Genomic DNA, 263,910 nt, shown 5'->3' on the forward strand with positions numbered 1-263,910 from the left:
GCCTGCGACTCCCTGTTCACTGATTAAATAACATAAATCCATCAATGAAGTGGACCAGTGTGATGTTCTGTAGAAAATCAGACGATCAAGGTCCCTCTGCAACAAGAGGGCAGGAGAGTTGACCAAGACATGAGGCCAGAAAGTGAAGGTGTCCTCTTGTCCCTGAAATATAAATGCTTCTGATTATCTCTGCCAACGAATACAGAACAACGAATTGCTAGATCTGTAAGAAACCACAACCAGAACCGTAGCTGCAATTATCGTTGCCACTTCCATTTGCCAGAAACTGTCGTCATGCTCTAGACCGAGATGCGATAGCCACCTAGGTCCCTGTGTCTCTCATGCTGTGGTGTTGGCATGAATCTCAGAAATTCCCCCACGGGTGCATTATAGCTTCTGATTTACCATCTTGGTGGGCGTGGTAATAGTTTCAGAAGCACCATGCGGTCTTTCTTACCATAACAGCCCTCACTCCATGGGTCAGGGAACCTACGTGAGGGCTTTTCCAGTTACCTGCTCCTATTATACATTCTAGGATGACATAAATAACAGGATGAGTCTGTGGTCTGTGGAGCCCACTGGGAAAGGGACTGGAGCCGGAAGTCTGTCTACACCCTCACCTGGCTCACGGTGGCGATAGGCATCCCTCCAGAGCTATCATCCAAGTAATCCTCTCAAGGTCTGAGCATTTATTTCCCTTTGACCAGCGCCCAAGTCCTCCAGATACATGCACGCCCCCCCCACCCCCCGCAACCAGTCTTTCTGGTGTTGGGGGAAGATTCACCGCCTACACCCATGGTTGCACTGCAGGGTCCTCAAACGGGCCCGGCCTCCTTGCTCATTCAGGGGGTTCCAGGTCTATGAACTGGCTTAGTCTGGGAATTGGATAAGAAGTCCCTGTCATGGTGACCTAAGATCTCTTCCCGTCAGAGCTAGAAAATTCCCTGCACCTTTAGGGACCCCCGGTCATTTAGCTTTGCCATGGATCCGCACCTGTCAAAACACTCTGATGACATTTTTGCTCTGTGGCTTGTCCCAGTGATTGGGGCCACGTTGTCCTGCACACCCAGTGACGCCACCTGGCGGCTCCCAAATCCTCTTTTTCCAGCATTCCCATAAGCATCTTCTGCCTCAGAGGTTCTTCTGCCACCACAGCGCTCTCGATGTCCCCTCGTCCGATGCCTTCCCACGGGAGAGGATAAGGAGGTGACTGAGGAGGCTGCACAAGATGGACTGTTTCCAGCTTCCCCTGGTCCCCAAACTTGGGACTCTGTTTCTCTCCAGTATGCTGGAGAAGTTCTAGCATTGAGTCCAGATAGGAACTCACTAACCTAGCAGGCTCATAATGATATTCCCAGATGCTTGAACCCACACCTGCAATCCTATAGCCCATGTGAAAGAATTTGGCCCCATGAAGCCTTTCTCCTGGTCCTATCTGGTCTCACATCCTTAGAATCTGTATCAGCCAGGGTCCAGGCAGCCATCAGGAACCACGCACCAATTTTAAACAGGAAAGTTGGTTTTTTTTTTTTTTTTTGCGGTACGCGGGCCTCTCACTGTTGTGGCCTCTCCCGTTATGGAGCACAGGCTCCGGACGCACAGGCTCAGCGGCCATGGCTCACGGGCCCAGTCCCTCCGCGGCATGTGGGATCTTCCCGGACCGGGGCACGAACCCGTGTCCCCTGCATCAGCAGGCGGACTCTCAACCACTGTGCCACCAGGGAACACGCACCAATTTTAAAGGGGAAAGTATTTTTTTTCTTTTTGCGGTACGTGGGCCTCTCACTGCTGTGGCCTCTCCCGTTGCGGAGCACAGGCTCCGGACGCGCAGGCTCAGCGGCCATGGCTCACGGGCCAAGCCGCTCCGCGGCATGTGGGATCTTTCCGGACCGGGGCGCGAACCCGTGTCCCCTGCATCGGCAGGAGGACTCTCAACCACTGCGCCACCAGGGAAGCCCAGGGGAAAGTATTTTGGTTTTGGTTTTTGGGTGTTTTGGCCACGTGGCATGCGGGATCTTAGTTCCCCGACCAGGGATCGAACCCAGTTAATATAAAGGATCATTAATGAATCCCTGGCGGCCCAGTGGTCAGGGGGTCAGGACTCCGTGCTTCCACTGCAGGGGGCACTGGGTTCAGTCCTCAGTCAGGGAAGTAAGATCCCTCGGCGTGACAAAAAAAAAAAAAAAAAGAAAGAGAATCATGAACTAGTAACAGGGGATGAGGATTAAGAGGGGATGGGTTACTAACGGGTAAAGAAGGGTAAAGAGAACTTTAAAAGATAAGAGAATAGCAAGCAGATCTAGGGAGCAACCTCTATACCTGGGGCTGGAAGACAAGCTCTCCCTCCTGCAGTGTCCGTTTAGCACCCTCTACTGGCAAAGCCTAACATTGTACCAGGGAGACGATGAAAAATGCTTGCAAGATCCAGCAGGGCAACGAAGAGTGGATCTGGAGCTGAGAGGTAATAAATGGATAACCGGCACAGAGTCTGTTCACACACATGCTCCAGGACTCCTGCCAGTACAGACTGGTGAGGTCCTGTAACGCTCTCAGTGTGTGGCATGCCCATGCCGAACCAAGCCCCGAGCTTCTCTGGACGACGTTGGAAATTCACTCTTGTGGGTCTGGAGGAGAAGCAGTCCCCTATAAGGGGACTCTGTCCCATGTATGAGGGTCACACTGTCTTCTCCCCCAGCGCCTTTTCCTTAGCACAAAGTGGCAGGGTTGAACATTTACCTGGCAGTGCAACTCTGTAACACTTTCACTCGGACTTTGGGCTTCGTCCTCAGCCGTATGTGCCCTGTGACTACAGGAAACAAGGGACGCTCTGCTAAGGGAGCTCTCTGAGTGTCCATCACATTTCCATTTGGACAGTCTCATCTTCCTTTTCCCCACGTCTGCTCTCTAGGGTCATCCGTAGCAACCAGCTGACTCCACAATCAACCTCAGCACCACTGCTGCCATAGTAACAAAGTACCACACCCACATCGACTCCCAATACCTTGCTCTCCACCTGCACTTCTTTCACCGTCACCACCAGTGATAATCTTGTAACAAGGAAGAGCCAATTTTGGCTCCAAGTTAGATCTGTTTCTTTGACTTTAGGCTTTGCTTTTCCTTGCTTTTGTTATTATAATCATACATAATGGCCTGCCTTGGGGAACCCTACCCGCCTGTAAATGGCTGCAAGAAAGACGAAATTAACACGTCCCCTCCCCAAGGATGGCCATTCCAGGAGATGTTTTGCAAGACTGATGGCCCTTTTTACTTTACTTCCTCCCCGCCTCTCCCTCTCTATTCTGCCTTTTTACTTTACTTTCCTCTCTGATTCTATAAAAGAAACTGGCATCCATGATCTCGGAGAGGCAGCAGTGAGTGGTGGTGTGAAGCGAGATCTTAATTCCCTGCCCAGGAATTGAACCTGGGTTGCCTGGATGAAACCAGGAATCCTAGCCACCACACCCCCTGGCTCTTGCCCTCAGTGAAAAATGCATATCTCACCGAGGCAAAAACTGTAAAAACAGGTACAAAGTTTATTATTAGAGACATAGCACAACAACAGGTGGGAGAGCACACAGAGAAACTGTTTAGTTAAGACAGAAGCAAGGCAGAGATGCACACCCAGAGAGAAAGGGTGTGGGCATCCCCCCAATGAGGAGGAGCGCAGTAGAGACGCGGTTAAGTCACTTACAGAGGGCAGTTCTTCCGGGTCTCTGTTTACCTCTGGCCAATTATCTGGTTTCTTTTTCCACACCTGACCTGCCCTAGGACCCTCCCCAACACGTGTGCACAACTTTTTTCCCAGATGGATTACAGCCCAGAGGCCGGTGGACAGCCTTAGCATCACATATTATGGGGTGGTGCCCCCTCCTTTTTGACCCCCAAGGAGCCTTTCTGCGAATGTGCAATATTTCCCTTGCCCCAAGGATGGGAAATGTATGACCTCTTGATTTTTTTTTTAATAAGTCAAATTAGTTTGTTTTTTTAAATTTATTTATTATTTATTTATTTTGGGCTGTGTTGGGTCTTCGTTTCTGTGCGAGGGCTTTCTCTAGTTGCGGCGAGCGGGGGCCACTCCTCATCGCGGTGCGCGGGCCTCTCACTGTCGCGGCCTCTCTTGCTGCAGAGCACAGACTCCAGACGTGCAGGCTCAGTAGTTGTGGCTCACGGGCCTAGTTGCTCCGCGGCACGTGGGATCTTCCCAGACCAGGGCTCGAACCCGTGTCCCCTGCAATGGCAGGCAGATTCTCAACCACTGCGCCACCAGGGAAGCCCCTCTGGATCTTTTAACAGGGTTTAGTCCCACTCTGTCCCTGCCATAAAAATGTCCAATGTCTAGTTATTTACCCTATTTCTGTTGCTGGTTTTTATATTGAGGTGCAGATCTCGAAATATAGACAGGGGTCCCATCATAAATATGTAGTCCTGGAGTCCCTTTGTCTCTTGCTTCAGGAAATGTAAACAGGGGGCTGGGAATGAATGTCCGGCCTGGAGCCCATCTTCTCACCCCAGGAAGTGTGAACAAGAGGCCAGTTGTAAATGTCTCTCCTGGAGCCCATCTATCTCTTGCCTCATCCAGATCCTGATAAGTTGGGTTTTGGGGGGGGTCCTAGTCCACCATCTTCTCAGTCTCCTGGCTTTCCAAATAAAGTTGTATTCCTTGCCTCAATATCTCGTCTCTGACGTATTGGCCTGTTGTGTGGCAAGCAGAGCGAGCTTGGACTAGGTAACAATTTGAGCAACTGTGAAATTTCCATAGGCCTCGTCTCACCTGTGCCCCATCAAGGTGGTTCTCTCTGTGTGGGTTTCCCTGTGGTGGAAACCTATTCCCAGAATACAGTTTTGTTTGTCTCTTTCTGGGTGACACTGCTCATTCTAATTATTGAATTGGTCAGGGTCCCAGCAGGAAATGAAGAGTATACCCAAAATGGGTAACTTGAGTAGAATTTATTACAGGGAGTACTGCTTACAACTGTTAAGGTTGGATCCAGGGAAACCACAAAGGATTGTGCAGGAGTCGGGAGTAATCATGTATTTCATTTTATTTTTTTTAACCTTTTTTGGGGGGGCTGCGCTGCATGGCTTGCAGGATCTCAGTTCCCTGACCAGCTATTGAATCTGGGTCCAGCAGTGAAAGCCCAGAATCCTAACCACTAGGCCGCCACGGAACTCCCTCATATACTTTAAACATATTACTGTGACAACATATAACAAAGAGTCAGGACCACCATGACCATTGCACAGGTCATGCTGTGCACTGCACAAATGCTCTACATCTAGGGGGTGCCACGCACTTCATAGATGTATAACTGGTATGAAAAGGCTCAACACCGAAACAGGGCGAGAGAGCTCCCTTCTACATAAACCTGCACTTGAACACAAGGCCATGCACACTCGTGGTGTGCTGGTAAATGTTGAACAACTGCTTCCCTGAAGGAAGAAATAAAAGCTCTGATCTGTAGCATTTGCCGATGCCCATAATATAAATACTCCCACTGTGGCTGATTTCAAGCTACCACGATGTCCCTGCCCATGGAGTTGGGAAGAAATGCCCATGAACAACCATTATTTCTACTATACAAATACAATATCTATAAATAGCCTCCAGAACACAGATAATAGTGAAATGTAGAAAGATAATTTAGGAAGTGACGATTTTTGAGTATTTGTTACCTTTGTTTTAATATAATTTAGTTGTAAGTTGACATAATTTAATGTTTAATAGTGGCTATGTTTAGCAAATGGCTTGCAAAATTCCTGAAAATGTCAACATTGGCTCTCATGAACCGGGTGGAGTTAGTCCCAGCACAGCACTGCGCACACCCCAGAGAGAGCCGGGGAGTATGCACACATGGGCTTGGCCATACCCCGCCCTGAGAGCCCTCAAGGATCCCCTGAGCTCTCGATTCTTAAAGAATAGATTCTTATCCTCCCTTCCAGCACTGAACCTGTCAGGGTGCCCTCACCTCTGGGTGTGTGAGTAGGGGACCAACTTTGGTCACTGCCAAGAGCATGTGCACCTCAGTATCCAAGGTGTGTGGTGTGTGAGCATTGACGCCATGGGCACTGTGGGTCTCCCTATTATGGCTTGAGAAGTCACCCAAGATGACCAACACTTACAACTCCCAAGATACAAGAAGGCTGGATTCTCCTGGTGGAAGAACAGTGGTAAAAGAAAAAGCAATGGGTGCAGGCCACTGAAAGCTAATACAAAATAAGAAACTGGAGCCAGGTATACAAAAGACAAAATTTTCCTATGATGTGCACCAGCTGGTGACCAATCAGATGAGACAACTGTAAAACTCAGGTGACCAGAGGCATATATTTGGTCTGACTTTTTGTACCTTTTTTTTTTTTGGCCAAACGGGCGAGGCTTGCGGGATCTTAGTTCCCCCTCCAGGGATCAAACCCAGGTCCTCGGCAGTGAAAGCACTTAGTCCTAACCACTGGACCACCAGGGAATCCCCTGTACCTCTTAAAAACTTTCCAATGAGAAAGATTAATTAGGAAACTCAAATTTACGTTATGACCCCGGCCAAGAACCAATTGCTAATTTTTAATGCCAAATTTAGGCTTAAATTGAATAGAAGCTCCTATTTGTACTTCCTTTTAAACCATTCTATTTGACTTCTACCCAATCTGTCCAACAGCTCGGCCTCGCTAGCAAGAATAACATTCAGTGGTCACATCTCACGCCTGAGATGTTTCTTTAACGCTGTTTTCCGCAGGTCTAGCCACAAATGGATACTTGGGTTTGCGACAACATATTATGTTAGTTATCTACTGATACCTTCCGAACCATCACAAATGGTCACTTAAAACAACAGCCATTTGATCTGTTCACAAGTCTATGGGTCATCAACTAGAACTGGGCTCAGCTTGTGGTTCTTCTGCTGCTCTCACTTGGAAATGCTCATGTGTCTGCTTGTCTGACAATTTGATTGAGGCTGGTGGGTCTAAGATGGCATCACTCACACGTCTGACAGTTGGTGCTGGTTGTGAGCTAGGCCTCTCTATGTGGTTTCTCATGCTCAGTGTTAATCCATGTTTCTTTAAGTGATGGTCTCCAGGCAGCAAAACAGGGGAAACCCCAATGTGCAAGTGCTTCGTGTTTGCTAATGTCCCATTGGCCAAAACAAGTCACACGGCCCCACCTAGCTTTAAGGGATGGAGAAACAAGACTCTGCCTTTAGATGGGGAGAGCAGCAAAGACACATTACAAAGGGATGTGAGGAATTTGTAGCCATTAAACAACCTACCCCATACACCACCTATAACAGATTTTCAGATGAAGAGGTGGTTCTGTTTTCTGTAGCTGTCTCTTGACACTGAGGCCTGGCATTTTGTAGAATTCTCTTCGGCTCCCTGAGTTTCAGGGACCTGAGAGCACTTCATTCAGTCAAAGAACCTCTGACCACTTTGGGATCTTAATTACTTGAGGGCAAAGGTGAATGAATTCATTGACTCCCCTTTCATCTCTTTGTCACTGTCACTATTAAGAATCTTTACTGAGTTACTGATGGCTTTAAAAACTGAACCCAAAGGAAGATTTACTTTATTTACATCAATGATTAACATTTTAAACCCACACTAACTCTCGTTAAAATGCCTGCTTAGGGTTACTTTATTTAGAGGTGGGTTAGGGCCATCTTCACAATGCCAAAAATTAATTTAAAACACACAAATAAAAATGCCATGTCTCCCTGACCAGGGTTAAGTGAGCAGATACAGGCAATTTAGAATAGAGATAAAACCCCTTATTTAAGCTTGTGAGTTTGCGTGTAAACAAACTTAAAATAACCTTCCAGGGGGCTATATATGGAACAATGTCCAAAGCTCACACAGAAAGAGAAAACATTCCAATTTCAATAAACCAGGCAGGGAGACCTTGTTGAACACATAGGACATTCAGTGGAGACCCCAGAAAAGTTATAATTTATGAGTAGAGCTAAACCAGCCCTAGAGTAAAGTCTATCCTATACCCATGTTAACAGAGCTTAGCTATTCTATATTATTCTCTATTCTATACTCTTAAATATTCCTATATATTAGCAATGAACAACTGGAAAGTGAAGTATTTAAAAATACCACTTGCAAAGGCATCTACACACATAAAATATCAAATAATAAATTTAACAAAATATGTGGAAGACTTGTACACTAAAATCTAGTGAGTATAGCTAAACAGAAGTGAAAGAAGTCTTAGATAAGTGAAGAGAGATCTCATGTTCATGGATTGGAGGACTCAATATTGTGAAGATATCAATTCTGCCACATTGACGTACATATTCAATGCAATTCAAATCAATTAAAATAAAATTCTAATTCCAATCAAAAGTTTAGCAAGCCTTTTGTAGTGGCTGACAAGCTGATTCTAAAATTTATGATGAAGTGGAAAGGCCCTATAATAGCTAAGACAGTTTTACAAAAGTAGAAGAAAGTTGGAGGATTTACACTATCTGATTTTAAGGCTACTACAAAAACACAGTGATCTGGGACTTCCCTGGTGGCACAGTGGTTAAGAATCTGCCTGCCAGTACAGGGGACACAGGTTCGAGCCCTGGTCCGGGAAGATCCCACATACTGTGGAGCAACTAAACCCATGCACCACAACTACTGAGCCCACGTGCCACAACTACTGAAGCCCGTGCACTTAGAGCCCACGCTCCGCAACAAGAGAAGCCACCACAATGAGAAGCATGCGCACCGCAACAAAGCGTAGCCCCTGCTCACTGCAACTAGAGAAAGCCCGGGCGCAGCAACGAAGACCGAACACAGCCAAAAATAAATTAATTAATTAATTTAAAAAAATACAGTGATCAACAGAGTGTGGTATCATCTAGATGTATATGTTAAATAGAACAGAGTAGAGTCCAGAAATGTACATGCATATGATCAATTGATTTTCAACTAAGGGTATGAAAGTAATTTAATGACAAAGGACAATCTTTTCTACAAAGGATTCTAGAACTGGTGGATTTAGGGAGAAAATGGACCTCAATCCTTACCTCACACCATTCACAAAAATGAACTCAAAATGGATCATAAACCTAAATTCAAAAGCAAAATGATAAATCTTCTAGAAAAAAACATAGCAAAAAAATTTTTAGTGACCTTAGGGTAAATGACATTTTTATACTGAACACCAAAAAACAAGAATCATGAAAAAAACTGATAAATTGGGCTTTCTCAAAATGAAAAACTTCTTCTCTTCAAAAGATACCATTTTCTCAACAGTAAAAAGACAAGTCCCAGACTGAAAGAAAATACTTGCAACACGTATACTGAAAACATGAAGCACTCTTATAATGCAATAATAAGATGGCAAATAACTCCGTTTTCTTTTTAACACCTTTATTGGAGTATAATTGCTTTACAGTGTTGTGTTAGTTTCTGCTGTAAACAAAATGAATCAGCTATATGTATACATATATCCCCCTATCCCCTCCTTCGTGCGTCTCCCTCCCACCCTCCCTATCTCACCCTTCTAGGTGGTCACAAAGCACCGAGCTGATCTCCCTGTGAGATGCAGTTGCTTCCCACTAGCTATCTATTTTATATTTGGTAGTGTATATATGTCAATGCTACTCTCTCACTTCGTCCCAGCTTACCCTTCCCCCTCCCCCTGTCCTCAAGTCCATTCTTTATGTCTGTACCTTTATTCCTGTCCTGCCCCTAGGTTCATCAGAACCTTTTTTTTTTTTTTTAGATTCCATATATATGTGTTAGCATACGGTATTTGTTTTTCTCTTTCTGACTTACTTCACTCTGTATGACAGATTCTAGGTCCATCCACGTCACTACAAATAACTCAATTTCATTTCTTTTTATGGCTGAGTAATATTGCATTGTATATATGTGCCACATCTTCTTTATCCATTCATCTGTCGATGGACACTTAGGTTGCTTCCGTGTCCTGGCTATTGTAAATAGTGCTGCGATGAACATTGTGGTACATGACTCTTTTCGAATTATGGTTTTCTCAGGGTATATGCCAGTAGTGGGACTGCTGGGTCATATGGTAGTTCTATTTTTAGTTTTTTAAGGAACCTCCATACTGTTCTCCATAGTGGCTGTATCAATTTACATTCCCACCAACAGTGCAAGAGGGTTCCCTTTTCTCCACACCCCCTCCAGCATTTATTATTTGTAGACTTTTTTTTTTTTTTTTTTGGTAGACTTTTTGATGATGGCCATTCTGACCGGTGTGAGGTGATACCTCATTGTAGTTTTGATTTGCATTTCTCTAATGATTAGTGATGTTGAGCATCCTTTCATGTCAAATAACCCAGTTTTAAATGGGCCAGTGATTGGAACTGACACTTTGCTAATAAAGGTATACAAATAGTTAATTAGCACATGAAAAGTTACTCAACATTTTTCATTATCAGAGAAATGCCAAGATACTACTACACACCCTCTAGAATGGTTAAATTTAAAAGTCTGACAAAACCATGGGTTAGCAAGAATGTGGAGCAACTGGAATTCTCCTACATTGTTGGTGAGAATGTAAAAGTGTGGGACCACTTTGGAAGAAGGTCTGGGAATTCCTTATAAAACCTACTATGCACCTACCCTATGCCCCAGCAGTTCTACACTTACCCTAGAAAATGAGAATATATGTCTAAACAAGGTCTTTTTATATGAATGTTTATAGGAGCTTTATATAGTAGCAAGCATTTACTGGATGCCTACACTGTAATCCTGTGCTGGGTACACAGGGATGGATCAGACACAGTTGGAAGGAACCAGACACACATACAAATACACCCAGACATGGTCTACACATACAGCCATACATGTACACATAACATACACATAGACACAGGCATGTACACACAGAGAAACATGCACAGACACACACACACATGCACACAGAGACACGGACATGTACATGTACAGAAGCGTATGCACAAACTCACATGGACACACAGACACACACGCACACACACAGCCATTGTACCATAAAGCAAAAATTCCTAATACAAAGGCATAGACAAAACACTTTGGACATCAACAGTTTAGCAAATATTTACTGAGCATCAGGAAGACCAGGAAACAGAGGGGGAGGTGCGCACGATGTCAGGGAATAAGTAGAGGACAGAAGGGCATCCCAGGGTGATAGAACAGCTCCTGTGAAGGCCTGGGGGTCAGAGAGGGCTGGGTACAAGCACATATAGATTGCTCAAAATAGGCCACAGCAAGAGCCCACATTGAAGTAGAACGGAAGGGCTGAAACATGAGTGGCCTTGACTGTCCCCATAAGGGGTGGGGGTCCCAGTGAGAACGGTGGGTCGGCACAGTCAGGAAGAGCCCAGCAGTTAAAAGCCTAGTGTCTGAATCGGAGACATGGGTGCTAGTCCCAGCTTTTGAGCGTCACCATCTCCTTGAGCCTCATTCCCCAATGTGATGTGTATTTATTTAACAAGCCCCTTCTATTACCAGCCTCTGTCGTAGATGCCGGGGATACACCAGGGAATAAACAAATCAAAACCAAACCCCCTGCCTTTGTGGAGCTTACCTTCTTGTTGGGGAAAGTAGTCAATGAACATAGAAATAAATATAGACAAATAATATGTCAGGCAATAAGTGCTCAGAAGAAACTCAGGCAGAGCAAGGGGTCAGAGACTGACATGGCTGCTGTTCTTCTAAACAAGAGTCAGCAAAGAGTGCTGTTATAACAGAGACATGAATGAAGGGAGGAAGTGGGCGTAAGGTGGATGGTTTCAGAGAGCTGGAGGAGCATATGCAAAGGGCCTGAGGTCAGCGTGTTCCCGCCATGCGTTCCTGGAACAGCCTGGAGGCCAGTGTGGGTGAAGCAGAATGAGCGAGGGAGGGCAGAACAGGACGTGGGGACAGAGTAGGGCATTAGAGACCATCGTAAGGACTTAGACTCTCTCTTGGGGTAAAATGGGAATCCACTGGAAGGCTTTACACAGATGTGACACAATCTGACTTATATTTACCAGATCACTCTGCTGCCAAGAGGGGAATAGACTGAAGTGGGGCAAGGGCAGCACTTATTGCAATAATCCAGGTGAACAATGATGGTCCCGTTGGTGTTTAAAAAAGATGTCCTCACTATAGGTGAGCCATTCGATTCATTCTGTTTTCATTTTATTTTCCATATAATGTCACAAATAACTTGCCAACCATTGCTCTAGACTAACCTTCTCATTTTCCAGATGAGGAAACTGAGGCTCAGAAAGGAAAAGAGATCAGCTCAGGCTAAGAAAGATCTAGGGATTTCTCTCACACCAAAACGGCAGAGCCACTTCTCCCACAGGGGTGGTGGTGAAAGGTCCCTACAGGTATATAAACAGAAATGGGGTGAAGAATAGAGGAAGGGGTCTTACACTTCCAAGGTTCCTTCTAAACCTGAGATGGAGGGACTCTATGGCCAGGTCACCTGGAGTGTGACTTAAGAATCATCTTCCCAAGCCTGTGACCTGGAAGGACAGACACAGGCTGAAAAAGGGGGTACTTTCTTCCCAGATCCTTTGATGTGGAATCACTCAAAGATGTCAAAGACAGGGCAAGCCTGAAGGCAGGAGAAATCCTACAGCCCCCCAAGAACTGAACCTATATCTGATCCTTACTCTTCTCATAATAGAATCAGATGGGCAGGCTTGGGTAGAAAGGGGCGTTTCCCCTACAAACTCACCCACTGGGATGCACTATATATACCTTGTGCTAACAGGGACACTGTTCTGGCCTATTTGGAATCCCTGAGTGAGCCTCTGAGCCCCTGACTCGCTCCGGGGATACCCCTCAGTCTTGCATCTTCACACCCTCCCTCACCAGCCATCAAGGTAGCCTCTGTGGGAAGCAAAGGCTGCATCAGGAATGACGTTAACACAGAAGAAATTACAAAATGGTAGCACGATGCCCCTGGAGCGCTATTCCGCACTCACTGCTTCATCTGTAACACAAGTCTCTCTAACAGGCTGTTATGGGTGGTATTGCCCCCAGATTCACATGTTGAAGTCCTAACTTCCATGACCTCAGAAAGTGACCTTATTTAGAAATAGGATCCTCACAGGCGTAATGAAGTTAAAACAAGGACATTAGGGTGGGACCTAATCCAACTGGTATCCTCATACTAAGGGAAAATCTGGACACAGACACGCATAGAAGGGGACTTCCCCGGGGGTCCAGTGGTTAAGAATCCACCTTCCAATGCAGGGGACGTGGGTTCGATCTCTGGTAGGGGAACTAAGATTCCACGTGCCGCGGGGCAACGAAGCCCATGCGCCGCAACTACTGAGCATGTGAGCCACAACTAGAGGGCCTGTGTGCCGCAACTACAGAGCCCACGTGCTCTGGAGCCCACATGCCACAACTAGAGAGCTGCAACTACTAAGCCCGCACACCACAACTAGAAGAGAAGCCCACAGGCTGCAACGAAGAGCCCGGCGCCACAACTAAGACCTGACGCAGCCAAAAATAAAATAAATAACTAAATATTTTTTTAAAAGATATGCATAGAGGGAAGGTGATGTGAACACACAAGAGGAAGACAGCCATCTACAAGCCAAGGAGAAAGGTCTGGAAGAGATCTTTCCCTCACAGCCCTCAGGAGGAACCAACCCTGCTGATACCTTTATTTTGGACTTTCAGCCTCTCAATCTGTGGTACTTAGTTACGGCAGCCTCAGCAAACTAATTAACAGGCCAAGAGATTATTTAAGATGACCTTCACTACAGGTGCTAGAAGCCAGCTTTGGGGCTAGGACAGAAGAGGAAGGGTGAGTGCCAGTCAGAGGCATGGGAAGGGATGAGGGCCCTGAGACAACATTCTGGAGCTTGAAGCAGGTGTCTGTGAAGCTCCCAACCACCCTCTCTGCCCTCCAGTTTCCCCTAACCCATTGGTCCTGCATTGGCAATTGTGGCCAAGACCTGAGACCTTGCACCACACCTATAGGTACACAATGACCCGGGAAAACCACATACTGTTACAGCTCAGAGGAGGTGAGTGCTGGAGGCCTGAGTCCCAAGAAGAAGGGAGGGTGGCTCAGAGTCCTGGGTCCTGAGAGACAGGGTCTTTGGGACCAGAACTCTCTCTTACTGTATATATGAACTGTTCCTAATATTTATGTTAATAACCATATTAATAATAATATTCTTAATATTAACAGTCCCCAACTGAAAACTCTTAATATATTTTTACATAAAATTTCGACTTTTACCAACACCATTCTTATTGGGGCATTTTTCTCTATTAAAAATAAATATTCATTTATACCATAGAACTCACAGAAACAGTACCAAGTCTGAAAGAACACAAAAGACATCTCTACTTCATGTTACATCAGAAAGCTTATATATATATACACATATATATACACATATATATGTGTATATATATATATGTGTGTGTGTGTGTGTGTGTGTATATATATATGAAATAGGATTTTCCAGCCATGAACAAGAAATCTGAATGACACAACGTGTTCATGGTACTGACACTGACACGTGGGTTAGATACGATGGCAATCGGTCATTCAGGGGTGCCGGAAGTAACACTGAAGCCCGCATTACCCTATTCAGCCTTCCAGAAGGTCACGGAAGAGGCTGGTGCCATGACGTGTTCAGAGGATGAGGCCTGGGCTGAGCAGGAACCACTGCAAGTGACGGGTGAGGAGACCAAGTCGACTTCCAGTGGCTACGGCCACTGGATGGGTGCTGGGGCAGGGGCCAGGCTGGAAACATGCTGGACAGGGAGAAAAGTTCAGTGGGTGAAAGCCAAGGGTTTGACTTCCTAGTGTGGCTGGAGAAGTAGGGATTCTATAACCCAAAGAGATAAAAGTGTAAGCAAGGCCATTTGGGGAGGCACCGCTCGCCCCGCCCCGCCCCGCCCTGCAGGCCTAGCGCGGCAAAGACCAGCGAGTTCTGGGTCCCCCGGCTTGCCAGCCACTCGGCGTCCTGCGCATGCGTACTAGCAAGACAGCCTGGGATAGGCCAATGGGGTGTGGCGTTCCTCCAGGCTCATCCAATGAGCTCATCAGATGCTTTCGTATCGACCAATGGGGCTTCGAGTTGATCTGTCCGGTGAAGCAGGCCCCGCCTTCCGTGCCTCGGAGACACTAGAAGGAGAAGGACCGGCTGGGTGGGTGGAGCGTTCCAGGGCGTTCCTTCAGCACAAGGAGATTCTTGTGAGATCATATAGAGGCCAGGAGGAATTCTGGTCCCTTAAAGAGTAAAAGGGTGTCTGGGGGCCCAGATTCCTGGGTCCTGAGGAAACAGAGGTGGGGGACGGGGGGGGCGGGGCGTGCGGGACTCCTGGAGCAGAGGGGGGTGAGGGCCGGGGCCCTGCGCTCTTGGGTCGGAGAGGGGGAGAAGCTGGGTGCCCAGAATCATGTGTCCTGACAGAAAAGGTGACTGAACCCAAACTCCTGGATCCCTAGGTAGGACAGGGCTTAGATCTCAGAATCCTGGGTTCTGATGAAGCTGGGAGCTGGGGACTGAGGTTCTTGGGCCGCGAAAGAGCGTAGGTTTGAAGCTGGACTCCGGAGTCTGAGGGAGAAGGGCCTTTGGGCCAGATTACGGATCCAGAGGTTGGAGGGTATGAGGCTGTTGAGCTCCTCGGTCTAGGCGGCTGAGTCTGAGAAGTACAGCTACGGAAACTGGGGCTTGTTAACTAGTTAACTTGCCCAAACTCACAAGCGAGATCGGGACTGACTTTAGAGATCATCGTTTTATTTTTTTTGCGGTACGCGGGCCACTCACTGCCGTGGCCTCTCCCGTTGCGGAGCACAGGCTCCAGACGCGCAGGCTCAGCGGCCATGGCTCACGGGCCCAGCCGCTCCGCAGCATGTGGGATCTTCCCAGACCGGGGCACGAACCCGTGTCCCCTGCATCGGCAGGCGGACTCTCAACCACTGCGCCACCAGGGAAGCCCGAGATCATCGTTTTATATACCCGTAAACTCTGCCCTGAAGTCAGTACTTGTTGCCAGAACTTAGATTTAATCTCGTTCCATGTGGTTGAAAAGCTGCTTCTCCATCAAATCACAGATCCTGATCGGTTCTTCCAAACGTCTCTAAGAGAAGCCATGGGAGCCTGTCATTTCCAGGTTTTACTGTTCCTGTTTCTCCTAGGAGCCCCGACCTTGATCTGTATGTATTGGGGATGTGGGGGGAGAGCGGCTGGGTCACGGAGGATGGATTTCTGGTGAAAAAGGAGTGGTTTGGGGCCCCACAGAGAAGGGCAAGTGCTTATCTTTATCTCATTTTCTCCCCAGTGGCACAAAACTTGCGTTGTCAAAAGAGTGCATTCGTGGGCATAGAAGCGGATCCAGTAGAGACATTTAACTGGACCACAGACAAAGCTGAGACTTGTGACAATGGGGCATTGTGCCAGGAAACCGTGCTGATGATTAAGGCTGGTAAAATGAGAAAGAGGCCGTTGGGCTGGTGGGGCAGGGGCAGGGGGGAAGGTGATTATGGCCATGTTAACGCGGTTCCGCCTTCCCCAGGCCAAACATCAGGCGCTGCCCCCCATCCACTTTCCTTCCCTCTTGTCTCACAGCAGGAACCAAGACAGCAATTTTGGCCACTAAGGGCTGCAGCTCAGACGGGGCACCGGCAATAACGTTTATCCAGCACACGCCAGCCCCTGGCCTAGTCGCCATCTCCTACAGTAACTACTGTGAGGACTCCTTTTGCAACAACAAAGAGGACTTACATGAGTTATGGAGGACAGAAGAGATTGACGGTACCCTGGGAGGGGAGAGACGGGTGCTGAGAGAAACTCCATGCAGCCCTGAAAAAACGGGGCTTACTCTGCTTAGGTCCAAGTGCGTCATACACAAAAGGACCTCAGACCTTTGGCTTGTCTTTCTTTTTCTAAATTGTTACCTTGAGGTCTGGAAACGCTGCTCCGAGCAGAGGGACATCGGTGAAGGCTGGAGTGTAAATGGGGTTTGGGGTTTATTAAGCAATACAATGTCAGTGGAGGTTTCTGAGCAGGGTGGTGACATCGTCCATCTAGCAAGCACTGCTTCCCCCTTTGCCGCATGGCCACAGCCCAGTTCCCCCGTTGGTCCTCAAGGCCTATAGAAATCTGGCCCCGCCTATCTTTTCAGCTCATTTCCTTCTCTTCCTTCTCTCATTTATTGTATTCTACTTGGGGCTAGGATTCAAAATATTTAACAGTGGAGATGGTACTAACCAATCAGAATGGATGCTGGCTATAAAAATACAGTCCAGTCCCACCTGTGCCTACCAGCTGAGTATCAACACCACAACTTCTCACAATTCTCCAATCCACCAAGCCGGCTCACACCTCCAGCCCTTGGTCCTCGCTGTTTCCCTTGCTCCTCTCCCTCCTCCCCCTCCCCCATTTTCACATAGCTAACCTCTGTTCTTCCTCCATCTCCACTCAGGCGTCGGCTCTGGGAAAATACCTAACCAAATTATTTTAGGTACTTAGGTGGTCCTCCATTTCTTTGCCACTAGACCTTGGACACAATGCCTACTGAATTGTATGGTAGTTAATTACTTACATGTCTGTTTCCTTCAAGGCAGTGATCCTAGCTGGCAGGAACTGTGTCCTTTTCGTATCTGTATCTCCACACCTAAGCACAGAGTTCGGAAGTCATGTTGGATGGGGTTCTGACAGCATAGAAATCAGTTGGAGAGGGGTGGGGAGGTGGTAGTAACAGTCCTTGAGTAGAGAGGCATCAGCAGGAAAGACTGGAGGAAGAGAAGCCAGCAAGGGGAGGCAACTCAGAGGCGGGACTCGCCCTTAATTGTCCCTCTCTCTCCCCCTTCAGCTCCCAGAGGGTCAACAGACCTCCGCTGCCCAACCTGTCTGGCTTTGGGGTCCTGTTTGAATGCTCCTTCTCTTTCCTGCCCCAACGATACAAATCAATGCTATCAAGGAAAACTTCAGGTCACTGGAGGTAAACTGAACATCTGATGGTTTCAGAGGCTGGAAAACCAGACATCTGAGTGTAGCCCAAGAGGTTCTGACACTCAGGGTTCCAGGAATGAGGGAGGCGTGGACTCCTCTCTGATTTCCTAAAACATCTATGTGTCTCCCCATCCCTCCTTGTTCCACAGGAGACCTCAGCGCACCTTTGGAGATCAAAGGCTGTACATCCGCAGATGGCTGCAGGCTGATGTCTGGGATCTTTACAATAGGGCCCCTGCGGGTGAAGGAAACGTGTCCACTCAGGTCTATCTCTCCCCGAAAGGTTGAAAGTGGGGCCACATGGCTTCACACTTCAGTCTGGAGGTTAGAGCTACTGCTGCCGCTGTCGCTGCAAGCGCTTGTCCATTGAGTAGGTGCTTCGGGTCCCGGGTCACGGGACATCTCTTCTGAGTGGTCATCAGCAAGCTGAGGGGCAGGTGGAAGCCTGAAGAACAGTCCCAGTGGATGCATCTGACATTTCTAATAAAGTTTCTGCCACGATGTGTGTATGCCTCAAAACTAGAAGTGGCATTATTGAGCTAAAAGGGCCCTTAAAATTCATCTCCTCCAACCTACACATTTTGCAGAAAGGGAATCAAAGATCTCGAAAACTTTAATGAATTTCTCACACTTACATAGCTATGGGCAGAGCCAGGACCAGAACTCTGATGTTTTGACCTGAAGTCTGGTTTTCCTTTCACTCTAATAGGTTTCCTTGTCTTGCTAGCTGGACAAGAGGCTAATGTTGTCCTCCTCCAGAACGCTCCCAACCCAATTGTAAGGCCAACGTCACCTGCCTTGGGGTTCTAATATTTCCCTGGGAGGTGTGGCAGAATGAGAAAAATCAGACTCTAAATTCTTCAGTTATAGTGGCCCCATCTCCCTCTATCCTGTTTGTCCCTTGCCCACTTTACATCATTCCTTCCCATCTCTGCTGACTACTTAATGCCTCCTCAGTGGACAGAAGGAACTTAGGAGGGACCTGGGGTTCAGTAGGGTCTGATGAATGTTGGTGAAAAACTATTGGGTGGGGAGATTCTTTTTTCACATTCTTATGCTTATTTATTTAACTTATTACTCAAGAATACGTAAAGTCTATGTTATTGTAAAATACTCCAGTGATACAGGAGCTGTATAGAGCAAAGGTAGAGTAAAGGGGAACAGACTTTTCTTCATTTTTTTAAAAAACAGCCTTATTGAGGCTTAATTGACATACAATAAACTGCACTGGGAGTGGGAGGAGAGACTTTTAATACAAACTGTTGACCCCTCCCACAAAGGACAGGGGAGTCTGATCATAGTATAGTCCAGCCAAGTTCTTTCTAGAAAGTTCTCTAGTTCTTACTAACTCTTTGAGTTAAAGGCCCACTCCAGCTACTACGTTATCTTTGTTCCCAGGCATCCAGTTCTCCATTGTGTCAGTTTGGTGAATCTCTCTAAAGAAGGAGCGGAAACACCAACAAATAAAACTTTAACTTAATGAGGGGACATATAAATTTGGGAAATTACAAGCATTCAGAGCCTTGACTGGTAAATACTATTTGGGGTAAAACACAAAATCAAAAACAAAAAACGAACCGAAAAAGCCAAGTAGCTGTTTCCCATAGGACACTGGCTTCTTAATGGCACCGATGACAGTTGCAGAAGACACTCCTGAGTAAATGGAGGAGAGCCATAATTTTTAAAAATTTGGCCTGTGAATTGTTTTGGTATTTTTAAAATTATATCTGTCATCTGCCAAAGAGCTTTACGCAGCATGTACAAATTTCTCAGTCCACAAACTCAAGTGTGCCGACTTTCTTAATTTTTAAATATATAATATAAACTATTTAAATATATTATTTCTTTTTATGATAATTTTGTTTTGAAATATATTATTTTTTTATGATAATTTTGTTTATAACAATCCCCCATTCTACCTAGTGGAGTAACCAGTCTGAGTAAACTCGGTCGTGTCAGGGTTTTCTCAGTCATTTCAGATCTAAGTTCAGTCACTTCAGGGCTTGTTTTCCTTTCCACTCTCCTCACCCAGGGCTTTGCTATAGTGCTGGTGGGCAAGAGGTGACTGTCTAGTTTTCACCTGTCATGCTGCTCATGTCCAGGTTCTCACTGATGCCTGGGTTCTCAGCTTCCATTCCTGCTGGCTTCCACTGGGAAATCTTCAACCCTGTCTGGGGATTCATGGGCTCCACGCAGGCCCTGTAAGCTCTGCCATCCCTCTTAGCGACTTCGGGGCCTCTTCCAACTGCTCTCAAATCCCACCGAGGTCCTTCAGGAATCTAAAGCAGCCTAGGAATCCCATATAGGTGATGAAATTCCTGAAGATCTGGAGAAAAGATAATTTCGTAGAGACTTGCTTTCTCCCAAGGTACTTGAGAACGAGATGCGGCCTAGACCCTACAATTTATCACCCACCATACACAGACCACTATCACACATTCTTCTCAAACCTACTTTTTCTTTTTCCAACAATCATGCCATAGGAATTCCCTGGCGGTCCAGTGATTGGGACTCTGCGCTCTCAATGCCGAGGGCCCAGGGCTGGGGTTCAATCCCTGGTCGGGGAACTGAGATCCCACAACAAACAAAACAACCATGCCATAAAGCCTTCATTCTTAGACTGAAACTTAAAAATTCCAAGTCTAACAAGTCAAAAGTTGGGCCTTTGGAATTACATCAACTTCAATTTACATAGCCTACTCTGAAATTTCAGGGCTGAACATGAAGGTATTTCTGGCTCTTTGCATTTCTAGGGTAATAGGCCTACTGACTGACTGGAGGAGAAGGGACAAGAGAATTAGTACAAAGAATGGAGGCGTGGGGAGGTAACAGTAATAGCATCATATCACCCTGCCGTACGTGTGCTTCACCCACCCGGATTTAGACTCCATCATCACACGTGATATTCATTGCTCCCTCCAGGGCTGTGTTCACGTCCCTTCCTCCCTGAAATTCCATTTCCTCTTCCCACCTACCCACCCCAGAGGGCCCCACTAGACATCTCACTGCCAACTCCAGCAGACCTTTTCTGACTTCTCTGGCACCCACTGATCTCCCTCAGCATAGCCCCAGCACATCTGCCAGCCTTCCTTCAATATCTTACAGTTTCCCACACAACGTATAATCTCCCCTGTCAAGGCAGCAGCACTTCAGGGACAGGCATTATTTCCAACAGCTTTACAACTTAACAGCACCCATAAGATGTGACTGGCAACTTGAGGTTATGGGTCTTCTGCTTATTGAAGTGAACCAAAGTCCATTACACGTGCACACACACCCCTCTCCAACAACAAAACTAACCACCATCAACTGCAGCCAATTACCTGAAACTAGATGCTGATGTGAAAAAAAAAAAGTAAGTTCTAGAGAGTAGACAAGAAAAGAGGTAGAAGTCTAAGAAGGATGGGCACTGCAGAAAGTAAGAATTTGAAAATTCCTCTCTTTTGTCAATAATGTTATAGTGGCCAGGTGGGCACATCCTCGTTTGGGGCAGCGATGTCAGAGTGGGAGATGAGTTTTTTTTGGTTTTTTGTTTATTTATTTATTTTGGCTGCGTTGGGTCTTCATTGCTGCACGCGGGCTTTCTCTAGTTGCGGCAAGCAGGGGCTATTCTTCATTGCGGTACGTGGGCTTCTCATTGCAGTGGCTTCTCTTGTTGTGAAGCACGGGCTCTAGGCACGTGGGCTTCAGTAGTTGTGGCACGTGGGCTCAGTAGCTGTGGCACACGGGCTTAGCTGCTCCGCGGCTTATGGGATCTTCCCAGACCAGGGCTTGAACCCGCGTCCCCTGCATTGGCAGGCAGATTCTTAACCACTGCGCCATCAGGGAAGCCCTGCATTATGTTTTTTTAAAAAGTAAGAAATTTCCTTTGCAGCAAAATATCACTTGTATAAATTAAACAAGGCACGGAGTTCCCTGGTGGCCTAGTGGTTAGGATTCAGGGCCTTCACTGCCGTGGCCCGGGTTCAATCCCTGGTCGAGGAACTGAGATCCTGCAAGCCACGTGTGGCCAAAAACAATTTTGGCATGGCCAAAATAATTAATTAATTAATTAACTGAACAACGCTACAGTCAGAATACAGAACAGTTTCTTCATCTCAAAAACTCTATTGTTCTACTCCTTTGTAATCACATCCCCCTCATCCAAGTCCTTGACAACCACTGATCTGTTCTCTGATCACTATAGATTTGTTTTTTCAAAAAAGTCATAGAAATGGAATCATACAGAATGGAACATTTTGAAACCAACTACTTTCACTCAGCATGATGGCTCTGAGATTCATCCGTGTTGTGTATATCAACAGCGTGTTCCTTTTAATTGAGAAATATTATTACATTATATGGACATACCACTGTTTGTTTATCCATTAACTCATTGAAGACATCTGGGTTGTGTCTAGTTTGGGGCAGTTATAAAGTAAACATTTGTGTCCAAGTGTTTGCTGTAAACATTTGGGTACGAGTTTTTATGTAGACATAAAATTGTATTTCTCTAGGGTAAATACTTAGGAGTAGGATTGCTGGGTCATATGGCGAGAGTGTGTTTAACTTTACGAGAAACTGAGAAACTGTTTTCCAGAGCGCTTGTATCATTTTTTTATTCCCACTAGCAATGGATGAGAATTGTAGTTTTGCAGTTTTCAGGATACAGGATACAGGTCCTGAACATATGTTGTTAGAGTCATACTTATTTCACCTTTACGGGGCTACTGTAAATGGTACTTTTAAATTTCAGTTTTTCATTGCTGGTATAGAAAATAAGTGCAATTGATTTTTGTGTGTTGAATCTGGCTAAACTCATTTATTAGTTCTAGGAGCTTTTTTGTGGGCTCCATGAGATTTTCTAAGTAGACAATCATGTCATGTGCAAATAGGGACAGTTTTTTTTTTTTCTTTCCAGCATGTCGACCTTTTCTTTCTTTTTTTTTCTTATTGTAGTGGTTAGGACTTCTAGTACAATGAATAAAAGTAGTGAGAGTGGACACTTTGCTTTGTTCCCAGTCTTAGGAAATTTCTTAAAAAATTAAACATACACTTGCCATAAGATTCTGCCATTCCTTTCCCAGGTACTACCCAAAAGAAACAGAAGCATATGTCCATACAAAGATTTTTACACAAATGTTCATAACAGCTTTATTTATAATAGCCAAAAACTGGAAACAACTCAAATGCCCATCAACAGTGTAAAAATAAATAAATTATGACATGTCTTTATGATGGAAAACTACTCAGTAAAAAGAGGAATGGGGCTTCCCTGGTGGCGCAGTGGTTGACAGTCCGCCTGACAATGCAGGAGACACGGGTTCGTGCCCCGGTCCGGGAAGATCCCACATGCCGCGGAATGGCTGGGCCTGTGAGCCATGGCCGCTAAGCCTGCGCGTCCGGAGCCTGTGCTCCGCAATGGGAGAGGCCACAACGGTGAGAGGCCCGCGTACCGCAAAAAAAAAAAAAAAAAAAATGCAGTGTACTATATGTCAATTATACCTCAATGAAGCTGTAAAAAAAAGCACAAACTGATAACACTTTTTCTGTTTTTCAGTATTACCTAAAATTACCTTTTCTTGATAAAATTGGAGTAGAGATGGAGGAGAGAATTATTATATTGAGAAAACTAATTTTGTGTTTGGTGGTCTGCCAGACTCCAATCCATCCCATCTGTTCCTGCTGTCACCAATGAATCAACTGGCTTCCTGTGGACACAGTAAAATCTCTCTGTCTTTGACAGATATTCTCCTCCGCCTCCCAACTCCCTGACCCAGGATTTGCCTCAGGAAGCTGCCATGGCTTGCCAGTCACCTATGAAGGGCTCCCTTCTATGGTAACCAGAGGGGCTTTCTTGTATCCATTTCCATTTCTCTGTTTTGGGGGGGGGGTTGTCTGTTCATTTGTTTGTTCGTTTGTTTTTTGAGGTACGCGGGCCTCTCACTGTTGTGGCCTCTCCCACTGCGCAGCACAGGCTCTGGACGCGCAGGCCCAGCGGCCATGGCTCACGGGCCCAGCCGCTCCGCGGCATGTGGGATCTTCCCGGACTGGGGCACGAACCCGTGTCCCCTGCATCGGCAGGTGGACTCTCAACCACTGCGCCACCAGGGAAGCCCCATTTGTTTGTTTTGCCACACCCTGAGGCTTGTAGGATCTTAGTTGCCTGACCAGGGACTGAACTTGTGCCCCCTGCAGTGGAAGTGCAGAGTCCTAACCACTGGACTGCCAGGGAATTCCCTTTCCATTTCTCTTTAATTTTCCAATGTGTGACATTTTATAATGTCCAGATATTTCTTGGTGTTATTGCAGAAGTTAAGGTCTTCCATGTTCTCCCACATCCTAAGCCAAAATCAAAATCTCAATATGTGTGGTTTTTTAAACTAAATTTTTTTATTTTTATTTATTTTTGGCAGCATTGGGTCTTCATTGTGTGCAGGCTTTCTCTAGTTGCGGCGAGCGGGGGCTACTCTTCGTTGCAGCACGAGGGCTTCTCACTGCGGTGGCTTCTCTTGTTGCGGAGCACGGGCTCTAGGCACGTAGGCTTCAGTAGTTGTGGCTCACAGGCTCAGTAGTTGTGGCTCGCGGGCTCTAGAGCGCAGGCTCAGTAGTTGTGGCGCACGGGCTTAGTTGATCCGCGGCATGTAGGATCTTCCTGGACCAGGGTTCGAACCTGTGTTCCCTGCATTGGCAGGAGTATTCTTAACCACTGCGTCACCGGTGAAGCCTTCAATATGTTTTTAGCACGAGGAAGCTGAGTCTCTGGTCCTAGTCCAATATTACTCCCAACTGCTTTGATTTTATGCCTTCAGAATCAGACTCTATCACATGGTACCCTTCCTTGTTGTCAGCATCAACCAGTCCCTGTAAAAAGTCCCGTCCTGAGTTGATAACTTCACCCTTGTCACTGCCTCCTCTCCATCCTTTCTCTTATTACTCAGTAACTGGGTCTCCACCCTTAACCATCTCACCTCTAATGACTTTTTCTTTCTGTCTCCCTCTTTGTTGTCACAATGCCATTGAAATACTGTACCAACCGTGAAATCTCAATTAAATGCCTCTCCCATTAACAACTGTAACATAAAGAAAGAGGGTAAAGGAATCTATACGATCATAAAGTTTCTACATTTCACTTGAAGTGGCAAAATACTGATTATAAGTAGATAGTGAAGAGTTAAGTATAAGTATTACAGTCCCTAGAACAATGCTAAAAACACCATGGAAGACCAGTTATTAAATTGTTAAAGACTAATCATCAGAAGAGATTAAAAATAGGGACTTCCCTGGTGGTCCTGTGGGTAAGACTCCACGTTCCCAGTGCAGGGGGCCCGGGGTCAATCCCTGGTCGGGCAACTGAGGAGGCCGCATGCCACAACTGAGAAATTTGTATGCCATAACTAAAGATCCTGAGTGCCACAACTAAGACCTGGAGCAGCCAAAATACATAAATAAATATTTTTAAAAAATAAAAATAAAAAAATTAAAACATGAACCAACTATATGGTGTCTACAAGATAATCATTGCAAATACAACGATACAGGTAGGTTAAAAATAAAATGATACACTTCCACTTCTGCTCCAAATGGAGTAACAGGGACTAAATTTATCCACCTACATGAAACAAACAAAAACTAGACAAAATACATTGTTTTCAAGACACCTGACATCAAGCAACAAAGGGCAGTAATTCCTGAGCAAGACCGAAAGGATCCAACTGTTTCCAAATAGCTAAACTGAATTTGATAACAAAACTCAATAATATGTATAGGCAGACAAAAAAGATCCAGCACCCAACAAGGTAGAACTCACCATGTCCATGCTAGTAGTTCAAAGAAAGTTAGAAAGGCTATTTTAATATAAGACAAAGTGTAATTCACATCAAAGAACACTATCAAGGGCTTCCCTGGTGGCGCAGTGGTTGAGAGTCCGCCTGCCGATGCAGGGGACACGGGTTCGTGCCCCGGTCTGGGAAGATCCCACATGCCGCGGAGCTGCTGGGCCCGTGAGCCATGGCCGCTGAGCCTGCGCATCCGGAGCCTGTGCTCCGCAACGGGAGAGGCCACAGCAGTGAGAGGCCCGCGTACCGCAAAAAAAAAAAAAAAAAGAACACTATCAAGAATAAAGATCGTCTCACATGAAAAACAAGTCAGTTCATTAAGTGGATACAACTATTAAACATGGATGCCCTCAATAATAGAATTTCAGATCTACGAAACAAAAACGGAAGGAATTGCAGAGTGAAACATAAATCCTCAATTACAGTTCAGGATTTCAATTCCCTTCTCTCAGTAACTGATAGAACAAGCAGAGAGAAGATCAGCAAGTATATAATAGAACTGGATAACACTATCAACCAATCTGACATAACTGACATGTATAGAACATTGCACTCTACAAGAGCAGAATACAAATTCTTGTCAAGTATACATGGAACATTTATCAAGATGGGCCATATTCTGGACCAAAACTTTAGTCACAGTAAATGTGGCAGGATTCAGGTCATAGAAGTTATGTTCTCATACCACCATGGAATTTCATTAAAAATCAATAACAGGGACTTCCCTGGCAGTTAGTGGTTAGGACTCTGCTCTTCTGCTGCAGGGGGCATGAGTTCGATCCCTGGTCAGGGAACTAAGAACCCACAAGCTGCTCAGCAAAGCAAAAAAATAAAATAAAATAAAAAAGAAGAAAAACTCAATAACAAGTCCAATGCAGCTCCATCTGGTTCTCCCACCACCCTACTTGGCCAAGGGTCCCAGCAGCTTGGGTGGTGGGAGAAGCACAGTGGCCAGGCAGCCCATCTTGGGAAGGACCTCAGCGTGCCCTTCAGGTAGGCACAGGGCACACACCCTCCCCACAGCCATGATGCCCAAGACTATGAAGGAGAAGCCCAGGAGGAGATGAGAGGGGTGGTCTGCTAAACCTGGTGCTGCAAAAGTGGAAAGGAAATCAAAAAGGTGGCAGGAAAAAAAAAAAGTGCAAACAAAAGGGAAAAGGGCAACAGCGAGAAAACAGGCTGAAGTACCTAACCAAGAAACTAAAGAGTTACCTGCAGAAAGTGGAGAAACTAAAACCAAGGAGAATCCAGGCTCTGATGAAGAAGGAGAAAAAGAAGTCTGATTAATATCATATACCATGCCTTATCAGTGGTCCCTGTTTCCCTTCTTGTACAGTCCAGAGGAATACTTTTTTCAACTCCTTTGTAAATGCAAGTTGTTAGTAGCTCTAGAAACATTTTTAAGAAAGAGGAATTCCGGGCTTCCCTGGTGGCGCAGGGGGTTAAGAATCCGCCTGCCAATGCGGGGAACACGGGTTCGAGCCCTGGTCCTTCTTGCAGAGCAACTAAACCTGTGCGCCACAACTACTGAAGCCCGTGTGCCTAGAGCCCGAGCTCTGCAACAAGAGAAACCACGGCAATGAGAAGCCTGCGCACCGGTAGCTCCCGCCCGCCGCAACCAGAGAAAAGCCCGCACGCAGCAACAAAGACCCAACGCAGCCAAAAAAAGAAAGAGGAATCCTACCTCATCCCATTTGTTAAGTGTAATTTTTTAAAAGCATACAATCATTTGCTAGTTGTTTTTTGTTTGCTTGTTTGTTTGGTTTTGGTACAACCAGAAAATAGTGGGATATGGAATACAGGAGATTAAACTGTCTTGGGTGTAGTTTTTTTTCTTTTTTTCGGTACGCGGGCCTCTCACTGTTGTGGCCTCTCCCGCTGCGGAGCACAGGCTCCGGACGCGCAGGCTCAGCGGCCATGGCTCACGGGCCCAGCCGCTCCGCAGCATGTGGGATCTTCCCGGACCGGGGCACGAACCCGTGTCCTCTGCATCGGCAGGTGGACTCTCGACCACTGCGCCACCAGGGAAGCCCCTGGGAGTATTTTTTGGAGGCGTTGGTGCTCACTCTCTCCAAACTTTGACCAGGATAGAGCTTGGAGGTATTGCTAGCAATAAAAAAGGTAAGAGCGTCCGGGGAGGATGGGAAGAGACAGAGCTGGATAAAGAGGTGGGGTCAGGTGCCACAGTGAGAAGGAAGGATGAGGCAGGTGGAGAGATACGATGAGGTAAGTATGTACAGGAGGAAGAGTGAGGCACAGAGGAAGAAGAGGAGAGAGGGGAGAAAAGATGTAAATAGAAGCGACAAGGGCAAAAGGCAAAAGATGGAGAGAGGAGAGTCTGAGAGGGAAGAAGCCAGAGAGTTTGCAGGACGAGAAATGGAAGGAAGAGGATCTGGGAAGGATTAGTGGCAAGAGAAGGTGAGAGAGGGGCAGAGAGAGGACAGCACAGTCTTTGGAGCAGGCATGAGACAGCAGGAGTCGACATGGGAAGAGCAGAGAGCAAAGGAGAAACAGACCTTTGCCCTCCATGGGACTGACTGGAAAAACAAAGACTCATTAACACTGACCCCAAGACTGTGTCCAATTACTGTCCAGTGCATCCGCCCGTGGCCATGGAGGCAATCAAGCCTCTGAAACCTCAGTGAAGAAAATCAAGAAATCTCAAGCGTGAAGGTGATGCTCTGAGTGACAGGTGAAATCCTTTCCCTGCATCTCCACCATGTTCCCGCTGTGTGGGGATCCAATCGATAAACCACTTTCTCTGCAGGTGTGGTCTTTTTTTTTTTCCCCCTACAAAGAAACCTATGTAGCAAATGGGAGGGTCTCAGCGTGCCCAGGTTCATCAGTCAGGATGTTCTTTCTTCCCTTCCCTTCCTCGGGGTCCTGATGGAACATCAATACACATCACACTAATAAAGATGTTAAAAAATTTTTTTAAAAAAGTACACATCACAATTGTCCTTCCTGGGGGCTTGACTGACAGCTGAAGCCTCAGTGGTGGGACTTGAGGTGAGGGTGGGAGGAGGGTCCCAGAGGGTACAGAGGGCTGGTCCTTGTCACAAAAGATTTGTCTTGTCCCGACTTAGCTGAGATTTTATTTCTTCCTGGAGCTATTCTCTGACTCCCCAGTATAAGGAGTCCCGATCGTGTCTTTCCAGTTCATCCTTTCTTTACTTACAATTAAACTGTCCATTTTCCCTGGGTGACTGTAATTTGGGGAGGACAGGATGGACTGCGTTTGCCCTGGCCTCAGTCCTAAGTATGGAATCCAACACATCCTTGGCATTTTTCTAAAGGACTACTCTCCTTTTTAAAACAAACAGGAATTTTAGACGAATGTCATTTCCCTCACTAACTGGGCCTGATTCAAAGAAGGTTAAATTCACAGGTGTCAGAAATAATGACGTGCCTCAAAGACTGATCACTAAATGTTATCCTGGTCAGAAACACCCAGTGCCCATCTAATAAATCCACGGGACCTGGCGATGGACGTTCAGTCACCATCTGGGGAAGAGATACACACACTTTTCATCACCGTGCAGGGAGGAGGTACAATATTTGTCCCCTGTGAATTAAAGCCAGTAACACAGAGCCCCACTTGAAACCAGGACATAAAAATAAATATTTAAATTAAATTTTTTTAATTAAAAAAATTTAATAAAGATAAATAAATAAAAGGAAACCAGGACACGGTAAGGGCTATGCAGTTAATGGGGACCAGAAAATCGTCTCTCGTGGTTCCAAAGAAGTTTTCATTTTTGACTCTCTGAACAGATTATAAGGAAATATTACCCTGGGGGAAAATGTAATCCCAAAGCCTTCACATACTTGGTTTTTTTTTAAATTAATTAATTAATTTGTTTATTTTTGCCTGTGTTGGCTTTTCGTTGCGGTGCGCGGGTTTCTCATTGCGGTGGCTTCTCCTGTTGCCGAGCACGGGCTCTAGGCACGTGGGCTCAGTAGTTGTGGCTCACGGGCTCTAGAGCGCAGGCTCAGTAGCTGTGGCTCGCCGGCTTTAGAGAGCAGGCTCAGTAGTTGTGGCACACGGGCTTAGTTGCTCCGCAGCATGTGGGATCTTCCCGGACCAGGGCTCGAACCCGTGTCCCCTGTGTTGGCAGGCAGATTCTTAACCACTGAGCCACCAGGGAAGTCCCCACATACTTGTTCATGGCACTGAATTTACACAACTGAAAAAGGGCAAGATTACACACACACACACACGCCTGCACAATGCACGCACACGTGCATTCCTAGTTGAAGAATGCTGAAAGGTCTAAAGCATTGGCAGAGAAATGGAGGAGGAAGTGGGAGAAATGGCAGGTTCTCAGACTGTATAAATCTTTAGCCTGTTACTAAAGCATCGGCAGAAAAAGATTTAAAACCAATCTGTAGAGATGCTTCTACCAAAAACAAACAAAAAAGCACATTTCAGACAATACATGCTAAATAACTGACATATTCGATATCACCTGCTATGACAAAGAAAAAATGGAAAATAATTTATAGAAAAAAAATGAAACTTAGATGAACCGGGAGATTGGGATTGACATATATACACTACTATGTATAAAATAAATAACTAATGAGAACCTACTGTATAGCACAGGGAACTCTACTCAATGATCCGTGGTGACCTAAATGGGAAGGAAATCTAAAAAAGAGGGGATATATGTATACATATGGCTGACTCAACTTTGCTGTACAGCAGAAACTAATACAACATTGTAAAGCAACAATACTCCAATTTAAAAAAAGAAAAAAATGAACCTTATAATTATTTTTTAGGTCACTGGACTCTAATTGAAAGTCCAGAACTAATCCTTCACATTTGCAGTTGATCTTCAACAACATGTCAAGATAGTTCAATGGGGCAAGAATAATCTTTGCAACAAATGGTGCTGAAACAAGCATATCTGCATGCAAAATAAAGAAGTTGGATGCCTCATTTCACACCATATGCAAAAGTTAAGTCAAAGTGGGTCACAGACTTAATTTTAAGAGCTGATATTATAAAATTCTTAGAAGAAAATATGAGTAAATCTTTAAGACCTTGGGTTAAGAAATTAGTTCTTATTTATAACACTAAAAGGACAAATGACAAAAGAAGTTTACAGATTGGACCTTATCAAAATTTATGCTTTAATTTTCAGAAAATGAAAACTGCCAGAATGGGAGAAAAGTATTTGCAGGTCAGGTGTCAGATAAGGAACTTGTATCTAGAACATATAAAGAACTTTTACACTTCAATAATAAAATGACAAATAACCCAATTTAAAAGTGAGCTAAGGGACTTCCCTGGTGGCACAGTGGTTAAGATTCCACGCTACCAATGCAGGAGGCCCCGGTTTGATCCCTGCTCAGGTAACTAGATCGCACATGCATGCCGCAACTGAGGAGCCTGCCTGCCGCAACTAAGAGCCGGCGCAACCAAATAAATAAATAAACAAAACATATTAAAATATATTAACAACTCCACCATCCCAAGAGTCCCCATTACCTTTAAAAAAAAAAGTGAGCTAAGAGGGAATTCCCTGGCGGTCCAGTGGTTGGGACTTGGCACTTCCACTGCAGGGGGCAGGGGTTCGATCCCTGGTCAGGGAACTAAGATCCCACATGATGCCAAAATAAATAAATAAATTTATTTATTTACCACAGCCAAAATAAATAAATAAATAAATAATTTTAAAAATAAAAAATAAAGCACACTACTGAATATCACAAAGAAGAAGCAGATTCACAGATACAGAGAACAAATTAGTGTTACCAGTGGGGAGAGGGAAGGACAAAACAGGGTCAGAGGATTAAGAGGCACGAACTACTATGTATACACGGGGAATATAGCCACTAGTTTATAATAACTATGAATGAAGTATAACTTTTAAAAATTGTAAATCACTTTGTTGTATACATGAAACTCATATAATATTGTACATCAACTATACCTCAATATTTTTAAAAGTTAAAAATAAAATGTCCAATTTCAACAAAAAGTTACGAGATATGCCAAGAAACAGAAAAGGGTACTTTACACAGGAAAAAAAGCAATCAGTAGAAACTGTCTTTCAGAGGTTTAGATGGTAGACTTATCAGACAAAGACTCCAAAGAGTATATTACGAATATGTTCAAAGAACGAAAAACAAGCCATGCCACAGATTTAAAAGGAAGTTTGATGATATTGATCCATCAAATAGAGAATACCAAGAGAGAGTTAGAAATTGTTTTTTTTCACAAGGACCAAATGGAAATTCTGGAGTTTGAAAGTATAATAACAAAATTTTTAAAAAACTCACTAGAGGGGCCCAACAGCAGATTTGAGCTAGCAAAAGAATCAATGAACTCGGTGCTAGATCAATAGAGTTTAACCAATCTGAAGAAAAGAAAGAAAAAGAATGAAGAAAATTCAACAGGGCATCAGGGACCTGTGGGACGCTATCAGGTTTAGCAACGTACAAACGTGGGACTACCAGAAGGAGAAGAAAGAAAGCAGCAGAAATAATAACAAGATCAACGTGGGGAGTATTGTCATCTTAACAACGTTAAGACTCCTCATCCATGAACATGGAATGCCCTTCCATTGATTTAGGTCTTAATTTCTTTCTGCAATGCTCTGTATACACCAAACAGGTGGATTTTTGAGCAGTGCGCAAATGATACTTCAGTAAAGCTCTTTTAAAAAACAAGAATAGAAGGAAGTTTCTTGGGCGCTTACACTGTGTCCCATGGCCTGGACTATCATTCAGTCGGCAGGACAATGAGTTCTTCTCTTCTAGAGACTGAATGTTCTTGATACTAATCAGAAAGTCCTAGACATCTCCCAGGGATTAATCGATATGCATATTACCCCCCCTGCATCAACCTCATGAATTTTCATGAGTGGATTTTTCCATCAAACTAAGAGAACCAGGTCACGCCTCCTCCTCATTACTACAAAGCCTGCTTCCTACAGCCCCTGCTTATTCACTCTGCACCTAAGTGCAACCCCTGGGTGGCCCTGTGCGGTGTGCGATGTCCTCCTCCCCCAGGCTGTGAATATATGTGGCTTATATACTGCTATCATTCTCAATTGTGCAGTGTTGGGTGTTGTTTATTTGGTCCTCTCATACCGTTTAAGGTGGGCTGACTAGAAGATGATCAGAACAGTATGGCTATTTCCCTGATGATCCTACGGGTACTACTGAACTGTAAGGGATAGAATCAATGGTCCACTTCTCTGGCAACCTGCAGACCTCCATCCTCCTCCTAACATTGGGAATCTGCTATGACTCTCACTGTTTCTGTTCCCACACCCCGCACTAAAAAAAGAAAGAAAAAAACCACCTTATCTCTCCTTTTTCTTTCCTTTTTCTTCTTTCCTTTCTTTCCTTCCTTTTCCTTTTCCTTTTCCTTTTTCTTTCTCCCCCCACCACCACCTTCATCTCTATCTCTCTCTACATCTATTTCTATCTCTCAGGCCTGGCATAAATTTCTCAGTGAGTCCAGGCTTTCACAGAAAGCAAGAGGTGGTGTTTCTTTGTTTTGTTTTTGTTTTCATTTTTTTAGGCCACAGAACACACCTTCTGGGATCTTAGTTCCCTGACCAGGAATTGAACCTGGGCCTCCACAGTGAAAGCACGGTGTCTTAACTACTGGACCACACCAGGGAATTCCACAAGAGGCTATTTTTAACACTCAAAGATTCTAGGAAAAGAATCATTGGGGATCTCAGGTTAATGGAATTTCAGTGTTTGATTTTTTTTTAGGAGGGGAATACAGTAGAAATGTTTTAGTGTGACAACGCAAATATTATGGGTTGTATGTGAGTTTCAAAACTGAATGATCGGGACTTCCCTGGTGGTGCAGAGGTGAAGAATCCGCCTGCCAATGCAGGGTACACGGGCTCCATCCCTGGTCCGGGAAGATCCCACGTGCCGCAGAGCAACTAAGCCCGTGCGCCACAACTACTGAAGCCCAGGTGCTTAGAGCCCATGCCCCGCAACAAGAGAAGCCAAGCAATGAGAAGCCAGCGCACCGCAACGAAGACCAACGCAGCCAAAAAATTTTTAATTAATTAGTTTAAAAAAACCTGAATGATCCAAGTTCACTGTGTGTACTGTGGGATTTCCACATTAGTCCTCTCATTATAGGAGTAAAAAGTTACTCCTATAAAAGAGTTATAAACATAAAATATGCAAAACTGGGAAGCTAATTCTATAGCGTTATCCCTGTTTCCTTCTTGCCATTTTCCCTTGGCAAATGCATGGGACCCTGACACATTCCTATCTTCAAGGAAAAGCCATGTTTGTTCGTTAATTATTACCCCTATCCTAACACAAGAAATAGATATCCTTGCTGCTTGCCTTAACTTGAGTCAATTCTGTCACTGATACTTTCATTGGACATAGGATCTGTTTCAGCTGATCATGTTCTCTCCCTTGCACCACCGTTACTCCTTTCTACTCAACACCAACCACACCTAATCCTTCCAGGAATGCATCTATTAACTATTTCTCCTATTCAAGGAAACTAGCAGCCTCACAAAATAAAAGAAGTGAAAAGGGGCTTCCCTGGTGGCACAGCGGTTAAGAATCTGCCTGCCCATGCAGCGGACACGGGTTCGAGCCCTGGTCCGGGAAGATGCCACATGCGCGGAGCCACTAAGCCCGTGCGCCACAACTACTGAGTCTGCACTCTAGAGCTCGTGAGCCTCAATTACTGAAGCCCGCGTGCCTAGAGCCTGTGCTCTGCAGCAAGAGAAGCCACCGCAGTGAGAAGCCCGCGCACCACAACTAGAGAAAGCCCGCACGCAGCAACAAAAGACTCAACTCAGCCAAAAATAAATAAATTAATTTTAAAAAAAGTGAAAAGGGGGTTAGTGATGAGGAATAAAAGGAGAAGAGGAGGTGATGGGTGATGGAAGGAGAGAAGGGAGAGGAGATGGAAAGGAAAGAGGGTGAGAGCAAGGAAAGTGCGGAGATGGAGAAAAGGGGAAAGAGGAAGGGGAGAGGGAGGGGGAAGAGGAAGGAAACGGGAGAGAGAGAAGAGCTGTAATATTAACTATGTACCCAACACTGTGGTGAGAACTTTACACTGAATCACCTAATGGAGTCTCACCAAGTTTTAGTGGAGGGACTAAAAATAGCACCGTTTTACATATAAGAGAGCAAAAGTTCAGAAAAAGTTAAATAAATTTCCCAGGATGTAACAGCTACTGAGATCAGACTCCAAATCCTAAATCTATACTATGCTACCCTTCAGGATGGATTCAAGCCATGTAGATGCCAATCACTAAAGAGATAATGTGATGTAATCGTAAGAATATCTGTTCCAAACTCAATCCTGCCCCCCCCAAATTATCCTTAATGAGCCTCAGTTTTCCCTTCTGTAAACGGGAGCAACCAACTCCCCTTGCAAGATATTGGTGGGGATTCTACATGCTCATAAGGTGCTCAATAAATAAATCCTTTCTTCTCCAGTGGTATTTACTTGACCTGTGGTCAGACAGGCTTGGGATGCGTGGGGGAGAGCGAATTTGGACCTTCAAGTCACAGGACAGCGACCCTAAGCGAGGGAAAGAAGAGACACTTCAAAGATGATTTCTTCTGGCGCAGAGAATTCTAACCAGATTAAAGGTAAAAACTCGAAATCAAGAAATATCAGCTAATAAAAGAATGAAACAAAGCGACACAAAAGAGAATGTGCAGAGAAGGAAGCAATAGGCATTCGGGATATCTAACTCTGTTAAATTAGTGAGAAGCCTTTGATGTAGAGAAAGACATTAAACCAAGAAACAAAATGCAGAGAAATACCCAGATTCAGACAAAAGAGCTGGAGGAAGTTCACTTTCTTTTGTTTCCAAAAGGGAGAAAAGCCACCTTCACAAATTCTCTCATTCCACCTCCCTTTAAAAACAAAAAGTCTATTGGATTTTCTGCATAACTAATTACATCATCAGGAAAAGGAGAATGCCACAGTATATTAAAAGATGACTATACCATATCCAAGTTGAATTTTTCTAGGGAAAGAAATGTGGGCTCAGAATTAGAAAATCTAGCAATTACATCAACAGATTAAACACAAACATCACACAAAATGAGGAGCGCGAGAGAACATGATTCAGTTTTTCCTCCATCAGCTGAGGGGAAGTTTTAATTTGGTGTCACTGACTCACAGAACTAAAAGTGACAGCGATAACAGCTAACATTTACAGAACACTTACAATGAGCCAGGAATATGCCAAGAGCTTTATAGGCATTATCCATTCAATACTCAACCTTTCATTCCCACTGCAATCCTCTGAGCAAGATATTATTTATTAACTTTTTTATACAAAAGGAAATGAAGCCTCAGAGAGTTGACATAACTTGCCCAAGGTCACACAGTAAAGTAGCTGAGCTAGTTTTTGTTGTTGTTGTTGTTCTTGCTTTTTAGCAGTAGAATTGTTTTTTAAAAAATAGCATCTTGGGGCTTCCCCGGTGGCGCAGTGGTTGAGAGTCTGCGTGCCGATGCAGGGGACATGGGTTTGTGCCAAGGTCTGGGAAGATCCCACATGCCACGGGGCGGCTGGGCCCGTGAGCCGTGGCCGTTGAGCCTGCGCGTCCGGAGCCTGTGCTCCACAACAGGAGAGGCCACAACAGTGAGAGGTCCACGTAAATAGAATCTTATGTCAAAACCCTCTGTATAAAACAAAGCAGAACTGTGGGTGAACGCCCTTAAGGCAGTGCAAAAACACTGATAGTTATCATTAAGAAACATACCTTGAATTCTTCTGCTAAAAGTACCTCTACCAGTTAGGCTGCTTTGATTACTCGTGTGCCCCCGTGCTCAGAACAGCACCTGGCACATAGGAGGCATTCAATAAGTATTCCTGAATGGGGGGAAAAAATATATATATATATGTATACATACACACAATCTCAATAGTTATTTAAATATATTTGATAAGCTTTAAATAACTCCCCATTATTAAATAAAGCATCTTAAAATAGAAACAAAATATTCCTTTAACTTGCTAAGAAATATCTTTTCCAAATCCACATCCAACATCGTAAGTCATGGTGAAACACAAGAGAAACACAAGTAAAGCAAAAAGCAACAAAACATAACGCTCCTAACACAAGGGCACCACCTTTAGGGAATTTGACATAATTCACTAGGACAGAATGAAGAAGCATAATACATAAACATTCAAAAAGAAGATAAAATATTAATACTACTTTTTGTTGGAGTTTTTAGCTTTTAACATTATGTTCAGAGGGGTGTGATTTCATCATCACTATATTTCTTTTTTCTTGTAACTTCTATCTTCAATCTATCCTAAGTATACCTTTAATATACTCACCTGCCTTGTTTTTTTTTTTTTTTTTTGCCGTACGCGGGCCTCTCACTGTTGTGGCCTTTCGCGTTGCGGAGCACAGGCTCCGGACGCGCAGGCTCAGCGGCCATGGCTCACGGGCCCAGCCGCTCCGCGGCATGTGGGATCTTCCCGGACCGTGGCACGAACCCGTGTCTCCTGCATCGGCAGGCAGACTCTCAACCACTTCGCCACCCCGGAAGCCCAACCTGCCTTGTTTTTGTTAGCTGGCTATAAGCTCCTGGAGAGGAAAGACTGCTGGATTGGTACCTGGGTATTCAGGGTGTATAGCAGGGAAATTTACACCTAATAAACAAATGAATGAGTGCTGCATTTGGGGGTGCTGTGGAGGCAATAAACACCATTTTCATAGGGACTGAAACCAAGCGCAACCCTTTGGGACTCTCCCCATGTCCCCTGTCTCTTGAAGTAAAAGACTTTGCTTCAGGCCGCCCGAGTCTCAAAAGGCTGGCTCAAGGGTTAATGATTAGGAAAATGTGAACATGTAGTAACAAAGAAAAACTGTTGGGCCAGGAACCTGGTAACAATTTAAACAGTAGGTCAGCCATATAGCTGAGTCACAGGAGTTTTAGTTCCCCCCTAAAGGACACAGATAACAATGTCTGATGCATATTACTGGTTTTTTACAGAAACCAGACTTTCACCAGATGGAAACTGCTAACTACAAGCACATGGACCCCAGACTAATTGAGACCAGAAGGTTGATGATGTTGATGCCCCAAATATCCTGTTACCTCACTACCAACCAATCAGAAGAATGTCCACCAGCTGTTCAGGCACCCTGCAACCCACAACCCTAAAGTTGCCTTTAAAAACCCTTGCCTAATCAAAACTACAATGAGGTACCATCTCACGCCAGTCAGAATGGCCATCATTAGAAAGTCTACGAATAACAAATGCTGGAGAGGGCGTGGAGAGAAGGGAACCCTTTTACACTGTTGGTGGGAACATAAATTGTTGCAGCCACTATGGAAAACAGTATGGAGGTTCCTTAAAAAACTAAAAATAGAGTTGCCATATGATCCAGCAATCCCACTCCTGGGCATATATCCAGACAAAACTATAATTTGAAAAGATACATGCACCCGTTTGTTTATAGCAGCACTATTTACAATAGCCAAGACATGGAAACAACCTAAATGTCCATCAAAGTTGAACAGATAAAGAAAATGTGGTATATATATATATATATATATATATATATATACACACACACACAATGGAATACTACTCAGCCATTAAAAAGAATGAAATAATGCCATTTGCAGCAACGTGGATGGACCTAGAGATTATCGTACTAAGTGAAGTCAGAAAGAGAAAGACAAATACCATATGATATCACTTATATGTGGAATCTAAAATAAGATACAAATCAACATATCTAGGAAACAGGAACAGACTCACAGATATAAAGAACAGACTTCTGGTTGCTAAGGGGGAGGGGGTTTGGGAAGGGATGGATTAGGAGTTGGGATTAGCAGATGCAAACTATTATATATAGGATGGATAAACAACAGGGTCCTACTGTATAGCACAGGGAACTATATTCAGTATTCTGTGACAAACCATAATGGAAATGAATATATAATATTATATGTATGTATAACTGAGTCACTTTGCTGTACAGAAGAAATTAACATAACATTGTAAATCAACTATACTTCAATAAAATAAAAAATTTAAAAATTAAAAAAAAAAAACAAATCAAACCTTGCCTGAAAGTCATCAGGGAGTTCGGGTCTTTTGAGCACTAGCTGCCCATTCTCCTTGCTTGGTGCCCTGCAAATAAACACTGTACTTTCCTTCACCACAACCTGGTGTCAGTACATTGGCTTTGCTGTGCATCGGGTGAGCAGACCCAAATCCAAGTTCAGTAACAATGTACAACACATTTTAACAAATTCTAAAAGCACAAACCTTTACATTCTCAAGGTGTTTCTTCTCTATTATTAATGTGTGAGGGATGTTTCCCGCCTCAACCCCCATCCTCAGGCCTGGGAGGGCAGGCATCAGTGCCCACTACATAAAATCAGGAGGTGTATGGTGCCCACCTGTGCTCATCTCATAAACGGTAATTGGTCATTCCAATCAAAACTCGATTCACTCTCTGAGAACTCATCAAGTCCTCAAAAATTCTAAATCTTTTGCTACTTTTCCCCTTAAAATTTTTAATAGACTTTATTTTTTTCAGAGCAGTTTTAGGTTCACAGCCCGAGTTCAATCCCTGATTGGGGAACTAAGATCCCACAAGCTGCGTGCCAAAAAAAAATTCCATACACATAGAAAAGTTTAATGAATAGAACACATACCCATATACTCTCCACCCAGGTCAAACAATTATTAACTTTTTGCCATATTCGCTTGCTCTCTCTTCCTCCCCACCCTGCCACTTGTACTGTTGTTGAATCCTTGAAAGTAAATTTAGACATCATGACTTTTCACCCCTACACATTTCAACATGCATCTTCCAAGAATAAGGACAATCTTCTATAGAGACACAATACCATTATCATATATAAGAAAATTAAGTCTCTGGAAACCCAAATCTCTACACATGTTTCGTTAAAAATGTACATCTCACTTTCATTACTTTAAAAACAATACGGCTGTTACTTGCAATAAGTTTTCCATCCCTGGTAGCAGAAACTCCTTTCAATAAGCATTATAAAAATAAAATGGCAAGAGAGGACAAAATTATCATAATCATCAAATTAAAAAATAACAAAAAGTTAACAATAGTTTCATAATATCATTGAATATATATCTTTGTTTGAATATTCCCAAATGTTCCAAGAATGTCTTCTGAAGCTTAGTTGTGTTTTAACTAAAAGGCAATCTAGGTCCATGCACTGCATTTGGTTGTTATGCCTCTTTAGCTTTTTTTTTTGCAGTACGCGGGCCTCTCACTGCTGTGGCCTCTCCCGTTGCGGAGCACAGGCTCCGGACGCGCAGGCTCAGCGGCCTTGGCTCACGGGCCCAGCCGCTCCGCGGCATGTGGGATCTTCCCGGACCGGGGCACGAACCCGTGTCCCCTGCATCGGCAGGCGGAATCTCAACGACTGCGCCACCAGGGAAGCCCCGCCTCTTTAGCTTTTTAAATTTAGAATAGCATTCACAATTTTCTGGGGCAAGACTTAGGCAAGAGGGCACATTTTAGAGTGTCACACACACACACACACACACACACACACACACACACACACACACACAGATCTGGCACTCGGCAATGGTTCAGGACAATCCAAAACCCTAAGCATCAGCTCTTGTGTCTAACACCAGTCAGGCCTCAGAGAAATACTTCTCCACAGCCCTTGCCCTATGTTCTTGAAACAAATATAAAGTCCTGTGAGTTGCACCATTATCAAAGCCAGAGATAAACACTCTGTCAAGCTTTGGAGGATGGGAAAGAGTTGAGTGACAGAAGCACTTAGGTAAGAGAAGAGAGGAATTTTCCTCTCAGATGAAAGAACACCGAAAGTTATTGCATAATGAAATATTTCCCATCAGTGAAAAGCATTCTCTCTCTCTCTCTTTCAAATAGTCCAAGTTGTGATTCTGGAGGGATTCATAAATGAGTTTGATATTAGTAGTTGCTCAAGGTAGCTGTGTGGGGTTGAATAGTGTCCCCCTCAAATTCTTGTCTACTCAGAACCTCAAAATGTGACCTTATTTGGAAATAAGTTCTTTGCAGACATAATCGGTTAAGATAAGGTCATACTGAATATTACAGTGGGCCCTAAATCCAATGACTGGTATCTTTATAAGGGGAGGAGAGGACACACACGCGCACACACACACACACACACACACACACACACAGAAGAAAGCCATGTGAAGATAGAGGCAGAGATTGGAGTCGTGCAGCTATAAGCCAAGGAATGCCAAGAGCATTCTTTCATTTCTTTCAGCGATGTTCTGTTATTTTCATTGTACAAATCCTTCACTTTCTTGGTTAATTCCTAAGTATTTTATTCTTTTTGATGCTATTATAAATAGAATTGTTTTTGTAATTTCCTTTTCAGATTGTTCACTGTTCATGTCTAGAAATGAAACTGGTTTTTGTGTGTTGAATTTGTATCCTGCTACTTTGCTGAATTCATTTGTTAGCTCTGAAAGTTTTTTTTTTTTTTTTTTGAAAGGTTTTTTGTGTGTGTAATCTTTAGGGTGTTCTACATACAAGATCATATATGCAAATAGAGATAATTTTACTTCTTCCTTTCCAATTTGGATGTCTTTCATTTCTTTTTCTTGCCTAACTGGTCTGCTAGAACTTCCCTAGTACCATATTGAATAGAAGCAGTGAAAACAGACATTCTTGCCTTGTTCCTGATCTTACAGGAAATGCTTTCAGTCTTTCACCATTGACTATGGCACTGTGGATTTTTCATATATGACTTTAATTATGTTGAGGTAGTTTCCTTCTATTCCTAGTTTGTTGAGTGTTTTGTTGAATTTTGTCAAATGCTTTTCCTGCATTAATTAAGATGATCATGTGTGTGGTTTTTTTCTTTCATTCTGTTGATGTGGTATATTACATTGATCGACTTTCATCTGGTGAACCATCCTTACATTCTAGGAATAAATCTCGTACTTGGCCTTGGTTTATAGTCCTTTTAACATGCTGATAAATTATGTTGCTAGCATTTTCTTGAGGATTTTTGAATCAATGTTCATAAGGATATTGGCCCGTAGTCTTCTTTTCTTATAGTATCTTTGTCTGGCTTTGGTATCTGATTAACGCTGGTCTCACAGAATGTGTTAGAAAGTGTTCCCTCCTCTTCAATTTTTTGGGAAAAGTTTGAGAAGAATTGGTATCAGTTCTTTTTTAAATGTTTGGTAGAATTGACCAGTGAAGCCATCAGGTCAAGGGTTTTCTTTGTTGAGAGATTTTTCTTATTGCTGATTCAATCTCTTTACTAGTTACAGGTCTTTTCAAATTTTCTATTTATGATTTAGCCTTGGTAGGTTTTGTGTTTATAGGAATTTGTGCATTTCATCTAGGTTACCCAATTTGTTAGAGTACAGTTGTTCACAATCCTCTCTTATAATCCTTTCTGTAGAATCGGTAGTAATATCCCCAGTTTCATTTCTGATTTTAATAAATTAAGTCTCTTTTTTCTTAGTCCATCTAGGTAAAGGTTTGTTAATTTTGTTGACCTTTTAGAAGAACCAACTTTTGGTTTCATTGGTCTTCACTATTGTTTTCTATTCTCTATTTTGTTTATCTCTGCTCTAATATTTATTATTTCTTTCCTTCTGTTAGCTTTGGGCTTGTCTGCTCTTCTTTTTCTAGTTCCTTAAGTTGTAAAGTTCGATTGTTGATTTAGTATCTTTCTTATTTTTTAATGTAAGCATTTATAGCTATAAATTTCCCCCTTAGCATTGCTTCCACTACTTCTAATTTTCCCCATGATTTCTTCTTTGATTTATTGCTTGTTTAAAAGTGTTGTTTAATTTCCACAACTTGGTGAATTTTCCAGTTTTCCTTTTGTGATTAATTTCTAACTTCACCCCATTATGGTCAGATAAGATAAATACTTTGTACGTATCTTTCTTTTAAATCTGTTGAGACTTCATTTGCCACCTAACTTATGGTCTATCCTGGAAAATGTCCCATGTACACTTGAGAATAATGTGTATTCTATTGTTGTTGGGTAGAGCGTTCTGTATACGTCTGTTAGAGTTAGTTGTTTTTGTGTGTTAAGTCCTCTATTTCCTTACTTATCCACTGTCTAGTTGTTCTATCCATTAGCATGAATGGAGTATTGAAATCTCCAACTATTACTATTTCTCCTTTCAATTTCAGTTTTTGCTTTATATATTTTGATAGTTGGTCATTAGATGTGCATATGTTATAATTTTATATCTTCTTGCTGTAGTAAACCGTTTATTAATATATAATGTCCTTCTTTGTTGCTTATAAACTTTTGATTTAAAGTCTATTTTGTCTGATACCATATAGCCACCCCCACTCCCTTTTGTTTACTGTTTGCATGAAATATCTTTTTCCATCCTTTCACTGTCAACCTGTTTGTGTCTTTGGATCTCAAGTGAGTGTCTTGTAGACAGCGTACAGTTGGATCATATATTTTTACCCATTCTACCAATCTCTATCTTTTGATTGGAGAGTTTAATCATTTACAATTAAAGTAATTACTGATAAAGAGGGACATGCTTCCATCATTGTGTTATTTGTTTTCTGTGTGCTCTTTAGCTTTTTTGTCCCTCATTTCCTGCATTACTGTCCTCTTTTGTGTTTAGTTGATTTTTTGTAGTAAAATGTTTAAATTCCTTTCACATTTCCTTTTGTGTATATTCCATAGCTGTTTTCTTTGTGGTTACCATGGGATTACATTTAACTCCCTAAAGTTATAACACTCTAATTTGCAATTATACCACCTTATCTTCAATAACACACAAAACTCTGTTCATTTACAGCTCCATCCCCACCCCCTTTAGGTTATTAATGTCACAATATTACATCTTTAAATATTGTGTGCCCCCTAAATAAACGAATAATTATTTGTAATGCATTAGTCTCTTCAATAAGGTAGAAAACAAGACTTAGAGTTACAAACCAAAGTTACAGTTATACTAGCTTTTACTAATAATTGGGGGTTTTCTCTTTAAATGTATTAGTTCCTTAAATCATGTAGAAAACGAAAAGCACAGTTACAAACCATTGTTACAATACTAGCTTTTATAATTGCCCATGTATTTACCTTTATTGCAATCTTTATTTCTCCATACAGCTTCAAGTTACTATCTAGTGTCTTAATTCTACTCTGCAGGACTCACTTGAGCATTTCTTGCAAGGCAGGTCTAGTGGTCAGGAACTCCCTCAGCTTTCATTTATGTGGGAATGTCTTAACTTCTCCCTCACTTTTGAAGGACAATTTTGCTGGGTATAGAATTCTTAGTTGACAGGTTTTTTTCCTTTCAGCCCTTTGACCCTCTGTCTTCTGGCCTCCAAAGTTTCTGATGAGTAATTTTCTGGATATCTTATTGAGCATCCTTTGTATGTGATGATTTGCTTCTCTCTTGCTGCTTTCAAGATTCTCTCTTTGTCTTTTGAAAGTCTGATTATAATGTGTCTCAGGGCAGCTCTTTCTGAGTTCATGTTACCTGGAGTTTGTTGAACTTTCTGGATATTTATATTCATGTCTTTCATGAAATTTGGGGATTTTTCAACCATTATTTCTTCAAATATTCTCTCACTGTGCTCTCTCTCTCTCTCCGTTTTCTAGGACACCCATGATTCGTGTGTTGGTTTCCTTGATGGTATCCCACAGGACCCTTAGGTTGTGCTCACTTTTCTTCAATCTTTTTTTCTGTATCTCATACTTGATAATTTCCATTATTTATATTCAAGCCCACTAATTCTTTCTTTTGCCTGATCAAGTCTGCCTCTGAATCCCTCAACTGAATTTTTCACTTCAGTTATTGTACCTTTCAGCTCCAGAATTTCTTTTTGGTTTCTTTTTAGGTTTTCTATCCCTTTATTGATATTTTCATTTTGTTCACACATTGTCTTCTTGACTTTCTCCATATCTTCCTTTAGTTCTTTGAGAATTTTAAGACAGTTGTTCTAAAGTCTTTGTCTAATATATCTGCCATTAGGTCTTTTTCAAGGACAGTTTCTGTTAATTTTTTTTTCCTTTGAATGGCCATACTTTCCTGTTTCTTTGTATGCCTTGTGATTTTTTTTTGGTTGAACACTGGACATTTGAATCTAAGGAAGTGGTAATTCTGCACATCAGATTCTTCCCCTCCCCCAGGGTTTGTTGTTTTTATTGTTTTCATGGAAGTTTCAGGTTGTTGTTTTTTTTTTTGATTGTTGTAGGCTGTCTCTGTGCAGAGGATTAGCCTGAGGTGTAAACTTAAGTTCTTCTCAGGTCTTTTCTGAGCCTCTTCTTGGATATGCACTGTCGCTTCCTAATTTTCCCCATATGTGTAGTTGTTTTTCAATGTCCTTGTTTTTAATGTCTGGCTCTCAAAAGAGGAAAAAGTAAAAATGAACAGGGGAGAAAAGGTACCAGCCAGGTAAGTCGCCTGGAAGTCAGTTTAGCTGGAGAGAGAGGGGCTCACAACAATGGGGGAAGGTGCAACAACCTCAGCTGCCCACCTCTTTGTCTGTGATCAAAGGCGGCAATCAGGGCTTCCCTGGTGGCGCAGTGGTTGAGAGTCCGGCAGGGGACACGGGTTCGTGCTCCGGTCCAGGAAGATCCCACATGCCGCGGAGCTGCTGGGCCCGTGAGCCTGCGCGTCCGGAGCCTGTGCTCCGCAACGGGAGAGGCCATAACAGTGAGAGGCCCGCGTACCGGGAAAAAAAAAAAAAAAAAAAAAGCGGCAATCAGTGATCAGAGCACAGATCCCCGACATTTGGAGGACAGGGTCCTTGCTGCCCTCTAGCTCCCACAAGCTGCATGCAAATTGCTCCTGGAACACAACATAGCAGCCTGTCACACGGCTGGGGGTGTTGGATGGGTAGCTGCTACTGTGCTGAGAGATGAGATTGACTGAAATGAACCGCAATTTACCATCAAGCTTTCCTCTGGAAGTTGTTAAGCCTTCAACAGACTCCAGAGTTCCAAAACAGTTATATCAGACAGACACTGCCAGTGCAACTGTTGTCCAGGTGGGGAGACAGATTCCTAGTGCTTCTTACTCTGCCAGCTTCCCACTGTTTGCCATAGTTATTTAGGCTGAACAGCTTAGATCAGTAGTTCTAACTACAAAGTAAAAGGGAATTTGTGGGGCAAAGGAGCACATTAAATGACACCACAGGGATACGATCAGTGAAATCCAGACTGCAGGAACTCTGAAAGACAGTGACCTAGCTTTGTCAAAAGTTCATTTTAGTGGAATAAAAAGAGACAGGAAGGAAGCTACAGCTTAAAAGAGACTTAAACACACAAAATCAAGTGCAATGTGTAAACCTCACTTGGATCCTGACTTGAAAAAACAAGAAAAGATATTTTTATGAGACAGGTAAGGAAATCTATTCATGGATTGGCTATTTAACCATATGAGGTATTTTAAATTCTATTAGACATGAGCTGAAACCATGCATTTCAACATGACTTAATGGTTTGTTCCAAGAAAGTCTTGCCTAGAAGGATAAGTCTGAAAAAAAATAAATAATTCATTAGTTACCCCCGGAAATGCATGCGAACCAATTTATCTAAGCAAACAGTTTATTCACCTGGGCAAACAGCTCCCCTTTCAGGATTACAGATTGCTCACGTAGGCAAAGAACTCACTTATTACACTACAGTTTGCTTATGAAGGCTTGTTTGAAGACTATCGTTTCGTTGTGTTCACCAACCCTACATTATTGCGCCATAATCGTTGCTTAATCTTATCCAGTTCCTTGCTTTGAAAAATCCATCTCAAGTAGCCTTACTTAATTTTCCCCTTTGTGGTACTACTGACATTCTGTGGTCTTTGTGCGAGCCAACTGTTAACAGGTATAATAATATTTTTCTGGCATGTTTATTTAAAAGGGGGGGAAAAAAAAGGGGGGGGCTTAACATATCTGGACAAAACTGTAATTCAAAAAGATACATGCACCCCAAAATTCATAGCAGCACTATTTACAATAGCCAAGACATGGAAGAAACCTAACTGTCCATTGACAGATGAATGGATAAAGAAGATGTGGTGTATATATACACAATGGAATATTAGCCATAAAAAAGAATGAAATAATGTCATTTACAGCAACATAGATGGACCTAGAGATCATCATACTAAGTGAAGTAAGTCAGAAAGAGAAATACAAATATCATGTGATGTCACTTACATGTGGAATCTAAAATATGACACAAATGAACCTATCTATGAAACAGAAACAGACTCACAGACACAGAGAACAGACGTGTAGCTGCTAAGGGGGAGGGGGTTTGGGAAGGGATGGATTAGGAGTTTGGGATTAGCAGATGCAAACTATTATATACAGGATGGATAAACAACAAGGTCCTACTGTATAGCACAGGGAACTAGATTCAATATCCTGTGATAAACCACAATGTAAAAGAATATAAAAAATAACATGCATATATATATATACATATATATATATAACTGAATCACTTTGCTGTACAGCAGAAATTAACACATTGTAAATCAACTATACTTCATTTTAAAAAAACAAAAAAAGGGGGGGACATATTTTTGAAGAAATATACTGAAGGACTTACAAATTTCATGAAACAAAGTCTGAGATTTGCTTCAATGTAATATGGGATGGAGAGAGGTGGGGGCATAGAAGAAATAACATCGACCATAAGTTGAAAATCGTTGAAGCTCATTGGTAGCTACATAGGGTTTCCTATACTATTTTTGTCTACTTATGTATATGTTTGAAATCGTCCAAAATAAAAGTTTCTTTTTTAAGTTGAGAATTACTTTTTTTTTTAAATAAATTTATTTATTTTATTTATTTATTTTTGGCTGCGTTGGGTCTTTGTTGCTGCGCACAGGCTTTCTCTAGTTGCGGTGAGCGGGGGCTGCTCTTCGTCGTGGTGCACGAGTTTCTCATGGCAGTGGCTTCTCTTGCTGCGGAGCACGGGCTCTAGGTGCGCGGGCTCAGTAGTTGTGGCGCACGGGCTTAGTTGCTCCGCGGCATGTGGGATCTTCTTGGGCCAGGGCTTGAACACATGTCCCCCGCATTGGCTAGTGGATTCTCAACGAGGTGGATTGTTCCCTGTGCCACCAGGTAAGTCCCCAAGAGTTTTTTTGTTTTTTGGGGGGTTTCTGCGGTACGCGGGCCTCTCACTGTCGTGGCCCCTCCCGTTGTGGAGCATAGGCTCCGGACGCGCAGGCTCAGCGGCCATGGCTCACGGGCCCAGCCGCTCCACGGCACGTGGGATCCTACCGGACCGGGGCACGAACCCGCGTCCCCTGCATCGGCAGGCGGACTCCCAACCACTGTGCCACCAGGGAAGCCCCGCAAGAGTTTTTTTAAGTGTGCTACTCAAACCACGTCATTGGAGCTATTCTTGATCTTCCTCTCCTACCCTATTAGCATATCGAACCTTCATTTCCTCTAGAATCTGACCATTTCTCATGACCTCCACTGCTACTTCCCTGGTCCAAACCACCACATTTTCCCGCCTTGGTTATTGCAATGGTCTCTATGTTTCAACCTTTGATCTTCCTCAATCCCCTTCTATTCTCAACACAGCAGCCAGAGAGATCCTTTTTAAAAATAAGTCTAGGGAATTCCCTGGTGGTCCAGGGGTGAGGACTTGGCACATTCACTGCTGGAGCCCAGGTTCTATCCCTGGTCGGGGAACTAAGATCCCCCAAGCTGCGCAGCGAGGCCAAAAAAAAAAAAAAAGGCTAAGAGTCAAGGTCAAAGTCCTTACAACGGTCTACAAGGTCCTACACTCTCTATACCAACACCTTTCTCTCTGACCCCTTCCCCTAAGACACATGCCTTGGGCCCCTCTACCCCGTCTACTCCAGCCACATTGACCTTCCTGTTCTGCTAAGGCACCAGGCACACTCCTACCTCAGGACCTTTGCACTTGCTGTTCCTTCTGGTGCCTCCTTCAGGTCTTCACACAAATGTCCCCTTCTCAAGGAGACCTTCGCTGACCACCCTATATAAAACTGCAACCATCTTCCCCAACCCAGGCACTCCCTCTTCCCCACCTGTTTTCTCTCCTTTGCACTCATCACCATCATATGTCAAACTTTACAGTATTTAGTGTCTCCCTCCTTAGAAAACAAGTCCCATATGAGCAGGGATTTCTGTCTATTCTGTCCCTGCAGTAGCCCGAGTGACTGGAACAGTGCCTGGAACAGAATAGGTGCTCAGTAAATATTTATCCAATGACTTTGGTCACTATTGTCTTCCCTACGGTGTCCTCGGCCACTTCACGATTCCTCCAGTGTTCAAATTTAGGTGCTAAATCCAGATGGGATACTTGGGAAAGCAAGTGTGAATTTTTAAAAAATTATCCTAGCGGAAGAGAGGCAGGGCCTTAGCACTGCAGTCTACAGCGGTGCATGGAAATGACGCACCGTGGAGCAGAACACTGTGAAGGGTGCCTCTGGGGTGGTGCCCCCAGTGGTGGACCCAGGTCTTCAGACAATGGCATTCCCCATAAATGATCTAGTGTGCTAGCAGATTGGAAAAGATGCTCAATTTCCCTCCCTGGGAACCCAGGAAATGCAAACGAAAACAACAATAAATTACCTTGGCAGCTTTCCAAACAAGGGAAGGAACTAGTCAGAAATGAGCAAACTTTGTTCAAGACAAACTTTGAATGCAGTGTTCTGATTTTCTCAGCATGTCTCAAGACAAACGACTCAGATTCCTGACTCATTTTAAAAGACAGAAATAATAGGAGACTTCCCTGGCGGTCCAGGGGTTAAGACTCAGCACTTCCACTGCAGGGGGCACTGGTTCTACCCCTGGTCCAAGAAACTAAGATCCTGCATGCCGCACGGCTCAGCAAAAAAAATAAATAAATAAAAAATAATTATATGGTAGAGTTGAAAAATACCAGTACCCCCTTTGAAAAAAAATGTTTGGCCGTACCTACTGAGACTAACATACGTTTGCCCTATGACCTCGTTAATTCCACATCTGGGTATATACCCCAGAAAAATGAGTGCATATCTCCATAGACAAGGATGCTCTATTCATAATAGCTAAAAACTGGAAAAAACCCACATGTCCATCAACAATAGACTTGGGTAAATAAGTGTGGTACGTTCATAAGATGAAATGCTTCACAGCAATATTTTTTTTTTTGGCTGTACCGTGCCGCTCACGGGATATTAGTTCCCCCGACCAGGGATCGAACCCGGGCCACAGCACTGAAAGCGCCGAGTCCTAACCACCACCAGGGAATTCCCTTCACAGCAATTAAAAAAAATAACAATACTGCTACGTGCAACAACATGACTGAATCTCACAACACAATGTTGAGTGAAAGAAGACACAAGAGTACATAATTGAATGATTCCTTTTATGTAAGTATCAACTCATGCTGAGAGAAATCAGAAAGTGGTCACCCCTGGGTGGTACTGACTGGAAGAGGACACAAGGAAACCTTCTGGAATGATTAGAATGTTCTATATCTGGACCTAGGTGGCAGTGACATAAATGAACACATATGTATACAAATATAAATGCATCGAGCTGAACACTTTGTACTCTAAGTTATACTGCAATAAAAAGTTTAAATTTTTTCAATTTTAAATAAATAGAATAGAATAAATGACTAGTATGCTGGTACTTTCAAGACACGAAATGCCAGAATGCAGGACTGGTCAGGTGGAGTACACACATGGAGAACTGGGCCCAGGTCCTTAGATTCCCACTCTCACCACTAGGTGGCTCTCTCTCCTCCCTCAAGCCTCTCTGACCAAGTCTCTGGGAGGGAAAACCAGCTGAAGATGACATTGCCCACTTAGAAATATCACTGGTGGTGGAGGGTTGTGTGCTCCAGGAAAGGAGAGCATGGGCCTAGGGTGGGAATGCTGTATAATGATGCCGGCCTCACTACAGAGGACTGTAGCCCTTTCAAAGCTAGGTTTTGAATCCCAGCTCTTTCATTTCCTAGCTGTGTGACCTTGGGAATGTTTCTTAACTTCTCTGTGCCCCAGTATCCCCATTTATACAGTGGAAATAATAGTACTACATACCTTGTGGTGTGGTTGTTTCTGTTCGTGTGAAATGAGTTAGTCTTCATGAAGCTCTTAGAACATTACCTGGCAAAAAAGAAGAGCTCAAAGTCATTAATTGAATAATATTAAGAGATGAAATCTCAGTAACCAATAAGGGAAGACCTGGCATGCCACTTCTTCAGAGACCAACTGGGTATGGGGAGCTTGGCTAAACTGGAGATGCCATGCTGGTTTCTATGTTCTCTTCCAGAACCTGATGGCCCACTCATAGCCACCACAGCCAGTGCTCGTCCAAATCTGTGGCCCAGAGTGTTTCACGAATCTTTCTGTAGGTACCCAACTTGTGTGCCTCTGTGTGGGAGACAGAATAATGCCCTCCCTAAAATGTCATGTCCTAATCCCTGGGACCTGTGACTATGTGACCTTACACATCAAAAGGGATTTTGCAGGTGTGATTAAATTAAGGATCTTGAGATGGAAAGATTATCCTGGATTATCAGGAAAGGTCCAGTGTGACTACCTAGGTCCTTATAAGAGGGAGGCAGGAGGATCAGAGTCAGAGAAGGAGATGTGACAACGGAAGCACAAATGAGAGTGACGGGGCCAGGAGCCAAGGAATACAGGCAGCCTCTGGAAACTGGAAAAGGCAAGGAGTGGATTCTCTTCTAGAACCTCTTTAAGGAAGACGGCCTTTGATTTTAGCCCAGTAAGACCTATTTAAGATTTCTGACCTCCAGAACTGTAAGTAAGCCTGTGTTATTTCATGCCACTAAGTTTGCGGTCATTTGTTACAAGCAGCAATTGGAAACTGATACACTCAATTCAAGCAATGTCCGGGCAACTTGGTGGTGTTTGCAGTTGTACGTCTGAATTTTCGTTATTCAAACAGGAAATACAACCTCATGGTTCAAATACTGAATTCTCAAAATTCAGTAAGTATATCCAAGTACCGTGGAAAATTGTTTCTCAGTATTTAGCTAAACATATGCATACCCTTTAACCCTGCACTTCCAGCCCAGCCTAGGTACTCAACAGGAGTGCACAGGTATGTCCACCAAAGGACCTCTACAAGAATGTTCCTAGCAGCAATATTTGTAGTTGCCAAAACTTGGAAGCAATCCAAATGCCTGTAAACAGTAGAATGGATAAATAAAGACTCAGCATTTCACACCCAGCCACCTTGGGCCCTGAATCTTTCCCCTTCACAGTGTGAAGGAGTATCAATGTGCCTGGCAGAGTATGATGCATTATGAATAGTTAAAATATCAACAGTCAGTATTTATGGAGGGCTTCCGACCACAGCAGGGTTTGAAGCACTTTACATGGGTCCACTCACCTCTTCCTCACAACAACGCTGTGAAGGCAGTGCTTTTACTAGCCCCATTTTACAGATGAGGAAACTGAGGCACAGAAAAGTCTAAGTAAGATGCTAAAGCATGCTTACTAGTGCAGAGCGAGAATTTGAACCCCAGCAGTCTGGCTCCACTGTGAGAGACACAGAAAGCCAGGAGTAGGGTATAGCCTGGGGATGCCAAGCTTGCCCCTAGGCAGCTGGGAAATGTGGGACCCTCAGGACTCAAGCTGCAAGAGGCCAGCTGCCTCAAGGCCCTGTCTGGAAGCACCTTCTAATCATTGGGCTGTCCCAACAAATGGGCAGCCTTCCCAGGAGGCTGATGGGCACAGGCTGAGGGTGACAGAGTGTGGGGCTGATAAAGTCCTTCCAGCTCCACGCTGGGTGATAGGACATTTGTTCCTGGTGCGATGGTCAGTGCTGAAGAAGCCCTTAGGGATGCAGTGATAAGAGTGGGGAGAGCTGGGAGCATCTTCAGTGTTGCAAAAGCCCAACACTTAGACCAGGTTCTTTGCTCTGGGCCAGAATAGTATCTCTGAGTGGCTGGGACATACCTGTGTCTCTCAGTGCTCTGAGATCAAGAACCAAAAAATCTGAGTTCTGGGCTTCCCTGGTGGCACAGTGGTTAAGAATCCGCCTGCCAATGCAGGAGACACAGGTTCGAGCCCTGGTCCAGGAAGATCCCACATGCCGCAGAGCAACTAAGCTCATGCGCCACAACTACTGAGCCTGTGCTCTAGAGCCCGTGCACCACAACTACTGAGCCCATGTGCCACAACTACTGAAGCCCGCAGCCTAGAGCCTGTGCTCCACAACAAGAGAAGCCACCGCAATGAGAAGCCCGCGCACCGCAACAAAGAGTAGACCCCACTTGCCACAACTAGGGAAAGCCTGAGGGCAGCAACATAGACCCATCGCAGCCAAAAATAAATACATTTTAAAAAAGAAAAAAAAATTGAGTTCTGATTGGTAAAACACGGGGAAATTAATTAACACTCCAAATGCACCATGAGGGACCAAATGTGGAAGACTGAGCTTGGGTTTGCCAGGTGAGCTGTAAAAGGATCACTGTTCTTACGGACTTGAGCTTCTCAAAGCCTATGAGCCCTGAGGATATGAAGGTTACTCCAGACCAGGAACCAGGAAAAACACACACCCGCAGTTACTGTAAGAATGACAGCTGCAGAGAGACCAGTCCTGCCATTCTACATCCTGTGGTGCTGGAGAGATGGGAGTGTTACGGGAACCACTGACTGAAACTGCTCACCCTGGCCAGGCACCACAGTAACCATTTGCATGAGTTTCTTAAACAGGAGGTCCTGGTAAGGAATGCGGAACTCACTCGCTACCACCAACCGGAAGAATTCAGGAAAGGTCAAAAGGAGAGAGGAGACTCCAGTCCATATGTCCTACCAGCCTCCCAGAGTCCTCGCTTGAATCCATCTTGGTTGAGTGATGCGAGCTCCACCAGGAAGGACTTATAGTCAGAGTGATTGGCCAGAGAGAACCCGGAAACTAATCCCATTACCATCAAACCCGAAACTGCAAGCCACGTGGCAGAGCAGTCCTCCTGGATTCCCTTACCCTGCTGCTCTCCGCCCAGGTGCCCCTTCCCAGTAAAGTCTCGTGCTTCGTCAGCAAATGTGTCTCCTTGGACAGTTCATTTCCGAGTGTTAGACAAGAGCCCTGGAAGGGGTCCCCCCTCCTGTAACAGGAGTGTGTCTGAATCCCTGCCTCATGCCCCTGTGCCAGGACAGCTGTCTCTATTCTGCTGGTGACAGCGTAGCCAGCCTCGCTTTTTGTATCCAGGGAAGTTCTAGAATCATCTGGGTCCAATCATTTTTACAAGCAGCAAAAGTTCTGGGAAACTGGCTTGTGGAAACCACTAAATCTTCCTGGCTTGTCAAATGGAAATAATCGTAGTCTGGCTATATAGAGCTGTTGTGATGATTAAGTGGCTTCTGCAGGGCATGCAGCATGGAAGGCGGGTTTGCAAAGCCCAAAGCTTACACAAGAACTAGGAGGAAAGGTTTTGAAATGACTCAAAAGATCTTAGGATGCATGAAACCCCCATCTGCACCATTATTTACAAACCAAGGCTTCACTGAGCCAAAGACAAAAATTCAGAAAAACATAGCCAATGTATAATCGATTGATAGATAGATCTAAATTAATCCATTTAGGTGAAAAACCTCAAATCAGATAATGCCATGACTATGATCAACTAAAGCACTCACTCCTCAACCAGATAACGTGGACGGCTTCCAAGCTTCCAGCCAGCTTCCTCTAGATGGCCACACCCAAACGAGAAATGCAGACACAATAGCTTCTTCCCCCATCCACTCTCTACTACGTTGTTCCCTTCCCCCCACACAAACCCTGTCCACCCTGATCCTGAGTGTTTCCTTCAAAGAAGCATGAAACGGGAGCTCCCTCGGACCCTCTGTCAAATGGCCTCTGACCTCTCCTGCTGGGGAGCAGAGCCCAAGATCTTTCAGCTGATGGGAACTATGGCAGATTGTACTTTTGGCCCCAGTTCCTCACCCCTTCCTGTGTCCATGCTCTTGACCATGTAACTTTGTAGTTATATGACTCTGGGTTGGCTGTGTGACTTGCTTTCACCAGCAGAATGAGTTGGAAATGACAGAGTGCCAATCTCCAGCCTACGTCTTAATGGAGGGGCCTGGTACGTTTTTACCTGTACTTTTGCTTCCATGAGAACAAGCCTGGGCTAGCCTCTTGGAAAGGACAGACATGTGGAGCAAAACCAAGTCTCCCAGCCACCCCAGCCAAGACCAGGCTAGATCAGCCAACACCAGATCCCCGGACATGTGGGTAAGCACAGCTGAGCCCAGGAAAACCATCCAGCCAAGCCCGGCCTAAAACTGCCCACCACAAACTTCGTGAGCTAAATAAATGCTACTGAGAGTCGGGGTGGTTTGTTACACAGCATTATTATAGCAAAAGCTAAATGATATGGGAAACCTGCAGGCCCCTGGTCCGATCTTTAAGCTGGGCTGCTTGGATCTGAATCCCATCTCTGCCGTTTGTCAACTGAGTGACTTAACCTCCCTGTGCCTTAGATTCCTCATCTGTAAAATGGGATGATAGCAGTTTTACCTCGACAGATTGTTTCCATCACTCAGGGTCCTGATGTTTATTGAGCTCCTACTGCTCTGGGTGAGGAGGAAAGGATGGTGAGACAAAGTTCCCGCCCTCATGGAGCTGACATTCATGTGGGGCAGTTGCATAAAAAACAGATACATGTACAATAGGATGTCAGAAGAGAGAACTGCTACGAAGAGGGGTAAAGCAGAGTAGAGGGCTGGAGGGCTGGGGGTGTGGAAGAAGAGATGCTGTTTCTCATAAGGTGGTCACGCTCCAGCCGACATGAGAATGAAGGAGAGGAAGCCGTCCAAAGATGGAGAGAGAGCTTTCCCAGCAGAGGGGATGGCCGGTGCAAAGGGCTGGGGGTGGACATGAGCTTGGTGTGTAGGAAGAATGGGAAGCAGGCTGGAGTGAAAAAGGCAGGAAGCAGGAGGCAGGAGGCAGGAGGTTATATGAGTGGCAGGAGGTAATGTGTGAGAGCGGGGCAGGGACGGGATCATGAGAGTAAGGACTTTGCATTTTACTGTCATGACAATTAAATGAGTTAATATGTGGACAGAGCTCTGGACAGCGCCTGGGTCATGATGAGTGTTCAGCAAGTGACAGCTTTCACTCTACCGCTGGCGTTTTCACCCACAAAATGCAGTGTCTCCCGGTTCCGGAGTCCCTAAGAGGAAAATCCCCATGGCATGGTTGCCCCTGCTGCAACTAAGAAAGAGACTCACCAGGGAAATCTTTTTCATCTTTATTTATGAAATCCCCAGAATACAGGAAATAACCATAAAAATAAAATGAATTAGTTTTAAAACTGATAATAACCTAAACACCGAAGACTTCCAAATTTATTCCCTTCTATCTCCAACCTCATCTACAGCCTCGCACGCCTTGACCTCATTCCCAGCAGCTTATTCCCACACTGACCTTACCCTAGCAAATGCCTTTAATTTTACTCATTCCTTCTATTAGGGGCTTTCCGTGACTCTCGACTCTGAGGGTACAAGAGTGGGAAAAACAAACTCAGACCCTGCCCCAGAACATTCCTTAATACACAGTAGGTACTCAATAAATGCTTTTAGAATTAACAAAATGGTATCTCTCTCTCTCCCTCTCTTTTTTCTTTAAGTCCAAACTGGCAGAATAAAAAGTTGACCACCCTATGTCTGACCTCTAACTTTGTCTTTGAAATTTGCTGGTTCGCAAGCTCCAAAGTGAGTTATAGGACAAAGTCCCAAAGCCAAGGTACTTTCCCAAATGAGTCCTGACCTATTTCCCCAGCCTCATCGCTGGGCTTTCCCGGACACAATGCTGCACCCTCTTCCCAGAACAAGGCGGATTCTCTCAGGCCTTTGCTACTTGTCCTTTAAAGCCCTGCTCCAACGTCACCTCCTCCAAGAAGACATCCTGGAACCCAGGCAGAGTCCATTTGTCTGGGTCTCCGGTGCAGGATTTAGTTGAATGTTGTCGACGCATTAGCCAAATAGAAGTTCACTGCAGAGACAGGGTAGATGCTAACTCAGCTGACAGTGCTCCTCCCGGCCACCAGAGGGCGCTTTCGAAACACCAACCTGACTTCTTGGCTTAAAACTCCCACAGCGGCTCCCGGTTACTAAGTTACTCTTAGCAGTTCAGATTCCTGATGGTTCAAATCCTGGGTCAGCCACTTCCTCGTTCTGAAATGCTGAGCTAGAGACCACCTCTCCAGACCTCTGTTTCTCCATAGGGTCATCAGGTGGATTAAATACATTGTTTCCCGTAAGGTAGAGAGCTAGTGGGAAGTAGCCGCATAGCACAGGGATATCAGCTCAGTGCTTTGTGATCGCCTGGAGGGGTGGGATAGGGAGGGTGGGAGGGAGGGAGACGCAAGAGGGAAGAGATATGGGAACATATGTATATGTATAACTGATTCACTTTGTTATAAAGCAGAAACTAACACACCATTGTAAAGCAATTATACCCCAATAAAGATGTTAAAAAAAATACATTGTTTCCTATAAAGCTCTTGGAAGAATGTCTCTTAGGATATTCTCAGTACAGTTAGCTGCTGCCTCACTCAGAGTCTAAGCAGGAAACAGCAAATCCAAACTGATCGACTGGGGAGAGTTTAATAAAATGATTATTTACTATTAGCCACAAAAAAATGAAATATTGCCGTTTGCAGCAAAATGAATGGGCCTAGAGAATATCATACTAAGTGAAGACAGAGAAAGAAAATATTACATGATATCACTTATATGTGGAATCTAAAAAAATAATACAAATGAATCTATCTACAAAACAGAAACACAATCACAGACATAGAAAACAAACTTATGGTTACCAAAGGGGAAAGGGAGGGGGAAGAGGGATAAATTAGGAATATGGGATTAACAGATACACACTACTATGTATAAAGCAGATAAGCAATAGGGATTTAGGGTATAGCACAGGGAACTATATTCAATATACTGTAATAACCTATAATGGAAAAGAATCTAAAATACACATACACACACAAACACACACACACACAAAACTGAATCACTTTGCTGTATACCTGAAACTACACAATATTCTGAATCAACTATACTTCAATTAAAAAAATAAAAGACTATTTCCAAAGATGGTGCGGTGCAGGGAAACCACAAGGGTGATGCAGCACTTCAGGTCTAGAAAGATGGGAGCTTTGATTACCCCCAGGCCTGAAAGAACCCAGATGTGTGTGGAGTGGACCTCCAGACAGGAGCTGTGGCCTTGGGTGGAAAGACACAGTCAGCTGGAGGCAACCGCCGTATCAGGGAGGGAGTTGGGGAAATAAACACCCCTCCTTCCAATCTCTTGTCAGTGTCCCCACTGGCCAACCCACAGGAAACTAGAGGTCAAGAAAGCCCATGGTAGTCCACACTGATCAGCCTCCCAAGGTTGGATCCTATTCCCAAGAGTATGACAGGGAAAGGTGGAGAGCGGACCTGAAAGAGCAAACAAAAAAATATCCAGTATATCATCATCATCATCATCATCAATAGTAGTGATCTTACTATTAAACTCATCATGGTCTACGAGGGCCTTCAAGGTCTAGCCCCCATCTTTCCACTGCATTACTCCTATCTCCCCTACTCCTTTCTGAAACCCAGAAACGGACCCAGAAGGGGTGCAAGGAAACCCTCTAAATGATGGTAAGTTTCTGATTCACGATAGGAATCTGGCTGGCACAGAGCTACACCTGCGATAGCGTAGAGAGGGAAGTGGTGACATCGACTTTGAAATGCATCAGAAAAATCAGAGGGAGTGATGGATAGACAGAGAGATGGAAAGACGGGTGGACGTGTGATAAAGCAAACAGCAGAGTAAAATGGGAATGGTCAAATCTAGGTGATGGGTACACAAGTGTTCACTGTGAAATTAGTTTAGCTTTTCTCTATGTTTGAAAATTTTCATTAAAAAGGTTTGGGAAAGTGTAAAAATAAAAGTTGATGACGGTGGCCTCAGCAAAGAAATCTGGGTTGAATTGGTTACAGGAGACAAGAAAATAAGAATTTTCCTGGGACTTTCCACAGAAACCACAGCCACTTCCCTGCAGCATTCAGGAACGAATTATTATGACAACTGTCAAGTCTTGGATCAGAAGGAAGTTCCCCCCCTCCCCCATAGAAAAATGAAGGGAAGAGAGTGGAAGAGACAGCTTCCCACTTCTCAGAAGTCCTCTGATGGGGACTTCCCTGGTGGCGCAGCGTTAAGGATCCGCCTGCCAATGTAGGGGACACGGGTTCGAACCCTGGTCCGGGAAGATCCCACATGCCGCAGAGCAACTAAGCCCATGCGCCACAACTACTGAGCCTGCGCTCTAGAGCCCGCGACCCACAACTACTGAAGCCTGTGCACCCAGAGCCCGTGCTCCGCAACAAGAGAAGCCACTGCAATGAGAAGCCCATGTACCACAATGAAGAGTAGCCCCGATCGCCGCAACTAGAGAAAGCCCGCGTGATGCAACAAAGACCCAACGCAGCCAAAAATAAAATAAATAAATTAAATTAAAAAAAAAAAAGAACAGCAGGGAGCAGGCAAGAGAAGAGGAAGCCTGGACTCAAGCAGTAGAAACAGAAGACATGAACAGATTTGAGAGATATTCAAGAGTCACACAGAATTCTGTACCTGCTGGCGATCTCTCCAAATTTCTTATTCTAAAAAACCAATCAACCTAGCACAGGGAACTCTGCTCAGTGTTCTGTAATAATCTAATTGGGAATAGACTTTGAAAAAGAATAGATGGGGCTTCCCTGGTGGCGCAGTGGTTAAGAACCCGCCTGCCAATGCAGAGGACACGGGTTTGAGCCCTGGTCCGGGAAGATCCCACATGCCGTGGAGCAACTAAGCCTGTGCGCCACAACTACTGAGCCTGCGCTCTAGAGCCTGCGAGCCACAACTACTGAAGCCTGCGTGCCTAGAGCCCGTGCTCCGCAACAAAGGAAGCCACTGCAAAGAGAAGCCTGCGCACCCCCCCCGCTCACTGCCACTAGAGAAAGCCCGCACGCAGCAATGAAGACTCAATGCAGCCATAAATAAATTAATTAATTAAAAAAATAGATGTATGTATAAATGAATCACTTTGTTGTACTCCTGAAAGTAACACAACACTGTTAATCAACTGTACTCCAATATAAACTAAAAAGTTTAAAGAAACATAAAAGTAAAAAATAAGAAAAACCAACCAACCAGGACTTCCCCGGCGGTCCAGTGGTTAAGAGGCCATGCTTCCAATGCAGGGGTTGCGGGTTCAATCCCTGGTCAGGGAACTAGGATCCCACATGCTGTGCGGCCGAAACAAACAAACAAACACAAAACGAAACAAAAACAACAACCAACCAACAAAACACAATCAAAATAACAATCAAGCAAAATGAGGAGATGTTGGTGAAAGGGGACAAACTTCTAGTTATAAGATGAACAAGTTGTGGGGATTTAACAACATATGGTATGGGGACTATAGTTAATATTGTTTACTTGAAAATCGCTAAGAGAGTAGATCTTAAATGTTCTCACCACCCACACACCCACACGGTAACTACAGGAGGTGACGGATGTGTTAATTAGCTTGATCGTGGCAATCATTTCACAATGTATATGTATGTCAAATCATCATTTTGTGCACCTTAAATGTATACAACTTTATTTGTCAATTATACCTCGATAAAGCTGTGGAGAAAAGCAATCAGTAGCTGTGGGAACGAAATATGAGCTCTGAGGGCTGCTTGGAGTAGCAGCTAATGTGAGGCTGCCCGAAGTTTTTCTAAACCAGTGCCATCCAACAGAAATATAATGCGAGCCTCACGTGTAATTCTACATTTTCTAGTAACCACATTAAAAAAAGGCAAAAGAAACGGGGGAGATTAATCATGCTTTAATCCAACACATCCAAAATATTATCATTTTAGAATGTGATCAACATAAAAATCAGGAATGATTTAGTTTACATTCTTTTATTTTTCATACTAAGTCTTCAAAATGCAGTGTGTAGTTTACATTGCTAGCACACTTCTGTTGAGACCAGCCACATTTCAAGGGCTCAGTTGCCACGTGGGGGGCCAGTGGCTACCCTAGTGGACAGAGCAGATCTAGTCACATTAGCTAATTAGGATGTCTTCACAACAGCCCTATGAAGTAGGAACTGTTTCCATTTTATGGATGAGGAAACTGAGGCACAAAGAGATGAAGGGACTTGCCCAAAGTCACAGACTGGCAGAGGAGCAGGATTTTGGACCAGGCGATGGAGCTCCTGCCATGTAGAACCAAGATGGGCTCCTACACAGGTCACTTATTAGGCTGGGTGAGTGCCAGCCCACAGGAACCCACTCCCCACTCACCAGAGGTCTCCGTAGAGAGAGAACGATCATGGTTCTTGAGACTCCTTAAGGGGAGACCCACAGGGGGACCCAAGCACGGGGGTGTGGTTGGGAATGCAGAGGCCTGGGAAAGGACTGGGTTATCTTGCCTCTTACCCGCCAGAGATTGCCAAGGAGTTAGGAAAATCCCCTTGTGCATCTCACTGCAGACTGGTGGCTGCAAATGCTACTGACTCTTTTTTTTTCTTTAAGTGTAATTGATTTACAATATTGCGTTAGTTTCAGGTGTACAGCAAAGTGATTCAGTTATACATATATATGTATATATCTATATTTTTTCAATTCTTTTCCATTATGGTTTATTACAAGATATTGAATATAGTTCCCTGTGCTATACAGTAAATCCTTGTTGTTTATCTATTTTATGTACAGTAGTGTGCATCTGTTAATCCCATACTCCCAATTTATCCCTTCCCCCCCGCTTCCCCTTTGGTAACCATAAGTTTGTTTTCCATGTCTGTGAGTCTGTTTCTGTCTCATAAATCAGTTCATTTGTGTCATAGTTTAGATTCCACATATAAGTGAAATCATATAATATTTGTCTCTCTCTGTCTGACTTACTTCACTTCGTATAATAACTTCTAGGTCCATCCATGTTCCTGAAAATGGCATATTTCAGTCCTTTTTATGGCTGAGTAATAGTTCACTGTATATTTTTACCACATCTTCTTTATCCATTCATCTGTTAATGGGTACTTAAGTTGCTTCCATGTCTTGGCATTACTGGAAATAATGATGCTGTGAACACTGGGGTGCATGTGTCTCTATATCGTCAGATAAAGCAGAAAGTTGGAGTGAGTTCTCTGTGAAGACCCAGACTGGGGGGAGGTAGGGCCTCTCATTAACGGCCCATCTGCTGTGCCAGCTCCAGAATAAGAACTCCAGTCTCCCTTGTCATGACCCTCCCTTTACAAACGGGGAAACTGAGGCTCAGAGAAGACACATGGCTTGTCCAAGATCACACAGGAAGGATATAGAGGATGCATCAGGAGGGATGGGAAAATCTCCTCCCACCCCCATCCCATGGCTACCCGATTCCCTTTCCAGAAGCAAGAATGTAGTGATTTCCTGAGATGTTTTAGGCATATGCAAGCATTCACACACGGGTCATGTTTTTTACACCATGGTAGCACACAATTCTGCATCTTACTTTAATTTTTCACTTAAGATTCTCTTCAGGCTCTCTCCAGATGAATACATAGAGCTGTACCTCGTTTTTTTTTAATGCCCTTAGAGCATCACACTGTCTCAATGTACTATCATTAACTTAACCAGACCCCTTTTAATAAACACTTAGGTGATTCCTAGTTTTATTGCCATTACAAACACTACTGTAATTAATATCACTTGGGCACACCTCATGCTGGCCATATGATCCATGCCTGTGAGATAAATTCCGAAGAGGAAAACTGCCAAGTCAAAAGTGATGTGCATTTGTCATTTTGAAAAATATTTCCACACTGCCCTCCAAACTCCTCCCTTTGTCACTGGTTGACTTGCTGTTTCTCAAAAGGGCTTTTTGCTCTCTCTCTATATTGTTCGAATGTTTTACAGTGGGGAGGTATTCGTGTATTACTTATGTAATTAAAATTAAATAAGCCCTTCATTTAAAACACAAACCTGGGAAGAAGAGAAACCAGCAAGGCCAGTTCGGGCAGAGCCTCCCCTGTGACAGGTCCCCTGTCACACCTTCCTTGTCCCCAACGAGCCCTGCCTCATGTTGAAATCCATTTCTCAAGCACAAACCAGGGACCTCAAAGATCAAACCTTGGAAAAAATACAGGAATGCGATTACGTCATTTCCCTCTCTGTTGCTTTTTATGCAACTATATTCTCCTGCTCTTCATCATTTTTCTCCTCCTTTTCCTTCATTGTGACCTCTGTTATGGTGAGCATTACACTTAAAACATTTTTAAGCTATGTCCAGTTCAATAAAAGAACACTTAACTTATGCAGAATCTGGCATTTCTAACAAGGAACAGAAAAGAAAAGGAAAGAATAGCTAGGAGCTTCAAAGTAGAAATTGGAAGAGCAAAACAGTAATCTATTCTATTTTAAACACATCAATCTCTTCCTCTCCTTTCCCTTCCTGAGCACAAGCAAGTAGGTGTCTGGAAGAGGGGTTGGAGCAGGGGCCACACAGGACCCAGAATAGGGTGTCAGGACCCAAATGTGGTGAGCAGGGCCTCCACCTCAGGGGCCAGGGGTGCAGGCAGTGGCAGCCATAAGAGATTGGTTACTTTCAGGGGGATCGAATAAATAAGTAAATATATTAAGGGCACTGGGAGCCAGATTTCTCACTGCTGGAGAAATGAGCTACAATTATGTAAAGGGAGAAAACAAGAATAAGCCCTGTAGTGCTGGGTTGGAACTGGAGTTATCAGTGTAAACTCATGACTTTCACTATAGAGAGACAGAGGTAGAAAAAAACACAGATGGAATATTACTCAGCCGTAAAAAAGAATGAAATAATGCCATTGGCAGCAACATGGATGGACCTAGAGATTATCATACCGAGTGAAGCAAGTCAGACAGAGAAAAACAAATATCATATGCTATCACTTACATGTGGAATGTAAAAAAATGATACAAATGAAGTTATTTACCAAACAGAGATAGACTCACAGAGACAACACACCTGTGGTTACCAAAGGGGAAGTGGTGGGGGGGAAGAGGGATAAATTAGAAGTTTGGGATTAAAATATACACGCTACTATATATGGAGTAGATAACCAATAAGGACCTACTGTATAGCACAGGGAACTATAGTCAATATCTTGTAATAACCTATAATGGAAAAGAATTTATAAAAGAATGTATATATATGTACATGAATCACTTTGCTGTACACATTAAACTAATACAACATTGTATCAACTGTGTTTCAATAAAAATTAAAAAAAAAAAAAGAGAGCCTAGGGGACTTCCCTGGTGGTCCAGTGGTTAAGACTCTGCGCTTCCAATGCAGGGGCCACAGGTTCAATCCCTGGTGGGGGAACTAAGATCCCACATGCCGCACAGCATGGCCGAAAGATTTTTTCAAAAAAGAAAAGAAAAGAAAAGCCTAGGCTTCTCATCAAAAGACTGGCAAATAAACCCATATCTGTATGTTTTAAGTTAAAATTTTTAAAAAAGGAATATAGATGTAAATCTATATCTACACATATACACACATACATACAGAGGTAGGGAATACACACATACATTCCCTACCTCTGCCCACTCTGAGAGAGCCTGGGTACAGTAAGAGCCAATAGCAGTGGCCACATGTAACTCCCAACTCTTGGTTTCTAAACGTCATTCTCCAGCAAAATAGCCGAGGGCTTCCCAGAGTAAAGACTAATTCCAGGACTGGGACAGGGAAAGTACTAGGCGAGCCTGGCACATCTTATTGTGCCAGGAAGCAGAAAAAAAGTTGAAAGAATGATGGGATATATAAAAAAACATAACTAATAAGGACCTACTGTACAGCACAGGGAACTCTACACAATACTCTATAATTGCCTATATGGGAAAAGAATCTAAAAAAGAGTGGATATATGTATAGGTATAACTGATTCACTTTGCTGCACACCTGACACTAACACAACGTTGTAAATCAACTATACTCCAATAAAATTTTTTTTTAAAACATCAGTTAACTTCTCCTAAAACAAACAAACAAAAAAAGAATGATGGGGACAGGCGAAAATGACACAGGAGCCAGCTGGAAAGAGCTCCCACAGGTCAAACTGGAAACAACTGGAACATCAAAATTAACAATGACTGTAATAGATTACAATCCCTTGACGCTATGAGTCTATCCTGACATGACTAAATAAATGAATAAATCAAAAAGTCTGACAAGGAACAGGGTATTTACATGACCCCAAAAGACCTCCCCAGAAAACACATTAATCACAAAGGGGAAAAGGGGAACTTTACAGCGGAGGAGCCTGAAAGACACCACCGTTAATGAGAATATCCTGATGGGATGTAAGATGCTAACACCACTTTTGTGACGCTCCTGCCGAAGATGCACGACCAGAATCTGCTCATGAGAAGATATCAGATCCATGGCCATCCTACCCCAGGACTGGGCTGTAATGTTCACAAGAGTCACGAAGGTCAAGGAAAGAATGAAGAATTTTTCCAGACTAAAGGAAGCAAAAGAGACATGACAACAAAATGGAATGCGAGAGTCTAGATTGGAACCTTTGTTGTGAAAGCCGTTATTGGAACAACTGGTGACACTTGAATGGAGCGTGAGGATTAGATGGTAGTAATTTTTTAATGCTAATACTTTTTATTTTTGAGGTTGTACTTTGGTTATGTAGGAGACAGTCCTGTTTGTAGGAAACACACTGAACACCCATAGGTGACGGGGCATAATATTGGCAACTCATTACATGGCTTAGGAAAAATAATTTCTTTGTACAGTACTTGCAACTTTTCTGTAACTCTGAGATCTTTCCAGAGAAAGAAGTATCATGAAACAAAACATATCCTTGCTTAAAAAGATAATAGCAGGTAAATCTACTATACTTCAATAAAATAAATTTTTTTAAAAGATAATAGCGGATGGACCTAGAGATTATCATACTAAGTAAGTCAGACAGAGAAAGACAAATATATGATATCACTTATATGTGTTACCTAAGAAGTAATACAAATGAACTTCTTTACAAAACAGAAATAGACTCACATGGACTTCCCTGGTGGCGCAGTGGTTAAGAATCTGCCTGCCAATGCAGGGGACACGGGTTCAAGTCCTGGTCCGGGAAGATCCTACATGCCGTGGAGTAACTAAGCGTGTCCGCCACAACTACTGAGCCTGCGCTCTAGAGCCCGTGAGCCACAACCACTGAACCCGCGTGCCACAACTACTGAAGCCCGCGCACCTAGAGCCCGTGTTCTGCAACAGGAGAGGCCACGACAATGAGAAGTCCGCTCACTGCAACGAAGAGTAGCCCCCGCTCGCCGCAACTAGAGAAAGGCTGCACGCAACAACGAAGACCCAACGCAGCCAAAAATAAATAAAATAAACAAATTTTTTAAAAAAAGAATGTATGCATGTGTATAATTGAGTCACTTTGCTGTACAGTAGAGACTGGCACAACATTGTAAATCAAGTATACTTCAATAAAAAGTTTTTTTAAAAAAAATGTATACCTGAAACGTTTTGTAAATCAACTTCAATTTTTTAAAAAGGTAATATCAAATATGGTTTTATAAATGGTTAACATAACACAGGAAAATATATTCCAAGAGACACAGTAAAGAAACAGACCTCAAAAGCACTGGTGGAGACTTACTAAATTGATTTCCTGACCTACGATTTTTGTCCAGTCTTTTCACAAGCATAGTACAAGAGCAAACACATATATAGGTTGTATCATGCCCCAGGCACCGTTCTAAGTACTTTATAGATACTGCTTAATCCTCACAACTATCTTAGGAGGAAGGTAACTTTCATTCCCATCTTAAAGTTAATGAAACTGAAGCCGAGAAACGTTAAGTAATTTGCCCAAGGTCACATAGCCAGGAAAAGGTGGAGCTGGTTTAGAATTGCAGCCTGACTTCACAACACCTTGCAAAAGGAATATGATTATCCCTCATATGACACATTGGATAACCAAGGCTCAGAGAAACTAAATGGCCAGTCCATGGCCGGGCTGATTCTGAAAAGCAGAGACTAGTCCCCAAGAACAGACTTGGAGAAATGATGTCAATGCTTAGATCCCAAACCAGGAACCACTGTTTGTTCATCAAACTCAATTATAAGAAGCAGCATTCCACTTGCACCAACAACATGGATGCCACAAGCCACACATGGCTGGTTAAATTTGATTCAAATTAAACAAAATTGAAACTTCAGTTTCTCACAACCAACCACCTTTAAACATGCACTCATGAGCTCGGTGACCACACTGCACAGCATAGACTACAGGCCATTTCCATGGTCACAGGAGGTTCTATTGGACAGGGCGGAATCTTGAGATTGCTTTGCAAGGGCTCAACAATTATTGTTTCAAAAGGGGGGACTGCGATATTCTAGGTATTCTTTAATTATCTGCAAGAGCACATTCTATCAGATTTTTTCTTAAACACATTTAACTGTGTTTTCATTGAAGTGGCATTGTCAGATTTTTCAAATAAACAAGGCAGAAAAGAAAGCCCACAAGTCCCAATTTGTGTTTCAATCCACGGCCGTGATACCTGACAGTGCTTGTGAACTCCTACCTTGTAGATTTCTAATCCATCGGCTTGAAACCCCAGATACTGCTTCTGTATGGGGCATTCCGTGCCACACAAGGTATGCATTTCCCTGAAGAATTACGGGTGGAGAAAGCAGAAAACAAAGTGTCTGCAAATAACAGCAGCTACCAATTACTAAACGCTCTACCTGGCTATAGGGCTCTTACAGACCTAATCGTCAACATTCTCACGCTACCGCTAGGAAGCACATGCGATGATGCTCATTTTACAAATGAGACATGGTGGCTCAAGGAGGTGAACTCACCTGCCCAAATCCACACAGGTAATAAACATAGACTATGAACTTAGATCTTTCCACCCCGAACTCCACATTCAGCTTTTTCCTGTGAGTGGATTTACCTAATCTAAAGCAATACAAGGAGAGACACTGATTCCAGCATAAAAAGAATTCTGGGGCTTCCCTGGTGGCGCAGTGGTTGAGACTCCTCCTGCCGATGCAGGGGACGCGGGTTCGTGCCCCGTTCTGGGAAGATCCCACATGCCGCAGAGCGGCTGGGCCCATGAGCCATAGCCGCTGAGCCTGCGCGTCCCGAGCCTGCGCTCCGCAACGGGAGAGGCCACAACAGTGAGAGGCCCGTGAACCGCAAAAAAAAAAAAAAAAAGAATTCTGACTCAGCCCACTGGAAAGTTCATCATGATATGGATCAAAGCAATTAGGGTTACAGTAGACTAACAATTGAATTTATGCTGATGGTAGGTCAGAGGGAGGGTGGAGAGTAGGAAAGAATAACAGGCATATGGGGGCAGATGAAACGCCTTTAAAAAAAGATTAAAGATAAAAGTGAGGGGAGGAAACACCCAGCTGGTTATATTTTTTCCCAATCTGTTGCTGACACACCCTCTAACCTGACCCCAATGCTCACCAACATCACCACCACCATGTGGATTGAAATTATAGGTCTTTTCCATATTACCCACTAGAGTCCAGCGCTGTGATGGGAGAAATTTTCACATATTGAAGTATGGGGAAGTCATTCTGGCTTATACATGACCTAACTTAAACTTTTTTTTTTTTTTTTTTTTGGCCACACTGTGTGGCTTGTGGGATCTTAGTCCCCCTACCAGGGATCAAACCTGGGACCTCGAGACTGAAAGCACAGAGTCCTAACCATTGGACCACCAAGGAATTTCTAACCTAACTTAAATTATGCTAATTAGAACAGCCTGTTTTGTGGCCTATCAAAGATCCATTGTACATCTGCTTTGACCATGAAAGAAAAGAATGCATTTAAAAATCAAAATGGAGTAACTGTGGTTCAGGCATTCAAAATGGCGCCAGTTGGCCATCGTGGATGTGATTTCAGACATGTTCCTGCATCACAGAACTTGAATTTTCTGAACTGTATCAGACCCAAGGACACCACCAGCCGTTCTCAAAACAGTGTCTGCTAGCTGCCAGCTGTACCTTTATGGTCTCAAGATGTCCCCTTGTAACTAAGCAACCATTTTTGACCCCAACCAATCCTTGCTTAACAAGCACCGTTACTTCCTGCCAGCTCCAGTCTTGACTCTTGACAAACAATTTACGTAATTCTGTGGTTTTTGCTTTTATGAGCCTCCTGCATTTTGCAGTCCAGCGAAACAGAATTCAAGTGCTTCTTTTTTTTTCAAGTGCTTCTTGAATCTTTGTCTCCTGGGCTATAGTCCTCAGTTTGGCTGAAATAAAAACTATTTTCTATTCCTATTATAGATTGTTTATTGATTATTTCCATGGACAGCTGTAATAGTGGAAAACTTTATGTCTGAAACTGTACAATGGCCACATGTGGTTATTTGAGCACTTGAGGAGCACTGAGGAATTGAATTTTAAATTTTACTTAATTTTAATGATTTAAATTTAAATGTATGCAGCCACATGTGGCTGGCGGCCACCTACTGAACAGCACAGCACTAAATGGTGAAATGTAGACGTTAGGGCATGGCTTTCCCATCTGTGTTCCCCAAAACCTAACATGAGAACTAGTTGTTTTGGAGGGCACCCTCTAGGGTCAGACTCCCTGGGTCCAAATCCTAATTCTGGGAAACCCTGAGGAAGCAACTTAATCTTGTTTGTGCCTCAGTGTTTGCATCTGTTAAATGGAGTACCATAAGTGGGCCTCACAAAAAGTTAAAACTAATATGTATATGTATAAGCGATTCACTTTGTTATAAAGCAGAAACTGACACACCATTGTAAAGCAATTATACTCTAATAAAGATGTTAAAAATAAATAAATAAATAAAAGTTAAAACATTTTGAATCTAAGTGGAGGGAAGAATGTCCATTGACAGACAAATTCTCCAGCAAAATAGCCCACGGCTTATAAAGAAGCCCTGGGATAAAGAAGATATGATAGGGACTTCCCTGGTGGCGCAGTGGTTAAGAATCCGCCTGCCAATGCAGGGGACATGGGTTTGAGCCCTGGTCCAGGAAGATCCCACATGCCGCGGAGGAACTAAGCCCATGCGCCACAACTACTGAGCCTGCCCTCTAGAGCCCGTGAGCCACAACTACTGAGCCCACGTGCCACAACTACTGAAGCCCACACGCCTTGAGCCTGTGCTCCGCAACAAGAGAAGCCACTGCAGTGAGAAGTCCACGCACTGCAACGAAGAGTAGCCCCCGCTCACCGCAACTAGAGAAAGCCTGCGTGCAGCAACAAAGACCCAACATAGCCAAAAATAAATACTTAAATTTAAAAAATAAATAGGGCTTCCCTGGTGGCGCAGTGGTTGAGAGTCCGCCTGCCGATGCAGGGGACACGGGTTCGTGCCCCGGTCCGGGAAGACCCCACATGCCGTGGAGCGGCTGGGCCCGTGAGCCATGGCCACCGAGCCTGTGCGTCCGGAGTCTGCGCTCTGCAACGGGAGAGGCCACAACAGTGCGAGGCCCGCGTACCACAAAATAAATAAATAAATAAAGTGAACAAGTTAAAAAAAAGATGTGATACACACACACACACACACACACACACACACACAGGAATATTACTCAGTCATAAAAAAGAATGAAATAATGCCATTTGCAGCAACATGGATGGACCTAGAGATTATCGTACCGAGTGAAGCAAGTCAGACAGAGAAAAACAAATATCATATGATATGGCTTATATGTGGAATCTGAAAAAATGATACAAATGAACTTATTTACTAAACAGAAGTAGACTCAGACATAGACAACAAACTTATGGTTACCAAAGGCGGGAAAGTGGGGGGAAAGAGGGATAACTTAGGAGTTTGGGATTAACATATACATATACACACTACTATATATAAAACAGATAACCAACAAGGACCCTGTGTATAGCACAGGGAACTATACTCAATATTTGGTAATAATCTATAAGGTAAGAGGATCTGAAAATATATATATATATATATATATTTTTAAAAAACTGACATCACTCTGCTGTATACCTGAAACTAACACGACATTGTAAATCAACTATTCGTCAATAAAAATATAAAATAAAATAAAAAATAAGTGGTGGGCAAATGGATGTGCTTTGCATGATCTTTCCAACCTGTTTGTAGGTGTGAAATTTTTCATAATAAATGTTGGAAAGCAAAATGCTAATACTATTTTACAAGAAAAAGTGCTCTGAATACTCAGCTGTGCCTGGAAAGTGCTTCCCATGGTGCTTGGCACATAGAAACAACGGTTGCTTTTAAAAACTGAGCAAGCATTTATCTGGCAAATATCTACTCTTTGTAAGGTATCAGAGACATAATCATACAAGAAATAATAACGTTCAGTGAGTACTTCCTAGATGCCAGGTACTGTCTTACCTGTTTTATAGATATTAGCTCTTTTTTTTTTTTTTTTCTTTTGCGGTACGCGGGCCTCTCACTGTTGTGGCCTCTCCCGTTGCGGAGCACAGGCTCCGGACACGCAGGCTCAGCGGCCATGGCTCACGGGCCCAGCTGCTCCGCGGCACGTGGGATCTTCCTGGACCGGGGCACGAATCCGTGTCCCCTGCATCGGTAGGCGGACTCTCAACCACTGCGCCACCAGGGAAGCCCTAGCTCATTTTTTTTATTTAAAAAAATGTTTACTGAAGAGCAACAGACATACAACAAAGTACATGAATCAAGTGTAAAGTTATATAAATTTCCTACACATTATTTATATTTCTATTCACCTGAGTAATGACTTCATGAATCAAGATATAAAGTATTTATTACACCCCAGACGACTCCCTCATATCTTTTCACGGTCAAGACTGTGCACCACCCACACCCATGCCACAGATATAAGCACTACTTTGAGGCTAGTTTTGCTTCTTCCTGAAATTCATATAAATGGAATCATACAGAGTGCACGCTTTTGTCGTCTTTCCCTTAGTATATCATCTTTGAGACTCTCCAAAGTGGCATTATCTTACTATAATAAAGAATGTTTTTGGCTAGGATGCAATAGTTACTGGAAAGATGAGCACAAGACCAATGGCCAAGGTCAGTGCTCTGTTGCACTTGACATTCAGACCGACATGTGTTGTCTGATGGTGCAATTCTCCCCCCATTCTTGTCTAGTTTTGTTTTGAGATTATAAACACCGCAAAAGCACGAAATTAAAAATAAAAAATTAGGTACTATCCTGAGAGAGATATAGATATAGATATATATGCTCCTTTTAATCCTCAGAACTACTCTGAGGCAGGTATGTTATTATTCATTTACTTTTAGCCTAGTATAATATTACTAGTTTCTGTTATTTTTCTTTTTGAAGTGTTTGACATAATTTCAGGCTTATCGAGAAGCTGCAGAAATGACACAAAGAATTCCTATATACCCTTCAACCAGGTTCCCCAAAGTTAACATTTTACCACATTTCTTTCTATCTCTATAGAAATATTTTTTCTCTGCTGAACAGTTTGAGAGTAAGAGGCTGGCAGGTGACCACTCTCCCTCTAAATTATACATCAGTGTGTATTTCCTAAAAACAAAGACATTCTCTTCCATAATCACTGTACATTTATGCAAATCAGGAAATTAACATCAAACATAAAGTGTCTAGTTTCTGGACCTTCTTGAGATTTTTGTCAACTGCTTAAGTAATGTCTCTTGTAGAAAAAGAAACTCCTTGTTCATGCAGTGCATTCGGTTTCCAAGTCTCTTTAAATCTTTCTTCTGTAACAGAGCCTCCATCATTCTTTGTGTCCCATGACAGCTATATTTCTGCAGAGCAGAGGCCGGTTACTTTGTAGAATGTCCCTCCGTTTGGGCTTAGCTGATGTTTCCACGTGATTAGATTCAGATAGTGCACATTTTGCCCAAGACCACGGAAGCGATGCTGTGTCCTCTCTCAGTGCATCATATCAAGAGGCCCGTGATGTCTGTTTGCTCCCTTACTACTGATGTTAATTTTGATCACTTAGTGAAAGTGGTGGCTGCCAGGTTTTTCCTATTTTTGTCACTATTTCCCCCTGTGTAATTAATAAGTATCTTGTGGAGAGACAATTTGTGACCAGGGAAATATCCTGTTACTCCTCAAACTTGAACCCACTAGTTTTAACGTGTATGGATGTATGTTCCCTCCAACACCACCAAGCAATTAACTTAATTCTGACACTATCTACTGGGAGATAGCATCAGATTCCACAGGTTATAGACTCAGTCCTACCCCTGCCCCCCACCTGCAGATGCCAATCACAAGTCCAGTTTGTCACCTGTGCTTCTGACTGACCGGCTATAGCTCAGAGGTTCCCACAACCCGCTCTGTTGATTAATTTGCTTGAGCAATTCAAAGAACTCAGAGAGACATTTTACTTAATGGATTACTGGTTTATTACAAAAAGATGTAACTCAGAAACAGCTAGATGGAGGAGATGCACAGGGCAAGGTACCGGGAGGGGGTGGGGAGCTTCCAGATGTGCCACCCTCCCAATACCTCCATGTGTTCACCAACCCGGAAGCTCTCTGAACCCCATCTTTTTGGGGATTTTGGTGGAGGCTTCATTACATGGACACCATTGATTAAATCACTGGCCGCTGGTGATTGATTTCAACCTCCAGCCCCTCTCCCCTCCCGGGAGGTGGGGCTCGGGGAGTGGCTGAAAATTCCAACCCTCTAATTACATGGTTGATCCCCCAGGCAACCATCCCCCATCCTTAGGTGTTTTCCGAAAGTCACCTCCTAAGCATAACCTCAGGTGTGGTTGAGAGGGGTTTGTTATGAGTATCAAGACACCTTTATCACTCTCATCACTTAGGAAATTTCCAAGGGCTTTAGGAGCTCTGTGCCAGAAACCAGGATGAAGACCAAATATGTTTCTTATTATAAATCACAATATCACAGCATCTATGACTGAATCTTGCCTGAATTAATTACCATTATAAAGGTTGCCAAATGGTGATGTTTTGATTCCATCATTCCTTCCACATCATTCATTAAGTTTTTACTCTAAGAATGCGCTCTCTTTTTATTTATTTTCATTGATTTTCTATCAGTATGTAGTCACGGATTCTTGTTTTATTCAATGGGTTATAATCCTTTACTATTATTATTTAATCTGAGCTTCAACTTGTTCCAGATTTGGTCATAGGAAGCCTCTTTAAGATGTCTTCCTGTGTCTCTCTGACACACCCGCATCATTCTTTGAGTATGTCCTTATTTCTAACTCACTTCTGTTTTAAAGATGGGGAAACTGAGGCACAGAGAAGTTGAATAACTTGCCCAAGTTATCCTGATGATAGCTGGCAGGACCAAGATTTGAATGCAAGCAGTGTGTTCCAGAATCCAAGCTCTTAACCACTCAACCATGTTGCCTCCATGACTTTTTTTTTTTTTTGGCTGTGCCGTGTGGCTTGTGAGATCCTAGTTCCCCGATCAGTAATCGAACCTGGGCACTCGGCAGTGAGAGCACAGAGCCCTAACCACTGGACCACCAGGGAATACCCTTATATATATATATTTTTTATGTATAATATATTTTTTATTTATTTATATATATAATATATATACACACACACGTTTGGATTTATTCTGGCATTCTTTTTCTTAAATTGAAGCATAGTTGATTTACAGTGTTGTGATGGCTTCAGGTGTGCAGCAAAGTGATTCAGATACACACGTATATATATTCTTTTTCAGATAAACCATGACTTCTTGTTCAAAGCCATCTCCCCATCACTCAGCATGATGCCTGACCCATAGTTAAGTATTAAATGAAAATGTGTTGAACAAATGAATAAATGAATGAATTTTCTGTCATATCACTCAGCTCCTTCCAACTTCCGACCTTAAATTCCACTCTTCATCATTGTAATCACACCTTTTGCCATATACTCTCAAGTCCCTGGCTTTGTCCTATTAGAAAGGCAATCTGCCAGTGTCCAACTTTCTACCCACTCAATGCTTGTACCAGAGTGATGTAAGTGACCAGAGCTGGTGTCAACCAAAAAAAAAAGAATGCAGGAGGCTGCAAATAAGAAAAGAGTTTATTGGGGGTCTTAAGAATGGCAATTTGGGAGACACAGGTTCAGGTAACCCCAAAAGAGTGTTCCAAGGAAGAGAAAAAGTCAGGGGCTCATAAAGATAAAAAGCCACGAGGCTGTTGAAAGTTGCCTGGTGAGGGACTTCCCTGGTGGCGCAGTGGTTAAGAACCCACCTGCCAATGCAAGGGACACGGGTTCGAGCCCTGGTCCGGGAAGATCCCACATGCTGCGGAGCAACTAAGCCCCTGCGCCACTACTGAGACTGAGCTCTGGAGCCCGTTAGCCACAACTACTGAGCCCGCACACCTAGAGCCCCTGTTCCGCAACAAGAGAAGCCACCACAAGTAGAAGCCCACGCACCGCAAGAAGAGCAGCCCCCGCTTGCCACAACTAGAGAAAGCCCGTGCGCAGCCAAAAGGAAATAAATTAATTAATTAATTTAAAAAAAAAGTTGCCTGGTGAGAATTGTGATGGACTCTAATGAGAGTCAGAAAATATTTGTCCTTAAGGAATCACAAGGTGTTTTAGGGCAGGAGTCCAATAAGTAGATAGACTGCCACGAGTCATTTTAGGGTAGGGTCTGATAAGTATCTTGAGTTTCTGGCAGGTGATCTGATCAAAAGATCAGATTTCACCCAGGCTGAGATGTGCACAAGTCACACTTCCTTAACGTCCTCCTGGCTCCAGAGAGCTCTCTTAGCAATACCAACTCCATTTTGATTTCCCTCTGACACTGGAGGAAAATCACACAACCCTGATGAAAAGTCTGACTTTAAATTTGTGGTATATAACCTCCAGTGAGCCCTTAATTCTGCCTAGAAACCAGCCTAGACTTTTTGGGTCCATATACTTGCCTGCTTTCCTATTTCATCCCTTCTCAATGCTCCACAAAGCTCCTCCCATTATCCCACTGGATACCACACTAGTGAAAAATTACTCTGAATGATTAGGGACTTCCCTGGTGGTCCAGTGGTTAAGACTCCGTGCTTCCACTGCAGGGGGCGTGAGTTCCATCCCTGGTCAGGGAACTAAGTTCCCGCAGGCCATGGAGCACGGCCAAAATAAAAAAAAGACAAAACAAAAAAGATTAGACTTCAGGGAAATGCATATTAAAACCACAATTAGGTACCACAACACACCTACCAGAATGGATAAAATTTAAAAGACCTATTGGGACTTCCCTGCTGGCACAGTGGTTAAGAATTTGCCTGCCAATGCAGGGGACACGGGTTTGAGCCCTGGTCCGGGAAGATCCCACATGCCGAGGAGCAACTAAGCCCGTGCGCCACAACTGCTGAGCCTGCGCTCTAGAGCCCGTGAGCCACAACTACTGAGACCACGTGCCACAACTACTGAAGCCCACATGCCTAGAGCCCGTGCTCCACAACAAGAGAAGCCACTGCAATGTGAAGCCCGTGCATCACAAGGAAGAGTAGCCCCCACTCGCCACAACTAGAGAAAGCCCGCGCGCAGCAACGAAGACCCAATGCAGCCAAAAATAAATAAATTAATTTTTAAAATTCTAATAAATAAGTACAACTTTAAAAAAAAAAGACCTACTGACAACACAATATGTTGATGACAACACAGAGTAACAGGAATTCTAATTTTAGTAAAATAGTGTAGGACAGTGAAATAGGATAACCAATTTTGAAAAGGGTCTGCTAGTTTCTTATTAAACTAAATATTCCCCCATTCTTTGACACAGTAATTCCACTCCTAGTGTTTATGCAATGAAAGCCTATGTTCATAAAAACAAGTATACAAGAATAGTCATACCAGCTTTATTCATGATAGCCCCAAACTGGAAACAGGTGTCCATCAATAGAGGAATGAATGAACAAACTGGGATAATACCACATTCCAGGACTTCCCTGGTGGTGCAGTGGTAAAGAACCCACCTGCCAATGCAGGGGACACGGGTTTGAGCCCTGGTCCAGGAAGATCCCACATGCCACGGAGCAACTAAGCTTGTGCGCCACAGCTACTGAGCCTGCGCTCTAGAGCCCGCGAGCCACAACTACTGAAGCCCACGAGCCACAACTACTGAAGCCCGCGCCTAGAGTCCGTGCTCCACAACAAGAGAAGCCACCGCAATGAGAACCCCGTGCACCGCAACAAAGAGTAGCCCCTGCACACAACAACCAGAGAAGGCCCGCACGCACCAACAAAGACCCAACGCAGCCAAAATTAATTAATAAATACATAAATAAGTTTATCAAAAAAACCCACCGCATTCTGTTGAGTGAAAGAAGCCTTACACAAAAGAGTACAGTATACAGTATATTTCCATTTATACAAAGTTCTAAAGCTTTAGATATTGAGCACTTGAGACGTGACTAGTGTGAATTGAAATGTAATATAAGCATAAAATACACATGGGACTCCAAAGACTTAGTACAACTCCCCCCAAAATATCTCACGAATAACGCTTTCATACTGACTATAAATTTAAATAATACTTGCATTAAAATATATTATTAAAATTCATTGCTTCTTCTCTTTTTACCTGTTTGATGTGAACACTAAAAAATTTTTAATTACATATGTAATTTAAATGTTTTGCAATATACTTCTGTTAGGCCATGATGATCTAAAACTTAGAAATAAAATAAAAGGGGAACCACATATAACAGACCCACTCAGGGATTATCTGATTCTCTGGGGGTAACAGGAATATGTCTTACTATTTATTATTGATTAGGGCCCAAACTCTATAAAGTTTAGATATTAACTTCGCAAATGATAAGAAGATTGGTAAGTTGCAAATGGTTTTTGTCTGGTAAAGAGGCAAATGCTTTCTGATGGAATGATTTCTGCCCAGTAAACAGTGAAGCCCCAGAAATTAAGGTTTTATCACCCTGTAAGACCAGAATTCATTTTGAATCTCAGTTTTCAATCTTATTTCAGCATTCTTGCTTTCGATGACTAAATATACTTCATCTCATCTACAAGCTTTTGAATTAACTGTACTATCTTGCTGGTTCCCTATATTCTGAGCACTTACTATATGCCAGGCACTGTACTTGACTTACATGAACAAGTTCAAGTCTCAGAAGAGTCCTAAAGGCAGGAACTATTATCCCCATTTAAGAGATAAGGAAACTGGGACTTCGAGAGAATTTCCCAGCTCAGTTTCACTCAGAATAAAACAAGGTATAGAGTAGTTACACAGCTGAGATTTAAACATGTCTGACACAAGTCTGGCCTCTCAGTCTCTATTCTACACTGTGTCTTTGTTATGAGGGAAACTGTGCCCCCCTCAAAAGAGGTATGTTAAAGTCCCAACCCCCCAGGACCTATGAATGTGACCTTATTTGGCAATAAGGTCTTTGCATATTTTATCAAGTTAAGATGACTAATATCTAATATGACCTCAGAAAAAGAGGGAAATTTGGACACAGACAGGGAGAGCTCCCATGTGGAGAAGAAGGCAGAGACTGGAGATTGAAGAAGCAGCCAAGGAACGCCCGGGGCTACCAGAAGCTGGAAGCGGCAAGACAGGGTTCTCCCCTAGAGGCTTTGAAGGGAGTATGGCCCTACCAACACCTTGATTTCGGACTTCCGGCCTCCCAAACGATGAGTCAATAAATTTCTGACGTCTTAAGCCACCCAGTTTGTGATACTTTGCTACCGCAGCCCGAGGAAACTAACCTAGTCTCTGAAATGGACAACATTAGGCGGCTACATGGATGTGGAGGTGAGAGGGGTACCACCAGCAATATGGGACCCACACCTGGAAGGCATCTTTCCTCCGTCCCTCATCTGTGCTCGCAAAATGCCCTACCCCAACTCACAGGGCGCCGTGTCAGGACAGACTGTGTCGGGGCCTTCACAACACACCGGGGGCTTTCAGAGGTAAAAGCCTTTGTAATGGGCAGAAGGGATTACTGGGTGTCCTGTCTCGCACACCCTTCTGGGTTAGCTCCACCTTTCACTGTCTTAAACTATGATAGTAATACTAAACCGATGGTAAACTGAGAGCAATGCAAAAGATTCCTGCCTGGCGGAATACAGTTGATTATTTTCCTGTGGTTATTGACCAGTTCAACAGCCACTCATAAATTTATTTCAGCATTCCCGAGCTCCTACCTGTGTGTGTTCTTGGAATTCTCCTTTGAACTGGCTGTAACATTGTATGGGTCCCCTCATTCATAAATGAGTGAAATGAAATCTTTGACACGTGTTCATCTTGTATCTGTATAAGAGCTGATTTTCCTTTCCAAAAAAATATCATCCTTCCTCACCTGCTTCCCCACTTTGGCACCTCCTCCAAAGATGAGAAAACACCCGCACGGAGTGACAGGTGATAAAAGGAGGATTTCCAGCCTCAACACCCTCAGAAACCCCGGAGTCCTCTGACCTACGCCACCAAGATGGCAAAAAACAGACTCGGAGTTACCTCTGAAGAGTGTTAACACGCTGGTTAGCAGGTCCTGCTTGTCAAAGCAAAAACTGCACGGGACAAGTTGGACAGGCAAGAAGTCTTCATTCAAAGTGTTCCAAAAAGAGACAGAGGCCAGAACTCAGTCTGAACTCAATGCAGCTGAAACACAAGGCAGTTGGGTTTTTAAGAACTGGGGTGGGGGGCTTCCCTGGTGGCGCAATGGTTAAGAGTTCGCCTGCCAATACAGGGGACACGGGTTTGAGCCCTGGTCTGGGAGGATCCCATATAACGCAGAGCAGCTAAGCCCATGCGCCACGGCTGCTGAGCCTGCGCTCTGGAGCCTGTGAGCCACAGCTGCTGAGCCTGCGTGCCACAGCTACTGACACCCGTGCACCTAGAGCCCGTGCTCCGCAGCAAGAGAAGCCACCATAATGAGAAGCCCGCACACCGCAATGAAGAGTAGCCCCCGCTCACAACAACGAGAAAGCCCATGCACAGCAACGAAGACCCAACGCAGCCAAAAATAAATAAATAAAATAAATAAATTTTTTTAAAAAAAGAACTGGGGTGGGGGTTGAGGGGGTAGTAGGTCATGTTTGCGAATTGGCTTCACCTGAAGGAAAAGGAAACTTTCCTGCATCTTCCGGACAAGGGGTAGTTTCACAACTTGGAGAAAGGTCCCCATTGAAGTCAGGCTTCTAGGGAAACCGGGAGATAGAGGTGCTATCTCCTTTGATGTTTATATTTCAAAGAGATAGCTCCCAGGTCCTTGTGAAACACATTTCCTGGCTTGTAAAACTGGCAAGAGGCTTTTAAACAGATTTATATACATCTCAAAAGAGCAGAGAAAGAATTTACAATGACAAGTTTTCTAAAGTAAATGCTCTAAGAAACAGGAGGTCCGGGGCATCTGTGGTTAGGTCATCTGGATTCTGTCAGGGACCAGGGTGAGAGGGAGGACAGTACTTTAGAGGCAGGAACAAGTCTATCTAAAGTTTAGTTAAGCTGAGGGGAAAGTTACAGCCCTCTTGTTCATGCTCTATAAGGCCGGTCTGCCTGGGTTCCAATTTGGACTCGTTGCTTATTAGCTGGGTGACCCGAGGCAAGTTACTCAACCTCTCTGGGCCTGCTTTTGTCATCTTTATAAAAAGCGGATGATTAATACTTAACTCATAGGATGGTTGTGTAGATTAAATATGTTAATCCAAGTACAGCATTTAAACCAGTATCTGGCACATAATAAATTTATACTTGCTGTGGGTTAAATTACTTTACCATTCTGAGCCTGCGTTTTCCCAATCATCCCATCTGAGAATTTAAATGGAAAATTAAGTGAAATGATGGGTGCAAACAACCTTAGCCCAAGCCGGTCATCTGGTAAGACTCTTTTAAATGATTAACATTCCCATAACTATAGTTACTATTACTGATACTGATATTGTTTGTTGCTCAGGCTCTTATTCCCTATTTTGTTACTATAATCACTATTTACTGTTATTTTATTATTAACTCACACTACTCCCTACTATGAATGGTAATATCAGCAGTATTACTTTTTTTTTTTTTTTTTTGGCCGTGCCACGTGGCTTCCAGGATTGTATTTTCTGGACCAGGGATTGAACCCAGGCCACAGCAGTGAAAGCAGGGAGTCCTAACCACTGGACCACCAGCGAATTCCCAGTATTACTATTATCTCACCATTCTGCACACCTGGTTCCCCTCCATCAAGCAGTCCCGAAGCCTGCCAGGGTCTTCCTAAGCCAGGCTTTTCCTCCCTGGGCGCCCAAGCTTTCATCTGATTGGAGGAGATGGTGGTGGGACTCAGGCCCGAAGTCCCCAAGAGGAAGCAAAAGTGGACAGCGGCACCCACAAGCCCTCTGGACAGGTGGGATGCCGGGGCCAGGCCACTGAATGATTCTTTTTTTTTTTTTTTAATCATTAAGCTAGGCTATTTTTTTATATACAATTTTTAAAGGTTACTTTCCATTTACAGTTACTAAAAAAATATTGGCTATATTCCCCGTGTTGTACAATGATTCTTAAGAAACCAGATTGATGAGGGGCTTCCCTTGTGGCTCAGTGGTTAAGAATCCGCCTGCCAATGCAGGGGACATGGGTTCCAGCCCTGGTCTGGGAAGATGCCACATGCCACAGAGCAACTAAGCCCGTGTGCCACAACGACTGAGCCTGCGCTCTAGAGCCTGTGAGCCACAACTACTGAGCCCACGTGCCACAACTACTCAAGCCCGCGCACCTAGAGCCCGTGCTCCGCAACAAGAGAAGCCACCGCAGTAAGAAGCCCGTGCACCGCAGCGAAGAGTAGCCTCCGTTCGCCACAAGAGAAAGCCCACGCGCAGCAACGAAGACCCAACACAGCCAAAAATAAATAAAAATAAATAAACACATTTATTTAAAAGAAAAAAAAACCGACGGCAAAGTTGGTGGGGCCTGAGGACCGTGTACAAACCTGTGAAACAAAGCTCCCCTCTGCTCCCAAACATTGCTAAGAGTACCATTCACCCCTTCATACTTCTCAATGGTCTCACCTGGTCTCCCCCTCACCAGTGGGATCACCCATAAGCGCGGCTAAACCTCAGGAGGTGAAAAGTGTTCAAAACCAACGTCCCCCGGGGCTGCGACTCCGGATCTCAGTTTTTCCATTTCAGTCTTGGCATTCCCACCCTAGCTCAGCTTCAGGAGGTAGAAATATCTCAGGTAGGTTATACTGAGGTAGGTCAGCAATGAGGTAGAAATAACTCCTTTAAAACACTATACAAAGTAATTAAACTTTTATTGAAGCCTTATGTGCCAGACATTGACCACACTGAGGCGTAAGGCACGGTCCCTGCCCTTGAGGAGCTCACAGTCTATAAAAGAAGACAAAGAAGATGCCAAAAAATGATTCCCACAAAGATTCAGGGGCAGGAGGCAGAGCCCTCAGACCCCATCTCTCCTATTCCAGGTTGACTGTGAGAAAGCGAATACGAAGCTTATCACTGTCTCTCCCACCTTCCCTGGGACAGCTCTGACTTCCCTCTGACCTAGGCACCAGGAGAAGACCAGGGAGAGACAAAGATGAGGGGGATACAGTTGCTGCCCTCAAAAAGCTGGAACACCCTGGCAGGATATATACAATGGTAACTTTCTGTCCCAAAGCCGCAAACCAGTGCAGCAAAAGCTAGGGAGAACAGGGGCTGGGCCAGCCCAGTCCAGTTGTGGAAGAGGGAGTAATGGGAAGGGAGGGTACCCATGGCCAAGGAAGTAGGGCAAGAGGTAGAGAAGTTCATAGTAAGGTGACAGTAGCCACAGCCAACAGAAGAGCCACCCACCCCACTGAAGGAGCTGCAGAGCCTTTATTAGGGGGCCCATCTTTTATGGGGTACTGCCCAATATTTCTACGGTCTTGGTGGCCACTAGTACCTCCAGCCGAGGTAGATTCCTCCACCTGGGAGGTCTCAGGTTCGACCTCTTTTGGAGAAGTCTGGCTGGCTGGGGCTGGGGTGGGTTTGGTGGTGGAAGTGGAGGACGGGGCTGGGGTGGGTTTGGTGGTGGAAGTGGAGGCCAGGGTTGGGGCAGAAGTACTGACAGAGTTGTTTGCAGCCAGAGTGGTGGACGGAGGACGGGGCAGCAGGACAAGGGGCGGGAATTGAGAGGAGAAATAGGTCTTGTTGCGGAGGTCCGAGTTACAGCGGGACCCCTGGCAGCAGGAGCCGCTGAGCGTGAACCCTGGGCCTGTCGCTGAATCCCGGGTGCAGGACTCATCCTGGACGCAGCCCCGGACAGGCAAGGATACAGTCACATTAGCTGCAGGAGGGAGACACAGGTAGGTCCGTGGTTGGAGGGAGGGGTTAGGCACAGCCAGAATGAAACTTAGGGGCAAGACAAGAGCAAGAAGACCCAAAACAGGGGACAGAAGAACTCTGCATCCATTAAACCCAAAGTCTCAATTAGGGCCCCACTTTGAGAAACACTGTCCCACTGTCTTTGGCACACGGTGGACCACATTTCCCATAGTACTTTGAGAGGAAAAATGTGTAGAATGAACTACAAGTCCCACAATGCCTTGGAAGAAAGGTTTGAACTGGGATACAACACCTCTCACACGAGGAAAGAGCAGAAGACCATTGCCTCCCTCTCTCTCCCCCCACCCCTCACACCACCCCCACCAAAATTCAGTCTTAGAGTCAGAATTACATTTGCCATAATACACCTGGCAGAGGATGGAATTTGAAGAACATCTCCCATGGTTCCCTGAAGCAGAGGCCAGGAGGCTGAACTACATCTCTCCTAATACTTTGGGACAAGTGGGGACACTAACCCTTCAGTTTTAAGGAGTCAGAACTACACTACCCACGATGCCTGGGCAGAAGCTTGGAGGCTTAAATACATTTCCCATTGTACATCCTCCCATTCTGCACCTGGCAGGCCTCTATGAAAATTGTATTTCCCCAAAAACTCTAGGACAAAAGCATTCCTATTCCCGTGCTATACTGGGAATAGGACTGCATTTCTCAAGATGCTCTAGGACAAGCCACGAACTTAGGCCTTCAGTTCCCAGAATGCGCTGAGGTGGGGGAACCCTTTGGGTAAAGGTCTACCTACCACCCATGAGGCCTCAGAAAGGCTACCACAACCTGTGAAGGCCCGGTGCTTCGAGCTCACCCACCTGCCGTCAAGGTGACGTTGCCGTCGAAACAGCCCTTGTACAAGTGGTCGCTGGCGTTGTAGCACCTCACGACGGGCGGCGCCGTACCCTGGCACTCCTTGCGGCTCAGCCCCACGCAGCTGTAGCACTCGACCCCATTAGGCTCGTAGTCACTCTCATTGCCTGCGAGAGGGGCGGGGAGGAAGGAAGGGGTCGAGAGGGTTCAGGAAGCACAGCCCTGCTCCGCGTCCCTCCAGACCACGTCTCCGCCCCTCGACGGACACTCAGCTCAGCCTATAATCCCGCCCCAGGGTGTGGCCCCGCCCCCAGCCCCTACGGAGTTCTCCCGCCTTCCCCTTGCGACCGCCCCTAGCCGCTCAGCCCAGACATGGCTCCGTCCCTGAGCTTACGGCCCTGCCCCCACCGACCTGCGGGGATGAGTGCTCGCGAGGTGAGGTTGAGCTTCGCGTTGCAGCGGTCCTGGGAGCACTGATGCAGCTGGACGAAAGCCAGAATCCCGTAAAGGTCCAGTCCGCGATCATTCTTGCCCGGGAGTCCCGAACCGCAGCCCCGCACTGCCACCGAGAATTGCCCGTGGACTGCGGAGAGGGGAGGGGGCGGGGTCAGAGGGGCGGGGCCTGGAATAGACCGGCACCAGAGAATAGGCCAGGGTGGGAGGGCGAGGGCCTCAGAAAGAGCCGATCCGAGGGGAAAGAACAACAGACCGAGGGGCGGAACCTGAAAGAGAGGAGTCTGAGGGGACAGACAGGCTGATAGACACTGGACACAATCGACGCGGGAGGGCCAAGAGTGGAGCTAAGACGGAGCACGACCATAGGGAGTCGGAACCGCAGGAAGCAGCATCAGAAGGAGCTGAGACCGACAAAAAAGTCACAGGATCAGAGACGGATGGGGCCTCCTAGGAGCCGTGGCCGCAGACAGGGGCGGGTCAGAGGGGCGGAGCCTCAGCCTAGGGATTTTAGGAGAAGACCTCTAGAGGGATCTCCAAGGGCCCCATTGGATGGGGGAGGCTGGGGTGGAGAGGATTCTGGCAGGGACAGAAGTGGGTAGGGAGATCTCAGTGGTCCAGGGCAAATGGATAGGGTGTGCCCTTGAAGGAGACGAGGTCCCAGATCAGGGTTCTCCCAGTTCACGCCACCCATGCGCAACTCTCCGTCCTCATCCCTCTAAGCCCTAATGGCGTGGTTGTGTTGAAGGGCCCACGCCAGGCTGAAAGGGAAGGATGGGGCTGCGTTCAAAGGGGTGTGGCCAAATTCAGAGGGAGAGGCGGGACCATAAGGAGGAGGGGCCCAGATGGAGGAGCGTAAAGGAGTACGCAAGGACCCGGAGGCCCCACTCACTAGACTCCACCGCCCCTACGGCCTCTGTGCAGACGTCCATGCCTGGCGCGCACTTCACCGTCTTAGTCTTCTGCGGAGAGCATCCGTCATCGGCTTTCTGCACGCAGCTGTAACACTCCAGGGCCTGCGCTCCTGGGGGTACAGAGGCAGGTAGAACTGAGCTATCCCTACTGAAGCCTCCTCCCCCAAAGGACAAATAGTCGTTCCCACTCCCTCTGTCCCTGTGCAATCCTATTGCACACCCTTTTCCAGGGCGGGATAAGGAAAACCTAGCCGCAAGTCTGAGGCCAGGAGATACACTGTGACCCTTTACGTCAAACGTCCTATGCCTGCAGTGGGAGCATCTTTCCCACAGCCCTTTATGCCCAAGGTGGGGGATCCCTGCCATAGACGGGGGTGAGGGGACTTCTTCCTACAGTTCTCCACTCAGGATGGGAGAATTTTACCCACAGTCAAGTCAGCTCGGTGAGGGATCCCTTCCCACAGCCCCCGTCTGCTTAGGATGGAAGAAATTTTCCCACAGCCCCCTCTGCCCAGGGTAGGGAACCTTCCCGCAGCCCACCCCCTCCCCCGACCCCTCTGCCCAGGATGGGAGATCCTTCCCACAAGCCCGCTCTGTATGGGGTGGGGGAACCCTCCCTAGAGCTCCCACTCTATCCCCTCCGCCCCCTTCCGGCAGCAGACTCACCTTCTAGAAGCAGCAGCGGAGGCAGCAGCAGCAGCCAGCCCGTTGTCCAGATCGCTACCCGGGAGCCTGCTTTCCTGGCGGGGTCCATGGTTCCGTCCTGCTCTCTCGGCTTCCACTCTAGCTGTGCCGCCTCCCAACCCGGGTCCTCTTACGTGAGCCCAGGATGAGTAACCTCGCCCCAGGCAACCCTGGCCTTGCCCAACCAGGCCAAATCAGCCTCAGCTGTGGGGCGCGACACCCGCCCCTGGATGCGTCACCCACCACTGCCAAGGAGTGAAAGGGCGGGAGTCAAGGTTCCCTGGCAGTTCCCAGGAGAAAGTATGTGTGTTTGTGGCGGTGGGGAGAGGATATAAGGCTCACACAGAGGGTCTACTCAACATTCAACACTCAGTAAATGCTGAATGAGTTCAGGCTTTGGGCCGGGTGATGCTGGAGACTAAACAGAACCAGTGCTGGTCTTCACAGAGCTCACAGTCTGATGGGGGAGACACATATTAATCCAATAATCATACAAATTGTTATTTACAGCGAGGACAATGAAGGAAGAAGTGTAGGGAGCTACAAGGAGGTGTGGCGTCTAAAAGTGGGGGCTGGTCAATGAAGCGTCCCTGAGGATGTAAATCATCCAGGTGCCTTACGATCTTAAAGACTTGGAGGTTTAGCCAGTGAAGCAGGTCGGGATGGGGGCAGAGCACATTGCAAAGCAGAGGGGTCAGCATGTGCAAAGACCTCGGCTGGAAGCAGCATGGACCCTTCGAACACAGAGACGAGAGCAGTGTACCTGGAGCTCCTGTACCTGGAGCTCAGGAGTGAGGGGGAAACTGAGGCAAAAGAGGCCATTCCAGGCCCTGAGGAGAGGTTTGAATTAATTCTGAGAAAGATGGAGAATGTTTCACGGGGTCTAAATCAGCTCCGAGACACAATCAGATTTGCTTTTTAAACTATCAATCTGGCAAACGATGCAAAAACTTATGAAGAAATGAATTCACTAATCCCAGGGAATTATGCAGCAATGAAAACGGGCCAACTACTGGCCTGGGTGCCAACGTGAGTCTCAAAAACTTTATGTTGGGAGTTCCCTGACAGTCCAGTGGTTAGGACTTTGCCTTCCAATGCAGGGGGTTCAGGTTCAATCCCTGGTTGGGGAGCTAAGATCCCACATGCCTCGCGGCTAAAAAACAAACAAACAAACAAACAAAAAACAGAAGCAATACTGTAACAAATTCAATAAAGACTTTAAAAATGATCCACATCAAAAAAAAATCTTAAAAAAACCCCCAACTTTATGTTGAGCTCAAAAAGCCTTAAACAAGTAGAAGATACCATGTGATTCCATTTCTATGAAGTTCTAGAACAGGCAAAGCTAATCAGTGGTGATAGAAATCAAAATAGGGGTTACTTTGGGGAGGGCATTGCCCCAAAGGAGTAATAGTAAGGAACCCCTACTATCTTCATCTGGGTGGTAGTTACACATGTAACTGCAAACATGTTAAGAATCGACGAGCTGTACGCTGTACATTTTACATTTATGCACTTCACTGAAGGTACACTATTCTTACCAAAAGAAAAGGGTGGGGGAGGAGTGCCATTGTGGCCTCAGTAAAAAAGGAAAAGAGTAGAAGGGGCAAGAGAAGGCCAGGAGACCGGGGAGGGAGCAGGGCAGTCTCCCAGGAAAGGGAACAAGAGCCTCTGATGGCTGGGAGTTGGCTGGCGGCTCACAGCGATGTCTGGGTGCTCTGTTACACCCCTGCACCAACACATATGCGGCCACAGTGACCACGATGGAGTGAGACACAATCAGGACCACTGCCTTCTGTGTCTGAACACAGGAAAAAACAAGAACACTGTGCAAACCACAGAATGACTAAGCAACCACATATATAAGCTAATAGAAGTGATTGCTTGTATTGGGTTGGCCGAAAAGTTCGTCTGGGTTCTCTGTAAGAGGTTACAAAAATCCGAATGAACTTTTTGGCCAACCCAATGTTATGTATTATTTATATTATATTATTATTTAAACTACAGCTTTAGCCTTGCTTTGTTTCTCCTGACTCACAGATAAGATTTACCTATGGCAGGAAAAATAGCAGCTGTGTTCATAAAGGTTTTATCTGTTCTCCGGACCCCATGGGGCACCCCCATCGCCAATAATGACTAGCACCTCAGTCACCTAGGTTGGGTTGCTTGTCATCATGCTGAAGCTCAGAGAGAGAAAGTGAGTGGCTGTGAAGTCATTCAACACTTCCCCCTACCTCCCTGCCTCCCAGCCTTGGAATCCCAGCCTCACTTATGGTTTGCTGTGTGACCCACTAAGTGTCTTCACCTCTCTGAGCCTCTGAGGTGTCTGTTTTATAATAAAGGGAGGAGAGTCTTTCATGGTGGAGTGAGGCAGTGGACAAAGTATTAAGTCTGGAGTCAGACAGACTGAAATTTTACTCCTGCCTCTGCCATCCTCTTGCTGTGTGACCTCAAGCAACTCCATCTCCCTCTCTGAACTTCAGCTGCCTCCTTTGCCAAACAGGTCTGAAACCCCCTGTCTCCAGAGGGATGGAGTGAGGCAGGGCTACAATTCTATTATTATTGTGCACTCAGGAGGCCCTTCAGGTCCCAGCCGTGTGGGAGAGTTTCAGGGAGGAACCCCAACTGGCCAGACCAGAAGATCTGGTGTCTTGGGAGGGAGTGGGACCCAGGGTGGAGAGTCTCCTCTTGCTCAGGCCTGCCGAATCCCGGGTGCTGACACCAACCGCCGCCCCCCCACCCCAAACCTGGCCCAGGACCAAAGAGCAGAGGGAGGTTTAAATACCGGACCTCTACTTAAACCTACTCTGTGACTCTCCCCAGCTCCCCTCCACAGGGGTCACTGCAAAGAGGTTTAGAATTGGTTCCCCAGAGAGATGAACAGAGGAGTCAGTGTGGAGGCACCTGGTTCCCAGCCCTGGAGTTCATGCCAGGGCCTCAGACAAGCCTGGGGCCATTTCCACTATGGGTTTCGTGTCCCCTGGGGAAGGGCAGGCTCTGAGCCCAGTGATGTTCCCAGCCTGCCTCAGACCCACTCCTTCTGGGATGTGATGTCTGGGATGCGTCAGAGAAGGGATGGGGTCAGGGCCCGGGCTGGCTACATAATTTGCGGGGCTCAGTGCAAAATGAAAATATGGAGACCTGGTTCAAAAGGCAGGAAGGAGTGTCATGAAATGTACTAAAGGAGAAATGCTCTTTTCCTTTCTTCCTGCATCTCTCTTGACCCCATACGGTGTCTAATGTCATGTTCCCCCAGGCACAGGGATACTGGTGGGGCGAGCACAGACTCTTACAGGTGTCTAGAGACCCTGCCCCACAACTAAAGCAAACTGGTTGCTGGGTTCCCCTTCCAGCAGCCGCCCGCCACCGTGCCCCACCTGAGATGCCAAGAGGCACAAGTGCCTGGATTTCCCGTGAGCACTCAGGCCCTTGTCGGGGCTGGAGGATGGCGGAAGTCACAGGGCAGAGGCAGGGAGGGGAAGGCAGACAGAACCTATTCCGGGGAGGTGGGAGATGGCAGGTGTGGGACCTCATTTGAGCTGAGGCTCCAGTCCCCCCAGCTCAAGCTCCACACCCTTCAGACTTCACTTACAAAACACAAATTCAAATACAAAATTAAGAATTTCCGGATGGCAATCACAGATGATTAAAGCCGAGAGGGCTCTTCTGAACATGGGACCTGTCAACTGCACTAGTCACATGCCCGTGAAGCTGGCCCCAGTAAGGGGACAGTTTGCAGAGGGGCTAAGGGATGAAATGATCCAAGAATCTAGATGCCTCACACCTGGAGGTAGAGGCCAAGGAACACCTCGGGTCCCCAAGGGCCTGGGGGTTGGAGTGTTTGCATTCCGGGGTTTCAGGAGCACATCTGGATCCTTAAGGAATCCTGGGATGGGACACCCAGGTCCTGAAGAGATGGGAACCAGAGGGACTGGATGCCTAGTTCCAGAGAGGTTTAAGGGAGGAAATGACCTGTACCACACAGTGACAGCCTAGAGTGGTCAGGGAGTGGTCCTGTAGTCGGGGAGCTCAGGGGACTGCGGAAGCCCACCAGGGATCAGGGAGAGCTTCCTGAAGGAGGAGACACCTTAGGTGAGATGTAAATGATGAAAAGTTCTATGCCTGTCGTTCACCATCGCCCCATCCTCAGCGTCTTTCTTATCAATTTATTCCCTCAACACCTAGTTTGCCTACAGGCCATTTGCTGTGTGCCAAGCACTCAGTAGTGATGGAAATAGCCCAACCCCTGCCTCCTGGGGCTCCCGCCCAGCACGGGAAACACACCCATCAAACACACGGATGACCTAGAGTAGTCAAAGCCGTGATGGGGAAGGAGCAGGCAGAGTGATCAAGGCTGGGATGGGAAGCCCAGAGGGAGCATCTGACTCAGCCAGGAGAATCAGGGAAGGCTTCCTGGAGAAGGAAACATCTGAGCTATGACCTAAATGATGAGTAGGGTGGAGTGGGGAAAGGTGACTTAGCAAAGGGAACATTACATAAAGACCCACAGGTGAAAGGATAGCTTTTTTTTTTTTTTTCCACTTTCATGGGATGAAATGTGCCCTCTGGTGCTGGGGACACAGCCATGACCAGGACAGCCCTGGCTCTGCCCTCAGGGAGCTCCCAGTCCGTCAGGACATAGATCCATCACCAGTGATGACCCACAATGTTCAGGAATGGGACAGGAGGGCTCAAAGGGGGGTACCTGATCCAGCTGAGGGAGTCAGGAAGGGCTTCCTGAAGGAGGGGACATCCCAATTAAGACGCGAAGAATAAGGAGCTAGGTGGTTAAGGGAAGGGCAGAGGGAATAACATATGTCACGGCCTGGAGGGCAGGAGCCTAGGAGTTCCTAGAAATTGCCAATAGCCCAGTCACGTCCAAAAGGGTGGAAGCAGGCGGGCCCACAAACTGAAAAAACAAAATTGCCACAAGACTAAGGACGCATGCCTCCCCACACCCCCGCCCCTCCCAGCCATGACCTTGGGGTTGAAGGTCTCCATTCCTAAAGGGTAGAACAGCTAAAGGATGCATGGTCTCCGAGGTACCCGTAATTCAGATGTCCTGCCTAGGGGTCGAGGGGCCCCGTACGCCTGTGCTGGGAACCTCAGCAGTAACCACTGTTTTTCCTCCAAGTTTAATTCAGTATCACAGGAGCACCAATAAATAGTTCCTTCCCGCCCCCGCAATCTTCCTCCCACCCAAGGCAGAGCCTCAGCGGCTGGCTTCCGGTCCGGGAAGACACCTGCAGCCCAGAACTGCGCAGCTCAGACCTGCCGAACCGCCGAGCCCACAAAATTCCCGGGAGAGTTCCAAAGGGGCTGGCCCAGGATTTCCAGCAGTGGGCGTGGCTTCGAGGCAGCGCGTGCGGGGCAGAGCCTCGCTGGGATGTCCCCCTGAGAGGATATGTTCACTCAGGGGTCGTGGTTCTCGTCAGCCGCTGTCACGATGACGTCCATCCAGATGCGCATGGCTTCTGGGCTTGGCGCCGCCATGTAGAAAAGGCGTTCGTAGGTTTTGACACAGAACGTTAGGCGAGGGTTCGGGCTCTGGAATAAGAAGCGGAGTGGAGATGGTTATGAGTCCACCCTAGTTGGAATCCCAGCCTTGCTATTTATAGGCTTTGTGGGGTTGGGCACGTTATTTACACTCCCTGAACGTTTCCCCATCTGTCTTCCTAAATGATGCTACCTACTTCGTTGGGTTATGAGGATTAAATGAATTAACACAGGAAGGCGCTTAGAATTATGGGAGCAAGAGGAATTCAAAAAGAGGATGGGGGCTTCCCTGGTGGCGCAGTGGTTGAGAGTCCGCCTGCCGATGCAGGGCACACGAGTTCGTGCCCCGGTCCGGGAAGATCCCACATGCCGCGGAGCGGCTGCGCCCATGAGCCATGGCCGCTGAGCCTGCGCGTCCGGAGCCTGTGCTCCGCAATGGGAGAGGCCACAACAGTGAGAGGCCCGCGTACCGAAAAAAGAAAAGAAAAGAAAAAAAAAAAGAGTACGGACCCATGTCCCAATCCCCCAGCCTACCTTCTCCTATATTAGAAATAAATACAGACATTCAAATTTCCCCTCCCCCCAAAATCTAGGTCCCCCTGGTTTGTAACTGGGAAACACCTAGTGTCTACAACCTATTTATTGAGTACCTAGTTGCCAACCCTGAATTAGGTAAATCCTTTATGTCCATTATCTGTTTCTAACCTTCTCAACTCTGAAGAAATGGGCTGAAGAGTGCCGATTCTGCAGGTGAGAAAACTAAGGCTGGAGAATGGAAGTCACTTTCCTGATGTCCCACAGCTCGGATTCCAGACTAAGCTCTAAAAAGCCACAGTTGCTCTCCAGAGCTTTCTAAACATTGTATGTTTCTGGCACTGCACTTTTATTTTTTACTTATTTTTATTTTTTTGCACTTTTATTTTTATAAAAGTTCCAATTCCTGCGTCCTCTGGGGAAAAATAAATATGATATGACACCATGGGGCCCATCACCATTTGGCAATGATGGGCAGATGCCAACGAATGATTGTCTCCTTTAGATGCTCCCAGGCTGCCTCAGTCCTCACCCTGCCCAATTCAGACATTTATTCTCAACTTGGCATCTGCGTTTGCCAAATTTCTGCTCTAAAACTTTTGTTCCAAGAAAAATATCAGTGGGCTGAGAGCCAAAGACTAAGCTCTTGATTTTTGGTCCCTGCAGTGAAATGATCTGTTGGTTTCCTGTGCTGGATGGAGTACCACTGGATGGAGTAGGGGCTGTGGGTGGCCTTTCCCAGGGATAAGATCAGGCTTGACAGCCGGGGCTCCAACCAGGAGGGCAGAGCAGCACCAAGCAGGGGCTTCACCTTGAAGGCGCAGCGTAAGTGGTCGTAGTAGACTTCCTCAATGGCCTGGAAGTAGATGACGCCTTTGAGCTTGGTCTGTTCTTTGTCTGATGGAGGGAGGTGAGGGAGAAACAGAGCCAGTGATAGGTGTGTATGGTGGGGGGAGCAGGGGAGTCACTGGGCCCAAGTCCCGAGACTGGGGTGGGGGTGAGGAACATGGTGGCAGAGTCTGTAGGTCCCTAAAGTACTGTGGTTGGGAGGTGAGTGCATGTTGACGGGAGACTAGGAGGGAGACTGGTGTGGTGACTTGACAAGACCAGAGAATGAGGTCTGGGGAGTTGGAATCCTAGGTCCCCTAGTGCCTTGGCCCCTGAGAAGGGCAGGGACTCAAGGAGGGATTCAGCGTCATTGATTCTCCTAGAGAGGAAGGAGGAGGGGCCTGGAACCCCAGATTTGTGGGCTGGGCACTGGCAATGCTCCTCTAGGGCACCTTAGGAAAATGGGGTCTGGGGAACCAGAGTGGTACAAAACTGTTACCCATGTTACTGAGGAGGGCTGGCTCACTAAAGGGGAAAGGGGCTGGGGATCCAGACTCGTGGGCCTGAGAGAGAAGGGGGCTGAGGGTGGGACGCCTAGGTTTCTGGGGTGAAAGTCTGTTGTGGTTTCTTCCAGGGTCCTGGGGGCCCGGGTCCCAAGGCAGCCAGGGTGGGCTTACCCGTGTAGTAGGCCAGGCGGCGGGCCTGGCGGTCAAAGCAGAACCACCGCTTCCTCCAGGTCTTGATACGGCCTCCCATCTTCACCAGGGGTCCGCGGCAGTAGCCCCCAGACACCCGTATGTGCGGGCAGCTTTCCGGGTTGTGGCCCCAGCGTTCCAGGTGTTGCCGGAGATCCAAGACCCGAGGGCCAGGAGGGCGGGATGGGGCTGTGGGCGGGGCCTGGGAAAGCAAGAGAAGGGGGCAGTGACTTCATGGGGTGGGGGGGCAGGTCCTGCAGCCTGGACGCCCCCGAGGGGTGCTGGTCAGAGTAGCTCGAGTATAAGGCCCGGCACAGCCTTTCATTAACAATGACGATCAAGATGATATTTCCAACAGCTAAAGCGATGAACTGACACTCTGCCCAGGGCTTTACCAGCGTCCGTTCCTTGACTCCCCACGGCCACCCTCGGGTCAGGGCTACTATGAGCCCCATTTTTCAGATGAGCACACTGAAGTACAGAGAGAAAATAATCCACCCGAGGTCACACAGAGCTTCTAAGTGGCAGAGCTGGGTGGCAAACTCAGGTCTTCCTGACCCTAGCGCTTACCCTGAAACACCGGAGATGTGTTAGAGAAGTGATGGACCCTGGTGGGACCCTCATCTACTGTCTCTGTAAAACAGGGACCAGATAGTGAGTGATCAATAAATGAGAGCACTGTTTCCATCATTATTATTCTTGTTGTGATGAAATTACTGATTATTACCTGTGCTAACAAAACACTTTATAGGTATAATCTGTGTCCCCTCAAACTCTCTTCAAGGGGTAAGTACATCATTGTCCCCATTTTACAGATGTGGAAACCAAGACTCCGAGAGGTTAAGTCACTAGGCCCAAGTCACACAGCCAGAGCTGACGAGCCAGGACTCCCCAGGCAGAGTGTCATCTCAGGAGGCCATAAAGGGGAGAAGAATGAAGGTGATCAAAGTGTCTACTGTTACAAGGCCCAGCCTGATCATACCTATTCTTCCCAAATGATCCCTGCAAAGAATGGTATGATCTCCGTGGTCAAACTGAGGCCTCAGACTTCAGCATGCAAGGGGACCCCCTAGGGATTTTGTTAAAATGCAGCCTGGGATTCAGTCATTCCAGGGTGGGGGTCTGGGGTGAGGGTGAGGTTCTGCACGTCTAACAAGCTCCCAGGGAACAGGGACGCCGATGCTGCTGGTCCGTGGACCACATTCTGAGTATCAAGGGCTGAAAACACTGAAGCAAGGCCAAAGCAAGAATGGATGAGAAACAGAGGTGAGACTCATTGGATGGAGACAGGGGAGAATGAGGAGGAGGGGAAATGGGGAGGAGCCGGGGAATGCACAGGAGGGGAAGGGGTGGTTAAAAGGGAACCCACCAGGGCTACCCTGGTGGCGCAGTGGTTGAGAGTCCGCCTGCCGATGCGGAGGACGCGGGTTCGTGCCCCGGTCCGGGAGGATCCCACGTGCCGCGGAGCGGCTGGGCCCGTGAGCCGTGGCCGCTGAGCCTGCGCGTCCGGAGCCTGTGCTCCGCAACGGGAGAGGCCACAGCAGTGAGGCACCCACTGGGTCATCTCACCAAATCCACACGGTAACACTCCTGATCACCACGTATGGAAGGTTCCACGCTGTGGCTGGCACTGTGCCAAGTGATCACCTTGTTGCCTCTCCAAAACAACCCATTATTGCCCCCATTTGACAGACGAGGAAACTGAGGCTTCTAGAGAGGAACTGACTCATCAAGGTCACCCAGGTAGGATGTGGCAGAGCCGGGCCCCAATCCAGGACAGCAGGGATGGGCTTGGGACTGTCAGCTCCCCCACTGCCCACCCGTGTCACCTCCCTGGAACGCCTGCCCCTCTCGGAGCCTCAGTTTCCCTACACTGAAACTACACTGAAACTCGGCGGTGATCACAGCACCCTCCACATGGGGCTGTTTCACGGATGAGCTCGCTGCTGTCAGGCTTCCTGACCTGGTGATTCCACTTCCAGGTGCGAATCCCGGAGACACACTTGCTCACGGGCACAAGAAGGCAGCTTGAGCCGTAAGGGGGTGGGGTGGGGGGACAGTGCAGTCAACAAGGAACCGTTTAATAAATGATGATGCTACACAGCAGGAGTGCTTCATTTTTAATGAGGTAGAGTTTATGCCTGAAACCAGAAGGCCCCACTGCCCTTCCCAATTTATTTTATTCCTGAACTCTTATCAGCACCTGACGTGCTACTTATTTTACTTACTGACGCTGCTTTTTGTCTCTCTCCCCTGCTAAACGCCAGCTTCTCCAAGGGCAGGGATTGCCACTTTGGTCACTGCTATATAACCCAGGGCCTACCACGCAGTAGGCCCTCTGTAAATACTGGGTTGAAATGAATAAGAATACGCCAAATGGTTGAGAGAACCAAAAGCAGGTTGGGAATGATGTGCTCGGTTACAAGGAGAATAAATTCACCAAATATGGTTTGATCGGTGTGTGTAGGAAAGTATTAAAAAAAAAAGATTTGAACGCTTCTCCGCGATAGAAAACACCTGCACTTCCGGAGGTAAGATGAGGGGAACTTCACTTTCCCCAATTCTGAAGTGTCTGTTATAACAAAAAGTATTCATGTTCTTAGTGTAGGTAGAAATACAATTTTAATAAGGAGCTGTCAGCTAAATCCAGAGTGTGAGAAATTCTACAGGATAAGTGACTTTTCCCACAAATTAATGGCATTTTTTACAGCAGGGAGGGAGGACTCTATCTCAGGGTTTTAAAAGACATTTTAACTAAATGCAGCGTGCATACTTTGTTTGGGTCCAGATTCAAATAACCAACTATAAAAAGACATTTTGGAGACAATTAGGGAAATGTGAATACGGATCATGTATCAGAAAGTTGCAGAATAAATCTCATAAACTATGACAGTGGAATTTTTGTTATGTTAAAAGAAAACCTTATCTATTGGAGATACATAGTGAGATATGAATGAAATGTCTGGAATTTGCTTTAAAATATTCCACTGCAGAGTGGGAATTAGGTGAGGATTCAGTACAACAAAGTTGGTAAGTAAAACAAGATTCAACACTGATGATCACTAGAGCTGCATGGTGGGGGGGTACATGGAGGTTTATTACCTTTGAATATGCTTGAATATTTCTATAATCAGAAGTCTTTTAAAAGAATCAAATAAAAAAAACAAAAATTCAAATAATATTTGAAAGCCCCAGCACGTGGTTACCCTCATTCTGCAGCAACTGCTGACTCTCTGACACCGGCACCCACTTACAGAAGAGGGAACCCAGGCACAGAGAATGGAGCATGTCACCCGAGGACACGCCACGAATACAGACGACCCTGATGGGAACAGGAACTAGGCCTTTCGAGTTCCCCTTCCACGTGCCAAGCCCAGGATACTTTCCTGTGCCGTTGGAGGAGACTGACAGGGTGAGATAAGACAGGGCAGAGGCCAGGGTGGCAAGACAGACCAGGGGAGTAGTGGTTGGGGAGGGTTAGGGGCGGGACTGACCATGATAGCAGGTACAGGGGGGTCTGAGGCACCTTCCGTGCTCCTTCTTGTCCCTTCCTGTGAGTGCAGAAAGAAAACATCAACGAGAATGCTAACCAATAATAAGTGGGAAAAACGTACTGGGTTCCTGGGTCCTGAGGGAGGAGGGGTCAGGGGCCTGGACTCCTGGGTCTGAGGGAGGAGGGGACAGGGGTCTGGATCCTGGGTCTGAGGGAGGAGGGCTCAGGGGCCTGGACTCCTGGGTCTGAGAGGGGAGGGGTCGGGGGTCTGGATCCTGGGGCTGAGGGAGGAGGGAGGGGCTGCCGTCTCACCCTGGCCTGGAGCAGCCGCTCCCTCTCTGCCACAGCCTGCTGCAGGAGGTGTTCCATACGGGCAATGTCCGGGTGGAGGGCCCCACAACTGGGAGCAGAGAACAGAGACACGCAGGTTACAGCAGCCCGACTTCTTCCCCCCATCTCCCCACCTTCTCCCTGATGTCTCACCTATTTCTGGGGCCACAGTTCAGCAGCTGATAGAGGGGGTGTCTCCCGGAGTCTCTGGCTGAGGACAGGAGGGCCGAGGCCTCCAGGGCTCCTGCGGGGAGAAGGGCTGGGGGGCTGGGATGCTCCCGTGTCTAAGCCCCCCCACCTCTACCCCAACAGAGGCAACCAGGTTCCTCCATCCTGTGCTGCAGGAGGGTGGTTAACGGGGGAAGAGCCTACGCAGGGGAGGGGTACGTACTCACCAGTACAATAGAAGGACAGAGGCCGGGGGGATCCCCTCTGGCTCACTCTCTCTCCCCTCTTCCGGGGCAGGCTTCCAGTCCCCTGGAGGCCAATGGAGCCCTGAAAACACACAACGCCCACGCACACAAGAAAAGATGCTGAGGCTCCACCATGAAGCTGGAGAACTGCCAAGTAAAACCACCGTCTCACTGGCACAGATCAAAACGCCACTGCAAACGTGATGCTGAGTGAAAGCAGCCAGTTACAAAGGACCACACGGTGTAACGTCCAGAACGGGCAGATCCAGGGAGACAGGAAGCGGGTTAGCGGTTTCCAGGGCCTGGGAGGACAGGGGAACTGAGGGGTGATGGCTAAAGGGTATGAGGTTTCTTTAGGGATAACGACTATGTTCTCAAATTGATTGTGGCTGCACAACTCGGTGACTAAAAACCCCTGAATTGTACGCTCTAAACGGGTGAATTGTAGCATAGGTGAACTATATACCTTGATAAAACTGTTAAAGAAAACCCCAAAAGCCCGCGGTGTTGATGGGAGTGTGCGAAACCCAGGTGTGCTCCCACAATGCTGGGGGCCGTTTTATTGCAACAACCGTTATGGAGGCCAGTTTGGCTCCTTTTTTAAAGTCAATGAAAAAAAAAAAGAAAAGGAAAAGAAAAACAAACAAAAACAGAAAAGAAAATCAAAATGACAAATGCATAGGTAACTTTGAGCCCCAATTCCACTTCTAGGACTATATCTGTGGAGACACTCAGACATGTGCAAAATGACCTGATTTCAAGGTTAATCCCCAAAGATGCCCGGAGACCACCTAAGTGCCCGTCAAAAGGAGGCAGGGATAAACTAGGGATCATCTGCATGGAAGAAAACTCCAAAGCATATATAAAAAGGAGGAGGATGCTGTTTATATCAGACAGAATAACAGGGCTTCCCTGGTGGCACAGTGGTTGAGAGTCCGCCTGCTGATGCAGGGGACACGAGTTCGTGCCCCGGTCCGGGAAGATCCCACAAGCCGCGGAGCGGCTGCGCCCGTGAGCCATGGCTGCTGAGCCTGCGCGTCCGGAGCCTGTGCTCCGCAACGGGAGAGGCCACAACAGTGAGAGGCCCGCGTACCGCAAAAACAAAAACAAAAAGAGGGGGAAAATATATACATGACTGTTTAAATACAGAGGATCTCTGGGAAGACGGGAGACACTAGTAACCCTGGCCACCCCTGAGAGGTGAACTGTGTGGATGAAAACAATGGTGGGAAAGGTCTTTTCTCTGACTATCCTCCCATGACCTTTGAACTTGGAACAAAAGGAATATTAGTTCAAAAAATAATAACAAACATGATAACCAAATGCAACCTGTGTTCCTAGATCAGAAAAAAATTTTTCTTTTTTTGTTTTTTGCTTAAAAAAAATTTGTGGGACAATTGGCAAAAATATGAATCACATCTGTGGACTTGAATAATATTGTCTCAATGGTAGCTTCTGAATGTGATCGCTGTACTGTTGTTATGTACGAGAATGGCCTTGACCTTAGGTAATAAAAGTAGAAGTATTTAGGGGTAAAGAGGAATCATGCTTCAGAAAAGAAAAATAAACTGTGTGTGTGTATGTGGGTGGGTGTGTACAGAGAGAGAATAAGAAAGCAAATGTCAAATGTGGTAAAATGTTAATCACAGAATCTGGGTGACAGGTATGCAGGAATTCTTTCTACTATTCCTGCAATTTCTGTAAGTCTTAAATCATTTCAAAATTAAAAAAACTACCAAAAAATGAAAACAAAATTATTTGAGAGTAATAAAGACAGAAAACTGAAATAATTTCTTAAAGAAAAAAAGAGCAAAAACTCTGTGTGGATAATAAAAATAAATAAGTGGCATAATTTGAAGACCAGTAGGGATACTCACTGCTCAAATATATGTAATCCACAGGTTAATAATAATACTAAAATAAAAATTGCATTGGTCACCTTGGAGGATGCAGGAGAACCAACTCTATTCTGAAGACAGGAGAATGAAGTGAAACCATTAAGCATTTTCCCTGCATGTCTTACAAAAACCATATCCCTGGGTAACCAAATAATTAATGAAGGCAAGTCCCTCTTTTTTTTTTTCTTTTTTTTTTTTGGGCCGCACCACCCGGCATGTGGGATCTCAGTTCCCCTCCAGTAGAAGCTCAGAGTCCTAACCACTGGACCGCCAGGGACCCCCTGGATGTGATTTTCTAGATTCGTATTATTTTAAAACGTTTTTTAGAATAGTGACTAACATTTATCAAGTGCCTAACAGTGTACTTGGCCCTCGGAAGACCATTTAAGCTTATAAAAGCCCTGGGAGTCGGGAAAGTTTCGCTCTGCTTCACAAAGAGGAAACCGAGTCCCAAGTTCCTGTGGTTCTTCACTCTTTCCTGCCTTCAACTGATATTCCCAGCACTCCCCAGCTGAGAGACCTTAGATTGTTGGCACTGAGGGAAAAGGTGGGTAAGAGAGACCTAAGCCTTGTCTCCATGGCGCTGACATTGTAGGAACTGAATGAGGCATCGTATAAATAAGTGTATCATCAGAAATTGCTGTGAGTGAAGAGTGTGTTATAAAACGGTGATATAAAAAAGGATCACCTTCCAACTGGAAGACCAGGAACAGCCTTCTGAACACTGGACCTAAGGCCCAAAAGATAAGAGCTGGCCAGGGGAAACTCCCTGAGAGTCCAGCAGTTAGGACTCCGGGCTTTCATTGCCAAGGGCCTGGGTTTGATCCCTAGTCAGGGAACTAAGATCTCACAAGCCCTGTGGTGGGGCCAAAAAAAAAAAAGTTGGCCAGGGGAGACTGAGGGGAAGGGTGTTCCAGGTGGCAGGATCAGCAAGTGCAAAGGCCCTGAGGCAGGAACAAGTATGGAGTGCTGGTGGGTCAGTGCTCCTACAGCTGAGCAGTCAGTACAGGGAGGGGAATGGTGAGAGGTGGGCAGGGGTCAGACCACACAGGGACTTGTGGGCCATGGTGAGGAGACTGGGGGAATCATGGAAGGCTTTTGGTGGGAAAAGCTGAAGTAGGAGGGATGAAGATCACTCTGGCTGTTGTTTGGGTAATAAATTATTGGGAGACAAAAACTAAAATAGAGAAGACCGGTGAGGAGGCTGGTATAGGGTCACTAAAACCAGAGATGAGGGTGGGAGTGGGTGGAATAAGAATGATAAAATTACAATAATACCAATCAATATAACTCTAATCACAGTAACAGGTGCCCACATTACTGAGCACCTGTTATGTGCCAGGCATCAATCACACTAAGAGTTTTAATGCATTAACCAATGAATGCTGTTATTATTCCCATTTTGCAGCTAAGTAAATTGAGGCACAGAGCTGTCTCTAAGGTCAGCCAGCTAGGAAGTGGCAGAACAGGTACTGGAACCCAAGGTACTCTTAGTCATCACATGATCCTGGCAAGAAGGTATAGAATTTGAGAAGGATTTAATAGGACTTGGAGGGAGAGAGAGGAAGGCGCAAGGAGGAGTCATTTGTTAATCCCTGCATTCATTTATCCACTTGTATATGGTTTATCTGGCTGAGTAAATAAACACTCCCTGGGCTCCCCGTGTATCCCGAGGTCCCCGGTCACTCCCTCTGAGCTGGTGCTAACCAGTTACCCACTTAGGTTCTGAAGGATCCCTGAGAAATCCTCATCTCCTGAAAGGCACAGGCTGTGGAAACAGGCAGCCTGGCTTCAAACCTAAGCTCTGCTGCTTAGCTGGGTGTGTGACTTTGGTAAGTCACGGCTCTTCTCGGGGAGATTCCCCCTCTGTAAAGTGAGCAACGTCCCGCTGCCCTGCCATGGCTGATGCAAGGATTCAACGGGTGACCTCATGCAAAACACACAAAAGAGTGCCCAGCACGGCCGCCAGCGTCCAGGGGTCAGTGTCTGGCCCCCAGGTGACACCCAGGTGCAAGGTGGGTAGGGGATCCACCTGGCCTTATAAGTTCCATGTACACAGGAGCCAATGACTCAGGTAACACCTCTATAGGAATGGACCCAGCTTCCCACCAAGTATTTATAGATATGCAATTTACTTATAAGGGTCATATTTACCCTAAGTCACGTTGCCTGGCAACACAGCTGACCGTCCACCTTTATCAAGCTTCCAGCTAGAAAGTTACAAAAGCTCTGCTAACCCTTTACCCAGATAATAACAAGACCTTCTTCTGAGCAAAAAAGAAAATTATATATACATAAAATTTCATGAATATGTAACGTATATTATTGCATTGTATATCCATGAAACAATAATTATACAATATTAGTATATAATAATATAATATATATTAGGTTGAAGCACTTCAAACGGTCAGTATTTGATGTTTCTCACCTCCAAATAATAGCAACTTCATGCGGCTCGAAGGCATAAGATGGCTTTGAGCAGATCCTGGCCTACGTTAAGCTCTTAAAATTAATATTAATATGAATATTGTTAATATTAATTAATAAGATAATGTTGCATATTATATTAGACAATAGAAACAATTAAATATTATAACAGACAACATTAATTAGATAATAATTGATATTAATTTGTTATTATTATTGTGGGTACAAAGACACACATACATGGATCTTCCTAACAGCATTGCTTAAACTGCAAAAAAACTCCAATCACTGTCCTCAGAGGGAGGGCTGGCTCAGTGCCTCCACGTAGAAGTGTGTGCCACACAGAAGCTCAGAGTGGTTCAGAGCACAGGCTCTGAAAACAGAGTGCCTGGGTTCAAATCCCAGCTCTGCCGCATACTAGCTGGTTAAGAAACTTCCCCTTTCTGCCTCAGTTTCTTCATCTATAAAATGGAAAGAAGAACCCAACTTGTAGGGTTGTTGCAAAGACTCAATGAGTGAATCCACGTGAGGCATTTAAAACAGTGCCTGGCATGCTATGAAGACTCCACAAATGTTAACTGTCATTATGGTTGTTATTGTTTATATCATTATTACAGAGCCATTGAAAAGGAAGCGGCAGCTCTAAATGTCTCAGTGGAAAACAATCTCCACGACAGAGTCTTAAGCTAGAAAATAAAAGCCAACTAGTAGCTAACAGACATGTTTCTGAAAAAAACATTTACATGATAGAAAAAGAGCTCCCAATTTCTAAGCGCTGGCCCCCTATCCACATGACTGAAACAAAACTCTCTTCATTGACTATTCACCCCTACCTCACACATAGCACTCTGCCACTGTCTACTCTATTTCATTTTAAAAGTTGGTAGCCGGACTTCCTTGGTGGTCCAGTGGGTGACACTCCACACTCCCAATGCTGGGGGCCCAGGTTCCATCCCTGGGTTTCATCCCTGGTCGGGGAACTAGATCCCGCATGCCGCAACTAACAGTCCTCATGCCACAACTAAAAAAGATCCCACATTCTGCAACAAAGATCCCGCGGGCCACAATTAAGACCCGGCGCAGCCAAAATAAATAAATAGATAGATAGATAGATAGATAGATAGATAAATAAATATTAAGAAAACAAGTTGGTAGCAACATACTCAATAAATGTTTTAACCCATTAATAAGCTGGGATCCCCGGCTTTAAGAAGATCTGGAAGAAAGGATATTCAAGAAACAAGTAGCTGCCCTGCTTTTGGGGAGGGAGCCAGGGGCCAGTGGGATGGGGGGAGGAGGTCTTCTTATCAATATGCCCTGTTGGGTGGCTTTTAAAATTTACACCTGGGTAGGCACAGTCACATTTCTCCGGGGGAGGGGTGGGGTGTGAGGCAGAAGAAAGAAAATGAATAATAAAGCTGGAGGCTGATAAACATTAATACCACTTGATCGGCCTTCCCTCTCCCCCAGGCCCACCGCAGAGAAAGCCACAGTTACCAGTGAGACCCGGGGTGACGAGGCATTGGGGGGGCACCTGGAGGGAGCTGTGAATGGAGAAGAGGCAGGAAGAGGTGGCGGCGGCAGCGTGAGCAGTGGGGTCCTGGAGAACCAGCAACTGGCGATCTGTCTTCTGGGTGAACAGGAGCTGCAGGAGAACAGGTGGGGTGGCTGGCCACTGGAAGGATGCTCTGGCCCAAGCCTCCAGAGCCAGCCCACTTCTTGGATGGAAAAACAAAGGCTCAAGGTCCCAAGAGAGCTGAAATGTGGTCTCGGTGAGGGAGGACTATGGGCAGAGATGTCTGGTTCCCTGAGGAACCTGGAGGCTGGACCTCCTGCGTCCCAGGGGGAAAAGGGATTAGGGGTTGAGAATTGTGGATCCCAAGGGAGAAGGGGGCAGGGGGCCTGGACTCCTGGGTCTGAGGGAGGAAGGGGCTGACAGGCGCATGAAACCCCCATACCTTGGTGAGGGCCTGGCTGGGCTCAGAGAAGTCCTCGCCAGCGGTTCCCTGAAGGCAATTAAGCTTGAGAAGTCTGCTCCGTTCCTAGGGGACAGCAAGACATCAAGGGCTACCACGCCTCAGGGTCGGAAAGGGCCATCCCAGCAGCTCTCCCTGATGCCAGGAGACACCTGGGGTGCAGGGAGGCAATGGGATGCCCTAGGGGGAAGTGAGGCAAGTGGGACAGGTGCCTGGGGTGAACTTACCTGGGTCAGGGCCTGAAGGGCCTCCTCCTTCTTCTGGCTCAGCCCCCGGCTCTCAGCTGCCATCTGCTCCCCCAGTGACTTGAGCTGCTCCTCCAAGACCTGGATCCGGCGCTGCAGGGCACCCCCAGAGCCTGGTTACTCAGCTGCCCCAGGGTCCCCAGGCTGGTTCCCCCAGAATCAGGTCCTCCTTGAGAGCTTGGGGCTTGTTCCACCCCATAACAGAGACCCTGGCATTTGGGTGCCTGGGAGGGGGTGGGGGACTTAGACTTAACCTCCGTGGTGTCCTCCTCCCCTTTGGGGGGGGTCCAGAGAGACTTGAAGTTGAGTTGGAGGGATGGAGGATCCAAAATCCAGAGACCGAGGGAGACGGAGACACAGAGAAAGTCACCGTTGCCAAGAACAGAGAGAGAAAGAAAGGGAAAGACAGAGACAAACCAGAAGAGATACAGAAAAGAACCAAGACAGACCCCAAAAGACAGAGATGCAGAGACAAGACAGAAACAGCACAGAAACAGACAGAAGCCGTGAGACAGAAATGGGAAAAGAGACAGTGACAGGAAAAAGGTCCAGAAATAGAGGTGGGGAAAGGAGACCCACATTAGAACTTTCTAAGCCAAAACCCTGGGAACCTTTGTATTTTTTTTTTTTTTAACCTTTGTATTAAATACAGTCAAAATGTTGCTTTTTCCATTGGGACTTGTCAGTCCCTTGAATGTGAAGCCCCTAGAAAGGACTAGTGAGAGCATCATTTGGGATGAGGGCTTGAGAGGCAGGGAGCCTAGTGGCGAAGATCTAGTGGGTTCAGATCCCAGCTCTGTCCTTTATGAACTAAGTGACCTTGGAAAAGATTACTTGAGCACCTTGACCTTGAGTTTCTTCACTTATAAAATGGGAAAAAATATTAAGACGTGTCTCCCAGGATTGTTGTAAGGATTCAATGACTCAATATTCGTGAAACATTTAGGACCAGCACATGGTAGATGCTCAATAAATGTCAGCAACTGTCATTACTATTTTGAAGTACGTGACACAGGGAAGACACGAGGACAAAGAAGGGAGCAGAGGAGACAGAGGGCAACGGCGAGGGAGGCAGGGCTAGCCCAGCCCGACTCACCCTGTGCTGCACCACGCTGGCCTGGAGTTCCTGGACCTTGGGGTCTAGTGCCCGGGCCCTGGGACTGTCCCAATCCTCCTCCCACTGGCTCTCCCGCTCCAGCTGCTGGAATTCCAGGTCCTCATAGGCACGCTGGGCCACATCCAGCTGTTCCTTCATCTGTGGGGGAAACACAAAAAGGCTGGAGGCCTGGACCCCTAGGAACCAGGAGGGTAGTGGGCTGGGGCCAGGAATCCTGGGCAATGAGGGAGGATGGGGCTGAGGATCAAGATTCCAGAGTCCTGGGGGTTAGGGAGCTGGAGCCCGAGCTACTAGGTGGGTGGGAAGCAGAGGACTGAGGGCCTGGATGTTTGGGTCCTGAGTGGCCTGGACACCAGGTCCCTGAGTGGGTCCAGTGGACCCTCACCTCCTGCACTCCCTGCAGAAGCCGCTCACGCTGGTCTTCCGGCTGCAAGTCGAGCTGCCCCTGGGCCTCCCGGAGTCTCTGGCGAAGACCCTCCACACGATCCCGCTCCTGGCTCAGGTGCCTCTGTTCCTGAATGAACAACCAGGCTCTTAGCCTCCGCCTGAGCACAGGGAGGGAAACAGAGGCCAGCGGGGGCCAGGCCAGCCAGATCTCAAATCCCTCCCTGTCTGGGGTGTTGGCTCTATGAGGGCAGGGACCCTGTCTGACTGGTTCACACTTACACAGGCCCACCCAGGGCAGGTGTCAAGTAAACAGCTGTTTAAGAAATGAATGAGGGGACAGATGAATGGATAAAGAAGATGTGGTGTGTATATACACAATGGAATATTACTCAGCCGTTAAAAAAATGAAATAACACCATTGCAGCAACACGAATGGAACTAGAGATTATCATACTAAGTGAAGTAAGTCAGAAAGAGAAAGACAAATACCATATGATATCACTTATATGTGGAATCTAAAATATGACACAAATGAACTAATCTACGAAACAGAAACAGACTCACAGACATAGAGAACAGACTTGTGGTTGCCAGGGCTGGAGATGGGGGAGGGATAGATTGGGAGTTGGAGTTAGCAGATGCAAACTATTATATACAGAATCGATAAACAACAAGGTCCTACTATATAGCACAAAGAACTATATTCAATATACTGTGATAAACCATAATGGAAAAGAATATGATGAAGAATGTATATATATATACATATAACTGAATCACTTTGCTGTACAGCAGAAATTAACACAACATTGTAAATCAACTATATTTCAATTAAATAAGTTAAAAAAAATGAATGAGGGAATGAGTGCAAAATGTATCCAGGCTGGGTGATTGATACTGGGGACCCAGAAGGGGGTCTGACCTGGACCCTGTGCTCCAGCAGGGGACACAGCCAGTTACAGTCTGGGACAATCAGGGCAGTGAAACACAGAGACTGTGGGAACCCAGAACATGGGGAGCAATTTCTACTGGGGTAATCCTAGGCTTCCTGGATGTGAGGATTTTAAGGTGAATCTCAAAAAAACAGGGAGTATTTGGGAATTCCCTGGTGGTTCAGTGGTTAGGGCCCCATGCTTCATTGCAGGGGGCATGGGTTCGACCCCCGGTCAGGGAACTAAAATCCCACATGCTGTGTGGCGTGGCTAGAAAAAAAAACACAAAAAAACAGGGAGTATTTAGACTGGTGGAGACAGAGGGGGCTGGAAGGGCATTTTGGATAGAGGGGAACAGCATGGAGCAAATGAATGGAAGTTGAAAAGTACAGGAAGTGTAGGGACAAACTCTGGTCAAGAAGGGAGAAGGTGGGGTAGAGGGAAGAGATGGGGAGCACAGGTGGGACATGACAGTGGAAAGGCAGGCAAGGTGCAGCTCACATTCGGTTTGGCCCACCAGGCTGAGGAGCCCTTATCCTGGGGCAATGGGGAGTCATAGAAGGACTGAAAGGATCTAGGTGTGGAATCATCCCTCTGGGAGATAGGCTTAAGGGGTTGAGACCAGCTCCTTCATGAGTCCTCCAAGCAATGAGTGAGGTGAGGTCTAAGCAGTGCAGATGTAAAGGAGACAGATTAGAAAGAGAGGTTCAGGGAGCACAAAGAACAGGACATGGTGACTGACAGGCTTGGGGTGAGAGATAAGGAGGCACGCAGAGCGAGGCTCAGGACTCTGACCTGGTGGCCAAAGGGACAGTGAGACAGGGACAGTGTGGAAAAGGGAGTTGCTGAGGTCAGCTTTGGATAAGGTGAATGAGAAGGGGCCAGACTCCTGAGTCTGAGGGAGGAGGGGCTGGGGGCCTGGACTCCTGGGTTAGAGGGAGGAGGGGCTGGGGTCTGGAATCCCAGGTCCTGGGGGAGGAAGGAGCTTCTAGGAACCAGTATCCTAGGAAGTGGGACACGTAGGTCTACATTTTGAGAGAGAAATCAGGGCTGGGAGAAATATAGGCTCTTTGAAGTAAACGAAGACTCAGGACCCAGCCCCAGGAAATTCCAATATATAAGGGCAAAGAGAGAGTTTGATAGAATTACAAAGTTACCATTTTCCAACCTATAGTGCCAGCTGGTCCAAGCAATGACCACCAATGGATGTTAAAGCCTTTAGGTAAATAACTATTATGAAGGGGTAAGACTGACCTCACTGAGGTCTGGAGGACCAGAGACAATGTCCCCCTGACCCAGCACACAGGAAGCACTACAGCACATCTGAATTTGACCCAGCCTCTACATCTAACCAACCACCCGCTTCCAGGAAGAGAAATGAGATAAAGGACACCCCAGGCATGCAACTGGTCACACACTGACCATGGAACAGAAGACTTGGTTTCTCCAACAAATAGTACAGTAAGCAGGGACCATTAGACGTGAAACAATATACACAAGGCATTTCACCAACTACAATATACTGGCCTTTGGGGGACCAGATTCAAACAGCCAACTGTTAGCTGTTTTTGAGACAACCTCAGACCCATGAAAACTGACTGGAAATGAGATGGTATTAAGAACTTATTAATTCTTCAGGTGTGACAATGATATGGGGATAATGTTTTTTAAAAGGAGTTCTTATCTATAAGATAAGAACTAAAGCATTTACAGGCAATATGATGTCTGGGATTGGCTTTCAAAACTAGGGACAGGGAAGCCAATTGGGGGATAGGAAACAGGAATGGAGGATTAATCCCTGCTGAAGCTGGGGAGCACGCCACCTGGCAGCCCGTCGGACTCCTCTATCTTTGTTGGTTTGATGTTTTTCACAATATGACATTTAAAGAGCAGAGAGAGATGGGGCAAAGGAAGATGAACCAGTGAGTCAGGCCCTAAAGTCATGGACAAGGAGGGAGGAGGGAAACAGGAAGAGGCATAGGCCCACTCCCTGCACCCTGCCCCCAGCCCAAGGATCCCCATTTGGGGAATGGGGATAACCTCAGGGCCCAGGGCCCAGAAGCACCACAAGGAATGTCTATCCAACAAGGAAGAAAACTGAGGAGGAAGACCCAGCAGGGCAAACAGACCTGTTCCCGCTGCTCTTGGACGCCCTTTTCTGAGTCCACCTGCTGCCCCAGCAGTTCCCAGAGCTGCTCCTCCTTGCGCCAGACGGCCACTCGCTCCCCAGCCAGTTCACCCCGAAGCAGGGTCACCACCACCTCCATCTGCGGAGAGAACATAAGGCCTGGGACCCAGAGGCCTGGGTCTGAGTAGGAGGGGGCGGGGGGCTCGGACGCCTGGGTCTGAACGAAGGACCTGTGAATCTGAACTCCTGGATTCGGAGAGAGGATGGAGCTGGGCTCCCGCAGTTGGAAAGGACCGGGAGTCTGGCCCTGCGGGGTTCCCCAATAGTTGGGGGCAGAATTCCCAAGAGGTCTGCAGCCTCACCTGGATCCTCAGTTCCTTCCTCTGACGCTGTAGCTCCCTCACTCGCTGCTCCAACAAAGCCACGCGAGTCAGTGCCTCCAACTGCTGGGCTCTAAGCCGCCGCGCCGCCCCTCGCACCCCTTCCCCAGCCTGAGAGGCTGCAGGTGGCGTGGCCGGGATCTGAACGGAAGGCGAAGCCTCCACCTGCGGTAGAAGAGGGCGTGGTCAATTGGGGAGGACTCGCCCCCTGCAGTCACTAAATAGGTCTGTTCTCCATCCCAAACATCCCCTCAGGCGGTCTGAGTCGGCGTTTAACTCTACCACCAAGTTCTTTTAATTCAAGGAGGGGAAGGTGCAGGTCCAGGGATCGCTCGGCCCCGGGAGGTGGCCCAGGGGCTCGCAGTGCCCAGGGGCACAGAGCCGACACAAGGATGGTGTTTCTTTTCCTTTATCCAGTTCCCATACTCTTGGCGTCACGTCTTCGAAGGTCCTGCATCTCTTTCTCTCCCCCCGGGTCTCCTTGAGTCTTTCCCCCTTTTATCTGGGCTTCATCTTCCTGACCCAGTATCTGTCTTCCGTCTCTGAATCGCTATTTCTCTTTCTCCCTTGGAGTATCTCCGTCTCTCAAGGTTTCTCTGTCTCTCTTTCTGTTTCTCTGAGCATCTTTGTTTCTGAGTCTGTGTCTCTATCCCCATCTCTCTGAGTCTCTGTCTCTGGTCTTTCAGTGTCTCTAACTCTTTTGGGTCTGTCTCTCAGTCTCCCTGTCTCTGTCTATCTGGTCTTTCTATACCTGTCTCTCTGTGTCTCTGTCACCCGTTTGGGTCTGTCTCTCTGGGTCCCCCCGTGGCTCTCGCCCTCCGGGTCCCTCACCGCATCGCGGCTGCTCTCCGTGCTGCTGCCTTCTCCCGCTTCTTCCTCTTCCTCCGTCTGCTGCTCAGCCCCTTGGCCGCTCGGAAGCTCTGCTGGGGCCTCGGGCACCTCCTGCTCGCGGGAGTCCTCGGGGAGCTCCCGGGGCTGGGCGGCCCCTTGAGATCGGACCTCCGCGTCGCACTCGGGGACCGCGGGCGGCGGGGTCCCCTCGTCCGGGCTGCTCCGTGTCTCCATGGCCTCTGCGGACTCCTGTCGGGTGGGCGGAGCCTGGAGTTCGGGAGGCGTGGCCCGGTAGCGTGGGGGCGGGGCCCAGGAGGGCTCAAGGCCCCGCCCGAAAGCTCTGGAGAGCGCTCCAGAGGCGGGGCCTAAGAGTTCAAAGGAGGCGACTGAGCATTCCTGAGGCTCGGCCTGGAGTTTCTAGGGGCGGAGTTCGATGGCTCGTGGGGCGTCACTCCCTCGGAGGCTTGACCAGAATTTGAGTCCGGGGTCCTAGTCCGCCCCCTACCGGCCTCTCCCTGCTATCCAGGTGTCGAGCCTTGTACTCTCACAGCAGCCCCGCACAATCCCTTGGACCACTTTAGAGGGACCCTAACACCTTCTCCTTCGCGGACTCAGGAGTCGGGTTCCGCCGCGTCCTCTCTGGAGCCCAGTAATCTCAGCTCCGACCCCACTGTGCAAGGGAGCGGGCCCCCTGCCGCCTCACCGAGGGATCCAGGAGTCGGGGCTCCTGGTCTCCCTCTGGACGAACCAGGGGCCTTGAATCCTCGGCTCCTCCTGGAGCTAGATTCCAGAACTCCAGCCCCCTCCACCACCCAAGCCCTGGCCCCCTCACCGGCTCAGGCTTCGGCGCGCTCCCTTCTGCGCTCCGGCGCTGCAGTTTCTGCCCACTAGACAGGTGGCTGGAGAAGAGGGAGGAGAGAGAGGCTGCTCTGTCCCCCTTCCCAGCAGCCCGGAAGTGGATGGGGACAACAGGTCCAACAGCTCTCGAGGGAGGAGGGAGCGACCAGCTTGCCCCGCCCGCAGCCGCGGCATCCGGCCATCCCGGCCCCACCCTCGGAAAGCCCAGCATGACGACCCCCCAACTCTGCCTCCAGCACCCCCATTCCTCCCCCCTGGAGGGCCAGGCGCCTTGGTCACCTATGTATAATGTCCAGACCCTGGGAATCCTGAAAGGAAGAGAGGAATGGAGATAGGGGCCTCTCCCCTCTAACGAGCCCTTTAGAAGGGCCCCGACCGGTTTGGGGAGCTGGGCAAGGGGAGGGGGGTGCCCTGAGCTGAGTCAGAGACCCGCCCAGAGACAGGGGGAAGTATGTTCCCCCCACCACCACTTTGCTATGGGTGGAGGGCAGAGGTTAAAGGTCTCAGCCAGACCCTTTCCTCTCTGGGCAAAAACAGGAAAATAACTGGTATGTGAGAAAGGATCACTGGATATCAGGAGCTATGTGTATAAAGTATAAACATTTTACACGCATTAATTTATTTCATCCTTACAGCGGCCTACAGTAGAGAAAGGGATTACTATCTCCATTTTATAGTTAGGAAACTGAGGCTGAGGGGGACAAGTGTCCGCAAAGTCTACACATGTTAATGTTAACACCATATTTGTTCTCTCGAAAGTCCATGGTCTTTACCATTAGGCATCCTGTCACTCAAGCCAGGAGGTGCCTCAGAGCTCATTTCAAATGATAGTAACAGTAATAGTGAACACTGATAGGAAGTCTGCTGTGCAGGCAGTGTACCAAGCACTTCATACATATGGACTCATTGGATCATCACAACACCCTATTATTATTACTATTATTCCCATTTTACAAATGAGGAAACTGAGGCTTGGAGCAGTGAAGTACCTTATTCTGGGTCTCATGGGGCAAGTAGTTTAACTTAAGACTGTTCTAATCCAAGGAGCTGAGGAACCCTGCCCCAGATATCTGTTTGCTTCTATCTTATGAGTTAGAAAATCTCCTTCCAGGCTCCCAGGACCTTTACGCGGCCTTGCTCCCTGGCCTATCCAGGGACCACAACTAACCACAGGCCTCTCAGCCCAGAAACCCATTGGGTCCCCCAGAAAACAGAAGTCAGATTCAGAGGGAAAAAAATATATATTTTTTTTATTTAAGAAGCTTGAGAGTCTGGTAAGGGAGGGGAAGATAAGAGAGGCTCTGGTGATGGCACTGTGCCCCTCACCCCACCTAGTGCATTATTAACTGGATATGAGCACCTGAGAGTCAGGAAGCGGGTGTCTGGATCCCACAGCGCATGTTAGCTGGAACCGCAAAGTCTGAAAGGAAGAAGCTAAGGGTGAAACCAAGGGGCCCAGGCAGACCCTCCCGCTCTCTCTATGCCCCCACTGGGGACCCAGAAATCCTAATAGTCCTTCTTTGGGAAACTAGAGTTCTGGCCCTGAGGCCCCTCCATCCCTCATACCCAGGAGTCCAGATCCCCAGCACCTTCTCCCTCAGACCCAGGAATCCAGACCTCAGCACCCTCCTCCCCCTCAACTGCTCACCTATCTGCTGAGGTTTGGGCAAGTTCAGTTTGCTCATGACCTTGACAAACTCCTCACAGCTGAGGGTGAGCCGAGGGTTTAGAGTCCGCTCCTCCTCCACAGTGGATACTGTGAGTCCTAGTGGCCAAGAGAGGGGGAGGAAGGTTGAGCCGTCCAGTGCCTTGGGCCTCCCAGAACTACATTTCCCAGGAGGCCTCAGGGTGCCTTTCTGGCTCAGGACTAACAGATTGCTTTCCCTCCTCAACGGGCACTATGGGAAATGTAGTTTCCCACAGTTCCCTAAGTTCTATAAGGAAGTCCCAGGAAAGCCTATGCCTTCTAGATTCTAGGCATCGTAGTTTCTACATCCACACTCAGTACACCTAAGCACTTGATCTTTTTGGCCAGAGGAGTTCCTGGGAATTGTAGTCTGCAAGCCACAGCAGTTTGGTGCTCCCTCTCAAATAGTAAGTTATGTAAATCCCACACCTCCTCCAAGAAGCCCTCACCATGGTAATCATGAGCAGGGTAGATCAGACAGTCTCCTGGAAGTGTGAAGATCTTTTCATGAACTGAGTGGTACAAGGTCTTAGCACATCCTGGGGAGGGAAAACTCAGAGGTCAGTGGAGCAACAGGATGAGAGGAACTCCCAAATCCCTTCCCTTCGGGAAAAGGAGAGGATAAAAATCACTGTAGCTAAACCGTCTCCCTCATTTTCTGCCAGTAGTCCTTTGACTGGGTAGAGGAGAGGGAAGGGCATTCTAGGCAGGTGGAACAGCATATGCAAAGAATTGGGAAATGGTGAGAATCCAGCATGACTGTAAACAAGGTTAGGATATGACCCTGAAGCACCGAATTCCCTCACTCTGGGGATGCCAAGAAAGGATTCTGGGCAGGGAAAGTGGATGGGAAGCTAAGAAACTGAAGACATTAGGCCAAAGAGGAGGACAGAGCCATGGTTCTGACAAGAAGCTCTGAGTCCTAAGTTGGGACAGGGACAAACCTCTCTGGAACGTTCTGCCACCTTTCCTTTCAGCCTAAATCTTTCGATCTCATGACTGTGTTGGGGATGGATAAATGGAAGATTAGGAGCCTCAGAGAGAAAAAGATAGAGACCAAGATGGAGAGATGAGGAAAGAGGAAGAAAGAGGCAGCCTGGGGATCTGGTTACCCACGGCCAGCTCAGCTCGCTGTGGCTCTGTCTCTTCTCTCTCGTCCAGCCTTGCTGGCCTCCTGCAAGGCAGCTAAATCCTCCCAATCTAGTGTCCACCTCACATTCACACACATACTCAAATCTCATACCCTGATATTGTGAAAGTAAACACCCTTCCCGCAGCGAAACCCCTTAATCTAATTGCCCCCAGCAGCTAAACCCCAAATGTAACACCACCTCCTAGCAATTAAACCACTGAATCTAGCAACCTTCTAGCAGCTAAATTGCCAAATCTAACTTCCCCCAGCAGCTAAACCCCTGAATCAAACTCCACACCCCTCCCTGCACCAGCTAAACCCCTTATGGGGGGTTAAAAATATGCCCACGAACACTTTGAAACTCTTCTCTTGAAAATGTGACACATAATTCCCCTTGCCTTGCCTTAGTGGTCTGGACTAAGTGACTTGCATCTAATAAATAGGATATGGCAGAACTAACAGAGCTTAACTTCTGAGATAAGCTCATTAAAAAAAAAAAAAAAATTAGGTCTTCTGTCTGCCTGTCTCTCTGATTGTTCCCTCTGGGACAATCCAGCTGCCATGTCATGAAGACACTCAAGCAGCCCTACGGAGAAGTCTGCATTGTGAGGAACTGAGGCCTCCTGCCAACAACCAGCGTCAGTGAGCCACCTTGGAAGTGGATCCTCCAGCCCCAGTCGAGCCTTCAGTCAGCCCTGGCCAGCAGCTTGGTTGCAACCTCAGACAAGACCCTGAGCAAGAACCATCCAGTTAAGCTTCTCCCAGAGTCCTAACTCTCAAAACCTGTGTGAGATGATGTTAATCATTGTTTTAAGCCACTAAGTTCTGGGGTGATTTGCTTTACAGCAATAGATAACTAACACATACTCTTGACTCTAACTGTCCCCCAACCACTAACCTCTGAACCCAACTCTCCTCCACTCCAGCACTAAACTCCTTGAATCTAATCCTGACCCCCCTAAAAGTCTAACATTCATCCATTCATTCTTGCAACTGACACTTAAAACCCTGGCACCCACATAACCATACTAAGACCTCGGGCTGGGGAAAGGGGCCTGTGACCTTGCTGGAAGTCTGTCCGCCCACACCCTCGGATAAGCAGGGTATCTCCAGTGAAGGCCATGCTGTGGTCATCCAAGACGAAGGTGACACAGCCTGGGGTGTGGCCCGGGCTGGCCCGGGTCTCCAAGGCCTGGAAGAGAAGGAGAATACAAAGAGTCACCAATAAGGCTGTGGCTTTACTCTCATGGTGAAACTGGCCTCAGAAGCCCCCCACCCCATCCCATCCCAGGGTCACATCTAGATAACCTCTTTTTGATAAAAAAAATACTGAAGTTAGATCCCGGACTTAAACCTCACTCCAGAGTAAACTCCCCAAAAATTAAAAACTTAAAGCAAGAAAATAAAATCATAAAACAGTGACAACAACAAAAATACAAATAAATATATGATCTCTGGTTAGAGAAGAACATCCATCCCCAAAGTCATAAATCATTAAGGGAAAGATGAATGGTTTGAATTTAAATACATTTGATGTTTCTGAATGGCAACAACATTATAAACAAAATTTAAAGGGAATCAACATGGTGGCAAAATATATTTGTAACACACCACATAGTAGTCAGTGCACTTTATGTACAAACAGATCTTATAAATCAGTAAGAAAAAGATTAGCACACGAATATAAATATGGAATACTAAACAGTCATTTCAAATTGTCAATGAAATAAAATTCGATGATGCTATACACAAACACTTAATGGCAGGAAAAGATATTTACTATCCCGTAAGTTCAAAAAACAGGTTACAAAGCAACTTATACAATGTCATCTCTTAAAAAAAATTTTACTCATTAACTCAAAATATTTTTTTCTTTAGGCTTTTCCTGTATCATCTTTTTTTTTACAGTAAACATGTCATTTTATTTATTTATGTATTTTTAAAACACGTCATTTTATAATAAAAAATAAAACACAAAATTCACAATAAACGAAAGATCTAAACATAGAAAACCCAAAAAATTCTAGAAGGAAATACAGAAGAATATATATATTTATAAATACATATATATTTATATATATAAAATCTTGAGGTAGAAATAGTTTTTCTAAGCATGATAGGAAATTCAGAGGCCACAAGGAAAAACAGGAACAGATGTGACCACATAGTTTAACTTCATTACAGAAAAAGGCAAAAATCAGAGTGACAAGACGAAAAAACTCAGAGACAACATTAGCACATGTTTAAGAGAGTATTAAAAAGTGTGAATAGTCATAATATATAAACAGTCCCTAAGTACCAATAAGAACCCCCAAAGAAAAATGGGCAAAAGAAAAAACCAGGTAATTCATGGTAGAGGGAACAAATAGTCAAAAAACATCTGATAAGATGTTTGATCTTCCATAAAAGAAAGGAAGGGAAGGAGATATCTAAAAGCCCTATTTTTCACCTAACAGATTGGCAGTTGTCAGAGTTGCTTAGGGTGCTTGAGGCAAAACCTTTCATCCCCTGGGATGTGAGTACAACTCAGTATAGCCATTTTAGAGGACAGCTTAGCAGCGTCTAGCAACATCGTAAATGCACATACTTCCTGACCCCTCAAAGTCACTTCTAAGACTCTGGGGGACACAGGTTCGAGCCCTGGTCTGGAAAAATTCCCACATGCCATGGAGCAACTCAGCCTGTGTGCCATAACTACTGAGCCTGTGCTCTGGAGGCCGCGAGCCACAACTACTGAGCCCGCGTGCCACAACTACTGAAGCCCACGTCTAGAGCCTGTGCTCCACAATAAGAGAAGCCACCGCAGTGAGAAGCCCGTGCTGCACAACGAAGAGCAGCCCCCGCTGGCCGCAACTAGAGAAAGCCCCGTGCAGCAGCAACAAAGACCCAATGCAGCCATAAATAAATAAATAATAAATAAATTTATATATATATAAAAAAAGACTGCGGTTAAGAACCCCTGACACATGAACACAAAAACACCATCCAGGGAATCCCGATTATCTAAATTCCCATGCTCAGTTCAGGGAAGCAACTGTCAGAAAAATCTAACAATCACTTAAAAGATTAGTTCCCACTCACATATCACTCCACCTCTCTTAATAGAGGCCCCTCCCACCAATTAGCATCCTCATCCAGGTCAGTCATCTGCTAATTGTTGAAGGACACCATGTGCAGACTCTGTTTCGACACCCAGTATCCATTCTAACCTTCCCCACTCACAGATCTCCAATTTGGTCTGGGGCATCAGTGTGCCCCGCCGAGCACTTTCCCAGCCTCCCTGACAGCTTGGGTGGCCTCTGGCACAGTCCTCTGGCCAATGAGATCTCGATAAGTCTCCTGAGGATTTCTGGGAAAGCTTTTCCCTTCCTGATAAAAGGGACTGGCACTTGCCCTTTCCACTTCATCTGGCTCTGAACACAAGGTGTGATGGCTGGAGCTGCAGCAGCCATCTTGCAACCATGAAGAAAAAAAAGCCAAGAGAATCCCACAAATGATGGTGCTGCCAAATCGAAGAGAATAGCTACATTCTTCCAAATTTCCTGTTATAGGAGAAAAATAAACTATTTATTTAAGCCACTGTATGGGTTTTTCCGTTACTTTCTGCCAAACACCTTCCTAGCTCATCTACAATAGAAATATATGGGCAATGCAAAACAAGTGCAAAGCAAAATCAAAAATCTTGCAAAATCTTGTGGGAAAAATCACATCCCCTGGCCCCCAAAATTAACATTACCTTTTTGTAGTAGAGGGATGATCTTTCACTTTTTATTTTGTATGTTTCCATACTCTCTGAATTTTTTTTTTTTTTAAACAAAAAGCATGGGAGTCTTTTGAACTAAAAAGGGGGATGGATATTCAGGAGTAATGTTCAAACTATTTAACCATAGTTATGGCATGGGTATTGGCCAATCAGAAGGACGTCAGTTGTAAACAACCAGTAGTTAGAGTATATACAGTTGACCTTTGAGTAACACAGGTTTGAACTGTGCAAGTCGACATATAGACAGATTTTTTTCAGGAGTAAATACTACTGTACTACACGATCTGGTTTGGTGAATCTGTGGATGCAGAGGAACCGCAGATAGAAGGACCAACTGGAAGATATACCGCAATTTTTTTTTTTTTTTTTTTGTGGTATGCGGGCCTCTCACTGTTGTGGCCTCTCCCATTGCGGAGCACAGGCTCCAGACGCGCAGGCTCAGCGCCATGGCTCACAGGCCCAGCCGCTCTGCGGCATATGGGATCTTCCCGGACTGGGGCACGAACCCCCGTCCCCTGCAGCGGCAGGCGGACTCTCAACCACTACGCCACCAGGGAAGCCCAATATACCCCAATTTTTGAATGTGGGGAGGCTCAGTGCCCCTAACTTCCTAGGTTGTTCAAGGGTCAATGGTATATGGTATATATAATTGTCTTATGTGTATAAATTGAACAAAATTTTAATATCAATTGAACACAATCCAGCTTGCCACATAGATCAAGATCCCCTAGGCCCTTAGTGACCGAGTCTGTGTCTCAAGTGGCTTTGCTGATTATCAGCCTCCCTGTTTATCTTTCCCTTCTCTAGAATATCTAGAATTTACCCTCTATCAACCCCCATAATCCTGCCCATCTCAGGCCTCTCCTGCTTGGGCCAACTGACAGCCTCCTCCCTGGCCTACCAGCCTCTAATCCACCTCCTACATGACCCTGAGGGGGGTTTTCTATCACCCAGATCCAATTTTGTCCCTCTCTGCTCAAAACCCTTCCCCAGCTTCCACCACCCCCAGGGCAGAGTTCCAGCTCCTCAGCCCCTGCTCTGGTGCCTGCTCACTTTTCTAGCCCCATGTCCTATAACATCCTCCCTTCCCCAGCTACTCTGAGCCCCAGAGTCATTTCCAGAAAATAGTGCACTTCTCCACACCTCTTTGCCCCTGCAATTTCCTCTTCTCCCATCAGTCCGATCTACCTACTCTTTAGAAGCCTGGCATTGATTACCCTTTTTCCTGTACCAGGCTCTCTTCTAAGCACTTTACATGACTGAACTCATTCAGGCCACACACATCCGTATGAGGTAAGTACCACTCCTGTCCCCATTCTACAGATGAGGAAACTGAGGCACAGGATGAGAATGAACAAACTATAACTATATGCGACAATATGGATGACTCTCACAGACGTAACCATGAGCAAAAAAAAAAGTGGGCTAGACATAAAGAGTGGAGTGGGGAGGAGTGAGATAAAGTGGGAAATCTCAGTGTGCCTGGTACACAGGAAGGGTGAGTGGTATTTCATGCAGCTGAGGTTTCAGTGCTGAATCCAGATGTAAAATATTTCTCTCTTGGTGAGGGCATATGGATTAGTGGTTAGGAGCGGTCTCTGGAGCCGGGTGACATGGGTTCGAATTTTGCCTCTGCTATTGCTAGCTGTGTGACCTTGGGCAAGTTACTTCACCTCTCTGGGCTTCTCTGCTCATTTGTAAAATGGGCATAATAATTGTCCCCACTTCATAGGGCTATTATAAAGATTAAATTATTTCATGTATGTAAAGCATTTTAAAAATGCCCAGGGAATTCCCTGGAGGTCCAGTGGTTAGGACTCCAAGCTCTCACTGCCGTAGGCCCAGGTTCGATCCGCGGTCAAGGAACTAAGATCCCATGAGCTGCGTGATGCGGCCAGAAAAAAAAAAAAAAAAAAGCCCAACACAATAATTCCTATATTATAAAAATAATAATATTTTAAAATTCTAAAAACAGTGATCTACTGGAACCACCAGGTCTCCTGGGTTCAATTCCTCGCTCAGCCACTTTCTCAGTATAACTTTTGGGCAAGTCACTTTCCCTCTCTGCACCCCCTTCTCTGTAAAATGGGGAAAATGTTTCTGATCTCACTACGTGGTTAGGAAGGTTTAATGAGATCTATCTGTCAGAAAAGACACAGTGGAGGCTCAAGAACCAGGTTCAGCCATAGCAATGTTTTGTCTGGACTGCTCGGTAGTTATTAAAAGTCTGAATCTGTTGTTTACCCTTAACATTTGGAAGATTTTTTAAAAATGTATATTTGCAGCTTCTAATTAAAAAAAAAAAAAAGGCTTTAAAGTAGACAGACTACATTCCCAAGCATGAATAATCAACTTGAATTATGTAGTGGGTGTCCTCCATAAATGGGGCACACACCCCAACACTAGCCACGGGTCCCACCTCTCCCTGCTCCCAGGAAGTGATATTTGATTCTGAAAATTGTGTGAGATACATGCTGAGAAAATGCACTTTCTCACAATGCTAAGTGAGAAACAAAACACTCAGTATTTCTTAACTATTATTAAGTTATTTATTATTATTATCATCCAATACAGAAATATCTGCAATCTACTTCAGTTAACAGCAAAGAGAAGTTTTCAAAGACCAAGTTAAGTAACACCAGGAGGAAACAACCAGACACATCCAGAAAGTGGGATATTCTGCAAGACAACAGGCTGGGAGCTTCAAAAGTCAATGTCATGGGGCAGAAAGGGTCTGAAACTGTTCTAGATTAAAAGAGACTAAATAGACCTAACAGCCAAATGCCATGTGTGAACCTCCATCGGGTCCTGGTTCATATAAGCAGCTGTAAAAATGATTCCTAAGCACTTGGAGAAATTTGAACATGGGCTGGATTTCAGAACAATTTAAGAATTATTGTCTATGTCGTTAGATGTGACAAAGATTTTGTAAAAAGAATGGTTCTCCAAGTGGTGTAGTCGAGGGAACCCTGAGGGTCTGCAAGATCAAAACTATTTTCATAATAGTGTGAAGAGGTCTTTTGCCCTTTCTCACTCTCATTCTCCCCTGAGAGTTCAGTGCAGTTTTCCCAGAAGCTCCATGACTTGTGATGATGTCATCACTCTGACAGCTGATGGAATGTGTGCTTGTGTATTCTTGTGTTTTAAAACAAGTCTCACAGGAATAAAGACACAGACCTACTAGAGAATGGACTTGGGGATATGGGGAGGGGGAAGGGTAAGCTGTGACAAAGCTAGAGAGAGGCATGGATATATACACTACCAAACGTAAGGTAGATAGCTAGTGGGAAGCAGTCGCATAGCACAGGGAGATCAGCTCAGTGCTTTGTGACTGCCTGGAGGGGTGGGATAGGGAGGGGGGAGGGAGGGAGACGCAAGAGGGAAGAGATATGGGAACATATGTGTATGTATAACTGATTCACTTTGTTATAAAGCAGAAACTAACACACCATTGTAAAGCAATTATACTGCAATAAAGATGTAAAAAAATAAATTAATAAAAAATAAAAAAGTCTCAGTTTCAACTTCTGATACAGTAAATATGTTTTGCATATCTAAATACTTATTTTTTATTTCTTTTTTTTTTAGCCTCACCGCACAGCTTGTGGGATCTCAGTTCCCTGACCAGGGATTGAACCCAGGCCCTCCACAGTGAAAGCACAGAGTCCTAACCACTGGATCACCAGGGAATTTCCCATTTCTTTTTAAAATTGAGATATAATTGACATGTAACTAACACAGTAAATATTCCTTGATAGAACCCAGGTAAACAAAAGCTTTTTAGGGCCCTCCATAATGTTTAAGAGGGTTAAGGAATCCTGGGGACCTGGGATTAGTATCTTGAGCAGCACCCCCTCTATATCGCTGTATTTAACAGGCAACACTAACTTTCGGAATCCACCAACCCTCTTGGGAGTTAGAATGTTCGAATCTCAATCATTGCTTATTAAAACAGTAAATCCATTCTACAGTGAAACCGTACAAATTTGGCTCACTGTGAATATAAAATGTAAAACCAGTTCAAAAAGGTGTTTGGGGCTTCCTTGGTGGTACAGTGGTTAAGAATCCGCCTGCCAATGCAGGGGACACGGGTTTGAGCCCTGGTCCGGGAAGATCCACATGCCGTGGAGCAACTAAGCCCATGCGCCACAACTACTGAGCCTGTGCTCTAGAGCCCGCGAGCCACAACTACTGAGCCCACATGCCACAACTACTGAAGCCCGCGTGCCTAGAACCTGTGCTCCGCAACAAGAGAAGTCACTGCAATGAGAAGCCTGTGCACCGCAATGCAGAGTAGCCCCCGCTCACCGCAACTAGAGAAAGCCCGCACCCAGCAACGAAGACCCAACACAGCCAAAAATAAATAAATTTGTATATTAAAAAAAAAAAAAAAAAAAGCTGTGTGGCAGTTTCTGCTAAAGTTAAATATGTGTCAGTTCTAAGACTCAGCAAGCCCACTCCCTGGAATTGAGGGTAATGTCCACCAAGAGATTTGTACAAGAATCTTCAGAGTAGCATTATTCATAATAGCCCCAAACTAGAATCAACCATCAAAAGGAGAATGGATATAAATTGTCATCAATTCACACAGTGAAATGCTCTACGTCAGGGGTTGGCAAACTGTGGTCGGTGCACCAAATTTGGCCTGCCATCTGCTTTTATAAGGATGACATTTCATGCCACATGAAAATTATTAAAATTCAATTTTCAGTGGCCATAAATAAAGTTTTACTGGAGCCCAGCCATGCTTATTCATGCATTCATTGTCTGTAGATGATTTCACACCAATAGGAAAATTAAGTAGTTACAACAGGGACCATATGGCCTGCGAAACTGAAAATAGTTACCATCTGGTCCTTTACAGAAAAAGGTGGCCAACCACTGCTATACAGCAAAAAAGGAAAGAACTACAATTATATACAATAGTAGGTAGAGTGAAAGAAGCGCACATAAGAGTACACACTGGTTTCTGTTTATAAGGTCCAGAACAGGCAGAACTAATCTATGATTAAGTCAGTCAGAAGAATGGTCCCTTGGTGGGGCTGTCAATGGCCAGGAAGAGGGACAAGGAAGACTTCTGGGGCGATGGGCATGTTCTGGATCTCGATCTGGGCAGTGGATACTCAAGTATAGACATATGTTAAAATTTACAAAGCTGTACATGTGTAATATGTGCCCCTTTTACTGTATAATATGCATGTTACAATTCAAATTTTTTAAGTGGGAGGAGGAAAATGAGAGGGAAAAAAAGCGCCCATCTCCAAAGGTTTATAAAGAACTCGGATGAAAACCAAACAAAATGCTGAACAATCATAAAGACAGATAATACAAGTGGTAACAAGGATGTAGAGGGACTGGAACCCTCACACAACTGGTTATGGGAACATAAAATGGTATAGCCACTTTGGCTAACAGGTTTTTTTTGCTTTTGTTTTTGTGGTACGTGGGCCTCTCACTGTTGTGGCTTCTCCCGTTGCGGAGCACAGGCTCCGGACGCGCACGCTCAGCGGCCATGGCTCACGGGCCCGGCTGCTCCGCGGCATGTGGGATCTTCCCGGACCGGGGCACGAACCCGCGTCCCCTGCATCGGCAGGCGGACTCTCAACCACTGCGCCACCAGGGAAGCCTCCGGATAACAGTTTTTGATAGCAGTTTGGCAGTTCCTCAAATTGTTAAACAGAGTTCATATGATCCAGTAATTCCATCCTAAGTATATACCCAAGAGAGATGAAAACATACATCCACACAAAAACTTGCACATGAATATTCATAGTGGCATAATTCATAAGAGCCAAAAGTGGAAGCAATTCAAATGTCCATCCACCGATGAATGAATAAATAAAATGTGATATATCCATACAACGGAATATTATTCATTAATAAAAAGAAATGAAACACTGATACATGTTACAACATGGATGAACTTTGAAAACATTATGGTCAGTGGCAAAAGGCAGTCACAAAGGGCTTCCCTGGTGGCGCAGCGGTTGAGAGTCCGCCTACCGATGCCGGGGACATGTGTTCGTGCCCCGATCCGGGAGGATCCCACGTGCTGCGGAGCGGCTGGGCCCGTGAGCCACGGCCGCTGAGCCTGCGCATCTGGAGCCTGTGCTGCGCAACGGGAGAGGCCACAACAGTGAGAGGCCCGCGTACCGAAAAAAAAAAAAAAAAAAAAAGGCCAGTCACAAAGACCACATATGATACCATATTTCTATGCAATGTACAGAATAGACAAATCTATAGAGACAGAAAGTAGTTTAGTGGTTAGTAGCCCACGTGCCCACGTGCTGCAACTACTGAAGCGCACGCACCTAGAGCCTGTGCTCCGCGACAAGAGAAGCCCCCGCTCGACGCCACAAGAGAAAGCCCACGCGCAGCAACGAAGACCCAACGACGCAATGCAGCCAAAAATAAATAAATTTTAAAATAAATAAATAACCCAAGCACTAAAGCTAAATCTTCCACAGCTAAGCCCTTCCATGCTGATTCATTGAAAACATCACTCATCCAGTTTAACAAAGGGCTCTTCTTGACACAAAACTCCAACCATTTCTAACACCTCTAAGGCTTCTCAACCCAAGAAATGCTTGTTAGCACCTGCTTATTATGTACAGTGTACCTAAATGTACAATGCATTTTCTTTTTTACCTGCTTCCAGAAAAAGGCTTGAAATAAAGAGGCTGTAACCAGTGGAGCTAAACCCTCTGATCCCACCCACAGCCTTTATTTCCCCAAACCATCTGACTCAGTTTAACTGGCCTCGTTTAGTAAAACCCTCTAACTTGGAGGTCAAGTCCAAGTGACATTCTGTCCCCAAAGCCAGCCAAACTCTCTAAGTCTTTAGCAACTTTGATCAGGAAAAACTCCTGCCAGCTGTTTCCCCTCCCTCTGAGGGCAACCCTAGCACCTCCTCACCCATCGTATTTCCCTGGGTTGAACTTCTGGCCAGAAACCTGCTGATTCTGCTTGGGGCAAAGAAAGGAGAGGAGGTAGGAACCTTCAGACCATTCCTGTGTGAGGCAATAGCAGGGCTGGGGTTAGGGTGAGGCAAGCAGGCTCCTATAGGGAGCAACATTTAAGGAGGCGCCCACTAGAAGGTGCCAGCCCTGCCTTTGCACCACCCTGAGAATGAGCGCCCCCTTAAATGTTGCACCCTGGATTCCTCTCTTGCCTCACCCTAGTCCCGGCTCTGGGCTCTGGGCAACTGCATGTGCCTTCCTCCAACAGTGGCTCTGGGAAGATAGGGCTGGGTCTCTCCCTCAGCCATGACCTTGTAATTCCAGCTCCCAGTCAAATTTTATGAGACTCCAGGCCAAAGGAGTTGCCCCAAGGTTATAGGAAACGCCATAGATGTTGTTGACTTAAGGGGATGGGCCAGAGACACACCTGCCCAGAGCCTCTTGGCTCAGTTTTTCACCTGGGTTTATGGCGCCCTTCTCCCTGAGACAGAAACTCAGGAATCAGGAGTCCAGGCCCCCAAGCCCCTCCTCCCTTTAGTCCAAAAACTCCAGGCCACCACCCTCTCGGGGACCCAGCATCCAACTCACGAAGCGCCCAAAGCGGATGGGGTCTCCATCTTCAATGTGCATGTCAGCCTGGGCCCCACTAAGGCGGGAGATGACAGACTGGCAGCCGGGGAGTAGGGACCGGAGCAGCCCGGAGCCGGTAATGTGGTCCGCATGGCAGTGGGTATTCACTGGGAGAGAGAGGAGAGCCAGGTCCAAGAGGGCACAGAGAGGACGCAGGATTCCCAGCCCCCAGCCCCCTCCTCCCTCAGACCCAGGAGTCCCGGTCCTAGCTTCCCACTCCACGCTACAGTCCCACGCCCTCAGGCCCAGGAGCCCGGCCCCCAAACGGACCAGCATACAGCAGCTGTAGCCCCAGTTCCTTGACCAACTGGGCATCCCGATGCGCTGTCTCCAGAACCGGGTCGATCAGAATGGCCTCTCTGGACTCTCTGTCACCCAGGAGGTAAGTGTAGGTGCAGCTCTTGGGCTCAAACATCTGGAAAGGGGGTGGGGACAAGTGAGAGCACAGATTCAGACCCCCCCTTACTGTGGACCCAGGAGTCCAGGCCTCAACTCCATTCTCTTCCTAAGATCCAGAAGCAGAAGCCCCTGTCCCCCCCCCTTTTTTGTTTTTTACTTAATGGGTTTATATTTAATATAGTACTTCTCACCATGGAGATGTTACCCGTTAATATAAAAATTTTTTTGTTTTTGTTAAACATTAAATCTCTTCTCCATTTCAATGTCAATATAAAGTATTTTTTTACATTAAATCTTTTCTCCATTTCAACGTTAGGTACAACGAATACATTTTCTAAACTTTTTCCCCCACCAAGAGATAAGTTTTAATTTTTGACCAACTGTATTTAATATCTACGTACAATATTAACTTGGGAGATAACGAAACAAAAATCCATTAAAAATATGGAGAGTTAAAATAAATAAATAAATAAAATAATAATAATAAACTGTCGTGAAAATCAAATGGAAAAAAAAAATATATGGAGAAAAGACTCCTCAGTGTTGCAGAAGGCAGTGATTATAACTAAACAGTGGCAGTTTCCTAGGATTCTGGGCAAGAGTTTTCTTCTTCCTATTGAGAATTCTTAAACTATGAAATATTACTTTTGCAAAGTTCAGCCTTCTCACTTCTTTGACCTTCTTTCTAACTAGCAAATGCAAATTGCAGATGGCATTTTTCAGTGCATTATTTGTTGTGAAGAAAACGTTTTGTTTTCCATTTAATATAGTATACCAATTTGTTCCTATTTATAGGGAAACCAAGACTATGAAACTACCCTATTTACTGTTTCTTGGGAACTTTCAGACACCAAAACTCAGTTCTGAACCTCAACAGCACAAAGGTTTTCAGGACAAGGTTTGATTCAGGAGGTCCTTCAAAGTCACATCTGTCCATTTCTCCTTCGTGCATATACCCCCAAACAAGCATAAATGCCTGTAATACTGAGAACGAGAGCGATTGCAACTCTGGCTTCTACTGCTTCAACAACAGGCAGCACCAAAAGCAATGAAAAGAGGACTGGGAACAATTGTGTTGAAACTAAGATCATGATGTTGAGATCTTGAGGTGACTGGTTCTTAAAGGCTGAAGGTTTCAAAGAAAGCGGTATTTGTTTAATTCTATCAGTTCAGGATGCTGAGGCTTAAGAGGTTCCACGTGACAGCGCCTTCAAGTTAGCAGCCATTACAGGAATCCCCCTGCCCGGAGTCAGGAGTCTGGGACCCCAGCACCTTACTCCGTCGGAACCAATGAGTCCCAACTTTCATCCATCCCCAAACCTGGGTCCCCGTCATCCTCTTCTGTAATGGAAGCAAGAGTTCAGACCGAAGCCCAGATCGGGGTCCCAGATCTGGGACCCAGATCACTCCCCTTTAAAGGACGCAAGAGTCTAGCCCTACACCCCTTTCCGCAAAGATCCAGGCGTCAGGGCCCGGGTATCTCTCCGGATTTAAAGGACCCAGGAGTTCCACCCCTACCGCCACCCAGGATCCAGTAATCTCGCTCCCCGGTCCAGCCACTGCGAACCTGACGTAGGAGGATGGGGGCTCCAGACTCGCTGTATTGACTGAGCTGCCGCCCAGCGACCCTCAGTGCAGACCCCGCCATAGCGCCCGAGGCTGGAGACGGAGCGGTGCCAGCGGAAACCGAGCGCACCCAAAGCTGAACCCCGGAGGGGCGGGGCGGGGGCATGGGCGGGGCCCGCCTTAAAGGGGCCACAAGTGCCTGGGGCCGAGGGAGGGGCGGAGCGGAGCGGAACCAGGCTGAGGACCCATGGGGAGACTTTAGAGACGGAGAAGACAGGAAGACCCAGAGGAACAAAGAACAATCACCTCACACCAGTCAGAATGGTCATCATCCAGAGGTCTACAAACAATGCTGGAGAGAGTGTGGAGAAAAGGGAACCCTCCTAAAGGCTGGTGGGAATGTAAACTGGTACAGTCACTATGGAGAACAGCATGGAGGTTCCTTTAAAAACTAAAAGTAGGGCTTCCCTGGTGGCGCAGTGGTTGAGAGTCCGCCTGCCGATGCAGGGGACACGGGTTCGTGCCCTGGTCTGGGAGGATCCCACATGCCGCGGAGCGGCTGGGCCCGTGGGCCATGGCCGCAGAGCCTGCGCGTCCGGAGCCTGTGCTCCGCAACGGGAGAGGCCACAACAGTGAGAGGCCCGCGTACCGAGAAAAAAAAAAAAAAAAAAAAAAAACTAAAAGTAGAGCTACCATATGATCCAGCAATCCCACTCCTGGGCATATATCTGGACAAAACTATAATTTGAAAAGATACATGCACCCCAATGTTCATAGCAGCACTATTTACAGTAGACAGGACATGGAAGCAACCTAAATGTTCATCGATGGAGGAACGGATAAATAAGATGTGATATATATACACAATGGAATATTACTCAGCCATAAAAAAGAATGAAATAATGCCATTTGCAGCAACATGGATGGACCTAGAGATTATCATACTAAGCGAAGGAAGTCAGACAGAGAAAGACAAATATCATATGACATCACTTATATGTGGACTCTTAAAAAATGATACAGATGAACTTATTTACAAAACAGAAGCAGACTTCAAAAACAAATTCATGGTTACCAAAGGGGAAAGGTGGGGGTGGGGTGGGATAAATTAGGAGTTTGGGATTAACATACGCACACTACTATATATCAAATAGATAAACAACAAGGTCCTACTACATAGCACAGGGAACTCTACTCAATATTTTGTAAAAACCTATATGGGAGAAGAATCTGAAAAAGAATGGATGTGTGCATATGTATAACTGAATCCCTTTGCTGTGCACCTGAAACTAATACCACATTGTAAATCAACTATACTCCAATATAAAATAAAAATTATTTTTTTAAAAAACCAGAGAAACAAAGAACAGGGAGACATTCAAAGGGCGAGGGAGACACACTGGGAGTAGCACAGAATTCTCTCCCTGGAGAAGGAGAAACCCAACAAGAGACCCCAATACACTCATAGCCCCAGGGCCATTTTATAGGAAAAGCAGGTGGTTGGACCTTCATTGTTACAAAGAAAAAAACGTTTGGTTCAATGTCATTAGTGTCTTGAGGGGCTGTTGGTTGAGTGCCTGGTCCCAGAACAAGAGATTATCCCATTAAACTTTATTTAAAAATCACTTAAGTATTTTACCAGGAATGTTTATGTCTTCCCAGGAAGAAATCATTAAAAAAAAAAAATTTTCCACGATGTCTTGTAAAATCAGGTTGGGGATCATTTGGCTTCTCTTGGAATGTGAACCTCTAAAAATGGCTTTTGTTCATTTACACCAAGGACCTAGAGTTGAGACAATGTCTAGTCATGGGCTGTCTGAAAGCTTGCTCTTTGGAATCACATCAGTAGTGAGAATAGGGCATCCCACTCTTGTCTGGAGGATCTAAGTCACTTTGTCACAGATACAGAAGGCCAACTGTACCACACCATTCGATATAAGGGACTTGCACATTTGCCAATTTTGGTATCCATGGGGGTCCCGGAACTAACCCCCTGTGGATACCAAGGGAAGACTGTGACTCTCCCTGTGTTTGGGGAGACAGCCTGTACTCCCTCTGCAGTCCTCTACCCTTAGCTACAGCAAATCAATAAAACCCAACTTTGCCAGACTTCTAGTATATTCCTGGTGGGCTTTATCAGGGGAGAGACTCAGGGAGCCACTCAGAGACAAGGAAGATGCTGAGACTCAGTGATAACAAAGAGAGAGAGAGAGAGATCTGGAGAGACTTTCAGAGATACATTGGGAGATACAGAATTGAAATGGGGTGTCTGTCAAAGAAATATCGTCACTTAGATACACTCAAAGATTCTAGGAGATCGTGGAGGTGGGAAGAGATGTGGGGAGCAGGGAGCATTAGAGAGGGGAGAAATGTACAGGGAGAAGGACAGAATCTCTCAGAACAGGGAAACACCAAGAGAGGGGAGAAACAGGCAGAAAGAAAAGCTCAGACTCAAGGAGAGAACTTGGTTCAGTTATTCCTCTCATTGAGGTCTCCTGAACGTCTGGCTCAAGCTGAGCGAAACTGGAGACTCAGAGGTGAGTCCTCGGTCTGGTTGGTCTGGTTGGTGGGGGAAAGAGGTGCAGCCATCAGGGCTAAAACAAGGAGAGGTACAGGGATTGCCTGGAGCTCAGGGGAGAGAGAAGCCAGGAAAACAGGGACTCTGAGGCACACTTTACTCTGAGGGTCCCCCAGATAAGACCTCTCCACCCTGGGGCCCATTCCTAATTGTTTCTGCAGGATTGGTAGACGCTTACTTGTCCCTTGAAGGCGTGCACACTCTCTGGGGATTTTGTAGAGTCAGCTGCGAGTTATCCTAAGAGTTAGAAACTGGTATCACCCTTCCCAAATGTGTGACCTCAGGCTCAAAACTAAACTCTTCTGGGCTTCTCTTTTTTCATCTGTAGATTGTGGTTGAAAATAGTTCCTCCCTCACTGTGAAGATCTAAGAAAAGATACATGTGGGGACTTCCCTGGCGGTCCAGTGGTTAAGACTCTGAGCTTCCACTGAAGGGGACACGGGTTCAATCCCTGGTCGGGGAATTAAGATCCCACATGCTGCACAGCCAAAAAAGAAAAAAAAAAAAAAAAAAGATACACACACCCCAATGTTCATAGCAGCATTATTTACAATTGCCAAAATACGGAAGCAACCTAAGTGTCCATCACATGAGTGGGTAAAGAAGAGGTGGTATATATATACAATGGAATACTACTCAGCCATAAAAAAAGAATGAAATTTTTCCATTTGCAGCAACATGGATGGACTTGGAGGGCCTTATGCTAAATGAAATAAGTCAGACAGAGAAAGACAAATACTGTGTGACATCACTTATACATAGAATCTGAAAAATACAACAAACGAGTGAATATAACAAAAAAAGAAGCAGACTCACAGATACAGAGAACAAGCTAGTGGGTCCAGTGCGGGGAGGGAGGGCAAGATAGGGGTAAGAGGTTAAGAGGTACAAACTACTAGGTATAAAATAAGCTACAAGGATATATCTTACAACAGGGGAACATAGCCAACATTTTATAATAACTATAAAGGAGTATAACCTCTATAAATTCTGAGTCACTAGATTTTACACGTGTGATTTATATAGTATTGTCAGCAACTATACTTCAATTTAAAAAAGAAAAGATCCAATGAGTTCACACATACAAAGAGTTTGGGAGAGGACCTGGCACAGAACAATTGCTCAGGTGTTGTGCTCTCAGGGAGGTGGCTATCACTATTTCATCGTCATCCGTGACTCCTTCCTCCTCTTGCTACTTCCTCCCAATTCATTACTAAGCCCTGATGAATTAACCTCTCCAACCAGACCACTTTTCCCTCATCACGCCCTCTGCCCCAGTCAAAGAGGCAGCAAAGCATAGATGCAAATTACATGGATTCCAGGGTCAGGCTGCAAGTGTTCAAATCCTGGCCCTGCTATTTCCTGGCTGAGTGACCTTGGATAAGTTTTAGTGCCTCATTTTTATCTCTGTACAATGGAGATGATAGTAGCGCCTCCTCTTGAAAAACTGCTGTCAGCATTAAATGAATGAACATATATAAAACACTCAAGACAGCTTCTGACATATATCAGATGCTGTAAATAATAACATAATTATCATATAATTATCGATATCATATAATAATATAATTATCATATAATTATAATAGTACTTTTTAATAATCACTAATATAATTAATATATAACAGCCGCCTCACTGGCTTCTGTCTTCCACTCTACCTCCCTGTAATCCATTTTCCACGCAGCAACCAGTGAACCTTTTAAAATGTCAATGAAGACACTGAAAAGTCAAAGCAAACAAATTCAACTTGTGGGTCTTGTTTAAGTACTGACTGAAACAAACCAAGTGTAATAAAAAGATTTTTATGGGATATGAGGTCTGGTATATAGCTTCAAAATCATCTGGGAGGAGTGAGTGGGGAAATGAGCCCAAATAATCCTTCCGTATAACTCCCACGGCTCCCAGGGTTCGCCAGACCTTGTGGATTATCAGACTGAAGACCCACCCATGCGGGGGTGGTTTATGGGCACTTCACGGTCATTCCTGTACGGGGCGGGAAGGTGCACCATCACTTCCCGGGGGAAGGGTGTCAAGCAAGCCACCCCGGGCCTGGCACCAGGAGCTCCAGCGGGGAACAAGGGGGCCCGGGCACCTGGAGACCGCCGCCCTCCCGGCCCCAGGGTCGTAGTATTAGGGTGGGAGGGGCGGAGAATCCAGAATCACCCAGCAGCGGAGAGTGCCGGGCGCTGTGCAAATAACGTGACTTTTACTGAGCATCAGCTCGCTCTGAACCCGTCCCGCTCCCTCCCTCTCTCGAGGAAATAGCTAGCCTTTACTTGCCAGTGCCTTGAGGGGTAGAATAGGCAGCGAGCTCTTGAAACTGATTCGGGAGACGGAACTCAAGCTCCGAGCGGAATTCTCGAAAAGAACGGGGACATACAAAAGGGAAGTTGTCTCAAGAAATCTCTTGAGTTAGGTTTCCCCGTGTTAACTCCTGCACGTGCTTGACTCCAGTCAGCCACCGTAGGCCCTGCAAGCCTCGGCACACTTTCCTCCGGTCCCTCAGCCGGTATTGCTCAGCAATTGGCTTGCCTTGCGCACCCACCCCCTCCTTCCATCCCGTCTCCCCCGCCGCAGCCTCCGCGGGCCGGACCGCGCATGCGAACTAACGCCCCCACCGGCCCGGCGGAGGAGGAGGGAATGGAAATGAGGCTGGGCCCAGCAGCTAGCGCGCGCTCCCTCCCCTGCCCTCCCATCTCAGGGCGCGCGCCGGGCGGTGCAGAGTCCGAAGGCAGCGCCGCAGTGGCCGCGGCCCCCGAGGGAGGGGCCCGGAGCCCCGCCCCCAGGGAGGAGCCGCCCGCAGGTGAGGGGGCAGCGGTCCGGGCACAGACGCCAGGGTCTTCGGGAAGTAGACTGGGGGTGCTGATCGCCAGAACTCCCGGAACGGGGGAGGGTCCTGATGCATAGGTTCTGGAGGGGCTGCATGGGCGCCTGAGCCTTGGGAGGGTGCATTGGTGCCCGAATGCCATGATCCCAAGGGGTGCCTGGAGGCTCGGACGCTTGGGACCTCGAGGGAGAAGTCCATGAGGGGGTCTCAGAATCGCAACACACGAGCCACGCTCTTTCTGTGTCTTCCTCCAGGTCTCCCCTCTACCCTCCACGGTTCCAACTCCACGCAGGGGTTTAAATTTAGTGACAAGAAGAAGGCAGTTCACGCGGCGTCAATGGACTGAGACTAAGCCAAGAGCCGGGTAAAGCTACCTCTTCGATGTGAATCCCGCCCACTGAGCTCGTAGGCCCCTCCCCTGGGACAGAGTTGCTGAGCAACCGACTTTGGGTCTTATTAGTATAGCTCCACCCATCCCCGTCTTAGGTTCCTCGGCCGGTTCCGCCCACTCTGGACATAGGCCCCGCCTGCTCCGCGCTCTGGGGCGGCTGGGAGTTAGTTATAGAGGCCCCGCCCACTCCGCTCGAAGGCTCAAACGCTGAGGCTAAGTTCCAAATAGACTGCTTCTGGGTCGGGTTTGCATAACCCCGCCCATTGTGCCCTTAGGCTCCGCCCACCCTCGCCTTATAGGACCCCAGACCTAAATAGACCCTGCTCCTAAACATACTGACCCTTGATTGTTAGGCTCTCAGCCCTTCCCCCAACAGCCTGATAAACACCGGCGTCGCCCCCTCTCCCACCCTAGGCCCTCCCTCTAGGTTTCTGGGCCAGCAAGATGCTGGAGCGGGACGCTGAGTCTGTGGCCCGGGGCACCGATCCTAGTCCCACTGGCAAGGAGCCTGTGACCAAAGGAGAAGGTGAGGGCGGCTCCACCTGTGAGTAGGGGGCATTCTCCAGGAACTGGGGCCAAGAGAATCGTATGTTGAGGGAATCTCAGGGTGAAGTTTTGAAAGTCCAGGGTGATAACCATTTCGGATCCCCAAGAACGCCAAGTTCTGGGGACTCCTCCAGGTTGTCTTGGAGGGACCCCTCATTTCTAGGGGAGATGACATGCGGGATTTCAGGGTGATCACTTGGGAAGATACTAGAAACAGACACTTTAGTAGCTTTGGGGAAGCCTTAGCTCTGGGGTTCCAGCGAGGTAACCCTTTGGAGCCCCTTAGGATGATGCATGGCAGGGGGTGAGAAGCAGGAACACGCCATTTGGGGAATCTCAGTATGACCCTTCAGGTGTCCAGACACACTAGAATGTCAAGGTCGAGGGGGAGCCTGGTGTAGACTCAGGGCGTTGGCTGCTTCCTGGAGCCCACCAACCCTCCTGTCCCCTAGCTCCCTACCAGGGCTCGCCGCAGAAGCCCAGCCAGTTGGTTCCAGGGCCCGCCACGTCTGCGGGGGCGCCTTCCCAACCCCGCCGGCGGCCCCCGCCCCAGCGCCCGCACCGCTGCCCCGACTGTGACAAGGCCTTCTCGTACCCTTCCAAGCTGGCCACGCACCGGTTGGCACACGGCGGCGCCCGCCCCCACCCATGCCCCGACTGCCCCAAGGCCTTCTCCTACCCCTCCAAGCTGGCAGCCCACCGCCTCACGCACAGCGGCGCCCGTCCGCACCCGTGCCCGCACTGCCCAAAGGCCTTCGGCCACCGCTCCAAGCTGGCAGCCCACCTCTGGACCCACGCGCCCACCCGCCCCTACCCGTGCCCCGACTGCCCCAAGTCCTTCTGCTACCCCTCCAAGCTCGCGGCCCACCGCCATACGCACCATGCCACCGACGCCCGTCCCTATCCTTGCCCGCACTGCCCCAAGGCTTTTTCATTCCCCTCCAAACTGGCCGCCCATCGCCTATGTCACGACCCCCCGACGGCGCCGGGTAGCCAGGTCACCGCCCGGCATCGCTGCTCCAGCTGCGGCCAGGCGTTTGGTCAGAGACGCCTCCTACTCCTTCACCAACGCAGCCACCACCAGGCCGAGAGCCCAGGGGAGCGGGAGTGAACCCTCCCTTTGGCTCACAGGCTCCCTGTGCTGCCAGCCCCAGTCAATAAAGAGGTGGCATCTCTGAGCCAGGCTGTATGGACTTGCCTCTTCCAGGTAGCCAGAAGGGAGGTTGGCCCCCGCGCTGGACTCAGACTTAGCAGGAGGAACTCGTTTCTGGGAGGGGAAAACATCACCCACAGAGTTAGCACGGGGCCCCAAACCATGGACCTGGAGGTGTGGTTTGAAAGCCCTGGCTCTGGTTTTTCACACCTCTTCATATGGCAAAGGTTAAACATCTGCTAGCATCCTGTGCTGCTGAGGAGTGTGGCGAGACAGGCTCTCCTCAATGTTGTGAGTTTAAACTAGTGCCTCCACTTTGGCCATTGAGTGTATGTATAAAAAATTTTAAATGCACGCATCCTCTGTCAACGATTCCACTTCTAGGAATTTATCCTAGAGATAAGCACGTGAAGAAAGGTATAAGATTAAGGATGTTCACTGCAGTGCGATGGCAGTGGCCAAAGATGGGAAACAACCCGAGTGCCCATCAATAGGGGACCAGCTAACGAATTTACAGTACAGCCAGAGAATGGAAGATGTAGCTGTAGGGGAAAAAAGTCAGCTCTACATGCACTGACATGGAAGTATTCCCAAGATAAGCCAAATCATAAAGGCAAGAACAAGGGGTGTATACCAGTAGAGTAAAAACAATTTGAAGGCCAAGCTTTGGAGCCAGCCCTGACCCACTGAAGAGCTGCAGGGCCTTGGACGAGCTTGTCACTTCTCTGAACTCAGATGCCTTATCTATAAAATGGGAGGGTTTTTTGTTTGATGCTGCGGGTTTTTAAATTTGGCTGTGGCTTGCTGCATCTTAGTTCCCTGACCAGGGATCGAACCAGGGCCTCGGAAGTGAAAGCACCAAGTCCTAACCACTGGATCGCCAGGGAATTCCCAAATGGGAGTATTATAAGGCCTTTACAAGCAACTTCTCAGGCAAAGATGGTTCCCCTCTTGGAGCCTGTTTCTCCAGCTATAAAACAAGGATGACTGAGCGAACATGGGACTGCTCTTCGTTCTACAGATATGAATTAAGCAGGTACCGTGTGCCGGGCCCTGCACAGGGTGTTAGGAACACAGCAGTGAACAAGACAGACCTGGTCTAGTGAGGGAGGTGGACACCAACCAAGTAGTGGCAAACACAAAGTAAAGAAGCCAAGTCCACTTTGAACAACAAGTAGGGGAGCCTTGCCTCCCTTCAAACCAAGAATTATTACAAAGATGTAGTAATAGGACGGTGGTGCTGGCTTGGGAATAGGCTAGTGGGAGGGCACTGAGAGCTCAGGAACAGACCTACGCTTACGAGCTGCTAATAGGAGGTGGTCCCCACCTGTAGATCAGAGGTTGGCAAGCTTTTCCTATAAAGGGCCAGACAGTAGATCTGTTTAGATTTTGCAGGCCATACTGCGTCTGCCACAACTACCTGGCGCTGCTGTTGTAGCGCAAAGGCAGACACATGCATTGTGATATGTGGACGAGCGTGGCCGTGTTCCGATAAAACTTTATTTACAAAAACAGTAGGTGAGGGCTTCCCTGGTGGGCGCAGTGGCTGAGAGTCCGCCTGCTGATGCAGGGGGCACGGGTTCGTGCCCCTGTCCGGGAAGATACCACATGCTGCAGAGTGGCTAGGCCCGTGAGCCATGGCCGCTGAGCCTGCGTGTCCGGAGCCTGTGCTCCGCAACGGGAGAGGCCACAACAGTGAGAGGCCCTCGTAATGCAAAAACAAACAAACAAACAGTAGGTGGGCTGGATTCTGCCTATGCAGTGTAGTTCGCCGGCCCCAGCTATAGGTAAGTGGGGAAAGGATAGCTAATCTGTGAATGAGCTGAGAGATAGGGAAGAAAATTAAATGAGACCCTGTGGTAGGCAGAATAATGGTCCCCCAAAGATGTCCACATCCTAATCCCCAGAACCTATGAGTGTGTTGGCTTCCACACAGCAGAAGGGACTTTGCTTATGTGATGAAGGATCAGCTCTTAAGATGGGAGATTATCCTGATTATTCCAGTGGGCCCAGTGTAATCACAAGGGTCCTTACATGGGAAAGAGGGAAGCAGAGGAGTCAGAGGAGGTGTGCCAACGGAAGCAGAGACTGGAGTGATGTGGGACCACGGGTCAAGGAATGCAGTCAGCTTCTAGAGGCTAAAAAAGGCAAGGAAATGGGTTCTCCCCTAGAGCTTCCAGAAGGAACACAGCAAAATAAAAATTTAAATAAGTAGATAAATAAAATAAAAAATAACATTGAAATAATTTTAAAAGACAGAAGGAACACAGCCTGGCCAGCACCATGATTTTAGCCCACTCAAACTGATTTTGGACTACCGACCTCCAGGACTATAAAATAAATTTGTGTTGTTTAAAGCCTATGATTTTGGTAATGTGTTACAGCAACATAGAAACTAGTGAGGCTCTCTACCTCACAGCATACACGGAAGTTTCTAGTGATTTAAGATCTAAGTCTGAAACACAAAACTCTAGAGCATTTAGATGGAAATAAAGGAGAATCCCTTAGTAACCTCAGAGGCAGAGAAAGTATCTTTAAGACACAAAAAGTACAGATCGTAGAGGAAAAGACTGGTAAATTTGATCATAAGCAAACCAAGATACAACGATGATAGAGAGACAGTATTATGAGGGTAGACCTGGCAAATACGGTTATAGAGGGTGAGGAAAGGCCTTCTTGAGGAGCTATTGTTCAGAGCTCAGATCTGAAAGCTGTGGAGGATGGAATGAGAGATGGTTTGTGGAATCTCCAGCATGAGGCTGGAACCAAGCAGACAAATGGAAATCAGGGGGCCTCGGGACTGCAGGCTGCTCAGCAAGGCCCTCGGGGGAGGGGGAGAGGTAGCGGAGGGGCAAGCTCCCTCCCCCAAAGCCAGCAGTATGGCTTGTGTCCATATTTACCGTGGAGCTGCCCCGGAAGATTTCCTCCAAAGCGACCCCACCACCATCAACGTTTCAAGGACACAAACTCATCTTGGGGGTGTCCATCCGGCCCAACCTTACCTTGTCCAGATGGGAAAGCTGGGTGCAGGAGGGATGGGATTTGCCCGCAACCAAGCAAGGGACAGTGCTGAGTCAGGGTGGATCCTGGGTTTTCCTGGTACCCCGCCCAACACCCTGCTACTCCTTGCACTTGTCCTGCCTGAAGACCTCTGCACTTGCTTTTCCTCTGCCTGGAATGGTTCCCCCAGAACCTCCCTTACTTCTCCCAAGTCCCTGCAGACAGGTGAGTCCTCTGAGACACCTTCCCTGATGACCCGATCACTCTCATCACTGTATAACACTGCCTGGCTTTATCTGCTCACACAGCATTTATCGCCACCCCACACTGCGGGACACTTGCCGTCTCTCTCCCCCAGCAGAATGTCAGCCCCGTAAGAGCAGGGGACTCGTGTCTGTTTTTTCACTCTGCAGCCCCACTGTCTCACACATGGTGGGTGTGGTTGGCAGAAAAATGGCCTCCCAAAGATGCCCACATCTTAATCCCTGGAACCTACAGATATGTTATGTGGCAAAGGTTGAATTAAGGCAGCATAAGGAATGAAGGTTGCTAAGTGGCTGGCTTTAAAACAGGAAGATTATCCCAGGTTATCCGGCTGGGCTCAGTGTAATCACAGGAAGAGTCAGTGTCGGAGTGACACAGCGTGAGAAAGACTCGACTGGCCGTTTCTGGCTTTGAAGATGGAATGGGCGTGGGTCGTGGGCAGCTGCTAGAAGCTGGAAAAGACAAGAACGCGGATTCTCTCCCGGAGCCTCCAAAAGGAGCGCATCCCTGCCTACACCTTTTTTTTTTTTAATTTATTTATTTAATTTATTTGTTTTTAGCTGCGTTGGGTCTTCGTTGCTGCGTGCGGGCTTTCTCTAGTTGTGGAGAGTGGAGGCTACTCTTTGTCGTGGTGTGCGGGCTTCTCACTGCAGTGGCTTCTCTTGTTGCGGAGCACGGGCTCTAGGCACATGGGCTTCAGCAGTTGTGACTCGCAGGCTCAGTAGTTGTGGCTCGCGGGCTCTAGAGCGCAGGTTCAGTAGTTGTGGCGCACAGGCTTAGTTGCTCTGCGGCATGTGGGATCTTCCTGGACCAGGGATTGAACCCGTGTCCCCTGCACTGGCAGGCAGATTCTTAACCACTGTGCCACCAGGGAAGTCCCCCTGCCTACACCTTTATGTTTAGCCCAGTGGGACCCATTTTGGACTTCAGACCTCCAGACCTAGAAGGTTACACCTTTCTTTTGTTTTAAGACACTAAGTTTGTGGTCATTTGCTACCCAGCTCTGACCCTGCCCTTTGCCCTTCGACCCCTTCCTGACCTCCCCAGGATGAAGTCCAAGCTTCTCAGCCTGCCGTTCACAGTGCTTCTGGACCGCCCTGTCCTGCTTTCTACAGCGAGGGAAAGGCTCTCCATCGGTGCTGTCCAGCCCAGGAGCCAGTGAGCACTTGAACTGTGGCCAGTGTAACTGAGGAAGTGAATTTTTCCTTTTGTTTCACTGTCCTTAAGTTTATTTTATTCATTCATTCATTCATTCATTCATTCATTCATTTATTTATTTATGGCCGCACCGCGAGGCATGTGGGATCTTAGTTCCACAACCAGGGATCAAACCCGGGCCCCCTGCAGTGGAAACACAGAGTCCTGACCACTGGACCGCCACGGAAGTCCCTGTCGTTAAGGTTAAATAGCCACCTGTGTCCAGTGGCTACTGCACTGGACGGCACAGCCGCCAGGACTGTGCCCACCTTTCCAGCTAGGTCTGCCCCTAAAGCCTCGTCACCAGAGGGGCCGTGCTCCTTCAACTGCCCCCTGGGCACCAGGCTGGCTCCCACTTCCCGGCCTTCGCCCACACCATGGCCCCATCCCACCTTCTACCCTGATTCTCTAATGCCCAGTTCAGTTCCCACCTTAAATGTGGTGGATCCTTGAAGGGGGTTCAGGATTTGGGGGGGGTGATTAAAATGCCCCTTTTCCCAATTCTACCTCCCAAATGAGGTGATATCAAACCAGGCTGGTGACAGTTTCACAGCTACTTCTGAGAGCCCTGGAGAAAGGGAGATGTCCCTGGCCCAGAGAGCTGAGACTTAGAGAGAGAGAGAGGCCTATCCCATGAATATGCCAGCCCCCAGTCCAGGACCCCCAGAGGGGGGTCAGAACCAGCTGAGGGTGGTGCTATCAGATTCCTAATTCCCTGCCACCTGCCACCAAAGGGGGGAGGGGCCCCGAAGAAGTGACAAAGAGCTCCTTCCCTACCAGACCCCAGATAGAGAGCCCTTCGTTCTTTCCGGGACCCCAGCACAGGAGTCATTAGGCAGCCCAAAGACCCGGCCTTCAGAGGGGAAGCAAAACCAAACGTAAGACAGAAAGCTGGGAACCTGCTGTGGGTTCTGGGAGACACGGGTGAGAGGGGCAGCTGCTCCAGACCACGTCGCCTTTATTAATAACCTCATGTGTGTGAGAGCACGTACTTCATGCCTGGGGCACCACCCCGTAGAGCTGGTGGGGAAGCAACTTCTGCTTCTCGTTGCAACTGTAGATCCACCGGGGCCGGACGAACACCAGGGAGGGGTTGTCCATCAGGGCCTGCGGGGGGGGGTGGGGTGCGTGCAGGAGCATGTGAGCCAGGAGGGGGTCGGGGGGATGCGAGGGCAGGTTGGTCTCCCTCTCCCTGCCCCTTCAGGACTCACCTCCTCAAAGCTGGGGTCCCACTCCTGTGCCGTGATCACAAACTGGACCCGGTCGCTCATATAGTCCTCAAGCTCCCTGGCAGGAGAAGAAAAGGGGCAGAGAACTGGTGTCCCCTCTCTTGACACCCTACTCCCCAGCCATCCTCAGAGGCCATTCTCCATCCCCACCTGTGTCCCCTATAGGCCGCCTTTGTGTCCCCCACTCTCCCACGTGCCAGGCTCGCCACAGCCCCGAAGCCAACAGCTCCCGCAGGCGCCAATCCTTTCAGAAGGGCACTGTGCGGCCTCGCTTTAGAGAAGAGGAACCCGAGGGGAAGCTATGCATCCGGGGCTGCCCAGCAGTGTGAGCAGGTCTGGCACGGAACTCCACAGCCTGTGCCCAGCCTGGGGGCACGACCTTCTCCATCCTCCCGAAGGCCTCTCTCCCCACGACCTACCACACCTCCTCCCCTACCTCCCCTGTCCCCGGAGACTGACCCGTTGAAGGCTGTGACGTAACGGCTGAGCGTCCGCCGCTCATCCCCCGGGAACTCCCCGTACAGGAAGAAGTGTTTGCCCTGGAAAAAGTCTGCAGGGGAGATGGCGGGAGAGCCGAGCGTGAGGCCCCTGGAGTCCCAGGGCACCAGCCAGGAGCCACAGAACACGCAGAGGCAGGACAGCAAGGCCGGCGCAGCCACCGGAGGGGGAAAGGGGTGTCCGTGTACAGCCTGGCACGGGAATAATCCATGACAAGCAGTGGTTCCCGGCCAGGCCCATCTGAGCCTCTGGGGAGTTTTGCTTTGTTTTGTTGCAAGAATGATAAAAGACGCAATTATTATTATTGCGACATGTTTCTTACACCAGGTCAATCACTTCATTAGCTTGGCCTGGCTTGGAAATTTCACATCCTGCCACTTCCTCGCCATGGCTGTCCCACTCCTTTTTAATCAGCGCCTTCTCTGGCTCTGACCTTCAGGGTGGTTCTTCGTTCCAGTTTGACATGATTTGCCATCAAGTTGCCAATGCCGTGTTTGGGGCTTTGGAGGATCAAAGTACTTTCCTGCCCATCACCCATGAGGAACCGAGCAGAAGCGGCTTCTTCCAGTGGCCACTGACCCTCACCTCTGCTCAGACCCTCTGACTGCCTGGCTCTCCCTTCATTCTCTCTTTGTTTTTTGGCCTCACCGCGCAGTATGTGGGATCTTAGTTCCCTAACCAGGGATCGAACCTGCGCCCCCTGCAATGGAAGCACAGACTCCAGAGTCTTAACCACTGGGCCGCCAGGGCAGTTCCCCTCTCCTTTCATTCTTGACCTGGCCCTGACCCACGCCCCCCGCAATCATGTCTGGGGTGACGAATAACAATGCTGGCATCATGTAGGTCCCAAGAGAGATCAGCGCCCACGCCCACAGCACCTGTGTTCCCCAGGCCCCACCACACAGTGACAAAGCTGAACCTGGGGGGTGGAGCCTGGGCACCTGCAGATTTTAAAAGCCCCTGGGTGATCCTGAAGCCTAGGGAGTGGGAGGCCCCCGGCGTGAGGGAGCGGAAAGCCAAAGGGGGTCTCGCCTGGGGCTGGGCTGTGATGGAAGCGGTCACAGCAGAAGTCAGGACAGGGACAGAGACGGAAGTCAGGAGAGGATGCTGAAAGGAAGGGAACAGGCCTAAGAGGACAAGGAGGTGGCAAAGGCCAGGGACTGGGGGTGAGGAGCCTGAAAGACAAGTCACAGGGGGCAGCAGCCAGCCCAGGACCGGCTGGGGCAAGTCACGGCAGAGAAGTAACAGGGCCAAATCCCACATCAGGAGGGAGGATTTCCCACCTGGGAGCTCGGGAATCGGCAGACTGGGAGACTCCGGGGGACCTTCGTTGTCCGTGTTCTCATCCGTGGATCCTGCGTACGGGTCCTTGCCATTCTCCTCGCCAGAGGGCGGCCTTTGTTCCTTCTGCTCAGCCACCCTGGAGAGGCCAAGAGGGGTGGGGTAGGAGCATGCAGACCAGATGCCCCTCCCCACAAGGCCAGGGCCACCCTGACCCCCAGCCCAAACCCTACCTTCTCAGCTCATCCTCGGTGTCCCCAGAATCTTCTGCCCCATTGTCCTGTCCTTCTGCGAATGGAAGCTTAGTCAATGCAAGGCCCACGCCTTCTCATCTGGGAAGACCGGTAACCTTCCCTCCCAGTCTCATGCCTGAGCACAGATGCAGGCATTCCAACCCGCAGGCTCAGTGGCCCTCCAAATCCAGTTAGGGGTTGTGAGGGGTGGGACAGCCACCCTCTACCCCAGATCCATTGCCTGGAATCCAGCCCCTCCTCCCTCAGACCCAGAGTCCAGGCCCCCAGCCCCTCCCCCCTCAGACCCAGGATCCAGATCCCCGGCCCCTCCCCCCTCAGACCCAGGATCCAGGCCCCCGGCCCCTCCCCGCTCAGACCCAGGATCCAGACCCCCGGCCCCTCCTCCCTCAGACCCAGGATCCAGGCCCCCGGCCCCTCCCCCCTCAGACCTAGGATCCAGGCCCCCGGCCCCTCCTCCCTCAGGCTCTGACCTGACTGCTCCCCCTTGGTGTCAGTATCTTCCTGGGGCCCTGGTGAGGGTGGTTTGGTCTCTTCTGGGGTTGGGGGTCTCTGCGGTGAGCTAGGTCCTGCTGCCTGAGAGGGCTTGGCTTTGGTCTGGAGGCGCTGAGGAGGGAGGGTGGGTCAGCAAGGACGGAAGGGGCCGCGCGGGTGTGAGCGTGGGGGGCGCCTGCAGGAGGCAGGAGTGGAGAGTTTGGGTACCATGACACACCCATGTCCCCCCCCCACTCCACCCTCCCCCGCCCGGGCCGGGGGCATCAGACCTTTCGGGGAGGCTTGGGGGCTTCATCCCCACTGCTGCCGCCATGAGAGCCCCCCTCGTCTTCGCTGCTCGAGTCTGGCCCAGCCATGAGGTACCTGGGGGAGGAATCAGGCCTCAGACAAACAGCAGACGTGTCCTCCGGGGGAGGTGGGGAGGGGGCTTAGGAAGCAACAGGCACTGGCTGTTTATTCAGTATTTACTAAATACTCAGGGTGGCAATCATGGCTCCTCTCCTAGCCCACCCTCCTCCCAGCTCCGGAAGGGCCCCAGAGACCCCCAGCCACCCACACCAGAGACCACAGCACTTCCTGGCTTCCCTTCCCTCTTTGGGAAGAAATGACTCATTTCAGAAAAGGAACAACAAAAAAAATCAGAAATAATTCTCGCCTTTGAGAATCAAAGTCAGTTTCTCATTAGGCGCTGAGTGGCCCTGCAGCTCTTCTGGGCAGACACCAGGCTGACTCCAACCCCGGCTCCTCCGCCCAGGCATGCTCTCCGCCTCTGTTCAGCCTGGCAAACCTGTTCTCTTCCTTGAAGACCCCTAGCTCACTGCGGTCCTCCCCTTGGGCCTGCCTCCAAACTGTTTTAGAGCTAAGTCCGGCCCCTCATCAAAGTCAGAGGCCTTCGAGGGCAGGACCCGACGTCGGGGGCCAGCATTGCACAGCCCAGCCTGGCGCCAAGCAGGGGCTTCGGGTGAAGGAATGTGAACGGGGCGGGCGCTCTCTGCCCTGAGGCTTTGGGAATGCTGTGTCTCTAGCCTGCAGTGTCCTTTTCCTTTGCTAAGCAGACTTCCCAGAGCCCTGCACGGACCGCCCCCCCTGCCCCCCACTGTGTCTCCCCGCCCTGCCCCTCCTCCTCTGGGAAGTCTGCTGACTCTGGGCCAGAAGGGCCTGGCCTGATTTCTCTCCAGATCCCTGACACTGCCCAGCATGGGGACAAGGGGCAGGGTCGGGGTGTGCGTGTGTAAACCACATGCGCGCAGTGAGGCCTCACCTCCGAGAGGGCAGCCGCCGCCGCATGCGGTGACAGTCCAGCACCCACTCTTTCTGCACGATTCGGCCTCCGAGGCCTAGGACCTGGCTGTACTTGGGGGTGTTGGCAAAGGCGCAGCTGGCAGAGAGCGGAATGGAGGGTGTCAGCCCGGTGTGATCTGAGAGGTGAAGGGCAAAGAGGGACAAGGGGCACAGAAAGAGAGAGACAGGGAGAGACACGGGGCAGATGTGGGAGAAGCAGAAAAGACACAGGGAGGCCGAGGGGAAGACTTTAAGAATCAGAGGGAAGAAGAGAAAGAGAACAAGAGGCAGAGGATACAGAGAGGCGAAGTAACAGAGAGAAGGCAACACAGAGGAGACGAAGGGAGGCAGAGGAGAGGCAGCGGGGAGCGTGGGGAGGGGTCGCAGGCCTACATGAGGTGGGTGCTGTCTGGAGTCCAGTCTGGCCGATACTTGGCCCCCAGCTCCAGGGCCTTGTCCCGGAGCTCCGAGCGGAAGGGGTTCTGGAAGCCGCTCAGCACCACCACCACACCCTGGAGGATCTTCCCCAGCTCTTGCGGGCCGGCGCGGGGGGCCTTGGGCTCAGCACCTTCTCCTCGGGGTTTCCCTGGCGCCGCCCCCCGTGCTGCGGCAGGGACAGGGGCAGTGGCTGGGGTAGGGGTGGGAGCTGACACTGGGGAGGCCAAGGAGTGGATTCAGTCAGTAGCTGTAGGGCTACACCCCCAGCCCTTCCCTACCCAGACCCAGGATCCAGGCCCCAGCCCCTCCTCCCCCAGAAAGAGGATCCAGGCCTCCGGCCCCTCCCCCCTCAGACCCAGGATCCAGACCCCTGGCCCCTCCCCCCTCAGACCCAGGATCCAGGCCCCAGGCCCCTGCCTACTCAGACCCAGGATCCAGGCCCCCGGCCCCTCCTCCCTCAGACCCAGGATCCAGACCCCTGGCCCCTCCCCCCTCAGACCCAGGATCCAGCCCCCCCCCCCACCTCAGACCCAGGATCCAGGCCCCCGGCCCCTCCTCCCTCAGACCCAGGATCCAGACACCCCGCCCCTCCTCCCTCAGACCCAGGATCCAGACACCCCCCCCCCACCTCAGACCCAGGATCCAGGCCCCCGGCCCCTCCTCCCTCAGACCCAAGATCCAGACCCCCGGCCCCTCCCCCCTCCGACCCAGGATCCAGACCCCAGGCCCCTCCCCCCTCAGACCCAGGATCCAGACCCCCGGCCCCTCCCCCCTCAGACCCAGTATCCAGGCCCCTGTGGGAACAAGGAATCCAGTTTGCTCACATTTGGTTCTCTTGAGGACGGGTGGTGAGGGCTGGGCAGACGGTTTGCTGGGGGTTTTCTTTTCTTCGTGGCTCAAATCCAGCTTCCTCTTGCCTCTGGGGGACTCCTGAGGATGAGGGGGTAGGATGGGCCGAGGCCTCCAGCTCACCTCCTCCCTTTCCATCCCACCAGGTCCGATGATCTCACCTTGGAGGTGCTGCCTACTGTCTTGGAGGCCGGAGAGGCAGAGGAGGCGGCACTGGAGGCCTGCAGCGTAGCAGCTGCATAGCTGGGTCCTGCTGGGTCACTGGCTGCGACTGCAGAGGGAGAAAGTGGAGCCAGGTCGAGAGGGCTAGACCCTCAGAGCCTTTGGCTCCTATCCATGGGACACAGAGTGTTGTTCCCAAGACCTGAGAGTGACCCAGGAGTCCAGGCCCCCGGCCTTTACTCATTCAGGACCCAGGTCTCCCGCACTCACCTGGCGGGGTCTTGTTGATCCGGCTGAAGAAGAGAGCCCCGGGTCTCAGGGAGCTGGCGCTCTCATCCTCCTCTTTCACGCGGAACTGGCCGAGCTTGGTCACTTTCTAAGGTCCCACAAGGTCAGCGCAGTGGGAGGGCTGTCAGCAGGGTGGGGTGAAGAGGTGGGGAGAAGGCTCTGGGCGGTGGCAGGTAGAGCTTACCTGGGATGAGGCCTCGGCCTCCTCTTTGTCTGGGGGGCTGTGAAACCTTACAAAACTCAGGCCATAGGGGGCATCCTGGGAGAGGAGGGGTGGGAATCAGGGAGTGTGGCCAAGGACTAAGGCTTGGCCCCAATCCCTTTTATTTACAGAAACCCCTTTCTGGCTCTTTCCCTCCTATGGACACACACATGCCGGGAAGTGACCGCATGATAATGACAAGGATGATAACAGCAAGCTGTCATTGAACCCTAACTTGGGGTCAGGCTCGGTGCAAAGCCCTTTACATGCACCAGCTCCTTAAGCCTCAGACCAATTGGCAAAGGCTGCTGTGTGTCTAAGCAAATCCACTCTGCGTACCAAACTCCTGCCTGTGGAATGGGAGGGAGGGCTGGGTATCACTTCTGGAACTCAGAAATGCTCCAGACTCTTTCCCCTTCTGCTGGGTGGATGCAGAGCCATGAGATGGAAGGAGACTGGGTCTGGGATGACTGGCCAAACACCTCCCGGGACAGATCCAGAGGTATAAGAAATATACCTTTACTGTGTGCTGTCATTACATACTCGGGTCTCGTCACCACAGCTTAGCATCCCTAACTTACAGCAACCCCATAAGGATCAGCAAACTGAAGCCAGAGGTCACACAGCTAAGGAGTGGAGAAGCCAGGTTTTAAACCAGCGTTCTGGCTCCAGATCTCGTGATATTAACTCTGAGGCCCAATTCTACGAGGCCCCATCTCCAACAAGTCAGCAGCTCCCCCTCCCAATTCCCCTGAGGTCTTGCAGGTCATCCTTCCTCATCTCCCTCCAGGAAGCGAAGATTCCTATATGGGGAGGACCTCAAACCAATTTCAGAGAACGCAGGGACCCAGCCTCCTTGTAATCCCACGGGGAGACCAACTGTCCGGTCCTCCCAGCCCTCTGGGACTCAACATCGGCCTCTCGTCTCTCTCGTGGCTCGGGACCAAGGACCCCACTCCCACCCTGGGTACCTTGCTGTAGGGCTGGCTGCAGACAATTTTGACGCGGTCCCAGCGCTTCTCTGCTGCTGCCCGGACCAACTTGTCGGGCCCAAAGATGCGAACGCGGTTGGAATTTGAGCCACTGCGACTCTCGGAAGGGGACATGAAAGACGAAGTGACCAGAAGGACCTGGGGAAAGGCACAGAGGATGAGAACCAGGCCTGGCTGGTTTCAGTGACACCTCCTGGGGGCTGGAAGAGGGCAGGGGCCTGAGCAGGGACCAGGGAGTCGCCAGGGGCCTCAGGGCCTCTAGACCCTTCTCATTTCTGGGCCTCCAGTCAGTCCTTCCTTGACACAGGCCCCAGAGGGGTCCTTCTAGTGCCAGATCTGAACCAACCACCCTTCTCTAAATTCTTCCAGAGTCTTCCATATCTGGCCACATGGCGGGAACCCTCAGGACAGGGAGCTTCAGGAACCCTCACCAGCAGAGGATATTCACAATGACTGGCACAATATTCATACACCTTATTGTATTTTTTTTTTTTTTTGGCCGTACCACACAGCTTGTGGGATCTTAGTTTCTTGACCGGGGACTGAACCTGTGCCCTTGGCAGTGAAAGCGTGGAGTCCTAACCACTGGACCTCCAGGGAATTCCCTCAAACACCTTTTTGAAATGCACAGCTGAGTCAGCAGAAGGGAATTTTTCGAGGCCAGAAATTACAGTGCAGAATCCAAAGAGGTAGGGGAGCTGCACCCATTACTAAGTGACTGTCTCTCAGTTCAAACCCGCCCTCAAAAAACAAACTAACTAAATAAATAAATAATAAAATAAAATAGAAAAAATACAAAAGAAGAAAAAACAAAAAATATTTTAAAAAGAAAAGAAAAGAAAACACCCCACCCTTGGTAGCTCAGCTCTGGGATGCTGGGGACGTTTCTAATCTCCAGCTGCTCCTTGTCAGGCTCTGCCAGCAGGGGGAGCTAGAGAGACAGGCTGGAGGAGGGAGGCGGGACCTGAGCCTTCTTGCAGATCCCCCGAGCAGCACCCAGGTGTGCTTCGCTCCTACATCTGCAGCTGTTGTTCTTCCCCCGGGGCGGCAGATGAATCCAGTTTGCAGCTTCCCAACACCTGCAGAACTGGCCTCACTGCACCCTCTCAGGGACATACCAGAACCAGCCAGGGAGCTCCCCTTCCTCAGGGTCTGAGTTTCAGCTCCAAGGGCCCCACCTCCAAGCTTGGAAACATCTACCCTTCTGTCATGCCAACCTCTTCCTTCTGTTCCTCCAACCCTAAGGGCGGTGACTGCCCCCTGCAGTTGCTTCCGCGTCCTGCCTTAGTCTTCTGGCCTCTTCAATTCAATACCTTGTTACTAATTCTTTACGTTAATTCTCTCTGTTAAACTAACTGGTGTGGTTTCAGTCTCCTGGTGGGACCCTGACTGATACAGTGGGTGGCACTGATGTTGGTGATTCCCGGTGGCACAGAGCTTGATTTTAAAGGGCTCTAGGTGGTGGTAGCAGGAGAGACCAAGAAAGAAAGCCTGTGCTCCAAGTCAGGGAGAAAGGCATCTTGGGGACCGTGCCACAGAGCAGAGAGCTGGGCCTCTCCAAAGGGCAACACCCTCCGTGGGTAAATTAGGGAGGAATGTGCCTTGTGGGAAGAGTCAGTGGGAGGCTTTAGCTCTGGGGGGACAGCAGAGAAAAGCTGAAAAATTCTCTCTGGAGACTCCTAACCGCAGGTCTGTACTCTCAAGGATTTGCAGTAAAAATCCACACTAGTTATCTGCGTGGAAAAACCCAAGGTGAAAATTTTAAGTGGTCCCATGTATGTAGTATCACCTGGTGCCGGGGCAAATCCTCTTTGAAGGAACGTACTTCAAACCAGGCCCTCAAAGAATTCCCACAGATACATTCCCCAAAAGCAGAATCAACAATCACTCACACACACACACACACACACACACACACACACACACCCCATGAGGCATAAGGAAGCAGGCTGCCATGATTCAGGGTCAGCAGAAACTATAAACTGCAGACTCAGACCCACAAAGACTGCACATATTGACATTATCAAACACACAATATAAAAGTAATTGTGTTTAACAGTCTAAAGAAATAAATGGAGCTATTAACAGTGTGACGAAGGAACAAAAACTGACCAGGCAGTTTTGAAAAGCAGTGGAAGAGCTGCGTGCCCAACACTAAGGGATGAACCATGATTGGTCCAAGTGGTCCGATTTCCTCTGCCAGTGGCTGGTCCAAGGATGGGCAATTCGATGTTAAGAGGAAGGCTGCTGGAAGCTTTTGGGAAAGATTTTCCTTCTTCATTAAAGAGAAACAGAGGATGGAAGAAAACCCCTGCTTTTCTGCCATTCCACTCCTCCACTTACTGCTCTGGATGCTACTAGGTGATGGATGGAGCCACAGCAACCACCTTGTAACCATGTGGGCAAAGTCCAAAAGAATCAAGAGGTGCCCAGCCAAGCACCCTGACTTTGTTCAGTTGCCCAATCAACTCTGGGTCTGCCTAATGCTGGACTTCCCTCCTAAAGAAACAATATATATTCTTAGGCAGTAAGCCACCTTTAGTTGGGTGTAATCTGTTACTCAGTCTCTTTTCTAACTGACATGCTGTGAAATTAGAAAACGAAAGCTTTTTGCTGAGAAAAACAGAGACTGTAACTAGATAGCTCTTTGTGCTCAGCTCTTGATTATGAAAAGGAAACAGCAAAGATGACAAAAATTATACAGAAGGGAAGCCAGCTCCCTGGCCTTGACTACACTTGTTTATAAAAGGGCTGATTCTGAGCCGATGGGAGAGCTGAATTACCATCTAGTGACTAAATGAAGGGGCAACACAAGCTGTGGTTGGCAGCTGCCACCCACACTAAGGGGGAGCCTCCCTCTGAATATACTCTCCTCCCACTCATTGTGAAGAGAAAACAACTCCAGTTGTTTTATTATCCAATAGTGTCTTTAAGGTTCTAGGATTAAACCTTTATTCTCTAGGGCTTCCCTGGTGGCGCAGTGGTTGAGAGTCCGCCTGCCGATGCAGGGGACACGGGTTCGTGCCCCGGTCCGGGAAGATCCCACATGCCGCGGAGGGGCTGGGCCCGTGAGCCATGGCCGCTGAGCCTGCGCGTCCGGAGCCTGTGCTCCACAACGGGGGAGGCCACAACAGTGAGAGGCCCGCGTACAGCAAAAAAAAAAAAAAAAACCTTTATTCTCTAGACTGCGCTAACCTTGCAAGCTTAGATATCCCCTTTGCAGAACTTGGAGGGGTTAAAAAAAAAAATGTTGGGACTTCCCTGGTGATCCAGTGGTTAAGACTCCGTGCTCCCAAGGCAGGGGGCCCAGGTTTGACCCCTGGTCAGGGAACTAGATCCCACATGTCGCAACTGAGAAGTCCGCATGCCGTTAACCAAGACCCAGCACAGCCAAATAAACAAACAAATAAATAAACAAATATATATTTTTAATGTTGATGATTTTGTAGAAAATGTCACTAGTTATTAAAATACGTGCCTTTGGCTTCGTTTGTACGGGTGACATCAACACGGACCAGCCCTGCTCGGCCCTTTTTCCTTTTCTTTCTTGACTCTTCCAACCGTATCTAGTCTCTGGGCAGAAGCCAGACCTTATAAGTCCCAGAGTCTTTAATTCAGTCTTGGCTAGCAGTTATAACAAAACTTCCAGCAGAAGTTTAATTAAAAACCTTGAGAGAATGGGAGACTATTGACATAGGGGTTTTCAGACTCTGAAAAGATCAAGCCCTAAGCTAACCATTCCACCTTTCTAGGTAGATAAGATAAGAATAATAAAGATTTACATGCCCGATTAGGTAAAGTTTTAGCTAACAACGCACGTACTCTGTTTCCATAATTATAAAGTAGAATTTTGATCTAAATCTGTTTGCCAAGAAGAACAGAAAACTTCTTTTTTATAGTCCCAAAGATTGTTGATTTTATTTAAAATTTTAAACAAGGAGGCCATTAGACTCAGTGACTCTGGTGCCTTAGGTAGCCTAAGTAAACCAACCAAAATCTAAGCCAGAGTTGGTGTACTCGGATCTAAGAAAATGAAATCAACTAATCGTGAATAGCCAAGTCACCAGATTTTCCCAAGTAAGGGAACCATTTAAGCTCTAGCCAATTAAATAATTGCTTTCCTTTGCTTCCCTGTCTTCTCTCTAAAAATCTCTGTCCTAGCCCATTGACACAGCACCCCTAATAATTTTTCAGTTTGGGCTGCCTGATTTGAATTGTTTGCTCAAATAAACTCTTCAAAACATAATGTGCCTTAGTTTGCCTTTTTACAACTTATAGAACTTTTATTTTATTATTATTATTTTTTTGGCCACAACACATGGCTTGTGGGATTTTAGTTCCCCGACCAGGGATGGAATCTGGACCCTCGGCAATGAGAGTGTGGCATCCTAACCACTGGATCTCCAGGGAATTCCCTAGAACCTTTAGAATAAGAATGTGTGTTCAAGGAAAACCTCACTGGTTAAAATGTACCTTGTAAGGTGGAAAAAGCACTTGATAAAATTCAACACATATGCATTTAAAAGACTGGCAATATCAAGTATAAGTAAGGATGGGAAGCAAAAAGAACTCATATACTGCTGAAGGGAATATAAACTGGTACAACCATTTTGGAAAACTGTCCATTTCTAATAAGGTTAAAACATATATCTACCCGAAGACCCTGCAATTCGACTCTTACGTTTTACCTAAAAGAGATCTCTATACAGAGGCTTGTACAAGAATGTTCACAGCAGCTTTTTTCATAATAGTCAAAAAGTGGTGGACTTCCCTGGTGGTGCAGTGGTTAAGAATCCGCCTGCCAATGCAGGGGACACGAGTTCGAGCCCTGGTCTGGGAAGATCCCACATGCCGTGGAGCAACTAAGCCCGTGCGCCACAACTACTGAGCCTGCGCTCTAGAGCCCACGAGCCACAACTACGGAGCCCGCGTGCCACAACTACTAAAGCCCACGCGCCTAGAGCCCGTGATCTGCAACAAGAGAAGCCACCGCAGTGAGAAGCCCACACACCGCAACGAAGAGTAGCCCCCACTTGCTGCAACTAGAGAAAGCCCGCGCGCAGCAACAAAGACCCAATGCAGCCCAAAATAAATAAATAAAATACATAAATTTATTTAAAAAAAAAAAGTGGTGGGGAGTTCCCTGGCGGTCCAGTGGTTAGGACTCAGCACTTTCACTGCTGGGGCCTGGGTTCAATCCCTGGTTGGGGAACTAAGATCCTGTAGGCTGCACAGCATGGCCAAAAAAAAAAGTGGCAACAGCCCAGATGCCCGTCAACAAGAGAATGGATGAACAAATTGGGATCTACGCTTACAGTGATCCGGCTCAACAATAAGGTGGAACAGACCGCTGACATGTATAGGATATGTTAGAACACCAAAAAAACAGTACGTTGAGTAAAGCCAGCCACAAAAAAAGAACACATGCTATAAAATTCCACTTATGTGAAATTCTAGGACAGGCAAGAAAAGAGATCAGTGGCGGCCTGAGATGAGGGTGGGAGGAGTGACTGCAAAGGGACACGAGGGAACTTTCAGGAAGGCCAGCGATGCTCTACGTCTTGATCTGGGGGACAGTTACGCAGGTGTGTACATCTGTCAAAACGCTGACCTGTGCATTTTATTATATGAGAAATATACCTCAACTGAAAAAAATTTTTCACTGCAAGAAAACTGATTTGTAGAAAACTGATTTGTTCACTTAAAATTGTAACCTCTCTTTTTCACAGTAGGTTTATTTTTACCCCAAATCATTTTGCTGATTGACCAGCTGGCTCGTTATGATCTCACCACTCTGGCTTGAATTCATTCAACTGGTTAAAAAAAGGATTGGGCCGATTTTTAAAATTCAGTAAGTCCCCTACATACAAACTTTCAAGTTGCGAACTTTCAAAGATGCGAATGTGCCCCTGTATGCCAGCTGTTGTACTGTACTACTGTACTTTTCAAGGTACTCTACTGGAAGATTAAAAATGTTTTATTTTCTGTGTTTGTTTTTTATGTATTATTTGTGTGAAAAGTATTACAAACCTATTACAGTACCGTACTATACTACTGTGTTAGTTGGGTACCTAGGCTAACTTTGTTGGACTTACGAACAAACTGGACTTACGAACAGGCTCTCGGAACGGAACTCATTCATATGTAAGGGACTTACTGTATTTGTAATAGAGCAAAAGGCTTGTAAACATTTGTCACAAATAAAGTAACTAAGAGAGGCACCCCAAGCAATTCGGAATTTCAACTGGCTGCGACATCTCTGAGAAGTTCTGGGACCAGAAGCAAAGGAGTTTTGCTCTCAAGCAGCGACTGAATCGTAGAACGAACAGGTGCCTCTGGTTGTTTCTGCAACCATGTTGTAATTTCAGCCAAATCCCTGCTGCACACAGCTTATCACCTGGGTCTGCTCTTTGTCTCCGGGAACCCTGGGCTCCTCCGGAGGGCCACCGTCAGTGTGACTCGCCTCCACCCTGGCCTGGCGCCTGGGAGGCCTGAGGCCTCAACGGGGGCAGCTGGGGCAGGGATCAGCAGGGGGCTTACCTCGTAGTCCTGCTCTCCGGCCCCTCCGGCTGAGCTGCCCACCAGCACCTCCACGAAGGCCGAGCCGTCGTTCCCGATGTCCACGCTGTGTATCTGCTCTTCCTTCTCTAACTGCAGGGGAGGGAAAGCGCACTGTCAGTGCCGCTCTGCCCCCCTCCCCCAGCTCTCTGTGGACCTCGGAAGAGGGATGACCCCCATCCGGGCCCCCTCGTCTCCTTGCAAAGTCAACTCGGTGACAGTGAAGACAGGGCTGAGTGGGGCCACTGCGTCCCCTGCACGCAGCACAGGGTGTAGAGTCAGAGCTCGAAAATATTCACCGACCGACTGCATAAGCTCCCACACCCACTTCCCTGACTGCCAGACTCTGCCGGTTGGGCCGCTAACCCGCCACCACGGAGCTCTCCTTGGTGGCGCTATGCAGACAAACGGCACATCTGTCACCCCCGACCCCAATCACACAGGGCTCCGGGGAAGCTCCCTGAGGGGAGGGGCCTAGTCTGGTTTGGCTCACCACTGATTCCTGGGTTTGAGTCCCGGCTCTGCCACACGCTAGCTATGTGGCCTTGTCAGCTCACCTCTTGGAGCCTCAGTTTCCTCATCTGTAAAGTGGGGATGGCCACCCTATCTAGGATTATGAGCATAAATACTACGGCCTCAGGGCCTGGCATGTAGCAGGCACCCTGCCACTGCCAGTCAGGAGGCAGCATTAGTCACTGCTCGATGACCGTTTGTCTAAAGAAGGAAAGAGCAGACTGTAGGATGGCTTTTGCCCCCAAAGTTTCTGCCATTCCTGTCTGACAGTAAAGGCAACGTGTGGGTGGAAGGCAGTTAAGAATGGCTGAAGCAAGTCTCCTGCTTTCCACTCTGGGGATCTTTTATTTGGCTCCTAGAATGACACGTTACTACGACCCCCAAAGGTACCTAGTCTGCCACCCTACACCAGGATCATCCGACGGTCCGACCTGCCCTGTCACCTCCCTGTCGGGAGGTGGCCCGGACACTGCCTGCACCCTGCGGCAGGAAGGAACATCCCTCCGGGGAAGGAAGGAGCCTGGGCTTGTGGGGAGGTCAGCCTGACTTCAAATCCAGCCCTGCCACTGCCAAGGGGTGCAGCCCTGGGGGGCGTATAACCTCTCTGAGCTGCAGTTTCCTCACAAGTGAAAGGGGAGGGTCATCGTAACAGTCCTCCTTCCGAGGGGAGTCTAGATGACACATACTAACCACTGCAGCCCACAGCCACTGCAGCGGACGTCTAAGTGCTCAGACGTGGCAGACCCATAATAGCTGTATCTTCTCTCCGCCCCACAGCTCTTCGAGAGACAGGAGATGTTATTATCTCTATTTCACACGTAAGCAAATGGAGGCAGGAAGCGGTTGTGTCACTTCCCTGAGGTCACACAGCTGGCGCCCAGGCAGCCTGGCTGGGCTAAAATAAAGGTGTCAGCAGGGCTGCATTCCTTCTAGAAGTTCTGGGGGAGAATCGTTTCCTTGTCTTTTTTTTTTTATTATTATTAAAGCTTTTTTAAAAAATTATTTTATTTTATTTATTTTTGGCTGCGTTGGGTCTTCATTGCAGTGCGCGGGCTTCTTACTGCAGTGGCTTCTCTTGCTGCGGAGCACGGGCTCTAAGCTCGCGGACTCAGTAGTTGTAGGCACACGGGCTTAGTTGCTCCGTGGCATGTGGGATCTTCCAGGACCAGGGCTCGAACGCGTGTCCCCTGCATTGGCAGGGGGATTCTTAACCACTGCGCCACCAGGGAAGCCCGTTTCCTTGTCTTGTTTCCAGCTTCCAGAGGCCCCTGCACTCCTCGGCTGTGGCCCCTTCCACCATCTTTGGAGCCAGCAATGGCATTGCTCCAACCTCTGCTTCCGTCTTCACATCTCCTCTGACTCTGGTTCTCCTGCCTCCCTCCTTCCCTTATAAGGACCCTTGTGATTACGCTGCACACACACACCCCCACCCCAATCATCCAGGCCAATCTCACCATCTCAAGATACTCAGTTCATCACGTCCACAAAGTCCCTTTTGCCACGTAAAGGACATATTCACAGGTTCTGGGATTAGGATGTGGATATCTACTGGGGGCATTATTCTGTCTACCACACTTAGCTAAGCTCTTCCTGGGCCAGGCATCACTGAATCCTCACAACCACCTTGGAAGGAAGGGTCTGTAACTCTCCCAGCTTCACAGATGGGGAAACTGAGGCTCAGACAGGTAAATAAATGGCTCACATGTCACACATAGCTAGTGACTGGAAGAGAAATTCAGACCCAACTGCCTGACGACAAGCCAACACTGCTTCCCAATTCCCCAGTTTCAATCCTTGACATAAAAACTCAACAGCTTGGGAATTCCCTGGTGGCCCAGTGGTTCAGACTCCGAGCTTCCACTGCAGCGAGCAAGGGTTCGATCCCTGGTCGGGGAACTAAGATCCTGCATGCCGTGGGGCGTGGCTGAAAAAAAAAAAAGAAAAAAACTCTGCTTCTCCCACATTTAAAGTATGGGGCCCTCCATCTAGTAGGATGTATATATATATATATATTTTTAATGAATGGTTCTTATTTCATATACGACTACTTCTACTTTAAACACACACATATACTCCCCTGTCTTTCTTTTGATAAATAAAAAATCTCTTATGAAAACGTGGAAACAACCTAAATGCCCATCCGTTTATGAATGGATACACACTATGATATTCCCTACAATGGAACAGTGTTCAGCTGTAAAAAGGAACGAAGCACTGATCTAAGCTACAACATGTAGGAACCCCGAAAACCTAATGCTAAGTGAAAGGAGCCAGACAAAAGGCCACATATTGTCTGGTCTTATTTATATGAATGTCCAGTACAGACAAATCCATAGAGACAAAAGGTGTATCAGTGATACATGTACACACTAGTATATATAAAGTAGAGAACCAACAAGGACCTACTGTATTGCACAGGGAACTATACTTCATATTTTGTAATAACCTATAATGGAAGAAAATCTGAAAAAAAATCTAAAACTAACACAACATTATAAATCAACTCTACTTCAATTTAAAAAAATTGGAGGGACTTTCCTGGTGGCGCAGTGGTTCATACTCCATGATCCCAATGCGGGGGGCCCGGGTTTGATCCCTGGTCAGGGAACTAGATCACGTGTGCATGCCACAACTAAGAGTTCACATGCCACAACTAAGGAGCCCGCCTCCACAACTAAGGAGCCCTCGAGCCACAACTAAGGAGCTCACTGGCCTCAACTAAGGAGTCCACGTGCTGCAAATGGGGAGCCGGCGAGCTGCAACTGAGGAGCCCGCCTGCCACAACCAAATAAAAATAAATAAATGAATTTTTTTTAAGTTTAAACTAAAATAGTAATATATTTTTTCTTGAAGATTTAAAAATTAAAAAGAAGGTTAATATCAAGTGTTGATTTAAATGTACACCAGCAGTGTTAAATGCAGATTAATTCAGTAAATTCACTTGAGTGAAAAAAATTAAAATAAAATAAACAATTGAATTCCCTATTTTAACAAAAGTACATCGGTGGTTGCCAGCAGCAACCTGGGGAAAGGGGAATAGGGAGTGATCGCTTAATGGTTTTCGGTTTCTTTTTGGGGTGATGAAAATGTTCTGGATTAGACAGCAGTAATGAATGCAGAACATTGTCAATATTCTAAAAAACCCTGAATTGTACACTTTAAATGGTTAAGACCTTTACATTACGTGAATTTTACCTCAAGAAAAAAGACGTGAGTGTTCAGTAAGTATCAGCTGTGAGGAGAAAGGCTTAAGCACAGGATGAGTCATCTGTGGCCCGGGTTTGTGTGCGCCTTTCCCAGGAAGACAGAATTCACGACAGTGGAAGAAATGAGACATGGAAGGTTTGCAAAGTCCCAGAGACATCTTATTAAAAAAACTGTTCCAAGACAAACATCATATTTTATTGCTTATATGCTGAGTCTATAAAGAAAAGAAAAAAAAAGATACAAACGAACTTACCTACAAAACAGAAAGAGACTCACAGACTTAGAGAACGAACTTATGGTTACCAGGGGGAAGGGTTGGGAGGAGGCACAGACTGGGAGTTTGGGATTGACATGTACACACTGCTATATATAAAATAGATAACCAACAAGGACCTACTGTACAGCACAGGAAACGCTGCTCAATACTCTGTAATAACCTGAATGGGAAAAGAATTTGAAAAAGAATAGATACACGTATTTGTATAACTGAATCACTTTGCTGTACGCTTGAAACTAACACAACATTGTTAATAAACTCTACTCCAATATAACAACAACAAAAAAACTGTTCCACATCCATGAAAGAATAAGGTAGAACTTGAGGCGCCGTTAAAAAGAATAAGATAGAACTTGATGCACCATTAACGAGAATAAGGTAGAACTTGATGCCATGACAATGGATCTCCAAGACAGTTTCTTGGAAGAAAACAAGGGCGAGGACTGTTTACATACAGTGTACTTTTTAAAAGGCCGGGAGGGGTGGATATATACGCTTGTACATGGACAGAGTGACCAGGGGGTAACATGAGAAACGGCTCACAGTGGCTGCCACAGGAGGGAAGACCTGGGCAGCAGAAATCGGGAGGGCGGGGGTAGGGAATGGAAGCAGGTGGTGGGGAGGAGTTTTCCTTTTCACTGTATACCCTCCCTTTTGTGCCTTTTGAGTTAACCACCATATGCATATAACACCCATTTGATAACTAAAGTTAATAAAATCTCAGCTGTTATCTCCAACAATGGAATGCTACTGAAGCCGCACCCAGCAAGGAGGATGAAACTAACAAAATGAAACTAACAAACAATGCTGGGAAAGAAAAGAGCAGCCAGAGGTGAAAGTACTATATACCCTGTGATTCCATTTATGAACAATTCAAAGCCAGCCAAAGCTAATCAATGCTGTTAAAAATCTACGCCATGGTTACCCTTGCGGGGGAGCAGTGACAGGAAGGAGCACAAGGGGGCGTGGGAGGGGGTGTGTTCTGTTCCTTGATCTGGTTGGCAGTACACGGGCTGCAGTTGGTGATGATTCACTGGACTGTATGCTTTGCTGTACCCACGTGTCATGTCAAAAGAAGGTAAAAAATTTTAAAACATCACAATGGCAAACTGGGTGATGAGAAAACCACTGAAAAACAGAAATAGAACGTGTCCACCTCGCTACTGAACATTTTTTCTAAAGAACACGCCTCAGCATGGGGGGGGGGGCGGGGGACGGGAGGAGTTACACCTGGGCTGCGTCTCAGCCACTCCCACCGGCCCAGGAGCGGTTAGCAAAGAGGCTGGAACTGCCCTCCTGGGAGCAGGTGATGGGTTGGCGATAGAGCCTCTTTCGGCCACCGCAAACGAAAAAGGCGTGTGGGGCTGTCACCACAAGCAGAGGGCTGAACCCCAGACGGTAATACAGAGATATTGTGAGGTGCTATTTGAGGGGAAAAAAATACACAGTAGTAGGAAAATCCACAGATCAATCTACGTGTCTTGGTGTCCTGAAGTTTCCTCTCATCACTTGCTTGAAAAGAACCGAAATTAGCACTCGGTGAGCCTGGAGTCACCCTGCACGCTGGCAACTGGCAAACGCCATCAGATTTTCCGAAGGGTCTCCAACGCGAAATAAATCGACAACCGCTATGACAGTGCTGCCTGCTCCAGCACTTTTCCCCTGCAGTTTATTCTCAACCTGGAAACCTCACAGAAGATTCTGGGAGAGGGGGCTTCCCTGGTGGCTCAGTGGTTAAGAATCCACCTGCCAATGCAGGGGACACGGGTTCGAGCCCTGGGCCGGGAAGATCCCACATGCCGCGGAGCAACTAAGCCCGCGAGCCACAACTACTGAGCCCGCGAGCCACGACTACTGAAGCCCGTGCGCCTAGAGCCCGTGCTCTGCAACAAGAGAAGCCACCGCAATAAGAAGCCCTCGCGCTGCAACGAAGAGTAGCCCCCGCTCCCTGCAACTAGAGAAAGCCCGCACGCAGCAACGAAGACCCAACAGAGCCAATCAATCAATCAATAAAAGATTCTGTGACAACCTAAGTCACATTCTGTTCCTCCTCTGCTCAGAGGCCTTCCACGGCTCCCATCTCATGCAGAGTAAATGCTTAAATCCTTACAATGGCTTTTAGGCCTTACGTAGGTTAGGGGTCCTCTACCCCCACCCTATCAGCACCTACCCCTCTCCCCTGTCAACTCCGCTCCACCCACACACAGGGCTTGCTGCTGTCCCTCCAGCCCGCCAGACACCAGCCAGGCACCGGCCTACCAGGCACCGGCCTACCAGACGCCAGCCTGCCTTGGACTCTGTTTCTTTCCCAGGTACCTGCATAACTCAGGAAGGCCTTCCCTAACCCCCTATTTAGAAAAAAACCTCTTGCCACTGCCTCATCTTCCACTGGAGGCATTTCTCATTCCTCTTTTTTTCTTTTTTTAATATTTATTTATTTGGTTGCACTGGGTCTTAGTTGCGGTAGGCGGGCTCCTTACTTGCGGCTCGCCAGCTCCTTAGTTGTGGCCCGTGGGCTCCTTAGCTGTGGCATGCGAACTCTTAGTCACGGCACGCATGTGAGATCTAGTTCCCTGACCAGGGATCGAACCCCAGCCCCCTGCATTGGGAGCGCAGAGCCCTAACCACTGTGCCACCAGGGAAGTCCCTCCTCACTTCTCTTAACCATGTAATTTCCTCCCTAGCACTCATCACCTGACATACGTACGTTTTACTTATTAATCGGTCAGTCCTTCCTTGCCAATGTAAAATCTCCACAGGACTGACGTACGTTTGTCTTGTGCCGTCCACTGCACTATGCCCCAGTACCTACAACAGTGCTGGGCCTACACAAGGTGCTTCTATGAATGAATGAACAAATGAATCCATCCACTCCCAAATCTCCAGGGCCTGTCCCTGTGCTGACAACTCCTACAGCCCTATCTCCAGCTCCATGTCCAATCGCTAGCTGTCCCCTGGATGTCCCAAAGTCGTAGCAAACCTGGACATCCCAACCAATGTGTCACCTTCTCAAGCTGCCCCTTGTCGAGGTTTCCCACTTTGGTGACAGGTGCAATACCCCCTTTGGTCTCCCAGGGCGGAGAATCCTGTGCCTTGTCTGGCTCCCTCGCTCCCCATAACCAGTCTCTTCTTGTTCCCAGTGCAACCGGGGTGCAGACCCAAATGGGATGTTCCTGATCATCTCCTGATGAGAGAGCCCAGCAGACTCAGCGCCCAGTAATTAACACATGAATCCCTCCCTTTACACAAACACCTGCCTGCTGACAGGCACTTTTGCAAACATTACATCTCCGGATTTTCACAGCACCCTGGGCTCAGATCACATTATTCCCAATGGGCAGATGAGAAAACAGGTTCAGAGAAAAGAAACCATTTGCCTGAGGTCACAGGGTGAGTAAGAGGGACATGTGGGGTCTTAAATCCATGTCCCAAGACTAACTAAAAAAAACATTGGCTCTAGGCAAGTTGTATAACCTCTCTGGGCCTAGTTTCTTCCTTGTAAAAGGGGATAATAAAGGACTCGAGGTCATGGGGTTTTTATGAGGATTCAATGAATTAACCCATGTGAGGTGTTTAGAATGGTGACCGGAAGTTGTAATTTTTTTTCCTTTTAGTTCCCTGACCAGGGATTGAACCCGGGCCCTCGGAGCATAGAGTCCTAACCACTGAACCACCAGGGAATTCCCAGGCAGCTATAACGTTGAATAAATGTTAGCTCTCATTATTCTTACTATGTTAGGGACCTAGGAAATATTTAAATTCCTAAAATCATTCAGAAAATCTTGTGGGTCTGTGTATTTTTCCTGGGAAGAGAATTCTCAGATTCTCCCTAATTCTCAAAAGGTTCTGTGAACCAAAACTTTTTCAGAACCACTGGGCAAGAGAGAGACAATAATATGTTTTAACACAATCAGGTAAGCCTTGCCCCCAACGTCCCTCCCCAAACACCCCCTACATTCAGAAGGGAGGAATGTGGCCAAAATCAAGAAAGCCAAGATATGAACACAGAGCAGCAGGACAAAGTGGCTAAGAACACCCACAGTAGGTTCAGGTCTTAGCACCGCCATTTATTAGTGGTGATAACAGCCCCTACATTATCCAACTCCATGAAGAGTCGGGTCACACAGGTAGCACACCCAGGCCGGCGGCACCAGGCAAAGAGCAAATGCTTGGCAACACACCTAGCTCGCTTCTCCCACCAGCTTCTTATGCCGGAGAGGAACAGCCTGTTTGGAATTCTGTAACCATCTTGGGTCAAACTACCCTTTCGTCTTTGCCTCCCTCCAGCTTCACAGAGAATGTACCAACGCGCTCAGCATTCCGGACACGGTAGCTTAGACTGGCCACTTCACTTCGCCCTGCCCTATGCCCCAGTTGCCTCATCTTTAAAATGAGGTTGACTGTGGACTTCCCTGGTGGTCCAGCGGTTAAGACTCCACACTCCCAACGCAGACAGCCCGGGTTGGATCCCCGGTCAGGGAACTAGATCCCGCATGCCACGACTAAGACCAGCGCAGCCAAATAAATAAATATTTTTTAAAATAAAAAAAATAAAATGAGGTTGATTGGCTTAGATGATATGAGACAACTTCCAGCCCTGAGCCCAGAGACTTTAGAAGGCAGGATACATGGCAATGATTCACTCTGTTCCAGCTGAGAAAACTGAGGCCCCGACAGTAGCAGCAACCTAACTGGGCCACACACTGATTCACCCCTGGCCTAGTGCCTGGATCACATTTCTCCCCTGTTAGGGGGCACAGGGATCACACTGCCCATTTTCCAGGTGAGGAAGCTGAGGCCCCTAGGGAAAGTGCCTCAACTCACTGCCAGTTAACTCCAGACTCCTATTAAGGAGATGGGGGGAGGGCAGAATCACCTGGAGCACCACAGAGATGGTCTTCTCGCCCGCCTTGGCCGCGCGCCACTTTCGGTAAGTGTCTGCCTTGAGAAGGTTTTCTGCACAGTAGGTCTGGAGAGAAGAGTGGGAAAGGGCAAGTTAGGGTACAGAGATGACAGCTAGGTCCCCAGCTCTCAGATTATTCCATTGAGATCCCCCAGATTTAAGTTTCCCTATTAATCCCCACACACTCTGCCTTGAGTCCCCTACAGCATTTTCCCCTGGAAATTCTCCCCTGGGCCTTCGAAGGAAGCTCCCCTATGCCTCCTTTTCTCTCTGAAAGTTCCTCTATCCCACATCTCTGTAGAATTCCCTTATGGCCTCTGAGAAATTCTCCCAGGACCCTCCTTAGAATTCCATAAAGTCCCTTTTGTGAAAGGAAAATCAAAATGAAGTCGGTATTGCTAAAAGGCTCTCTAAAATGGAGCTGGGTGGCCACCGAGGAATTGGGACCACGCAGGTCTCAGCCTGGATGGAATGTGACCTTTTGACCACTTATTGCATTCAACACAGGCATCCAAGACATCTACCAGAAACTCGATACTTATCGGACACTTACCGTAAAGTAACTCATGACACCCTATTCTTTAAAGCCAAATATTTCTTGTATCAGAGGCAATTACAATTCTCTCTAGACAACTTTAACCACCTGGTGACCTTTGTCCTCATAAGCCCCTGACTCTCTCTCCCAACACACTTTCGGTTTTACGGAAATCTGTGTCTCTCTAATATCAGTTCCTAAAACCCCAAATAAAGTTCTTTTTTCTTCGCAGCCCGGAAACTGATTATTGTTCAACCCCTTTTGGGCTCCAAAAGTTCTCCTAGAGCCCCCTCAAGAATTCCTTTACTTCTTCCAACCTCCTCCACGCCAGTCCCTCACCGAGTCCTGGCTACTGCAGGATACCACATAGCGGAGGCGGATCTCCGGCATGTCAACGTCGTGGGCTTCGCCTGACCAAGAAGATGCTGGAGGGTCTGAGTTTAGGGTGCAGACAGCTGGGGCGCCCTGCGCGGGCTTAACTGCGCAAGCGCACGAGGCTCGGGCCTTTCAAACAGCGGCGCGCCGGAGGTCGCGTCAACACTGCGCAAGCCCAGTGCGTCTCTCCCGAGAGAGGCGAGAGGGGCTGAGTTGCCTAGTAACGAGCTTCTCCCGCCTCCCTCTGGCCAAACCGCTCTCTAGCTCCCCCTTCCGGTGACTTTCACACTAGGTCTTCCGGGCGCCTAGCAACGGGCGTGGCCTCCAGGACTGGTCCCCAGAAGAAATTCGCCATCCTCACCACCCCAACTTCAGTTGGAAAGCAAGAGGCCAGCAAATCTGAGTGGATTTTTGCAGGGAGCCTGGAGCCTACCGCAACAGGATCTCCTCCACCGGTTGCTGGCTACCCTCCCCATGACCGCCACCAACACACACACACACACACACACACACACACACAATCTCTGATCTCTCAAGCTTATGCCTGCGGCAGAGAGAGCGGGTAAAGAACCTAAATAAAACACAATGCATGTGCCCAAACACACATCCAGCCTTGAGTGCTTCCAACCATGCCTCAGTTTTCCAATGTGACATATGGGCATCTGTCTCGTACCACGCCCACCCCTGCCCGGTGACAAGCACCCCTCTGTTCCGTCCCCGAGAGACCCAGAAGGGCATCTTGGGGTGGGGTAGGAGCTAGAGACAACCCAAACACGGAAAAGTGAGTATGAACCAAGCGTGCCCCTACAGAACATGCTGGACACTCCCAGGTAGGGCCCCACCCACGCTGGGCACCTCCTTGGGAAGAGAAAGAAGGGTATCTCAGTCCTAGCAGCCGCCCTACCCTGCAGGGAATCAAATGACCCGATTCTGAGATTCTGATCTTGGGCCTCAGGTCAGAAAAAAAAGAAAAGCAGGGGGGTGGGGAGGGGGGGGTTGGGTTGGGAATGTGAGAAAATAGGGAAGTGATCTTCTGGGTCCTGACGGAAGAGAAGGCTGGAAGTCCAGACTCCTGGGGTCCCCGTGGAGGAGGGGGCTGGGCACAAGATGCCCATGTCGCATTCGGATTCTGGTTCTGCCTCCCCACCCCAGAGCTACAGAGACCTGCCCCCAGATCTTACGTCACTTCTTTCTCACCCTAGGGGTAGGGTGGGTCCAGAGCCACCCCTCCTCAGCTTCCTATAAGAAGAGCTGGGGACCTGGGACTGCAGGTTCACTCACTCATCCATCATGAGGCTTTCCACGAAATCCCAGACCTTCCTGCTGGCTTCCGTGCTGCTCTGCACCCTCCTGGGTCTGGGTAAGTGACTAGGGGCCTGGAATCCTGGGACCTTCGGAAAGAGGACTGTATGAGAGGGGCATTCAGCAAGGTCCTTCAGCGGGGAGGGGGAAAGAGGAGGTGTCCTGGGAATTCAGATTCATGGCAAAGGCAGAGGGTAAAGGACAGAAAGACTGGGGCCCCAAGGGAAGAATAGCTCAGAAACTTGTGTGTGTGAATCCCTGAGAAAGAAGGGGATTTGATGGGCTTTGAATCCCCTGTCCCCCAGGCAAGGTCTCAAAATAAGCCATCTGGGGACTTCCCTGGCGGTCCAGTTGTTAAGACTCTGAGCTTCCACTGCAGGGGGCAGGGGTTCGACTCCTGGTTGGGGAACTAAGATTCCGCATGCCATGCAGCTCGGCCAAAAAAAAAAAAAAAAAAAAAGACGTCTGAATTCTAGAAAATCAGAGTATGATTAGAAAGGGAAATTTTTTTAAAAAAAATGACGGGGCGGAGGAGAGATTTTCTTTCTCCCAGAACTCTAGGGAGTTCAGACCCCTGGTGTCCTCCCCTAGATGCAGGAATTCAGGCAAGCCCCACCTTCCCCAGGATGCAGTTGCCCAGTGTCTGGGCCCCCAGTTGCCTCCTCTCTCAGTACCAAGGAGTCCATGCGCTTGCCCTCCTGGTCCGTGCTCTCCCTTCTTGACCTGGGATGCAGATCCCAGCCTCAGGTACCCCTGCCTGGGCTCCTACTGTCTACAAGACCTACGCGTGGTACCTACAAGGAAGAGGATCTCACTTCCGAGAACCAGCTTGACCTGAAGCTTCACAAAAGTCCATGGAAACCTTCACCAGGACCCCTCCCTGTCCCCAAACTTTCTCAGAGGACCCTAGCATCCAAAGTCCCCAGCCTTGTAATTAGGTAAACTTGCTCCCTGGTGGAGTCGCTTCCCACCCCTGAAAGCAGCTTTGCTGGAGCACCACGGCGTCTCTGCGGGAGCTTCGGACAGTTCCCAGGACAGGCGCCAATGCCCCGCCCAAGAACAATCAGGGAGATACCTTTCCCTCCTCCCTCAGACCGCCCCCCCCATCCCCCTCTGGACTCCGTCCGAAGTCTTGGTCCGCAGACCACACCACCCTTGACTAGAGCCCTGCTCTCTACACTGCAGGGTACCCACTGAGCTGTGAGGTGTGTACAGGCTCCGGACCCACGTGCAGTGGAAATGTGCAAACTTGTGACCCCGACCAGGACTCCTGCGTGGTCATCGTGGCTCACACCAACAGGAGTAAGAGCTCAGGGCGTGGCGTCAGATCCTGGGGAGGGGGCTGTGCTTTCGGGGTAGCAGATACCAGCACGCGTGGGGAGGAATCTTCCAGTGGTGAGCAGGCAGGAAAGAGGGAAAGGCAATCTCGAGGTGGATGGAGGGAAGAGAATCCGATGGAACGACAGAAACCACTGTTGTCAGGGATTTCTGAAAATTAGACTCCAAAGAGTTGATGGGGTGGGGGTGGGGGGGCAGATATAGAGACTTTCTTAGGCAGGAGGGGATTAGGGAAGGAAAGGACAAGGAGGAAGAGAGAAATCGCGAGAGGGGGAAAATCTAATATGCAAGAGGTGGAGGGGGGCGCGTAGAGGAGAAGGAAGGGGCTGGGGTGGGTTGGAAGGAATGTGACCAGGTTGACCATTTGGGGTGGGAGGGATCCCCTAGGGATGAGGGTTGGAAGAGACCATTCCTGACAAGAAGAGGAGAGATGATATTGGGGTAGAGGGAGAGATATAAAAGAACAGACAGGAGAGGGAAGATATTCCTGAAGCATGGAGCAAATTATCACAAAGAAGTGGAGCTGCGGCAATGGGGAGACATATGAGTAAAATGGGAGAGGAGAGGCAAGACTTAAATGGAAGGGACTCTCCCAGGCCTGAGGGAGGATGGGGGAGAAGGGGAGCAAAGGAAGAAACCACGGGGGGTGGGGTGTTCATTCAAAGCTGAAAGAGACCCAGAAACCCTTAGTTAAAGGAACATGGTGGGGCACGGCGTGAGACTGGAGAAGGAAGGATGTGACGGGAGGTAAGGCCAACGTTGAGTGTAGGACGGAACCATTCCGACCGGAGCGGGTGTGTAAGGTAAGTGGGATAGAAGATTGCACGCTGCCCTACTCACCTAGCAAGGGTGGGCAGGTGGGGGAAGGACCTGAAAGTCTTGCAGAGGCCACCCAGGAGTATATGGGAGGGAGATGGGACCCTGGGACCGCAGGAGGAAGTTGGGGAAAAAAACCACCTTTCTGTGGGGTAAAGAGGGGAAACCCTAGGGTTGGAAGAGACCACCGTACTGTGGGGAGGGGGAGGGGGAAGGCTGTGGAGGCTGGACGAGACCACTTCAGGCAAGACCTGAGAGTACCCAAGGAGGGCAGCAAGAGACCATTGGTGGGAGGTCTGGGGAGTGAACCTGGGGAAATCTGGAAGAGACCACATTAGACAGAGAAGGATATGGGTGTTACAGGGTGCGGTGGGGGGGGGGGGGCGAGGGTGGCATTCCAGTATTTGGTGGAAGGGATTCCAAGGGTCAGGGGAGGGCGAAAGGCTGGAAGAGACCATTTCACACCGCCATGGAGATAGCCATAGGCGGCCTGAAAAAGACCACTACAGGTGTGACCCTTAGAGGATGGCAGTGGGGTGGCGTGGGGCGGAAGGGACCACTCAGGCAGGCACCAGGGCTTGCCGATGGGAACTGCAAGAGACCACCAAAGCCTGGAGGGGGTGGGGTGGAGCGGACCTAAAAAACAGTCCAGACCATGCCCCAGGCAGATAAGGGGGTATGACTCTGGGGGGCTGGAAGAGAACTCCCTAGACAGCAGCGGGCTGGGGCAGCTGTAAGGTTGGGAGAGACCTGGAAACCAGGGTCCAGGCCAGGGCCCCTGAGCCCTCCCCTCCCTCGCCATCCTGCAGAGGGCCACCAGTCGCTGAACACCTATAAGGGGTGCATGAAATCCAGCGCCTGCAGCTCAGGATTCATCTCCATCACCATGGACCCTGAGAACTACATGGTGTCCAACACACGCTGCTGCCAGAGCGACGTCTGCAACCACGATCCCCTGCCCGGTAAGGGCCAGCTCAGCCCCACAACTGGAGTCCCTTCCTGCCCCGCCTGAGAGCCTGCTGTGAGCACCCGCCACTGACCTGCGCTCACTGACCCGCGCTGTAACCTTTGGCAAGCATCCTCCTTGCTCTGAGCCTCAGGTCCTCGCCTGTAAAATGCAGTGTCCATTAGCAACCGGTGTCCCCAGGGTTGCTGTGAGGTTGGGAAAGGGTTTAACGTCCCTTACACCTTACACTCCACCCTCCTCCCCAGCTCCTGAGAACAATCGTACGGAGAATGGCCTCCAGTGCCCTGCCTGCATCACCCACTTCAAGGAAACATGCTCTTCAACTAAGAAAGTACTCTGTGTTGGCCAGGAAAGCCACTGTATCACCTGCGCTGGCAAAGTGCAGACTGGTGAGGGGCACCTAGATTTCTGGGGGAGGGGACAGGGAGGCTCCCAGAACTGGAGGCTCATACTTCCAGATTCTAGGGGAGAGAGTGGGTCCAGAGAACTGGGTGAGGAGGTGGCAGGGGCATTACCCCGGGTCATGAGGAGGGAGGGGTTGGAAGTCCTGACTCCAGGCTGAAATCCCTCCCCCAACAGGTGTCATATTTGCTACTCGGGGCTGCGCTACAGAGAATGCCTGCCACACCAAGCCTGGGACCCTGGTGCCCGCGGCCTCTCGTATATACACCATCACCCAGGCCAACTGTCTTCCAGGCCCCCAGCCTCCTGGCAAGGCTAAGTGAAGAACCGAGGCGTATGCCACGTTTGGTCTTGACTTGTTCCCAGCTACAGCTTCCCATGTGCCAATATATTATTAAACAACTTAACAGAACAAGCCTGAGTCCTTGTGACGTGATGCATTTCAGGGAGGTGGGATGCAAAAAGCAGGGGTCTCAACCTTTGGGAACCCCTTCTTTGGAAGGAAGAGAGGGAAGACCCTACCTTTTGTTAAGGGATTACTCCCTGCTGGGTCCCCATGCTAAGTGTTTTCCTGCGGTACCTCATTGCAGAGTCACAACAACTCTGTGAAGTTGAAAGTATTGTCCCCATTTTACAGAGGAACAAACTGAGGCACAGGTTGCGGTGTCACTTGGCTTGGGTCAAACAGCTAGGGAAGATCAGACTCCAGAGTCCGTGATCACCTCTCCTGGTTAACCTCTCCCTCTTTTGCCTCCGTTTTCACGTTTGTAAACTGTGGCTATTAATAGCCATAACCTCAAAGGGCTGTCTTAAGAGTCAAATGAAAGAAAACTGAAAAAGCACTTTGTGCAGTGCCCAGCACCTTTAAGACAATGTTGGTTCTGGAGACAATGTGTCTGGCCAAATAGTTATCGTCCTAATAGCTGCCACTTACTGAGCGGCCATTAGTTGGCAGGTGCTGGACCCTGGCATCAGTCAGGACAGAATCGATTATGCTACAGTAACAAACAAGTCCCTAATCTCCATGGTTTAAAGCAACAAAGTTATATCAGTCGATTCATGCTGTAGTAATGCTTATGAAACAAACCATCCCCAAGCCGAGATTGTAACAACTATCATTCTTCTAAGGGTTTGTAGGTGGCTGGAGCAGTTCTCCTTCTGGCTGTGCTTTGAGGGGTTTGGGTCCCGTCTGGGAGGGGATTCAAGTTCTCCTCCATGACACTTCACAGTCTTCTGGGATCAGCAGCTCCCTGGCTGATGTCTTTCTCATGGCAGATCACGGGGGCACGAAAACCAAGTGCACCAAAGGCCTCGGCTGAGGTTGGGGGTGCTAACGTTCCATGGAGTAAAGTAAATCATATGGTCAAAGCCCACAGCAGTGGAGCAGGGACGTATACTCCCCCTCCAGTGGGAGGGAGAGGAGTGGTATTTGCTGAAGAAGTACCCATTAACAAAAGGTTGATTTAAGGGACCTCCCTGGTGGTCCAGTGGTTAAGACTTTGCCTTCCAGTGCAGGGGGTGCAGGTTCGATCCCTGGTCGGGGAACTAAGATCCCACACGCCTCGCAGCCAAAAAACCAAAACATAAAACAGAAGCGATATTGTAACAAATTCAATGAAGACTTTAAAAATGGTCCACATCCCAAAAATCTTTAAAAAAAAAAAAAAAAGGTTGATTTATCCTTGACCTTCCATGTCTAGCACCGTCCACAGGGCGTTCTGCTCCTCATAATCGTGGAGCAGTCACCAACTTAATGCCGATTTCCGTGCACAGGAGAGAGCCCAGGAAGGTTGCACGTGGATGATTAAATGCTGCCCACCCAGAAGTGACTTGACACAGTTCACTGGGTGGAGCTGGTCACAGGACCCTACCAAACCCCACCGGGAGAGGAGGAGGAAGCACAGTCCGGGCCCCAAATGCCCCACCTGAGCCCCCGCCTGGCCAGACACATTTCATAACCAGCACGAATGGCCACCATGACCTTTGGGGCAGGTTCTCATTTTGTCTTCACAACTACTCCACGTGATAGGCGCTATTATTCTCATCCCTGTTTTCAGAAGAATCTGAGGCTCAGAGAAGGAACGTCACATTGGTGGTCGTAGCAGCTAAAAAGTGGCAGAGCTTAAGATTTTAGTCATTGGGTCACATTGAGGGGAGAAAGAGACCACATCACAGAGAGAGCGGACAAGCCTGTATCAGTTATCCTTTGCTACGTAACAAGCCCCTCCAAACCTCAGATGCTTAGAATAATTGGTTGGCAATGTGGTCTGGGATCAGCTGGGTGATGGTTCTTCTGGTGTCTGCTGGGTTCAGCTGCTGGTCAGCTAGGCAGCTCTCTTCCAGAGGGTTGACACTGATTGGGGTGTCAGGGCTGACTGGGCCACATGTCTCTTATCACCAGCAGGTTAGCCTGGACTTTTTTTTTTTTTTTTTTTGGCCACACTGTGGGGTTTGCGTGATCTTAGTTCCCCAGCCGGGAATTGAACCCGTGCCCCGGAAATGAAAGCGCCGAGTCCTAACCACTGCACAACCAGGGAATTCCCTAGCCTGGACTTCTTGATGTGGTGGCAGTGGCAGGGGTCCCCCGGGTAGCAAGAGAGGAAGTCCCAATGCATGAGCACTTTTCAAGCCTCTGCCCATCATCTTTGCTGTTGTCTCAGTAGCCAAGCAGATCCCATGACCAGGTCTAGAGTCAGGATGAGAAGGGACAAACCAAGGGCAGGGCTGCAGAGAAGCTGAACAGACTGGGGGCATGCATGGGCCAAGCTGGTTCCGGAGCTAAGACGTTTACCATCACAGCCCCCAAGGTGTAAACAATTAATAGTCCGCTCCAGCCCCTCCAGGGTGGCAGAACTCAAAGTCTCTCAATTCCAGCCCAATGGATTCTACGCTGCACAGACTCCCACTGTCCCTCCTCTCCGGGGACCCAGGAGTCTAGGCTTCCAGCTCCAGTCAAAATCCCAAGCATCTTTTTTTCCCTTTAAACCCCGAAAGAACAGACACACAATGGAATTTCTACTTTTTTATTCACTCCTCCAAAAAGCACCACAGGCCAACCCACCCTTGATTCACCCGCCTTCATGGTTTCCTACCTCAGTGGATACACGTCTCTCCATCATTATGCAGACAAGTATGAAACTCAGCTAAGGTAATGAGGCTTTTGTGCCTCTTCTGCTTCTGGCGATGGCAACGCCAAGATTCACCATACTTTTCCTTGAATTTCTGCCTTCAAGGGCCTTCCAGCCTGCAGGTGCCTTGTAGACACACCCTGATGGCAGTCAGCCATCCATCCAAAAGGGAGCCTTAGTCTTTTCTGCTTGGATGCTCCCAGAGACAGATGCCTCGCTAGCAACTTGCTGCCTCTACAGAGCCTAAAATTCAATCCCTTTAAAAGTCATGATTTAAAAGGCAACCACTCTAAAAGATAGTCATGACACCCAAGGGTGCCAATATACAACTACATAAACACAATCAGCACACTCCACAACGGACAGCGACACGCGAAAACAAAACTGGGTCTTGCTTTCTCAGATTTGATCTCAGGCATGATTCCCATTGGCATGAGGGAAGAGGGAATTTGGAACAGAGGCACGTAGAGAGCAGAGATGTCAGATGGGACCAAGTTAGAGATGGTGGCAAAGCAGCACGAAGAGAGGAGGGCACTCCGAGCAAAGGCATGGGGGTGAGGCGACCGTTCGGGCTCCCAGTGTGCCGGCTTCCAGGAGGGGCTGCAAGTTCGTTGCTGTGCACGAGAGAGAATGCATGCACATACGTGCATGCACTGAATTCTCACCATAACCCTGTGAGGTAGATGCCATTTGCTGAGTGACTTGCCCAAGGTCACCCCCATGGTCAGTCAAAGGGCTGTCTGACCCTAGAGCAGTGTGCACAGAGTTCTCTTTGATAATGGGAAGTGTTCTAGGGCAGTGCTGTCTAATACAGTGGCTACTCACCACGTGTGCCTGGTGCAACGGGGAAACTGCAGTTTACATTTTAGTTACTTCTGATTAATTAAAAAATTGCTACTCATCTCAGTTATTGGAAAACTATGCAATATAATTAGGACAACTTGGGTATATGAATCGACTTCTCCAAATATGAGTTTTCTGAAATCTAAATTAAGGTCAGATATTTCTGATGAAAATCTATCATCTGAATTGAGATGTGCTGTGAGAAATACACAGCAGATTTCAAAGACTTAGCATCAAAAGAATGTGAAATATCTCATTAGTAGTTTCCTGTACTGATTACATGCTGAAATGATAATATTTTGGATATACTGAGGTAAAACATACTAGAATTAGTTTCACCTGTTTCCTTTTCCTTTTTTAAAGTGGCTACTAGAAAATGTGAAACTACCCGTGTGGCTCACATCCTGTTTCTATTGGACAGCGCTGCTCTGCGCGTCTCCTGCTTCTGCACGCGGCAGGCAGGCTTAATGCAGATGCTTGAACGCTGGACTTGAAGAGGGGACAGTGTTGTGCTGGGTATTACAGATATGGATGAGGGACATTCTCCTAAGGCCAGAAGAGCTTTGAGGACGATGCTTGGAGCCATTCAGTATAGAGCCAAATGCTTTTCCCCATCTTGGCCATCTCAACTTTGATGGGACAGATTGTGCCGGTGGTAGGAGTTCAAGGTAGACATGGTGGAACCGCCCCTCGGATTGGTCACCCTTGCCTTCAGCTGTCCAAGGAAACAGGATCTCGGAAGTGTTTATTGTTCCTGTCCAGCCCTTTCATTTCACAGGTGGGAAAAGGCAAAAAAAAGGCACTGGCCCAAGTCACCTGGAGTGACAGTGGCAAAGCTGTGTTTGCTTCCCAGGTCCCCCGACCTTAGACAGGAGCTTCCTCTCCCATGAGATACTTGTTTCTCCCCCATCTCACACCTTTTCCCTGTCTTGTGGCAAGAGGCTGATGACCTAAATTCCAGCCCTAATTCTGCCACTGATTAATGAATTAAATATTTACTGAGCACCTTCTGTATGTCAAGCACTATTCTATGTGCTGGGGGTACAGCAGAGAACAGGACAGGTATGGGGATAATAGCCAATAAATAGGTAAATAAATAAATAAGGTAATTTTCTACAGTAATAACTGCTACAAGGAAAAATAACCGGCCAAGACAAATAGTAGGGGTGGGGGTGTGAGCTACTTCAGTTACAGAGGTCAGGGAAGGCTTCTCTGAGGGGACACTTGAGCTGAGACTTGATTGACAAGAAGGAGCCAGTCGTGGGAAGATCTGGGAGCAGAGCATTCTAGGCAGAAATAACAGAAAGTGCAAAGGTCCTGAGGCAGGATCCCAGGTGGCCCACTCAAGCATCAGAAGGAAGATCAGGTTGATTGGGGGGATGGGAGGGGGCAGGAAATAAGAACAGGCAGGGGCCTTGCTGCGTGCTGTTGGGCCTAGAGCCTGCCCTCTCTGGGCTTTGCTCTCCCCATCTAACATAACAGAGATTCTGCTGGATGGCCTCTCAGGTCCTCCCTTTCTGTTTTCGGCATTGAAGAGTTCTGTGACCTGTGGCTTCTCCTCTACTTGTAGCTGGCAGCTTAGAACATTCCAGGCACTGTGGTTTCTGCCTTTGCCCCACTGTGGCACATTCCCACGGTCTGGAACACCTGCCCAGCTGCTCCGTGGGTCCCTTGCTCACTGTGGCATTCTCTGTGTCTCTCTCGGGGATACCTGAGGTAGCCAACACAGAAGCGTTGGGATCAGTGCAGCAGTACGGTTGCTTTTCCCAAAAGGCAGGTGTATATAATACCAAGGTCAGAAAGGGTTAAGGTTTAATGACCAAGACCAAAGCCAAGACCAAAAAAAGATAGAAACCCCTAAAGGAGAGAGGGACAGACGAACAGAGTCCCCAGAGAGCCCCATAGTCGCTCAGCACCTATAAAATGGGGGCTGTCATATCCCTTTCCAGTCCAACTCAGAGAAAGGCAGCTAGTTACCAGGATCCAAACCCATTAGGGACTTTGGGGAGATACCTCTGAGGGAGGCGTTTCTGTCCTTCCACACCCAGAAGGCCTCATTCCCGGTCCCTGGCCACCCCCCAGAGCCCACCATGCCCAGAACGCTTATTTCCTCTCATTTTTGTGGTACCATTCTCCCCACAACAACTGGGAAAGAAATCTGGGTCACCAGGCCCCTGGTGGAGCAACTTTTAGAGACCCCTCTATTCCCCAAGAGGAACCAAAGGTCTCCAGCTCTCTTACACAGCCCCCTATTCCCCCCTCTAGATGGAGACCTTCCACCACCCATGAATTAGGAACCAAGGTCCACAGCCCTCTTGGGAGACAGGAGTTCTGAGACTCCAGAGATCCTTCCTCCCCCCAATGAAAATTCAAAGCCCCCTTTATATGCAGGCCTATCCCCCCACCCCGCAGAAACCCAGACCTTATACCCCTTTGTGGCTCAGAAGCCCAAGGATTCCAGCTCCCTGGGGAACCCAGACCCCCTCCTCCATGCTAGAGTCCCCGGTGTGATGGAGGCCCCCTTCATCAGGAATCAGGGCTTCCACCTCCTCTCCCCGTGGAGGACTAGACACCTAATAGATCCAGTTTCTACTCTTTGGAGACCAAGATATATCCCCTTGGAGGAGTCCCAAACCCTCAACTCCCTTCAGGAGTTCAGGAGTCTAGGAGTCTGAGGGTCACACCCTCTGGTCCCCCAGAGAAATCAGGAGTCACGTCCCCCGAACTCTATTCCCCTTCAGGACCCAGGAATCCTGGTGACGAGAAGTCACACATTCCAACCGGTAGTCAGACCCTCATCGCCTTCAAGCACCCAGGATTCTGAGTGGCGGCCCCCGCGCCCCACCCCCACCCCCCGCCCCCCGCTCTGTGACCTCACAAGCCCAGACATCCCATACCAGCATGCCAGAGTCTGGATCACCACGCCCTCTCCCTCTTACGGCAACTTGCAGTCCTCAACCCCTGACCAAGCCGAGCAGCCGGGACACGGGGCACCCCGGAAGCCCCGGCCCTCAACCCACCCCTCACTGCGCGGGCACCTGCGGTGCCAGCACTGCTTCAGCGTCGGCCCGCATCTCATCGAGCGCCTGCAGCAGGACGCCGTGCGCCGCGCGGTAGCCCAGGCCCCCGGTGGCCGCCGCGCCGCCCGCCGGCCACAGGAAGGAGAGCGCGCCCAGCGCCGCGCCCCCGGCGGTGCCCTCGCCCGCCCACGAGCCCAGCCTCGCCTCCACTTCGGCGCGCGTCACCGGACCCGGGAAGCGTGTCCGCTCGGCCAGCTCCCCCGGCGTCAGGCCCAGCGCGCGCTCGCGTCGTGCCAGCGCCGCGGGTTCGAGCCCCAGCGCCCGCCGCCACTCGGCCAGCTGACCTCGCAGGAGCGCCACGTCGCAGGCCCAGCCCAGCCCCGGTACCGGGGCCGCCGCCGCCGCCAGGCTAGCCAACAGGGCCGGCCGCCACGCCCCGGCCCGCAGCGCCGCAGCCTTGGTCCGGGCCGCGCGGGGAGACGCGGGTGGCAGAGCCAGAAGCAGCGCCCCGGCCTGGGCCGGGGGTAGCGCACGCCGCAGCCACTCGCACAGCCCCGGGAGGCCGCCCGGCCGCAGCGGGAACACCGGCGGCGGCGCCTCCTCCAGCACCTCCCACGTCTCATCCTCTGGGCTCAGTGTGGCCGCGCGCTCTGAGTCCCCGCTGCCCGGTTTCTTCACGCCGACGCCAACCGGCTGCAAACTCTCGCTGCCTGCGTCCTCTGAACCTTCCCCACTGCCTGCTTTCTGCGATCCAGGGCCACGTTTCTCCCTCCCCTCACTGCGTGCATTCTCAAACCCCCCTCCGCCTGCGTTCTCTAAGCTCTCGCCGCTCTTTTCCTCTTCGTCCAGGGACTCCGGATCCTCGCCCTCGCCGTCTGTTCGCACGCAGACCAGCGGCGTATCTGGTAGCACCAAGGGCCGGACTTGGGCCCAGTCCTTCTCAGTGGGGGCCCCAGGGGTGACGAGGATGAGAGCGTCGTAGTGGGTTGGGTGGGGGGCGGCAGCAGTGCCCGCGGAGCCCAGAGGCACGGTCCAGAGCACCACATTGGGGCGCTCTGGGGCCGGGTAGGGCATGGGCTCCGCGGGCGCCGAAGCAGGCACCGCACCTGGGTCGTCAGGATCTAACCCGAGTAGCATGTTCAGCACAAGGCTCACGTCAGCCCTACCGGCCACGGCCAGGTCCAGGCGCGCGCTGCCCAGTCGCTCCAGGCCGGCCCGAACCCATGACAGCGCCGCCTCCAGGCCACCCGTCTCGAAGGCCTCGCGCACAGCCTCCAACTCTGCAGCGCCCAGCACCTCGAAGCCATCCTGAGCCGGTGGCAGGAGCCTGCGGGGAAAGGGAGGGATGGGGTCAAGGGCAGAAGAGGGGCTAAATGCTGGCGAGCTGGGCTACGGGGACAGGACTGGGCTATGATGACAAGGCGGAGCTTTCTGAATAATCAGGAAAGGGAGGGGCCAGACTAATGGCACAGAAACAGAATCTGAGGCTATGAAGAAAAGGGAGGGGCTTAAAGAAGGGGTGGGACGGCTGGATTGAAATCAGAAATCAGGTTGCCAACAGAGTCGAAAATGGGGACCCGGCTAAGCCTTCCCCGGGGTTACACTCTGCGGGAGCGGGTCTTTCCGAGGGACCTGCAGGATTAAGAAAAAGCCCTGCTGGGCGGGGCAAAACTCATAGAGAGTGGAGTTTAGAGCAAAGAAAGAATGGCGACTGTATTGAGGACTAAACGAAAATCGAGCCCTATTTGACAAGGGCAAGGTCACCAAGGGCGCTCTTTCCTGAGACTAGGAGTTAGGAGGGCTGTAAAGACAGGTGAGGGGAGAACCCTCATCTACTAGTTCTTACCAAGGGTGTGTGGCTAAGGAAGAAAGACGAGTGGTGGGCCTGGGGAAGAGGCTGCCCCTCCCTGAGCCTCGTTTTGACGTCTATAAAAGGAGGCCGCTTGGGGTTGGGGGAGAAAATTCACGAGGTAGCCAGCAAGTGGACACAGAAGCGAAAGGGGATTAGAAAAAGGAAGTGGGGGAGGGCCCCCGAAACGACAAAGCTCGCTCAGGGTGTGGCTCTCCGGAGACTGGGGTCGCTTGAGAACCAAGCAGATGGTGAGCGAGAGGGTTAAGACTGGAGAGTGGAGTCTTCGGGTAAAAGCTTCGCGGGGACCACCAGCTTGCCCGGAGAGAGTGAGCCCTCGTTCACACGTTGGCCTGGGGGCAGTGTTTGGGCGCTAGGTCCCGGTCCCTCCTAGAATTCTCGCGAGGGAGCGGGGCTCAGGACCTCAGAGCGCTCGCAGGAGGCGGAACCTGGAATGACAGGTCCAGACTTCTAGCTGACCCTTGGCCTAGATGATAGAAAAGGGTCAAGCACAGAGCGCTAGTTTGAGGTGGAACCTCGTGGACCTCAAAACCTGCGCTGAGGGTCGGGATTTGGACGAGGGAGCAGGGCTTTCAGCAGATATCCCGTTAAGGTTGCCCCCAAACTCGCTGAGGGCGGGGTCTCGCAGACCTCAAAGAGCACCTCAGGGGTGGGAGGTACAGACTAAATAAAGCACCAGTCCTCTTCAACCCACCCTGAAACGCCGCGCTCACCTCTGCAGCGCCTCCGCCTGACTCCGCAGCGTCGCCCGCAGGCGCTCCAGCTCCTCGCAGCCGTCGCTGCTGCGGCAGTCGGTCTGTAGCACAAAGAGAGTCGCGGCGCCCAACCCGGCGCTGTCCAGCCGGGCTGCGGTCTGATCCCGAGCCTGGGCTACATTCTGTGACTCCTCGGGACGAAGGTTCCGCACAGCCAGCAGGGGTGTTCCTCGGGCCAAGGCGGCCCGCGCTGCCTCCCCCAGCGCTGGGGCCAAGGGTTCCTCACTCCCCTCGGGGCCGGGCAGCACCAATACCAGCACGTTGGCTTCCGCCGCCCAGGGCCCCGGCGCTGCGGGTGGGCAGCTCAGCTCGCCCAGGAAGAGGCCTGGGCCTGCAGCTCTCAGGCTGGGGAGCTCGGAATCCGGCCGTCCGTCGGGGATCTCTACCGTCTCCACATCCTTGTCACACAGCGCTGCGATCACAGCAGACTTACCCGAGCCCGGAGGCCCCAGGAATAAGACGGTCACGTCACCCCGCGGCGGAGGCATGGCTGCAAAGTGGGGAGAGAGGAAGACCCGGGTCACGGAGCACCCAACCTTTTTCTTTCGTAGCTTCCCCACTCTGGTCTCAGACTTCAGCCTTTTACCCTGACCACTTCTTTCCTTCTCGGGTATCACTGACAGGCACCTAGAAATCTGGCGCCCAGGCCCTATTCCCCAGGGACCTGGGAGTCCTGTCCGCCCTCTTTCTGGATGCCTTTCCCTTTACGCTTCAGAAACTCAGAAATCGCCCTCTAGCCCCCTCCTCCCTCAGGGACACAGATGTTTTTACCCCTCACTCCTCCCTTCCAAATCACCGACCGAGCAAACAGCCGGCACACGGGACTGCGCAGTCGGTAGCAGTCGGTCAGCCGCTGAGAAGCTCTGCCTCTGGGGTTCGAGGAAGGAGGCCCATGAGGCTAAAGCGCCGGGATTTGGGGATGTCCAGACCCTTTCCGGGGGCTCTAACCTGACGTCATTCCTTTTAGGAGGGGGTGTGTCTCGAAAGCTTAACCTCGGGGACAGGGCCCTTTGCAGCGCCTGCGCAGAACGGCCGAAGGGCACTCTCTCTTCGGCGGTCGCCGAACCTTGAACAATGAGGGAACCAAAGCGCGTGCGCGTCAGGAGCGCCTAACACACTTGCGCAATAAGCTTAGGTCTGCACTGCAAAGGAGGCTTGCAACGTCATCATTACGCACCCCAGTGCAGAGAAGGACCCCTCCCATTATTTTGAGGACCGGGTTGGCGCGACTGAATCATTGCAGTCGGATGGCAACCCGAGATCTGGGCTTCGAAAGGCTCATCAGGCGAAAGGCCGTGGAAACCACCGGGACTTTGAGACTCGGTGGGCCCTACCCCGCTTCACTTCGGGTGACGGCGCTGTGACGAGCAACTGACAGGCGCAACGAAAGGCAGCCCTCTGCTGTCTGGAGAAAAGCAGAGGCCTGGGCTACCAGCCTCGGGAGGGAGCCGAGGGCAGTGTTTGGGGCAGCGGGTCACAGCGGCTGAAAGCGCGCGTGGGAAGCGAGGGTTCTAGGTGCAATAAGAGTTTCGGGATGTCAGAGAAAGATGTCTCCCGGAAGGAGGCAGGCTAAAGCGTGGGTACCACTACCTGCCTCAAGACAGGTGGGAGAGAAGGGGATGAGGCTGGTGTCAAAGATCAAGGGTCCCGCGCTCTGAGTTCAGGGAGTTAGTTTGATGTAGGAGGCATAGGTCAGAGGTCTCACGCAAGTGAGAAGGCTCTAAGGGGAGTCACAAACCGGGGTAGTTGAATCTTCTGGGAGGACTGCATCTTCTCTAGCGAGCTGCTCTATCAGGTTAGAATTCAAGGAGATGGTATCTCGTGGGGGGTCGGCCAAAGGCTGGCAAAGCCAAGCCTGTCAAAGGTCATAGGATTGGCGGGCCCTCTAAGACTCGCTGTAGATAAGCGACTTCACTTGATTTACTGTTCTGTCATGCGTGCTCCTCTCTTGACCAGAGGGGTCTCAGTCACCATGGAGGACCGGCATCCCAAAGAGACCATGGAGCAGCAGGATTCGTCCAAGGAGAGAAGTCCCCAAAGTCCGGGAGGTGACATCTGTGAGTACTGCTGGCCAGAGATGGGTGGGATGCAGGAGCTGTGATGCTAAAAGGATTTCTATAGCATTTCAGTGTCCAGGGCGTTGCGGGGATTTGCCTGTTGGGAAGGAGCTGTTAATGGTCCCTGAGCTGCTCTCCCAGGACCTGCTACTCCCCACCCCTACCCTTATTACCCTCAAACGTACCCATCCTGCTCTATCCACATAAGCATGAATGGGATGCAGTTCAGAGGCACAGAGTGGCATCCAGAGAGGCTTGGGGTGGGAGAGCTGGCTGGGAAAGGGCAGAGAGCCCCAGTCCCAACTCTGCCCCAGACTTTCAGTGTGACTTGGGCCTCCGTTTCCCTATCTGTCAAAAGGGCTTGCCACTACTCACCTCATGGGGCTGGCTGGTATGGGGTTTGGCGGCAGAAAAGGGGAAAGCTTAATGTTAATGAAGGCAGCCAACTTGACCTAGGATAATAGCAACAGCTTCTACTGAATGCTTATTATGTGCTAGGTGCATTCTAAGAGTTTAACGTTTGTTATCTCATTCCGTCCTCCTAACAGACTCTGTGAAATTGGTAATTATCACTTTCACATGAGGGAACCGAGGCAAAGAGAGGTTAAGTATTTATAACGATGAAAGCCACAGTGTCAATGCTCTCCAGCCAGAGACCACCAGGAACACACCTGGAGTTGACCAAGTTGGGCTTATTGCTCACTGCGCTGAGGAAGCACACATACCGTGGGGCATCTCACTAATAAGAAAGGACTTATTACAGGATTTAGGCTGTGGTAGGTGATTTGGGGAAGGGTTCAAGAAAGGGGTTTTGCTGTGGATGGATGGTGCCAGGAAGCAGGGGCAATCACATGGCTGGCTATCTTAAACCTAGAAGGAGGGAGGAACAAAGCAAGGCTCCAGGTGTAATTGGCAAAACAGCAGCAGGCACTCATATTAGCCATGACGGGCCGGGGGAGGGTGTCTGGCCATCTTCGTGGCTTGGACAGTGTTCACGTTTTGTCTGTGTTTAGAAGGCATCACGGCATGGTCTTGTCTTGATTCGTCTCAGTCACAGCATGGCCTTGTCTGACGACGTTCTGTGAAATTGTTTATGCCGAACAGAACACCAAGGCCTAGCTGTGAGTGCCAGGCCAGCTCCTAGCTGTGGGGCTTCTTTTCTGTCTCAACAATAATTATTGCAAACCATTGTGTAGCACTGTTCTAAGCACTTTTTATACGTTAATTCATTTATTCCTTACAACAGCCCTGTAAAGTAGATACTGATATGGTCATTACCCCATTTTCCAGATGAAAACGCCGTTTCTGCTTGCCTCGGAAGTGGTAGAACCAGGAGTCAGTTCCAGGCGGTCTGGCTCCAGAGGCTGTGCTCTAATCACATGGCTCTGTAGGAAGGGCGGACTCCCCGGGTTCCAGTCCCGACTCCGCCATTTCATTTCCTAGCTTCATGACTGTCGGCAAGTTACCTAACCTTTTTGAGCCTCAGTCTGCTCATCCGTAAAACAGGTCCAGTAAGTCTGCTGTCCAGGCCCGGCATAGCACCTGGCACATAGTAAACCCTGCATGCTCACTGTTGGTGCGATTCTGAGGCTGGGAGAGGCCCTCGAGACTCCTGCTGGCCTCCCCCAACCTCTCCTCATGTCCCTCAGGCCACTTGGGGGCCCTGCAGTGCACCCGCTGCCTCATCACCTTCGCAGACTCCAAGTTCCAGGAGCGTCACATGAAGCGGGAGCACCCAGCGGACTTCGTGGCCCAGAAGCTGCAGGGGGTCCTCTTCATCTGCTTCACGTGCGCCCGCTCCTTCCCCTCCTCCAAGGCCCTGATCACCCACCAGCGCAGCCACGGTCCAGCGGCCAGGCCCTCCCAGCCGGCTGCGCCCACCACCACGCCACCCACCTTCCCCTGTCCTGACTGTGGCAAGACCTTTGGGCAGGCCGCTTCTCTGAGGCGGCATCGCCAGGTGCACGAGGCCCACCCCCTTCCTGGCCCCTTCGCCTGCACTGAGTGCGGGCAGGACTTTGCCCAGGAAGCAGGGCTGCATCAGCACTACATCCGGCATGCCCGGGGGGAGCTCTGAGTGTGGCTCCAGCCCTCCCTAGGGCAATGGAAGCTCTGCGGCTGGTGGGACACCCATCTGATATGGGATGGGAGGGATTTACTTTCCTCCCTGGAAAGGCAAAGGACTCCTGATGAATAGGACCCAGAAGATGCTCATTTAGAGCTTCCAGCTTTGGAGGACACAAAAGCCTTCAGGGAAACAGTAAAATCAAACAATAGTGAGAAAGAAAGAAAGAGGGAAGTTTGTTATTTGTATCTTCCTCGTTCCCAATGAAATAGTTTGAAATCATAACTAGCTGCAGATTGTGTTATCACCATTAATTCTTCCCAGGTGGAGGCAATGGGGCTGCAAGAGCCAAGTGCCTGGATCTGGGCCTGAATCGGGGAGGGAAAGTGAGGTGTTGCCTGCCTGTAATGCCACCGAATGGGTCCCACACGTGGAGCAACTTGAGCCTTTGGGGATGGGACAGCAAAGTCGGAGGCGGCACTGAGTCACGTGAGGGTTGCAAACTGGGCCCTTGTCTCTTCCCACCCCCTGCCAGCCTTGCCCACTCAAGGTGGGGCCGTGGCATTGGATGGCTCTGCCTTCCTCCTCCCCAGATAATTTATTGTTCATTGAAATAATTTTATGTACCATTCTGGTCACGGAATATTTTTTGTATGTGTAGGTGAGATGGCATGAATAAACTAACAGAAGTAGTATCTGAAAACAAAAGGTCCATAATAAAATGTCTAAACAAGGAACTCTGGCTTTTGAGCAGGAATTCCCAGAGAACATAAGGGCATGGGGAGTGGAGAGCTCAGGGCAGACCTGGCCTGGCCCTGTGGGGAAACTGGTTTGGAGTCAAACAGAGATACCTTCTGTTTCCTGTTGTATTTGGCCAACACAGGGAGATATTCCATTAAGATCCTATTTTCAGCTCTTGAAAGACCCAACCCTGGGCTGAGTTCCACTGGACCAGTTTTACTCCCTTGCATTACCTGCCCTGCCCCTAGAGACGACGGTCGATGCCCTGCATACAATAATCACAGCCCTGCATACAATAATCACAGACTCTGTTTGAATTGAGGGATATTCTGAAAGCCCACAGGTGAGATGGATATGGTAGAGAGTGAGCTATCTCCCACTCATTAGCTAGGCACACGGTGGCTACAAAGACAGCCTTTCCCAGATTTCCTTGCGGCTAGATGTGGCCATGTGACTGAGCTCTGACTCAATTCCTGGGTAGAGTCCTCCAGCTTCAGAAAGGAACCGGCCTTTCCTCGACCTTCCCGCCTGGAACGTGGACATGGTATCCAGCCATCTTGGACCATGAGAGCGACAACAGGATGGCAGAGCAAGGAGACAGCAGGGGGCTGGGTCTGCTACCACTACTGCTCCCCCCACCCTTCCAGTCTCTCTACGACAGACCACCCCCTGTGTATATGTAAGTCAGCTTACATCACTCCTCATTCAAAACCCTCCAACAGCATCCCATAAGTAACATCCAAAGGCCTTACCCAGGCCCACAAAACCCAACAATGACGAGGTCCCAGCCCACTAAGCAATCCCAACTCCCTCCCGGTTCTGTCTTTTTCACTACAGTCTAGCCACACGTGCCAGGCTGGCATCTGCCTCAGAGCCTTTGCACTTGCTGTTCCCTCTTACCCAGAACTTTGCAAGTCTTCCTCCTCATTATTCAGGTCTCGATACCTGCCACTTCAGAGGACAGCACCTCCAACCCTTAGCCTGATTTAGTTTATTCCCAGCACTCTTCAACACTTGGAATTATCACACCTGTGTTTCTGTCATCATCTGTGTCCCTCCTCTAGAAGCCAAGCTTCTGAGGGCAAGTGGGTTGTCTCCCTCATTGCTTCATCCCCAGCACCTAGGACAGCGCTTACCGTGGAGGCTCAAGAACTCCTTGACTGCGCCCAGTCGTTTACCTGTTTCTCAGCCTCAGCCCACCCTTCCACGCTGCTCCATGAGGCTGGGCTTTCTGCAGCTACGCTTCCCAGACCCCCTGGAAAGCTGGCTTCCTTAAGTTCATCCCACAAGAGGTATGGGAAGAAGGAAGGTCGGAAGAGGGGAGAAGGGACTCACCTTGCCTTAGGCTCCTGCTGGAACCCCTCCAGCAGCAGTTTGGGCTCCAATACCTTTCTACACTCTCAGCACAAGGCACCGTGCCCCTCTTGGGGTTTAAGCAGCAGCCGTGTGGCAGCCAGCCCCTGCACCAGCCATACACGTGGCGTGGCCTGCCCACCAAGCTCCCACTGGGTTCTGGTCATTGCGCCTCTCCTTCTGCATCCCAGTCCTAGAGGTGGGAGCTTCTTGCAGACACTAATTTCTCAGTTACCTCACTTTTCCATGTTTGTGCTCTCAGTGTTTTAGTACCTGTGTAACCAATTCCCGGTACTGAATCCTCTGGAATTCCTAGCTTGGTCTCCATACCCTGCCTGGGCCCTGAAGAACTGAATGACCCCACTGGCAGGAGACCAGGTCTCTTGATTCCCAGTCTCTCGTGATCCTTAGGAACTTCTGATGATGAATGGATAATCTGCTACTTCTGTGCTTAGAAAGCCCCGTCTGAGGGCAGAAGAGGGCTTAGGCATGCTGCTCCAGGAAAAAAGATGCATCCATGTGGTTTTGAGGAGCTGTGGATTTCTGCTGTGATGATTCTGAGATTCAGTGATGCTAAGCTATAGTGGTTATGAAAGTCTCAAAGAGTGCATAAGTATAAGATTCTGAGCTTCTAGGATGAAAAGTATGGGTTTTGAAAGATGCTTTGGTCAAGGTCCTGTAACAGGCGTCAGTGTGAATGCTCTTTGGGGCCAGGCAGGTACCATAAATCAGTGAGGCAAGCAGGGTGTAAGGGGCCCAGATGCCAGGCAGTGGGGACTGGGCATGCGGGAGGGAATGCCCCATTAATAGGAGGTGACCCCTACTCAGCTCCAGCAAACTACTGCCCCATGGGATTGTGGGTTCAGCAATCAATCTCACAAGGAAGCCAGAAACTTCCATTTTTGTGTCAAACCTGCCCATTTTTAAATGTTGGTAACCAACGTGATTAAAAAAACCTCAATAACTCTGGAGACCAAATACACTCCTGCAAGTCAGATGGTGGCTGTGGACAGCCATTTCTGGTGTGTGGCTTAATGGCTAAGAATGGGTGCCTTAGCCCTAGTTGTCTGGATTCAAACCTTGCCTCTGCTTCTTCCCAGCTGTGTGACCTCTAGAAGATTACTCAACCTCTCTGTGCCCTAGCTGTAGCAGTTGTAAAATGGTCGTGATAGCAGCCCCTACGCCTCTAAGAATTATGATGATGACGACACACTCGGAGAGAAAGTCAGAGTCGGTATTAATGGCCTGTGTGACCTGGTCCTCTTCCCCTCTGCTTTTCTCTGCCCGTCTCTGCTCTTGTGTTCCCACCAGTCTTCCCCCTGCCTTCTTCAGCAACAGCCTTGTGGCCCCAAGTGCTCTTCAACAAACATCCCAAGCAGGTTCCACCTCAGGGTCTTTGCACTTGCTGTTCCCACAGCCACATGGCCCGTTCCTCCTCCTCTAGATCTCTGCTTTGATGTCACCTTTTTAGTGAAGCCTTTCCTGGCTACCCCATTTGAAACTGCTTCACACACACACACACAAGCCTCCCCGTCCCCCTTCTCTTTTCCTCCACAGCACTTATAACCTTCTAACATTCTAAACATTTTACTTAAATATTCAAGTATCTGTTTTCCCCTTTATAATATAACCTCCACAAAGGCAGGGATTTTTGTTCATTGTGTTCACCACTCTACTCCCAGCTCCCCATATAGTGCCTGCATCTCCTAGGTATTCAATAAATCACTGCTGAATGAATGAGTAATAAGTAACAGTCCCTACCTCATAAGGATCCGATGTGATCGTCCATATAAAGCGCTTAGCCCAGGGCCTGGTCCGCTGTGAGCCATTATGGTAATTCAGGTTCTATTCTTGAAGGTTCTTAGTTGCCAAGCTTCTATGAGTTAACACATGTAAAGCGCCTTAGAACAGAGCTTGGCACACAGTAAATGCTCAGTAAATGGTAGCTATTATTATAATTAGGCTTCTATTTTCAAAGGAGCTTCAGTGCCAAGCTTCTGTGAATTAGTACTTCCCATCTCAGAGCAAGAGCCTGTGTTTCCACAAGGCTGTAATAAGCTGACCCTCTGTTCCCCTCTGACCTCATCCCTCCAGCTCTGCCATCCCTTATCCCCTCCAGCCACTCTTGCCTAATTGACACGTGGGGCAGGCTCCTGCCCCCCCCCCCCCCCCCCCGCCTAGATCCTCTTCCCACCCGTGTGCCAGGCTCCCTCCCTCCCTTTCTCAGGTCTCTGCTTAGGTCTCTGTCACCTCCTCAGGGAGGACTACACTATTTAAAACTGCACCCTCTTCCAGAACTGGTCCCCCTTCTCTGCTCTATTTTTCTCCACAGCACTTACATCCAGCATATGTCACATCCTTCTTGCTTACTTTTTGTTTACTATCTGTCCCCACCGGTGGCCCCCTCCCACCTCCACGTAAGCTCCACGAGGACAAGGATTTTATTTTATTCACTGGTGTGTTCCCAATGCTTAGCACACAGCAAGTATTCAAAAGATATTTGTGAAGTGAATTAATGGATCACAGTCCCTACCTCGCAGTTATTCTAAGGACCCGATGATCTCATGTAAATAAAATGCAGCACTCTGTAAGTGCTGGGAAAATGGCAGCTGTAATTATAATTAAAGTTCTATTTTTGTAAGTTCCTAGATGCACAACTTCTCTAAGTCAATATACATAAAGCTCTTGGACTGGCACTTGGCACCCAGGAAGCACTCAGGAAGCGGAGCTGTGATTATAATTAAAGTCCTCTTTGTGAAGGTTCTTGGATGAAGTGGCAGAGAGCACGGGCTGTCTTCCACAAACCATTTTCTGGGCACTTGGTTAGACCGCCTTTCCCAGACTCCCTTGCAGCAGGCTGTGGCCATGTGACTAATCTCTCAGCAAAGGGACATAAGTGGAAGCACTATGTGCCCCCTCCAGGCTGGGGCTTCTAAGAGAACATGTGTACCTGTCCAGGCTCTCTTTCCTCGTCCTCTGGCAGAACCCAGGCCATGGACACCCAGCCATGACCATGTGAATGCCAAAAGGCTTACAGGATGGCCTGGGTCCCCAAATCACCATATGGAGGTTACCTGCCAACCTGAAACACCCATCCCGGACTATGACGTGAGCAAAAAATTCTGTTGTGTGTGAGCCTGTGCATCACGGGGTCCATGATGAAATAATGGGAACCACACTGAACATATGCACTTAGTAAGCGTTAATTATCTCAGCAACAACGATACTTAGCTTTCCCCAAGGAGCCCAGGGATGGTGAGGTAAATGCCCAGGCGCGTGCCTTATACACTCGAGCTTACCCACACACAGACACACACACACACACACGCACACACAGACCTCAAATGCACACTCGGCCGACACACAGAATTTGGCTTTTATTCTGGCTTTCACACAACTACTGCTAAGACGACACAGATCAGTGGGACCCCATCCCCGTGACCACCGCGACCACCCCGATGTCCTCAGCCCCCTCCTCCCACCCCACCCGCCCCACCCCTCTGCCAAGCTCCCTAGGTCTGGGCGCTCCCTACACCTCACCCCGGGCATGCAGCATGAAGTGCCCGTGCAGCTCCCCGAGGTTGTCAAAGGAATCCTCGCACTCGGTACAGTGGTAGGCGCCGCCCTCCTCCTCCTCCTCCTCCTCCTCCCCCTCCCCCTCCTCCCCCCTCCCAGCTGGTCGGCCCTCCCCAGCCCGAGGCGGCTCCTCCTCTTCCTCCCCGAGGGCCCTGCTTTCAGGAGCTGGCGCTTCCTGGGGGGCTGTAGCGGGGCAGCAGAGCCGGCAAGGTGGGGTGCCCGGTGGGGCCTCCCCAAGGGCGGAGCGGCCACAGAGCTGGCAGGGCTGGGCTGGGGGGCCCGGGAGCTGGGCTGCACGGGGGGCCCGGCGGGATGGGCCCCCCCGGCCCCCCCCCAGGCGCTGCTTCACCTTGTAGCCGGGGTCATATTCGGGGTCATCAGTGGTCTCCTCTTCCTCCTCCTCCTCATCTTCTTCCTCTTCGGAGTCCGGCTCTGAGAGAGTGTATTCGGAGTCAGAGGAATGCTCGGGGCCTAAAGGGGGCGGAAGAGGAAAGACGGCGACATCAGGGGACAGAGCGCTGTGCCCGGCTGTCCCCTCCCTGAGCCCCGTTCAGACTCGCCACAGTATGGAGAGGGCAGCCCGGGCCCGACCCTGCTCTCCCCACAGATGGGTCCCCATCGTGCAGAACAGGCAGCACCTGTGTGTCACGCAAATGAACGTCTTGCAAGAACTGCATCTTAGGGGTTTAAAAAGAACAAAGGAGGAAACGTAGGCGGAATAAAAACAACAATGACAGTGTCCACTACTGTTTTAAGAACCTTGTTTTTTATATATTAACTCAACTAATCCTTACAACAACCCTGAGGGAGGTACTATTATCCCTAAGTGACAACTGGGGAAACTGAGGCACAGAGGTTAGGTGACTCACTGGCCTCCAGTCACACAGTTAAACGGGGAAAAAGCTAAATGTGGGTGATGGCCTACGCTGGATCATTTTAGGGAGACAAACACGTGAACAGGTACTTCAGCAAATTAAAACACATACACATACCCATACTCTGATATATGTGGTTTTATATATATATATATATATATATATATATATATATAAAAATATCTAGTTAAGTGAGTTAAAATATTTATTTGTAAATATAGATATATTACTGTGATCTCATGGGTATGAAGGACATGCCTAGGACAAGTTTAGGTTTAAAAAAAAATGGAAAGTCACTGTACAGGAAGGGTGACACCAACAACTGTTATGGGGGGGTGTGGAGAGGGGAGCCCCCACTACGGTGGCGGCAAAATACCGGCTTCTACAGACGTGGTGGCAGAAGCCTGCCCAAAGCATCTCCTAGGACTGTGACAGCCTAGCCCTGTACCCACTGGCCCCCCTTCCTCAGTCTCCCCCGGCAGCGTACAGGGATCCCGTTACCACTGAGCCAGCCCCACCGCCTCCTCACGTCCCTCAACTCCCCGGGCCGGCACCCAACTCAGGGCCTTTGCCACCCTTTCTGCAGAGGGACTAAGGCTTGATCCCTCCCCTCTGTCACATCTCTGCTCAAGTGTCACTTCGGTGAAACCCTGGTCAGTCCGTCTAGCCAGCAGTCCCTCCCTAGCACTCTCTACGCCCCTAACTCTGCTTTATTTTTCTCCTCAAGGTAATGTAACACCTGCTTATACGTTTACTCCCTGTCCCTGAAAGCAGGGACTTCGTCTGGCTCATGACTGCGTCCCTAGCATCTAGAACACTTTCTTTGTGCCTGGCATTCAATTTGACAGGCTTTTCTGCGGCTTTCACACATGCCATTCCCTCTGCTGGGAATGTCTCCCGTTATCCTTTAAGGACCCAGAAGGAGGCTTTCCTCCCTGGTGAGAGCATCCCAGATCTCCTAATCCCAGGCAGCCGGTCACTTGCTCTTGCCCCCTGGCTGTCCTAGCCCCGAGCCCATCGGGCTGTGGTCACCTGTGTCCCTGTCCTTTCCCACCAGACCAGCGGCCAGGCCTGGTCTGACTCAGCGCTGGGTCCCCGGCATCACCCAGCTCAGAGAACAGGTTATGTTTGCTGAGCGTCCGTCCTTCCCTGCAGCTCTCTCTGTCTCTTACTTGTTCCTGCCTCTGTCCTGCTGTCTGTCTGCCATTTAACAAATGTTTCCCGAGGCCTTGGCGTGGGCTGGTCCCTCTGCCTGCAACGCTGTTCCCCACTCTATCTGCCTGGCGATCTCCTACTCATCCTTCAGGGCCCGGCACAGGCTCTGTCCTCCATGAAGTCACCACCCCCGATGACTTCAGGCAGAGGGTCTCTCCCCTGTTCCCTCCACCCTGGCTCCATCTCTCCTGTCACTGTTCTAAAGGCTGTAGCCATCTGGGCCCCAGAATGTCTCCTCCTTCAGGCTAGAAACCCCTCAGGGGCAGCTCTGACTCATCTGGGGTCCCCAACGGGACATGTGGGTTGAATGAACAAGGGTGGCCCTGCTCTCCCTCCTCCAGGCCTTCGCGTCTGCTCTTCTCCCACCTGGAGCGACCCTCTCCTTCTCGACTAGCAAACTCCTGCTCCTCTTTAAGGCGCCAGCTCCACGTCACCTCCTCTGTGAGGTCCTCCCTGACTGGCCAGGTGGTCAGTGCCTCTCTCGTCTGGGGTCGCCCTGCCCCCTAACACACCCTGACAGCCTGGACAGTGACGGTCTGGGTCTGGAGACTGGAGACCCCTGGAAGGCAGGACCTGGGTCTGACCCATCTCTGTGTCCCTAGCAATGCTGAGCATAAGGCAGCCTGGGGAGGCATTTGCTGAACGGCTGCAAACCACAGACGAAGCACCTCCAGCTTTGAGCTGGGGCTCCACCCCTCTTTCTCCTCCCATCTCTGACTTCACACCACCTCCCCTCCAGAGTCTTCACTGCCCACTGCGACTTCGTGAAGTTGGCCTGGGAAAGGCAATCAGGTGGTCACCCATGGCTACCAGGCCTTTTGTGTCCACCGTGACTTCCTGGACCATAGGCCATTTTGCAGCCACCCTGCCTTCTCCACCTGTGAGAGCCTGGAAGCCCAGCATGTCTCCGGCGTCCGTGGGACCCTTGATGCCCGCAGCGTCTCCCAATCCTCCTGCCTCCTTGAAGACCACCAAATCGGCAATGCCCAACAGCCCCTCTGTGTCCACCAAACCTGTGACCGCCCCTAACTCGGTCACGAGCCCAAGCATGTCCGAATCTCCCAAATGGGCAAGTACAAAGGCAGCCCCTTCTAACCAGCCCAGCAACAAGCCCCGAGCCCACGGCACGGCCCGAACGCCTAGCAAGGCTAGCACTGACGCCAGGACCAGCAAAGCCAGCAAGGCCAGCAGGGTAAGACGCCCCCGGCGCAGAGGCACCCACGGCCGAGGCAGAACTCCCGGCAGAAGCGGAAGCCGCAGCTCCAAGAGGTCAGCCAACAGGGCCAGCACTCCCAGCAGGAGAAGAACTAATGGTGCCAGACCAGGTGTGCCCAGCAGGGTGAGAACTCCTACTTCCCAGCGAAAACAGAGCTGGGGGAAGAGTTACAGCCAGCTGAGAACCAACAACCGGGAAAGGAGTGACAGCCAGCCTAGAAATGTGAGCAGAAAGAGGAGCTGCAGCCCCCCAGGAGCCTTGGATGTGGGGAAGAGCTCCAGCCTGGCTGGAACCCCCAGTAGGGCAAAGAGTTATAGCCCCGCTAGAACTCCCTTCGAGGAGAAAGGTCACTGCCCGTCTCCATCATCATCGAGGAGGGTGAAGGGTTATAGTCAGAAGATCACCCCCAGCAGGGGATGGAGTTACAGCCCTACTGAAGTGTTCAGCAGGGTCGAGAGTTACAACCAAGGTAGTGCACCCAGCAGGCCCCGAAGTCACAGCCAGTCTAGCACCCCCAGCCAGCCCCGAAGTCGCAGCTGGTCTAGAATGCCTAGAAGGGCAAGCAGTCGCAGTAGGGAGAGGGCCCACGGCAGGGTGAGAGGTCACAGCTGGAAGAGAAATCATAGCAGGGCAAGAAGTCGTACCCGGAAGGGAACTCCCAGTCAGATGGGAAGACACAGCCACTCTAGAATCTGCAGCAAGGGGAAAACTTATAACCAATTTAGAACCCCCAAAAGGGAAAGACGTTACAGCCAGTCTAGAAGCCCCAGCAGGGAGAGAAGTCACAGACGATCTAGAACCCACAGCAAGGAGAGAGGTTGCAGATGGCCTAGAAGCCCCAGCAAGGAGAGAGTCCACAGCCGATCTAGAACACCCAGTAAGGAGAGCGGTCGCAGCCACTCCAGAACCCCCAGCACGGAGTGAGATCACAGCCGAACTAGAATCTCCAGCAAGGAAAGAGATCACAGCCGATTCAGAACCTCCAGCAAGGAAAGAAATCACAGCCAATCTAGAACCCTCAGAAAAGAGAGAGATCACAGCCAAACTAGAACCTCCAGCAAGGAAAGATATTACAGTCGATCCAGAACCCCCAGAAAAGAGAGTGCTCTCAGACGATCTCGAACCTCCAGCAAGGGGAGAGATCTCAGCCAAACTAGAACTTCTGGCAAGGAGAACGATTACAGCCCATCTAGAACTCCCAGAAAGAAGAGAGACCACAGCTGATCCAGAACTTCCAGCAAAGAAAGCGATCACAAGGAGAGCAATCCCAGCCAATCTATAACCCCCAGAAGTCTCAGCAGGAAGGGATCCCCTAGCAGGGCACAGAGTCCTAATCAGAACAGAAAACCTAGCGAGATAAGGAGCCACTCCCCATCAAGATTTCTCAGCGGAGCCCCAATCCCAAACCAGGAAGATAGTCAAGCCAACACCACCACCTCGAAGGCCATCTCACCTGGAGAGAGGTCCTCATCGTCTTCCTCCAGGCTGGCGTAGCCTCCAGTGTCAGCTGGCTCACGGGTTTCTGTCATGGCCAGGGGAGGGGACAGGAGACAGGAGCGGAGCAGCAGCTGGGCAGTGTCCCTCCCTGGCCAGCTTTCCACAGCCACACGTCGGCCACGAGTCCTCTGATGCAGGATGTCAGCAGGTAGAGAGGGATGCTGGACAGGGGAAGGAAAGGCCTGTGATGACTCAATAAACTTTTACATAGCATCTGCCTCCCCGGGACTCAGTGTGCTCAGACCCCAACCCTGTCCTTGACTGCCTGAAGGGCCTTGACTGCCTACAGAGCCTTCACTGCAGGCTCTGCCCTGCCGCAGGCCTTAATTTCCCCATCTGGTTCTCATTCAATGGGGTGGGGAAGGGTGATATTCCAAATATTTAACAGCGAGCACCAACATGGGCACCAGTCAGAACTGAGAGGGGAACGTGGGCCTATGCCAGGCATGAACCCTTTGCTTGCTAGGCTGTGGGAAAGCCTGGGGCGGGGGGAAGAGTCCAAAATGGCAGCTGGGGGTGGGGATTACTTGGAAGAGTGGTGATATACCAACCAGTCTAGAAGTAGTTCTATATTTTAAAAACTAGTACGGTTGCACTGATTTGTGAATGTGAGCCCTCTTTTTTTTCTTTTAATTTAGTTTTTATTTATTTTTGGCTGCATTGGGTCATTGTTGCTGCACAAGGGCTTTCTCTAACTGCGGCGAGCGGGGGCTACTCTTCATTGTGGTGCGCGGGCTTCTCATTGTGGTGGCTTCTCCTGTTGCGGAGCACAGGCTCTAGGCGCGCGGGCTCAGTAGTTGTGGCTCGCAGGCTCTAGAGCGCAGTAGTTGTGGCACATGGGCTTAGTCGCTCCACAGCATGTGGGATCTTCCTGGACCAGGGCTCGAACCCGTGTCCCCTGCGTTGGCAGGCGGATTCTTAACCACTGTGCCACCAGGGAAGCCCCTGCCCTAATTCTTCATCAATTTACACCTTGGTAAGATGATGCCTAGGTTTGAATCCTAAATCTGCCACATTCTAGCTGCGTAGCTTCAAACAAAGGACCTTTCTTCTCTAGCCTGTTTCCTTCTAGGTACAAAAAGGGCTTCTAGGGCTTAACTTACATACTTGTAACCACGTTGAGACATTATTATCTGCTTTGCACAGATGAGGAAATTGAGGCACAAAGAGAATTATCATACCAACTGGTAGGTGGGTGAACTAGGATTTGAAGCCATGTCATCCTACCTCTCATAAAATGATCCTTCAGCGGAAAAGAGTTTTTGAAGATTCAGTAGGCTCGTTGATATAAATTGGTGGTATGTGGCAGGTACTCCATTAGCAGTGGCTATTACTACCCGCAACCCCAGCCCTCTATAAACCCCCACCATTCCAGACTTCTCACCTCTCCCTGTGCACAACAGGACTTTTCACATCTGTGGGTCTTAGTAAATCCTACAACTGCTGTCTAGAATGTGCTCCTTCCCCCATGTCTGCCTGGAGAACTCTTACTCTCTCTCCAAAGCCCACCTCAAACACAAGAACCTCTATACTTCTCCTCAGCCAAACACCACCTCTGCCTCTTCCAAGAAGCCTTCCCTGACTCCTCTCCTTTCTCTCCCTCTTCATCAATACTCCCTACACACACACACAGACACACACACACACAGACACACACACACACACACACACACACACACAGCACTTCTTTTTCTCCCACTGTGCTCCCTGAGAGTAGAGAGCCAGGCAGAGCAAGTTATGAAGGGGCTGGCAGCCTCAGCGGCACCTCTTATATACCAAGGCCTGTGCTGGGCACTGGCTAATATGGTGGAAAACGCATGATTCCCTTCAAACTCTAGGGGTCGAGTTTAATACCAGGGACTAAAGAGAAAAAGATTAGGATTGAAGCCTGGAGGAGGCTGGGGCATGGGAAAGCTGGCATCAATGGCAGGTGAGCTTTCTAAAGACACTTGGATTGGGCTTTAAGGACAGAGAGGATTCATAACTGGCAGAGGAGAGTTCTCATAATACCCTATTGCCTATAGGGCTCCATTTAATTTAGGAACTCTACTTTATGCTAGGATAGGTTGCCAGATTTAGTAAATAAAAGTATACAATACCCAGTTAAATTTGAATTCCAGATAGAGTCTTTTAGAAATGTACACCTCAAATACTGCATGGAACATGGGTATATTAAATAGTTCTTTGTTGTTAACCTGAAATTCAAATTTAACTGGGCGTTCTATATTATAACTGGCAACCATACACCAGGGACAATCAGAACTTCCTATGGGATTAGCAGGAGACTTTGCTCACCAGTGCAGCCTACCCTTCCCCAAGCCCACATCACACAAAGCCCCTTCCAGAGTATTCCAGATGTCAGGAATGGAGGTAGTCCTTGGTGCCCAAGTCCCATACCTACAGTGAACATGGCGGCCAGACAGGCTTCTACGATCTTAGAGGGGCATAAATGAGGTTCTCTCACTACCATAACGCAAACGGTGCCGGAGACCCCACAGTGTCATGAGCCCACAGCAACCAACTCCCAAGATGCCATGCGCGAACATAATAGGCACCCATTCCCACAACGCTAGGGAGAGGAGGCAAGAACAAAACCTTAGACAGGACCATAAGGCCCAGTCCCCCCTGATGCTGCAGTTCTCCCCAGGATGCCTCGGGCCTATAATGACCACCTTCCAAGGCGCTCTTCGTCGAAGCACTCCAAGCTTCCAGGATGCTCAGCGGAAGGTGCATGACAAAAGGCACGGTTCCCCACAAAAAGCTAGGATAATCCCAGAATTCAGCAGGCTCATAACGACTAGCTGACAGACTCCCACAATGCTTTAGGGCACGGCGTCCCATTTTCCCAGGATGCCCCAGGACGGCACGGAGATGAGTTGGGGGAGAAAAGGGAGCCTGGATTTCGCGCTCAAGCCGTCACGGCCCAAGACTGCTGCCGGCTCCTCCGTGACGGGAGCCGTCACTCCCATCATGCACCGGTGCCGTGGTGCCCGCTTCCCAGCATGCCCCGCGCACCTCCATCCCGGACACTCACCGGCGCTGGCGGCCCCAGCTCCGGCTCGGCGGCAGCGGCTGCACGCCCCGGCTTTGCGCCTGCGCTGCAAGTGGGGTAGGAGGGAGTGCGAGGGGCGTGAAGAGCCTAGGGCGCTTGCGCGGCGAGATAGACCATTCCTGTAGCATAGTGGGAAGAGGGGCTGAGTCGGGCCATCGACAAGGCTCGCGCAGGGGGTTCCGGGCCTTGCCCCTCGCTGTCCGGATTTACTTGGTACAGTCCGCAGCCGGACGGAACGAGAAACTGCAAGGCTTGCGCGTGCGTGATCGATTGTGAACGCGCCTTACAGAGAATGGGATGCGCTGGGGGTGGGGTGGGGTGGGGGTACCAGCTCTGCCTGGATCCTGGACCTGAGGCCTGGTCATTTGCATAACCTTAGCGCGGGACAATGGGAGGCCTCGGGCGATGGAAGAGCTGATTTGCATATTCCCCGGAGGGGCCATACTCCGGAGCGCATTGATTAGCATATGAGGGGCTTTGGCGGGGGTATGGAAAACGCCGGGCAATAGCGCATGCGCACAGGGACTGCGGACTAGCGCGAAGCGGGCATCCTCAGTTCAGTCGGAATCAGTTTGCATCCGGAGAGGGGGCACAACGGACAAGAACCTTACCAACCCTCACAACCCTCTCCCCATAACCAGGATAAATATTTATTGCCCTCTTGTGTGTCAGGCCCTGTGCTAGAGGGCACTATGGTTTCCGCAGTGAACATACCCGGCCTCTATCCTGCTGGCCCCCCAGTCAAAGGAAGGAGATTCACACATAATCAGAACCACAACCCGGAGTGGTCAGACTTGGGGATGAGTAAAGCAGAGGAAGCTGTGGGAGCCACAGGAGACGCCTGCCCCAGGGAGTCTTTCTGGCAGAGGGAACAGCAAGGGCAAAGGCCTAGGGGCAAAAAAAAATTGCCTGGTTGGAGGAAGTGAAAGCAGTTTAGTGTACCTGGAACAGAGTCAGAGAGGGGAAAGTCTCCTACAAGCGTCGTTAGGAGCTCAGACTTTACGATGAAGGTATAGGAAGCTATTGCAGAATTCCAGGCTTCCTGGACGTGACTCACATTCCAGTTTAAGATTCTCCAATGAGCTCCCGTTACATTTAGAAAAAAATCCAAACCCTTTATCATGGCCCAGGAGCTATACACATGGTCTAACCCTGCTCATCTCTGACTTCAACCCCCATCCCCATACAATCCTATCTACTTCCACTTCCCCTCTAACACCCCAATCTCTTTACCATCTCAGGTCTTTGCCCTTGCTGTTCCCTTTGCCTGAAAATGCTTTTCCCTCTGATCTTTGAGTAGCTGCTCTTGTGCTCATCATACATATCTTGGCACAGATGTCAATGTGACAGGCTTCCTCTGATCTTTTTAAGATAGCACCTCCAGATAGGCTTTAGAGAAGTGAAAGGGTTATGGGATAAAGCAGGATTGGCTATGAGGTGATGGTTGTTGAAGCTGGGGTGACAGAAGCATGGGGCTTCATTGTCCTGTTCTGTCTACTTCTGTATGTTTGATGTTTTCCATAATAACAAGTTAAAAGAAAACAATACCCACATCCCCTTACTCTGTATTTTACATTAATAGTACTTATGGCAATCAGAAGTTAAGTTTTTGTTTTGTTTTGTTTTTTCCGTCCTTGCTGTAGTCTGGTTTCCTCATGAAAGCTTTGTGAAGCTAAGACTGGAGTCAACCTTTTTCACTTTGGGTCCTCAGTGCCTAGAACAGGATCAAGTTTGCGCTTAGTGCTAAGCTGTCTGGAACCCCTAACGTTTGCCTGTTTTATTCACCATGGCATCTCCAGCCCTTTGAGCAGTGACTGGCACTCAAGTAAGGTCAATATATTTTTGACTCAAAAATTAGAATCACTTGTCTAAAATTTAGATGAATGAATGAGGGGCCTGGAATGCCAGGCTAAGGGGCTTTGACTTGATCTAGAGATGAAGGGGAGCTAGGGAAAGATTTTTGAGCAGGGCAGGGACAGGTTTTGACAGGGCAAGGTGTAATTGAAAGCTCCTCTGGAGATTGATGTTAGGGGTGGGGGTAAGCCAGGGGAAGGATCCAGGCTATTGGGTGGGGATGGGGTAGCTCACTGGCTACTGAAGAGACAAGACTTGGTGACTTTTGGCTGAAAGACTAACCAGGAAAAAAACAGGTTTCTTGGAAGGGTGGAGGTGCCCTTGGAGAAGTAAGGACCCTCTACTGGCCTACACCGTCCACCAGCAACCATCACCCTCCCTCCCTCCTCCCTCAGTTCAGCACCCCTCCCAACATGGTACAGCTCTGGGCAGAGGGACAGACACACAGCCACCCCAAACACTTGTTCTCTCCTCAGTTTAATGGTGGTTAGTGGGATTGCCAAACCCCCTCCCCGTTCCCCTCCCTGCCCCGTACAAAATGTGTGTGTTTTTTTTTTAAACAAGAAAAAGGGGGCAAAAGCCAGGAATGGGGGGAGGGGGGCGCAATCTTATATTTTCATACAGATTTTTGATTTTTTTTAATATATTATATATAAAACCATAGAGAGCAACGCACCCTCCCCCCAAACTCCTTTCTCCCTCCCCGGGGGGCCTGGAGGAGAGATGGGGAAGGCCCCCCAAGGAGTGGGTGGACAGAGAGACAAATATGGAAGGGACAGATGTGGGGGAAGGAGGTAGAGGGAAGGTGAGCCCAGGAGCCTGGGGAAGGGGAGATTGGAGAAAAGTTGCGGCTGTCTCCCTCATCGCCCCCATCAAAGTTATGACACAAAGACACAGAATCCCTGTTTCCACACCCTCCCCCCACCCTTACCCCCACCGTGCAAACATGGCTTTGCAAAGAGGTGCCCAGAGCTCTGTGGAACTCCTCCAATGGCTGGCATGGGGTCTGGGACCCCCAAAGATATCTCTGTTCCCCTTCCCTGCCCACCCCACCCTTCCCAGAATCTGACCCCTCCCCACAAGACCTGGTTCTGCAGCCTAGGGGCCTTGGCCTTCCCCCAGTTATCTTCCCCCAACCCAATCCCTACCGCCCTCCCTGGACTTGGGGGTCTGGACCTTTGGCCCTTGCCCCCCTGGGGGACCCAGACCTCTGGGCCCTTGCTTCTGGCCCTTGCAGAGACCCAGGCATCCGACACCCCCATCCCTGCCCAAGCGTCTGAGGTGTTAGTGGTGGGGGGAGAAGCCCACCATCCCAGACTCCGGTAAATGTCTTTGCAGCTGGCAGTGGGGTGGACCCCAGCCCAGGCCCATGCCTGGGGTGGAGGTGGGGTCAGATAAAGAATTCTTCTTTCCTCTTGTGTCCATCGCTGCCATTGAGAAAGGCTTCTCTTGCTTCTCCCTGCTCATCCAGGCCACTGGCCTCATGGGTCAGATAGGAGCCTGAGGGGTGACAGACCCCGGGGCAGAGGCAACAGATATGTGTGGACCCAAGAGTCAGACAGGGAGGCCGACAAGGCATAGCAGACGAAGGAAGAGAGAGAGACGGAACATATAGGGAGAGGGAATCAAGTCCAGGGAAGAGCAAAACAGGGGCAGAGGAAGAGGTAAAAGCAAAATTAGGAAGACTCCAAAAGTTCACGGAAAGATCAACCCTTATCCGTTCTCTTGATAGTATCCCCTTGCTCTGCTCCCAACGAACTCAGCAATTAGGAATTCAAACGCATGGTCTTAATTCAGCTTCAACCCTTCACCTCTTTTAGGGTCCTGGAGCAAAAGACCCGCCCCTTTTCGGGATCTGGGCCTCAGGTTTCAAATCCTGGATCTAGGTTCCTCCCCTTCCCGGCTCTACGCCCGCCCTCTTTCGAATCGGGTTTTAGGCCCCACCCCTTTCCGAACGCCACAACCAACCACACCCCTCGCTGAATTTGAGACCCCGCCCCCACTCACCCTTCTGCCGTACTGAGCACCAGACCATGCCCACCAGCACACAGATGATCAGAAACACCAGTAGCGCCAGGATGCCGCCCACAATGGCGTACGGCACCGACGTCTGAGCCTCTACCACCGCACCAGGGTCTGCCAAAAGGACAGGGGGGCAGGCCCAGGTCATCAGAGGACGGTCCCAGCCCGGGCCAATCGCTGCCAACCTCTTAAACCTTTCTGCACGCCACGTCCAACCGCGCCCCCTTATGTGCCACGCCCCTCAAATCACTGCCACCTGGTGGCCCCTTCCCCTGGTGCCACTCTTAATGCTCCGCTTCCTCAAGGAATGCGTGTAGGTTTGTACAATGCCCGACCCGGCCCCCGAGTCATTTCGCTAATATCTACCTGCCTCCTCCCCCCCGCCTCACCCCACCCCCCAGAGAACAGAAAGAACACATCCCTTTTCTTTTGTCTTCAGGTCCAAGCCCCTCCCCATCTTTTCTGAAACGCTCCAGGTATTTAAAATGCTGAGCTAGGGCCCAACCACTCCAAAATTCCTGCCCCACCGTCATAGGAGCTGAACACATAACACTTACTTTGTGCTAGGGGCCTCCAACCGCTTTATATATTTAGCTCATATAGTCTTCACAACAACCCTATGAGGTAGGTGCTGTTGTTTATTTCCACTTTACCGATGAGGAAACTAAGGCACGAAGTTACCCGCAACAGGACGCTGCAGAACTGAATCTGAACCCAGACGATCATTCTGACCCCAGAACTATAAGAACTCTGTGGGCTTTTGACCCCCTGGAATCATTCTTTGCCCACACAGGACAGTGCGGAGACCCCGGGAGGCCCCGCCCCTACCCTGAGCCCTGCCCCCAGGCCTGCCGCCGCACGTCCTCACCGTAGACCACGAGCACATAGAGCGCCCTCGCGTGGCCATGCTTGTTCGACGCCTCGCAGGTGTAGGTGCCATTATCCGCGGATACCAGGCCGGGCAGCGTAAGCGTCTCCCCGACTGCCTCGGCCCGCTCTGGCAAAGACTCATTACCGCGGTTCCAGCGGATCTGGTTTGGCCTGGGCGGGGGTATATAATGAGAGTTAGGGACGCAGGTGTCAGCACCCGATTCTGACGTTTCAGGAATCTAGACATGCCGCATCTCCAAATAAGAGGGTCCTTATTAGCCCTTTCCTTCCTAGAAAACCAACAGTCCTGGACCCAGCTTCCACCCATCACCAGAGTCTCAGGAATCCCAGCCTTTCCCCCAGCCCCTTCCACCCTGAGAATCCAGGAGTCCGGGACCCCACGGCCTCCTTCCTCACGATCTAGCTCCAGACCCCTCCTTTCTCAGGACTCAGAAGTCTGGGCCGCAGCCCCCTCTGTTAGCCCAGTCCCCTCTTTCCTGAGACACAGGTGTCCAGGTTCCCAGCCCTATTCTCCTCAGGACCCTGAAGTCTCGGGCCCCAGAGCTCACCTGGGGTTCCCCGTCACAGCACATGTCAGCACCAGCGTGTCTCCCTCCCTCACCACAGCTTGGGAGGCATGGATCCGGGCCGTGGGGGAGTCTGTGGGCAGAAGTGAGATGAGAGAGTGGTTGTCCGGGTCATCATGCAGACTAGGAACTCCCCCGGGGACAGGCGGTGGGGGGTGGGACACTCCCTCCCCCGGGTGCTGGCCCGCCAGGCACTTACACTGCACATCCAGCACGTACTGCGTCTGTTTGCTGTGTCCGGAGGGCAGCGCCTGGTTCTGCGCCTCGCAGATGACGATACCGCCGTCGTCCTTGCGGTCCACACGAAACCGCACTGTGCTCGCCACGCTCCAGACCTTGCCATTTTCCTGGCTGCTGCTCACTCCTGCCAAGACCCGCCCAGACACTGTCAGGTCGGGGTTATGGCTCCGCCCACCGAAGGAGCACCCCACCCCCAAGCCAGTCCCGAAGCAGGCTATTTGCCAAGCTCCGCCCCTTATCCACAGCCCTCGCCTCTACTTCTCCAAACCACGCCGTCCTCGAAAGAGGCCCACCACCCCACGTGTCTCTTCCCAAAGCTCACGCCTCTTTCACCCCACGCCCTCTCATCTATCAGTTCATTCAATAGCTATATATTGAGTGACTAGTGTCTGCCAAACCTGTGCACTCTTCTTCAGGCCCCGCCCACGTATAAACCAGCCCTTCCCAAGCCATGCCTCCTGGAACCCCGCCTCCTCTTAAGTCCCGCCCTTCGCTGGCACCTCCCCCGCCCACCCCCATCCCTGATCCCAGGTAGTACCTTTCAGCTCCTTTCGGTCCCGGTGCCAGCGCAGGACGGCGGCCGGGCGGGACCGTGGAACAAGGCAGCTGAGCTCCACCTCGCCGCCCTCCACCGCCTGTTCCCGGACCTCCACTACAGGATTCTCCGGGGCCACTGCCGCAGGGAGAAGGGGGCAAGGAGGAGATCAAGGGAGGCACCAAGGTGGGCTCAAAGTAACCAGGCTGCGGGATTCCAGGGACCAAAGGGAACAAGGGTCCCAGGTGGCAGGGGTCAAACACAGAGGCCAGAGGTCAGGAAGGCCGGCCTTATTTACTGGGACCAGATGTCCAGGAGGTTAAAAACAGCCAGGGTCAGGTCTCAGGATAAGGGATAAGCAGAGAAGAAAGGAGAAGGGATGGGTCTGAGGAGGGGGAGGCCAGTTACCCAGTACAGTGAGCGTGGCAATCTGGTGGTGGGTATCCTCCGTGTAGAGCTGGCAGAAGTAGCCCCCCTCGTCCTCCAGGCGCGCATCTGAGAGCCGGATCCGAACCCGGCGTGGGGAGAACTCCTCAAGCTGGAAACGCTCATCCTTCAGGGCTAGAGAGTGAACGAAAAGAGTGAACTTGGGGAATCCTGACCTCAGAAGTCCCACCCTTTCTCCAGGAGCTTCGAGTTCAGCCCTCTGCCTCTTTTCTCCAACCATACGCATGCGTCTAAGGTGCCCACCTAGTTACTCCCTTGGGTACCCAGAACGTTTCATGCCCTCCCACCCACAGGACCAGGAGTCCAGGCCCCCAGCCCCCTCCTCCCTCAGACCCTGGAGTCCAGAGTCTCAGCTCTGTCCTCTGTCAGGCCCCAGCCCTCTCCTCCTTCAAGACTCAGGATTCCAGACCCCAGCACTCACCACGGGTACCATTGAAGAAGAGGGTCTGCCGGGCGGGGTTCTGAATGACAACTATAGATCCATCATACTGGTGCAGACGGCAGGTTATCTCGGCCACCCCACCCTCAGCCACTGTCACATTCTCTGTCTGTACTTCCTGTCCTGCCCCTGGACCAGCAGACAGAGAGACAGGATAGGAGACTCATTGAGGGGTGCAATTCAGTCTTTGCTCTCTCCCTCTGTTCCTCGCCCATCCAAACCTCCAATCCCTCTCCTTTCCCTCTCATTCAGTTCATTACACCCAACACTTCCTGCAGGCTGGAGTCCGGGAGATGGAGAAAACCTGCCCCCTGCTCTAGAGGAGGTGCAGTCAAGATCCAGCGGCATATGCTCTAACGGGGGTAGCACAGGGCACGCCGGGAGCCCAGAGGAAGTGGAGACTAAGACCACCCAGGGAGAGGGGTGATCAGGGAAGGCTCTACAAGAAAGCTCCATTGGATCCACATTTTAAAGAATGCACAGGAGTTCACCAGGTACGGGAAACTGCGATGTGCTCACCAAACCCCGTCTTTCACACCTGAGCACATGTGGTAACTCGTCTGTAGAGACGGCCACGATATTCTTCCCATCCCTGTATGTGCCCTTTGTGAGCTGACTTTGCTGCTCTTCCCATTAATGAAGCACTCTGACCCTGCGAATCTGGGGAGGCCTTGTGACTTGCTTTGAAGTGAATATCACTTTGCTAGAAGTGATATTGTATGAGTTCTGGAGCCTAGGTCTCAAGAGACCTTGCAGCTTCCGTGCATGCCCTCTTGCTGCCCTGACACTGTCAGGTGAACATGCCCAAACCAGCTTCCTTGAGGATGAGAGACCACATGGAGAGAGAAGCCCAGCCGGAAGCCAGCACCAACTGCCAGCCATGTGAGTGAGGCCATCCCAGACCACCCAGCCCCAGTGGCACCACCAGGTGACCGTAGCTACATGAGTGACTCCTGGTGAGACCAAGAGAAGAGATACCCGACTGATACAGTCCAAACTGCTGACCCCCAGAGTCATGAGCAAAAAACATAATTGCTGTTTAAAAACCTATGTTTTGGAGGGTCTCCGAACACTGCTAAAGTTAACTGGTACCACACTCTATTAGGCTACATTTCCTAAGATCCCTTGTGCTTAGGTGGGGCCATGTGACTGATTTCTGGCCGATGGGCTGTAGGCAGAAGAAAGAAACCCCTCTTCCAGCCTGGCTCATCTCACTTGCAGTCCTTCATACTGGCTGAATGGAGAGGACTCCCAAAAACCCAGAGGAGGACAGGATCACAAGCTGGAAGGAGCCCAGGGCCCTGACTTCCTGTCCCCTGTGACCTGCCTGCACAGGACTGTAGCATGAGTGAGAAATACACTTTTTTGTTAAGCCATTGAGATTTCAGGGCTGTTGTTATAGCAGTTAACTGACCCTGATTAATCCAACAGAGGGACAAGGTAAGGGGTTAGTAAGGGGGTGTTCCCAGCCAAGGAAACAGCGTAAAGCTCAAAGCTGAGATTAATCATCAACAGCATCATTGTCACCGTCATCTTCAAAACAACAATAACCAAATAGCTTCTGTTTATTAGGCACTTCCTGTTCCAGGCTTTGTGCTAGGGGCATTACCTATATAATTTCCGTTTAATCATCACAATACCTGAACAAGGGAGGCATTATTATCAATCTCCAGTTGTTGTTTTTTTTCCCGGTTCCCATTTTATAGATGAGAAGATTGGTCCAGAGAAAATGACTTGGCCAAGGTCACAGCCTGAGAGTGGCAGAGGCAGGGTCTGCCTCCAAATCTTTCTGATTCCGTAACCTGCCTCCTCATCCACTCCTGGTTCTCTGGGTGAAAAGTGTCCAGCATTGGTGAGGGGTTGTGGGATGTGCTTATGAAGGGCCTCAAATGCCAGGCTAGGAGATTAGCTTTTATCCTGAAGGCCAGTGGAGAAACTGAAGCAGGAAGGAGTCATGATCAGATCTGGTTATTTACCTTTAAATGCTGGACAACTATCGCTTCATGTCTCTTACATACGGTCTCATTCATTCATTTGAGCAGCGGGGAGGTTTTCAGGGGCTGGGTGCCCAGAGATGAGTCACATGAGGTCCCTGTCCTGGAAGGCCTTCAATATTTATGGGGAGGTAGACACAGATCACTGTAAAATCCCATCAGAAGTGTTATGGTCCCTGTAAGAGGGACAGGTAACCTGATTTTGGGGGCTGAGGGGCGGAAAAGATTAATTCTGGGGAGAGGAGGCAGAGACAGCAAGCTTCCTACCCAGCATCCATTCTTCCCTTTCTCTTTAGAAAAAGAACCCTGGTTGTATTTTACGGTTGCCCTATATCCAGCAGAAAGAGAAATTTCCCAGACTCCTTTGCAGCTAAGTGAGGCCATGTGACAAAATTTTGTCCGACTGGGTATCAGGAAAAGTGTCATGTGATAATTTTGAGGACTTTCTAAAGAAAGGGGCTAAGTCCTTTTTCCACCAGGTCACCTTTATGGAATTAGGATGCGATGGAATTCTGGAACCCAGAGCTGGAAGGTGCCTGGGTCTCTGGTGATGATGTGGAGCTGCCATAAAAGGCCTGGATGCCTACTTCTGGCTTCTTTTATCTTTGAATATAATGCTTTGTGAATTTAAGCCACTACTAGGGGTTTATCTAGTCCTTCCCAGAATATCAATTTTAACATGTCCAATCCTTGCCCCAAATATTTTCCTTCCCACGTTTTCTCAGTCTCGGTAAATGTCACAACCTGGTGGCTCAGACCAAAATACCTAGAAGTCATGCAAGTTTTCACCCTTTCCCTCACCTCTAACATCAGCAAGATCTATCCATTCTATTTCCAAAATATATCCCAAACCTGTTCACCTTTGGCTACCTCACCTACCATCACCTAGTCCAAAGACACCATCTGTTACCTGGTCCTTCAAGAGCTATTCATGAGTCTCCCTTCTTCCCCACCTGCCTCCCCTCAGGCAAGTCTCAACACAGCCAGAGTGTTTACAACACTCCGAAGGCTGTCCTTAGAATAAAATCTAGACCCCTTCCCTGGGTCTTCAAGGTGCTTGGTGGTAGCCCTTCTCTGACCACAGTTCTGACCACCTTCCTGCTACTCACTTCACTCTGGGCCCACTGGCCTTGATGTCCCTCAAACATGCTGAGCTTGTTCCCACCTCAGGGCCTTTGCACTGGCTCTTCCATCTGCCAGGAATGTTCTTCCCCCTTGATCATACCAGGACTGCCTCCTGTTCTCATTCAGGCCTCTGTGCCTCAGATCAGAGACGCCTTTGCTCACTCCCTGGGCCTTCCCCTCCAGAACACTTCCTATTTCATCACCACTGTTTTATTTCCTCTATGGAAATTTCACTGAACTTATTTTATTAATTTGCATACTTGTTTGTTGTCTGTTTGTCCCTCATCACTCGAACATACACCCCATGAAGGCAGGGATGTAATCCCCTTGGGTTTACTGCTGCACCCTGGCGCCTGGAAGTGTGCCTGGGGACGCACATGCATGGGGATGTCTCTGGGGAGACTGATGCATGAATCGCACGTGTCAGGCAGGATCTCATTTCATCCTCACAACAACTTTGTGACATCACATTATTCTCATCTTAAACACCTGGGTGGATCCCAGCTGGACCACTTGCCATCTGTGTGACCTGGGACAACTGGCTTAACCTTTCTGAGCCTCAGATGCCCTGTCTGTAAAGTGGGGATGATGCCAATGCCTGATTGACAAGGATTAGCCCAGGACCTGAGGCTCAGGGAGCCCTCTGTGCAAAGCTGCTGTTATCATAACCTCCGGAAACATGCCCATCCACCTGAGAACTGGCCTGCCTGCACATTCTGGTACTTTAAAAAAAACCATCTTGAAGCCTATCCGTGGATACTGGACCTCAGGACTAGCCCAATGCTAGCCCCCATTTTATAGATGTGGAAAACGAGGCTCAGGGGTCCCAGGCAAGTCAGTGGCAGAAACTCAACATCTCTTGGGAGCCCTCAGGACCTCTGGGTCTGCCCCCCCAAATGTGTCCCCTGCTCTCTGCTTGAGGGTGCACATGGGGTGAGGGTGGGGGGCTTTTGTCTTATTCCCTCCCCCTCCTGAGGAGTCAGTAACCAACAGTGTCTGTGCCTGGAATATTAATGTCCTAGGAGCTTTTGTTTCGGGGTTGGGGGGTGGTGAGGCAGGACTTTCTGGTCAGAGAGGGGCTGAGCTTGGGGACTGGGGCACTGGCCCTTTAAACTGTGTTGACAGCCTGGAGTCGTCATGGGGATGGTGACTGGAAAAAGGGACTGGGGGGGGTTTGGGGAAGAGTGGCTGAACAGGTGACATGTAGAGACCCAGAATCCAGCACTCTTCCCCTTTAGACCTGGAAATCCGGCCCCCGCAGCTGCCTCCTCTCCCAGGATCCAGGAGCCCTGGTTTCTAGTGCCCTCCTCCATCAGGATCAGGAATCGGGGTCCTCGGCATCTTCTTCCCTCGAATCGTGAAGCCCCAAGCCCTCAGCCTTCTCCCTCCTCAAATCCAGGATTCTGGGCCTCCAACCCCCTCCTCCTTCAGGACCCAGGAGTCAGGGGTCCAGACTACACAGCTGGTGGATGTTTCCACGGAGACTAACCCGAGTGGGGGGAGTACTTCCTGGGTCCTGAGTCAGCGAATACCCAAGGGAGTCTCAAGGTCACAGTTCCGGGAAGGTCACAGCCACCACCTCCATATCCTCTCCCCAGGGAGATCGTGGCATCATGCCTCCTTCCCCCACATCCTCCCCTAGGGAGGTGGTACATCCCTGCGTCCTGACCGAACCCCCCCTCAGCCCCCCATCAATGGCGGAGTCCGAACATCCTCGCACAAAGCATCAATTCTTCCCCAACTCAGCCTTGTGAAGGCGCCTGTATTCGAAGGACCTAGGCATCAGGGTCCCAGCCCCTCCTCCCTCGGAAACGTGGACTGGGACCCCCAGCCCCTTCCTCTCTCAGGACTCAAGAGTCTGTACCCACCCCACCCTCCATCAAGATCTAGGAGTCTGGGACCCCAGCCCCCTTCTCCCTCTGAAGTTCAAGCTCCATTCCTCCCTCAGATCCAGGAGTCTAAGACCCCAGGCCCTCCTCCCTCAGACCCAGAGTCCAGACCCCCGGGCCCTCCCCCCTCAGACCCAGAGTCCAGACCCCCGGCCCCTCCCCCCTCAGACTCAGAGTCCAGACCCCGGCCGCTCCCCCCTCAGACCCAGGATCCAGGCCCCCCGGCCCCTCCCCCCTCAGACCCAGGATCCAGGCCCCCCGGCCCCTCCCCGCTCAGACCCAGAGTCCAGGCCCCCGGCCCCTCCCCCCTCAGACCCAGAGTCCAGGCCCCCAGCTCCCTCCTGGGAACTTCTGACTCCAGCTCCACAGTCCTCAACCCCCAGAACACAGCCCGGCTCCGCAGCGCGCTTGTCCTCCTCCTGTCTGCGAAGCAAGCATCAGGTGGGGGCGTAGGGGTGAGTCAGCAGCTCACACACAAAGTTCCCCCTGTGGTCCTCACGTTCCTGGGATACTTAGAGCTCCCTGGATTCCGGGCCTCAAGCCCAGCCAGGGGGTAGGGGAGTCCTCCAGAGGTTCCCCCTGGGTGTGGGGTCAGGGGAAGAATTCCTGCTCCAGGAAGGGGGTGAGCCTGCACTGAGCACCCACTGTCCTCTCCTCCACCCCCAGCGCCCTCTATTTGCCCCCTTCCAGAGGAGCCCGGGCTCTGCAGCCACCCTCTTGCCCCACTGGGTGCCGGCTGAGGAGCCTTGGTGCCCGGTTCCCAGAGGACCTACGGGCCTGGGGTCTGCACAGGCAGGAACCAGTGGGTGTTGTGTCCTGGTGCCACAGGCCAATGGGTGCTGGCGAGTCCAACGGTCTCCCGGCACCCCCCGCCCCTCACCCCACCCAGAGAGAGAAAGCTGCCTTTGTGTTTCCCAAGACGGGGACAGGCCAGGCTCACACGACATTAACCCACCCCAGGCCCCAGCCCCTCTGCATCTAAGGTCTTGGAATCCATCGCGGAACCTGACCCCCACTCTGGGGACTCCGGCATTCGGCTCATGGGTGGGTAAGGATCAGTGACAGAAGCCTGTTTTCAGAGTGGCTGGGCAGAGCTTTAGGAGGGAGGGAAGACTGAGTCACTTGGGAGGGAAACACGATTCGGGATCAACAAACTCTCCCTCCACAAAGCCCCCCAACTCTTCATAGCTTCTTTACCTTTTCTTTGGATCTGGAGATCTGTTTCCTCTGCTCCTTTCTATTCCATCCAGTTCCTGGCCTGTGGGTCTCTGTTTCTGCCCGTGGGCATCTTTGGGCAGGCAACCCATCTCTCTCTCACTTCCTCTCGCCCACCCACCCTGGACCCCTTCTTTCTCTTGGCATAAATCTCACCAGCCTCTGCTGGTATTCTTGGTACATGAGGGAGCCAGGAAAAAGAGAATACAGTTTTGAAAGGGTGTAAATGAACCCCATCTTCCATCCCTACTCCTGCTGGCTGGGCAAGGTGAGAGGGGAAGGGGAGCGACTAAAAGGGAAACGTGGGGACCATGGACAACTCCTAAAATCTGGGGGCCAAAGCCATTCAGAGATAACCAGAGAAAAGGAAAGCATGAAGGGTCCTCTGAGATCAGGTACTCCAGCTGCCTACTCCATGCTTTACAGAAGGGGAAGTGAGGTTCAGAGTGGGAAAGGGCAGGGGCTGACCCAGAATTACATCAGGGAGGCCTGGTTCCAGAGTGCTTCCCATGACACCTAGCTCTCTCCCAACTTGTTAAGTCCCACACCATTTTATTTAGAGAAAGTTTATAGAAGGGATTAGTGTACCAGGAAGCAGTGACTTTAAAACCAAACAACGGACAAGCCACAAGAAGTGCTGGAGAAAGGATTTTCGAACTGGGAAGGTGGTCATCTTAGGCTATACTCTGATTCTGAGAATCCAAATTCCTACGATTCTAAGCCGTCAAGATTCTAGATGTCAGAGGTGTCAAGATTCAGGATCTCCAAGAGGTCAAGGTTTCAGAATTGTGAAGATATCAGGAGGCTAGAATGCTAATGCCAGCAAAGATCTGGAACTTGAAAGGTGTCAAGATTCTAAAGACTTTGGGATTCTGGAAGCCTAAAGATGTCAACGGTTCTAAAATACCCTCAGGTTCTTTGTTTACTGGATTCGTTGGTTCTAGGAGTCTATGAGCCTGGGTTTTAGTGCCTAACAAAGAAAGAAAGAAAGACAAAATTGGATGGAGATGTAGCTAAGGTACCAAAGTGCTCATCTGGGAAATTGTGGCATGTCCGCCACAAAGAAAGGAGGTAATGGTGAAAGTTTTGAAGCGATGGCAGAAGACTATAAAAGAAAGCAAGGTGGAGGGTGACAGGTCCATTCTGCCCCTCACCTTGCCCCGAGGAGAGGAGAGGGAGGCTTTGCCTCAGACTCGAGTGGGGAAGGTGTCACTGCACCCAGCTTGCCAGAAACCCCTTCAGGGGTCCAAGTTGCAGTTCCTTTCCTTTCAGGTCACCGAGTTCAACATCCCCACTTTACAGAAAGGGAAACTGAGGCCCCGAGAGAGGAGGGTGCTTGCCATTGGCTACCCTGGCAAATGGCAAGAGGCAGGATTTAAACCCAGGCAGGCCCCCAGCCCTGTGCCATCTGGTCACAGCTCCCAAATTTCTACAGGACATACGGCCCTCCCACTTCTGCTCAGCCACCTCCCAGTCATCCATTCCCCCCAGGAGTGGCTTCCCGCACCGGGGACGGGGTGACCTGTGGCAGGTACCAGGCACACACAGTGTGAGAGTGTGAGTGTGGGGCTGACATTTCCTGACCTTGTCCTGGATCTCAGGGTCACCCTATCTTGGAGGTCTCCAGCTTTTCACTGTGCGTGATAAGGGTATGTGGACGGCTCCCTGGAGGTCCTGGAGGGGGCGTCTCTGTAGGTCGTGGCCTGGGTGTGTGAACGGGTGGGGAGGGGCAGCGTTTGGAAGGCATTTGCTGAATCCACGTGTGTGTCCACATGCCAAGGTTCCCCATACACATTTTCCCTCCAGGGCCCTTCAGGATGCCCTCCCTGACTCAATTCCTCTTCAGGGGCACAGAGGGATAGAGAGATGGAGAAACGAAAGATGGCAATGGGGGAGCCCAGGATGGAGGATGTAAGGGTAGAAAGGAGAGGCAAGGGTAGAAAGGAGAGGTGGAGAGACAGGGAACAGGGAGACAGTGGGACAGAGAGAGGGGAGAGAGTGGGGAAGATAGGGGAGATAGGTGATAGAGGGGGCTAGAAAAACAGAAATGACAGAAAGAGGACAGAGAGACAAGGGAATGGGACAGATGGGGGACAGAGAACCAGAGGTGACAGTAAGACAGGGACAGAGAAGGAGAATGGGGGCAGAGAGGGAGGGCAAAAATACAGGGGGACAGAGAAGGGAGTCGAGAGGATGATGGGGGGCAGGCAGAGTGACCCAGTAAAAAGGGACAGAGACCAAGGGACAGATGTAGGGGACAAAGACAGGATAGAGAGCTGGGGGACAGGGAGGCAAGGAGAAAGGGGGACAGACAGAGAGGGACAGTCTTGGAGACTGAGGGACAGAGGACAAGGGTAGGGGGACAAGGAGAGAGACTGAGGGACTCAGAGACAGGCGGACAGAGGGACCCAGAGACCGGACAGAAGGACAGCGGGGCCGGCCCCGAGAAGGCTGGCTTGGGGCTGGACTGGGGGTCTCGGGCCCTTTGTCCCGCCGGGATCAGGGCCTGTGCGGGGTGGGGGGGTGCTGCGGCACGGCGGCCGGGGCCCGCGCCCCCTCCCCCGCTCGCGACTCCCGGCTCGCGGCTCCCGGCCCGCGCTGCGCTTTGTCCCGGGGAGGGGGCCCGGCCCGGCCCCGCGCGCATTGTTCCGCCTCTGCGGCCCCGCGGCCGCCGGGCTGTCACTGCGGCGCGCCCCCCGCCCCGGCCCCTGACCCTACCTGGCCCCGCCGCGGCCGCCCACAGCAGCAGCAGCGGCCACTGGAAGCGCCGGGCCCGGCCCATGGTGGTGGTGCCGCCGCCGCCGCCGCCGCCGCCGCCGCTCGCTCCCGGCCGGCACCTGCACCTCCCGCGCAGCCCGCCCTGCCCCGCCCCCGCGCCCCTCGCCCCGCCCCCTGCCCGCCCGGGGGGCGGGGCGCCGAGGCCGGGGCGGGGCCGGCGCAGGGAGGGGCAGAGAAACGCGGGGAGGCCCCAGACAATGGGGGAGAGGGCGCCGGGAGAGGGTTGGGGGAGCCGGACTGAGGGGAGGCGCCGGAGAGCTGGGGGTCCGCGGGCGGAGGCGTGCAGGAGGCGTGTGCGAGCTCGACTCGCGGCCGGAAAGTGCGGGGGCTGGGTGACGGCAGAGGGGGTGGGTGATGGAGAAGAGGGGAGCGCGTGCAGGGGGTGTGTGAGGGGGAGTGTGTCACGTGAAAGGTGAGGGTGCTGTTGGAAGGGTGCGCCACGGTGCGGGTGTGTGTGGAGGGGAGAGTGTTGAATGAGGATGTGTGTGAGGCCGAGTGTCCAGGGAGGGGGAGTTTGGTGGGAAAGGTGAGTGTGAGAGGTGTTCAGTGGGCAGGTGGAGGTGCTCCGTGGACAGGTGGGTGGAGGTGAAGGCGGGGGCGTGCACATATTCCAGAGGGGGAGTGTAGGTGAAGGTGTGAGCGTGGAGGGAACGGGAGTGGGCTATAGGAAAGGTGACTCTGAGAGGTATTCTGCGGACAGGTGAGTGTGAGGGTGAAACTGTCATGTGACAGGCTGTGAGCTGAGCCACTCTGAGAGGAAGGCAGCAGCTTGTTGTCTGGGCAGGTCCAGGATCTCCCAGGGCAGGGCTAGGCTGCCCTGGGGTCAGGTCTCACCCTCCCTCCTGTCCTCACCAGAAACTCCGTGTTTCTACATCATTCCCCAGAGGGAGAGGCTCCGGTGGACCCCTCCCAGGCCCGAGCGTCTAACTTCCCCAACCTGCTTCTCTGCTCTTCCAGCCCGTCTCTCTTTGTGTCCCTGTCTCTCTATGTGCTCTCCCTGCTTCTCTTCCATTGTTGGTGCTGACTCACTTCTCCAGACTTGAGTCCCTTCTCCCTCCTGGGAGGTTAGTCTCCCTGAGCCCACTTCTGTGGGACCTTGTAGACCTGGTGCAGGGTTATCACCCTTAGGACCCAGGAAGAGCGAGAAACCATGGAAGGTAGGAGCCCTCAACCTCTCCCACCACCATTTGACAATCAGGGAAACTGGGATACGCCAGCTATGAAAATCCTTGCTCTTTATCTCCATCACTACCAAAAACTCCTATATCCAGGTCCTCCAACAGACTTCAGCTCCCGGCACCTCTTCTGTCCTCAGTGCCGAGTTCTCAGGACCCAAGCTCCTGTCAACCTCTGTATCCCCAGGACCATGGCTCCCAGCATCCCTTCTCTCCTTGGGAGCCAAGCTCCCATCAACCTCTACGTCCCCAGGGCCACAGCTCCAAGTGATTCCTTTCCTTTTCAATTCTCAGTTTACCTTTCTGTAAACTGGGGAAAGAGGTGTCGTGCTGGATAATCTCTAATCTTCCCAGGGCTCATGTTCTCTGTGTTAAGGTAAGTGGGAAAGAGGTGTCCAACCTGGATTTGGGATACTGGGTTAGGGGTTAGCTAAGGGTTATCTTTCCTCCCAAGAACCTATAGGTCCCCTGCTCATGGCTCTAACCAATGTCTCCTGCTGCAGCTGCAGGGCACCCTGTGGGATGTTGGTTTGGTTCTCACCTGTCTTTTTTTTTTTTTTTTTTTTTTGCAGTACGCGGGCCTCTCGCTGCTGTGACCTCTCCCGCTGCGGAGCACAGGCTCCGGACGCGCAGGCTCAGCGCCCATGGCTCACGGGCCCAGCCGCTCCGCGGCATATGGGATCTTCCCGGACCGGGGCACGAACCCGTGTCCCCTGCATCGGCAGGCGGACTCTCAACCACTGCGTCACCAGGGAAGCCCTCATCTGTCTTTTTTGGTTCCACCTTTTCTTCCACCTGAGGTGGTCCTGTCCTTATCCTACTTCAGGGTACTTTATCCATTAGGGTTTTCATGCCAGTGACAGAAAATCCAACCCAACTGGGTTAAGAAAAAGAGGATTGTTTCACATATAAAAAAGTCTTGGGGGGCTTCCCTGGTGGCTCAGTGGTTGGGAATCCGCCTGCCAATGCAGGGGACACGGGTTCGAGCCCTGGTCCGGGAAGATCCCACATACCACGGAGCAACTAAGCCCGTGCACCACAACTACTGAGCCTGCGCTCTAGAGCCCATGAGCCATAACTACTGAGTCCACGTGCCACAACTACTGAAGCCCACGCACCTAGAGCCCATGCCCCGCAACAAGAGAAGCCACCACAATGAAAAGCCCGCGCACTGCAACGAAGAGTAGCCCCCGCTCACCGCAACCAGAGAAAAGCCCGCGCACAGCGACGAAGACAACGCAGCCAAAAAAATTAAATGAATAGAATAAAATAAAATAATTTATTTTAAAAAAAAGTCTTGGGTATGACTGGCTTCAAAATGGTCTGTCCTAAGGGTAAATAGTCCCTTCGTGTTGCAGGATGGCTGGCAAATACCTCTGGGGCCACACTTTTCCCTCACATTTGGAGAGGGATAGAGAGAGAAAAGGACAGACTGAGAGAGTCAGACTGTGGGAGACTGAGCAGAGGAGAGACTTGAAGAAGCTCCCTCAGCAGAGTGAGGAAATATTTTTCCTTAGAAGCCCCCCAAAAACCTTCCATTGTGTCTCATTGGTCCAGATGATGCCACCTGCCTATCACTGAACCAATATCAATGGCCAAGGGATGAGATTAAGCTGGTTAAATTAGATATGAGCCACAGGCTCCCCCTACCACCAGGTCAGAGGTGAAATTAGATTTCTCAAGCAGAAATAGACATTGGGGAGACAACTGCTGTGCCTGCTCTTCTGGGGGGATGGGCTGCACACCGTGCGTTGACTATTCTTGAGTTTTTGAGGTCCAGGGATTTTGTTAGTTGTTTTCTCAGCATTATTCTGCGAGATAATAAAAATATATATTGGTCTCTGCCCCTGGTTCCTGGCACGGAGCTCCTGAAACCCTCGTAGTTACCTAAGTGATAAGAACACCAGGAGAGGGACTTCCCTGGTGGTCCAGTGGGTGAGAGTCCATGCTCCCAATGCAGGGGGCCCGGGTTCGATCCCTGGTCGGGGAACTAGATCCCACATGCATGCCACAACTAAGAGTTCTCATGCCACAGCTAAGACCTGGCACAGCCAAAATAAGTAAATAAATAAAATACATAAAAAAAAAAGAACACCAGGAGAATCTTTTGTTCTAATATTTAGTCTTTGACCCCAGTTCCCCACACAAGGATCCTGAAATCCTTGTCATTTCTTGGGTGATAAGAGTGTCTCTTGTTCTAATAGGTGATATTAGGTGGGCTCCTGGATGAGGGCTGGTCACCGAAAAGACCGAACTATGATTACAAGCATGGAATTTTCAGCCCTGATCCCCATTCTCTTGAAAATGGAGTTAATGATCCATGATGCCTACATGATAAAGCCTCCATAAAAATCCCAATAGTATGGGGTTCAGGGAGCTTCTAGTTTGGTGAACACATGCAGGTGCTGGGAGAATGACATGCCCAGAGAGGGCATGGAAGCTGTGTGCCCCCTGACACATACCTTGCCCTATTCATCTCTTCTATCTGGATGTTCTTCTGTATCCTTTATCGTATCCTTTTATAATAAACTGGTAAAGGTAAGTAATTGTTTTCCTGAGTCCTGTGAGCCCCTCTAGCAGGTTAATCAAACCTGAAGAGGGGGTCATGAGAACTTCTGATTTGTAGCCGATTGGTCAGGAGCACAATCTAGACTTTCAATTGTCATCTGAAGTGGGGACTGTGGGACTGAACCCTTAATCTGTGGGATCTGACGCTATTTCCAGGTAGGTAGTGTCAGAATTGACCAGAAGGTGTCACAGAGAATTGCTTGGTGTGGGGGGGAACCCCACCCCCACATTTGGTGACCAGAAGTGTTGTGAGTGTGGTAGTAGTGTGAGAATGAAGGAGACACACAGGAGAAAGACACAGTAGGGAAGAACTGAGTTGTTCCCTATACAGGAGGAAGACTGGGTGGGTGTTTTTTCCTAATACACATTCCCTCCTCCTTTGTTGCTTCCTAAAAGAATCCTGATTTTGTTCAGGCATCAACCTTTCTTTAATAACCAGATGATGTGCAGGAAGCCCTAGGAGTAGGGTCTGAATATACTTCACCAAATATTGTGGTTCCATGCCCCTTTCTGTGAATGCTATAGGCATGGGGGTATGAAACAAATCAGGTGAATAAAATGTGGGGAGAGCAAGTCAGCCTGGAAGTTTTGGGATAAGCTTTCTTTGCTTTAAAAAAGACACCCAAGGGCTTCCCTGGTGGCGCAGTGGTTGAGAGTCCGCCTGCCGATGCAGGGGACACGGGTTCGTGCCCTGGTCCGGGAGGATCCCACATGCTGCGGAGCGGCGGGGCCCGTGAGCCATGGTCGCTGAGCCTGTGCGTCCGGAGCCTGTGCTCCACAACGGGAGAGGCCACAGCAGTGAGAGGCCCGCGTACTGCAAAAAAAAAAAAAAAAAAAAAAAAAAGACACCCAAGAAGAGATGGCCCTTTGTTATTGCTTCTGAATGTGGGTGTGATGTCTGGAACTGCAGTGGCCATCTTAAGGCCATGAGGTAGATAAGCTTGAATGGATCCTTCAGGACATAATGGAAACATTGAATAAGTCAACCCAAGAAATGCCCTAACTCCTGGGCTCTTGTTCTGTGAGATAATCAATTTCCTCTTTGTTTCAACCCTTTTGAGTTGGGTGTCCTCTTAAATACAGCCCTGGCTACCATATTGCCTGTGATTCACATAGAATACATGGAGGCAGCCCTGCTTGCAGATTAAAACACTGTAAGTGGTAGTTTTCTTTTTCGATTGCTCCCCCATCCTTGTGATAGGATCTCTCTCACAGAGGTTGTTTTCTCAGCTCTGGCCAAGTGGGTTGTTTATCATGAGAATTGCCCGACCAGTGGATGCCTGTTTACAACCTGAACAACTATATGTGGTGGCTTTGACGTAAACTTCCCTGGCCATAGCCGTGGAGGTCGTAGGCAGAGCCCTCACCCAAACTGGACCCCACCAGAGAAGAGTCTGTCCGTTAAAATTTTAGAACCAGACAAAAGTAGTTCTTGACATTTCAAGGGCATATTTGGCTACTATGCTTGAAGCAGAAGGTAGTCTGTGAAGAGACAAAAATAAAGTGAAAGCCCAGCCCATGAGGGAAACCACACACTCAGGGTAGGAGAGAGAGTGACACAGAGGGACAGAGAGATTTTGCAAAACAGAGACAACATTGATTTCACACAGCTTTTCAATTCTGTTTCTTGTCCCTGGTGCAGCCCAGAGACCTAGCTCTTGCTCGGATCTAAACTTCCAATAAAGCTGTCGTTTTTGCTTGAGTCAGCTTAAACAGATTTTATTTCTTGCAACAGAGATCCCTGAACAAAAACTTGGGAGCCATTTACTATGAGATCCTGATCACAAGGTCTGGTGTAGAACATTCTGAGAAATTTATCTCTAGCCTCAATATCTGCACCATGGGACATGTATTTCCAACCTTTGATCCCCACAGTAGGGCATCATGGGAGATGCAATCTTAGACTCCAATCTCTGCCATAGGGTCTCCTGGGAAATGCAGCCGTAGCTTCAATTTCTGCTGTAAGGCATCACGGGAAATGTATTCCTTAGCCTCCAATCTCTGCCGTGGGGTATCATGATGGATGCAATCCTAGCCTCCACTTGTCACCCAGGGGAGCAATCCGAGGGTCCCTAACCCACACTTAAACTCTCTCTATAAAACATGTACACCTATCTTACGCAAGGAGGTAAGGAAGCCACCCCCCACCCCTCCCATTTCTAATAAAAACCTCACTCTGGGCAACCTTGCAAAAAACCTGACTGTATCTGTATTTTCTTAGCTGTGTTTACAAGACAGGAACAAGAGAGCGTTAACCATAAGACATCGGTATAAGCTGACTGAACTTCAAAACTGGGATAAAGGTTGCTCTACAGCTCATTACCATCTCATTGTAACAATAAGATCTCTGCCCACTGGGCCATATTGGTTCAACCCAATTCCCACCCAGACACTCAAGGGCCGAACAAGGGCAGAAAAAGGCATGAACTGCATTCTGGGAAATCACCACCCATTTCCATGAATCAGGATGACAAAAGACCCCCATCCCCAATAACCTTTTTCACCTTTTTCTATAAAAAGCTTGTCCCCGGTTGTAATCAGAGCTTCCCTTCTCCATTCTTGGGCCATTGAATAAAAACCCGTCTTGCTTGCGCCAAACTCAATTTCGTTATTGGCAGAACCTGAGCGGGAAAGAACTTCCTGAAGGACGGGGTTGAGGTTGGGTGGGAGGCGGGGCTTTGGTTCCGTTAGGGCCCCACGATGGGGGGGCCTCCCATCTAATTCAGTAACACAATTTCTGCTGTAGGGCATCACGGGAAAGGTGAAACTAGCCTCAATTTTAATTATGAAGCATCTTAGAAAATGTCATCTTAGCCTCATCTCTGCCTTAGGGCATCATGGGAGATATAGCCCTAGCCCAGGTGTTGTCGTAAGGTACCACAGAAGATGTAGTCTTTCCTTCCTTCCCTCCCTCCTTTCTTCATCACCTGCCATGTCCTGGGCGCTAATCTAGGTACTGAGAATACAGTAGTGAGCAAATAGAAGGGCTTGCCTTTTAGGGAGATTCTAGTGGGGAGAGTTAGCAAAAAACCAGACAAACAAGTGACTGTTTCAGCCAACCATTGCAGCATAACAGAATACTCCAAAACTCAGCTATGTAAAACCGCAACCTCTTTATTTTATGTTTCTGTGGGTTGGGAATTTGAGCAAAAGGCATAGTGAGATCAGTGCGTATCTGCTCCACAGTGGACCGGGGCCAAAGTGGGCTGGCTTGAACAGCTGGAGACGGATGGGCTGATTCATATCTGAAACCTTGGTGCTGACTGTTGGCTGGTGGTGTGGGTTGAACTGTGTCCCCCCAGAATACGCTGAAATCCTAACCCCCAGGTTCCATGAATGTGACCTTATAAGGAAATAGGGTCTTTGTAGATGTGATAAGTTAAGATGAGGTCAGACTGCGTTAGGGTGGGCCCCTAAATCCAATGACTGTTATCCTTATAAGGACAGAGAGATTTGGAGACACACAGCCATATTCACAGGAAAGAAGTTCACGTGACAACAGAGGCAAGGACTGGAGTGATGCAGCCACAAGCCAAGGGCTGCCGAGCATTGTCGGCAACCCTCAGAAGCTAGGAAGAGGCCCGGAAGGATTCTTCCCCAGAGACTTTAGAAGCATGGCTCTGCCAACACCTTGATTTTTTTGTTTCTAGTATCCAGAAGTCGAGAGAATAATAAGTTTCTGTTGTTTGAAGCCACTGCCTTTGTAACTTTGTAGTAATTTATCATGGCAGCCCTAGGAAATGAAAACAGCTGGGCTTCTCAGGTCTCCTGCACATTACATCTGCTGGGGTTGCCATGTCCAGGGTAGCTCCTCCACTCACTTGGCTGGTGTGTGGGCTGAGATGGCTGGAACATCTGGGGCTCTGTCTTCAAGTGGCATCCAAGCACGAGTAGCTTGGGTGTCCTCAGAGCATGGCAGTCTCAGTGCAGGAGGACTCTGACCCAGCAACCAGCTTCCCCAGGGTTGGACGGTTTCTGAAACCCCCGGCCCAGAGCATGGCATGGCGTCACTTCCACCACATTCTCTTGGCCAAAGCGGTCACAGAGCCAGTCATGCTCAAGGGGTGGTGATGTTGACCCCATCCCTTTAGGCGACCACAGAGACAGTTGCTGATATGTGATTTGAGGAGATCCTAAAAAGAAATCCTGTCCCTCGGGGGGGAGGGAAAACTGGGAGTTTGGGATTGACATACACACACTACTATATTTTAAAAAGATGGGCTTCCCTGGTGGCGCAGTGGTTGAGAGTCCACCTGCAGATGCAGGGGACACGGGTTCGTGACCCGGTCCGGGAAGATCCCACATGCCGTGGAGCAGCTGGGCCCATGAGCCATGGCCACTGAGCCTGCGCGTCCGGAGCCTGTGCTCCGCAACGGGAGAGGCCACAACAGTGAGAGGCCCGCGTACCGCAAAAAAAAAAAAAAGAAAAGAAAAGAAAAGAAAAGAAACCCTGTCCTTCACCTGCCCCCAAATACCACAGAAAATGCCCTTTTTCTTCATCAGCCGTAGGGCCCCAGGGGAACGTAATTTTGTGTCTGTGGGCTTGCCTCAGCGAACCATGGAAAACATGAATTCTGCCATGGTACTCAGTCCCCCTGAAATGGTAGTTCTGTCTTTTTCTCAGTTTGTCTGAGGGTATCCTAGGAAATATAGCCCAGCCTTTATCTCCTGCCCCCAGGGCAGCAGGGGAATGAGGTCCAGTCTCTACTCCTCACTGCAGGGCATCCAGGGGTCATCTCCTAGTCATCTCCTATCTCAGAGCCCCCTAGGAAATGCAGACATGTCTCCTTAGAACAACAAAGTAGTCTGGACCTTTGGATGTGGGAGAAGAGACTGGAAGGTTAGTGCTTGGGTGAGTGGGTTGGAAGGTTGCATTTGGAGCCCAGAAATAGATGTGGAAGTGGCTTAGGGTGGAGGCCTGCATGGGACAGCTCCCAAGGCTGGGACCTCGAGTGCTTGGGCCCTACAATATGACCCCTAATTCCAGGAGCCTGAGGAAAGGTGTCCCCCAATCGTCCTCTCTGGAGAAGGGCAGATCTGGCTTTGTTCACTGATACAAAAATCTTTATTTAAGTACAAAATATTAAATAAAACAAATATTAATAATAACAGCGGCAACAATATTAATATCACAAGAGCTCTCGCCTGCTGGCCCGTAGCCTTCCTCTAGTTTTTCTCCTCTGATTCTCACAGTTCTCTGAGATAGGTGTTTCGGCAGCTGGGAAAACAAAGGCCCAGAGAGGGGAGCACACTGGTCTGAGGTCACACAGCAAGTCAGTAGGTCTGGGAGCTAAGGGAAGGGCAAAGGGGTCCCCTGGATCCAGCCAGGGCAGTGGGATTTTGGGGTTCAGGTGCAGAGGAAAGTACCTCCCCACAGTCTGGCAGTTATAAGCAGGGTGACAAAGAGGCTGAGGTGGGCAGGGCCAGGCAGGGGGGCACCCCCCGTGTGGGGCTGGGTAACCAGGTCTGGATGGTTACAGCCATTTCCAGTACAGCAAGAGACGTTGAGATGGGTGAGGCTGAAAGCTTCAGCCACAGGGAGGCGTTGGCACCAGGAGGGGGTTGCACAGCCTCTTATGGTGTAGCTTGGGTTCCCCAGTCCTGAGGAGAGAGAAGACCATGTGAGACTCCCAGCTCTCGGGCCTGGGACTGGAATTCTCACTGGGTACCAATGAGAATACTGGTACCCAGTGAGAATTGCCCAGGTAGAATACTACCTCGTGGTGGGTACCCCCAGAGAAAGCAGCAGGTCTAAGTGTGGTCCTGGGACCCTTGGGGCTCCTTCCCTCAGACCCTTCCAGGGGATCTGTGAAGTCAAGCTTATTCTTATAATAATGCTAAAACCTCACTTGCCTTTTCATGCTCTCACAAATGTGTTGTGCTCTCACAAGGGGTTTCCTAGAAACCCTAGGACATGTGATCTTGCAACAGACTGAACGCAGAAGCAGATATGAGGGTCCAGCTGTCTTCTATTAAGCCAGATATTAAAAAGATTGCAAAATGGTAGAACAATGCCAGTCTTCTCGTTCAATTTTTTCATTTTGGACAATGTCTCCTTTTTTTCTTTCATAAAAATACGTCCACATGTGCGTTTTCAATTGTTCTTTTAAAATGAACAAATACTATAGATATGACTGACGTAAGCAATAATTTTTCAGAGCGAGAAGGAATTTTGAGAGCCCAAAGTTTGAGAACCTCTGGAATAAACGAACCTGCCCAGAACTTCACAGGATAGGATCCTGGGAGGTCCACCGGAAGTCCCACCCACCCACGGAAGTCCCACCCCCAAAGAAATCCACATTTCTGTGGCCCAAGTATACATTTCCTAATGAACAAGTCCTAATTTCTTACTGCACTCTGCACCCTCCTGAAGGAAGTCCCACATTCTCCAACAGGATGATCCACCTCAATTAAGTCCAGCTTCATGGGAAGTTACTTCTTGCAGAACCCCCCATCCCCCCCATAAGTATCCTCTCCCAGCCTCCTAATGGCTCACCATTAGTGCCAGTGGCTTCCAGACATTGATTCATGGGGCCTCGGCAGTCAGTGAGGGAAGTCTCTTTAGAGGAACATCCATGGGTGCTGTTCCCCTCACAGCTGTAACACTGGAAGCCGTTCAGTGGCAGGTTTTGAAGCTCCAGGACTTGGAAGAAGACCAAGTGACACAGACACCAAAGAAATTAGCATGAGCGGTTCACAGCATTACATCCCCAGGACTCCCAACTCTCAGCCCTAGATGTCGTGGAGCCCTCTTGTGGTCAGGAATTGGAACAGCATCCTCTTTTGCGGGGGGGGGGGGGGGTTCTCTAGGGTCTGCGAGAGAAATTCCAACCCTCAGCTCCCCACGAGCCCCCACCTGCCTAGACACAGGGTAAGACGAAACAGTCCTTGCCCTCAGAGAACTTACGATTTAGAGCTACACTGTCCCATATGGTAGCCACTAGACACATGTGGTTGTTTACATTGACATTGAAATTAATATTAAATAATAAAAAATTATTGCTCATGTTAGTCATATCTATGGATATTTACTGCATTGGAAATGAAAACCAAGAGACTTTAAAAAATGTATTAGTGGGCTTCCCTGGTGGCGCAGCGGTTGAGAGTCCGCCTGCCGATGCAGAGGATCCGGGTTCGTGCCCCGGTCTGGGAAGATCCCACATGCCGCGGAGCAGCTGGGCCCGTGAGCCATGGCCGCTGAGCCTGCGCATCCGGAGCCTGTGCTCCGCAACGGGAAAGGCCACAACAGTGAGAGGCCCGCGTACCGCAAAAAAAAAAAAAAAAAATGTATTAGTTCATTTTAAAAGAAAACTTCAAAACTCACGACATGTGGACATATTTTTAAAAAATAAAAAGGAGACATTTTCCAAGTATCAAGTGCTCAAAAGCCATATATAGTAGAGGCTACCATATCCGACAGCACAGATACAGAACATTTCCATCACCATGGAAAGTCCTGTTGGACAGTAGTGATTTATAGAGACAGAATAACACAAAGGATCTAGATTATATTGAAGGGCAGAGTTAGGGAAATTTTCCCTGAGGACAATGTTTTAAAGCTGAGACCTAACGAATCAGAAGTAGCCAGCCAGGTGAACTCCTGGGGGAGAGGTGTTCCTGGTGGAGGGTACTGCATGTGCAAAGGCCATGAGACAGACACATGCTGGATTAGAGAGGGCATAGTAGAGTCTTCGCATTTCATTCTAAAAGCAAGGGGAAGGCGTTGAAGTGATTGAGGAAGGGTGACATGATTTGATTTACATTAAGCTGTTGGTGGGAATGTAAACTGATACAGCCACTATGGAAAACAGTATGCAGGTTCCTTAAACTAAAAATAGAACTACCATATGACCCAGCAATCCCACTACTGGGCATATACCCTGAGAAAACCACAATTCAAAAAGAGACATGCACCACAATGTTCACTGCAGCACTATTTACAATAGCCAGGTCATGGAACCAACCTAAATGTCCATCGACAGATGAATGGATAAAGAAGATGTGGCACATGTATACAATGGAATATTACTCAGCCATAAAAAGAAACGAAACTGAGTTATTTGTAGTGAGGTAGATGGACCTAGAGTCTGTCATACAGAGTGAAGTAAGTCAGAAAGAGAAAAACAAATACCATATGCTAATGCATCTATATGGAATTGAAAAATAATGGTACTGATGAACCTAGTGGCAGGGCAGGAATAAAGAGGTAGACATAGAGAATGGACTTGATGCCATGGGGTGGGAGGGCGAAGCTGGGGCGAAGTGAGAGTAGCATCGACGTATATACACTACCGAATGTAAAATAGTTGGCTGGTGGGAAGCAGTAGCATAGCAGAGGGAGATCAGCTCGGTGCTTTGCGATGACCTAGAGGGGTGGGATAGGGAGGATGGGAAGGAATCTCAAGAGGGAGGGGATATGGGGACATGTGTATGCATATGGCTGATTTGCCTTGTTGTGCAACAGGAACTAACACGGTATTGTGAAGCAATTATACTCCAATGAAGATCTATTAAAAAAAAAATCACTCTTGCTGCTGTGTTGAACACTGGCTGTAGGGTAGCAGGAGGACCAGCAAGGTCATTGCAGCAATCTAGGTGAGCAGCCATGGTGGCTTGCACCAGGATGGTGAGCAGTGGAAGGATTCAAGAGGATATAGAAGCATAAAGCACAGGTCTCGGTGAAGCTTTGCTAGTTTCATTGAATTCCCACAAAATCCTTCTTTGAGAAAGGGCTTGATAGGTCCACTTTTCAGAGAAGGAAACAGAGAGGAGGGTTTCCCTTCAAGCAAGCAGCAGTCAGCCTGAGTGCACCTCCCCACCCCAATCCCAGGCCTCACGCCGGGTCCCCTGCCCCTTACCTGGGCCCCCATTGCATTTGGTGGTGTTGCAGCACCGCAGGAAGTGGAAGGTGTGGTTGTTGTGGAAGCCAGTGGGGCCTGGGCAGCCAGGAAGGGTGCCACAGCCTCGGGAGTGGCGCTCATCCCCTGGACTCTCTGTGGGGGCAGAGGAGGAGGTCAGATTGTTGATGAGGGGCTGAGATTGGATTTGCCCATGGTAGCAGTCCTCTGTCCATCCTCTGCTTCATCCTTCATTATAGGACCCTCATTTTATTGGGAGCAACCATATATCTAGCCAAAAGACACAATTTCCAGCCTCCATAGGTAGAGTCAAGTGGCTAAGTTCTGGTCAACGTGATCTAAGTAGAAAGATTTTATGGGACTTCTAGAAAGGAGAACCTTTACAGAAGGAGGGGTGCCCCCCTTTTGCCCCTTATTTTCCCCCCTCCTTCTTCCTGGAACTTGGACACGAGGTCTGGAGCTCAGGCAGCCATCTTGGACTATGAGGCAATCTTGAGAATGGAAGCAATATGTAAGAAATGAGAAGACATTTGGGTTCCTGGTGACTGTGGAACTGTCCTAGTGGCCCTGGACTTCCCATCACTGGACTTTCTGTGTGAGTACTAACTTTCTACCTTGCTTAAATCCTGGTTATTTGGGGGTTGTTGTTAAGTGCAGCCTTGGGGAGGAGCAAAGCAGGGAGGGGGAGTTGCTGGCAGGTTGGGGCTCACCTTCCAGGCTCTGGTGGGTTACCACATCCAGGCACTGTTCTCCAGGGTTGCGGCATTGCAGGGTCTTGTCCCGGCCCATCTCACAGCTCATATCTGACGAGGCACAGGAAGCACATTCGAGGTAACGGCTTCGGGGAAAGTTAGAAACCTGGCCTGTTTAGGGAGGATTAGGAGGGTGAGACTCCATGGGGAGAGTCCTGGAGACCCAGCTTCCTTGAGGACTCACTTCAGCATCAATTCTTCCTTATCCCACCCTTCAGCCAATCATCAAGTGCTGTCCATCCCACCGCCTGAATCTTTCTAGAATCCATCCCCTCCTTTCCAGCTCCATGACCAGGTCAGACCTCCTTCAATACCAGCTTCCTCTCTGGCCTCCTGGTTTCCATTCTTGCCCTTCCCACCCCAGTGTATCCCACATAGCCCTAGACGTATGTTCCTGATACGCAAATCTGACCCTGCCTCTCCTCTGCTCAACACTCTTCCATGGGTCCCCAGTGCCTTCAGAATAAAATCCAAGAAACTCAGCGTGGCTTTCAAGTTCCATCAAAGACTGGGTCCTGGTCACCTTTCCTGCCTCATCTCCCTCCACCAGCCACTCAGACTCTACACCGGTTTTCCTCAGTCCCTGAGTATACATGCTGACTCCTGCCCAGCCTTTGCATCTGCTGTGGTCTTTGCCTAGAACCCTATCCCTGCTCCCTATTTTCCCTATCTCCTACTCATTCTTCAGAGGCCATCTTCTCCAATTTTGCCTCCTCCGAGAAGCCCTCCTTGACCTCCCAGGCTGGATTAGGTGCCTCTCGGGGCTCCCTAATCCCAGCCCTGCCCACTCTGGGTCATCCCCGTCTGGTGACAAGTCTGTTTCCCTCACTGTTTGTTTGTTTTTGGTCATGCCACATGGCTTCTGAGATCTTAGTACCCCCACCAGGGATGGAACCTGTGCCCCCTGCAGGGAAGCATGGAGTCCTAACCACCGGACTGCCAGGGAATTCCCTGTTTTTTCTTTTTTTCACTCTTTTTGTTTGTTTGCTTGTTTGTTTCCTTCTATGGATTCAGTCCCAGGAGGGTAGGGCCAGGGTTATCTTGGTCATTATTATGTCCCAACACAACCCAGCACAAGGCTGGGGCCAGAGAAGGTATTCAATAAATATTTGTTAAATGAATGAATGAATGAACAATTACTTAAAACCCTTCTATTGTTCCCTGTGGTAGCCAGCTTCCAAGATGGCCCCCAGTGATCCCTGCTTCCTGGTATTTGTCCCTTGTGTAGTCCCTTCCCATAAGGAATAGAGCTGACCTGTGGAACCAGTAGGATACTGTGGAAATGATGGTGTGTGACTTCTGTGTTAGATCACACAAGACATTGAGATTTCTTCCCGGCTCTCTCTTGGACCACTTGCTCTGGGGGAAGCCAGCTGCCATGTTGTAAGGACACTCAAGCAGCCCCACCGTGAGGTCTACATGGTGAGGAGCTGAGACTTTTGCCAAAGCCATGGGAGCTGGTCATCCATGTGAATGAAGCTACCTTGGGCGCCTTCTGATGACTGCAGCCCGCTGTCATCTTGACTACGACATGATGAAAGATGCAGAACCGCCTAGCTAAGCCACTCCCAGAATCATGACCTTCAAAAACTTTGTGAAAGAATACATGCTTACTTTTGTTTTAAGCTTTGGGGCAATCTTTAATGCAGCGATAGATATTTAATACACTACCCAATCATGTCAGAGGTCAAAGCCTCATCTGATCGATCTGTGATAAACTGGCCTCTCACACGGACCTTCCAGTCCAGGCCAAGTGGATGAGTTACTTTTCCCTGGCAACACCAGAGTCATCCCTCTGCCTAGGCCTTGGCTCACACCATTCCCAAGCCTGGCATGCCCTTCCCTTCGTGACCCCAGATACCCGGGTTTGAGTTTGGGCCAAGTCTTAGAGAAATGAGAGGGCTCTCTGAGCCAAGGCTCTCCACGGGCAGGCCAGCAGCTGTAATTAGGTGAATCACCTACCTCCAAAGCCAGATCTTTCCCACTCTCTCCCAAAAGAAAAAGAACTAAAAGGCTGACAGCCCACATCTTCTAATATGAACCACCATGAAAATGAAAACACGAGCTGCCTTCACTGTCAAAATAGCTCATACCACGCATGGGTCTCCTCTGTGAGCTCTTCTTCTTATGTCACTCTTCTAAATGTGGGTGATCCTCAGGCTCTGTCTTAGGCCCTTTTTTCATTTCTCATGGTACACACTCTCTCCCATGGGATGTTATCCATTGACACAGTTTTATCTCCGCCTATCTGCTGGGAACTCAGAAATCTCTCTCCAGGTAAGACTTCTCTCCCAGCTCCATACCTGTATACCCAAGGGCCTCCTGGAGGCCCTTCAAACACCTGAATCTCTACCTGCCCCCAACAAGACTCTCCATCTTCTCCAAACTGCTCCTTCTCCTGAATTCCACATCTCTGAGATGGCCCCATCTGGTCCCCCAGGGTAGAATCCTGGCAGACTCCTTGATCCTCCATATCTAGGCACCCATCTGATACTTCTACTGCCCTGTCTCCTGGTTCTGTAATCCTTTTGCTCTACTGTTTCTGATATCCAGTAAGTACATCTATTGAGTTCTTAATTTTAGTTCCTGTTCTTTTTTTTGTTTTACTTAGTTCCTGTTCTTTATTTCTGTTGGAATCATTTAAAAAATGGTTTCCAGATTTCTGCTAAAAAGTAACCTTTCCTCTATTTTCTTGAATATATTGATCATAGCTCTTTTAAAGTTCCCCTGTCTAGTAACTCCAATATCTGATTCATGGGCTTCCCTGGTGGCGCAGTGGTTGAGGGTCCGCCTGCCGATGCAGGGGACACGGGTTCATGCCCCGGTCCGGGAAGATCCCACATGCCACAGAGCGGCTGGGCCTGTGAGCCATGGCCGCTGAGCCTGCGCGTCCGGAGCCTGTGCTCCGCAACGGGAGAGGCCACAACAGTGAAAGGCCCGCGTACCGCAAAAAAAAAAAAAAAAAAAAAAAATATGATTCATGACACGTCTATTTCTATTGTGGGATTTTTCTCTTGGTTTCCGGTCAGTTGGTCCTTTCTGTTCTCTTCAGGGTACCTTGTACGTTTTGACTAGATGCCAGACACAGACGACTATTTGTAAAGGCTCTAAATGATGTTATATTCTGCCAGAGAGGATTAGGTTTTCTTTCTGTCTAAGATCCGACGTATGCATTTTTAGGGCTGGTCTATTTCAGTTTTGCCCTTACTCCTAGGATGTGGTCCCAGGGGAAAGCCTGAGACCTCTCTTTCCAGCGTGGCAACTTCGGTCCCCCAGCGTCATATGCCTGCTGGAATTCCTGCTCAGTGCTGTAGCTTCCCAGATACTATTTTCTGTAGAGTTCCTTGGAGTCTCACCCTATGCATGTACGGCTTGCCAATGACTTGAAGGAAATTTGCAGATTTGGGGACTCCCTTTTCTGTAGTTCCATGCATTCCAGGATTTTACTTCTCATTTTCCAGACACTCTGGCAACCCCAGACTCCAACCTCTGCCTTGTCAATCTAGCGACGATCTCTTTTCTATTTGCGTTCTAGTTCCCTTCCAGAGCAGTGAATTGGCAAGTGCATTCAAGGAAAAAGCCAGCTTGTCTATGGAATTCGACTTCTGTGCTCCCCTTATTTCGAAGATTGGAGCACCTCAACTTCCTCTCTTCCTTTGCTTGCTCTTGAGTGACTTTAATCATTGTTTATAATTTGTCCAGCTTTTATAACTGTCATTGGCAGGGGGGTTGGTCTGATACAGGAGACTCCACATGACCAGAACTGCATAACCACCCCTACATCTAATCCATTATCACACTCTGCTCATCTACCTGCTAAATAGCTCGTAAATCCATCCACTTCTCTCCATTTGCACAGCAGACACTCTTCTTCTTCTTCTTCTTTTTTTTTTTTTCCGGCTGCACCACGCGGCATGTGGGATCTTAGTTCCCCCACCAGGGAATGAACCCGCGTCCCCTGCAGTGGAAGCACGGAGTCTAACCACTGGACCGCCAGGGAAATCCCTACACTCTCTTCTTTATCTGGACAACCTCACGCACCTCCAAGTTGGTCTCCCCTCATCTACCTTCCCTCCATCCTTCCTTCCCTCCTATCCCTCTTCCACTCTGAGGTCAGAATAACGTGTCAAAAAATACAAATCTGAGGGCTTCCCTGGTGGCGCAGTGGTTGAGAGTCCGCCTGCCGATGCAGGGGACATGGGTTCGTGCCCCGGTCTGGGAAGATCCCACATGCCGCGGAGCGGCTGGGCCTGTGAGCCATGGCTGCTGAGCCTGCGCTCCGCAATGGGAGAGGCCACAACAGTGAGAGGCCCGCGTACCGCAAAAAAAATCTGATAGTGATGCTCTGTACTTGAAACGCTTTCATGACCTCCCAGTGTTTCCCAGATGAAGTCTATATGCCCCACCATAGCCTAGAAGGCCCTGTATAGTGTGACCTTGCCAATGTCAGCAGTTCCTCTTGCCCCATCTCGCCCTTCCTCCAGCCATGCTACTCTCACCCTCCTCTGGGCCTTTATATCTGTTGCTCCCTCTGTCTGGAAAAGACTTTCTACTGTCTTTTTAACAGTCTGACTCCTATTCGTCCCTCAAGATCCAGCTTAGCTGTTGCTTCCTGTATAGGAAACCTTCCCTGACCTGAGTCAAGTATCTCTTGATTCTTAGTTATCTCAGCCCTGATCACTCTGGCCTCTGTTTCCCCTGTCTCAGCCCTGACAATTCTGGACTGTGCTTCCCTATTACAGCTCTGACCTCTCTGGTCTCTGTTTCCCCTATCATGGTCCTGACTCCTTTGCATGTGCTTCCGCATCCCAGCTGCGACTAATCAGGGCAGTCACCGGCAGGTGATGGGTCCGTCTCCCTCCCCCCAGCCCCGCCCACATACACATACACGCTAGACTATGAGCCCCATAGGGGCAGGGCCCAAGGCTATCTTGGTCACTCCTGTGTCCCCAGTATCACAGAAGAACAGGATGTGGTTTAACCAACTATTCTAGTCATCACAAACAGGGTAAAATGGTGTTAGATATGGGGCTGATAGGGACTTCCCTGGCGGTCTAGTGGTTAAGATTGAGCACTTCCAATGCAGGTGGCATGGGTTCGATCCCTGGTCAGGGAACTAAGATCCTACATGCTGCGTGGCACGGCCAAAAAGATAAAAGGGGGGAAGCTGATATAGATATATTAGTTATTAAATTACTGAATTGACAGCTGCTGCCCAAGAGGACCCCTGACCACTCCCAACCCTCTCTGTACTTTATTTTTTTGGCCACACTGCACAGCTTGTGGGATCTCAGTTCCCCGACCAGGGATTGAACCTGGGTCACGGCAGTAAAAGCCCAGAATCCTAACCACTAGGCCACCAGGGAACTCCCTGCAAACCTGGCTTTAGAACTCTCATGTCCTCAAGATCCACTAAAGGGGTGACACCAGGCCCAGCAAGTGGCCTCCAGTTCTGACTGGTCAATATTATTCTGCGGCACTGACCAATATGGTTAAATATTTTGACTATTATCTCTGATTACGAGTATTATTTACACTCAATTACAAGTGCTTTCCTTCAGCACATCTAACAGAGAGAGGAAGCCATCTAACAGAGAGAGGAAGCCAGCATCCTCTCTTGTCATTTCCTTGAAAATAAATCTCTGATTCAGTCCCCACCAACAGATGAAAGTTCAAGGTCAGGATAAATGAAAATCTAGTGTAATCGGGATGGATGAAGAACAAGGGAAAAAACCCAGTGCAGAGGCAGGTGCTCTGCTTCCTGACGTCATTGTGACTAGACTGGCCTGAACCCATTTCCTTCCTCACCAGGGCCAGAAAGAGGAATCTGTCTGACTGTGCACCATGGGTCCATTCGCTCCCCAACCTTCCTCTGCTGTGAGAACTTGGGGAATTTGAGCCTTTCTAAGTCTTTTTCTTATGCTGACCAGAGCCTAAAGGCATGAAACTCAACAAAAAGCCTTATGGAAGTTTCTTCACATTCTTATTTGTTGCCCAACTTAAGAATCATCGATTCTAGGGAACTTTCCAAGCCCACGGCAGCCTGTCTGATTCCCTCCTATTCTGACTTCCTTTAAGAACTCTGAGTCTTTGGTATCTCTGGTCTTTGTATCCCTTGCTGAGCATCTATTGCTTGAATCATCTCCTGTCCCATGAAAAAAGTTACATGGCGAAAACATCAGTGAGATACCTCACGTACCTCTCAAGTGGGTGTGTGTGTGTGTGTGTGTGGCTTCTTAAAGGCAGGTGTTGCATCTTATAAATAACAACCACACACACACACATACACACCCCCCACAAACACATACGAGATGGGATAGGATTAGGGATGGGATGTGTTTGTAGATGGCAGTGGGATTGGGGACAGTTGAGATGAGATGGGGTTGATTAGGGGATAGGATGAGAGATGTCTTTGGAAGGAGGATGGGTTTGAGTTGGAGCGTGTTGAGGATAAAAGGAAGTTGGGGACGGGATTGGAGGTGAGGTTGAGTTGGGGTTGGAGCCAGGCTGGAGATGTGTTTAGGATAAGGAAAGGTTTGGGCCGGGGTAAGGCATGGAGCTGGGGTTGGGGTGGCCTAGGATGAGGGATAGGACCAGGATGATGATGGAGGTTGAGCTGGGGATGGTTTGGGCTTGGGGATGGTGAGGGCTGCCCTACTCACCAGGACTGGGCTTGTTGCACAAGTCTGACCCACACACGGCCTCTGTCAGGGAGATGATCTGCGTGCCAGTCCGATAGCTCATGGTCCTGTTGGTCTTTTCTGGGTGGGTACAGCCTCTCTCCACCACCTCCAGCTCATCACCTTCTATAAGGAATGTCTCATTGTCACCGCAGAGGCTCCCCTGGGCCCAACCAGCCTCTGACACTCCTGGTTACAAGGTCACCCGCTCCCAGGGCTGATCCCTGCCAGGCCCCTCCTCTTGCTTGAGTCCAACTCTCTCTGTTCTAGAGCTATGCACCCTCCCCCCAACCCCCTACGCTGGAAGCCTACTTTCTTTTAGTGATAACACCATCCCTGGGACCTTCTGGATCCTTCTACCCGCTCCCTCCTAGCTTGGTGATCTTAGCAGGGAGATGCCTCTGATAGGAAACTTTAAAGGAAAATGCTTCGAGCTTACCAAAAATATAAGAGAATGATGTAATAAATACTGTGCTTTCATCACCAAACTTTATAAAATATTAGCATTTTGCTATATTTGTTTCAGATCTTTTTAAAAAAAGAAACCAAGTTTAAAAGACAGTTAAAGCCTCCTGGTTACCTCCCTCCCTCAAATCCCACTTCCCTTACGCTCTGTCCAGAGGCAACCACAGGTGTAGGTAATTCTAACACCTCTGTATGCAGAATATTTATTATTGTTTATTTGTATATCGTTTATTTATTTTGATTGTTAGATACTATTTCTATTAAAAGGTGTCAAACTCTGCAACATGCTTTTTTGTTTTTCTTTCAACCTTACATTTTTGACACGTATCCAGGTTAATACCTGCAGCCCTAGCTCCTTCATTTAAGCTGCTGTGGGGTATAATGCGTGATTATACTGTAACGTTTTTCCTCTGCTGACAACTGACTTCAGTCTTTCCAGTTTTCCATATCACAAACGTTCAGTCTAAGAACATTCTTTGACAGGTGTCTCTGGGCAAGTGTGGCCAAGGTTCTCTGGGGTCTCTACATTCCTAGAAGTCCAACTGCTTGTTGTAGGGTATGTTCATCTTTAACCAGATATTGCCTATTGCCACGTGGCTCTGTTTGGTGGATGCACCAATTTACCCCCTAACAGCAAAGCCCGCATCTCCACAGCCTCATCGACCTCAGTATTGTCAGATTTTTCTTTTCTTTTTTTGCTGCACCAAGTGGTATGCCGGATCTTAGTTCCCCAACCAGGGATCGAACCCGTGCCCGCTGCACTGGGAGCACAGAGTCTTAACTACTGGACTTCCAGGGAAGTCCCTGTCAGAGTTTTAAATGCTTGTCCATCTGGGGGCTTGTAACCGGTCTCCGTGTCTTTTTCATGCGTATTTCCCCGATGGCTCGTGAAATAAGGTTTCTTTGTCACTCCCGTTCCCTGCTCCAGCTCACCTTCCCATATGCGCAGGACCGTGGTCCTGCAGAGGTCCTGGCCGGGGACACACTCTTCCACCCTGCAACTCCCGGTAGTCTTACACAGCATGCACCGCAGGCCCCAGGAGACTGGGGGCAGAGGGGGGAGAGGAGAGGTGTTATCGCTCTGCACCAGGATCCCGCTCTCGCCCCCTTAAGCCCCAACACCTGGACCAAGTCTCCAGGCCAGGTGCACTCAGGTTCGGACTCCACTTTTGCCCGCCCCTGGGTTCCAAGGCTGGTTTCCAGCCCGCTATACCATCCTTAGGCCAACGTTCTATCTCCACCCTCTACCCTAAAGTTCTTTCTCCGTCCACAGGTCCTTCCCAAGTCCAGCCCTCGCTCGCTTTCCCTTTAATTCTGTCTGAGCGCCGGGCCCATCCTGAAACTCCAACCCCCCGCCTCTCCGCGGGTGTGGACGTTCTAGCCCGGCTCCCAATTAGGTCCTTTCCTCCACCCCGCCCGCCTCGGCCTACTCCGCCTCGCGAGCTCTCCTAGGGGTGTTCTAGCCTCACCAACTACAGCTAGTCTTTATGTTCTACCCCCGTTCCCGGTGCCCTCCACTAATGCCCACTGGCTCTCCTCCCCTCCGTAGCCTCTCCCCAGCGTTCTCTCTCTCCACCCAACAGTCCACACCGAACTTCTAACTCCGCGCATCAGCCGTGCGGAGATTCTAACCCCACTACTAACTGTGGCCTCCCCAGAACTTCTCCCCCCTCCCACTAGCTGCTCCGGAACTGTTAGCCCCTCCCACTTCCCCTCCCCGAAGTTCTGACCCCGCCCACTAGCTCCGCCCCAAGGCCTATCCCTGCCCATCACGTCTCCTTTGCGGTCCCTTCCCCGCTCCAAATTCGGAGTCCCCTTCCAAGTCGTTACTCATTCTAGGCCTCCCGCGGTCCGGAAAGCTTTCCCGGTTATTCATTACCGAACCATCTCCCAACCCCTACCCCCAACCCGGCCCTGCCGCGCCCTGACAGCAGTTCCTTTTCAACTTCCTTTCGTTTTCCAACCCTTTTTAGATTTTCCAGAGAAAGGAGGTGAGAAGTCTCGTCGGCTAGAGGATAGTGAAAGGGAAGGCACCTCGAAGGACGAGCCTTGGGTCCCCGGCCCCCGGCTCCGCGACGCTGAGCCTGACTTTCTTTAGACCTTTTGTTAAATAAGACGCTGTCCTCCCTGTCTTGCAAATGTGTCTGTGTGTGCGTGCGTGTGTGTGTGTGTGTGTGTGTGTGTGTGTGTAGGGGGGGAGGGGGGATCTGATAGAGGGGAGAGGGCTGCAGGAGCCCCCTGCGGGTCAGAATCCCACTTACAAGGACTTGCTGTGTGACCTCGGACCAGTTACTTAACCTCTCTGTGCCTCAGTTTCTCTGTAAAACGAGGTTAAAATAGTTCCGCCCGCCCAGTTGGCAGTTGCAAGGAAGGAGCTTAGAAGAGTGCCTGGACTAAAGAGCGTACTCACTACATGGCGGCTGTTGTTAAGCGCCTTCGCTCTACGAATATTTCCGGAGCGTCTACTGTGTGCCTGGTACCGTGCCGTGTGAGGCTGCAGACAGCAGGAGAATTATTATTTGAATGTGGGTGGAGGGGCTGGGGACTGAGCCCTCCTCCAAGTCATCAGACTCTGAGCTCTCTTCCCTTCCTCTCCCGCCTCCCTTCCCTCCGGTCTGACCCGGTCCCCAGCGCAGAGATTCGGGCACCCAGCCCCTACCTGGAATGCAGGTCTGAGCCAACAGTAGCAGCACCGGCAGCGGGCGGCCCATGTCCGGCGGCGGCTCCTCTCCGCGGTCTCCCTGCACCTCTCAGTCTGGCCCCCGGGAGGAGACAGTTATGTGGCCCTGGGGGCTCCTCCCAGAGGTTTGCGAAAGAGCGAGTCAGCTCCAGATGCGTGGGTCATCCACCCCCACCCACCTTCCTCAAAAACTTCCTTTACCAGGACGCGCCAGCGAGGGGTAGGGGGGCTGGCTCTGCTCTGACTCACGCTGGCCGTGGTCACAGCTCTCCCCAGACTGCCTGGGTGCAAATTCCACTTCTCTCTCTTCCTGCCATGGGACCTTGGGCAAGGGCCCTCACCCCTCGGATTAAAACTTGTCACGAGGGGAAATATGTGCCTATTATTAGATAATATAGGTCTTTCTTTAGTTTTGTTAGGAAGGATAATGGTATTGTGGTTATATGGGAAAATGTCTTTATCATTTAGAGCTGCACGCTGAAATATTTGGGGATGAAATAATACAATGTCTCCATTTACCTTAAAACACTTCAGCCAAAAAGTAGATATTGCTGTTATGACCATGGTTTTGTGGTTATGTGGAAAACTTTTTCTTATATTTTACAGAGATGCTCAATGAAATATTTAGAGGTTGAATGTCATCGGTGTCTGCATTTACCTTGAAATATTTTAGGAAAAAAGAAAGGCAAAATAGCAAAATAGCTGTATCAATTATATCGAGGTAATTTATATGCCATTCTATCTCCTCTGTGTTTGTAAAGGTTCATAATAAGTTTTTTAAAAGGAAAATAAAGTGCCAAAGGTAACATAGTCTCTCCCTCCCAGTCAGAACAATTTAATGCAGTTGAATTAAATGCCTGAAACAGTCACTGGCCCACATGGAGGGCTCAACAATCTCTGTCAACATTTACTGAGGACCTACTTTGTGCCAGGCACTGGTCCAGAAGCTGGGGACACAGCAGGAAAGTCCCTGCCCTTGTGACAAGAGGGAGTAAATATATGTTATCTAATCTATTGCTGTCAGGCTGTGATAAGTAAAGTGCAGAAAAACAAACCAGATTGAAGGAGGTGCAAGGGTACAAGTGAGGCAAGGTTGGTTTTAGGCCAGGTAATCCAGGAGGGCTTTCCTGAGGAGGTGATATTTGAAGAGCGGCTGAAGGTAGTGAGGGAAGAAGTCCAGGCAGATGGTCCAGGAAGAATTCCAGGGAGAGGAAACTGCCAGTACAAAGACCCTGAGGTGGGAGCAGACCTGAGGAGATCTAGGAACAGCAGAGAGGCCAGTGTGGCTGGAACAGTAATAGGCTATGAGTAAGCAGGAGCTACCTCTGCCACTGCAATAATGATTATACTATTGTCATTCTTACTAATGCATCAAAATCTTAAGGTAATCATTTTAAGATAAGGTAAGAAAAATCCCAAAGAAATTCTCTTTTCTAAGAGGTTAAGAGTGTGGGGGCTGACACCAGACTGTGAGGGTTCAAATTTTAGCTGTTCAGTAGCTGTGCTGCCTTGGGCAGGTTACTTAACCTCTCTGTGCGTCAAGTCCTCTATCTGGAAAGTAAAGCTAAGCGCCTCCCTCCCAGGGCTTGTGGGCTAGCGACAGAAAAGTGTACACCCAAGGCACTTGCACAGTGCCTGGCACATAGCAAGTGCTCAATAAAAATCATGTGGAAAATGGGGTCCCTCTTGGGGCTGGCGTGAAGACTGAATGAGATATTAATGCATATGACGTGGGGAGATAGAAAGTCGGGGTGTTGGTCCAAGTAGGCTTGAGACCCAGCTCACCTACTTGCTCCTGGGCGACCCTGGGCAGATGGCTTCACACCACAGATCTTTGCTTTTCCCAGCTGTGACATGGATCTGGGGTGGGTGGAGGCATCTCTCAGTGAAAGGTAGGTTCAAGTTTGGGATCACATGGAGCTGTGTGGTCTGGCACAACCACTTCCTGGCCGGATGACCTCATTGCTCCGGACCACGATTTTCTCTTTTTTAAATATATATATTTATTTATTTATTTTTGGCTGCACTGGGTCTTTGTTGCTGCACACGGGCTTTCTCTAGTTGCGGCGAGTGGGGGCTACTCTTCGTTGCGGTGTGTGGGCTTCTCATTGCGGTGGCTTCTCTTGTTGCGGAGCACGGGCTCTCGGTGCGCGGGCTTCAGTAGTTGTGGCATGAGGGCTCAGTAGTTGTGGCTCGTGGGCTCTAGAGCACAGGCTCAGTAGCTGTGGCGCACAGGCTTAGTTGCTCTGTGGCATGTGGCATCTTCCCGGACCAGGGCTCAAACCCGTGTCTCCTGCATTGCCAGGAGGATTCTTAACCACTGCGCCACCAGGGAAGCCCCACGATTTTCTCTTTTATTTGAAGAATGAGAGAAATAACTCGGAGCCTTCCCATCCCAACTTCAGACTGCTCTGGTCTCCCGATCTGTCCATCTGTCTCTCCCTTTCTGTTTCTCTGTGTTTTTCTATCTCTGTCTTGCTCCTTTTCTTTACCTCTCTATGTCTCTCTCCATCTTATCTCTCTGACTCTCTGTCCTCTATCTCTGTGTCTCTGTATCTTTTTTTCTGTCTCTCTGCCTCTGTTGTCTGTCTCTCTCAATGCCTGTCTTTGTTTCTTTGTCTCTTTCTGTCTCTCTGTCTCTGTCTCTGACTTGTTCTCTCTCTCCCTCTCAAGTGACACACACTGTGAGGTCCAGAGACGTGTCGCAGGAGGGGGCAGGCAGGGGGCTGGGCCGTGCACAGTCCCAGAAAAGCGGCAGGAATGTCAGCTCCTTCCTCCCCGTGACTCACCTGGGCCTCACCCAGCTCCTACCTGCCTGCTGGGTCCTGGGCGAGGCCCGTGGGTTTCGGGGGCTTCCCGGGGCTGAGTAAAGGAGAATCTCGTGCAGAGACAGAGAGGAAGAGAGATCAAGAGAGACAGAGACAGAGAAAGAGACAGACAGGAAGGAGAGAGAGTGAGAGAGAGAGAGAGCCAGAGGCCCAAGACAGACAGACTCAGGGGAAATCAGAGAGGGAGAGAGACAGAGACTTGACACATACACACTACTCTATTTAAAATAGATAACCAGGGACTTCCCTGGCGGTCCAATGGCTAAGACTCTGCGCTTCCACTGCAGCGGACACAGGTTCGATCCCTGGTCGGGGAACTAAGATCCCGCAGACTGCGCGGCCAAAAAAAAAAAGTAGATAACCAACATGGTCCTACTGTATAGTACAGGGAACTCTGCTCAATATTCTGTAATAACCTAAATGGGAAAAGAATTTGAAAAAGAATAGACATATGTATATGTATAACTGAATCAATTTGCTGTACACCTGAAACTAATACAACATTGTAAATCAACTATAGTCCAATATAAAATAATTTTTTTTTTTTTTCCAGTACGCGGGCCTCTCACTGCTGCGGCCTCTCCCGCCGCGGAGCACAGGCTCCGGACGCGCAGGCCCAGCGGCCATGGCGCACGGGCCCAGCCGCTCCGCGGCATTTGGGATCCCCCCCGGACCGGGGCATGAACCCGCGTCCCTCGCATCGGCAGGCGGACCCCCAACCACTGCACCACCAGGGAAGCCCTAAAATAAAAATTTTTGAAAAAAGATGAAAAGGTTCTGAAGATTGGTTGCACAACAATGTGAATGTACTTAACACTACTGAACTGTACATGTAAAATGATTAAAATAGTAAATTTTATGTTTACATGCATTTTATCAAAATTATTTTATTTTATTTTATTTTTTTGCGATACGCGGGCCCCTCACTGTTGTGTCCTCTGTCGTTGCGGAGCATAGGCTCCGGATGCGCAGGCTCAGCGGCCATGGCTCACAGGCCCAGCCGCTCTGCGGCATGTGGGATCCTCCCGGACTGGGGCACGAACCCGTGTCCCCTGCATCGGCAGGCGGACTCTCAACCACTGCGCCACCAGGGAAGCCCCCCAAATTAATTTTTTTTCATTAAAAAAGAAAAAGAAAACAGCAGCTGAGAGCCAAGCAAGAAACAGAGGGACAGAGATTGACAGATGGAGTTAGTGAGAACGACCTCCAATTGCCTTTAATGAGAGAAAAGTAGAGACAGATTGACAGATACTGTGTGTGTGTGTGTGTGCGCGCGCACATCCAAGACCCCCTCAGCCTCTTGCCACCTGCCTGAGGAAGTGACCCCCTCTGGCCTGGGCTGAGAGTGGGGGTGGGGCTTCAGCTGTTACCTCCCCAACTCCAGGAGGCCTGCCAGGTAACACTCATGGGCTTTCCCAGCCTGGCCTGGCCGCCTCCTACCTGGGGGACATCTCCTCCCAGGGCCTTGGCTTTCCCTCTGCACAAACGAGGGACAGAAGAGGACTCCCCTTCAGGAGCAGCAGAGCTGGGAGACCCCTGAGGTCCGCACCCATCATTTTCCAGACAGAGAAACTGAGGCCCAAAGGGGAGACTGTCAATGAGGCTCTCCCTGTCTCAATCTGACTGGATGCCAGGGCTATGCAAGACACTGGTCTGAGTGCTTTCTCTCTATAACTCGGTGACTTCTCACGGTCGCCTGTTTTACAGTGGAGGAAACTGGGGTTCACAGGGGTGTGGTAGGCTGAGCCGTGGCCTCCCAAGATATCGAGGTCCTAAGCCCTGCAATCTGTGAATGTTACCTCACGTGAAAAAAGGGTCTTTGCAGACGTGATTAAGTCAAGGAGATTAAGATGGGACATTCATTATCCTGACGATGTGCGTGAGCTCTACCTGTAACCACAAGTGTCCTTATAGAGGGAGGTAGGTGCACCTGTGACCAGAGACAGAGTGGAGGAAAGCAGGGTCAGAGAAAGAAGATGTTTTGCTGCTGGCTTTGGAGATGGAGGGAGGGGCCACGAACCAAGGAATGCAGGATGTGCAGCTCGAGCTACTGAAAAAAGGCAAGGAGATCACTGCACCCCTACGGTCTCCGGAGGGAGCGCTGCCCTGCTAACCCCTTGGTTTGGAGCCCTTAAGACTCATTTCAGGGACTTCCCTGGCAGTCCAGTGGTTAAGACTTGACTTTCCAGTGCGGAGGGTGCAGGTTCCATCCCTGGTGAGGGAGCTACAATTCTACATTCTACGTGACTCGTGGCCAAAAAAAACAAAACATAAAACAGACGTAATATTGTAACAAATTCAGTAGAAGACTTAAAAAAAAAAAAAGACCTGGACTTCCCTGGTGGCGCAGTGGTTAAGAATCTGCCTGCCAATGCAGGGGACACGGGTTCGAACCCTGGTCTGGGAAGATCCCACATGCCATGGAGCAACTAAGCCCGTGTGCCACAACTACTGAGCCTGCGCTCTGGAGCCTGTGAGCCACAACTACTGAAGCCCATGTGCCTAGAGCCCGTGCTCCGCAACAAGACAAGCAACCACAATGAGAAGCCCGCACACCGCAATGAAGAGAAGCCCCCGATTGCCGCAACTAGAGAAAGCCCGCGCACAGCGAGGACCCAAGGCAGCCAAAAATAAAAATAAATAAAAATAAATAAATTTATATTAAAAAAAAGACTCATTTCAGATTTCCAACCTCCAGTGCTGTAAGAGAATACATTTCTGTTGCTTTAAGGTACTAAGTCGGTGGTAATATATTACAGCAACAATAGCAAATGAATCCAAGAGGTTAAATCACTTGCCTGTGATGACTTGTAAGTACAGAGTCAGGTTTGGACCCAGGCAGTCTGTCTCTACCACCTGCTCTCATAACTGCCATACTGAGTGTCTCTGCCTTCGGGGGACAAGAACCAGGAGCTGGAAGCCCGCAGCCTTTTTCCATCCCGTCCTCCACCAGTCCTCTTTGCCATGCCTCCTTCTGGTTTCATGATGCTGGGGTGACCTGGGGAGAATAGGGGAGCCAGAGGAAAAAAATGTGCTGAGTTTGTGCAAAGAAAGGTTTTCCTGCCTCTAGCACTTAGCAGCTCAAGTTTCCCCACTTAGCTGCAATAGCAGAAATAACCATTGCAATCCAAGGGCTAATGTTGCTAATAGATAAAAAGCTCGTATCAGGGATTGAAGGGTGTGCCCCACCTCCAAAACAAAAGGAAAGAAAGAGAAAAAGATATGTTGAAGTCCTAACTCACCTACTCACAATGTGACCTTATTTGGAAACAGGGTTGTTGCTGATATAATTAGTTAAGCTGAGGTCACAGTGGAGTAGGGTGTTCCCCTCATCCAATGTAATTGGTGTCTTTATAAGAAGATAGCCATGTGAAGACAGAGACACAGGGAGAAGGCCACGTTATGCTAAAAGCAGAGATTGGAGTTATGGGTTGCCGGCCAAAGACTGCCAGCCAGTCACAAGAAGGCGCCAAGAGGCAAGAAAGGATCCCCTGATGGGTTTCAGAGACAGCACAGTCCTGCCAACACCTGAATTTTGGACTTCCAGCCTCCAGAGTGTGAGACAATACATTTCTGTTGTTTCAGGCCACCCAGTTTGTGGTACTTTGCTGTGGCAGCCACAGGACACGGATACAGCGCCTATGAATCAATAGAAAAATTAGGAAAGGATGGAAGAAGAAACACAATGACTCTTGTAAAAATGACACTGAAATACCATTTGCGTCAGCTGGCTTTTGCTAGATTACACCACCCCAAATTTGAGTGGTTTGAAACAACAAACATTATGCCTTGAGATTCTGTGGCTTGGCTGGGCCCATCTTGGTCTAGGCTGGCTCAGCCAGGCCTGGTTGATCTTGGATGGCTTCACTTGTAGGTTGTCAACTGGAATGGCTGGGATGCCCAGAGCCTCTGTCATCCTACAGGAGGCAAGCTGGTTTGCACAGTGGCAGAAGGGTTCTCAGCAGCAACAAGGTGATGACAGAAGCAGCAAGTTCCCCTTAGGCAGAGGCTCAGAACTCATGCAATGTTAATTCTGCCACATTCTATGGTCAAAGCAAGTTCCAGGACTGGCTCAGAGTTGAGGAGAGGGAAATAGACTCCATCTCTCTCTCTCTCTCTTTTTATATTTTTTTGGCCACACCGCCCTGCGTGGTATGCGGGATCTTAGTTCCCCAACCAGGGATCGAACTCGCGCCCTCTGCAGTGGAAGCATGGAGTCGTAACCACTCCACCAGGGAAGCAAGGACCGCCTCTTGATGGAAGGAGCCGCACAGAATTGATGGCCACCAGTGTCCTACCACATGCCTTCACCTACGGATTGGCAAAAATAAAACAGTTGGGTGATACACAGAATTGGCCAGTCTGTGGGGAAACGGACACTCCCCCACTGCTGGTGGGAGTGTACATTGGTACAACCCCATGGATGGTCATTTTGCAATTGCTCTCAAAATTACAAGTGTAGAAAACTTTTCTGATGTTGCAAAACCACTTAACCACTTCTGGGAACTCAGCATCTATGTTCTTCTTTCACGACAGCATCGTTTGCAATACCGAGTGATGGGAACACACCAAATTGTACAAGAGGTACAATTATCCAATGGAAGAAAGAAAGAGGGAACTATGTAATTCAGGTTACATGATTGTCAGGTGGAAAAATCCAGGGGCAGAACAGTGTGTATCATATCCCGTTGTTTGTACATAAAAGGGGGGTATGCATATGCCCATATTTGCTTGGACATGCATTAGCGAACTGCTCTGATGTCCCCTCACCTCCAGGTTTCAAATTAAGGGCAGGGAAACGTCCACCCCTGCCTCCCTGCCCTTCACACTCTTTACCCTGAAAGCCTCATGTTTGTGCAGCTCATGGCCTGTTTACCCAGCCTGAGTTATCAGTTAACCTTTGACGGGAGCAGCTGCTAGTCACGAAGCCCCAGGAGCCGCTTCCTCCTCTGGACTCTAGGCTCCCTGGGGACTGTTCTCCCTTCTTCCCACTGCTCCTGGACCAAGGGGCTCAAGAGCCACCAGGGAAGGAGGTGGGCCTCCTCCGCAAACTTGTCCCTGCTAAGCACCCTATCGGGAAGAGCCACCTCCAGCCTCCTGTTTTTCCCCCTTAGGACTGGCACCTTCCAGAGAGAGCTCCTTGACTGTACGCCCTGATTGAGGGCCCTTCCCCAGAGTCTGGGAAGCCTGACAGTCCTGTGGAGTGACCTTGGATTGGTCGTTTCTCTCAGTTGGGCTCTCTTGTCTCAGCCAAGGGGGTAGGCCCATCCCAGCCTTGCCATGCCCGCAGCTAAATGATGATGATGATGACGATGAGAATGATGAGGTAATGACGATGAGAGGATGATGATGATGATGAGAGACAATGAAGATGATGATGATGATAATGATGAGGTAATGACGATGAGAGGATGATGATGAGATGACAATAAGATGATGATGGTGATACAGAGCATCTATTGTTCTCAGTGCTCTTCTCCGATGCATCCGTTCATTTTATCCTCACAGCAGCCCTGGGATGTAGGTCTTCCCATTTGCCCTCTTTGACAAATGAGGAAACTGAGACTCAGGGGGGTGAAAGGTCCAAGACCACCCAGCCTGAAGCAACAGAACTGGAACTTGAATCCAGGCCTTCTGGTTCCGCGGTGCTCATCCGCCTCTGCATGGGTGTGAGGTTTCCTTGCAGCCTGAACGTCACTAGTCTGAGTCACCTCAACTGTCGAGTAGCCGACATTTACGGAGCGTTTACTGAACGCCCTGGCTTGATGCCAGCTAATGTCACCAGGGCAGTGACATGTCACTCATCTTATCTGCTTAGGGACTGGTGGAGGCCTGATGACCTAACGTGTTTCCTTCCTGGGAAGTGCTAGCCAAGCTGTGGTCTCCTAAGATCTAATATGGATCCTGCGGGCGGGGCAGGGATCCCTGACGTAACCTCTGAGGTCAGAGCCTGAGTTTGCAGAAGAATGAAACTGTCCATTGAGGATTAACAATTCTGATTTAAAATCATAGGGCTTGGGACTTCCCTGGTGGCGCAGTGGTTAAGAATCCGCCTACCAATGCAGGAGACACGGGTTCGAGCCCTGGTCCGGGAAGATCCCACATGCCGTGGAGCAACTAAGCCCATGCGCCACAACTACTGAGCCCACGTGCTGCAGCTACTGAAACCTGTGCACCTAGAGCCCCTGCTCTGCAACAAGAGAAGCCACTGCAATGAGAAGCCCGCGCACCACAACGAAGAGTAGCCCCTACTCGTTGCAACTAGAGAAAGCCCGCGTGCAACAATGAAGACCCAACACAGCCAAAAATTAAAAAGAAAAAAATCCAGAATCGAAAGAAAAGGATCTCAGTGTTCAACACAAGGCCCCAAACAAGGCAAGGGATAGCCCCAGGGTTACTCCACAAAGGAGAGGCCGGTGGGGACTCAAAGCTTGTGAAGAGACATTCCAAGCGTGGGGGCTGGAAGGTCCTTCGTGGGTGGTTGAGATGGACCTTATTCCCATTGAACAGATGTGCAAATCAAGGCTGCCCAGCAGAGGCGGGGCAAGAGAGCAATGCAGGCCTCATCCAGAGGAAGGGAGCTGTCTTCCCTCTCCCCTCTTGGTGAAACCCAATGTCAATTCAGTGGGGCCTGCGTTCAAATCCTGATTGTGCCAATGTCCTCACTTTGTGGCCTTGGACAAGGCCCTGGACTGCTCCGAGCCTTAGTTTCCTTCTCTGTTAGATGCGGAAACTCAGGGCTGATTTCAACTGTACCAGTTGTAAAAATATTGAGATACCTCCAGATTTGGTTGGTAAAAATCCGCTCCCCCAAGACCCTGGTTGCCCCCTAACCTATGGCATGTCTGGGTCCTCCCAGACATCCCCAGGTTCTACTAACTAAAAGGGAAACACCAGGTCAGTGGAGGGCACCAGGACATTGCTCTAGTAATGGGGCCGAATTGTTACTGCTGCATAGCCAGGCCTATACTGACTGATGCTCAACTATTTTGAATATGCCTCCTGGGGTTAATGGTGATAGCCTGTAGGATTATTGTAAGGATCTAGTGAGTTAACATCTCTATGGAATGACCAGCAAACCTATTAGTAATAATAATAATAATAATACTAACAACAACATGCCATCGTTCTTCTTTGGCTTCGCTGAGTAGCCTCCAGCTTGTCCTACATGCCCCTCAGGACTCAGTTTCCCCATCTCCACATTCCCTAAGCCCTTTCCCCCACTCCCAGTGGCCAGGATGGTGGGTGGGCCTGCTATCTCCCCAGCCTATTTGCTCTCCCTCTTCTGGGGCTGCCACCCTAGCCAATGCCCTTGAATAAAAGGGCAGGGCACCTGGGTTCTGCTTCCTCCTCTCTGGCCTGGATCATGCTCTGGCTCCTCTCTCCTCTGGCGCTCCTGGGAGCGCTGGCAGCCTCACAAGGTAGGCGCATTGTGTGTGGTCCCTCAGAGAGGGAGAGGGTGGGCCCCAAGGCCACATGGGTGGTGAGAGTCTGAGTGCCAGCTTCTTATATATTGGCTTTTTGTCTAATGGAAGCAGCTGCAGGGAGTGTTTGAGAACGTAGTTCTGGAGCCAGGCTACCTGGGTTCAAATCCTGGCTCTGCCATTTCTTAGCTGTGTGACCTTGAGCAAGTCACTTAACCTCTCTGTGCCTCAGTTTCCCCATCTGTGAAATGAGGGTGATAATGACTCTGCCTCAGGGGGCTCTTGGGGGCATTCACTGAATTACTATGTTTGAAGAGATAGAAAAGCGTTAAATTCATTAACTTGAGATGTCTGGGTTTTGGGGGTGTTAATAAATTTATTTATTTTTGGCTGCATTGGGTCTTCGTTGCTGAGCGCGGGCTTTCTCTAGTTGCGGCAAGCTGGGGCTACTCTTCGTTGCGGAGCACGGGCTCTAGGTGCGTGGGCTTCAGTAGTTGTGGCACGTGGGCCCAGTACTTGTGGCTTGCAGGCTCTAGAGGGTGGTTCAGTAGTTGTGGTGCATGGGCTTAGTTGCTCCACAGCATGTGGGATCTTCCTGGACCAGGGCTCGAACCCGTGTCTCCTGCATTGGCAGGCAGATTCTTAAGCACTACGCCACCAGGGAAGTCCCTGGGTTTTCTTTAATTAGCAGTAGTCTTTTGATGTTCAACTACCTGTGGGGTTTTTTGTTTGTCTTTGCAGAAACTCCTATATACCCTGGCTCCTCCCCTACCTTTTTGGAACAGTCCCTCAGAACTATCTGAGAGGGTGTATCCCAGGCTTAAGTCCTCAGGAATGCCTGAAATAAAACATAATCCTCAACTTAAAAAAAAAATTCTTTTGTTTGAGGAGTTTTTAAGGGCTTAGAACAGTGTCAGGTCATAAGTGGCCCTGCCTGAAGGTGAGTTATTATTCATAACTTATTATTATTCCTTTACCTCGTCTGCCTATCTCCCCCCTGGTTCTAATTCTACCCGCTTTGGCTGGGAATTAAGTGGTCAAAACCTAGCCAGGACCTTGCTGCGTGAGACTCCCCACCCCCCACCTCCCCGGCTTCACTTTCCTCATCTGTAAGAGGAAGGTATGAGTCAAGGTCAGAACTTTTCAGACTCTGTGTCTTAGAGCCTTGAGGTTTCTTGGAAGAGCCTCAGGGGCTTCTTGGGGGTTAAGATGAAGACTCACTAGACATTGTCCTCAGCCCAGCTGATAAAGAGAAATGATGAAGGGAAATGACACCCTTAACTGTTCACTTCTGGACTTGGAGGGGGGAAACGTTGCGAGAAAGAGTTCCACGGTGAGAACCGATAGATTCCACGGAGACTCTCCTCAGCCCCAGCTTGGAGATGCTGAGATCCCGGCTCCCAAGGTTTGCCCACACTGTTCCATGCACCTGGAATGCCATTTACTCAGCACCAGGAAAATGTTCCTGGATCTTCTCCCAACAGTCCTCCCACCCCCAGCCCTTAGTTCTATTCTTTATTTTTATTATTATCCTTTTTTGGCCGTGCCAAGCGGCTTGCGGGATCTTAGTTCCCCAGCCAGGGATTGAACCCAGGCCCTTGGCAGTGAATGGGCCGAATCCTAACCACTGGACCACCAGGGAATATTCCCCCTTAGTTCTGTTCTTGAACTGTGCGTGAGAGTGTGTTTGTTTGTTCCCCTTTTTTTCCTTCTCAAATCACAAGTTCTGATCACCCCTCTCTCTCCACAGGGACCTCCAAGATGTGTCCAGTCTGCTCTCTACCAGGAAACTGCACGGAGATAACCTGTCCTCCAGCCCGGGACGCCTGCTTGTTAAGCCAGTTGCAGCTGGGTGGGGGATCGGGCAGGGGGTGGGCAGGGAGGATGGACAAAGTACCCAAAGTGGGTGGGCAGGGGTCAGAGGGGAGAGGCCTGGACCTGCCGTCCTGGGACTGAAGGTTCCAAACTTTGCCCGGTAGCTCAGCTCACTGCCGCGGGGGGGTGGGGGATGGGGTGCTCTCAACACCAGCTGAGGCCCCAGATTGACCTCTGGGCATTGCTGCAGAGGGGCAGAGGTCTGGGAGGGCTTGGGGAGTGGTCTGTAACTTCCCCTCCTCAACTTCTGTCACCAGCAAATGGGACTCTCGTCAAGAATGGGTCCTGCGTGGCCCCTGGGGAATGCCGAAGAGATGTTTACTCCCTGACCTACGGCCCCGACTTGAGTCTCTGGATCAGCACAGCCTGTTGTGAAAACAGTTGTAGCGGGTTTACCCGACAAGGTTGGTCAGCGGGACCTGGGGGTCACACACCCGGGTGGGGTGACATGGGAACTTGGCCTTGGTTTCCGGCTCTGCCTGGGACAGGAAGAACCTCAGTTTTCTCATCTGGAAAATGGGTGTGAAATAACTTTGGCAGGGGGTGCGTCCAGCACAGGGCTGGCATATAGTAGGCACTCTACAAATTGTAGCTGCGCTTATCCAGTTATTGGCGGTGGGGCTGGAGAGAAGCCCCAGACTCTTATTTCTCCTTAGGAGAGGGGCTGCCCCGAAGGATAGTCAAGCAGAACGAGAAATGTCATGGGTGGTGATGGGCTCTGGTCTAGGGTAAAGGGAGGTGCTCATTTTCAGGTGCTGACTTTGCACTGGTTCGACCTTGACAATGAGCATCTCCTTGCTGGCTCACTCCAGATCTGTCTCTGAGTGGTGATAAAGATCACTTTTGGTTGCCTGGTTATTTTTTCCAGAGAAGGAATTTGGCAGGTATAGCGGTGGGGAGACTTGAGACAGCTCCACATTCAGGGCTACTAGCCATCCTTCCAGACACGTGGGATTTCCCTCCTCCTAAACTGTGCACGTCAACCAAATAAAATAGCCAAGTCCAAGCTGAGAGGTGGGCATGCTATTCAGCATATAAAATGCCAATTATGAGTATAACTGCATCAAACAAAACTCCTATGTGTAAAGAAAGGTTGAAGGGACTACCTCGGAATACTCTTTTATTATTATTAATTTTTTTTTATTTTAAAATAAATGTATACATATATCCATTCTTTTTCAGATTCTTCTACTGATCATTTTTATTTTATTTTTTGTTCTGTTTTTAATTGTTTTTTTAGTATGAAAAATTCTTAGCATGATGTTTTTGTTTTAATTTTTAAAAATTTATTTAAAAAACAAAACATAATGGTACAAAAAGGTTGAAAGTAAAAAAGTTGGAAAAGATATACTGTGCAAATATAAACCAAAAGGAAATTATATAATAACAGATACAGTAGGCTTGAAAGCAAAAGTGTTACTAGAAATAAACAAGGACACTTCATATCAACAAGACCAATTTACCAGGAAGTTTTAAATCTGTATTAAATTTTTATTTTATATTGGACTATAGTTGATTTACAATATTGTGTTAGTTTCAGGTGTACTAGAGTAATTGTCTCTTGGTAGATGCTGAGAGCAGTGCTGTCTGTAGAAATACAATGTGAGCCATATTAGGGAATGAAAGCCTTTCTAGTAGCCACATTCAAAAGCACAAAGAAACAGGCGAAATTAATTTAAGAATCGACCTTATTTAAGGTACCATATCTAAACTATTACTTCAATATGGAGATAATCAATATAAAATTATTAATGAGATATTTTTCTTTCTTTCCCCAAACTAAGCCTCTGAAATCTAGAGTGTGTTTATACTCACGACGCATCCCCAAGGGAACCAGCCACAGTTTAACTACTTAATAGCCATGTGTAGACAGCAGCCACGTATTAATCAGCACAGTTCTCTACTTTTCTATATCTGCCAATGTTTCAGTATAAACCCATGTTAAAACGATATGTGGCTTAGTTTTGGGGTTTTTTTTGTTTGTTTGTTTTTCTCTTTTTTTTTTTTTTTTTTTTGCGGTGCGCGGGCCCCTCACCGTTGTGGCCTCTCCCGTTGCGGAGCACAGGCTCCGGACGCGCAGGCTCAGCGACCATGGCTCACGGGCCCAGCCGCTCCGCGGCATGTGGGATCTTCCCAGACCGGGGCACGAACCCGTGTCCCCTGCATCGGCAGGCGGACTCTCAACCACTGCGCCACCAGGGAAGCCCATGTGGCTTAGTTTTGACTCAGGAAAAACATGCTTAAATGGCTTCCTCGTAAATGTTTCAGATCTCTAAGAAAACTCTGAAAACTAATCAGGTGGTGGAGTACCACTCTTTTGTAGAACACCAAAATATCTTAAAACCTAAAATAACAGGATCACCTTTTCGTCACATTTGGAACTTGGGGTCTTTGAGGGAGGCCTTCTGTCTGTGTGGTCAGTGCTGTGTCCTGAAAACAGGGCCTGGCACACAGTAGGTGCTCAAGAAATGTTTGTGGAATGAATGCAAGAAGCCTTGGGATTCAGCCTGAAGGTTTGTGCAGGACAAATGAACAGAGTGGGGCCAGCTCCACCTTTGGCTCTGTTCACTCTGCTCCTCGGAATAAATCTTCAAGGGCCAGAAGGGTGTCTGAGACCAGGCTGGTCCCACTTTGGAGGAAAATGCTCTGGGTTTTTTTATTTTTGTTTTTTTTTTAAATTTTTGGCTGCATTGGGTCTTCATTGCTGTGCGCGGGCTTTTTCTAGTTGCGGTGAGCGGGGGCTACTCTTTGTTCCAGTGCGTGGGCTTCTCATTGTGGTGGCTTCCCTTTTTGCGGTGCACGAGCTCTAGGTGCGTGGGCTTCAGCAGTTGCGGCTTGTAGGCTCAGTAGCTGTGGCTTTCAGGCTCTAGAGCACAGGCTCAGTAGTTGTGGCGCACGGGCTTAGTTGCTCCGCGGCATGTGGGATCTTCCTGGACCAGGGATCGAACCTGTGTCCCCTGCACTGGCAGGTGGATTCTGAACCACTGCGCCACCAGGGAAGTCCTGCTCTGGGTTGTTGTGAGTGGAAACAGCAAGAACAGAGGGCTGGAGGGGGAAAAGAGGGCTGAGAGGGGTGTCTCCCTCAGCCCCATCCTACCCTCACCACGACCGCTCCCTCCAGAAGTGAGACCCGAAGCTCAGCCCAACGGGGTGAAGTGTTCCTCCTCTTCTGGGAATAAGTTGGCCCCATGTGACTCCCTTCCGGTCATGAACTGCACCGGGAACGAGACTGTGTGTTTCACTCTCAGTGGGACGTGGCGTGGAGGTAAGTGTTCCCTTCAGGAGGTCAGTTGCATGGCTGGCCTCCCTCCCACCTGCACAAATCAGTGTTGAGGTTTATCTGCATGTGTGTTCTGGTTACCTCTTGCTACTTAACAAATCACTCTCACCCGTAGTGGCTTAAAACAACAACAATCATTTTACGAACTCTTACAGTTTCTCTAGGCTGGGAATTCAGGAAAAGTTCAGCTGGACAGCTCTGGGTCTCTCATATAGTTACAGTCAGAGGGTTGCTGGAGCTAGAACTGCAGGGCTGAGGGCAACTAGGGGCTAGATGAGCATCTCATACCTGTAGAATCCAGGCTTTTCCATGTGTTCTCTCCACATTGGTTAGATTGGGCTTCCTCACAGCACGGCTGCCTTGGGGCTTTTTGTATGGTGGCGGAGACTCCAATACACTGAATAATACAGAAACAAGGCAGCAGCTTGGGCTAGTTGGCCCCCTTCTCTCTCCACGTAATCTCCAAGCTTCTCTGTGTGATTTCGCCTCGTCGGTCAAATTGGGCTTCCTCACATCATGGTTGCCACCATCTTTACATGGCAGCTGAAGAATTCAAGAGCAAGTATTCCAACAAACAAGGTGGCAGCTGCATGGTCTTTTATGACCTACCCTTGGAAATCACACCTTGTCACTTCTGTCATGCTTTATTGGTTGAAATGGTCACAAAAGTCCATCTGATTTCATGGAGAGGAGGTATAGACCCTCACCTTTTGGTCTTAAAGAATTTGCAGATGTATTTTTAAATCATCACTATTGCTTGCAAATGGTTGGAGCAGAGGTGGTTTTTTTTTTTTTTTTTTTTTTTTTTGCGTTATGCGGGCCTCTCACTGCTGTGGCCTCTCCCGTTGCGGAGCACAGGCTCCGGACGCTCAGGCTCAGCGGCCATGGCTCATGGGCCTAGCCACTCCGCGGCATGTGGGATCTTCCCGGACCAGGGCACGAACCCGTGTTCCCTGCATCGGCAGGCGGACTCTCAACCACTGCGCCGCTAGGGAAGCCCTGGAGCAGAGGTTTTTTGAACAAAAGTCTTAGAATAGAACCAAACTGATCAGAGAATAGACTAACTATGAAGGCAGCAAAGTTAAAGAGACAAATGGCCTGGGCTTCTGTTCCTGGTAGTCTAGCCTGGCAGACTAGATTCTCGGAAGGGTCTTTCTTCTACAAACAGTGGCATGCTGGAAAGGTGGAGGTGGGAGGAACAAGAATGGGGGGAGTGGTCCACTCCAGTGGAGAGAGGTATTTTATCACCACCAGTGTTTAGAAATGCGGGTATATGGTGATAATAAAAAGCAGATTGACTTTCAGTTCGTTTTATTACTGTTTTTAACTGCTCTGCAGACAATACACCCTCTTATAGCCTGCTTCCAGGATGGATTGCTCCCACCACCCATCCCCCTTGGTACCGTTTACAGATGAACTAGATGCTGTCAAAAATGTTTTTCCATGATTTTGGGGGCTTATGGGAAGTTAGGGAAATTTCCACGGCTCCCCAAATTAAACTAATATGTGAGCAGAAATCAGGAAGGAGATCAGTGAGTGAAAATGAAAGGCGCAGTAAGAGCGAATGCTGATAACAGTCTGGTTTAAGTGACTAGGTCTTGGGTCCACAGCACAGTTGGGTAGCTGACTCTTTAATCCCCACATAAGCCAGGGACCGTGGAAGGAGGCTGAAATGATCCCAAGTTGGTAGCACCTCCTGGCTCTCAGTATAAGCAAAGGCAAATCGTCTCCAGGGAAAAGCCCCCAGGACTCCCTCAGATTGACATCAACCAGATGGGAGCTGACAATCCGGAGACCATGACATGCATAAGGAAACAAGCCACCAAGAGCGATAGCAGAAGCCACAAACAACAGCTAGAGGTCCACGAGGAACTCAGCTATTATCATGAGCAGCTACAGAACATAGCACAGCTATATGTGACATACATGAAGGAATAAAGTTAGAATCCTCCAACTGAGCAGGCAACACACGGTTGTAAGAAATGACCAGATAGATGTGAAAATGAATCCTACAGAACGATCAAGTGAGCTGGGAACTTTCAGACAGAGAAAGACAGACATCAAGTTGGGAAGGCTCAAGCTCCGAGTCTCCCCCCTCAAGCTTCCCCCTGTTTCTGCAGAGGGCCCCCAAATCCTGAAGGGCTGTGCTACACCAGAGGTCTGCCACCTGCAAGCGAACACCACCCTGGGCCCGGAAGCGACTGGATTTCATCTCACTGCCAAGCCTGAATGCAACCACGTGGCTCCTACCACCCACCCAGGTGCTTTGAACCCTGACTTCCTGAGACCCTACCCTTTCTGCCCTCTCTGGATCCCAAATGCCCTTCCCGATCCTATGTGTTCCCAGGGTATCCCCTCCCCCTACCATCATGCTCCCAGGGAGTGCAATTACCCATATGCGCGTGCACGCGCGCGCACACACACACGTACAGACTCATACCACTTGACACCTGGAAGCAGGAAATCCCATTGACATATATCCACACCTCCACAGACATCTACATTTACATCCCAGCACCCAAAACACACCTACAGAAGAGCGTGTACTTCAAAACACGAACATCCTGTTGTGTAAGTGAGATTAGACATCTAGACTCGATTTAGATAAGAAATCTGGCTGTCTTTCCCTTTTCTTCACTTCCTTGCTTGTGAAAGAAACCAGCTTTGCCAATAGTCTTCTTTCAGCTTAACAAAGAACATTGACAATAATTTTCGTCTTCCAGAAAAGAGAGATGTTAATTGAGATAGTATTTACCAGGGCAACAGCTTTTGAAGTGAGACAACTGACCAGAATTACAGCCATTTCAGACCAGCAGAGAAAATTTTCAAACGTGGATAGAGCAGTATCCCCTCAGCTCCGGGGATGTAGAAGATGCTCTTGTTAGAAACCCGCACAGCAAGGACAAGTTCTGTGATGAAGGGGATCTGTTTGCTGAATCTGCAGGCGAAGCAGGAACATTCTCACCTTCACTTTCTCGGATTACCAGCTGCTAGGCGGTTTACCTTTCAAAACTAAGCAGAGGATTAAATGAATGATCACGATGAAGAAAAAAAAAAAAGGAAGACTTGGGAGCTAAAATTTACGACGTGGAAAGGGAAAAAGGGCAAAATAGGATTACTAACAACTGGAAGATGGGACTTGGAATTTTCGTGTATACAGTCCCTGCGGGCATATAACATATCTGTGCAGGGACACATCGGTTGTCAGATCCAGACACGTGGACAGGGAAAGAGACAGGTACAAACACACAAACATACAAAAGTACAAAATATACACAGACATACTGAAACACTTTACTAACATCCATATCTGTGCGCCAACATATATATCCAAGCACCCCAAACCTTGCTGGAAACACGGACCCCCCTCCAAACAAGCCTGCTACATATATGCGTAAACACAGACATGCACATAGATACCTATACACACAGGGGCCCACGGAAGCGGACACACAAACATCCCCAGCCCTCCTCAGACAATTCCACACGTACACATGCACAACCACGTGACCACACGTGCACACAGAGAAACAGACCTGCATGCTCGTACACGCAAACTGCATCATCGCAGCAGTGCACCCATGCAGCACGGTCACAGGCATATAGCTGTGTGCCCAGAAGTGTACACACACACACACACACACACACACACACACACACACACATGTTGTCCTCCAGCCAGTTCATCTTCCTCTCTCCCCAGGTCCCCATGTACCTGTGACCCATACCAAGGCTAAGGTCACCGTCTGTTTCACCTGCTCAGACCTCCACCATTGCAACCCTCTCCCCTGCACGGAAGATAGGAACTACTGCCTTCAGATAGCGGGCATCACAGGTGGGTGTCCCTGTGGACAGGATTGGGCAGGAGAGGAAGAAATGGGACCTGAGACACCCAAGACCTCTCCTTGCCCTCCTGTGTTTGCTGCCTTGACTCCAGCCATGGTAGCCCTTTTCTGGCCATGGAGGACAGAAGCTGGTGGCAGTGGAGGATGTGAGCTTAAAATCCGATGTCACGTTTGTCATAGTTATTCCTGAGTAACCAAGCAGCTCAAGATGTAGAGGCTGAACCAGGCACAAAGGACAAATAGTGTATAATTCCATCTACAGGAGGTAGCTACAGTAGCCAAAATCATGGAAAAAGAAAGTAGAATGGTGGTAGTTTCAGTTTTGCAAAATGAAAAATTTCTAGAGATCTATCATACCACAATGTGGATATTATTAACAGTACTGAAGTGTACACTTAAAAGTGGTTAAGAAAGTAAATGTTATATTATGTATTTTTTACTACAGTGATAAAAAAAAAAACTTTGTGACTTAAAACAGCGATGATTTTGGGAATTCCCTGGCAGTCCAGGGGTTAGGACTCAGCGCTTTCACTGCCATGACCTGGGTTCAATCCCCGGTTGGGGAACTAAGAGCCCACAAGCCACACGGCAAGGCCAAAAAAACCAAAACCCAAACCAAAAACAATGATTTATTATTTCTCACCCCTCAGTGGGTTGACCAGGCTCAGCTGGGCTGTTCTTCTGCTCCAGGGGTGAAGGCTGAGGTCCAAGGGGTGTGGCTGCACTCAGCTGGGAACTCAACTGAGGCTGCAATGTTCAATACAGCCTCTCACCTTCCGAGGCCTCTCTCCATGTGGTCTCTCATAGTCTGTAGCCTAGTTGAGCTTCCTTACAGTATGGCGGCTGGCTTCTGAGCAGGGAAAAGTGGAAACCACTGGCTTCTTAAGAGATAAGCCCAGAACTGGCACACTGTCACTTCTGCCACAGTCTATTGATCACAATAGTCACAAGTCCAGTTCAGATTTAAGAGGTGAAGAAATTGATTCCACCTCTTGATGGGGGAGTGGTAAAAAGTCATGTTGCAAAAAAGCATGTGGGATGGGAGAAACAGTTGTACCCATCTTGGCATCTACTGCAACATTCCGGGCAGGGAGCCCCCAAAGTTCCCTGTCGATCTGCATCATAAAGGGAAAAACTGGACTCTTCTGTAAATGGGAAGAGGGATTAAATTAGAAACCAGCTCTTCTCTGGGATGAATTCCAAGATGCACATGAATAGCTGAGATAGGAATTCCAGCAATATAATTAGGAATAGTAAGGATAATGTACCAGACCAAGTGCTGGGCGTTTCTGGGGTCCTAGAGAAGTTTGTGGCTAAGCCTATGTGAGACTCAGGGACAGGCTGGGGAGACATCGCCAACAGGTGTATCTGTTCATCGCCAAGGTACAGAGTCACCTTGTTCACTGAAACCCTAAGGGGAGAAGGCAGGGGACTCTGCATCTTTTTTCTTTTTTAAACATCTTTATTGGAGTATAATTGCTTTACAGTGGTGTGTTAGTTGCTGCTGTATAACAAAGTGAATCAGCTATACGTATACATATATCCCCATATCCCCTCCCTCTTGTGTCTCCTCCCACCCTCCCTATCCCACCCCTCTAGGTGGTCACAAAGCACCGAGCTGATCTCCCTGTGCTCTGCGGCTGCTTCCCACTAGCTATCTATTTTACATTTGGTAGTGTCTATATGTCAGTGCTACTCTCTCACTTTGTCTCTGTCTTCCCCCCCACTGTGTCCTCAAGACGATTATATGTCTCATGCTCAATGACATCAAGTCCATGAGGGGGAATCTCAGACAGAGTGCATGCCAACAATGGCACCCAGAGGGATCTGGGGGGCTCAGTTGGGTGGTGGCTGGTAATTGCTTCTCCTCATGAGCCTGCCCTCCATATCCTTCCAGTCTTAGGTGCGAGTAACTCTGTTTCCTGGAGAAATGGTTCCTGTGTGGCCTCCAAGGACTGCACGTCTGACAACTCCATCTTTGCCTTGACCTACAGCATTGGTTTTGGCTTCCGGGTCAACACCACCTGTTGCCAAGGCAACTGCCAAGAGCCCCCTCCTCTCGGTACGCTGCCACCAGAAAGCAGTCAGATGGGTGGCCAAGGAGGTGGTGGGGTGACTTTGGAGGAGAGTTTGTCCTGCATTGAAGAGGGCGTGCACTCAACACCCATTCTCCAGCCAGGCTATCCTAAGGCGCCCTGACCCCAGTTCAGTGGGAAAGCCCGTTAATGTCATTCCCTTGTAGTAGAGCCTAGGAGCGCACGAAGGGCCCTGGAAGGTCCTCAGAGTCCTCCCGGCTGACTGTCACTCTCCCCTACATAGCCACCCTGCCGGCCTCAGGCACCTTGAGCAAGTTCTTGTGTCCTACATGTCCTGGGGGCCACTCAGGGCCCTGCAACCACTTCTTCTACATGCAGTGTCCCAGTGGGGAGACAGAGTGTGTCCAGATGAACCTGGTGTCTGAAGAAGGTAAGGTGTGTGTATGTGTGTGTGCACGTGTGCACAAGTGAGCCTGGGTGCACTGGTTTCGAATACAGGCATGCTTGGGTTTGGGGGGTCCATCTCCATCATTGACTCTGTGTGACCCAAGCCACTTCATCTCTTTGAGCCTCAGTTTTCCCTTCTGATAAATGGGAATGCTGGAAGAACACCTCACAGGGTTTTGTGAGGATGAAATTAGTTCATGAGAGAGGTGATGGAGTGGAGGGCATAAAGCAGGACTCTGGGGCCAGGCTGCCTGGGTTCAAATCCTAGCTCTTATGAGCCAGGTGACCTTGAGCAGGGGACTTTCTTTCTCTGTACCTCAATTTCCCCATCTGAGAAAGGGGATAATTATAGTCTCTTATCCCCAAGACTACTGTGAAAATTAAATAAGATAATCCATGAAGCTTCTAGGTGAGTGCTGTCCAAAAGAAATACAATGTTCACATGCGTAAATTAAAAATTTCCACTAGCCTTATGTAAAAGGTAACAGGTGAAATTAATTTAATAATATATTTTATTTAACCCAATATACCCAACAGTTACCATTGCAACATGCAAATGATATAAGACCTCGTAAATGAGATATCTTACATTCATTTTTGCCTGCCAAGTCTTTGAAACCTGGTGTGGCTTTTATACTCACAGCCTGTTCCAGTTCAAATCAGCCACATGGCAATTGCTCAGGTACACATACAGCTACTGGCTACTGCATTGAACAGTTTAATTCTTGAACATAGTTAGGACTGTGTATGGCATTTCAGCAAATCTAAGATGTTACCAATGGGAAGACAGGAAGACAGCTCTATTCAGGAATGTTAAAATGTGTGTGTGTGTGTGTGTGTGTGTGTGTTGGGGGATGTGAATGTGAGTCTTGGAACTGATGACTTTCAGTGTTAGTGGTCATCATTGTTATGTGTGTATAAGGCTTATGTGGACTGGACAGACCTTCAATCAATCACTGTCCAGCGAACGGATGTGCTGGGGAACTTGTGTTTGTGTGCACAATGGGTGTGTGTGTGTGTGTGTGTTTCTGGGGGAGGGGTGATATGACAGTGGGCAGGGAGGCTGGGCACGTTGGTGTGGATTGTGTTCTGGTCTCTGGGGCATCACGGGAGCTGTTTGTGACTGAGATGTGTGTGTGTGTGTGTACACGTGTGGTAGGTGTGCATGATAGTGGGTGTGGGACCATGACTCACAAACATGGCTCTATGGAGGAAGCATACTCCAGCATACTCCAGGTCAAGATGAGACAAATACAGACAGTGCTGTGAGGCTTACATTTCTTTTTAACTTTGGTATTATGGAAAAATTCAAAGATAAATAAAAGAGCGAACAGTTTAATAAGCCCCAGGTACCCTTCACCCAATTCTGAGAATTATCCACTCATGGCTGATCGTGTTTCATCTCCACCTTGACCCCATATTATTTTGAATACACACAGATATCTTATCACTTGACAATAAGTATTTCCACATATGGCTAAAACTTAAGGACCTGAAAATAACCAAGAGTTGTGGTGAGGTGTTTTTCTGTTGGTAAAATAACACGATTTCACTTTAGCATTTCCCATCAAGTCCTCCACAAACTGGTTACATCGGTATATTTACATTTATATATAAATATATCCCATCCTATCATATTATACCGTATATGGATGGCTCCGAGGACGCATAGGAAATAGTTGGGAAACCGGTTGGAGGGATGTGTGAAGCTGAGTGGCCTCCAGGTGTCATAGTTTTTATTAATATTGAACACAAGTAAAAGAACACCTGTAACACACGTGTAAGGTATAAAGAATGACGAAAGGGACGGCCGTGACCAGCCCCAGATCAAGGATCAGAACATTCTTGGTGAGTTTTCCCCAAGGACATGGATTTGAGGGCCGGCCATTCCCTCCGAGGTTGGCTGGCTCCCATGTTCCCTTTTCCATGTGTCGAAGTCTTTTAGGAAGGCGACCCCGCGGGGTTGGAGGGAGTTTCAGGGCAATCTGCTAGATTGGAGGAACCCCCGGAATCTGGGGACAGCGACGCAGGGCTGGTGCCAGTGGTGGCGTGCGTGTGCCAGGCGCGCGCGCGCAGGGGGACACCTGCCAGCGCGCATCCTCACGTCCCCCTCCCCACCCGCGTCTCCGCAGGCGGCCGGAACCTGAGCGTGCGCGGCTGCGGCACCCGCGACCTGTGCCAGATCGGGGGGCTCCCGACGCTCCCCGGCCACCGGCTGGCGCGCTGGCCGGTCTGCAGCACTTCCCAACGCGCCGTCCTGGACTCCGAGTGCCACTCGGGCGCAGCGCCTGGCCCCCGCCTTGCCCTGCCTGTGCTGATGGTCGCCCTGGGCACCGTGGCCCGCTCCTGAGCCATCCGACCCGGACCCCCGACCCCCTCCCCGGAGCCCGCCTGCTTGTCCCGCTAGATGGCGCCCTGGCTCCCCTCTGCTAGGGCATCTCTAGGGGCCTGGAAGCTCCTGCTGAGAAAGTCAAAAACCAGGGGTGGGCCTCCTCCCTCAGGCTAAGAGCTTCCCCAAGGCTAGTCCTCTTTCTTCACGCCAGGACCCCAAAGGCTGTACCTCTTCCCTCAGGCTAGGCTCTTTTTCTTCCTCAGATAAGAGAAGCCACCATGGTTACACATTCTCCTTCAGATTGGGGACCCCAAAGACTAAGCATCCTTATTCAAACTAGGGGGTCCCCATCACCAGGCTACTCCCTCAGACTAGGGCTGCATCTCTTCTCAGGAACATTGGGCAACAACTCCTCTTTCTCTCTCCCTCTTCAGGGTCTAGCAAAGTCCTGGGCAGTCAACCTGGGGCTTGAGGACCAAATACCACCTCCCCCACCAGTCTTTTAGAGCAGCCCATTCCACCCCCACCATGGGCCCTCTTCTGTCTGGGCTCAGTCTCCCAGCTGCACACATCTGAATGAATCGCCTTGCACCATGCCGAGAAGTTTGAGTTTCCTTTTTCTGACATTGCAGCCTCAAGTGGGGCCTGGCTGGGGTCTACTCTCACCTCTGGGGATTCTGGGACCTGAAGGGACCTGCAGAGGACAATGTCTGGGGGCCAGAGTGGGCATAAGATCACATGCTCAGTCTGGAGTGAGCGTCATTTTAGAGCAAGCACTGGACCCAAAGGACTGAGCAGAGAGGTAACATCGAGGAACCCACAGGAGGCAGAATGCCAGGAACATCTGCTTGCAGCTGAAAGTAATAGAAAGTCCAAGGAGGAGAACTGAAGCAATTCACTCAGCGTTCATTTAACAAGCATGTATTGATCACAACACTATGCATCCAACATAATTCTAGACACCAGGGATACAGAGTAAACAAAATCCCCTGCTTTCAGGAAGGTTATGTTTTCGTGGGGGAGATCATAAACCTCTCATATGATATTCCAGATAGTAATGAGTACTCTGGAGAAAACAGTGCAGGGAAGAGAAGTGGGGATACTTCCAAAGGGGTGCACTTTTATGCAGGGTGGGTTAAGAGTGACATCTGAGTAATGACCTGAAGGGACTGAGGGAGAGGGCAGTGCAGATGTCTGAGGAGTGAGTGGGGGGCATTCCAGGTGGAGGGAATGGCAAACACAAAGGCTTTGGGGTAGGAGCAGTAAGGAATACCTAATATTATACAGCATAACAGAAAGAATGGAGATGGACATACCCATGGGTCATTAATTCAGCCGTTCCAAGGAGTCATTGAGAACATACTTTGCTGTCCTGCCGTCCTCAGCATGTTGGTGTTTGCACGATGACGGCCAGAGCTCCAGCATCAAGCCCTCTTACAACCATATCCAAAGCTGGAAGAGGTGGCTTCCCATCTTTGTCTTGTCAGAAACCCCATCACCTAGCAGACATCTCTTACATCCCATGGGCCAACCCCTGGCACGGTGATAGATTATTCTGAATGACTTTGCCTAATCAAGAGTCAGTCCCTGGGGTGAGCGTCGAGAGAGAGAGAGAGAGAGAGAGAGAGAGAGAGAGAGAGAGAGAGAGAGAGAGAGAGAGAGAGAGAGAGGGAGAGACCTAGCCTATGAAGACAGGCAGGATCACTTCTGCCATATTCTCTTCATCCAGGCTCAAGGAAAGGGGAGCTGGACTCCACTCTTGATGGGGAGTGAGGAGTGACAAGGCTCTAAAAGAGCATGTAGGATCAGAAATACTTTTGGAAAAATACAATCTGCCATAGGGAGTATTCCACTGATGAGCAACTGCAGGTAGCAGGTCCCACCGCTAACGCCAGGCAAACCAAAGGGAGGAGGTGGTGTTAGCACACCTAAGAGCCCCTTGCTACTGTACTACAGGGCAACTTGTGCTGGAACCATGGGTGGGGGGCTGTGTGGCAAGGGCTGGGGCCACAGAGGAGGCACCACACACAGGCACAGTTCCATAGATAATGCTACAAGCAGGGGCGGGGGAGGCTCTTTTTACCCTCTGACCTGGAGTGCTTCCTCTTTGCAGGAGTCAGGTGGCAAGGGATCCTGGGAAATGTAGTTTTCAAAATCCCCCAGCCCCAGCATTACAGGGCAGAGAAGGGTAGATATGGAACTGAGGGACCACAGGTAAATAACAACGACATTAAACAGGTCCCTTCCTGCTCAGTTTCTTCATCTGTAAAATGGGAGTAGTAACTGTTCCTGAAAAGGCGAATGAATATAGAGTGCTTAGTAGTTAATAAGTAACTACTTAGTATTAACTACTTAGTACTTAACTACTTAGTATTAACTACTTAGTACTTAACTACTTAGTACTAACTACTTAGTACTAACTACTATTAACTACTTAGTACTAACTACTTAGTACTAACTACTTAGTATTAACTACTTAGTATTAACTACTTAGTAGTTAATAAGCATTCATTAGATGGCAGTTGTTAGGCTACTTGTCTTAGTTGGCTCAGGCGGCCATAGCAAAATACCATAGACTGGAGAATTCCTTGGTGATCCAGTGGTTAGGACTCTGCACTCTCACTGCTGAGGGCCTGCGTTCAATCCCTGGTCAGGGAACTAAGATCCCATAAGCCACAAAGCGCAGCCAAAAAAAAAAAGAAAAAAGAACCCAAAACAAAACACCATAGACTGGCTGGCTTAGCCAACAGAAATTTATTTTCTCACAGTTCTGGAAGTTGGGAGTCTGAGATCAGAGTGCCAACATGATTGGGTTCCCGTGAGGACCCTCTTCCTGGCTTAAAGGCAGCTGTTTTCTCATTGTGTCCTCACATGGCAGAGAGAGCAAGCTCTGGTCTCTCTTCCTCTTCTTATAAGGACACTAATCCCGTCATGGGAGTCCCACCCTCATGGCCTCACTAAACCTAATTATCTCCCAGAGGACTTGCTTCCAAATATCATCATATTGGAGGGTTAGAGCTTCAATATATTAATTCTGAGGGGACACAAACATTTAGTCCCTAACATTACTTAAAGGAAAGAGGGAAGGAGGTAATATTTCTGATTAGCACTGTGTGGGTGTTAAACATAATTAATCTTATTTAATGCCCTATGAGTTAGGCATTATAGACCCTCATTTTGCAAATGAGAGATGAGTCCTTGAGTCTCCATCTCAAGGTCAGCCATCAAGTAGCTGGACTCATCTATGATTACTGATTCATGTGGGTTGAAGTGTCATCAGGCCTAGTTTGAAAGAATGGGGATGTCCTTGCAGGGCCTCTGAAATGTGGGCAGAAGCAACAGGAGTCAATTCTGGACAGAAGTTTTAAGAGCCTTAAGAGTGGTTTGCCGTATCCCTGCTCTCTCTACCTGGACGACCACAAGGCAGAGTCCATCAGGCTGACCACCATGAACATGTGATGTGAGTGAGAAATAAACTCTTGTTGTTGTAAGCCACCAAAGCGTTGTGGGGCTGTTTGTTACTGTAGCTTCACCTGGCCTATCCTGACTAGTACAAAGGTCACAAGGTAATTAAAGGCTGAGTTGGGGGTAGAACCAAATATCTCACATTGTTGCCTTGGGTAGGGTAGTGGTTAAGATCTCTGGACCTGGGAGACCTGGGGTCCTGACCTGGGTTTGTAGTGCAGATTCACAGATTATCTGTTGTGTGGCTTTGGACAAGTCTCATAACCTCTCTAGGCTCTGTGTCCCCATTTGTAATTGGGAGATATTTAGAGTTTGACCTCCCATTATTGTAAGGCATGTAAAGCTAAAAGACTGGCACAGTCTAAGTTTTCAACAGATGGAAGTAGTCATCTCCTGTGGTTGCTAATCATCATGATAACGGTACTATTATTTATCTGCATTGTGAAGAAGACAAAACTGAGACTCCGGCGGGATAAAGGACTGCTAATGAGTGTCAGCAAGGGATTCGAACCCACATCTGTCTGACTCCAGAAGATAAAGTTTTTTCTACCTTAAACATTAAGGAAATGTCAACATAGACAAAAGTGGAGAAAATACCTTTGTGAAAATGTGTTAGGGAGACCTAACTCAAAACTGGAGCTGGGAAGCCACAAAGGGAGGGCTCTCGTGCACGTCACGTGTTGCAGCTTGTATAGTCCAACAGGAAGAAGGAAGATTTCCTCTCTTGGTTGGCAACAGCAAGCTTCAGGTGCCTGACAACAGCGAGCTGCCCTTGTCTGCAGTCAATGAGGAGCCACCACCACTTCAAACTCTCATTTTCCTTCAATGAACTTTTGCTCAAAACAACCCCTCCCCAACTTCCTCTTTTCTTCTGTAAAAGAATACTTTCCTCCTTCGTTTTCTGGATTTACATATGGTTCTCCATGGTTTGCTTGTTCTGAATTGCACTTCCTCAGCTATTCCTGAATAACCTCAATTTTTGCTTAAATAAAATTGCTCTTTGTTCTGATTAAGGTTGACATTTCATGGCGTTGATGCCGAAAGCTCAGCTTCTCTGTACGTGGCGCCAAATCGTATCTCCGAGACGGAGTTTTGGGTGACGTAGAAAAGAATAGCTTTATTACTTTGCCAGGCAAAGGGGGACACAGCAGCCTCCTGCCTTGAAAAACTATGGGTCCCCCCTTGGAGAGTAAGTAGGAGTCAGCTTCATCAACCTTCAGGTTCCAACTGGTCTGGTGTCTACGTGCTTGTGGCATACCATCATTAATTGTTAACTTCTCCCACCTGGAGGGGGTTTCAGTATCTGCAAAACAGCTCTAAGATGTTGTGTGTATCTGTTGATGGGGAGCAGGACCTTGCCCCAAGGCTGCACTATTGTTTCTCTCCACTGTTTCTCCCTTTTCTCGCATCCCCTCCCTTCCCTAATGAACAGCTGCTGGAATCTGCCCGTTGGAACTCCGGGAAGGTCACAGAGGCTGAAAGAAGGCTATTTCCTGTAATCAAAGAAATGAGGGACTCAGAAAGGCTTTGTGCCCAGGAACCCCACAGGGCCCTGCTGGGTATCCGTGTTATAAGTGGGATCTGAAGGAAACAAACTCCTGAGGAACTAGCAACCCCAGAACCATGTGCGGTACCCATTTAAGCCCCTTGTGCTCTCTGCTTCTGTGAACCATCTCCTTCCTTTTGGTTTGGTAAGTCTTCTCTTGGATCCGCGCTCCCTCCTTTTGATTGAGCTCTCTAACTTTATTCGGGATCCTTTTTCTCGAAGGCATCGTCTTTTTGGTGAGTATTTATTTGTTTTCTGAACCTCTGATTTTGAAGTATGGGATCCCAATCCTCTAAATTATCTCAGGAGGGTCCTCCTTCTGGGATCCTGGCCA

The 263,910-nt window shown here is 48.9% G+C and overlaps 15 protein-coding genes and 2 long non-coding RNA genes across 37 annotated transcripts; 7 read left to right on the plus strand and 10 right to left on the minus strand.

Moving 5' to 3' along the window:
* Positions 1 to 8,932: 8,932 nt before the first annotated feature.
* LOC117201803 (uncharacterized) lies at positions 8,933 to 59,684 on the minus strand. Its single transcript, XR_007474423.1, has 7 exons — positions 56,755 to 59,684; positions 53,424 to 56,677; positions 50,749 to 50,814; positions 36,467 to 36,576; positions 26,945 to 28,615; positions 17,506 to 17,577; positions 8,933 to 15,085 (listed from the first exon to the last, which is right to left on the minus strand). It is a non-coding gene; the product is annotated as an uncharacterized LOC117201803 (long non-coding RNA).
* On the plus strand, positions 15,140 to 18,466 carry TEX101 (testis expressed 101). 2 transcript variants are annotated; one of them, XM_049703736.1, is made up of 6 exons: positions 15,140 to 15,376; positions 16,016 to 16,117; positions 16,243 to 16,386; positions 16,530 to 16,715; positions 17,776 to 17,904; positions 18,065 to 18,466. In XM_049703736.1, the coding sequence occupies exons 1-6, from the start codon at positions 15,358 to 15,360 to the stop codon at positions 18,283 to 18,285; spliced, it is 801 nt and encodes a 266-aa protein (XP_049559693.1). In that variant the 5' UTR covers positions 15,140 to 15,357; the 3' UTR covers positions 18,286 to 18,466. The 2 variants fall into 2 exon arrangements, with proteins under 2 accessions (XP_049559693.1, XP_049559694.1); XM_049703737.1 differs by having other exon boundaries at positions 15,142 to 15,406.
* Positions 59,685 to 81,900: 22,216 nt separating the features above from the next.
* LYPD3 (LY6/PLAUR domain containing 3) lies at positions 81,901 to 85,988 on the minus strand. Its single transcript, XM_004271364.4, has 5 exons — positions 85,821 to 85,988; positions 85,133 to 85,264; positions 84,200 to 84,370; positions 83,793 to 83,954; positions 81,901 to 82,930 (listed from the first exon to the last, which is right to left on the minus strand). The coding sequence occupies exons 1-5, from the start codon at positions 85,906 to 85,908 to the stop codon at positions 82,410 to 82,412; spliced, it is 1,074 nt and encodes a 357-aa protein (XP_004271412.1). The 5' UTR covers positions 85,909 to 85,988; the 3' UTR covers positions 81,901 to 82,409.
* A 4,969-nt stretch (positions 85,989 to 90,957) lies between these two features.
* Positions 90,958 to 110,924, minus strand: PHLDB3 (pleckstrin homology like domain family B member 3). 7 transcript variants are annotated; one of them, XM_049703732.1, is made up of 16 exons: positions 110,784 to 110,907; positions 109,952 to 110,200; positions 109,103 to 109,285; positions 108,742 to 108,879; positions 105,679 to 105,807; positions 105,273 to 105,431; positions 104,159 to 104,269; positions 103,914 to 103,997; positions 103,490 to 103,600; positions 97,610 to 97,709; positions 97,368 to 97,473; positions 97,197 to 97,284; positions 96,886 to 96,942; positions 93,374 to 93,593; positions 92,680 to 92,765; positions 90,958 to 91,385 (listed from the first exon to the last, which is right to left on the minus strand). In XM_049703732.1, exons 2-16 carry the CDS (start codon positions 110,183 to 110,185, stop codon positions 91,251 to 91,253), a joined length of 1,941 nt encoding a protein of 646 aa, XP_049559689.1. In that variant the 5' UTR covers positions 110,186 to 110,200; positions 110,784 to 110,907; the 3' UTR covers positions 90,958 to 91,250. The 7 variants fall into 7 exon arrangements, with proteins under 7 accessions (XP_049559689.1, XP_049559691.1, XP_033286724.2 ...); XM_049703734.1 differs by having other exon boundaries at positions 97,368 to 97,458; positions 110,784 to 110,906; XM_033430833.2 differs by lacking the exon at positions 90,958 to 91,385 and adding an exon at positions 91,392 to 91,757 and having other exon boundaries at positions 109,952 to 110,316; positions 110,784 to 110,924.
* A 1,107-nt stretch (positions 110,925 to 112,031) lies between these two features.
* Positions 112,032 to 131,949, minus strand: ETHE1 (ETHE1 persulfide dioxygenase). Of its 2 annotated transcripts, none has more exons than XM_033430846.2 (7): positions 131,806 to 131,949; positions 125,251 to 125,395; positions 124,939 to 125,087; positions 114,691 to 114,820; positions 112,946 to 113,035; positions 112,458 to 112,574; positions 112,032 to 112,229 (listed from the first exon to the last, which is right to left on the minus strand). In XM_033430846.2, exons 2-7 carry the CDS (start codon positions 125,393 to 125,395, stop codon positions 112,177 to 112,179), a joined length of 684 nt encoding a protein of 227 aa, XP_033286737.1. In that variant the 5' UTR covers positions 131,806 to 131,949; the 3' UTR covers positions 112,032 to 112,176. The 2 variants fall into 2 exon arrangements, with proteins under 2 accessions (XP_033286737.1, XP_004271262.1); XM_004271214.4 differs by lacking the exon at positions 131,806 to 131,949 and adding an exon at positions 126,947 to 127,100.
* On the minus strand, positions 125,251 to 163,361 carry XRCC1 (X-ray repair cross complementing 1). 3 transcript variants are annotated; one of them, XM_033430840.2, is made up of 18 exons: positions 163,202 to 163,361; positions 162,301 to 162,393; positions 153,410 to 153,520; positions 146,849 to 147,007; positions 145,860 to 145,934; positions 145,658 to 145,763; positions 145,387 to 145,496; positions 145,201 to 145,306; positions 144,332 to 144,590; positions 143,919 to 144,035; positions 142,927 to 143,020; positions 142,636 to 142,768; positions 142,145 to 142,199; positions 141,914 to 142,050; positions 140,592 to 140,682; positions 140,115 to 140,190; positions 139,896 to 140,010; positions 125,251 to 125,395 (listed from the first exon to the last, which is right to left on the minus strand). In XM_033430840.2, the coding sequence occupies exons 1-17, from the start codon at positions 163,250 to 163,252 to the stop codon at positions 139,897 to 139,899; spliced, it is 1,887 nt and encodes a 628-aa protein (XP_033286731.1). In that variant the 5' UTR covers positions 163,253 to 163,361; the 3' UTR covers positions 125,251 to 125,395; position 139,896. The 3 variants fall into 3 exon arrangements, with proteins under 3 accessions (XP_033286731.1, XP_012388948.1, XP_033286732.1); XM_012533494.3 differs by lacking the exon at positions 125,251 to 125,395 and having other exon boundaries at positions 139,878 to 140,010; XM_033430841.2 differs by lacking the exons at positions 125,251 to 125,395; positions 163,202 to 163,361 and adding an exon at positions 162,881 to 163,122 and having other exon boundaries at positions 139,878 to 140,010.
* On the minus strand, positions 125,901 to 126,940 carry LOC117201802 (small integral membrane protein 30-like). Its single transcript, XM_033430847.2, has one exon. It carries the CDS (start codon positions 126,468 to 126,470, stop codon positions 126,303 to 126,305), a length of 168 nt encoding a protein of 55 aa, XP_033286738.1. The 5' UTR covers positions 126,471 to 126,940; the 3' UTR covers positions 125,901 to 126,302.
* ZNF575 (zinc finger protein 575) lies at positions 132,075 to 134,467 on the plus strand. 2 transcript variants are annotated; one of them, XM_004271215.3, is made up of 4 exons: positions 132,075 to 132,328; positions 132,607 to 132,716; positions 133,158 to 133,269; positions 133,742 to 134,467. In XM_004271215.3, exons 3-4 carry the CDS (start codon positions 133,188 to 133,190, stop codon positions 134,398 to 134,400), a joined length of 741 nt encoding a protein of 246 aa, XP_004271263.1. In that variant the 5' UTR covers positions 132,075 to 132,328; positions 132,607 to 132,716; positions 133,158 to 133,187; the 3' UTR covers positions 134,401 to 134,467. The 2 variants fall into 2 exon arrangements, with proteins under 2 accessions (XP_004271263.1, XP_049559695.1); XM_049703738.1 differs by lacking the exon at positions 132,607 to 132,716.
* A 1,104-nt stretch (positions 163,362 to 164,465) lies between the features above and the next one.
* Positions 164,466 to 168,456, plus strand: PINLYP (phospholipase A2 inhibitor and LY6/PLAUR domain containing). Its single transcript, XM_012533451.3, has 5 exons — positions 164,466 to 164,597; positions 165,725 to 165,841; positions 167,503 to 167,655; positions 167,906 to 168,049; positions 168,240 to 168,456. The coding sequence occupies exons 1-5, from the start codon at positions 164,528 to 164,530 to the stop codon at positions 168,383 to 168,385; spliced, it is 630 nt and encodes a 209-aa protein (XP_012388905.3). The 5' UTR covers positions 164,466 to 164,527; the 3' UTR covers positions 168,386 to 168,456.
* A 6,434-nt stretch (positions 168,457 to 174,890) lies between these two features.
* On the minus strand, positions 174,891 to 186,532 carry IRGQ (immunity related GTPase Q). Of its 5 annotated transcripts, none has more exons than XM_033430819.2 (3): positions 185,656 to 186,532; positions 177,637 to 178,168; positions 174,891 to 176,380 (listed from the first exon to the last, which is right to left on the minus strand). In XM_033430819.2, the coding sequence occupies exons 2-3, from the start codon at positions 178,164 to 178,166 to the stop codon at positions 175,057 to 175,059; spliced, it is 1,854 nt and encodes a 617-aa protein (XP_033286710.1). In that variant the 5' UTR covers positions 178,167 to 178,168; positions 185,656 to 186,532; the 3' UTR covers positions 174,891 to 175,056. The 5 variants fall into 5 exon arrangements, with proteins under 5 accessions (XP_033286710.1, XP_033286709.1, XP_049558841.1 ...); XM_033430818.2 differs by lacking the exon at positions 185,656 to 186,532 and adding an exon at positions 178,627 to 178,763; XM_049702884.1 differs by lacking the exon at positions 185,656 to 186,532 and adding an exon at positions 178,672 to 178,756.
* On the plus strand, positions 178,863 to 182,537 carry ZNF576 (zinc finger protein 576). Of its 3 annotated transcripts, XM_033430824.2 has the most exons (3): positions 178,863 to 179,001; positions 179,635 to 179,735; positions 181,385 to 182,537. In XM_033430824.2, exons 2-3 carry the CDS (start codon positions 179,651 to 179,653, stop codon positions 181,810 to 181,812), a joined length of 513 nt encoding a protein of 170 aa, XP_033286715.1. In that variant the 5' UTR covers positions 178,863 to 179,001; positions 179,635 to 179,650; the 3' UTR covers positions 181,813 to 182,537. The 3 variants fall into 3 exon arrangements, 2 of the variants coding, with proteins under 2 accessions (XP_033286715.1, XP_004271259.1); XM_004271211.4 differs by having other exon boundaries at positions 178,887 to 179,735; XR_007474095.1 differs by lacking the exons at positions 178,863 to 179,001; positions 181,385 to 182,537 and adding an exon at positions 180,284 to 180,467 and having other exon boundaries at positions 179,597 to 179,735.
* Positions 186,533 to 187,257: 725 nt separating the features above from the next.
* On the minus strand, positions 187,258 to 195,649 carry ZNF428 (zinc finger protein 428). Of its 3 annotated transcripts, none has more exons than XM_004271209.3 (3): positions 195,308 to 195,649; positions 192,230 to 192,434; positions 187,258 to 187,941 (listed from the first exon to the last, which is right to left on the minus strand). In XM_004271209.3, the coding sequence occupies exons 2-3, from the start codon at positions 192,303 to 192,305 to the stop codon at positions 187,424 to 187,426; spliced, it is 594 nt and encodes a 197-aa protein (XP_004271257.1). In that variant the 5' UTR covers positions 192,306 to 192,434; positions 195,308 to 195,649; the 3' UTR covers positions 187,258 to 187,423. The 3 variants fall into 3 exon arrangements, with proteins under 3 accessions (XP_004271257.1, XP_033286722.1, XP_033286723.1); XM_033430831.2 differs by lacking the exon at positions 195,308 to 195,649 and adding an exon at positions 194,946 to 195,270 and having other exon boundaries at positions 187,388 to 187,941; XM_033430832.2 differs by lacking the exon at positions 195,308 to 195,649 and adding an exon at positions 193,501 to 194,927 and having other exon boundaries at positions 187,388 to 187,941.
* Positions 195,650 to 197,775: 2,126 nt separating this feature from the next.
* Positions 197,776 to 211,403, minus strand: CADM4 (cell adhesion molecule 4). Its single transcript, XM_004271208.3, has 9 exons — positions 211,261 to 211,403; positions 202,302 to 202,448; positions 201,842 to 201,994; positions 201,437 to 201,571; positions 200,858 to 201,022; positions 200,641 to 200,731; positions 200,070 to 200,242; positions 199,187 to 199,315; positions 197,776 to 198,679 (listed from the first exon to the last, which is right to left on the minus strand). Exons 1-9 carry the CDS (start codon positions 211,322 to 211,324, stop codon positions 198,570 to 198,572), a joined length of 1,167 nt encoding a protein of 388 aa, XP_004271256.1. The 5' UTR covers positions 211,325 to 211,403; the 3' UTR covers positions 197,776 to 198,569.
* Positions 211,404 to 220,105: 8,702 nt separating this feature from the next.
* On the minus strand, positions 220,106 to 234,584 carry PLAUR (plasminogen activator, urokinase receptor). Of its 2 annotated transcripts, none has more exons than XM_033430816.2 (7): positions 234,478 to 234,584; positions 232,752 to 232,862; positions 231,336 to 231,476; positions 224,632 to 224,784; positions 223,922 to 224,056; positions 221,560 to 221,706; positions 220,106 to 220,664 (listed from the first exon to the last, which is right to left on the minus strand). In XM_033430816.2, the coding sequence occupies exons 1-7, from the start codon at positions 234,527 to 234,529 to the stop codon at positions 220,411 to 220,413; spliced, it is 993 nt and encodes a 330-aa protein (XP_033286707.1). In that variant the 5' UTR covers positions 234,530 to 234,584; the 3' UTR covers positions 220,106 to 220,410. The 2 variants fall into 2 exon arrangements, with proteins under 2 accessions (XP_033286707.1, XP_004271255.1); XM_004271207.4 differs by having other exon boundaries at positions 231,336 to 231,479.
* Positions 234,503 to 238,240, plus strand: LOC117201800 (uncharacterized). Its single transcript, XR_004483933.2, has 3 exons — positions 234,503 to 234,623; positions 235,105 to 235,219; positions 237,880 to 238,240. It is a non-coding gene; the product is annotated as an uncharacterized LOC117201800 (long non-coding RNA).
* An 8,607-nt stretch (positions 238,241 to 246,847) lies between these two features.
* On the plus strand, positions 246,848 to 254,235 carry LOC117201828 (uncharacterized). The gene is made up of 4 exons (XM_033431028.2): positions 246,848 to 247,029; positions 249,747 to 249,890; positions 252,026 to 252,166; positions 253,609 to 254,235. Exons 2-4 carry the CDS (start codon positions 249,833 to 249,835, stop codon positions 253,938 to 253,940), a joined length of 531 nt encoding a protein of 176 aa, XP_033286919.2. The 5' UTR covers positions 246,848 to 247,029; positions 249,747 to 249,832; the 3' UTR covers positions 253,941 to 254,235.
* A 1,269-nt stretch (positions 254,236 to 255,504) lies between these two features.
* Positions 255,505 to 258,618, plus strand: LOC125962637 (phospholipase A2 inhibitor gamma subunit B-like). Its single transcript, XM_049702758.1, has 4 exons — positions 255,505 to 255,547; positions 255,648 to 255,812; positions 256,070 to 256,216; positions 258,366 to 258,618. The coding sequence occupies exons 1-4, from the start codon at positions 255,505 to 255,507 to the stop codon at positions 258,581 to 258,583; spliced, it is 573 nt and encodes a 190-aa protein (XP_049558715.1). The 3' UTR covers positions 258,584 to 258,618.
* Positions 258,619 to 263,910: the final 5,292 nt, after the last annotated feature.

The sequence above is a fragment of the Orcinus orca genome, chromosome 20 (assembly GCF_937001465.1).
Source record: "Orcinus orca chromosome 20, mOrcOrc1.1, whole genome shotgun sequence".
Taxonomy (NCBI): Eukaryota; Metazoa; Chordata; class Mammalia; order Artiodactyla; family Delphinidae; genus Orcinus; species Orcinus orca.

What these genes read in the sequence shown, in the direction of transcription:
- TEX101 (XM_049703736.1), top strand. An exon ending in GAGGACAGAAGAGATTGACG is followed by an intron (nt 16,716 to 17,775) that starts GTACCCTGGGAG and finishes CTCCCCCTTCAG; the next exon opens with CTCCCAGAGGGTCAACAGAC. An exon ending in AAAACTTCAGGTCACTGGAG is followed by an intron (nt 17,905 to 18,064) that starts GTAAACTGAACA and finishes CTTGTTCCACAG; the next exon opens with GAGACCTCAGCGCACCTTTG.
- LYPD3 (XM_004271364.4), bottom strand. Translation starts at nt 85,908, where the DNA reads ATGGACCCCGCCAGGAAAGCAGGCTCCCGGGTAGCGATCTGGACAACG. An exon ending in GCGAGCACTCATCCCCGCAG is followed by an intron (nt 83,955 to 84,199) that starts GTCGGTGGGGGC and finishes CCCCTCTCGCAG; the next exon opens with GCAATGAGAGTGACTACGAG. An exon ending in CAACGTCACCTTGACGGCAG is followed by an intron (nt 82,931 to 83,792) that starts GTGGGTGAGCTC and finishes TCCCTCCTGCAG; the next exon opens with CTAATGTGACTGTATCCTTG.
- PHLDB3 (XM_033430833.2), bottom strand. Translation starts at nt 110,185, where the DNA reads ATGGAGACACGGAGCAGCCCGGACGAGGGGACCCCGCCGCCCGCGGTC. An exon ending in TCCAAGAGCAGCGGGAACAG is followed by an intron (nt 105,808 to 108,741) that starts GTCTGTTTGCCC and finishes TTGTTCATTCAG; the next exon opens with GAACAGAGGCACCTGAGCCA. An exon ending in CCAGCGTGGTGCAGCACAGG is followed by an intron (nt 104,270 to 105,272) that starts GTGAGTCGGGCT and finishes GGTGCCCTGCAG; the next exon opens with CGCCGGATCCAGGTCTTGGA.
- LOC117201802 (XM_033430847.2), bottom strand. Translation starts at nt 126,470, where the DNA reads ATGATCTTAGTTTCAACACAATTGTTCCCAGTCCTCTTTTCATTGCTT.
- ETHE1 (XM_004271214.4), bottom strand. Translation starts at nt 127,027, where the DNA reads ATGGCGGGGTCTGCACTGAGGGTCGCTGGGCGGCAGCTCAGTCAATAC. An exon ending in CCATCCGCTTTGGGCGCTTC is followed by an intron (nt 114,821 to 124,938) that starts GTGAGTTGGATG and finishes CTTCTCTTCCAG; the next exon opens with GCCTTGGAGACCCGGGCCAG. An exon ending in GCCCAAACCTCAGCAGATAG is followed by an intron (nt 112,230 to 112,457) that starts GTGAGCAGTTGA and finishes TCTTCCTTTCAG; the next exon opens with ACTTTGCGGTTCCAGCTAAC.
- ZNF575 (XM_004271215.3), top strand. Translation starts at nt 133,188, where the DNA reads ATGCTGGAGCGGGACGCTGAGTCTGTGGCCCGGGGCACCGATCCTAGT. An exon ending in GCCTGTGACCAAAGGAGAAG is followed by an intron (nt 133,270 to 133,741) that starts GTGAGGGCGGCT and finishes CCTGTCCCCTAG; the next exon opens with CTCCCTACCAGGGCTCGCCG.
- XRCC1 (XM_033430840.2), bottom strand. Translation starts at nt 163,252, where the DNA reads ATGCCGGAGATCCGCCTCCGCTATGTGGTATCCTGCAGTAGCCAGGAC. An exon ending in CCTGCAGTAGCCAGGACTCG is followed by an intron (nt 162,394 to 163,201) that starts GTGAGGGACTGG and finishes TCTTCTCTCCAG; the next exon opens with ACCTACTGTGCAGAAAACCT. An exon ending in CGTCCTCAAGAGAACCAAAT is followed by an intron (nt 144,591 to 145,200) that starts GTGAGCAAACTG and finishes TGGCCTCCCCAG; the next exon opens with TGTCAGCTCCCACCCCTACC.
- PINLYP (XM_012533451.3), top strand. Translation starts at nt 164,528, where the DNA reads ATGAGGCTTTCCACGAAATCCCAGACCTTCCTGCTGGCTTCCGTGCTG. An exon ending in CTGCACCCTCCTGGGTCTGG is followed by an intron (nt 164,598 to 165,724) that starts GTAAGTGACTAG and finishes TCTACACTGCAG; the next exon opens with GGTACCCACTGAGCTGTGAG. An exon ending in CGTGGCTCACACCAACAGGA is followed by an intron (nt 165,842 to 167,502) that starts GTAAGAGCTCAG and finishes GCCATCCTGCAG; the next exon opens with AGGGCCACCAGTCGCTGAAC.
- IRGQ (XM_033430818.2), bottom strand. An exon ending in CAGGCGGAGGCGCTGCAGAG is followed by an intron (nt 176,381 to 177,636) that starts GTGAGCGCGGCG and finishes CTTTCCCCGCAG; the next exon opens with GCTCCTGCCACCGGCTCAGG.
- ZNF576 (XM_004271211.4), top strand. Translation starts at nt 179,612, where the DNA reads ATGCGTGCTCCTCTCTTGACCAGAGGGGTCTCAGTCACCATGGAGGAC. An exon ending in AAGTCCGGGAGGTGACATCT is followed by an intron (nt 179,736 to 181,384) that starts GTGAGTACTGCT and finishes CATGTCCCTCAG; the next exon opens with GCCACTTGGGGGCCCTGCAG.
- ZNF428 (XM_004271209.3), bottom strand. Translation starts at nt 192,305, where the DNA reads ATGACAGAAACCCGTGAGCCAGCTGACACTGGAGGCTACGCCAGCCTG. An exon ending in CGATGAGGACCTCTCTCCAG is followed by an intron (nt 187,942 to 192,229) that starts GTGAGATGGCCT and finishes CGCCCCCTTTAG; the next exon opens with GCCCCGAGCATTCCTCTGAC.
- CADM4 (XM_004271208.3), bottom strand. Translation starts at nt 211,324, where the DNA reads ATGGGCCGGGCCCGGCGCTTCCAGTGGCCGCTGCTGCTGCTGTGGGCG. An exon ending in GGCGGCCGCGGCGGGGCCAG is followed by an intron (nt 202,449 to 211,260) that starts GTAGGGTCAGGG and finishes CTGCTGGTCCAG; the next exon opens with GGGCAGGACAGGAAGTACAG. An exon ending in GCTGTGACGGGGAACCCCAG is followed by an intron (nt 200,243 to 200,640) that starts GTGAGCTCTGGG and finishes ACCCCCGCCCAG; the next exon opens with GCCAAACCAGATCCGCTGGA.
- PLAUR (XM_004271207.4), bottom strand. Translation starts at nt 234,529, where the DNA reads ATGGGCCGCCCGCTGCCGGTGCTGCTACTGTTGGCTCAGACCTGCATT. An exon ending in GGCTCAGACCTGCATTCCAG is followed by an intron (nt 232,863 to 234,477) that starts GTAGGGGCTGGG and finishes CTCTGCCCCCAG; the next exon opens with TCTCCTGGGGCCTGCGGTGC. An exon ending in GGTCCTGCGCATATGGGAAG is followed by an intron (nt 231,480 to 232,751) that starts GTGAGCTGGAGC and finishes CATTCCTTATAG; the next exon opens with AAGGTGATGAGCTGGAGGTG.
- LOC117201828 (XM_033431028.2), top strand. Translation starts at nt 249,833, where the DNA reads ATGAACTGCACCGGGAACGAGACTGTGTGTTTCACTCTCAGTGGGACG. An exon ending in CAGTGGGACGTGGCGTGGAG is followed by an intron (nt 249,891 to 252,025) that starts GTAAGTGTTCCC and finishes CTGTTTCTGCAG; the next exon opens with AGGGCCCCCAAATCCTGAAG. An exon ending in GGCTCCTACCACCCACCCAG is followed by an intron (nt 252,167 to 253,608) that starts GTGCTTTGAACC and finishes CTCTCTCCCCAG; the next exon opens with GTCCCCATGTACCTGTGACC.
- LOC125962637 (XM_049702758.1), top strand. Translation starts at nt 255,505, where the DNA reads ATGCTCAATGACATCAAGTCCATGAGGGGGAATCTCAGACAGA. An exon ending in CCAAGAGCCCCCTCCTCTCG is followed by an intron (nt 255,813 to 256,069) that starts GTACGCTGCCAC and finishes TCCCCTACATAG; the next exon opens with CCACCCTGCCGGCCTCAGGC. An exon ending in GAACCTGGTGTCTGAAGAAG is followed by an intron (nt 256,217 to 258,365) that starts GTAAGGTGTGTG and finishes GCGTCTCCGCAG; the next exon opens with GCGGCCGGAACCTGAGCGTG.